The sequence below is a fragment of the Pelophylax lessonae genome (assembly GCF_965119305.1).
Source record: "Pelophylax lessonae genome assembly, chromosome: 4".
NCBI lineage: Eukaryota > Metazoa > Chordata > Amphibia > Anura > Ranidae > Pelophylax > Pelophylax lessonae.
Window position 1 is genome coordinate 595,102,223 of NC_138771.1, and position 288,358 is coordinate 595,390,580.

Here is a 288,358-nt window from a genome sequence, read left to right on the forward strand (position 1 = left end):
GTGGGGAGAGTTATGGTAGCATGGTGGGTGATAGGTGGTAGATGGAGGAGAGTGTTGTGTAGAAATAACAGATGTATGGTGGGGAGTGTTATGGTAGCATGGTGGGTGATAGGTGGTAGATGGAGGAGAGTGTTTTGTAGAAATAACAGATGTATGGTGGGGAGAGTTATGGTAGCATGGTGGGTGATAGGTGGTAGATGGAGGAGAGTGTTGTGTAGAAATAACAGATGTATGGTGGGGAGAGTTGTGGTAGCATGGTGGGTGATAGGTGGTAGATGGAGGAGAGTGTTATGTAGAAATAATAGATGTATGGTGGGGAGAGTTATGGTAGCATGGTGGGTGATAGGTGGTAGATGGAGGAGAGTGTTATGTAGAAATAATAGATGTATGGTGGGGAGAGTTATGGTAGCATGGTGGGTGATAGGTGGTAGATGGAGGAGAGTGTTTTGTAGAAATAACAGATGTATGGTGGGGAGAGCTATGGTAGCATGGTGGGTGATAGGTGGTAGATGGAGGAGAGTGTTATTTAGAAATAACAGATGTATGGTGGGGAGAGTTATGGTAGCATGGTGGGTGATAGGTGGTAGATGGAGGAGAGTGTTATGTAGAAATAACAGATGTATGGTGGGGAGAGTTATGGTAGCATGGTGGGTGATAGGTGGTAGATGGAGGAGAGTGTTATGTAGAAATAACAGATGTATGGTGGGGAGTGTTATGGTAGCATGGTGGGTGATAGGTGGTAGATGGAGGAGAGTGTTATGTAGAAATAACAGATGTATGGTGGGGAGTGTTATGGTAGCATAGTGGGTGATAGGTGGTAGATGGAGGAGAGTGTTGTGTAGAAATAACAGATGTATGGTGGGGAGTGTTATGGTAGCATGGTGGGTGATAGGTGGTAGATGGAGGAGAGTGTTATGTAGAAATAATAGATGTATGGTGGGGAGAGTTATGGTAGCATGGTGGGTGATAGGTGGTAGATGGAGGAGAGTGTTATGTAGAAATAACAGATGTATGGTGGGGAGAGTTATGGTAGCATGGTGGGTGATAGGTGGTAGATGGAGGAGAGTGTTGTGTAGAAATAACAGATGTATGGTGGGGAGAGTTATGGTAGCATGGTGGGTGATAGGTGGTAGATGGAGGAGAGTGTTTTGTAGAAATAACAGATGTATGGTGGGGAGTGTTATGGTAGCATGGTGGGTGATAGGTGGTAGATGGAGGAGAGTGTTATGTAGAAATAACAGATGTATGGTGGGGAGTGTTATGGTAGCATGGTGGGTGATAGGTGGTAGATGGAGGAGAGTGTTATGTAGAAATAACAGATGTATGGTGGGGAGTGTTATGGTAGCATGGTGGGTGATAGGTGGTAGATGGAGGAGAGTGTTGTGTAGAAATAACAGATGTATGGTGGGGAGTGTTATGGTAGCATGGTGGGTGATAGGTGGTAGATGGAGGAGAGTGTTTTGTAGAAATAACAGATGTATGGTGGGGAGAGTTATGGTAGCATGGTGGGTGATAGGTGGTAGATGGAGGAGAGTGTTATGTAGAAATAACAGATGTATGGTGGGGAGTGTTATGGTAGCATGGTGGGTGATAGGTGGTAGATGGAGGAGAGTGTTATGTAGAAATAACAGATGTATGGTGGGGAGAGTTATGGTAGCATGGTGGGTGATAGGTGGTAGATGGAGGAGAGTGTTATGTAGAAATAACAGATGTATGGTGGGGAGAGTTATGGTAGCATGGTGGGTGATAGGTGGTAGATGGAGGAGAGTGTTGTGTAGAAATAACAGATGTATGGTGGGGAGAGTTGTGGTAGCATGGTGGGTGATAGGTGGTAGATGGAGGAGAGTGTTATGTAGAAATAACAGATGTATGGTGGGGAGTGTTATGGTAGCATGGTGGGTGATAGGTGGTAGATGGAGGAGAGTGTTATGTAGAAATAACAGATGTATGGTGGGGAGTGTTATGGTAGCACGGTGGGTGATAGGTGGTAGATGGAGGAGAGTGTTATGTAGAAATAACAGATGTATGGTGGGGAGTGTTATGGTAGCAAGGTGGGTGATAGGTGGTAGATGGAGGAGAGTGTTATGTAGAAATAATAGATGTATGGTGGGGAGAGTTATGGTAGCATGGTGGGTGATAGGTGGTAGATGGAGGAGAGTGTTGTGTAGAAATAACAGATGTATGGTGGGGAGTGTTATGGTAGCATGGTGGGTGATAGGTGGTAGATGGAGGAGAGTGTTATGTAGAAATAACAGATGTATGGTGGGGAGAGTTATGGTAGCACGGTGGGTGATAGGTGGTAGATGGAGGAGAGTGTTTTGTAGAAATAACAGATGTATGGTGGGGAGAGTTATGGTAGCATGGTGGGTGATAGGTGGTAGATGGAGGAGAGTGTTGTGTAGAAATAACAGATGTATGGTGGGGAGAGTTATGGTAGCATGGTGGGTGATAGGTGGTAGATGGAGGAGAGTGTTGTGTAGAAATAACAGATGTATGGTGGGGAGTGTTATGGTAGCATGGTGGGTGATAGGTGGTAGATGGAGGAGAGTGTTTTGTAGAAATAACAGATGTATGGTGGGGAGAGTTATGGTAGCATGGTGGGTGATAGGTGGTAGATGGAGGAGAGTGTTTTGTAGAAATAACAGATGTATGGTGGGGAGAGTTATGGTAGCATGGTGGGTGATAGGTGGTAGATGGAGGAGAGTGTTATGTAGAAATAACAGATGTATGGTGGGGAGTGTTATGGTAGCATGGTGGGTGATAGGTGGTAGATGGAGGAGAGTGTTGTGTAGAAATAACAGATGTATGGTGGGGAGAGTTGTGGTAGCATGGTGGGTGATAGGTGGTAGATGGAGGAGAGTGTTATGTAGAAATAATAGATGTATGGTGGGGAGAGTTATGGTAGCATGGTGGGTGATAGGTGGTAGATGGAGGAGAGTGTTTTGTAGAAATAACAGATGTATGGTGGGGAGAGTTATGGTAGCATGGTGGGTGATAGGTGGTAGATGGAGGAGAGTGTTATGTAGAAATAACAGATGTATGGTGGGGAGTGTTATGGTAGCATGGTGGGTGATAGGTGGTAGATGGAGGAGAGTGTTATGTAGAAATAACAGATGTATGGTGGGGAGAGTTATGGTAGCATGGTGGGTGATAGGTGGTAGATGGAGGAGAGTGTTTTGTAGAAATAACAGATGTATGGTGGGGAGAGTTATGGTAGCATGGTGGGTGATAGGTGGTAGATGGAGGAGAGTGTTTTGTAGAAATAACAGATGTATGGTGGGGAGTGTTATGGTAGCATGGTGGGTGATAGGTGGTAGATGGAGGAGAGTGTTATGTAGAAATAACAGATGTATGGTGGGGAGTGTTATGGTAGCATGGTGGGTGATAGGTGGTAGATGGAGGAGAGTGTTATGTAGAAATAACAGATGTATGGTGGGGAGTGTTATGGTAGCATGGTGGGTGATAGGTGGTAGATGGAGGAGAGTGTTATGTAGAAATAACAGATGTATGGTGGGGAGAGTTATGGTAGCATGGTGGGTGATAGGTGGTAGATGGAGGAGAGTGTTGTGTAGAAATAACAGATGTATGGTGGGGAGTGTTATGGTAGCATGGTGGGTGATAGGTGGTAGATGGAGGAGAGTGTTTTGTAGAAATAACAGATGTATGGTGGGGAGAGTTATGGTAGCATGGTGGGTGATAGGTGGTAGATGGAGGAGAGTGTTATGTAGAAATAACAGATGTATGGTGGGGAGTGTTATGGTAGCATGGTGGGTGATAGGTGGTAGATGGAGGAGAGTGTTATGTAGAAATAACAGATGTATGGTGGGGAGAGTTATGGTAGCATGGTGGGTGATAGGTGGTAGATGGAGGAGAGTGTTATGTAGAAATAACAGATGTATGGTGGGGAGAGTTATGGTAGCATGGTGGGTGATAGGTGGTAGATGGAGGAGAGTGTTGTGTAGAAATAACAGATGTATGGTGGGGAGAGTTGTGGTAGCATGGTGGGTGATAGGTGGTAGATGGAGGAGAGTGTTATGTAGAAATAATAGATGTATGGTGGGGAGAGTTATGGTAGCATGGTGGGTGATAGGTGGTAGATGGAGGAGAGTGTTTTGTAGAAATAACAGATGTATGGTGGGGAGAGTTATGGTAGCATGGTGGGTGATAGGTGGTAGATGGAGGAGAGTGTTATGTAGAAATAACAGATGTATGGTGGGGAGAGTTATGGTAGCATGGTGGGTGATAGGTGGTAGATGGAGGAGAGTGTTATGTAGAAATAACAGATGTATGGTGGGGAGAGTTATGGTAGCATGGTGGGTGATAGGTGGTAGATGGAGGAGAGTGTTGTGTAGAAATAACAGATGTATGGTGGGGAGTGTTATGGTAGCATGGTGGGTGATAGGTGGTAGATGGAGGAGAGTGTTTTGTAGAAATAACAGATGTATGGTGGGGAGAGTTATGGTAGCATGGTGGGTGATAGGTGGTAGATGGAGGAGAGTGTTATGTAGAAATAACAGATGTATGGTGGGGAGTGTTATGGTAGCATGGTGGGTGATAGGTGGTAGATGGAGGAGAGTGTTATGTAGAAATAACAGATGTATGGTGGGGAGAGTTATGGTAGCATGGTGGGTGATAGGTGGTAGATGGAGGAGAGTGTTGTGTAGAAATAACAGATGTATGGTGGGGAGTGTTATGGTAGCACGGTGGGTGATAGGTGGTAGATGGAGGAGAGTGTTATGTAGAAATAACAGATGTATGGTGGGGAGAGTTATGGTAGCATGGTGGGTGATATGTGGTAGATGGAGGAGAGTGTTATGTAGAAATAACAGATGTATGGTGGGGAGTGTTATGGTAGCATGGTGGGTGATAGGTGGTAGATGGAGGAGAGTGTTTTGTAGAAATAACAGATGTATGGTGGGGAGAGTTATGGTAGCATGGTGGGTGATAGGTGGTAGATGGAGGAGAGTGTTATGTAGAAATAACAGATGTATGGTGGGGAGAGTTATGGTAGCATGGTGGGTGATAGGTGGTAGATGGAGGAGAGTGTTGTGTAGAAATAACAGATGTATGGTGGGGAGTGTTATGGTAGCATGGTGGGTGATAGGTGGTAGATGGAGGAGAGTGTTGTGTAGAAATAACAGATGTATGGTGGGGAGTGTTATGGTAGCATGGTGGGTGATAGGTGGTAGATGGAGGAGAGTGTTATGTAGAAATAACAGATGTATGGTGGGGAGAGTTATGGTAGCATGGTGGGTGATAGGTGGTAGATGGAGGAGAGTGTTATGTAGAAATAACAGATGTATGGTGGGGAGAGTTATGGTAGCATGGTGGGTGATAGGTGGTAGATGGAGGAGAGTGTTATGTAGAAATAACAGATGTATGGTGGGGAGAGTTATGGTAGCATGGTGGGTGATAGGTGGTAGATGGAGGAGAGTGTTGTGTAGAAATAACAGATGTATGGTGGGGAGAGTTGTGGTAGCATGGTGGGTGATAGGTGGTAGATGGAGGAGAGTGTTATGTAGAAATAACAGATGTATGGTGGGGAGAGTTATGGTAGCATGGTGGGTGATAGGTGGTAGATGGAGGAGAGTGTTATGTAGAAATAACAGATGTATGGTGGGGAGAGTTATGGTAGCATGGTGGGTGATAGGTGGTAGATGGAGGAGAGTGTTGTGTAGAAATAACAGATGTATGGTGGGGAGAGTTGTGGTAGCATGGTGGGTGATAGGTGGTAGATGGAGGAGAGTGTTGTGTAGAAATAACAGATGTATGGTGGGGAGAGTTATGGTAGCATGGTGGGTGATAGGTGGTAGATGGAGGAGAGTGTTGTGTAGAAATAACAGATGTATGGTGGGGAGAGTTGTGGTAGCATGGTGGGTGATAGGTGGTAGATGGAGGAGAGTGTTATGTAGAAATAACAGATGTATGGTGGGGAGTGTTATGGTAGCATGGTGGGTGATAGGTGGTAGATGGAGGAGAGTGTTATGTAGAAATAACAGATGTATGGTGGGGAGAGTTATGGTAGCATGGTGGGTGATAGGTGGTAGATGGAGGAGAGTGTTGTGTAGAAATAACAGATGTATGGTGGGGAGAGTTATGGTAGCATGGTGGGTGATAGGTGGTAGATGGAGGAGAGTGTTTTGTAGAAATAACAGATGTATGGTGGGGAGAGTTATGGTAGCATGGTGGGTGATAGGTGGTAGATGGAGGAGAGTGTTTTGTAGAAATAACAGATGTATGGTGGGGAGAGTTATGGTAGCATGGTGGGTGATAGGTGGTAGATGGAGGAGAGTGTTATGTAGAAATAACAGATGTATGGTGGGGAGTGTTATGGTAGCATGGTGGGTGATAGGTGGTAGATGGAGGAGAGTGTTGTGTAGAAATAACAGATGTATGGTGGAGAGTGTTATGGTAGCATGGTGGGTGATAGGTGGTAGATGGAGGAGAGTGTTATGTAGAAATAATAGATGTATGGTGGGGAGAGTTATGGTAGCATGGTGGGTGATAGGTGGTAGATGGAGGAGAGTGTTATGTAGAAATAACAGATGTATGGTGGGGAGAGTTATGGTAGCACGGTGGGTGATAGGTGGTAGATGGAGGAGAGTGTTATGTAGAAATAACAGATGTATGGTGGGGAGAGTTATGGTAGTATGGTGGGTGATAGGTGGTAGATAGAGGAGAGTGTTATGTAGAAATAACAGATGTATGGTGGGGAGAGTTATGGTAGCATGGTGGGTGATAGGTGGTAGATGGAGGAGAGTGTTGTGTAGAAATAACAGATGTATGGTGGGGAGAGTTGTGGTAGCATGGTGGGTGATAGGTGGTAGATGGAGGAGAGTGTTGTGTAGAAATAACAGATGTATGGTGGGGAGAGTTGTGGTAGCATGGTGGGTGATAGGTGGTAGATGGAGGAGAGTGTTTTGTAGAAATAACAGATGTATGGTGGGGAGAGTTATGGTAGTATGGTGGGTGATAGGTGGTAGATAGAGGAGAGTGTTATGTAGAAATAACAGATGTATGGTGGGGAGAGTTATGGTAGCATGGTGGGTGATAGGTGGTAGATGGAGGAGAGTGTTATGTAGAAATAACAGATGTATGGTGGGGAGTGTTATGGTAGCATGGTGGGTGATAGGTGGTAGATGGAGGAGAGTGTTATGTAGAAATAACAGATGTATGGTGGGGAGAGTTATGGTAGCATGGTGGGTGATAGGTGGTAGATGGAGGAGAGTGTTTTGTAGAAATAACAGATGTATGGTGGGGAGAGTTATGGTAGCATGGTGGGTGATAGGTGGTAGATGGAGGAGAGTGTTTTGTAGAAATAACAGATGTATGGTGGGGAGTGTTATGGTAGCATGGTGGGTGATAGGTGGTAGATGGAGGAGAGTGTTATGTAGAAATAACAGATGTATGGTGGGGAGTGTTATGGTAGCATGGTGGGTGATAGGTGGTAGATGGAGGAGAGTGTTATGTAGAAATAACAGATGTATGGTGGGGAGTGTTATGGTAGCATGGTGGGTGATAGGTGGTAGATGGAGGAGAGTGTTATGTAGAAATAACAGATGTATGGTGGGGAGAGTTATGGTAGCATGGTGGGTGATAGGTGGTAGATGGAGGAGAGTGTTGTGTAGAAATAACAGATGTATGGTGGGGAGTGTTATGGTAGCATGGTGGGTGATAGGTGGTAGATGGAGGAGAGTGTTTTGTAGAAATAACAGATGTATGGTGGGGAGAGTTATGGTAGCATGGTGGGTGATAGGTGGTAGATGGAGGAGAGTGTTATGTAGAAATAACAGATGTATGGTGGGGAGTGTTATGGTAGCATGGTGGGTGATAGGTGGTAGATGGAGGAGAGTGTTATGTAGAAATAACAGATGTATGGTGGGGAGAGTTATGGTAGTATGGTGGGTGATAGGTGGTAGATGGAGGAGAGTGTTATTTAGAAATAACAGATGTATGGTGGGGAGAGTTATGGTAGCATGGTGGGTGATAGGTGGTAGATGGAGGAGAGTGTTATGTAGAAATAACAGATGTATGGTGGGGAGAGTTATGGTAGTATGGTGGGTGATAGGTGGTAGATGGAGGAGAGTGTTATGTAGAAATAACAGATGTATGGTGGGGAGAGTTATGGTAGCATGGTGGGTGATAGGTGGTAGATGGAGGAGAGTGTTGTGTAGAAATAACAGATGTATGGTGGGGAGTGTTATGGTAGCATGGTGGGTGATAGGTGGTAGATGGAGGAGAGTGTTTTGTAGAAATAACAGATGTATGGTGGGGAGAGTTATGGTAGCATGGTGGGTGATAGGTGGTAGATGGAGGAGAGTGTTATGTAGAAATAACAGATGTATGGTGGGGAGTGTTATGGTAGCATGGTGGGTGATATGTGGTAGATGGAGGAGAGTGTTATTTAGAAATAACAGATGTATGGTGGGGAGAGTTATGGTAGCACGGTGGGTGATAGGTGGTAGATGGAGGAGAGTGTTATGTAGAAATAACAGATGTATGGTGGGGAGAGTTATGGTAGCATGGTGGGTGATAGGTGGTAGATGGAGGAGAGTGTTGTGTAGAAATAACAGATGTATGGTGGGGAGTGTTATGGTAGCATGGTGGGTGATAGGTGGTAGATGGAGGAGAGTGTTTTGTAGAAATAACAGATGTATGGTGGGGAGAGTTATGGTAGCATGGTGGGTGATAGGTGGTAGATGGAGGAGAGTGTTATGTAGAAATAACAGATGTATGGTGGGGAGTGTTATGGTAGCATGGTGGGTGATAGGTGGTAGATGGAGGAGAGTGTTGTGTAGAAATAACAGATGTATGGTGGGGAGTGTTATGGTAGCATGGTGGGTGATGGGTGGTAGATGGAGGAGAGTGTTATGTAGAAATAACAGATGTATGGTGGGGAGAGTTATGGTAGCATGGTGGGTGATAGGTGGTAGATGGAGGAGAGTGTTATGTAGAAATAACAGATGTATGGTGGGGAGTGTTATGGTAGCATGGTGGGTGATAGGTGGTAGATGGAGGAGAGTGTTGTGTAGAAATAACAGATGTATGGTGGGGAGTGTTATGGTAGCATGGTGGGTGATAGGTGGTAGATGGAGGAGAGTGTTATGTAGAAATAACAGATGTATGGTGGGGAGTGTTATGGTAGCATGGTGGGTGATAGGTGGTAGATGGAGGAGAGTGTTATGTAGAAATAACAGATGTATGGTGGGGAGAGTTATGGTAGCACGGTGGGTGATAGGTGGTAGATGGAGGAGAGTGTTATGTAGAAATAACAGATGTATGGTGGGGAGAGTTATGGTAGTATGGTGGGTGATAGGTGGTAGATAGAGGAGAGTGTTATGTAGAAATAACAGATGTATGGTGGGGAGTGTTATGGTAGCATGGTGGGTGATAGGTGGTAGATAGAGGAGAGTGTTATGTAGAAATAACAGATGTATGGTGGGGAGAGTTATGGTAGCATGGTGGGTGATAGGTGGTAGATGGAGGAGAGTGTTGTGTAGAAATAACAGATGTATGGTGGGGAGTGTTATGGTAGCATGGTGGGTGATAGGTGGTAGATGGAGGAGAGTGTTATGTAGAAATAACAGATGTATGGTGGGGAGAGTTATGGTAGCATGGTGGGTGATAGGTGGTAGATGGAGGAGAGTGTTATGTAGAAATAACAGATGTATGGTGGGGAGAGTTATGGTAGCATGGTGGGTGATAGGTGGTAGATGGAGGAGAGTGTTATGTAGAAATAACAGATGTATGGTGGGGAGAGTTATGGTAGCATAGTGGGTGATAGGTGGTAGATGGAGGAGAGTGTTATGTAGAAATAACAGATGTATGGTGGGGAGTGTTATGGTAGCATGGTGGGTGATAGGTGGTAGATGGAGGAGAGTGTTATGTAGAAATAACAGATGTATGGTGGGGAGTGTTATGGTAGCATGGTGGGTGATAGGTGGTAGATGGAGGAGAGTGTTGTGTAGAAATAACAGATGTATGGTGGGGAGAGTTATGGTAGCATGGTGGGTGATAGGTGGTAGATGGAGGAGAGTGTTATGTAGAAATAACAGATGTATGGTGGGGAGTGTTATGGTAGCATGGTGGGTGATAGGTGGTAGATGGAGGAGAGTGTTATGTAGAAATAACAGATGTATGGTGGGGAGTGTTATGGTAGCATGGTGGGTGATAGGTGGTAGATGGAGGAGAGTGTTATGTAGAAATAACAGATGTATGGTGGGGAGTGTTATGGTAGCATGGTGGGTGATAGGTGGTAGATGGAGGAGAGTGTTATGTAGAAATAACAGATGTATGGTGGGGAGTGTTATGGTAGCATAGTGGGTGATAGGTGGTAGATGGAGGAGAGTGTTGTGTAGAAATAACAGATGTATGGTGGGGAGTGTTATGGTAGCATGGTGGGTGATAGGTGGTAGATGGAGGAGAGTGTTATGTAGAAATAATAGATGTATGGTGGGGAGAGTTATGGTAGCATGGTGGGTGATAGGTGGTAGATGGAGGAGAGTGTTATGTAGAAATAATAGATGTATGGTGGGGAGAGTTATGGTAGCATGGTGGGTGATAGGTGGTAGATGGAGGAGAGTGTTATGTAGAAATAACAGATGTATGGTGGGGAGTGTTATGGTAGCATGGTGGGTGATGGGTGGTAGATGGAGGAGAGTGTTATGTAGAAATAACAGATGTATGGTGGGGAGTGTTATGGTAGCATGGTGGGTGATAGGTGGTAGATGGAGGAGAGTGTTATGTAGAAATAACAGATGTATGGTGGGGAGTGTTATGGTAGCATGGTGGGTGATAGGTGGTAGATGGAGGAGAGTGTTATGTAGAAATAACAGATGTATGGTGGGGAGAGTTATGGTAGCACGGTGGGTGATAGGTGGTAGATGGAGGAGAGTGTTATTTAGAAATAACAGATGTATGGTGGGGAGAGTTATGGTAGCATGGTGGGTGATAGGTGGTAGATGGAGGAGAGTGTTATGTAGAAATAACAGATGTATGGTGGGGAGTGTTATGGTAGCATGGTGGGTGATAGGTGGTAGATGGAGGAGAGTGTTATGTAGAAATAACAGATGTATGGTGGGGAGTGTTATGGTAGCATGGTGGGTGATAGGTGGTAGATGGAGGAGAGTGTTATGTAGAAATAACAGATGTATGGTGGGGAGTGTTATGGTAGCATGGTGGGTGATAGGTGGTAGATGGAGGAGAGTGTTATGTAGAAATAACAGATGTATGGTGGGGAGAGTTATGGTAGCATGGTGGGTGATAGGTGGTAGATGGAGGAGAGTGTTATGTAGAAATAACAGATGTATGGTGGGGAGTGTTATGGTAGCATGGTGGGTGATAGGTGGTAGATGGAGGAGAGTGTTATGTAGAAATAACAGATGTATGGTGGGGAGAGTTATGGTAGCATGGTGGGTGATGGGTGGTAGATGGAGGAGAGTGTTATGTAGAAATAATAGATGTATGGTGGGGAGAGTTATGGTAGCATGGTGGGTGATAGGTGGTAGATGGAGGAGAGTGTTATGTAGAAATAATAGATGTATGGTGGGGAGAGTTATGGTAGCATGGTGGGTGATAGGTGGTAGATGGAGGAGAGTGTTATGTAGAAATAATAGATGTATGGTGGGGAGAGTTATGGTAGCATGGTGGGTGATAGGTGGTAGATGGAGGAGAGTGTTATGAAGAAATAACAGATGTATGGTGGGGAGTGTTATGGTAGCATGGTGGGTGATAGGTGGTAGATGGAGGAGAGTGTTATGTAGAAATAACAGATGTATGGTGGGGAGTGTTATGGTAGCACGGTGGGTGATAGGTGGTAGATGGAGGAGAGTGTTATTTAGAAATAACAGATGTATGGTGGGGAGAGTTATGGTAGCATGGTGGGTGATAGGTGGTAGATGGAGGAGAGTGTTATGTAGAAATAATAGATGTATGGTGGGGAGAGTTATGGTAGCATGGTGGGTGATAGGTGGTAGATGGAGGAGAGTGTTATGAAGAAATAACAGATGTATGGTGGGGAGTGTTATGGTAGCATGGTGGGTGATAGGTGGTAGATGGAGGAGAGTGTTATTTAGAAATAACAGATGTATGGTGGGGAGAGTTATGGTAGCATGGTGGGTGATAGGTGGTAGATGGAGGAGAGTGTTGTGTAGAAATAACAGATGTATGGTGGGGAGTGTTATGGTAGCATGGTGGGTGATAGGTGGTAGATGGAGGAGAGTGTTGTGTAGAAATAACAGATGTATGGTGGGGAGAGTTGTGGTAGCATGGTGGGTGATAGGTGGTAGATGGAGGAGAGTGTTGTGTAGAAATAACAGATGTATGGTGGGGAGAGTTATGGTAGCATGGTGGGTGATAGGTGGTAGATGGAGGAGAGTGTTGTGTAGAAATAACAGATGTATGGTGGGGAGAGTTATGGTAGCATGGTGGGTGATAGGTGGTAGATGGAGGAGAGTGTTATGTAGAAATAACAGATGTATGGTGGGGAGTGTTATGGTAGCATGGTGGGTGATAGGTGGTAGATGGAGGAGAGTGTTATGTAGAAATAACAGATGTATGGTGGGGAGTGTTATGGTAGCATGGTGGGTGATAGGTGGTAGATGGAGGAGAGTGTTATGTAGAAATAACAGATGTATGGTGGGGAGTGTTATGGTAGCATAGTGGGTGATAGGTGGTAGATGGAGGAGAGTGTTGTGTAGAAATAACAGATGTATGGTGGGGAGTGTTATGGTAGCATGGTGGGTGATAGGTGGTAGATGGAGGAGAGTGTTATGTAGAAATAATAGATGTATGGTGGGGAGAGTTATGGTAGCATGGTGGGTGATAGGTGGTAGATGGAGGAGAGTGTTTTGTAGAAATAACAGATGTATGGTGGGGAGAGTTATGGTAGCATGGTGGGTGATAGGTGGTAGATGGAGGAGAGTGTTATGTAGAAATAACAGATGTATGGTGGGGAGTGTTATGGTAGCATGGTGGGTGATAGGTGGTAGATGGAGGAGAGTGTTATGTAGAAATAACAGATGTATGGTGGGGAGAGTTATGGTAGCATGGTGGGTGATGGGTGGTAGATGGAGGAGAGTGTTATGTAGAAATAATAGATGTATGGTGGGGAGAGTTATGGTAGCATGGTGGGTGATAGGTGGTAGATGGAGGAGAGTGTTATGTAGAAATAATAGATGTATGGTGGGGAGAGTTATGGTAGCATGGTGGGTGATATGTGGTAGATGGAGGAGAGTGTTATGTAGAAATAATAGATGTATGGTGGGGAGAGTTATGGTAGCATGGTGGGTGATAGGTGGTAGATGGAGGAGAGTGTTATGTAGAAATAACAGATGTATGGTGGGGAGTGTTATGGTAGCATGGTGGGTGATGGGTGGTAGATGGAGGAGAGTGTTATGTAGAAATAACAGATGTATGGTGGGGAGTGTTATGGTAGCATGGTGGGTGATAGGTGGTAGATGGAGGAGAGTGTTATGTAGAAATAACAGATGTATGGTGGGGAGTGTTATGGTAGCATGGTGGGTGATAGGTGGTAGATGGAGGAGAGTGTTATGTAGAAATAACAGATGTATGGTGGGGAGAGTTATGGTAGCACGGTGGGTGATAGGTGGTAGATGGAGGAGAGTGTTATTTAGAAATAACAGATGTATGGTGGGGAGAGTTATGGTAGCATGGTGGGTGATAGGTGGTAGATGGAGGAGAGTGTTATGTAGAAATAACAGATGTATGGTGGGGAGTGTTATGGTAGCATGGTGGGTGATAGGTGGTAGATGGAGGAGAGTGTTATGTAGAAATAACAGATGTATGGTGGGGAGTGTTATGGTAGCATGGTGGGTGATAGGTGGTAGATGGAGGAGAGTGTTATGTAGAAATAACAGATGTATGGTGGGGAGTGTTATGGTAGCATGGTGGGTGATAGGTGGTAGATGGAGGAGAGTGTTATGTAGAAATAACAGATGTATGGTGGGGAGAGTTATGGTAGCATGGTGGGTGATAGGTGGTAGATGGAGGAGAGTGTTATGTAGAAATAACAGATGTATGGTGGGGAGTGTTATGGTAGCATGGTGGGTGATAGGTGGTAGATGGAGGAGAGTGTTATGTAGAAATAACAGATGTATGGTGGGGAGAGTTATGGTAGCATGGTGGGTGATGGGTGGTAGATGGAGGAGAGTGTTATGTAGAAATAACAGATGTATGGTGGGGAGAGTTATGGTAGCATGGTGGGTGATAGGTGGTAGATGGAGGAGAGTGTTATGTAGAAATAATAGATGTATGGTGGGGAGAGTTATGGTAGCATGGTGGGTGATAGGTGGTAGATGGAGGAGAGTGTTATGTAGAAATAACAGATGTATGGTGGGGAGAGTTATGGTAGTATGGTGGGTGATAGGTGGTAGATGGAGGAGAGTGTTATGTAGAAATAATAGATGTATGGTGGGGAGAGTTATGGTAGCATGGTGGGTGATAGGTGGTAGATGGAGGAGAGTGTTATGAAGAAATAACAGATGTATGGTGGGGAGTGTTATGGTAGCATGGTGGGTGATAGGTGGTAGATGGAGGAGAGTGTTATGTAGAAATAACAGATGTATGGTGGGGAGTGTTATGGTAGCACGGTGGGTGATAGGTGGTAGATGGAGGAGAGTGTTATTTAGAAATAACAGATGTATGGTGGGGAGAGTTATGGTAGCATGGTGGGTGATAGGTGGTAGATGGAGGAGAGTGTTATTTAGAAATAACAGATGTATGGTGGGGAGTGTTATGGTAGCACGGTGGGTGATAGGTGGTAGATGGAGGAGAGTGTTATTTAGAAATAACAGATGTATGGTGGGGAGAGTTATGGTAGCATGGTGGGTGATAGGTGGTAGATGGAGGAGAGTGTTATGTAGAAATAATAGATGTATGGTGGGGAGTGTTATGGTAGCATGGTGGGTGATAGGTGGTAGATGGAGGAGAGTGTTATGTAGAAATAATAGATGTATGGTGGGGAGAGTTATGGTAGCATGGTGGGTGATAGGTGGTAGATGGAGGAGAGTGTTATGTAGAAATAACAGATGTATGGTGGGGAGAGTTATGGTAGCATGGTGGGTGATAGGTGGTAGATGGAGGAGAGTGTTATGTAGAAATAACAGATGTATGGTGGGGAGAGTTATGGTAGCATGGTGGGTGATAGGTGGTAGATGGAGGAGAGTGTTATGTAGAAATAACAGATGTATGGTGGGGAGAGTTATGGTAGCATGGTGGGTGATGGGTGGTAGATGGAGGAGAGTGTTATGTAGAAATAACAGATGTATGGTGGGGAGAGTTATGGTAGCATGGTGGGTGATAGGTGGTAGATGGAGGAGAGTGTTATGTAGAAATAACAGATGTATGGTGGGGAGTGTTATGGTAGCATGGTGGGTGATAGGTGGTAGATGGAGGAGAGTGTTATGTAGAAATAACAGATGTATGGTGGGGAGAGTTATGGTAGCATGGTGGGTGATAGGTGGTAGATGGAGGAGAGTGTTATGTAGAAATAACAGATGTATGGTGGGGAGTGTTATGGTAGCATGGTGGGTGATAGGTGGTAGATGGAGGAGAGCGTTGTGTAGAAATAACAGATGTATGGTGGGGAGAGTTATGGTAGCATGGTGGGTGATAGGTGGTAGATGGAGGAGAGTGTTATGTAGAAATAACAGATGTAATGTGGGTAGCTAGAGGAAAGTGTTATGGCAGAAAGGTGGATGTAAGTTAGTATACAAAGGGAAATGGTATGAAGAGATAACAGATGGGTGGGTGGAGCAGAGTGGCATGGGGGAAAATTGATGGATAGTGATGGATTGAGGGGAGTGTTATGGGGGGGGGGGGAGATGGAAATATGGTGGTGGATGGAGGGGAGTTGTATGGGGGAGGGGGTTGATGGATGTAATATGGGTAGTTGGAGGAGATTGTTATGGGAGGTGTCAGTGGTGGGATAGGTTGATGATGGGAGTATTAAGTTTAGGGTGGGGAAATCTCTAATTTGCAGCAGGCAATACTCAAAATAATGTAAATCAGAATTTTCCCAGAAATCAGAACAAATTGGGAAATCTGCCAGTGATAACATAAAAGTTCACAATAAATCACATAATTGTGTTGGTAAAATATGTATTGTCTATGCACTGCATTTATCGCTGAATACATAATCAAAGGTGGACTTGAAGTTCAAAGAGTTCATTTGCTCTGGGAAATCTTGCAGGTTGACCCCTTTCTAATGATTGTAAGTCAAGGCTCACTAATGTTGTTTTTGGCCACAGTCCACCAGAAGTAGCTGTTATTGCTAAGTTTTGCTGTGTAATAGCCCCATCGCTTACTCTCTTCTCCCTTCGTCAGAAAGAATTGTGCGGTTCTGAGATGAGAAAATATGTCAAACAGAAAGGTCAGCCTTGACGTCTATCTTCTCCCCAGGAAAGCTTGTATATTTTCCTGTAATAAGCAGGTACAATAACATTTTACTTCCATGAAGGTAGCACACCATAAATTCCCCAGTTGTGAAATATTGTGTACAGTTAATCCAGCTATACCAAAAAAAAAAAACAGACTGTGTTCAATGTAATTTTAAAGGACAAACACATTAATCTGTTAAAGAACACATTTAGATCTCTCAGTTTAGCTTTATGATGGAGTAATAACCTGAATTATTTAAAGCCTTTTAGACATTTGTCTCTATAGATCTGAAGGAAAAACAAATCCATTGTGCAGCCAACAATATCAATGCCTTTCTAAACGTGAGATGACAGATTTCATATAAGAAAGTGTCTGCAAGGGCCTTTGTTGCAAATACCTGCTGACCATTTTCCCCTTGTAGGCCTTTTTGGGGGGCAGTAAAACCATGCAGTTGAGCCATCCCTCAACCGCTCCCCCTTATGCTACCAAGGAAGCAGCCAGGGGTGTACAGGGCAGTGCACAGGGTTCAAGGGGATAAAGCAGGTGCTGAGGAGACGATGCAACACCTCCTCGCCGCTTATGAAATGCTCTCTAAAGAAGGATCTTCAGAGAACACCACTAGTAAAAACAAGGACTTGGTGCTTGAAAATAAGATTTCAAGAGGCTGTAATGGCTAGACTGCCTTGTACTTTAGTTCTTCAACATTTAATGAATCTCTCTTTTTTTTTTTTTTATTAAATTTTGGAATGTGTGTGGGAAAGTTAAAACCACTGTCAGGATTTTTTTTATTTTTTTTTCATTTTGCTGCTAAAATGTGTCCTGGAAAGCTGGGTACAATTTGCTGCTGGTGGACTTTGCAGGAAGTGGTGGCTTAGCTGAAAAGATATCTGTGCTACCTGAAGTTGCTCAACAGTCTGAAGAGTACAGATTGCCTGTCTCTGCTTAAGAGTCCATCCACACTTGTGCGACTTAAAGATTGTGCGATTTGTGCGATACATTCCTGTGACTTGATGGGACTTTGATGAGATTTTGATGCCACTTTGAATAAGTGCGACTTTCTTACAACTTTGGCTTTGACCAATGTGATTGTTTTGTTTGTGCTCTACAAAGTCATTGTAGACATGTACAGAACAGAACAATTTGTTTAATTTAATTAGGTTTCTTTATTTTCTAACGAATTCCACATTTTCAGAACGATTTAAATTTTAATTGGTCACAAATTGATCGACCGACTCGAATTATGTAAAGAATAGCTGGTTGTTAACCACGCTAGCGGTAAACCCAAGCGTGACTCGGGGTAGGAATTTCCTGCTATTATCGGTATCCCCGAGTCACGCTCGGGGTGAATGGGCAGAGCTATGCAGACAGCGCAGCGGAGTGTCTTACCTTATCCTGGCGATCCAGCGATGAGCTCTCATTGCTGTGACCGCCAGCCGAGATCTCCGCCGCTCGTCTGTCGGTAGGAGGACTTCCTAGTTCCGTTCCCTGCAGCAGCAATGCTGCATGGGAGCGGAACTAGGGAGGGAAATTAAAAAAAAAAAAAAAACGTTGCACAAAACACAAACACATTTTATATTATATATATATATATATATGCATATATATATATATATATATATATATATATATATATGCATATATGTATGTATATATATATGCATATATGTATATATATATATATATATACACATATATGTGTATATATATATATATATATATATATATATATATATATATATATATACCTATACACACACACACACATATATATATATATATATATATAAAATTATATTATTGATTCGATTATAATTCATGCGTTATATATTATATATATATATGTGTGTGTATATATATATATATATATATATATATATATATATATATATATATATATATATATATATATGTGTGTGTGTGTTGTGTGTATATATATATATATATACACACACACACATATATATATATAAATATATATATATATATATACATATATATACACACACACATATATATATATAATATATAACGCATGAATTATAATCTAATCAATAATATAATTTTATTATATAATATAATATATATATGTATATTATATAATAAAATTATATTATTGATTCGATTATAATTCATGCGTTTGTGTTTCAAATTGATCACATCTGGGATGTCTACTGGAGTCTTGTTTTGGTCAGGTTTAAGTCAGTAATTACGAAGAATTGTAGGCCTATAATACATAACGCCAAATTTCCATGAAAAAAATTGTACCGCTTTTGGTACAGAATTCCTGACAGAATCATACCGCCAGGGAGGTTAAGGAGAGGGCCAAGAAGCTGGGAGCGACGTCCTTAACAACCGATGACTCATCATCATCTGTCAGTGGGTTTCCCACTGACAGCTGAATTTACACCAAAGAAAGCCGGCAATGAAAGGTAAATAGAAAAAAAACAAACAAAAAAAAAAAAACAGTGCAGGGTTCCCCCCTTCCCCTATCCATGCCAGGCCCTTTGGCCACAGTTTTAAAAAAAAAAATGGCGTGGGGTCCCCTCCAAAATCCATACGAGACCCTTATCCGACCATGCAGCCCAGCAGGTCAGGAAAGGGGGGGGGGGGTGAGCGAGTGCCCCCTCCTGAATTATACCAAGCCACATGCCCCCACCCCGCCAAAGCACTGTTGCTCCCGGTTAGGGAGTCTTCAAACAAGACCTTTAAGATGAGATAGTGAGTCCAAATTGTTGAAAGAAAAGGTGCATTTATTCACTGCAGTGGAGAGATACAATACAAAGAGGCTCAATTCATGTGAGCTGAGCAAAAAGGAGAAATATCTCTAGCTAACAAGCGTTAGGCTAACTAATTTATAGTAATGAATATGCATAAGGCATAGGCATGTTCTAGGTTATAATTGAGCTGTGATCATATAATCAATCCAATCAGTGTCTATGTCTTCTTATGGTAAGTTAATAGGTAAATGGGCGTTACCATCATGTGACTGACACAAAAAGGGAACTAGCAACAGTCCGCCATCAGCCCATACACCCACCGATGTTCCAACCAGCAAATGGATTCCAAATACTATCCTTTTCAGGGGTGGTAAGATCAATGGCCTGTTTCCTCAGTTTTACCATCTTCTGGAGATGGGCTTCATGTCTTGTGTTTCAGCACTTGCAAACCAAGTTCAGCAGGCAGTATCATTTGCAAGCACACATAGGCCTCACTCTTTGTATTTTTCGAGTTTTGTCTACTATATTTATGCCTCCCCCTAATATTGCTGGAAACCATGCCCATATCTTATCTCCGGTTTTAAATACAGGTCTACATTTTCGTACAGGCATGGGTTGATGGTGGTCCTCTAGATGACTCATTGGTACCTTTATATGCCCTAATATAATTTTCCTCAACCACAAAGAGGGATGGCACTAATGTCCCAATATAGCAGGACCCATAACTATGGGGAGGTATCCACGTATAAGCCTTTTGACCACAGATAAGGTAGTAAGGATCTATTAGTACATATGGTGTAAAAAGTCTGACCAGGGCAACGTAGAGTATCTCACAAAAGTGAGTACACCCCTCACATTTTTGTAAATATTTTATTATATCTTTTCATGTGACAATACTGACGAAATTACACTTTGCTACAATGTAAAGTAGTGAGTGTACAGCTTGTATAACAGTGTAAATTTGCTGTCTCCTCAAAATGACTCAACACACAGCCATTAATGTCTAAACTGCTGGCAACAAAAGTGAGTATACCCCTAAGTGAAAATGTCCAAATTGGGCCTAATTAGCCATTTTTTCCTCCCCGGTGTCATGTGACTCGTTATTGTTACAAGGTCTCAGGTGTGAATGGGGAGCAGATGTGTTAAATTTGGTGTTATCCCTCTCATTCTCTCATACTGCTCACTGTGAACATGGCACCTCATGGCAAAGAACTCTCTGAGGATCTTCTAAAAAGAATTGTTGTTCTACATAAAGATGGCCTAGGCTATAACAATGGCCAAGACCATACAGCAGTTTAACAGGACAGGTTCCACTCAGAACAGGCCTCCCCATGGTCGACCAAAGAAGTTGAGTGCACGTGCTCAGCGTCATATCCAGAGGTTGCCTTTGGGAAATAGACGTATGAGTGCTGCCAGGCTTGTTGCAGAGGTTGAAGAAGGGGGGGGGGGGTCAGCCTGTCAGTGCTCAGACCATACGCCGCACACTGCATCAAATCGGTCTGCATGGCTGTCGTCCCAGAAGAAAGCCTCTTCTAAAGATGATGCACAAGAAAGCCCGCAAACAGTTTGCTGAAGACAAGTAGACTAAGGACATGGATTACTGGAACCAAGATAAACCTATTTGGTTCAGATGGTGTCAAGCGTGTGTGGCGGCAACAAGGTAAGGAGTACAAAGACAAGTGTGTCTTGCCTACAGTCAAGCATGATGGTGGGAGTGTCATGGTCTGGGGCTGCATGAGTGCTGCCAGCACTGGGGAGCTACAGTTCATTAAGGGAACCATGAATGCCAACATGTACTGTGATATACTGAAGCAGAGCATTATCCCCTCCCTTCGGAGACTGGGCCGCAGGGCAGTATTCCAACATGATTACGACCCCAAGATTCCCACTACCTTGCTAAAGAAACTGAGGAAAAAGGTGATGGACTGACCAAGCATGTCTCCACACCTAACCCTATTGAGCATCTGTGGGGCAGCCTCAAACAGAAGGTGGAGGAGCACAAGGTATCTAACATCCACCAGCTCCGTGATGTCGTCCTGGAGGAGTGGAAAAGGACTTCAGTGGCAACCAGTAAAAGCTCTGATGAACTCAATGCCCAAGAGGTTAAGGCAGTGCTGGAAAATAATGGTGGCCACACAAAATGTTGACACTTTGGGCCCAATTTTGACATTTTCACTTAGGGGTGTACTCACTTTTGTTGCCAGTGGTTTAGACATTAATGGCTGTGTGTTGAGTTATTTTGAGGGGACAGCAAATTTACACTGTTATACAAGCTGTACACGCTCTACTTTACATTGTAGCAAAGTTTCATTTCTTCAGTGTTGTCACATGAAAAGATATAATAAAATTTTTACAAAAATATGAGGGGTGCACTCACTTTTGTGAGATACTGTAGATATATAGATGCTACATACATAGATAGTTGGATTTCTCACTTTGCTTTTGGTTTTTTTTTGTTTTTTTGTTTTGCTGATGTTTTTAACATGCGATTTTACTGAAGGTAACTTGAATTGACCCTGTTTATGTTTATGACACGTTTGCTTTAAAATCCATTATCTGTTAAGGACAGCAAAAGTTTGTTGTATGAAGCTCTTAGAAGACCATTTGTCACACGTTTAATGGAACACTGACCCCTGACACACATACAGTAGATAAGAAAAGGCTTGATGTATTTGAAACTCTGGGGTTAGGGGAATACAGTATATGGAGGAGATGTGTTTGAAAACAGACTGTGAATACCTAGCTAAAGTATAAAGCTTTATAACAGATATGAGGATGCTAGATTATCGTGATGTCTATAATGGGACGGTAATTTTAAACAGAGGACTGCAGATGACCTAGCACAGGCAATCCAGGTTGAGAGATTGAGTGGAAAATGCGTGGTAATTGGATGAAGTCAGGGGAGATAGAGGAAATACAGAATTCGGGAGATACTGGGTTTTGGTAAAGGACAGAGAAAAGCAAATAAAAAATGTTTGTGGCCGTGCTAATGGTGCAGAACGGAAAGCTTTTGTTGCCAATACTTAGGGCACTTGGTAAGTGCAGGCTGGCAGAAGTAAATTAGTGTTAGGCTAGCGCTACGTGGTTGATTAAATCTTTACTACTGAGTATCACATTGATTGCGGTAAGCTGCAAATGAGGCAACTGACAAAAATTGCTTAATCTCTCTGTATCAAAGAAATTTAAAGAGACACTGTCATTTCTGCAAATACTTTTGGCTCTCACTCTCAGGTAGAACTGGCTGCTGATGGTCTGAAGGGAGCAACACTGATTTGTCCCAGTTGATTGTGAAACCAGAGTAGGAGCCAGTTTCAGTGATCAGGGACATCAGAGACTCAAGAAAGGTGCAAATTATAGCAATACAGGGGTTGACCTACTAAAGGCAAAAAGACTGTGCACTTTGCAAGTGCAGTTGCTCAAGAGCTTAGTAAATGAGGGGAAGCTCTGCTGACTTCCATCATCTAATCATGTGCAAGCAAAAATGCTGTGAATTTTATTTTATTTACCTTGCTCGTTATTGGGTATTCTTTGCATAGTGAAGCTTTATCCCATTTACTAAGCTCTGGAGCAACCGCACTTTGCAGAGTGCACAGTGTATTTTCCTTTAGTAAACAGTGGCATCACTAGGAGTGGCCGGAGGCCCTCCCAACATTATACTGTGCCCCCCCCCCCAACTAGATCCCGGTGCCAGCTTCTGCTCTCTAGGAGGCAGAGCAAATACATCCTGGATAGCTACGGCTCCCGTCACAGGCGGAGTAATATCCAATGTACAGTCAAAGGAGGGATATAGGACGCATCGGCTCTGCTCCCTACTGAAGCTGCATGCTTCCTCCAGCGCTGGCTCCTGTCACACTGATGCTTGGGGATGGTGGGTCGGTCACCAGCCAGCAATACCTACCAACAGTACCCACCAGCAGTACCCGCCAGCAGTACCCACCAGCACTAACAGCCAGCAGTACCCGCCAGCAGTACCAGCCAGCAGTACCCACCAGCAGTACCTACCAGCAGTACCCGCCTGCAGTACCAGCCAGCAGAACCAGCCAGCAGTACCAGCCCTGGAGGAAGGCCAGCAGCAGCCACCAGCCATACCCACCTGGGGGACAGCAGCACCCAGTGATACCTGCAGGAATCCTGAGGAAGAAGTGAAGATTGAGGTTACCTTCCTCCTACGTGCTGAGAGCATGGCATCAATACTAGGATTTATTACTGCATAAACTGGCACCAATACTAGGGGCTATTACTGCATAAACAGACCACGTACTCAAGAAGAGTATGTCTGCCGTATAAACTTCCCTTGCCTGGTACCAGCACGATCCAAGATCATTTAGCCCTCCCAGTCACTTGTCGAGACATCAGTGTAGGGTGGTAAGAAGCATAAGACTGTTTATTCAAACACAGGCACAACGAGATATACACTCTGGAACAATCCCCCCTCCCCTTTAGCAGCTAATCCACATAAACATATACATCTCATAATAGGTTAATCCCAGAGCAGACAGAAATAATAGAACAATGGGATACAGGCACTTAACAATAACAAACCCCAACCCACCTCAAACTATCTAGCAATCGGAAAAGTAAAATTGTTTATCTTCATATATTTCTTGAGTGATATTGTACAGAAATATTATTGTCCCAAGTGAAAGAGCCCCTTGATTATTTCAACACAACCCACACATATAAACCCCAGGATAACAGGGGTAAAACAAAATGCTGAGTCCGGTGTGGTTGTACAATGAGTCTGATTAGTGCAGAGACCCAACTGGAGTTCTTGGTCAACCTGTGCCCCTAATAGACACAGGGTGACTTGCCCATAAGAGGGACCAGGGAAGCTGGACAAGGAGTTTCCCAACCTCTTTAAGGTAATCTGGGTTCCACGAGCCCCCCACCCAAAGTGACTCCTGTCTAGGGGCTATTACTGCATAAACTGGCACCACTACTAGGGGTTATCACTGCGTAAACTGGCACCAATACTAGGAGTTATTACTGCATGAACTGGCACAAATACTAGGGGCTATTGCTGCATAAACTGGCACCAATACTAGGGACTATTACTGCGTAAACTGGCACCAATACTAGGAGGCTATTACTGCATAAACTGGCACCACTACTAGGGATTATTACTGCTTAAGCTGGTACCAATACTAGGGGCTATTACTGTGTAAACTGGCACCAATACTGGGGGCTATTACTGCATGAACTGGCACCAGTACTAGGGGTTTTTACTGTGTGAACTGGCACCAATACTAGGGGCTATTGCTGCATAAACTTGCACCAATACTGGGGGCTATTGCTGCGTAAACTGGCACCAATTCTACGGACTATTACTGCGTAAACTGGCATCAATACTGGGGGCTATTATTACATAAACTGGCACCAACACTAGGGGCTATTACTGCATAAACTGGCAAAAATACTAGAGGCCATTACTGCATAAACTGTTACCAATACCAGGGACTCTTTCTGTGTAAACTGGCAACAATACTAGGGGCTAATACTGCATAAACTGGCACCAATACTAGGGGCTCTTACTGCACAAACTGGCACCAATACTAGGGGTTATTACTGCATAAACTGCTTGCTGAAATTGCTTTATACTATAGAGAAAAGCTTTTGAGAGATTTCCTCTCTTTCTCAGGTCTGAAGTAATATCAGAGGAAGAAAGGAAAACTGTTAATAACTTTGTGATCTTGACTAAGTGCTTACGGTCATTGTCCTGTTGGATGATGAACCTTCACCCCAGTCTAAGGTCCAGAGCGCTCTGGAACAGGTTTTTATCAGAGGTCTCTGTACATTGCTGCATTCATTTTTCCCTCAATCCTGACTAGTCTCCCAGTTTCTGCTGCTGAAAGACATTCCCTCTGCATGATGCTGCCACCAACATGCTTCACTATAAGGAAGGTATTGGCCAGGTGATGAGTGGTGTCTGGTTTCCTCCAGACATGATGCTTGCTGTTCAGGCAAAAAAATTCAATCCTTGTTTTATCAGACCAGAGAATTTAGTTTCTCATGGTCTGAGAGTTCTTCAGGTGTCTTTTGGCAAACTCCAGGCAGGCTGTCATGTGCCTCTTACTGAGGATTGGTTTCCATCTGGCCACTTTACCATACAGGCCTAATTGGTGGAATGCTGCAGAGATGGTTGTTCTTCTGTAAGGTTCTCCTCTCTCCACAGAGAAACGCTGGAACTCTGTCAGAGTGACTATCGGGTTCTTGATCACCTCCCTGACCCTGACTAAGACCTTTCTCCCCCAATCACTCATGGCTTGGTTTGTGCTCTAACATGCACTGCTAACTATGGGACCTAAAGGCCCGTACACACGTACCGATCGTCGGCATACAAACGTCGGTGGACGAAGGATCTGCCGATTGTACGCGTGTTAGTATGGTGCCTCCGACAGATGTCTGCGCACAATCCGCGGACAAAAGTCTTTCTTGCAAACATGAAAATTTTTGTATGCCGACACCAGAACGGACGATTGTTCGCCTGTCAGTACACAATTCGGCCGACAGACCGCAGATTTGCAAGACTGGGCATGCTCAGAAAATAGAAAACACAGGGAAAGTTAACCATTACATGACATCACTTCTGCAGTCGGCGGACAAAATTCTTGTGCTGTCCTTGTGCTGTCTTTGCACTTTTCAGCAGACACCGACATCCCGGGGAGAAAAGAGGAACATTTGTAAGCCGACCATCGGTACGTGTGTACGGGGCTTTATATAGACAGGTGTTTGCCTTTCCAAATCATGTCCAGGTCAGGTAGACTCCAATCAAGTTGTAGAAAGATCTCAAGGGTGATCGATGGAAACAGGATGCACTTGAGCTCAACTTTGAGTGTCATGGCAAAGGCTGTGAATACTTATGTACATGGGATTTTTTCATTCTTTATTTTTAATAAATTTGCAAAGATTTCAAACAACTTCTTTCACATTGTCATTATGGGGTATTGTTTGTAGAGTTTTGTGGTAAATAATGATTTGAATCCATTTTGGAATAAGGCTGTAGCATAGGAAAATGTGTTAAAATTGAAGCGCTGTGAATACTTTCCAGATGCACTGTATGTATGCTTATTTCGTTTTTTTCAGTGGTATGATTTAGTGGTGAAAATTATGAATGTCCCCCCCCAGTTTTGACTGTGGTATCTTATGTGCCCCCCCTATATATTGTTCCTAGAATCGCCACTGTTAGTAAATCAACCCCATAATATACACTTATAATAGTGATGCAAACGGGTGCAATAGGCTTGAAGTTCCTTCAGGTAACTGTAACATTGAAAATGATTTGGAATTGTTGTAAGATTGGTCATATCAGTGGAAACTGCATTTCAACATTTCTAAATGCAAAATGGTGCACTTGAAGAAAAATAATTATTGGGGGTAGAGTGTTGACCAGAACTACAGAAGAAAAATATTTGGGGGAGTTTATTTCAGACAACTGCCAAATTAGAAAACTGTATGGCCTGGGGAAAGCCAATAGCCCTGTCACAGGTGCATCACTAGTGAGATCACCAACAGGAGTCTATTCTGTACAATGATCCTTTGGTGTAGGCCAATGTTTCTCAACCGGGATACCATTTGGGTTTCTTTTGGGTGCCTCAAGCATGGGACGCAGTTTGCCCTGAACTGGCATCCTGAGTTGCCATGGTATGGGTGGGATTGACAGTGGAGAAAACCAATAGATTTGTCAGGTGCATCACTAGTGAGATACCAGCAAGATTTTAACCACTTAAGCACCGGGGGTTTTTACCCCCTTCCTGACCAGGGTTTTTTTTGCGATTTTTTACTGCGTGATTTAACGGACAATTGCGCTGTTGTGCGACGCTGTACCTAAACGAATTTGACGTCCTTTTTTTCCCACAAACAGAGCTTTCTTTTGATGGTATTTGATCACCTGTGCGATTTTTTGATCATGCGCTATAAACAAAAAAAGAGCGTCAATTTTGCAAAAATAACAATATTTTTCACATTTTTTTACATGAAATTCCCCAAAAAAAATGTAAAAATCAAAATTTTTTAACATTTTCGGCCAATTTGTTTTATGCTACATATGTTTGGTAAATAAAAAAATGCAAAAAGCGTATTTTGATTGGTTTGCGCAAAAGTTATCGCGTTTACTAACAAAGGGAAAGATTTTTGTCATTTTTTGTGTTTTTTTTTTTTAACGAGTAATGGCGGCGATCTGCGATTTTTTTTGCGGGACTGCGACATTACGGCGGACAGATCGGACCCTTGACTGAAATTTTTGACACTTTTGGGGTTACCAGTCATATTACTGCAGTAATTAGTGCTATACATATGCACTGTTACTGCAAAAATGACACTGGCAGGGAAGGGGTTAACTGTGTCCTAGGGGCGTGTTTCTAACTGTGTTTGGACATGGCTACTAGTGTAAAAACAGAGATCAACGGTCCTACATAGTAGAACTGTCTGATCTCCATTTTTACACAGGGGAGAATGACAGGCGGCATGTTTACATTAGCCACCTGCCTTTCTCCCTTCCCGGCGAACGATCGCGAATGACCGGCGGACATCGGGTCCGCCGGTCACACGCACTGACTTGTTAGGGAACGAGCTGGGGCGGGCGCGCACCTCAGCGCCTGCGTGCTCGCCCACTATTGGCTCACAAGCCAGTGACAGGCGAGTGACGTACCGATACGTCACTTTGCCTGGTCGGGGCTGACCGCCGCAGTATATGTTCTTGCGGCGGTCGGCAACCGGTTAATAACTACATTTATCGCATGGTGTAGGCCAGTGTTTTTCAACCAGGGGTTCCCCCTGGGTGTCGCAAGTACAGGACCCAGTTTGCCCTGGATTAGTGTCCTGAGTTGCCATGGTGTGGGCGGGCCTGTCGACAGCCCCATAACAACCAATGATGCTCTAGGGCCAGGACGCATTGCATCATTCGTTGCTATGGTGTTGGCGAGCAGCCAGCCCTCACCATGGCAATGAATGACACTGTTTCAGGGCAGGTGGCATGCAGGGCCGCTCCCAGAATTCAAGATAGGGTGTAAGTCTGCCCTCTACAGATCTGCTCCACTTCCTATCCTCTGCCGTCCTGCTAGAGCCAAAAGGTAGGGCTCTGATGTAAAAAAGGGACTGTGTGATTGGGGGGAGGGACTGTGCGATTGGGGTGCTTTATGATAGGGAGGCTCTGTGACAGGAGGACTGTGTGATTGGGGCACTCTATGATTGGGAGACTCTGTGATGGGGGGGGGGGGGACTCTGATGTTATGAGGGCACTGCTGTAAATAGGAGAAATCTATGATGAGAGGATGAAAGTCCTTCTACTCCAGACCTGCTCCACATACCACCACATACTACTCCCTGCCACCCTGCTGGAGCCAAAAGGTAGGGCTCTGATGTGAAGAGGGGACTGTGTGATTGGGGAACTCTGTTATGATAGAAAAGAATGTAGGCAGACACCAAGGACTCTGATATGATGGGGGAACTCTGATGTTAATCATAAAATGGAAATGTTATTTTACAGAAAAACATCTTACCTTTATCCCATGGTATTTGTCCATTCTGCATCAGTTTTATTGGTAACTGATCATAATGCATGCCCATCTGTAATCTCTGCTGGTTGCTGCGTATTTCTTTTCTTCCTGCTGAGCAGATGGAACATTGTATCGTGATTTGATTCATAGAGGGGCAGAGTCTGTTAAACACCTGATGCTCTGTGAATTGGCTCGTAAAATACAGATGTTTCATGTCCACAGGGCTGCGTACACAAAAGGGAAATCACACACCATTGTTTAAGATATGAATGTTGATTTTGCTGTTCTTGAATCAAGAAAAATACATATTAATCAGGAACTATGAACATCAGTAATATAAGGAAGAGAAAGGAGAGTAGTGGTAAGAACAGGACCAGGTGGGATGGACAAAGAAGAGAAGAAGGATCACCCACAATGGACACTGATTAATGTGGTTCAATATATGATGGGGGAGTGTGGTTAAAGAAAGTATCAGTTTGCCTCTGATGATGTCAGGTTGCGATGAAACGCGTAAAACTGGACTTGTGACGCATGACGTAAGCACACTGGACACCACAATCGTTTTGGAAAGATTGTTTGATGCACATTTGTATCCCTGTATACATGTGAGTTTGTGTCACATATCTGGTAGAAGAGCCTGACTCGGGCCCCCTAATAGAGCAGACAGGTAGCCCAGGAGTGCAGGGTGGCATGAGTGCCTATTGGTCTTGCTAGCAGCAGGGCTGGACAGACTCTCAGGAACAAGCAGGGGAAGACTGTCAGTAGATTGCAGCAAAGCAGGAGTACCATAAGGACACCAGTGAGCAGGAGACAGGAGCAGGCTGAGACCCTCAGTAGACAACAGCGGAGCAGGAGTGCTGGATGGATACCAGTGAAATTTTGTCAGAGTCTTGTAGCAGGCAGTCCAGCAGCGAAAAAGACAGAAACAGAGTTGGGCATACACAGGGAGACTGATCAGGTGCAGATGCGTAGACAGGAGAAATGTCAGGATGCAGTCATTAGCAGATCAGTGGAGCAGCAGCAAGGGGAACAAGCAGAATGGTGGTCAGAGGCAAGCTGGGATCAATGCAGGCAGAGTTCAGGAGTAGTCAAGACAAGCTGAGTGGATAACAGTAGTCAGATGCAGATTTACAGGTTGCAGATATGCATGGGAACGCTGTAGACAAGACAGCACTGAAGCACAGCCCAGGCTCAGTTTAAATTGCCCGCTTAGTGCCAATACGAGTAACAGATGGGTGAGCAACAGATGTGCGCATGTGCGCACAAATATTTGCATATGCACGAGCATGAACAGGAACATGGATTAGCCTGTGCCTATACACAGGACACCATCTTGAAGAGCCATATTGTCTGCTGAAATGTACTTTCTGACAGTTTGTTACTTTTCAGTAACCACTTACGCCGCAGTTTTAAGTCAGTACTTTGATGTTAAATACCGAGGTTATGGCAGCAGATAGCATAACCCCGGTATTTTTTTAAACAGCGGGCAGTCCGCAGGGCAGTGGACGGTGTCAGTAGTTTTTTTAATAATTTTTTTTTACAATTTTTTAGGAGCCCTATTGAGGGGCTTTGGTGAAATATCAGGGGAATAAACAGACCCCTGATGTCTCACTTTTGAGACAGAGACAGGGACTAAGGACAGATTCCCCAGCCCCTTTTCTCTAAAGCTTCAGCTGCACTTATCTCTGGAGAATAAAATGGCGGTCATTGCAATATTTTTTGTCATGCGGTTTTTGCGCAGCGGTCTTTCAATTTTTGGGGAAAAAATAGAATTTCACTGCATATAAAAAAATTGACAGTAAAGTTAGCCCAATTTTTTTTGTATATTGTGAAAGATGATGTCCCGCCGATTAAATAGATACCTAACATGTGACGGTTTAAAATTGCGCACACTCATGCAATGGCGCAAACTGCGGTACTTAAAAATCTCCACAGGCGATGCTTTAGACATTTTAACGATTACCAGTTTAGAGTTACAGAGGAGGTCTTTTTCTAGAATTATCACTCTCATTCTGGCGATCGCGGCGATAGCTCACATGTCTGATTTGAACACATATGCGTTTTCTTTCATGACTGAGCTCACAGGGACGGGGGCGCTCTAAATTTTTTATTTTTTTTTCCTATATATTTAATGAGAGACTGCATTGCTGGGCACCTATCAGGCTGTATTTCTGGGCACTGGTCAGGATGCATTTCTGGGCACTGATCAGGCTGCATTGCTGGGCACAGGTGAGACTGCATTGCTGGGCACTGGTCGGGCTGCATTCCTGGGCACTGGTTGAGCTGCATTGGATGGGCACTGGTGAGTGTATTGTTGGGCACTGGTCAGGCTGCATTGCTGGGCACTGATCAGGCTGCATTGCTGGGCACTGATCAGGCTGCATTGCTGGGAACTTGTGAGACTGCATTGCTGGGCACTGGTTAGGCTGCATTGCTGGACACTGGTAAGGCTGCATTTCTGAGCACTGGTCAGGCTGCATTGCTTGGCATTGGTCAGGCTGCATTTCTGGGCACTGGTCAGGCTGCATTGCTGGGCACTGGTCAGGCTGCATTGCTGGGCACTGGTCAGGCTGCATTGCTGGGCACTGGTGAGGCTGCATTGCTGGGCACTGGTCAGGCTGCATTGGATTGGCACTGGTCAGGCTGTATCGGATGGGCACTGGTCACGCTGCATTGCTGGGCACTGGTGAGGCTGCATTGTATGGTGTGCACTGGTGAGTCTGCTTTGAATGGGCACTGGTGAGGCTACATTGGATGGGCACTGGTGAGGCTGCATTGCTGTGCACCAGTGAGGTTGCATTGGATGGGCACTGGTCAGGCTGCATTGGATGGGCACTGGTCAGGCTGCATTGGATGGGCACTGGTAAGGCTGCATTACTGGCCCCTGGTGAGGCACAGCCGAACCTTGCATTCTTTATGTAGCTCACTGCTGAGCCCTGCATTCTTTATGTAGCATGCTCCTGAGTAGGGTTGAGCGGACACCTAGATGTCCGTGTTCGACGGGTTCGGCCGAACTTTAAAAAAAAGTCCGGGTCCGTGTCCCGGACTTTTACCGAACTTTTCCCGGACACCGAACCCCATTGAAGTCAATGGGGACCCGAACTTTAAGGCACTAAAATGGCTCTAAAACACCAAAGGAAAGGGCTAGAGTGCTGCAAATGGCAGCAAAACGTAATTAAGAGCATGGCAAGTGCTCTGCAAACAAATGTGGATAGGGAAATAACTTAAAACAACAAAAAAAAACAGAAAAATAAAACAATGTTCTTCTTCATCTCTGAAGGACGAGGCCCATATGGAGTAGGAGGGAGGTTGAGGTGGTGGTGGATGTGGCGGTGACATAGGCGTGCGCACAGGGTGTGCTGGGTGTGCCTGGGCACACCCTAATCACCTAGGGCACATAGCATTGCCAGTGAGGAGATGGGAAAGATCTCCCTGGGACCTGCTCTGCTCTATTTCTCCTTGCCTACAGGTACATGGCCCCGATACATTACTCTCCCTGCTGGCAAACACATGCATGTGTATTTCAACTTTGGGGTGCACACCTTAATGCAATAGGCTGCGCACACCTATGGGCGGTGTAGGTGGAAGCGGCGGTGGAGGAGGACCAGGGCCGGATTAACAGCATCATGGGCTTGGTGCTGAGGATTTTGAAGGGCCTTAGGGCCGTGCCTTGCCATGCACCCAGAGGAGGAAGGGTGCAGCCATGCATGCCTAATTCAACATGGGATGCTGTCTCTGAAGCCCATAAACACATCCATGCATCGCCAACTGTCCCTCCTTGTCCGGCCTTCACGCTGTGTGGGGAGGTTCTGAGGGTGCTGCCTGGGGAAGCGAGCATAGAAGCCAGACTTCTGTGTTTACAAGTGACAGAAGAGCGGTAACAGTGAATATGGCCAACCCGGGGCCTATATAAAAGGTAGGGGCCTGGAGCTGCAGCTCCAATAGACCCTACATTAATCTGGCCCTGAGGAGGAGGACGAGGTAGCCAACACTGCTTCTTTTCACAAATTTTAAATGAGGGTACACCCCAAAAGAGTGAGAAAGAGCAAAAATGGAACAATGGGTGGGTAAGGTCGGTATCCATTGCTATTCTGCATAAGGTACGGAAAAGTCCCGTGGGATCCATGCCTGGTTCATTTTAATGAACGTGAGCTTGTCCACATTGTCTCTGGACAGGCGGCTGCGCTTGTCTGTTATAACGCCCCCAGCCGTGCTAAATACCCGTTCAGATAATACACTGGCTGCAGGGCACGCCAGCACCTCCAAGGCGTAAAGGGCAAGCTCAGGCCATGTGCCCAATTTGGAGACCCAGAAGTTGAAGGGGGCAGACCCGTCATTCACTACATGTAGGCGTGTGCACACATACTGCTCCACCATGTTGGTAAAATGCTGCCTCCTGCTAAGACGTTCCATCTGAGCTGCTGGTGCTGCTGTTTGTTGTGGCGTGCTGACAAAGCTTTTCCACATTTCGGCCATGCTAACCCTGCCTTCTGAGGTGCTGGCGGTGCCCTGGTTGCGTTGGCGACCTCCTCCTCCTCCTCCTCTGCCTTGTGCTTCCACTGTGGCCCCGCTGTCAGATGGGAATGCCAGCAGCATGGCGTCTACCAGCGTGCGCTTGTACTCGCGCATCTTGCGATCGCGCTCCAGTGAGTGAATTAAGGACGGTACGTTGTCCTTGTAACGGGGATCCAGCAGCGTGGCCACCCAGTAATCAGCACAAGTTAGAATGTGGGCAACTCGGCGGTCGTTGTGGAGACACTGCAGCATGTAATCGCTCATGTGTGCCAGGCTGCCCAGAGGCAACGAAAGGCTGTCCTCTGTGGGAGGTGTATGGTCCGTGTCCTCTGTATCCCCCCAGCCACGCACCAGTGATGGCCATGAGCTGGCCTGGGTGCCACCCTGCTGTGAACATGGTTCCATCTCCTCCTCCAGCTCCTCCTCCTCCTCATCCTCCTCATCCTCCAGAACTGTGCCCCTGCTGGACAATTGCGTCCCTGGCGTTTGCGTGTGCAGGAACCCACCCTCGGAGCCCCTTGCGAATGACTGCCCTGAAAGCCTTGGAAATGTTACCTCTTCATCCTCCTCCTCCTCCTCATCCTGTGCCACATCCTCTTCCATCATCGCCCGAATTGTTTTTTCAAGGAGGCATAGAAGTGGGATAGTTAAGCTGAGAACGGCGTCATTGCCACTGGCCATGTTGGTGGAGTACTCAAAACAGCGCAACAAGGCACACAGGTCTCGCATGGAGGCCCAGTTATTGGTGGTGAAGTGGTGCTGTTCCGCAGAGCGACTCACGCGTGCGTGCTGCAGCTGAAACTCCACTATGGCCTGCTGCTGCTCGCACAGTCTTTCCAGCATGTGCAAGGTGGAGTTCCACCTTGTGGGCACGTCACATATGAGGCGGTGAGCGGGAAGGCCGAAGTTACGCTGCAGCGCTGCCAGGCGAGCAGCAGCAGGGTGAGAACGCCGAAAGTGCGCACAAACGGCCCGCACTTTCTGCAGCAGCTCTGACATATCGGGGTAGTTTTTAAGGAACCTCTGCACCACCAAATTCAGCACATGCGCCAGGCAAGGGATGTGCGTCAAACCGGCTAGGCCCAGAGCTGCTATGAGATTTCGCCCGTTATCGCACACCACCAGGCCGGGCTTGAGGCTCGCTGGCAGCAACCACTCATTTGTCTGCTGTTCCATGCTCCTCCACAACTCCTGCGCGGTGTGTGGTTTGTCCCCCAAACAGGCAAGTTGTAAAACTGCCTGCTGTCGTTTACCCCTGGCCGTGCTGAAGTTGGTGGTGAAGGTGTTACGCTGTCCGGATGAGGAGGCGGTAGAGGATGAGGAAGCGGAGTAGGAGGAGTTAGGAACAGGAGGCAAACTGAAGCGCCCTGCAATCCTCGGTGGTGGAAGGACATGCGCCAAATTGCTATCCGCCTCAGGCCCATCCGCCACTGCATTTACCCAGTGTGCCGTTAGGGAGATATAACGCCCCTGACCGTGCTTACTGGTCCACGTATCCGTAGTTAGGTGGACCTTGGCACAGATGGCGTTGCGCAGTGCACACCTGATTTTTTCCCCCACTTGGTTGTGCAGGGAAGGGATGGCTTGCCTGGAAAAGTAGTGGCGGCTGGGCACGACGTACTGTGGGACAGCCACCGACATAAGGTTTTTAAAACTGTGCGTCTCCACCAGACGGAATGACAGCATTTCAAAGGCCAATAATTTTGAAATGCTGGCATTCAGGGCCAGGGATCGCGGGTGGGTAGGGGGGTACTTCCTCTTCCTCTCAAGTGTTTGGGAGATGGAAAGCTGAACGCTTCCACGGGACATTGTGGAGATGGTTGTTGGTGACCCAGGTGGTGGTGTTGCTGACAGATCGTCTGTTTGCGGGGTGGCAGGTGCCGGTATCACTACAGATGTGGCTGGAGCGGCCGAGACTGCAGCAGAAGAGGAAGCAGGATGAGCCAGAGACGTTTCTTGGTTTTGAAGGTGTGTACTCCACTGCAGCTCGTGCTTTGCACTTAGATGCCTGATCATGCAGGTTGTGCTCAGGTTGAGAAGGTTCATGCCTCGCTTCAAGCTCTGATTGCACAGGGTGCAAACCACTCGTGTCCTGTCATCAGCACATTTTCTAAAGAACTTCCACGCTAGAGAACTCCTTTGAGCTGACTTTGGTGCGCTCGTTCCCTTGCTGCATTGGGCAGTAGCGGGCGTAGTGTCTAGGGCACGGCCGCTCCGCTTCTGCACCCTGCTCCCTCTTCTGCTGTGCTGGTGGCTCTGTGCGACCACCGCCTCTTCCTCCAAACTACTCAGTTCACCTGCATGACGTTCATTCCATGTGGGGTCGAGGACCTCATCGTCCTCCACATCATCTTCCACCCAGTCTTCACCCCTGCCCTCCTTGTCGGTCTCCACAATGCTGAACGCCGCAGCAGTTGGCACCTGCGTTTCGTCATCATCGGAGACGTGCTGCGATGATCCTTGCATGTACTCATCTTGAGGAATAAGTGGTTGGGCATCGCTGCACTCAATCTCTTCCACTTCTGGGGCAGGGCTAGGTGGATGGCCCTGGGAAACCCTGCTGACAGAGTCCTCAAAAAGAATAAGAGACTGCTGTATGGCTTGGGGCTCAGACTGCTGGCCTGATTTGCAAGGGGGTGAGGTGAAAGACGGTTGGACATTGGCTGCAGGTGCCAACTCTGACCTTTCTGCAGTAGACTGGGTGGGAGACAATGTGAAGGAACTGGAGGCACTGTCAGCAGCAAACCAATCTACTATCGCCTCAACTTGTTCTGGCCTCATCACTTCTAGGGGCGTTTGATGCCCTACCAAATACTGATGCAGGTTCTGTCGCCTACTCACACTTGAGGAAGGTGTTTCACTTGTGCGTGTAGCTGGCACAGATCGACCATGTCCTCTCCTTGCAACAGGAGCTCTACCAGCAGCACCACGACCCAGGCCACGGCCCTTATTTGACGGTCTCCTCATATTTCTGTAATTTAAGATCTTGCCCTAGAAAGGTTTTTATTGAATAGCGGAATAGAAAATATGATCCAAAAAAAGTGTATGTATATCACACGTACACAACCACACTAGGCCCCAATTACTATTGTTTGTACCCCTAAAAGGCTAGATGAGGAGTAGGGGGAGTATGGAACAGGCAGCACCCTCAAACCTTCAGAAGTATGAGATGAACCCCAACAACTTGGAAAGGTGGATCTCTCTCACACGTACCGACACAGACTATCCCGCAATTCAATTGATCCTCAAAGGTTTTTATTGAATAGCGGAATAGGAAATATGATCAAAAAAAGTGTATGTATCTCGCACGTACACAACCACACTAGGCCCCAATTACTATTGTTTGTACCCCTAAAAGGCTAGATGAGGAGTAGGGGGGGTATGGAACAGGCAGCACCCTCAAACCTTCAGAAGTATGAGATGAACCCCAACAACTTGGAAAGGTGGATCTCTCTCACACGTACCGACACAGACTATCCCGCAATTCAATTGATCCCCAAAGGTTTTTATTGAATAGCGGAATAGGAAATATGATCAAAAAAAGTGTATGTATCTCACACGTACAGAAACACACTAGGCCCCAATTACTATTGTTTGTACACCTAAAAGGATGGATGAGGAGGAGGAGGAGTATGGAACAGGCAGCACCCTCAAAGCTTCAGAAGTATGAGATGAACCCCAAAAACTTGGAAAGGTGGATCTCACACGTACCGACACAGACTATCCCGCAATTTAATTGATCCCCAAAGGTTTTTATTGAATAGCGGAATAGGAAATATGATCAAAAAATGTGTATGTATCTCACACGTACAGAAGCACACTAGGCCCCAATTACTATTGTTTGTACACCTAAAAGGATGGATGAGGAGGAGGAGGAGTATGGAACAGGCAGCACCCTCAAAGCTTCAGAAGTATGAGATGAACCCCAAAAACTTGGAAAGGTGGATCTCACACGTACCGACACAGACTATCCCGCAATTTAATTGATCCCCAAAGGTTTTTATTGAATAGCGGAATAGGAAATATGATCAAAAAAAGTGTATGTATCTCGCACGTACAGAAACACACTAGGCCCCAATTACTATTGTTTGTACACCTAAAAGGATGGATGAGGAGGAGGAGGAGTATGGAACAGGCAGCACCCTCAAAGCTTCAGAAGTATGAGATGAACCCCAAAAACTTGGAAAGGTGGATCTCACACGTACCGACACAGACTATTCCGCAATTTAATTGATCCCCAAAGGTTTTTATTGAATAGCGGAATAGGAAATATGATCAAAAAATGTGTATGTATCTCACACGTACAGAAGCACACTAGGCCCCAATTACTATTGTTTGTACACCTAAAAGGATGGATGAGGAGGAGGAGGAGTATGGAACAGGCAGCACCCTCAAAGCTTCAGAAGTATGAGATGAACCCCAAAAACTTGGAAAGGTGGATCTCACACGTACCGACACAGACTATCCCGCAATTTAATTGATCCCCAAAGGTTTTTATTGAATAGCGGAATAGGAAATATGATCAAAAAAAGTGTATGTATCTCGCACGTACAGAAACACACTAGGCCCCAATTACTATTGTTTGTACACCTAAAAGGATGGATGAGGAGGAGGAGGAGTATGGAACAGGCAGCACCCTCAAAGCTTCAGAAGTATGAGATGAACCCCAAAAACTTGGAAAGGTGGATCTCACACGTACCGACACAGACTATTCCGCAATTTAATTGATCCCCAAAGGTTTTTATTGAATAGCGGAATAGGAAATATGATCAAAAAATGTGTATGTATCTCACACGTACAGAAGCACACTAGGCCCCAATTACTATTGTTTGTACACCTAAAAGGATGGATGAGGAGGAGGAGGAGTATGGAACAGGCAGCACCCTCAAAGCTTCAGAAGTATGAGATGAACCCCAAAAACTTGGAAAGGTGGATCTCACACGTACCGACACAGACTATTCCGCAATTTAATTGATCCCCAAAGGTTTTTATTGAATAGCGGAATAGGAAATATGATCAAAAAATGTGTATGTATCTCACACGTACAGAAGCACACTAGGCCCCAATTACTATTGTTTGTACACCTAAAAGGATGGATGAGGAGGAGGAGGAGTATGGAACAGGCAGCACCCTCAAAGCTTCAGAAGTATGAGATGAACCCCAAAAACTTGGAAAGGTGGATCTCACACGTACCGACACAGACTATCCCGCAATTTAATTGATCCCCAAAGGTTTTTATTGAATAGCGGAATAGGAAATATGATCAAAAAAAGTGTATGTATCTCGCACGTACACAACCACACTAGGCCCCAATTACTATTGTTTGTACCCCTAAAAGGCTAGATGAGGAGTAGGGGGGGTATGGAACAGGCAGCACCCTCAAACCTTCAGAAGTATGAGATGAACCCCAACAACTTGGAAAGGTGGATCTCTCTCACACGTACCGACACAGACTATCCCGCAATTCAATTGATCCTCAAAGGTTTTTATTGAATAGCGGAATAGGAAATATGATCAAAAAAAGTGTATGTATCTCGCACGTACACAACCACACTAGGCCCCAATTACTATTGTTTGTACCCCTAAAAGGCTAGATGAGGAGTAGGGGGGGTATGGAACAGGCAGCACCCTCAAACCTTCAGAAGTATGAGATGAACCCCAACAACTTGGAAAGGTGGATCTCTCTCACACGTACCAACACAGACTATCCCCCAATTTAACTGATCCCCAAAGGTTTTTGATTAAATAGCGGAATAGAAAATATGATCCCAAAAAAGTGTATGTATATCACACGTACACAACCACACTAGGCCCCAATTACTATTGTTTGTACCCCTAAAAGGCTAGGAGTAGGGGGGAGTATGGAACAGGCAGCACCCTCAAACCTTCAGAAGTATGAGATGAACCCCAACAACTTGGAAAGGTGGATCTCTCTCACACGTACCAACACAGACTATCCCCCAATTTAACTGATCCCCAGAGGTTTTTGATTAAATAGCGGAATAGAAAATATGATCCCAAAAAAGTGTATGTATATCACACGTACACAACCACACTAGGCCCCAATTACTATTGTTTGTACCCCTAAAAGGCTAGGAGTAGGGGGAGTATGGAACAGGCAGCACCCTCAAACCTTCAGAAGTATGAGATGAACCCCAACAACTTGGAAAGGTGGATCTCTCTCACACGTACCAACACAGACTATCCCCCAATTTAACTGATCCCCAAAGGTTTTTGATTAAATAGCGGAATAGAAAATATGATCCCAAAAAAGTGTATGTATATCACACGTACACAACCACACTAGGCCCCAATTACTATTGTTTGTACCCCTAAAAGGCTAGGAGTAGGGGGAGTATGGAACAGGCAGCACCCTCAAACCTTCAGAAGTATGAGATGAACCCCAACAACTTGGAAAGGTGGATCTCTCTCACACGTACCAACACAGACTATCCCCCAATTTAACTGATCCCCAGAGGTTTTTGATTAAATAGCGGAATAGAAAATATGATCCCAAAAAAGTGTATGTATATCACACGTACACAACCACACTAGGCCCCAATTACTATTGTTTGTACCCCTAAAAGGCTAGGAGTAGGGGGAGTATGGAACAGGCAGCACCCTCAAACCTTCAGAAGTATGAGATGAACCCCAACAACTTGGAAAGGTGGATCTCTCTCACACGTACCAACACAGACTATCCCCCAATTTAACTGATCCCCAGAGGTTTTTGATTAAATAGCGGAATAGAAAATATGATCCCAAAAAAGTGTATGTATATCACACGTACACAACCACACTAGGCCCCAATTACTATTGTTTGTACCCCTAAAAGGCTAGGAGTAGGGGGAGTATGGAACAGGCAGCACCCTCAAACCTTCAGAAGTATGAGATGAACCCCAACAACTTGGAAAGGTGGATCTCTCTCACACGTACCAACACAGACTATCCCCCAATTTAACTGATCCCCAGAGGTTTTTGATTAAATAGCGGAATAGAAAATATGATCCCAAAAAAGTGTATGTATATCACACGTACACAACCACACTAGGCCCCAATTACTATTGTTTGTACCCCTAAAAGGCTAGGAGTAGGGGGGAGTATGGAACAGGCAGCACCCTCAAACCTTCAGAAGTATGAGATGAACCCCAACAACTTGGAAAGGTGGATCTCTCTCACACGTACCAACACAGACTATCCCCCAATTTAACTGATCCCCAAAGGTTTTTGATTAAATAGCGGAATAGAAAATATGATCCCAAAAAAGTGTATGTATATCACACGTACACAACCACACTAGGCCCCAATTACTATTGTTTGTACCCCTAAAAGGCTAGATGAGGAGTAGGGGGAGTATGGAACAGGCAGCACCCTCAAACCTTCAGTATGAGATTGTGTTCACTGTACCCCACAAAGATTGAGTTCACTGCACCCCACAATGATTGTGTTCACTGCACCCCACAAAGATTGTGTTCACTGCACCTCACAAAGATTGTGTTCACTGTACCCCCCAAAGATTTTGTTCACTGCACCCCACAAAGATTCTGTTCACTGTACCCCACAAAGATTGTGTTCACTGCACCCCAAAAAGATTGTGTTCACTGCACCCCAAAAAGGATGTTGTTCACTGCACCCCAAAAAGGATGTTGTTCACTCCACCCCAAAAAGATTGTGTTCACTGCACCCCACAAAGATTGTGTTCACTGCACCCCAAAAAGATTGTGTTCACTGCACCCCAAAAATGATTTTGTTCACTGCACCCCAAAAAGGATTTTGTTCACTGCACCCCAAAAAGGATGTTGTTCACTCCACCCCAAAAAGATTGTGTTCACTGCACCCCAAAAAGATTGTGTTCACTGCACCCCACAAAGGATTTTGTTCACTGCACCCCAAAAAGATTGTGTTCACTGCACCCCAAAAAGGATGTTGTTCACTGCACCCCAAAAAGGATTTTGTTCACTGCACCCCAAAAAGATTGTGTTCACTGCACCCCACAAAGGATTTTGTTCACTGCACCCCACAAAGATTGTGTTCACTGCACACCAAAAAGGATTGTGTTCACTGCACCCCAAAAAGATTTTGTTCACTGCACCCCAAAAAGATTGTGTTCACTGCAGCCCAAAAAGATTGTGTTCACTGCAGCCCAAAAAGATTGTGTTCACTGCAGCCCAAAAAGATTGTGTTCACTGCAGCCCAAAAAGATTGTGTTCACTGCAGCCCAAAAAGATTGTGTTCACTGCAGCTCACACACAGAAAAATGGATGTGGATCACTGACACCTGCCTATCTCCAATCCCACACCACACAGCAATATCGATTGTAGTTTGTAGAACACAGTTTCCCTAAAATTCAGCAGACTCTGTCCCTAACAGGATTGAGAAGAGATCGTAGATCAGGATTGAGTGCAGATTCACCCCACCCCCCACACAGCAATATCGATTGTAGTTTGTAGAACACAGTTTCCCTAAAATTCAGCAGACTCTGTCCCTAACAGGATTGAGAAGAGATCGTAGATCAGGATTGAGTGCAGATTCACCCCACCCCCCACACAGCAATATCGATTGTAGTTTGTAGAACACAGTTTCCCTAAAATTCAGCAGACTCTGTCCCTAACAGGATTGAGAAGAGATCGTAGATCAGGATTGAGTGCAGATTCACCCCACCCCCCACACAGCAATATCGATTGTAGTTTGTAGAAGACACTGACCCTATATAATTCAGCAGACTCTATCCCTAAAATGCCTACAACTCGCCCTGCCTAAACACTCCGACCTGTCCCTCAATTCTATCCGGACACAAATGGTTTTTTCCTGCCTATCTTTCCCTAATCAGCAGCCAGCACGTTGATGTGTGCTCTCTGTCCCTGAATCTAAGCAGCATAATGACGCCGCTGCGGCTGCCTCGAACTTATAAAGACTTGGTCACATGCTTCAGACGGCCAATCACAGCTACTGAGACATTTGCAGGCATGGCTGGGATGGCTTAAGGCACACCAGTTAAACGATTGTTGATTGGCTGTTGAAAGCCCGCCATGAAAAGAGCGCCAAAGCATGCAAAACCCGGAAATAAAACGACCGAACACGGATTTTTACCCGAACATACAGTAAAGTGTCCGTGTCCGTGTTCGGGTACAAAAAATCCAATTATTCGGTACGAACACGAATAATACAGTCCGTGTTCGCTCAACACTACTCCTGAGCCTTGCACTCTTTATGTAACGCGCTCCTTAGCCCTGCATTTTTTATGTAACGCACTCCTGAACTCTGCACTGTTTTTTCTGTCTTATCTTCATAACATTTGGTAGTCATATCCCAAAAAATTCTATGAAGTATCTTTTTTTTTTTTTCTCATGCAAGAAAAGTGAGAAATAACGTATATATCATACAATCATTTCATAAACACATATCACATACACTGCATATATAATTTTAAGGAAAATTTCCTCTTAAAATAGTTTACCATTTGCCAAAATGTCCCCGGATTTCATTTTAAAAATCTGGTCACCCTACAGTACCATCACTTCTGCAAGCCGACATACAGTTATGTCAGTTTGCAGGAAGTGGTTAATTCATGTTTAATTTTCCATCCATCCATGTCTCAATGCTTTATTTTGTTGAGAAGTCACTTTGAAAATCACTCCCCTAGCATTTCAAGCTGCGGCCATCTTGAGTAAGGGCAGATGATTCAGGTCGCATTTACTTCCTGGAATGCATCTGCCCTTAGCTAAGGCATGCGGGCAGGAGTGTTGAGAAAACTCCTCCTCTAGATGAAAGAAAAAAAATGTCAATGAACATTCCTGGGATGTCTGACATTGTTTTGGCCTAGGACAGAAACCAATAAGCAAATGAAGAAATGTGAAAAAAAAAGTTTAAAAAAAGGAAATATAATATACCTTCTTATCTTTTTCCTAAGGCTAGCAGCATAAGAGAATTATTAACAGTTAATGTTGAGGGGGTTTAGTTCACCTTTAACCACTTGCCGACTGCTGCATGACTATTTACGTTGGCGGTCAGCCCCTCACAGGCAGAGTGACATAGATTTACGTCGCTAGCCTGTGAGGGTCTAGGGAGCGAGTGGGCGCCCCCGGAGGTGCACTCCCGCGCGGTCACGGACCCCCCCCCCCCGCACGTGTGACCGGCGGACCCGATGTCCGCTGGTCACTCGGCGATCGTCGGTGCACAGGGAGAAAGGCAGGCGGCTGATGTAAACAAGCCGCCTGTCATTCTCCCCTGTGTAGAAACAATGATCATACGGTTCTACTATGTAGGACTGTTGATCACTGTTCCTACACCTCAAGCCACAGCCAATCACAGTTAGAATCACGCCCCTAGGGACACACACCACCCCTCCCTCTCAAAAAAAGTTAACCCCTTCACTGCCAGTGTAATTTTACAGTAACAGTGCATATGTATAGCACTGATTACTGTAGAAATGTCACTGGTAACTCCAAAAGTGTCAAAAATGTCAGTCAAGGGTCCGATCTGTCCGCTGCAATGTCGCAGTACTGCAAAAAAAATTGCAGATCGCCGCCATTATGCGTAAAAAAAAACAACAAAAATGACAAAAATCTTTCCCTTTGTTAGTAAACGCGCAAACCAATCAAAATACGCTTTTTGCGATTTTTTTTACCAGACATATGTAGCATAAAACAAATTGGCCGAAAATGTTAAAAAGTTTTGATTTTTAAATTTTTTTGGGGAATTTCATATAAAAAAATGTGAAAAATATTGCTATTTTTGCAAAATTTACGCTCTTTTTTTGTTTATAGCGCATGATCAAAAAATCGCACAGGTGATCAAATACCACCAAAAGAAAGCTCTGTTTGTGGGAAAAAAAGGACATCAAATTCGTTTAGGTACAGCGTTGCACAACCGCGCAATTGTCCAGTAAAGTCACGCAGTGCCGAATGGCAAAATAGGCCCTGGTCAGGAAGGGGGTAAAATCTTCCGGGGCTTAAGTGGTTAATTTGCATCTTACTTTAGCTTATAATTATACTTAGAATGTTAGTAGGAAACCAGTAAAAATGACCTCACAGCTTGGATCTTGAGAGGTTGACTTCTCCTGAGAAGGACTTTTTGAGCATCTAATGACGAAAACAGCATAGCTGGCTGAAGAGTGGGACACGGCGCTCGGCTAACAACAATGACGTCACTAACAGGTTAAGAAATCTAGGTGATCAAGCCATATGGAAGTATGAGTCAGAGTAATGGGACAATGTCCTGGCCGTAATTGGACATTGATGAACCCAGATGTTGTACAGGGACCATCTATCCTCCATAAGACTGGTCTGTGATGGTACATTATCTCTGAAAGGCTTTTTACTCTTATGAAAGGGAGGCTGACACAGAGAGACGATTACAGCCTATCTACTGATGGGCGGCTGATGTAGTTTGCCTTTATCCAGCAGACTCCTGCAACTGGAGAGTCAGTCTGCCATGCACATCTCTGCGGGAGATGAGATCATAGATTATACCGCGCTTTCCGCCCTAAGCGCACTTCTCTGCACAATCCAGAGCAGACCAGGCAGCAATAATCCGTTCAGCTAACCTTTAAAAGAACATGTTTGGGGTTGTGAATTCTAATGTCCTAGGGGGGCACGCCACTTGGGGACCATCTGTGATGAAAGGATTAAAGAAAAAGCAACTATAAAGTACTGGTTAAAGCTGAACTCCAAGCAGATATAAAATACAGAAGTTAAAATAGTATTAAATGCTTGGTGGTTTTTCTTTTTTTTTTTTTTAGCTTAACACATTGGGTACAAAAAAATAAATATTTTCCAGTAAACTATTTGCTACAATTCTTACACCAGCACTTGCAGGTTACCACTTTCAATGCTGCTGGCTCTAGCTTCTTTGGTGCAGCTTCCCTATGATTCTCGTCTTCATAGGAAAGGGTTAACAGTGGACAGTGCAGTCTCCATTTGGAGAAGGGAGGGGGAGGGGAGTGAGAAGCATGAGTGCCTTGCCATCCTAGACTGGTGGGTTGTGTGTTTCCATTGATGCATACAGTCCCTGCTTGCAAGGGTGGCTCTATAGGATGCTGCAGATGAAAGGAGCCACCCTGAAACTGAAAACCTTGGGCAGCAGCCAGTTTAAACAGAAACATAGGCAAGGATTAAAAATATGAAAAGATGCATGCTCAGTGATTGAATCAGCCCCTCAAAACTGGGGGTTTAAAATCAATTTATTGCATTTTTTAAAATTATAAATACACATTTTTTTTAATTTTTGTTATGCAAACATTAATAATGCCTGAATTGGACATGGTATCAGCCTTTAGCAAGTCCTGTGCAGCAAAGTTTAGACTGGGGGAGGGAGAAGCAGCACAAGGAGCCAATTGGCTGTGCTGCAGTGCAAGGAGCATGCTGGTAGGAGGGGAGAGCATTGTGACAGAAAGATGAGCTCATCCATATGCTACATTGCTTTTACTGTCCAATCACAGGCTGGGGGAGGGACAAGACCTACAAGTGCACCAGGGAAAGAGCAGGTCTCTTCCTCTGCTAGGCATTGTTGTGTGGGCGAGCTGTGTAAATCTCAGTACTGGATGGTGAGAAGTACAAATTTATTGGCAGGTAAGACTGGCCATAGATAGAGCAAATTCTTTTCCTGCAACCTGTGAAATTTGCTTGATTCCCCTATTAACACAGACAGTGTTGACAGGGGAATCTCTCCCATGGAGCCATTGTGTTCTCCCGGAGTGGGGAGGGGACTGTACCCGCTGAGAGAACTATAACAGCCGCTAGCAATAATCGCATGTAAAATCCAGCAGGCTGGTTGTACCCAAGTTGATCAATGGGGTACATTCAGCCTGCCTATACATGCTCCAGCTGGAACCGGGCAAGATTCGGAACATGTAGAGACTGACTGATTGTACCCAAGTTGATCGATCGAACCAGCCGAGATTCAAACCGTCTATGGCCGGCTTAAAACAGCTTATTTCATCTGTGTATTTAGCTGTGTAGTTCACCCCCAAGGAGCTGCAAGTAACTTGGATCCCCCATCCTGCACAGCCAGGCACACCGAATTTTCACAGGCACCCCAGAGACAAAGAACAGTCCGCAACTTTGTTTTTTGTGGTTTATTAAGGGTTAAAGAGGAAGTAAACTCTTCAGTTTTTTTCTTCCCTGCAAAATAAATGCAGAATGGGCTAGTATGCATTGAATACTAGCACATTATGTGACACTTACCTGCAAACGAAGCATGCGTTATTCCCTGCTGGCGGCCGCACCCATCTTGGCCCGTCTTCCTTCCAGGTCTGCGAACTCCGGCTGTATTACTGGCCGGAGCTGCGTGACGTCACTCCCACACATGGGCGCGGGAGCCGCCAGTCACGGCACAGAGCTCTGAAGAAACGGCACGTGCGTTCTTCAGAGCGCATGCTCCGATGACGTCATCGACTGCATGCAATGTAAATATCGCCTAAACGGTGCAAGAAATCACATGCAAAAAATGTGACAGGCTGGTAGCAGTGAAGTTGATTGATGGATCAACTTCAGTACAACCAGCCTGCCCATAGATAAATCGAATCTCGGGCGGCCCCTACTGATCCGGCTGAGATTCAATCCACCTATCGCTGGCTTATATGTGGTCCTCATGCATCAATATTTTTAGTAACTATCCCAGAAACAGTATACAGATAAAGACTTTACCCTGTTCTCCTAATATGCAACCTCATTCCAGGTCACTGACCCAGAAAGTATTGAAGCTGGATGGTCAACATAACAACCAGACAAATAGTATTATGAGTATAAAAATTGCAGCCCCTCTATTTTATCTTAGAAAAGGTTTATGTAGCACCTTCCTAGAGAGCGAGTATAGTTTTGGCTCTGTCTGCCAATCAGAGGAGCAGCAGGTAAATTCTATATTGCACTCTGCTAACAAGGAGATGGATCTGTGAGTTAGATCTGCTCAGTGTGCCCAGTGTGTGATTCATCTGGTCTGAGGGAGTGTCCCCACTGTGCCCAATGGGGAAGCACATTGGACAGTGGAGGAAATCTGGCCAATGACACACAGGCTATTTAACAGCCCCAGGGATTGGCACAGACAGTTGTCTCGGTGCATTGTGGGGTGCAGTATATAAAGCCAGGGGCACGTGTGGTAGAGGTCTTTGGCAGGAAGCAGAGTCCCAGAAGGAGGGTGGCGGCTGCCTCTTCTTCTGAAATGGATGGTGATGGTCACAGGCAGTTAGCCTGGTGAATGTAAACAGGAAAAGATAACCGTGCTAACTAAGTGCTAAGCTGCAGCTTCAGATGAGACAACGACAAATAGAGAATAAAGGAAAAAGCCGCGTGAACCAGCAGTGTGGAGCTGAACCCAGAGGTCCAGGAGAGCTGACTGAGGAGTTGGGGCAATGCGAGAATCTGCAATGTAAATATCTCCTAAACGGTGCAAGTTTAGGAGATATTTACATAACCTATAGGTAAGCCTTATTAAAGGCTTTCCTACACGTAAAAGTTCTAAAGGTGGGTTTACAACCACTTTAATAACTTGGATGGGGTTCAGAAATATGGGATGCCCACTTGACTTTAACAAAATTTCAGTAACATCTTCAGGGACACTCTTCCTATATACATTCTCCATATACAGCTCCAACTTCTTCCTCCAGCACACACTTGCTTGCAGACCCCAGCTGAATCACTGTTTGGATATCTGACAGGCACAGTCAGATTTTTATTAGTGGTCCTTTGCAGGCAGGAACTCGAAGCCCCTTGTGTAGAAATTACAGCGATCAGCTTACATTATTCCTCCTGTGGCTACTGGTTCCAGCACCACCTCTTCAGGCACTGCCAACTCATCTGGCTGCAGCTGCCCCTTTCACTAGCCCACCAGGCTAACATCTCCACCACAGTCCTCCTGTCTCTCACCAGCCCACCTGGCTAACTTTCAGGAGATCTCCCAGGGAAGGGATTAAAGACTTGGCACAACGTGGCAATATCTGGCAGTCCCCCCCACCTTGTAAGTCCCGAGTAGTGCTGCTGTACTCACACTGTCCTTCCACTTGCTCCTGTGCCTCCAGGAAAGGCTTCCTCCGTGTGCTATGGCGGGAACCTTCCAGCACCCGAGCCCCGACACCCCAGAGGTCTCCACAGCACTATATCTCCATCTTCCACCCGTCTGCCCCGGCTGGCTTGGCCCATGTCTATTTATGAAGTAAGATCTGCCCCCTGCTGACTCATTGCTGGCTGGGGATTGGCTGAGGCCTCATAAAAATGCATGGAAGCCCTTCCTAACTCCTGTTCTGTTTCTATGAACTTCCAGACCAGGGGGAAGTGCAAGAGAGAGCTGCCAGATTAGTCATCCAGCCCTGAGTCACTGAACCCTGACCCAGATTATGGTGCTTTTCCACTGCATGGAACCGAACAGTTCGGCTCGCTTTTGTGCTTTTCCACTGCTGGTACCGCATGGTATAGTGTAGGAACGGTTCGGTACGGTTCGGTACGGCTGCGCTTTTCCACTGCATGGAACCGAACGGTTCGGCTCGCTTTTGTGCTTTTCCACTGCTGGTACCGCATGGTACGGTGTAGGAACGGTTCGGTACGGTACGGTACGGCTGCGCTTTTCCACTGCATGGAACCGAACGGTACAGCTCTCAAAAACAGTACCACCTCGATTGTGGTTCCAAGAGGTACCATACCCGGTACCATATCCCACAATCCTTTGCATGCAGTCACTTCTAGCCACTGGTTGGTCAGAGAATCCCACCCACCCCGTTGTTATCCCACCCACTTAACTTTAGTGGAAAAGCAAACCTATACCGTACCGTACCGAACCGTTCCAACACCGTACCATGCGGTACCAGCAGTGGAAAAGCAAACTGGGCCAAGCAGGGCCGAGTAGAGCCGAGCCGGTACTTGCAGTGGAAAAGTGCCATTACACAGTTTAGGCTCAGCCCTGAGCAAAATAAATGTACCTACACTAGCAGAAACCTTTCTTCCATCTAGAACACATACTTGTGGGTGCAACAGCTACTTCCCTAGTGTTCAGCATTATGGGCTACTAGTAACTGTAACAAATATCAATATAAAGGAAAATTAGCATGGTTTTTGTGGCAGGCTTTTTATTTTTCTTGTATCATTTGCAGATCATGAACTGCTGATTGATATCCTTATTTTTCATTTTTTTTTTAAATCTTTATTTTATATAAACACATTTAGAGAGAGAAATAAACTCAATAAAAAAGAGAGAGAGAGAAATATGAAGACAGCCATTGCTGACCTTTTGCTTTGTGTTAAGCAAGCCTTAGATTATACAATTTCTTTCTTTTCACCATGGGTGGAAGGAAATAGAAACCTACAGTTCCTACATCAACGCAGTCAGTGTTGATGGGGGATTCCCTCCTGCACCGCTATTGTGTTTATCTTCTGCTGGTGGGGGAAGGGGGAAGTGCACGGGCCTTCCTTGCTGGCAGAACACAAAGATCATTGATAGCGGCTGTAACCACTGGCAGTAATCACATGCAAAAAATGTGACAGGCTGGTAGCAGTGAAGTTGATTGATGGATCAACTTCAGTACAACCAGCCTGCCCATAGATGGATCTCAGACGGCCCCTACTGATCCGGCTGAGATTCAATCCACCTATCGCTGGCTTATATCTGGTCCTCATGCATCAATATTTTGAGTAACTATCCCGGAAAAAGTATACAGATAAAGACTTTACCCTGTTTCCTAATATGCAACCTCATTCCAGGTCACTGACCCAGAAAGTATTGAAGCTGGATGGTAAACATAACAACCAGACAAATCATAATATGAGTATAAAAATTGCAGCCCCTCTATTTTGTCTTAGAAAAGGTTTATGTTGCACCTTCCTAGATAGGTGTTAGAGAGTAAGTATAGTTGTGGCTCTGTCTGCCTATCAGAGGAGCAGCAGGTAAATTCTATATTGCACTCTGCTTAACAGGGAGCAGGATCTGTAAGTTAGGTCTGCTCAGTGTGCCCAGTGTGTGATTCATGTGGTCTGAGGGAGTGTCCTCACTGTGCCCAATGGGGAGGCACATTGGACAGTGGAGGAAACCTGGCCAATGACACACAGGCTTTGTTACAGCCCCAGGGATTGGCACAGACAGTTGTCTCGGTGCATTGTGGGGTGCAGTATATAAAGCCAGGGGCACGTATAGTAGAGGTCTTTGGCAGGAAGCAGAGTCCCAGAAGGAGGGTGGCGGCTGCCTCTTCTTCTGAAATGGATGGTGATGGTCACAGGCAGTCGGCCTGGTGAACCAGCAGTGTGGAGCTGAACCCAGAGGTCCAGGAGAGCTGACTGAGGAGTTGGGGCACTGCAAGAACCTGGGAAGCAGTATCGTGAGTACAAAGGATCTTGCCCAGGGGTCTTCCCAGGAAGCGGACCACTCCGGAGAGTGTAGTCAGTGGACGGGTGTCAGCTGGAACAGAGCAAGAGGGTGCTAGGTGAGTGTCCTGAAGAGAAATAGAAACAGGAACATTTACCTCAGATTCATCTAGTGGCCGGAGGAAGTAGCGGCCTTGACGCATTCTCAAGTTAGAGTCCTCAGAATTGTGAATAGTTCAAACGTTGGAGTATCCCACTCATCCCTTCTCCTATCCCCACATAAAATAAAACAACAAAAACATCATCCCCTACACTGATCATTGACTGAGCCAAGAACGTAAAGTGCTAAGATTTCTGCTTGCAGTTGCTATGGGTAACCCAGGGGAATCCAAATCACTTTCATAAGAGTCCTAATGCAAACTGGGCTCTCCAAAAAAGCCTAGCATCAGCTGGCCTTGCAGGTATAAATTCCAGATACTTCCATCTCTACTAAGGCTGGCCATACATGGTGCAAATTCCTTTCCTGCAACTATGGGTTACAGGAAAGAAATTAGTGGGATTTCCCCATCAACACAGACAGTGCTGACAGGGGAATCAACAATTTTCTGCTCCCGGTGGAAGACAGTGATTATAGCTATAGCAGCTGCTATTGATAATCGCAAGAGAATCCGGCTTGCTGGTTGGTTGTACCCCAGTAGATTTGCACATAAAATATGTGCAAATTACTATACATTACTTTAATAACAAGTATACTTGTATAGAAGATGAGTAAGAGTTCTTTTACACCGACATCAAAAAATGCTGCGTACAGATGTGTACAACATATAGATTTCTGTGCATCTGTACGCAGCAGTAGTGAAGCCTGTAGGCCCATTCAGACTGATGCACCCAGGAGTGTAATGTGTTTAGCAGAGTAAAAAAAAAGAGATATAACAAAGCTGCATCCAGAGCTATAAACTGGACCATAGTTTATGCTGCATGCATATAAACATTTGAGCTAACACTATACATGAACCCTATTGGCTGCGGTCACTGCTCAGGGTCGATATGCTGATAACATGTTATTGATGTTTGTATATTGGCCCTGAATGAGTCATTCATGTAACGAGGGAACATGCACACAGTGACCTCGATTCATTCAGAATCGCCCTAGGTCATTCTGCGCATGCGCTGCTGCTTCATAATCAACTCCATCAGGGCTGACATGTAAGCATTAATATTGGTGTAATCAGCGGTGGAGCTGGCTACACATTGTTGATATGTACCAGTCAGCACTGAGCAGCGCTGTCAGCTAATAAGGTTCATTTACTAGACGCTGTACGTCTGTATTTGTAGCACATGCGCTGTATGTGTACAGTGTTCAGACAACGTTTTACGAAGCATCTTGCATAAATCAATGCGGCTGTGTGAATGAAGCCCAAGGGAAGCCATGCGAGAATGTCTCATTCCACCTTCTGCAATCTCCATTCATTATTAAGAAATCTGCTAACAAGAGCCCCCCCCCCCCCCTCTAATGTATAATCTGTATTGAACAACCAAAGACATACAATTTTTGGGAAGTTCTAGAAGAGAAGAAAGGGAAATGCTTACATGTGACCTATTACATAGTGCAAGGTATAGTAAAATATTCCGTTTGTCATAATGAAAAACAATAATAGACTATATATGACAAATTATGAGATATATGATACATAAATGTTATGAAGAAGTGTTGATAAAGATGGTCATTTCTCCAAATTTCAATAAATGGAGCATTTTAAATATTTATCCATTGTTGTATTGATAACTGTTAGGTGCTGTTCTGCCAGCTCCAAAAGTCATAAATAATAAAGGTCAGAAAAAACAAATGGAAGAGAAAGTAGTGAGTAGAAATATTGTTGCTCTGAGAGGCTCCAGAGGTTCCGCGGATCTATTAACCACTTAAGCCCCGGAAGATTTTACCCCCTTCCTGACCAGGGCCTATTTTGCGATTCGGCACTGCGTGACTTTAACGAACAATTGCATGGTCGTGCGATGCTGTAACCAAATGAAATTGACGTCCTTCTTTTCCCACAAACAGGGCTTTCTTTTGGTGGTATTTGATCACCTGTGCGATTTTTTGATCATGCGCTATAAACAAAAAAAGAGCGACAATTTTGCAAAAATAACAATATTTTTCACATTTTTTTTATATGAAATTCCCCCCCAAAAAAAAGTAAAAATCTAAATTTTTTAACATTTTAGGCCAATTTGTTTTCTGCTACATATGTTTGGTAAAAAAAAAAAAAATTGCAAAAAGCGTATTTTGATTGGTTTGCGCAAAAGTTATTGCTTTTACTAACTAAGGGAAAGATTTTTGTCATTTTTATTGTTTTTTTTTTTTTTTAACGAGTAATGGCGGTATCTGCGATTTTTTTAGCGGGACTGCGACATTGCGGCGGACAGATCGGACCCTTGACTGACATTTTTGACACTTTTGGGGGTACCAGTGACATTACTATAGTAATCAGTGCTATACATATGCACTGTTACTGTAAAAATGACACTGGGAGGGAAGAGGTTAACTTTATTGGAGAGGGAGGGGTTAAGTGTGTCCCTAGGGGCATGCTTCTAACTGTGATTGGATGTGGCTGTGTGTGTAACAGCAGAGATCTACGGTCCTACATAGCAGGACCGTATGATCTGTGCTGTTACACAGGGGAGAATGACAGGCGGCTTTGTTTACATTTGCCACCTGCCTTTCTCCCGCTGTATCCGACGATCGCGAGTGACCGGCGGACATCGGGTCCGCCGGTCACACGTGTGTGCTGCTTAGGGAAGGAGCGGGGGCGGGAGTGCGCCTCCGGCGGCGCGCTCGCCCCCTATTGGCTCACAGGCTAGTGACGTACCAGTACGTCACTTTGCCTGTGAGGGGCTGACCGCTGCCGTATATAGTCGGGCGGCGGTCGACAAGTGGTTAAAAATAAGCACTAATATTGGTGGAATTTTTCATTGGTCTGAAAGTAGTCTCATTGGAACCAGGAAGTTGGATATGGCTCAGATTCATGTTCCTCTCTGTAGATCATTTCCTCCATAGATTTTTTTCCCCCCTCATCTCACACACTCATTCCATCATAGAGGATGCATCAGTTTCATGTCAATATCTTTCTCTGATGTGATATGATGGAAAAGGTCCAGGTTAGTAGATGAACTGGGTAAAATCAATAAGAGTAATACAGGGATTAAGCTTGAGAAATATATCTGTATTTTTTTCGTTGATTCAAAACATTTTGTACCAGAAGGAGAAAAATAAGAGAACATTCATCCCAAAAATGAAATACAGTGCCTTCCCAATGCCAGCATCTGTCAGATGTTTGGATCAAAATTGTGTATATCACCGGGATATTTACCACCTAGCGAGAAATTTATAGACATTTTTTGTAGGGGTCCGAAAGTAGCCCCATTGGAACAAGGAAGTTGGATATGGCTTAGATTCATGTTCCTCTTTGTAGATCATTTCCTCTATATATTTTATTCTCCATCATCTCATATACTTATTCCATCAAAGAGGATTCATCAGTTTCATGGCAATATCGTGCTCTGATGTGATATGATGTGATATGCTGTAAAAGGTCCCCTTTAGTAGATTTAATTAATCTGGGTAAAATCGATAAGAGAGTAATACGCGGATTGGGCTTGAGAGATGTATCTGTAATTTTAATGTTGATACAAAATGTTTTGTTCCAGAAGGAGAAATATAAGGGAACATTCCAAATATGGAACATAGTACTTTCAGCCGACAAACAACACCATCATCTCTCAGAGATTTTTGGATCAAAATTGTGTATATCACTAGGACATTTACCATTGAGACAGAATTTTAATGATATTGGGGGAACTTTGCAGGGGTCCGAAAGTCCGAAAGTAGCCCCATTGATACCATGAAGTTGTATATGACTCAGATTCATGTCCCTCTCTGTAGAGCATTTCCTCCATAGATTTTATTCCCCTTCATCTTACACACTCATTCCATCATAGGGGATGCATCAGTTTCATGTCAATATCTTTCTCTGATGTAAAAGGTCCCTCTTAGTAGATTTAATTGATCTGGGTAAAATCAATTCAAAAAATCAAAAGAGAGTAATAAATGGATTGGGCTTGAGAGATGTGTCCGTAATTTTATCGTTGATTCCAAATATTTTGTACAAGGAGAAAAAAAAAAGGGAACATTCATCCCTAAAATGGAACATAGTACCTTCATCCGACAAACAATTCCAGCATCTGTCAGAGATTTTTGGATCAAAATTGTGTAGATAGATCACTAGTACATTTACCACCTAGAGAGAAATTTATAGATATCAGGAGAATTACGCAGAGGTCCAAAAGTAGTCCCATTGGAACTAGGAAGCTGGATATGGCTTAGATTTATGTTAATTTATGTAGATCAGTGTTTCTCAACCTTTTTTACAGTCAAGGCACCCTTTAAAATTATGGACAGTCCCAAGGCACCCCAGTCTAAAATGTAAAAAACGATTCTAATAGTTTTACATAATGCGGCAGCATGGACACGCGTAGGACACCAAACATTAAAGGTGATTTATTCTTCCAAAGCAAATAAACTTTTGCATCCTAGTACCGACTAGTATTCCAGTGTTCCTCCTCCCCTAAGTTTCTCTCCATCACTCAGCTAACGTGACCCCAGTGTTGACAGGGAGGGGCAGGGGAGGGTCAAACAAGGATGCTGTGCAGGCAATCAACACCCTTCTTATCAGCACCGATGAAGTGCACAATAAAAACCTGTGGCTTTGTGTAATAAAAGGCAGGCTTGATCCACCTGCTGGCTTATATACATTTTTGGGCAATTTTTAGGCATTTTACCAAGGCAAAGAAGAAACCTTAAAGTGATTGTATAGGTTTGGTTTATTTATTTATTTTTTAATAACAAACATGTTATACTCACCTGCTCTGTGCAAGGATTTTGCAAAGAGCAGCACCGATCCTTTTCTGGGGTGCCCTGGTCCTCCTCTTCATCAGGTGCCCCCACGGAGAGCCACTTTCCATGGTGGTACCCGTGCAGGCACACTCACAAGTCCCAATGCTGCGTCCATTGACACAGACAGCAGGACTTGGCCCTGCCCCTCCCCCCCCCCCCGCTTCCATGTCACTGGATTTGATTGACAGCAGCAGGAGCCAATGGCTCCTGCTACTATTAATCTATCCAATGAGGATCTGAGACAGCGGCTGGAGGCACTGGGTTCATCCTCGTCTGTGGAACGATCAAGTTCAGGTAAGAATAAAGGGGGGGGGGGGTCTGGGGAACAGCTGCAGCACCAAAGGTTTTTCACCTTAATGCGTAGAATGTATAAGGTGAAAAACCTTGAGACTTTACGACTCCTTTAAGACACCCTGGTTGAAAAAGGCTGGTGTAGATCATTTCCTCCATAGATTTTATTCTCCATCATCTCATATACTCATTCCATCATAGAGGATGCATCGGTTTCATGCCAATATCGTGCTCTGATGTGATATGATAGAAAAGATCCCTTTTAGTAGATTTAATTGATCGGGGTAAAATCGATACGAGAGTAATACGTGGATTGAGTTTAAGAGATGTACCTGTAATTTTAACATTGATTCAAAATACTTTGTTCCAGAAGGAGAAAAATAAGGGAACATTCATCCCATATAAAAGACATAGCTCCTTCTGCCGACAAACAACACCATCATCTGTCAAAGATTTTTGGATCAAATTTGTGTAGATCACTAGGAGATTTACCATCGAGACAGAATTTTAGAGCTATCGGGGGAATTTTGCAGGGGTCCGAAAATAGCCCCCATTGAAACCAGGAAGTTGGAAATGGCTCAGATTCATGTTCCTCTCTGTGGATCATTTCCTTCTTAGATTTTATTCTCCTTAATTTCACACACTCATTCCATCATAGAGGGCATATACGTTTCATGCCAATATCTTGCTATGAGGTGTGGGCAGTAGAAAGCATATGACTAAAAATTAACTGACTTGGGTAAAATAGAGAAAGACATTAATACGTGGATCGAGCTTGAGAGGTGTATCTGTAATTTATTTTAGATTCAAAATATATTGTTTCAGGAGGGAGCATTCTTCTCAAATATGGAACATGGCTCCTTTAGCCGAAAAAAAAAAAAAGGCCAGCATCTGTCAGAGATTTTTGGATCAAAATTGTGTAGGACATTTATTCCACCAAGGTAGAATTTTGTAATTTTTTTTTTTCTTAAAGTCTGGGAGATATTGATAGTTTGTGGGTCAGCAGAAGGGATTTTTGGCAGTCAGGTGGCAAGCCTTATGGTGGGGAGTCTTAGGGTTGTGATAGGTGTGGTGAAGCTGGGAACTCATTGGAAGGGATTTTGCCCAGGGGTGTAACTACAGGGGTTGCAATTGCAACCGGGCCCCATGCTCCAGGGGGCCTGTGCGGCTCCCCTGTACACCTGGATAGGAGGGGCAGCGGGGGCAGCATGTAGAGAAATCGCTGTCCTCCTTTTTCTTCCTGTAGCTGCAGGAGGAAAATGTAGGAGATTGGTTCCTCTGTATGCTGCCCCAGACACTCCTCCTATCCAGTTCACTTGTGTTTTGCTGTCTCTGGGCCCCTGTGTGCTCCCCTGGCCCCCCCCCCCCCCAACTGTGCTCCCTTCCCTCTTCTGCCGGCTGCTGCAGGGGATGTGTCACAATAGAAAACCAGGAAGGGGTCGGTAAATATGTAATTTACCAGCTCCTTCTTTTTCTGAATGGACAGAGTCATAGTCAGTGACATTGTAAAAAAATGAAGTGGGCCCACTGCAGAACTTGTGAAAGCGCCCCACTGCAGGACCGTAATAAAGGGCCCCGGGATCAGTGGGAAGAGCCCCAGGCTTGAAAGGAAGGGCCCCTTCATGGTTTCTTGCACTGGGGCCCTGAAGGTTCTAGTTACGCCTCTGATTTTGCCCATTTCTGAAGAGTTAGTAGAATTTGCTTGGTGGTTAAGCACACCAACATCCTTCTCTACTGTTACTCCAATTTAGATGTTAGCTATGTTATCTGTCTGGATTGCAGTTATCCAGAGCCAACGATGGAATTTTCACACAGACACAGTAGCTATGTATAAGTAAAAATGTCATTGTCAGCTTGGCCGTAAATAACAAAATGGCTGTGAGGAAAAATGTGAACATTTTATGTCTGCGCTGTGAATCAAAGTGTACAGTCATAACAAAACAAGACAGGTCATAAATACTTGGGAAACAATTATTAGATCACTGCAGAACTACAGAAAGGAACGCCAGACCAATACTTGATAGAAAAATCCTTGAAAAATATAACTGTTGGATAATAATCAAATACAAAAGCAGCCAACGTATTTCGGCAACACTACTTCCCCTTCATCAGGGCTCAACACAGGATAAACCATGAATGGGCTCAGAGAAAGCATTGACTTCACAGACCAAATAGGTTACTGCAGAACTACAGAAAGGGATGCCGGGCCAATACTAGATAGAAACCGGACCAATACTAGATAGAAAAATCCTTGATAAATATAACTGTTGGGAAAAAAAAGGCATACAAAAACAGCCAACGCATTTCGGCAACACCACTCCCCCTTCATCAGGGCTCAACACAGGATAAAACAAGAATGGGCCCAGAGAAAGCATTGACTTCACAGACCTATATAAGAACCAGTATTTAACTCTTCACAGGAGATAACAACTTGACTTCACTTGCTGAGCAGCAATGGAACCCTGATGAGGGGGGAGTGGTGTGGCCCCCCGAAATACGTTGGCTGTTTTTATGTATATTATATATTTTTACCAACAGTTAAAACTATCTTTTTCTGGTTTTGGTCTGGCACCACTTTCTGTATTTCTGTGGATTGAGCTTCTGTTAAGTGCCTATCAAAGAAAGCCTTGCTTTGTGGGAACTGCCCTGCCAGAGATTATTTGAATTGCTCTTGCATCTGACTGCATGTTCAAGTCTAAAAGCTCCTAGCGCCTTTCTGAGTATGTTGTTCTGATGTTTTTGGGTATATGTTTGTCAAAAAATAATATATTATAATCTGCATATTACCTATAACGAAGGATATGTAAAAACCAACAAAGAGCAGAGTGATGATTCTTCAGTAGGCCGCTGCTCCTTTATTGTCCAGTCAGCAGGCTAAGGGGTGGGTTTTACCTCAACAGAGGTCAAAGGATCCTTCTATCCTGTCTGGCAGGTGTGCCTGGATGACAAAATTGGCTGAATTGAATAAGAAATCCCTGGACAGATAAAAACGGTTATCTATGTGTATTTCATCTATGTATTCCTTGCCTGGAATTCAGCTATAAGGATAAGACATGTGGAAGCAATTCACTGACCTGTCTATTGTCTCGTTTTTTTGCAGACGGTGATGTTCGCTTATCTCAGCACAAAAGAAGAGAGATAGATTATTTATACTAGAAGCTGAGGATTACACTTGTAAGCTGCAGTACAGAGTCCATGCCTGTTTCTGATGTCTCTATCGATATCCCTACACATGGAAAATAATGAAACATGTCACATCGGAGAAATATGATTTCAGATTTACATACGGATTAGAATGTCGGTAGGTTTGATGTGAATTGATTTGGATTACACTCTTGTTCAGAGACAGAGAAAGCCTGACGCAGGACATAGGAGTAGGATTTGTTTCTGGTTTGGACGGCTCTGGCTGTATTGGAGGGAAGGACTGGTGGACCTGTATGCCTGGGAGCTGATTGGGGCAGTGGTGTGAGCCCTGCACCGGCAACCATGATGAAAAAGAGCAGGAGTGTGCTGACCGTTTCCGTGGAGGAGGTAAGAAACCTTCTTAGAAGGATACTTGATTCTGTTCCGCAGTAATGCGTATGTGTGTTTTATTTCCCTTGAATACTTTGCAGAAAATAGCACCCATATCAAAACTATAGGGTCTATTTATAAAACATTTGTTGGAGGAATGTCACAAACATTTATGTAGGCTGGCCAAATTTTCCTGTATATTCTGTAATATATTCATTCCTATGATCAACACCTCCATCTAGTGGACAAATGGCCAAAACTATATTGCATTTTGTCCACTAGATGGAGCTGACGATCATAGGAATAAAATATAAAAAAAAAAAAAATGTATGTGACATTCATTCAACAAATGTTTTATAAATAAACCCCCATGTTATTCCAACTCCTCCTGTAATCCTTAATTAATGCTCAGTGATAGTCTTTATTTCAAGGTTTCAAAGAGGCACAAGCTTGTCTTCCTCGGGAGAAAGGTCCTCTGAAATATGAGCTTTTGCCTCGTAAAATGTCAAAATGAACCTTTTCACTGAGCGTTACCGTTCAAGCCTTGTGAGTGTCGCTATATATATATATATATATATATATATATATATAATACACACACATAACGGTAGTCTATTCTGCAGCACCTTGTATATTTTTTAAGAGAGTTACAAACTCATCAAAACGAGTTTCGGACCCACCAGGATTCTTCATCAGGTAGAACAAGACACTCTTGTTTTACCTGATGAAGGGTCCTGATAAGTCCAAAACTGTCATTTTGGTGAGTTAGTTACTTCTCTTTCATAAATATACAAGGAGCTGAAGATTGGACTATCGTGGTTCTATATATTGGAGACTGGGTCTCCTTATTTGCTTTACACATGAAGGATTGTGATACGTGTCATGTGCGTCTTGTCCATACCAGTATATACAGTTTATACACTATATTGTCAAAAGTATTGGGACACCTGCCTTTACATGTACATGAACTTTAGTTGGCCCACTCTTTGCAGCTATAACAGCTCCAACTCTTCTGGGAAGGCTGTACACAAGCTTTAGGAGTGAGTCTTTGGGAATGTTTGACCATTCTTCCAGAAGCACATTTGTGAGGTCGGGCACTGATGTTGGATGGAAGGCCTGGCTCGCAGTCTCTGCTTTAATTCATCCCAAAGGTGTTCTATCGGGTTGAGATGTTCAGGCCAGTCAAGTTCCTCCACCACAAATGTGCTCATCCATGTCTTTATGGACCTTGCATTGTTCACTGGTGCACAGTCATGTTGGAGAAGAAAGGGGTCATCCCCAAACTGTTCCCACAAAGTTAGGAGCATGAAATTTTCCAAAATGTCTTGGTATGCTGACACCTTAAGAGTTCCCTTCACTGGAACTAAGGGAGCAAGCCCAACCTCTGAAAAACAACCCCCACACCATAATCCCCTCGCTACCAAATTATTTGGACCAGCGCAAAAAGCAAGGGTGAGCGAGTTTGGGATGGAGGAACTTGACTTGCCTGCCCTGACCTCAACCTGATAGAACACCTTGAGGATGAATTAGAGTGTAGACTGTGAGCCAGGCCTCCTCTCCAACAGGTCTCCTATCCAACATCAGTGCCCAACCTCACAAATGCACTTCTGGAAGAATGGTCAGAAATTCCCATAGACACACTTCTAAACTTTGTGGACAGCCTTCCCAGAAGGGTTGAAGCTGTTAAAGTGGTATACAGTGCCTTGCGAAAGTATTCGGCCCCCTTGAACTTTTCGACCTTTTGCCCCATTTCAGGCTTCAAACATAAAGATATAAAACTGTAATTTTTTGTGAAGAATCAACAACAAGTGGGACACAATCATGAAGTGGAACGAAATTTATTGGATATTTCAAACTTTTTTAACAAATAAAAAACTGAAAAATTGGGCGTGCGAAATTATTCAGCCCCTTTACTTTCAGTGCAGCAAACTCTCTCCACAAGTTCAGTGAGGATCTCTGAATGATCCAATGTTGACCTAAATGACTAATGATGATAAATAGAATCCACCTGTGTGTAATCAAGTCTCCGTATAAATGCACCTGCACTGTGATAGTCTCAGAGGTCCGTTTAAAGCGCAGAGAGCATCATGAAGAACAAGGAACACACCAGGCAGGTCCGAGATACTGTTGTGGAGAAGTTTAAAGCAAGATTTGGATACAAAAAGATTTCCCAAGCTTTAAACATCCCAAGCAGCACTGTGCAAGCGATAATATTGAAATGGAAGGAGTATCAGACCACTGCAAATCTACGAAGACCTGGCCGTCCCTCTAAACTTTCAGCTCATACAAGGAGAAGACTGATCAGAGATGCAGCCAAGAGGCCCATGATCACTCTGGATGAACTGCAGAGATCTACAGCTGAGGTGGGAGACTCTGTCCATAGGACAACAATCAGTCGTATACTGCACAAATCTGGCCTTTATGGAAGAGTGGCAAGAAGAAAGCCATTTCTTAAAGATATCCATAAAAAGTGTAGTTTAAAGTTTGCCACAAGCCACCTGGGAGACACACCAAACATGTGGAAGAAGGTGCTATGGTCAGATGAAACCAAAATCAAACTTTTTGGCAACAATGCAAAACGTTATGTTTGGAGTAAAAGCAACGCAGCTCATCACCCTGAACACACCATCCCCACTGTCAAACATGGTGGTGGCAGCATCATGGTTTGGGCCTGCTTTTCTTCAGCAGGGACAGGGAAGATGGTTAAAATTGATGGGAAGATGAATGGAGCCAAATACAGGACCATTCTGGAAGAAAACCTGATGGAGTCTGCAAAAGACCTGAGACTGGGACGGAGATTTGTCTTCCAACAAGACAATGATCCAAAACATAAAGCAAAATCTACAATGGAATGGTTCACAAATAAACATATCCAGGTGTTAGAATGGCCAAGTCATAGTCCAGACCTGAATCTAATCGAGAATCTGTGGAAAGAACTGAAAACTGCTGTTCACAAACGCTCTCCATCCAACCTCACTGAGCTCGAGCTGTTTTGCAAGGAGGAATGGGCAAAAATTTCAGTCTCTCGATGTGCAAAACTGATAGAGACATACCCCAAGCGACTTACAGCTGTAATCGCAGCAAAAGGTGGCGCTACAAAGTATTAACTTAAGGGGGCTGAATAATTTTGCACGCCCAATTTTTCAGTTTTTTATTTGTTAAAAAAGTTTGAAATATCCAATAAATTTCGTTCCACTTCATGATTGTGTCCCACTTGTTGTTGATTCTTCCCAAAAAATTACAGTTCTATATCTTTATGTTTGAAGCCTGAAATGTGGCAAAAGGTTGAGAAGTTCAAGGGGGCCGAATACTTTCGCAAGGCACTGTATATATATATATATATATATATATATATACTGTGTGTATATATATATATATATATATATATATATATATATATATTTTTTTTTTTTTTTTCCATAAGTCTAGTGGTATCATGGGTCGTTTTCCTTCTCCTGCGTCAGTGGGCGGTCCTTATACCTGCGCTGCATAGCACATGTGTAAATATGTGTAAGTGCCATTTACTGAAGTAATACTCTAAGCCAGGTTCATGACTTACCCTCAGAGGGTGTGTTTATGACAGCCTGGACTCAAAGGAAGTGGGTTGAATGAAGCTGGATTTCATTCTACTAAGAAGATTGGTGACATCTAGTGGTGGTAAACAGTTACTCCTGTTGCTCAATGAATTCACCATAAAACATAGGTAAATAGCGGCGCTATCTAAACCAACCAGAAAAAAACAAAAAATGTAACCATTCAAAGTGAAAATAAAACTTTATCAGTAAGTGAATAATAAAAAAAATCAGTGTTTGATGTAAAATGAATTAATGAATTAATCATAATAAAAAAAAATGTCCATCCAAAAGTCCACATAAAAGTCTAATTTCAGGAATGTCAAAAAAACGTGCTTCTAAAAAAATCTTCTATGAAATCATACAATCTTTACACCAGGTTTAGCGATCTTCTCCTGTTTATATGGCAGGGACCGGTGAGATCAGTGCAATCTTTCTTGGCTCACTGAAATTCTGACAGTAACATTCGTTTTTAGATTTTCAATTAAATGAAACTGAAAATAAGTTTTTAGATGTAACTATTGTAACATGGCATTGAACTAAACACTAAGGTGTATTTTACGGATCACAATAGCAACCTGTCAGTAAGAAGTGGCCATCATCCATTATGGATAAAAAATATCCCAAAAGGCCAAATTATGTGGGTGAACGTGGTTCTAAACCCCCCCCCCCCCCAATCCTCACCTGAGCTCCCTCCGACCCAGCCATGTTCACAATAGGATAACAAGGAAGAATATAGCCACGATCAAGGAACAAGGAAGAATATAGCCGCACCACAGCTGAAGAAGGACTTGTCAAGTTCCTTATTCATCACCAAGCCAGACAGACAGTGTTGTAAACAAGCGCGGTACGTTCGTGTGAAACGCGTCAACACTGTCCTAATGTGTCTGTCTGGCTTGGCGATAAATAAAGAACTTTTATAAGCGCTTCTTCACCTGTGGTGTGAGGCCATATTCTTCCTTGTTATCCTTGTGTTTTGCGGTGGTGAGCCAAGGGGGGCACCTACAGTTATGTGCTGAGTCTTTTATCTGGCCTGAGCTGTTTGTGCATCTTTTATGTCCCAGGACTCTCCCTCCTCTTTGGCTGAGACAGCAGCGGGAGCCCATTGACTCCCACTGATGCCAATGAGGAGAGAGCAGGGGGCCAATCCACCTGTGTCTTATTGACGCATAGAGCAGTGGCTTGGGAGCGAGCATGCAGCGTTGCCCCCAGGGCAAGTGGCTTTATCTGGGGGCACTGTTTGAGAGGGAGGAGCCAGGAGTACTGATGGGGGACCCGAAAATAAGAGGATCGGAGCTGCTATGTGCAAAACCACTGTATAGAGCATGTAAGTATAACATGTTTGTTATTAAAAAAACAAAAAAAACCCCTAAGCTTTAATACTAAGAAAGTGCGCTAAGCCCCAGTTGACACTGGTGCAACTTATTATGGGATTTGAAAAGTTGCACTCTATTGTGGTGTTCAAATCGGTGCAAGGCCAACTTTTGGCGATTTCAGGTGTGACTTGCATAGACATCTGTGCATGAAGCCGCACAGATGTCTTCAAAGTCGCACCTGAAGTTGCATTGATATGCAGCTTTGAAATTGCGCAATTTCAGAGGAAGTCACAAGATAAACGAGGGCTAAAGGTGAGGATTTTCATGCACAAGCACAGCTAGGGAAAGAGACATTTTTACAAAAAAGGTTACACCTCTGAATTTTTGAATGGAGTAATCTGTGTGGTTGATAATATTCCTTGAGCGCAATGTTTGGAGGATAGGATCAAGCAGGATAACAAAGATCAACAACAGTGGGTTTTATATCCAATTTTCACCAATTTAGAGGTTGAAAATATTTTTAAAAGATAGTGGCATATTCTATGCATGGATAAAGATTTGCGACCGGTCTTGCCTAATCACTCCCGGTTTATTTATAGAAAGGCCCCAAATTTTGGGGACCAGGTGGTGAAGGAAATCTTTGATCCACCGGGTAAACAAAAAGTATTTTTTGAAAGAAAAAGGTTTCCATGTAGAAAATGTGTATGCTGTAGAACTGTAACTAACAATAAAAGGGGGCGCACTTCCTATAGCACCAATTTCGATGGTAATACTTCTACGATGGAGGAATTTATTACCTCTCATGTTGTATATGTTTTATGTTGTCTCTGTGATTTGTATTATGTGGGGACGTACGAAAAGACCCCTAAAGAAGCGAATTGCGAAACATAGCGAATATTAGAAAAGGTTATAGACAACACAGTGTGTTGCTACATTTTAGAATGGCCCATAATAGAGATCCTACCGGTCTACAATTTTGGGGGATAGATGGTGTGTACCCCACATTGAGGGGATCTAATTGGATTAGGGATCTCTTACAATGAGAAACCAAGTGGATTAGTTTTCATTAAAAATTTTGCCTCCAAGGGGACTTACCATGGAATTTAATTTAAATTGTTTTTATTAGTGATTAATAATGTTGCTCTTATTAACTTTTTTTTTTAAATAATTTTGTTTATTTTAGACTTACAAGGGGTTATATTTTTGCATTCATGATCTAGGGACCTTAGGGAAAAGTTTTTAGGATTCCTGACTATTCCTTTCACTATTCATATTATAGCCAGAATCTATGTAACATAATTGTATTTTTCATAGGTGAATATGTTCATTTTTATAGGTTTACCATAGTGGATTATACAGTATTAAGTTATTATGGATATACTGTAGAATAAATAAGATACCCACATAAAGTATTTAAGACACGCAAGATATACTTAAACCTGTTGCACAGGCTCCAGCATTGAATTAGAGTCCTTGTATATGCTGATGGCGTTAGGTATTTGCATATAATTTTCCTTAAAATGGAGGTTGCTGTGTTGTACAGCCAATCCTTGGGCGGAGCCAAGATGATGAAACGCGTCGGAACGTGGATGTACAGCAACAAGAAGTGATGCATCACGGTCAACCCGAGTGGTGATCTGGGAGAGAGGAATGAGCGGTTGGGTGAGGCATAGGTTGTCAGCTTCCTTACCACTGGGACTTGCTCTTAAAAGTGATGCGATCTCTCATAAAGCGTTTTTATATTCTTTGGCATGTGAGTTTAATGTTTATTTTTAAATAAAGTGGTTTTAAAAATATTACACTTTTGGAGCTCTCCTTCCTCTTCCCCTGTATGAGAACTCTTTCTGGGTTTTCAAATACGTGTTCTGGAGACTGTCAATGATGGAGTGATTAACCTCAGGGTTAAAAGCACATTTTCCAAACATGAGAGTGTGAGACAAATCAATTTGATGAGTTTACACCTGACGGGGAAGCGGTGGCAAGTTTTCACGAGGAGTGATGTGAAGATTGTATAGATTTATGTGGACTTTTAGATAGTTTTTTCTTTTATTATGATTAATTCACGTCACATCTAACACTTGGTCTTTTATTACTCATTTTTAATTATATAGTTTTCCTTTTAATTTTCTTCAATTTATACATTTTTTGTGTTTTTTGATTTTTTTCTGTTTGGTTTAGATAGCACCGCTATTTACCAATTTTTTTTTTACGGTAAATTCATTGAGATATTTCAGTAATTTTAAAATATGTTACAGTTTTGTGTTTGTAAATCAAACAGAAAAATCAAAAAAACAAAAAAATGTATAAATTCAAATTGAAAGTAAAACTATATCATTAAGTGAATAATAAAAACACCCAGTGTTAGATGTGAAGTGAATTAATCATATTCATAATAAAAGTAAAAAAAAAAAAAAAAGTCTATCCAAAAGTCCACATAAATCTTCTTTTAAATTATACAATGATGGTTATTCACTGTTCAATAATTACATTTTTGTTTAGCAGTGGCGCATAGGTAGGATTGGTGTACATTTGGTAACGGGTCACTATTCCTTTTGAGAGAGTTACTACAGTTTTACGACACATTGCCACAAAAGTTGCTTTTTTTTTTTAATTTTTACTTTCAGTAGTCTATTATTTTTTTTCCTTTGGAGTTCTGCTTTAAGCAGAAATTGTATTGTGTGTCGTTTTGGGTTACACATATGCACATGCTTGATGCTTCTTTTTTTCATAATAAAATTTCTATTTCATCATATTTAAATGTGCGGGTTTTTCCTCTACTGGCTGTCTGCAGGTCTTGCGGAAGCCCCGCTGAACAGATGGTGACGACGGGATATTCCAAATTGTTTCAGTCTATCTAAACAGACCAGATTCATTGAGAAAAAGAGGGAGATTAGCTCTGTGCATCACTCCAAAGCAGGGAGTACAGTCTGTATACCACAGTCTCCTGTACATAAAAAGCTTTAGATAGATAAAGTATACAAATGTAAATAAAGCCATGTGATAAAAAAAAGCTCCATATAATAAAAACTATTATCTCTGTACAGGTATCAGAATACAATATTTGTATGTTAGAGGTCCTTTAAAGATTCCCTTTGCCAGACCATTCATTTTTGCATGATTGTACAGTGGGGAAAATAAGTATTTGATCCCCAAACAAAACATGACTTAGTACTTGGTGGAGAAACCCTTGTTGGCCGGCACAGAGGTAAGACGTTTCTTGTAGTTGGTGACCAGGTTTGCACACATCTCAGGAGGGACTTTGATCCACTCTTCTTTACACATTTTCTCTAAATCCATATGGTTTCTTGGTTGTCTCTTGGCATATCGAAGTGTCAGCTCCCTCCATAAATTTCCTATAGGATTAAGGTCTGGAAACTGACTAGGTCACTCCATGACCAAATGTACTTCTTGAGCCACACTTTTGTTGACTTGGTGGTATGATTTGGGTCATTGTCATGCTGGAAGACCCATCCATGATGTATCTTTAGTGTATCTTCAGTGGCTGAGGGAAGAAGGTTCTCATCCAAGATTTTACAAAACATGGCCCCGTCCATTTGCCCCCTCAATGCAGCAAAGTAAGAACATTAAATAGTGCCTGTGGTAACTAGAAGGAGGAATAATACCCTATCATTGGTCTCAGTGGAAGGAATACTGTCCATTATTGGTGTATGTGGGAGAAAAAGTATCTTATTGTTGGTGTCAGTCGGAAAAATAATGTCTCTTGTTGGTGTGAAAGGAATAGTGCCCCATCTTTAGTGTCAGTGGAAGGAACGGTGATGTCAGTGGAAAGTATAATGCCCTATTGTTGGTGTCAGTGGAAGGAATAGTACCCCATCATTGGTGGCAGTGGGAGGAATACTGCCCCATTGTTGGTGCCATTGGGAGGAATGGTGCCCAATTATTGGTGTCAGTGGCGGGGGAAATAGTGCTCCATCACTAAAGTCAGTGGGAGAAACAGTGCCCCATTGTTGGTGTCATTGGCAGGAATAGTGCCCCAACATTGGTGTCACTGGGAAGAATAGTGCCCCATCATAGGTAACAGGAATAGTGCCCCATTTTTGGAAGGTATAGTGCCTCATCATTGGTGTCAATGGAAGAATTAGTGCTCTATTGTTGATGTCAGTGGGAGGAATAGTGCCCCATCATTGGTCTCATTGGCAAGAATAGCGTCCCGTTATTGGCATCAGTGGGAGGAATAGTGCCCCATTATTGGTGTCAGTGGCAAGGATAGTGCCCAATTATTGGTGTCAGTGGAAGAAATAGTACCCCATCGTTGGTGTTAGTAGGAGGAATAGTGCCCCATCATCGGTGTTAGTAGGAGGAATAGTGCACCATCGTTGGTGTCATTGGCAAGAATATTGTCCTATTATTGGCATCAGTGGGAAGAAAAGTGCCCCTTCATTAGTGTCAGTGGAAAAAATAGTGCCCCATTTTTGGAGTCAGTGGGAGGAATAGTGCCCCATCATTGGTGTTAGTAGAAGGCATAGTGCACCATTGTTGTTGTCAATGGGAGGAATAGTGCCCTATCATTGGAGTCAGTGGGAGGAAGAATGCCCTCCCATTGATGTCAGTGGAAGAAATACCACCACATTATTTGTGTCATTGATGGAAAGTGCCCCATTGTTGGTGTCAGTGGGGGGAAACAGTGTCTCATCATTGGTGTCAGTGGGGGCAATAGTGCCCCATGATTGGAGTCAGATAATAGAAAAAAAATGGCCACAGTTTGGAGACAACTGGTTTAGAAGATTGAATATTGAGGATCTTTTGCAGGGAAAAACTGTCTCTCGTCCATGTGGCACACATTTATTTATCTGTGATTGATTTTTTCAGTGTTGGTATGCTTGTGTCTTTTATTATTATTACTGACGTTCTGCCTTCACAGAGGGTCATGTTGGCTTACAATAAACATACAGCAGCAGTAAATCAATCTGTATCTCCCACAGAATCATAGGATGTTCTGCTTGAATTCACAGACATTGTAAGATAAAGCTGGAGGCATCGAAGAAAAACAACACAAGAGCTTTATTTTCTGTATACCATCTGGCACAAAGCATGCTGTTTAAAGGGCCATGCTGAAAATGTTTAAACCTTACTTGAGATAGGCTTTGTTTGTAATATATCATACATGCCAGGGAATGATGTCCGTGTGTCCAGTGCATGGGCAGGGAAAGGCATGTAAGCTGTCTGCCAGGTTCTTACCCATACGCCAGGTCAAATCTGGCGGGGATCTGCGGCAGCTTTCCAAATTGGAAACTGCCATGATCACTTTGTTAATTAGACATGGAACCTGTGCCAGTTTCCATTTCATTCTGAAAAAGAAACTGTCGCAGGTGGTGCGGATAGACCAGAAACAGGTATATCTGCTTTAATATGGTGCACTTTACTTACATATATAATATTCTTGTGTCGTTATAATGGCGCCGAATGCTTTGTTAATATCCTATTAATGTATCTTTAGTAGGATATCATTGTTAAATAGAGCACCAGTTTGATCGTTACATTGCATCAACAAGCTACATGTTACAAGGACACAGCTATTGTTGTTGTCTATTGTGGAGAGAATTGAACTACACCCACAGAGCTCACAGATGGAGCATCTATTCCTGCATTCCATGGATTACATTGTTGCTATAGGTGCGTCAATATGAGACTTGATTTTCTCTTATTTTATTGCCTGATTGCCCATAATATATGGACTACACTATATTACCAAAAGTATTGGGACACCTGCCCTGCCTTTACATGAACATAAACTGTAATGGCATCCCAGTCTTAGTCCGTAGGGTTCAATATTGTGTTGGCCTTCTCATCCAACATCACTGCCTGGTCTCACAAATGCGCTTCTGGAAAAATGGTCAAACATTCCCATAGACACTGTGAAAATATTGATTAAACCCGCGCTTATGGCCCAATTTGTAAAAATGTTAATAAACAGGTATGAATAAATAGATTATAAAAGTGAAAAATTGTGAAGAAAATATATATAAAAAAATTATATATATATATATATATATATATATATAAATATATATACAATAGAGGTGCATATATAATAATATCACAAACAAGATATACTACAACGCACTAGCAGCGCTAAGAGCATAAAAAAATATAATATAAATGCAGTCCACTGGGATAAAGTCCATGTGCTCATATGATCATGCAGTGTGCCCAGAATATTCTCTCCTGACAATCCAAGGTCGTGAGTATGTTGGTGAATACACCGGACCCTCCACCTCACCAATGTGCTCCCCCAAATCAGAAACACTCACCAGAAATCTGGTCAACAAGCGCCTGTAACATCAGCCTATCACAGGCTTAGAAACGATCTCCTCAGGAATTAACCAGGAGCGCCGGCACTTGAACCGTCTCAATCAGATCAATTCTTGTGGTATACCCACAGGAGGTTCCAATCAAACAGGGGTGGTACATGTGGAAAAAATAACTCACATAGGGCAATATTGCATGGCTAAAACACCGCTTTATTATCCAAAAGAATACCCCCAGTAGCTGATGCACTTACAAATTAACAGAACAAAGCAAGCTTGTCATAAAAGATGAGGCATAACCTGCGTGCAGAGGCCGGTCCCGGTAGTAGCAGTTCGCCGCTGGTACCAAGCGATGGCGAGCCTCGGGTGCAGCATCGGACGCCGGTCTGCCTCGTGACCGCGTGACCACGCTCTGACGCGTTTCGTTAGCAAGTAACTTCAACAGAGGGCGTGGTCACGCGTGTACGGTCTCCGCTATTTGACTGTACCGGAGGGGCGGAGGCACAATTCAGCCCAATGACGCTGGCTCCTCCAGCCTGTCGTCACTTCCGCCCACACAGGAAGTCATGTCATACAACCCTGGCTTCCGCCCTTACAGAGCGTCACTGCCATCTCTGATCAAGGCTGTCCGATCCACACAGCGCCCCTAGGGACAAGCGGAACAAGCACTCGTCAGGTCATTAGCAGATCATATAGCCTGTATATACGTTTGTAGACATATACAATACACAGTACAATAGCAACATGTTGCAAATATAATCATGATAAAAATTGCGATTACCATTGAATATATATAATCGCTAATAAAACACATACAATGTTTAAATAGATAAAATATCCTGAAACCATTCATAAAAGAATCATTACAAATCGAAATTAAAATTAAAATCATAATGAACTATAAAAAACAGGGAAAGATATAAGGTAAAAGACCAAATCCTGAGCTTCAAAAAGAAATTGCATATTAGAAAAGGGGAACATAATGTCAATAGTCGCTTATGAAACAGTTGATATCTAAGTCAACATTTAACCCTTTGGGGTGCAGAGAGTTGGTCAAAAATATCTAATGCGTCTCGCGCTTGGATAACTCTCTTACTCTGTTTTAGCCCCTCCAAACAGGTTTGACATTTTCAATACCCCAAAATTTCAACTCACTAGGATCTTGATTGTGATGATTTTTGAAATGTAGGGAGACATTGTGGTCCTTATAACCATTTCGAATGTTTGCAATATGTTCTGAAATACGTATTGCAATAGTTCTTTTCGTTCTACCGATGTAAATTAAGCCACAAGGGCATTCCAGGCCATAAACTACATGTGTGGTATGGCAAGTGATGAGATCCTTGATGTCAAAGGTCTCACCATTCGCGGAAGAACTAAAAGAAGAAAACCCCCGCAGGTGGGTCCGCACCTGCCTGCATGTCTTGCAGCGACGACAGGCATAAAAACCTGTCCTGTCATCCCAAAACATGCAGGGCTTGGTAGGGGGGTCAAGGACCTTACACACCAGTTGGTCCCCAAAGGTGCGTGCTTTTTTGTATACAAAAGTGGGTGTAGGCGGGATGACATTACCCAAGATCCTATCCACACTCAAAACTCCCCAATGCTTCTTAATGATATCTTCCACTTCTTTATATTGGGAATTGTATTGCGTAAGGAAACTCCACTCCTGCTTATTCTCGGTTGGTCTCACTGTATCTGCAAGGCATTCCTGCCGAGAAATACCCAAAACTTCAGTGATGGTACTATCAAGCTTCCGCCCATCATAACCCTTCTCCAGGAAACGATGCCGGAGAACCTGTGCCTGTGTCAGAAAGTCCGTATCTACACCCACTTTTGTATACAAAAAAGCACGCACCTTTGGGGACCAACTGGTGTGTAAGGTCCTTGACCCCCCTACCAAGCCCTGCATGTTTTGGGATGACAGGACAGGTTTTTATGCCTGTCGTCGCTGCAAGACATGCAGGCAGGTGCGGACCCACCTGCGGGGGTTTTCTTCTTTTAGTTCTTCCGCGAATGGTGAAACCTTTGACATCAAGGATCTCATCACTTGCCATACCACACATGTAGTTTATGGCCTGGAATGCCCTTGTGGCTTAATTTACATCGGTAGAACGAAAAGAACTATTGCAATACGTATTTCAGAACATATTGCAAACATTCGAAATGGTTATAAGGACCACAATGTCTCCCTACATTTCAAAAATCATCACAATCAAGATCCTAGTGAGTTGAAATTTTGGGGTATTGAAAATGTCAAACCTGTTTGGAGGGGCTCAAACAGAGTAAGAGAGTTATCCAAGCGCGAGACGCATTGGATATTTTTGACCAACTCTCTGCACCCCAAAGGGTTAAATGTTGACTTAGATATCAACTGTTTCATAAGCGACTATTGACATTATGTTCCCCTTTTCTAATATGCAATTTCTTTTTGAAGCTCAGGATTTGGTCTTTTACCTTATATCTTTCCCTGTTTTTTATAGTTCATTATGATTTTAATTTTAATTTCGATTTGTAATGATTCTTTTATGAATGGTTTCAGGATATTTTATCTATTTAAACATTGTATGTGTTTTATTAGCGATTATATATATTCAATGGTAATCGCAATTTTTATCATGATTATATTTGCAACATGTTGCTATTGTACTGTGTATTGTATATGTCTACAAACGTATATACAGGCTATATGATCTGCTAATGACCTGACGAGTGCTTGTTCCGCTTGTCCCTAGGGGCGCTGTGTGGATCGGACAGCCTTGATCAGAGATGGCAGTGACGCTCTGTAAGGGCGGAAGCCAGGGTTGTATGACATGACTTCCTGTGTGGGCGGAAGTGACGACAGGCTGGAGGAGCCAGCGTCATTGGGCTGAATTGTGCCTCCGCCCCTCCGGTACAGTCAAATAGCGGAGATCGTACACGCGTGACCACGCCCTCTGTTGAAGTTACTTGCTAACGAAACGCGTCAGGGCGTGGTCACGCGGTCACGAGGCAGACCGGCGTCCGATGCTGCACCCGAGGCTCGCCATCGCTTGGTACCAGCGGCGAACTGCTACTACCGGGACCGGCCTCTGCACGCAGGTTATGCCTCATCTTTTATGACAAGCTTGCTTTGTTCTGTTAATTTGTAAGTGCATCAGCTACTGGGGGTATTCTTTTGGATAATAAAGCGGTGTTTTAGCCATGCAATATTGCCCTATGTGAGTTATTTTTTCCACATGTACCACCCCTGTTTGATTGGAACCTCCTGTGGGTATACCACAAGAATTGATCTGATTGAGACGGTTCAAGTGCCGGCGCTCCTGGTTAATTCCTGAGGAGATCGTTTCTAAGCCTGTGATAGGCTGATGTTACAGGCGCTTGTTGACCAGATTTCTGGTGAGTGTTTCTGATTTGGGGGAGCACATTGGTGAGGTGGAGGGTCCGGTGTATTCACCAACATACTCACGACCTTGGATTGTCAGGAGAGAATATTCTGGGCACACTGCATGATCATATGAGCACATGGACTTTATCCCAGTGGACTGCATTTATATTATATTTTTTTATGCTCTTAGCGCTGCTAGTGTGTTGTAGTATATCTTGTTTGTGATATTATTATATATGCACCTCTATTGTATGTCATTTTATTTATAGCAGCAGCTTTGTTAGATATATTGTTTGTATCAAGCATTCATATATCTTTTATATAATAGATTTTAAGGTACTTGTATTTTAGCGCCGGTTGAGCAGGTGTTTATAGTCCCTCGTAGTGCCCCGCCTACTTGCTCCTTTTTTTGGATATAAATATATATATAAAAATATAAATAGTGATGCAGCTGCTGTAGCACTAAGTAAAAACTTAGGTAAAATATGTTGTCAAAATTAAAACAGCGCTAGCATAAATACAATTCAACATTCAAATAATGAAATATATAGTGCAAATAAATAATTTAAATCATATAAGTGTATATATCAAGTCCTTTCATTAAAGTGATTAAATTCCAAAGTGCTCCAGTGCAAAAAAACATATAAAGTGCTCCAGGTGACGGTGACCCCTCTCGGTTCCCCACTCACCGCAACAGCAGAAAAATATAGCCTGAAATTAATGAAATATTGCACCGAGCCTTCTCCTATAGAATGCCACGTGGTAACAAATATTTTCTTAGGTAAAGCTGGTACGAGTCTCCTCCATGAACCCCAAATTAGAAACAGAAGGACCGCATATGGTGAAGTATGTTTTAAACAATTTATTTCCCAAAGGAAGCAAAAAACATACTCACAAGCAAAGATATAAAATTTGCAGTGTACAGGTAACAAGTTATAGTGGACGCCGCTGTTAGCATGCATTCCACGGCCGATTCAGGAAGCGCAACCGGAAATGACGATGTGTCAGAGCCGTACCGGAAGTGCGTCAACGCGTTTCGCCCACCTACTTCCCATAGACACACTCCTGAACCTTGTGGACAGCCTTCCCAGAAGAGTTGAAACTGTTATAGATGCAAAGGGTGGACCAATTCAATATTGAACCCCATGGACTGAGACTGGGATGCCATTAAATTTCATGTGCGTGTCAGGCAGGTGTCCCAATACATTTGGCAAAATAGTGTATGTATATACCCGTACAGTCGTATCCAACTCTTGGCAATTCTGTCAGCCAGCTCTCTGGTCTGATACATTGGAGATCCTTTAACCATAGAATTTTCTTGCCAAATGTTTTACAAGGTAGGTCCCCAGATCTCAACCTGCTAAATGTGCTGGGACTTCAAGTCTTTGGAATGTGGGGGGTAAACCCAGAGGAGCACAGGGGCAACATGCAGAGCATCCTGGCCAAGATTTAGACCCCATTGCTGCAAGGCATAAGTGCCACCCACTAAGCCACTGCACTGCCCCTGGTGGTTGTTTAAGGTAAGGGATATGTGAAAACCTGGGACCTGCAGAAACTGGCACCTTTTAGCTGTCAAGATAGGACCAAAAGGACTGAAAAAATGGGAATGAGGTAGCTAAATTGCTTCTAAAGGCTCACTTTTTTACCTTCATGCAGGTAAAACTCCTTCTCTGTGCAGTAGCCCCCCCCCCTCAATACTTACATGAGCCCCATTGTGATCCAGTGATGTGCACTTGCTCTCCAGGGATTCTCTCTCCTCATTGGCTGAGACAGAAGCGGGAGCCATTGGATTATAGGTCAATAACAGCCACTCAGCCAATGGGAAGACAGAGGGATGGGGCAAAGCTGCGGCTCTATGTGTAAATGGATACGCAGAGCAGTGGCTGGGGAGCGAGCCTGCCCAGGTGCCTCCATAGCAAGCTGTTTGCTCTTGGGGCACTCAGCAGGAGAGGGGGGCCAGGAGCGACAATGAGGGAACCCGAGAAGAGGAGGTGCAAAACCATTCCATAGAGCAGGGAGGAATGACATGTTTGTAGTTTGTAAATTCCTCTAATATCACTTTTAAAACCTTCAACCACTTCTGCACCTCCAGCCACACATATACTGAGGCAGGGCAGCCAGGCTGCGCAAAATCGCGCACTGTATATGTACGTGATTTTGTGCAGGAAATGTCGGGGGTGCACACGCGCCGCCCGAACGGCAGTCTGCCTATGTAAATAAGGCAGACCACTGTTCTGTCACAGAGGAAGAGAGAGATCTTGTGTTTGAACTAAGCAGATCTCTCTTTTCGTCCAGTGCATCCACTCCCCCTACAGTTAGAAAGCACTCCCTAGGAGCACAGTTAACCGCTTGATCACCCCTGATGTTAACCCCCTTCCCTGCCAGTGTCATTTATACAGGAACAGTAATTTTTTTTTTTTAGCACCGATCACTGTATTGGTGTCACTGGTCCCCAAAAAGTGTCACTTAGTGTCAGACTTGTCCACCACAATGTCGCAGTCCTGCTAAAAATCGCTAATTGCCACCATTACTAGCAAAAACAATAAAAAAAAAAAAGTCCATAAATCTATCCCATAGTTTGTAGACGCCATATCTTTTGCGCAGACCAATCAATATACGCTTATTAGGATTTTTTTTTTTTACCATAAATATGAAGCAGAATACAAATTGGCCTAAATTGATGAGAAATTTGATTTTTTTTTTTTTTTTTATTGGGAATGTTTTATAGCAGAAAGTAAAAGATATTGTTTTTTTTATTTTTTTTTTTTTTAAATTGTGGTTATTTTTTTATGTATAGTGCAAAAAATAAAAATCTCAGAGGTGATCAAATACCACCAAGAAAAGGACATACATTCTATTTGGGTACAGCGTTGCACGTCCGCTCAATTGTTAGTTAAAGCAACGCAGTGCCGTATCGCAAAAAATGGCCTGGTCATTAACCACTCTACTACCGCTCACGGTAATAGTACTGCGGCAGAGTGGCTCGTTCCCGTCCAGTCACGTAGTATTAACGTGACTGGACTCCTCCCCTTCTGGGCGGCGCTTGCGCGCCGCCGGAGGCTCGCTCCCGCTGTTTTCATTCACAGCGGGAGTCGGGCCAGGGGAGGAGCAGCGGCGATCGCCGCTGCTCTTACCCGATCGTCGGGGATCGAGTCTGGAGATCCGCCCGCTGTGTGTAAACACAGCGGGCGGATCTCCATAGTGACAGGGAGTGACAGATCGGACTGTTCAGCATAGCTGGACATCCGATCTGTCCATGAATCACTCAGTCACCTCCCCCCCTACACGTCAGTAAGCACCAGGCATACATTAACCCCTCCCTCTCCAATAAAATTAACCCCTTCCCTGCCAGTGTCATTTTTACAGTAACAGTGCATATATATAGCACTGATTACTGCAGTAATGTCACTGGTACCCCCAAAAGTGTCAAAAATGTCAGTCAGGGGTCCGGTCTGTCCGCCGCAATGTCGCAGTCCCGCAAAAAAAATCGCAGATCGCCGCCATTACGCGTTAAAAAAAAAACACCAAAAATGACAGAAATCTTTCCCTTTGTTAGTAAACGCAATAACTTTTGCGCAAACCAATCAAAATACGCTTATTGCGATTTTTTTTACCAAACATATGTAGCATAAAACAAATTGGCCAAAAACTTTTAAAAAAATTGGTTTTTACATCTTTTTTGGGGGGAATTTCATATAAAAAAATGTGAAAAATATTGTTATTTTTTCAAAATAAACGCTCTTTTTTTGTTTATAGCGCAAAAAGTAAAAATCGCACAGGTGATCAAATACCACCAAAAGAAAGCTCTGTTTGTGGGAGAAAAAGGACGTAAATTTCGTTTGGGTACGGCGTCGCACGACCGCGCAATTGTCAGTTGAAGTCGCACAGCGCCGAATCGCAAAAAGTGGCCTGGACGGAAGACAGCAAAATCCTCCGGTTGTAAAGTGGTTAAAGGAGAAAACCTTCCTGAGCTGAAGTAGTTAAAGTAAAGCTCCTCTTTCATATCCCAGTTAAAAAAGCATCCTACATACATTTCATGTGGATTTATAGCTTTAATTTAAATGATAAATGGCTTTTATCATAGAAAAATCCTTAATATGTATATGACTATTGATTCATGATGGTATAAGGGGAAAAAACATAAAGAAGGTCCTTAAAGCCAAACTCCGGGGAACTTTAAAACTACCCAGTGTGAGAATTGTGCACCCACACTACAAGGGTTAATTGCTCCTTTAGTTCTAAGAGACAAAGAAGAAATTATTTATTACTTGCTCCTCAATGCCGCTATACCATTCCCTGCAGCGCCTTTTCCCCCATTCTCCGCTCCAGTGGTCTAAGGTCTAGACGTTAGGACCAATGCAGGGTCCATAGTTCTGAATGTTATGACACCCAGGAGCAGTTCACCACTGAAGCGTGGGGGAGCACCTCCTGCTGGAGGGAGAGGAGGTTTAGGTAAGTAAAATTGCTTGATGATTGCATATCATCCACAGCAAGCAATAAAATGTTCACATGGGTGTAGTTAGAGTGGAACTAACATTGGCTATTCATCTATTTATTTTAATCCTTTTGCTGCTAATATTAGTAAATAGGAAAATATATTATATTTACTTGTTTTATAATTTTTTAAAACATTTCCTTAGTTACTTCCTGGTCTCCAGGCCGAGGCAAACAATAACATACCTCGAAGCAGTCTTCAGGAGGGGAGGAGGGGGTTCTCAGCTAAGCACACCCCCCTGCCTGCATGCCTGAGCTAAGAGCAGATTGATTCCAGTAAGTAAGCTACATGGATCACCTTCCCTTACTCAAGATGGCTATGGCCTGAAATGCTAGGGGGGTGTTTTTTCAAGAGATTTCTCAGGAAAATAAAGCATGGAGACATGGGCGGATGGGGGAGTTTGCTTTGAATATTAAAAATGAATAATATAGTGTTTTTGGTTTGTGGTGCTCAAAAGCAGTGTAGTTCCGCTTTAGGTATAAACCTGTGTGAGCGCCTCATTTGCCCGCACAGTGCACAGGTGTTCCATGCATTCCTGTGCAGGCAGTTTCATTCATGTCAGTTGGGACGCAGCGTTTGCATGGAGACAGCGGTTTCTCCCAATTTGACATCCGTGTGGCTGCAGGTGCAAGTTACTGTGAATTTGGGGACATGCACCTGTGGGATCAGCTGGAAAGCCTTCTAAGATGGTGGATAGCATAATTAGTAAAAAAAACAAATGGTTGATTCTGATAATCCCAATAGAGCTACAAGGACAAAAACAACTGCGCAGCTTAGACCCCCCTTTTCTCCCTCTATCTCTTTCTCTCTGTCCTCCTGTAACTAACGAGAATACAGATAAGTCTATCTCTTTCTCTCTGTCTTCCTGTAACTAGAATACAGATAATTGTGAATCTGGGAATGTTAATTACCCTAGATACAGAGTTGTATAAAGTACCCGAAACCCATACTTGAGTAAAAGTACAAGGGCTCGATCAAAAAGTGACTTGAGTAGAAGTGGAAGTGCTCGATCAAAAAGTGACTTGAGTAGAAGTACTAAAGTATTCAACATTTTTTGTACTAAAGTATTGCAAGTAGTTTTTTTTAAAAATTTGGCTACTCAAGTACTGAAAGTAAAAGTACAAGTACTGTGTTATGTTGTTATTAAAGAAAGAAGTCAAACGTTTGAACATCATATTGTTTTTTAATATTTCAAATGCAGCTTTTATTTATACATACAGTAGCTTTTATTTTCGTATGCGCTGATAATACACATGTTTTGAGCTTCATGAAACCTGCCATCTACTGTTCTGGCAGTGGTAATTTTTATAATTGTAAGGAGTAACTATGCAGCACAAAAAAAAATATCGGAGTAGAAGTATTGAAATCATTGAAAAAATGTAGTGAAGTAAAAGTGGAAGTAGGAGAAAAAAACTCTACTCTAGGAAAGTACAGATACCGCCTTTCGGTATTTAAGTACAGTAGTGAAGTAGTTCTACTTAGTTACTATACATCTCTGCCTAGATAAGATATTACAGGGAACACCTGTACAGAGAAAAATATGTATTTTTTGGCAGACTAGTCTGAAGGACTTGTACTAAGGAAAATATGTGTCTGTGACGCAACTGCTGATATACAGTATATGTGATGTATACGCCTATTTGGGTGCTTAACAATCTTGAGACATGAGTTTTGCTAAGTCTTCTTCGCCAGCAAATAAAAAGTTTTCTTTTCCTGAAGTCTGCGTCCGGAATCCATTTCTGGTTTCCCAAAACTGTTTGCTGTTACACACCTGCACTGGGAGCAGCAGCTGTCTCTATGCAAATGCTGCGTCCCAATTACTGGGAATGGGACTTCCTGCGCAGGAATGCATGGAACATCTGTGCAGGCAAACACAGCCCTTTGCATGGATGAATGCCTAGTGGCTGTAAACCTGAGACATGGAATATGAACAAACATATTCCTGTATAGTGTGTGCTTGTCTCAATCCAAGCGAGAAATGTCACCAGCACACCATGGGTCTCCAAAATGGGTCCAAAGCTTTATTCAGCGATCACATCGTTACAGTAAACAGCAACGGTTTAGAGCCTCGCAGGACCCCTTCATCAGAAATGTGACAAAATGTGAAACAGAATAGAAAATATTTAAAGAACCATCCACCAATCAGTGAGCAAAGAATAACCTCAGTCCCTCCCCCTGATGTCATAATGATGTCATATTCTTGCCTATACATATGCTTTTAAATAATGACATGAGCGCCAATCCAAATAATATATACATATTGTAAAACAACATCAAGTAGGCTTACTTGTTTTTTTTCGTATAAAATATAATTTTCATAAAAATAACAAACGTTATACTTTCCTGCTCTGTGCAATTGTTTTGCACAAAGCAGCCCCAATCTTCTTCTTCTGGTGTGCCCCGCCAGTGCTCCAGGCCCCTCCTTTTATCAGTTGCCCCCACGGAAAGCCACTTTCCTTGGAGGCGCCCATGCGGGCTTGCTCCCAAGTCCTGCTGCTGCATCCATTGACACAGCCTGCGGGACATAGCCCCGCCCTCACGTCACTGGATTTGATTGACAGCAGCGGGAGCCAATAGCTCCCGCTGCCATCAACCTGTCTAGTGAGGAAGGAGACAGCGGCTGGAGCCACAGTGCTCGTGCACAACGCTGTATTGGATCGGGCTCAGGTAAGAAAAAAAGGGGTAGAATGCATTAAGGGGGAAAACTTTGAGGCTTTATAACCACTTTAAGGTAAGATACCAGATAAATGTGTGTAACGGTCACATGCTTAAACTAATTTCTCATGAAACCATTCCAAGCGGTTCAGAAGCCGCTGGAACAGTTTTGGAAACGGCGGGATACCCCCCCCCCCCTCTCACCGGTGATTCTCTGGCTTACAATTTCTGACGGTGCGGCCGGCTGCTCCCCTAGTCTATCACAGAGTACTTACTCTTTGATTGACTCTATGGCCTTGGAGGACCGGAGCGATGTCATGACGGTCACTTCCAGTCCAGGCTGAAAGTAAATCATTTTTTTATATTTCAACAAAGGATCAAAATAAAAAAAAAAAAATCTTTTTTTTTCTCTTTTGCTTTTGAAGGTAAAGAAGAGATTTGGGGTCGTCATGACCCCCAGATCTCTCTATAAAGAGGACCTGTCAACCTTATTTGTATTACAAGGGATGTTTACGTTCCATGTAATAGGAATAAAAGTGATAAAAATAAATAAAAAATAAGAGCCCATTCACACTAGCACGACTTGTGAGGCGACTTGTGTAGCCCCAGGTCGCTTGACATAACAAAAGCAATGTTAATCAATCAGTGCCGTCTTAATTGGCACTACTGAAGTCGCTCCGACTTCAGAAAAGGGTCCTGTACTACTTTGAGACGACCTGTGATCCGACTGTCCCATATACTTCAATGGGAGTCTCCTCCTTATCTTAATTGACACGACTTGTTATCAGACTTTCCAGGAAGAAGAAAGAGATTAGCCAGGCATTCCCCACAGACAAAGTCGCCTGTCTCTTCAAAGTAGTGCACAAGTCTCTTCCAAGTCTCTTCCAAGTCTCTTCCAAGTCTCTTCCAAGTCTCTTCCAAGTCTCTTCCAAGTCTCTAAACAAGTCTCTTCAAGTCACGGGGCGACTTTCTGGTCGTGGTAGTGTGAAACGGCTCTAAAGGGACAGTTTAAAAATGAAAAATAAAATAAATAAAACTATTGAAAAAAAATGTAAGCACCCTCATTTCTCCATACTTTTGCACGCAGAAGCGACCGCATACATAAGTCGCGCACGCACATGTAATCGGTATTCGCACCAAACATGTGAGGTATCATTAGAGCTAGAGCAATAATTCTAGTGCTAGACCCCCCCCCCCCCCTCTGTAACCCTAAACAGGTAAGGCAAAAAAAAAGGCAATTAAAACATCACTTAAGGAGATTTTTAAGTATTGTAGTTTGTTGCCATTCCACGAGAATGCACAATTCTAAAGCGTGACATGTTAGGTATCTATTTTCTTGGCGTAACATTATCTTTCACATTATACAAAATAATTAGGGTTAATATTGTGTTTTGTTTTTTCCTAATTCATTAAAGTAAAATTTTTTACAAAAACGGTGGGCAAATACCGGGTGACATAATAAATTACAACGAGGGCCATTTTATTCCCTAGGGTCTCTGTTAAAAAAAAAAGTATAATGTTTGGGGTTTATAAGTAATTTTCTAACAAAAAATGCCAGAAAAAGCCTGGTTGTCAATGGGGATTAAGTATGTGAATGAAGCCTTAAAAAGCGGTCATGACCAAAAAGGACGCAGTAAAGTAAAGGCAAGAACAGAAGAGATAGAGTCAGTGAAATATAGGAGAGAATGGAGAAATTTACAGCTAGCATGTGTATGGTTCATCTCTGGGTTTGATTTCAGCACCAAGGACAGCGCTAAGGCTTTAATTAGGAGTGACTACGCTGTCCAAGGAGCTAACCTTTATTATACTACCAGATATAGAATTACTTCTTTATAATCAGCTGACCAGGGACAGAAAATCATGCTCAATAATACCAAAAGTTACAAACATCATCATCATGAATATCAATTTATTGGCAAACGATCAGTAGGTAAAATACTAATGAGTGGAGTTGGACAGTTTAAGGCAGAATGCAGCAGCCAACTAGATAGCAGCTGCTGATCTCTAATGAACCAGTCACTGAACTGCTCAGCAGATGGTACAATTACTCTCAGGATACTGGACAGCGAGGCTTATATTAACCACTTAAGCCCCGGAGGATTTGGCTGCTAAAAGACCAGGGGTTTTTTTGCGATTTTTTACTGCGTGACTTTGACGGACAATTGCGCGGTCGTGCGACGCTGTACCTAAACGAATTTCACGTCCTTTTTTTCCCACATCTTTTGGTGGTATTTGATCACCTATGGGATTTTTTGATCATGCGCTATAAACAAAAAAACAGCGTAATTTTTGCAAAAATAACAATATTTTTCACATTTTTTTATATGAAATTCCCCCCCAAAAAAATGTAAAAATCAAAATTTTTTAACATTTTCGGCAAAATTGTTTTACGCTACATATGTTTGGTAAAAAAAATCACAAAAAGCGTATTTTGATTGGTTTGCGCAAAAGTTATCGCGTTTACTAACAAAGGGAAAGATTTTTGTCATTTTTGGTGTTTTTTTTTAACGAGTAATGGCGGCGATCTGCGATTTTTTTGCGGTACTGCGACATTCGGACCCTTGACTGACATTTTTGACACTTTTGGGGGTACCAGTGACATTACTGCAGTAATCAGTGCTATACATATGCACTGTTACTGCAAAAATGACACTGGCAGGGAAGGGGTTAACTTTATTGGACAGGGAGGGGTTAAGTGTGTCCTAGGGGCGTGTTTCTAACTGTGCAGGGACATTGCTATTGGTGTAAAAACAAAGATCAACAGTTCTACATAGTAGAACTGTCTGATCTTCATTTTCACACCAGGGAGAATGACGGGCGGCTTGTTTACATAAGCCGCTCCGCCTTTCTCCCTTCACAGGAGCGATCGTAGTGTGACCGGCGGACATCGAGTCCGCCGGACACACGCACTGACTTGTCTGTGAACAAGCCGCGGCGGGCGCGCGCCTCGGCGGGCGCGCGCCCGCCCGCAATAGGCTCGCAAGTCAGTGACAGGCGAGTGACGTATCGATACGTCACTCTGCCTGGCTGGGGCTGACCGCCGCAGTACATAGTCGGTTAAGGGGATGTATGGAGATTTCATATATATTTTCTTTTCTGTTTCGACGACTAATAAAAATAAATAAATAAATAAATAAAATAGAAATTTATAGGGGTGGATTTACTAAAGGTAAATAGCATTTTGCAAGTGCAGTTACACTAATTTTCTGCAGTAAATGTGGTGAAGCTTCACTATATAAAGAATACCTAATCGGTGCAAGGAAAATACAAAGAGTATTTTTGCTTGCACATGATTGGATGATGGAAATCAGCAGAGCTTTAGCACAATTAGCTCTGGGGGAAAATGAGTGCAACTGCATTTGCAAAGTGTACGGTCTATTTGACTTTAGGAAATCCCCCCCACAGAGTTTATTTTTTGATCGGAAAAATAAGAAAATGCTTATTTCATATCCATTTACAGCCATCGGGTGGTGCTCTAGGATACATATTGCATATCCATTTACAGCCAGCAGGTGGTGCTCTAGGATACATAAGTATTAGGCTACCTGTAGCTACTTTGAAAAAAGTCTGTGCTTTACAGAGCTCAGTAGCTCAATGTTAAATTATACACACAGGTGAATGAGTCCTATTAAGTTGCACCCTGGGTTTCTTAGTAAAGTAAATATTTTATATACAATGTACAAACAAAAATAGATTAATTGCAGTGAGTGTTATCACCCTAGGATAGAAAGGATGTTACTGTCAGTAGCTCAGGGTCATATTATACACACAGCTCATTTAAAGTAGAAGTCTTGGCTAGAACTAACTAAGCTTAAAATTGCTCCCACCCCCATTCTAACACCTTTATTAACTACACTGTAGAAGGAAGATGCTTATACTTACCTATTATCAGGGGGGCACTCCAGTTCAGTCACATGATCAGCTCCCAGTGGCAGCTTTAGGGGAGAGGAGGGAAAGCCAACAATGGATGCCCCATAGTAAGCCTATACATGATGTCACCGCCCATGTATTTTATCCATTGTTGGCACTCTCTCCTCTCCCCTTAAGCCCGCCACTGGGGAGGTCATGTACCAGATCGGATCCCTCTGAGAATAAGTAAGTAATTGCATCTTCCTTTTACAGGGTAGTTAGCAAAGGAGTTGAAAAGGGGGTTAGGACATAGTTAGTTCTAGCCCAGACTTCCAGTTTAAAGTGGTTGTACATGAGTTGTGCCTGTTTATCTACATTATTTCCTTCTTTACATCCATTCAAAGTCCAGAGATTATAAAGCTTGTCTGAGCTGTCAGAAAAAAGGGGGCAGAGAGCTGAAATTGAAGAGAGCTCTGAGCGCTAATTGGAGGGAAGGGAAACCTCCCCCTTTTTTAAAGGAACAGAGCTGAGGCTGTCAGTCACAGGCTGTGTGCTGGAGCAACCCCCCCCCCCCCCTCCCTGTCCCTTTTTTCTTGACAGAAGTGATTTATACTGATAGCAGAGGAACGAAGCTGCAGTCAGAAATTACACTTAGTGCTTTTAATTGAGACAAGTACACACTATAGAGGAATTTGCTTTGTTCGTATTTCATGTCTGCGATTTACAGCCACTTTAGAGAACACCTATGTAATGGAATATGAATTAAGGAATGTACAGCAAACAAATAGAAATGCATTGTTTTAGCTTTAAAACATTTGTAGTTATTTGCTACCTGGTCTGCTAAATTTGCTATTGGAAGTATTTTGTTATATCTCTTTAATAAGTGCAAAGAAATACCTGCTGATCCTACCAGAAATCCAGTGAGCTTGTAACTATCTGTGCTCTCTGCCTCTGACGAATGGTATTAGTTAGCATTATCCCCAGTTCTCTGTGTAGAATACAGAGTAGTGATCAACCGATATTGGTCTTTTGTTGCCGATATTTTGGCCAATGCATATCGGTATCGGCCTATATTGGCCGATATTTTTGTACATTTAAAAAAAATCTATTTTTTTTTTTATTTTTGACAGGTACTTTTGTGGAGGGATCTGGGGGTCTAAAAGGCCCCTCCTCTGCACTTAAAAGCATTCAAAACGCCAAGTTTGGCTGTTTTGAATGCTGTCATTTTTTTTAATGTGGTGCCTGACAGTACCCGGAAGTACTGTCACTCATGACATCACTTCCGGGTTTTTGCATGGAGATCCGATCAGAGCCGATTACGGCTTTGATCGGGTCTTTGCCGGCCGTGCAGGCTGGTTGTCAGGGTCTCCTGGTGGGACGGGAGACTTGGGCGAGTCGCAGAAGGCGGTGGGAGGGGGGGACGTCCCCTCCCGCTCCTTGTAATGACAGCCGAGCGGCTTCTCAGCCGCATCGGTTGTCATTATAAGACAGCCGACCGTCAGCTATGGATGCCGGTACCGGGGTGATGCCTCTAGCTGCAGGCATCACTCCGGTACATGCACTTTCCCGAAATATCGGCAATATCGGTAACCTCTGGGGCAGATTCCGATATATTGGGAAAAGTGCATATCGGCCCTCGATATATCGGCTTTGCCGATAATCGGTCGATCCCTAATACAGGGCACCCTCTCCCCTATGTTATGGAGATGGTGAGGTGGAGGTGTTCTGTACTGCTAAAACATTTCACGTCCTAGGGTGACAATGCTACTCCTTGATACGCACAGAACACTGAGCAACCACTATCACACTACAACAGAACATTGCTTTCTGGCAAGATCACTAGGTGAAAATAAAGGAAAAAAGCCTGAAATAAAGAAAACATATGCTAAGCCACCACATCTAAGGACTGCTAATGTTTCTCTTGGGTTAAGATACGTTTTTTCCATTGTTTTATGTAAAATTTGAGTGCAAATCTAAAATGAACTTTGCTGATATTTGGCGTCTTTGGAATTGGTGTTATCTTTACTGTCAAGGCAAGGATGCTATTAGTAAATAAAGAAAAAATATGGAAAAATTACATAAAATACATCATTTCATTTAAAGTTTACAGTAATGGTTAACCACTTTACAACCGGAGGATTTTGCTGTCTTCCGTCCAGGCCACTTTTTGCGATTCGGCGCTGTGCGACTTCAACTGACAATTGCGCGGTCGTGCGACGCCGTACCCAAACGAAATTTACGTCCTTTTTTCCCCACAAACAGAGCTTTCTTTTGGTGGTATTTGATCACCTGTGCGATTTTTACTTTTTGCGCTATAAACAAAAAAAGAGCGTTTATTTTGAAAAAATAACAATATTTTTCACATTTTTTTATATGAAATTCCCCCCAAAAAAGATGTAAAAACCAATTTTTTTAAAAGTTTTTGGCCAATTTGTTTTATGCTACATATGTTTGGTAAAAAAAATCGCAATAAGCGTATTTTGATTGGTTTGCGCAAAAGTTATTGCGTTTACTAACAAAGGGAAAGATTTCTGTCATTTTTGGTGTTTTTTTTTTAACGCGTAATGGCGGCGATCTGCGATTTTTTTTGCGGGACTGCGACATTGCGGCGGACAGACCGGACCCCTGACTGACATTTTTGACACTTTTGGGGGTACCAGTGACATTACTGCAGTAATCAGTGCTATATATATGCACTGTTACTGTAAAAATGACACTGGCAGGGAAGGGGTTAATTTTATTGGAGAGGGAGGGGTTAATGTATGCCTGGTGCTTACTGACGTGTAGGGGGGGAGGTGACTATGTGATTCATGGACAGATCGGATGTCCAGCTATGCTGAACAGTCCGATCTGTCACTCCCTGTCACTATGGAGATCCGCCCGCTGTGTTTACACACAGCGGGCGGATCTCCAGACTCGATCCCCGACGATCGGGTAAGAGCAGCGGCGATCGCCGCTGCTCCTCCCCTGGCCCGACTCCCGCTGTGAATGAAAACAGCAGGAGCGAGCCTCCGGCGGCGCGCAAGCGCCGCCCAGAAGGGGAGGAGTCCAGTCACGTTAATACTACGTGGCTGGACGATAACGAACCACTCTGCCGCAGTAGTATTACTGTGAGCGGTTGCAGAGTGGTTAAACATGTATACTCACTGAGAATGTAAAATACCTTCCCTTTGAAATAAATTCCCAAAGTGGCCATGATTTTTTTATTCGATCAATGTGTGGCTCAATCAAAACTATCTAATCTGCAAACAATGAATAGCCACAATTTCCCTTTTACGGTCAATATAAAGTCAGTTTAGGGTAAGTTTGAAAACTTATTGACCATTTTGTATCAACCAGCAATGTTTAGATACTTTTTTTTCATGAATATAATTGTATTTTGATCAGATTTGAGGATAACATGGTGATAACAGACAGGGCAGCCATCAGAAATTGTGGAGCCCCTGACACAGCTTTTTGACAGCTGCAGCCGGCGGGAGGCTGGGAGTCAGGAGCCAGTGCAACGGGGGGCACCAGCAAGAGTAGGGACTAGTTGCCAGTGTAGGGGAGGAAAGGAAAAAAGGGGAGGTGTGAACTTGGAGCCTGGGCATCCCTCAGGACTGGGCCCCTGGGGACGCCTGGGCCCTCTACATCTGTATAGGCTGTACCCCCTTGATGGCGGCCCTGGTAACTATCAGTTGAAATCCACTTCCCCGCCTGTGGTATTGATTGAATGGGTTGCCGACTATAGATCCGTTATTTCTACTGGAAGAGATTGATTGGAAAATAAATTGATAGTTTATTGAAGCGTCTATGGCCACGATAAAACCTGTAGCATTCTAGAACAATTTTTTTAACATTATTATTATTATGATAAAAGAGTTAGAATTAGATTAGATTTACAAAATGAAGGCAGACAGTACAGTTACAATACAATTTGGTACAGGAGAGAGACCTGCTCGTTGGATCTTATAATCTAAGAACAATAAATGCCAACCTAACATACCAGTTGCCCTTATTTAAGACATCTGGCATCTTGTAAAATGTGTATTTATTATTATTATTATTATTATTACTTTAATAAATAAAAGTATTTATTTTATCCAGAATCTGCCAGGTGTAGTGGGAAGATGCCAGGGTATATCATTACGAGACTAGAAGGTATAGGGCTCCCTAGCCATATTGGGTCTTGGATAGCTTGCATTGGTTTGTAAAACACAACAACCATTCTTTCACTTTCCACCGTTTTTCATCTTCATCGTTACTAAAAATGACACTCCACTGCATCATTGAAATTCATAAACAGCTATCACTTACCCGTCAAGGTTTTTCTCCAGCTTTATCATCTTGAGCTGTCACTTGGAGGGCAAAGGTAACTGTATGTGTTTATGATGTGTGACTGTTGTGAGGACAGCTTTCAGAACTGGAAGTACGCGTAGCATTAATTGTGGAAGGATACAATACCAGAAAAAATACGTCATCTATGTAGCACTGGATGTCAAGGTTATGGCTGTTATTCTCAGGAGACGTCTTCTCAGGCAAACAGTTTTTCTAGAATGCAGTGAGGATGTCCATGTAATGAGACGATGGTAGAATATTCTCAACTTTTGGTCAGTAGGGTTGAAATAAGTGAAGAGTTTCACCTCTCCTTCTGTGTCTTCTTGCTATGGTAACTTTTGTCTGTCTAGATCGGCTTTTCTCAAGCTCTTTAACATGGAGGGACCCCTTGAAATAACTTTCCTGCCTTAGGGAACCTCTGCATATAATTACTTATTCTACAGCTCATCTTACATAAGTATGCTGGTCACTGGGAAGAATTGTCCTTACACTGGTGGTAATTGGAGAGTTAGTGGTTACTTATCGAAGAGGCAGAAATTGCTAATTTTTCAAGCAAGATCTAGCAATGGCTGGAGGAACCCTAAGGTTCCACTGAAACCCAATTGAGAAAGGCTTCCCTACAGGAACCCTTGAAAATTTTTCAGGTCTCAGAGAACCCCTTCTAAAATTAATTCATCAGGGATCAGTGGGAATAATGTCCTTCTAGTGGTGGTAAAAATGCCACCTTTACACTAAGTTAAAGAAGATCATTGGTGTTATCTGCTGCCTCTTTTAAATGGCACTTGACCCGGTTCTATCGAGGCACCTTCATATAGGAGGTCAATCAGCTACATCTGACAGAACCCCTAGAAACCTGTGGAGAAACCGTAGGGTTCCATGGCTCTCTGGTTGAGAATAGCTGAACTAGATATTTCCAGAGCTGGTGTGAAGTTTTATGATGCATCTTGTTAGTAGTTTATAATAAAAGTGTGCTAATACTTATTGATAAATGTAAAATAAAAGGGAAAGATAGAAAATAAAGGTTCACATATTTTTACATATCGTGTGAAAAAAAAAAAAAAGTAGTTGAAATTCTGCTGGTAGTTCACTGAAGAAACAAAGGAAGACAACAACTGTCAATCTGAATTTATTTTATATATTATAAGGGGTTAAAGTTTGGGAATCTATCACAGTTAAAAAAAAAAAAAGAAGAAATTTAAAAAAGGCAATTTTAAGGCATAAATAGGTAATGGCCACATACATTGGGCAGGTTTGGCCCACCATTGTCACTATCATCAAACCAGTCCAGATCAATGATGTGCATCTAATACCGATCAGCTGTATCAATGTGTCCTTCGCATCATGCCTTGTTTTCTATAATAGATAAGTGACAGATCTAATCCAGTTAACCTCCCTGGTGGTATGATTATATCGGATTTTAGGTGCTGAAAGCGGTACCATTATTTTGCATGTAATTCTTAAGAATGAGCAGCCCAAACCAACTATTTACATATGATTTTTTTTTTTACTGTGCGTTCTTCTTTATAACATCTCGGGTATGATAAAGTTTGAAACACAAAATCATAAATTATAATATGATAAATAACTATAAATAAGTTAAAGTATGTATGTGTGTGTATATATATATATATATATACATATACTGTAAATATAAAACATAAAAAGTACAGTAAAACTGCAGGAAAGGGCACTGGGGGACAATCTAATGTGAATTTATTTCATTTTGCAATGTATCAGTGTGTTTTACTTTTGAATTTGCCGCCGGTTCCACCCCCCTGCAAACGTCACGTCGCAGGAGATGGAAGCCGGGGGACACAGAGCATTGGGAGGAGGATCCGCCGCCGCACACCGCCGGGATACATCGCTGGATCCCGGTGACAAGGTAAGTAACCCCTCTACCAGGATCCAGCGATCTTCCTAGCGGTACCCCGAGTGTGGCTCGGGGTTACCGCTTTTGGCACTGAAATTTAACCCCGAGCCATACTCGGGAATACCGCTAGGAAGGTTAAGCAAAATCATACATACTGTAAAGCTAGCTATACATGGCCATCCAAGCTCAATAGTGTGGATAGGAGTCTTCACTGCAGTTATAGTATTGTATTCGAGTGGCTACAATACCCATGATGGCCTGAATACAGTGGTGCTGTCGAACGGTGACTACATCTGATAGAATGCAGTCACTGTTCAACCGATAATTTTGTAACCAGTTCAGAAAAACTTTAAATAGACATTTGTTGAGTCTATTGGGACTTACAAGGCCACACGCAGCTCAAATTTTGGCTGATTCCAAGCCATCTATGGTCAGCTTAACATAGAAGCAAGATGGTGTTCATGAGAAATAAAGGAGTGAACTGTTATGACATGTCTTCATCTATGTATAAAATAAATCTGCAAATACAGAATATTAAAGTGTAAAGCATTAACATCTAGTATATGCACCACAGAGCATTTGTAGCAAGTACTGCATATAAGGGCTGCATAAATCCCAGTTGCTAGGTTGCCATGGTGACTGGAAAATTCCCTTGGCAACTAAGATGCAGAGTTCCTGCCGGGCTGGCTAAGTATGAGAAATAGTATGTGTGCGTAAAATATAGGTTCCAATATAGGTCTGTATTTTTCTGATCATCATATCAGCCTTTGTGCGTAACCAGTCCCAAGCCACTGGCCTATCCATCTACTGCACAGTCTCAGAACACTTATATAGGTGCATTGGTCTCCCTACCAGAGCCCAACACTCTATATAATGCTTTCCCAACCTCACAGGAGGTCTGTGATGAGAGAGAGGAGGTTCCCTCATCTGCTTGCTCTAAGCAAAGGTTTCTCAACTAGGGTTCCTCCAAAGGTTTCTAGGGATTTCTTGAGCAATGATCAATTTCTGCCCTTCAGATAAGTTCCCACTGACACCATTGATCTTTTAGCTATCAGTAAGTGAGTAATTCTTCCCAATGACCACAAGTGTAAGGATCATTCTTCCCATTGCCCATCACACTAATGAGTATTATGAGCTGTAGATATAGTCTTTTTTAGCAGGGGTTCCCTGAGACAGGAAAATTATTTCAAGGGTTCCTCTGTGTTGAAAAGATTGAGAAATACTGCTCTAAGCTGTTCAGGATGCTGCTGTCTTTGGATCGAAAATTGGTAACATTCTCAGATATATTGCTTAGGGATTTGCTTTGGTCTCTGAAGAGTGAGAGGCGTTGAAACCAAATTTAACCCCTTGAACCCGCACAAGTGCGCCACAATCACATGCATTGAAGGTGGTTATGGATTGCTTGCTTCAATGGGTTATAGAAAAAAAAAAAGGGAAGGGAATATGGGACTTTACATGAATACAGCTGGACATATAATATTTTAAATGAGTATGTAATGTATATAGCCTATAACAGGGGTAATGAATTAAAATTCAAGGAGGTCCGGTCGCTAAAATTTTCTTTGGGCCGAGGTCCGGATCTGAAGTCTGTGCTATGACTCAGAAAGATGGGCAAAACAAAACGTGTTCATCAGCGTTGTTCTTAACATAAAATATGCCCATTTGAGTGCCCCTTAACATAAAATGTGTCCGAGAGCGTGACCCTTAGCATAAAATTTGCCCATCAGCGTGACCCTTAACATAAAATAAGGGGCACGCTGATGGGCACATTTTATGTTAGGGGGCACTCTGATGGGCACATTTTATGTTAGGGGGCACGCTGATGGGCACATTTTATGTTAGGGGGCACTCTGATGGGCACATTTTGTTAGGGGGCACGCTGATGGGCAAAACAAAACGTGTAAATCAGCGTTGCTCTTAACATAAAATATGCCTATTAGAGTGCCCCTTAACATAAAAAATGCCCATCAGTGTGCCCCATAGCATAAATATGTCCATCAGAGTGTACCACAGCATAAATATGCACATCAGCATGCCCCTTAACATAAAATATGCCCATCAGTGTGTACTACAGCATAAATATGCACATCAGCATGCCCCTTAACATAAAATATGCCCATCAGTGTGTACTACAGCATAAATATGCACATCAGCATGCCCCTTAACATAAAATATGCCCATCAGCATGACCCTTAACATAAAATAAGGGGCAAGCTGATGGGCACATTTTATGTTAGGGGCACTCTGATGGGCAGAACAAAATGTGCCCACCAGCGTGACCCTTAACATAAAATATGCCCATCAGCGTGCCCCTTAGCATAACATTTGCCCATCAGCGTGACCCTTAACATAAAATAAGGGGCACGCTGATGGGCATATTTTATGTTAAGGGTCACGCTGATGGGCACATTTTATGTTAGGGGCACTCTGATGGGCAGAACAAAATGTGCCCACCAGCGTGACCCTTAACATAAAATATGCCCATCAGCGTGCCCCTTAGCATAACATTTGCCCATCAGCGTGACCCTTAACACAAAATAAGGGGCACGCTGATGGGCATATTTTATGTTAAGGGTCATGCTGATGGGCACATTTTATGTTAGGGGGCACCCTGATGGGCATATTTTATGATGGTGGGATCGCTGATGGGCAAAAGAAAACGTGTAAATCAGCGTTGCTCTTAACATAAAATATGCCCATTAGAGTTCCCCATAGCATAAATATGTCCATCAGAGTGCCCCTTAACATAAAATATGCCCATCAGTGTGTACCACAGCATAAATATGCACATCAGAGTGCCCCTTAACATAAAATATTCCCATCAGCGTGACCATTAACATAAAATAAGGTGCACTCTGATGGGCACATTTTATGTTAGGGGGCATTCTGATGGGCAAAACAAAACGTGTAAATCAGCGTTGCGCTCAACATAAAATATGCCCATTAGCGTGCCCCTTAACATAAAATATGCCCATTAACGTGCCCCTTAACATAAAATATGCCCATTAGCCTGCCCCTTAACATAAAATATGCCCATCAGCTTGTCCCTTAGCATAAAATATGGGGCACATTTTATGTCAAGGGAGTACTCTGATGGGCATATTTTGTTTCTTTTATGGGGCACTCTAATGAGCACAACAAAATATGCCACTTGTCTGCACACTTGTTAAAGCTTGAGAGGTTTTTTTTTAAATGCAGATATTCCCCTCTAAAAATGTGCTCCACATACCTGGAGCCAGGAGCTGTCCAAAAGCCGCGAACAGGGGGGCGGGGCGTGCACATAGTGTCACACCCTAGCTCGCTGCCCTGCTTAGAGGAAGCCGCAGTCAGGAGCAGGGGGCGGGACGCGCGAGTGACGTCACGCCCCTACTCGCGGCCCGACAGGACACCGCAATGTCTATCAGTCAGGAGCAGGGGGCAGGGCGCGTGCGTGACGTCACGCCCCTACTCGCGGCTCGCGGCCTGACAGGACACCGGCTGCAAGTGAGCCGGGAGCCGCAGTGAGGAGGGGGCAGAATACAGGTGGCGGTCCGGGCGGAAGCATCGCGCGGGCCGCCAATGGACCGCGGGCCGCCATTTAGTGACCGCTGGCCTATAAGATCCCAAGTATTTGGGAATCCGTCGGCAATTGGAAATTAAATAAATACTTGATTATATAGGGCATGACAGATGTAGGTCTCAATAAGGACACCCATATAATAGGTATATAAACGGATACATGTAATAATAACATATCCAAAATTAATATTCATAAATAACATATTTATTGTGACAACCGATTTCCCATGGGTACTCAGTCTTAAAACATATAAAATTTGATATACAAAATTTAATATAACCCAGAAAATGGGGACCCGTAGGACGTTGACACATTTAATCATTCAATTTAACATTTATAATCTAGAATATGACATATATAAATACACATATCAAATCATGTACACAGAGTATATAATTGAGAATAAATACATTGATATTGAATCCATAAAAAATAATATATAGAGAGCAAATTAGATATAAGACTAGATTCTTCATAGGTATAGAGTTTCAAAATAACGGAAGCTTGGATAAATATTTCTGATTGAAATGCTTGTAGGCTCAACGCGTTTCGTGGAGCTACGTCCACTCATCAGGAGCATAAAGAATATATATTGAGTGTGTATCTGAAAAAATGAATATATATTATACCAAAATATTAATATAAGAAAAAAAGGGGGAAAGGAAAATGGAATAGTAATATATATATAAGAAACAGTATGGAGTGAACACTACCTTAGGTGGTGTTATACTTCCAAAACAATCCACTTCCAGAGAGAAGGTTTAGGGCCAAGCCGGGAGAAGCCTGACCCGGGGCTGAGGCATGGACAACATCCAATGGAATGGGAACAAGCAGCCGGGGTGTTTTAGCCCAAGGTGAAAATAGGAGGACATTGAGTTGACATATCATTTTTCTTATCAAAGATTGACATAATAGGTGCTCCAAAATCAATGGAATCTGAAATCATATATATCACATATATTGTATTATACTATATATTAGTTATAATCTTTCTTATCAGAAAAAAGACTGATGTTCCTAGAGAAAAGAATATTTGCCAGATAGAGAAAACTCTGTTCAAAAATAAGAACAAAGGAACACGCCAAATGGAGAGATCTCTGTTGTGAGATAAGAAGGAAAGGGTGAGCCAACAGGATAGATACCAAGGATGTTACATATATCGGGAAACTTAGTCAAGTAGAGAGGGTGCCAGAAGAGGTGGTAAGACTGAAAAATTGCCTTAACCAAGGGGGATATCAACAAGGGAAAGTAATATTGAGTGAGGAGATATGATATGCTGCAAGGGATATAAGTGAAAGAAGAGGTCAATTAGAAGACCACAGTGAGGCACATGTCATAGAAAAAATTCATGACGTGAATAAAGTAATTCTGTAGGCAATAAGTGAGCCAGGTTAACCCCCATCTGCTATAAACGCCAAGATGCGGTGTGAAGAAAAAATGAAGTTAAAAATTAAAGAACACAGTTCTATACATAAGTGTACTGAAAAGTAAAAGTGTATAGTCCCAGAAACCGCAGGAAAAATTATATGTGTTTTAATAAATAATGAACCAGAATAACATAGATAGCATATGCAGAGAATCACCGAAATCCAGTGTAAAGAAGAATCACAATTGAAACCCATAGTGAATATAGAGACTATAGTAAAGCACATAAGTGTTCTAAAGATGTGGTAGGTCATGCACAAGTAGCAGAAATGGTTCATGCAATAAGGATAGCAGTTGTATAAACAAATAGTAGGCTTAGTTACCGCAAATAGGATCATCAGACAGATCACCAAAGTCCAGTGTGGAGATGGAAGAAGAAATCATGAACAACCTGCAGGTCCCAGAGTATGGATGTGATCCATGCCAACGCCATGTTGGCGTCGGATATATAGGGGCGGATCAGAGACCTCCCACATCCGGTCAAAGGACCGGATGTAGGTCGGAAAAAGCCGCCTCCGAACACAGTTGGAAATCAGCGACCATGGCAACGCGGCGTCGATTAGATGCAGCGTAGCTCGCCCGCTGTGCATGGCGCCGATGGTAGGAGCACAGCCACGCCCCCAGCCTGGATGCGATCACAGAGGCAGACCAGAGGGAGTGGCGGCTAATGGTACCATCGCAGCCCCGGAAACAGGAAATCCAGGCTAGCAACTATGGCCTCCAAGTCCGAGTGGAAATATATATTTAGTCACAAGTTAAAAAGATATAAAATAACTTGAAGTAAAGGGGAAAATTATGCAGGTAATGGGGAACAGTAGTGTAAAAGATTTATTTAATTAGCAGAAAAATATAAAGAACATGAGTGGCAGACATATACTTCGGGTGTCTTCCACCCAAAAAGTCTGGTAGGGCAAAAATTGGGGAATAGATCTGCCACAAAAAGTCGTTGAAAAAAATGTCCAGCTGTCTCCATCCCTAATAGTATCGAAAAAAAAAAAAAAGAGAAGGGAAAATGGGAATTTACATGAGTACAGCTGGACATATAATATTTTAAATGAGTATGCAATGTATATAGCCTATAAGATCCCAAGTATTTGGGAATCCGTCGGCAATTGGAAATTAAATAAATACTTGATTATATAGGGCATGAAAGATGTAGGTCTCAATAAGGACACCCATATAATAGGTATATAAACGGATACATGTAATAATAACATATCCAAAATTAATATTCATAAATAACAGATTTATTGTGACAACCGATTTACCATGGGTACTCAGTCTTAAAACATATAAAATTTGATATACAAAATTTAATATAACCCAGAAAATGGGGACCCGTAGGACGTTGACACATTTAATCATTCAATTTAACATTTATAATCTAGAATATGACATATATAAATACACATATCAAATCTTGTACACAGAGTATATAATAATAATTTTTTCACTTATATCCCTTGCAGCATATCATATCTCCTCACTCAATATTACTTTCCCTTGTTGATATCCCCCTTGGTTAAGGCAATTTTTCAGTCTTACCACCTCTTCTGGCACCCTCTCTACTTGACTAAGTTTCCCGATATATGTAACATCCTTGGTATCTATCCTGTTGGCTCACCCTTTCCTTCTTATCTCATAACAGAGATCTCTCCATTTGGCGTGTTCCTTTGTTCTTATTTTTGAACAGAGTTTTCTCTATCTGGCAAATATTCTTTTCTCTAGGAACATCAGTCTTTTTTCTGATAAGAAAGATTATAACTAATATATAGTATAATACAATATATGTGATATATATGATTTCAGATTCCATTGATTTTGGAGCACCTATTATGTCAATCTTTGATAAGAAAAATTATATGTCAACTCAATGTCCTCCTATTTTCACCTTGGGCTAAAACACCCCGGCTGCTTGTTCCCATTCCATTGGATGTTGTCCATGCCTCAGCCCCGGGTCAGGCTTCTCCCGGCTTGGCCCTAAACCTCCTCTCTGGAAGTGGATTGTTTTGGAAGTATAACACCACCTAAGGTAGTGTTCACTCCATACTGTTTCTTATATATATATTACTATTCCATTTTCCTTTCCCCCTTTTTTTCTTATATTAATATTTTGGTATAATATATATTCATTTTTTCAGATACACACTCAATATATATTCTTTATGCTCCTGATGAGTGGACGTAGCTCCACGAAACGCGTTGAGCCTACAAGCATTTCAATCAGAAATATTTATCCAAGCTTCCGTTATTTTGAAACTCTATACCTATGAAGAATCTAGTCTTATATCTAATTTGCTCTCTATATATTATTTTTTATGGATTCAATATCAATGTATTTATTCTCAATTATATACTCTGTGTACATGATTTGATATGTGTATTTATATATGTCATATTCTAGATTATAAATGTTAAATTGAATGATTAAATGTGTCAACGTCCTACGGGTCCCCATTTTCTGGGTTATATTAAATTTTGTATATCAAATTTTATATGTTTTAAGACTGAGTACCCATGGGAAATCGGTTGTCACAATAAATCTGTTATTTATGAATATTAATTTTGGATATGTTATTATTACATGTATCCGTTTATATACCTATTATATGGGTGTCCTTATTGAGACCTACATCTGTCATGCCCTATATAATCAAGTATTTATTTAATTTCCAATTGCCGACGGATTCCCAAATACTTGGGATCTTATAGGCTATATACATTACGTACTCATTTAAAATATTATATGTCCAGCTGTACTCATGTAAAGTCCCATATTCCCTTCCCTTTCTTTTTTTTTTTTTTTGATACTATTAGGGATGGAGACAGCTGGACATTTTTTCAACGACTTTTTGTGGCAGATCTATTCCCCAATTTTTGCCCCTTCAATGGGTTATACTCACTAAGCCTGCCGAAAGCAACATGGGATGTAATTGCTGCTGCAAACTGTGTACACCCCCAGAGGCTGCCTCCTGCCTCTGCAGCAAAAGGGTAAGCGCTTTGGGGGACATTATAAAAGTGGCTCAGTCACAGTGTTTTACAGCCTTTCAACCGCTAGAGTGAACAAGCCTGTAGTATGATAAAATTTGCTAAATTTGTATCTGATTTTCATTCTTTGCATTTGTGTCCCATTGTGGAGATTTCCCTTCACTTCCTGTCCCATAGCAGGAAGCGAGAGGAAATCCCTCCAAAATGAGGGAACCCCTGGTAGTCTTCAAGGTAACCAAAATTAGCATCCCCATTTAAATATTTCCTCTCTATTCCTGATCTACTGACAACCCAAAATATGGGATTTTCTTTGACTTAAAGTGATAACAGTAAAAAGGGCAATTAGAGAGGGTGAATCTCCCCAACAGTAATAAAATCCTGAGAGGTGTTCCCAGGGGCTGACTGGCAACTTTCAGCCCAGGGGGCAAGTACAAACCAGAGACCCATGGTGCAGCAATTCGGCCACCCCCCCCCACTCTCTTTTTTCCCGCCTCCTCCTGACCTTGATTCCAGTCTGAAGCTCCGCTCCAGGTACTCTGTACTCATCGGCCGAATCCAGCTTCCTGACCTGGCCAGCAGGAGCGGTTAGGGGGAGCTGGGACCGCTTAGTCGGGGTTGGTCGGAGGAGGAGAGTCTCCGGAGCATGGAACTGGCCTCTGCTCAGACTCAGCTTACACCATCCATGCTGGGGGGGGGGGGGGGTGTCTTAGTGTGCTCCGTCCTTGTATTTATCCTGCACTCAGTAGGTCAGCAGTGGGGACTTTTAATTTCTCTTCACCAGGAATCCTTTAGGCATGTCTGTGGCAGAAGCAGTGCAGCCTTTTTTTGGGGCATCAGAGTGGCCCGGGGGGGGGGGGGGGCAATTGCCCCCCTGGCCCAGTCCTCCCCTGAGTGTTCCAATCCCTCTCCACAATAGCTTAAACTTAAAAAATGTTTGCTTTTAGTTATACTTTAGATTATTCACTTATAATTGTATAACCTGTAAAAATAGCAGCAAGAGGGATAGAAGTTATTAAAGTGATTCTAAATGCAAAGGTTTTTTTTTTTTTTTTATCTTAATGCATTCTATGCATTAAGATAAAAAACCTTCTGTGTGCAGCAGCCCCCCTAAAACTTACCTGAGCCCATCTCGATCCAGCAATGTTGCACAAGAACCTTGGCTGCCCAGGACTCTCCCTCCTGATTGGCTCCTGCTGCTGTCAATAAAAGTCAGTAAGGCAATGAGGAGAGAGAGAGAGAGAGAGAGAGAGAGAGGGTGGGGCTGAGCTGTGGCTCTGTGTCTGAATAGACACACAGAGCAGCGGCTTGGCTCGGGTGCCCCATAGCAAACAGCTTGCTGAAGGGACACTCGGCAGGAGGAAGGGACCAGGAGCCCCGGCGAGGAACCTGAGAAGAGAAAGATCTGGGCTGCTCTGTGCAAAACGACTGCACAGAGAAGGTAAGTATAACATGTTTGTATTTTAGAACAAAAAAAAGAAGACTTTAATATCACTTTGCGTAACAAATACTTAAAACCTGCTTCCCTATCCTCTAATGTTGGTAAGAGATGTATATAAAGCATGGACAGTGCACGCGTGACATGCATTTTGGTTTTGGCTCAAAGTGTAGTGGACTCCTACCCACCATCATCAAGGAGGGGGATAAAATAATAACATACAGAGAAGCCATTGGGCCACCCCCAAATTTAAGAAGAAGCCTAGTGGGCATTCAGTTGAGAGGTTGACTTCTCTTATTACCCATTACTGCAAGCTCTCTCCGTGGCAGTTCCAGGATGGAAGACCCATTAAGTCTTTCCTCTTTTCTGGTCATGTGACCAACTCCTCACTGACAACATCAAATACAACACACAACCAGCAGTGGCCCACATTACAGGGCTGAAGTGGAACCAAGAAGTATTCCTCTATATCAGGGGACTCCAAACTTTCTAAACAAAGGGCTAATTTACTGTATTTCAGACTTTAGGGGGGCCAGACTGTGGTCAGTGGGAGTCCAAAATGAACTGTCATAAGTGAGAGCAAACAATACCCCATTATTGATATCAGTGGGATTAATTGTGCCCCATCTTTGATGTCATTGTGAGGAATAGTGCCCCATGCTTGGTGTCATTGTGAGGAATAGTTCCCCATCGTTGGTTTCAGTGGGAGAAATGGTGTCCCATAATAAGTGTCATTGGGAGGTATGGTGCCCCATCATGGGTGTCAGTGGGAGGAATAGTGCCCCATCATTGATGTCATTGGGAGGAAAAGTGCCCTATCATTGGTGTCAGTGGGAGGAATTGTGCCCCATCACTGGTGTTATTGGGAATAATTCAGCCCCTTTGTGGGGTCAGTGGGAGGAATTATGCCCCATCGTTAGTTTCAGTGGATGGAATAGCGCCCCAAGGGCCGGATAAAGGAAAGCAAAGGGCCGCATCTGGCCCATAGGCCGCAGTTTGGAGACCATATTATTATTACACCTCCCCAGACTAAACAAGCATAGCGGGATAGCAACTATTCATCCTCAGAATGGTGACTGGCCTTATCAGTTCCTGCAGGCCCCTGGTGCTGGACCCGCCATCTATCAATGACAGGCGGGGTCCAGTGCTAAGCCCAGGAGTTGAAATAATCAGCTTCTGGGTTTGATGGTGCTTCTGGAGACCGCTCCAGAAGGGTGCAAAATGTTTCCATTGAGAGAGTAGTGAGGTCACAAGTGATATCGCTGTACGAAGGTCAGTACAAAGCTGTAAGGAAATGTCTTTTAGAACAGGTTGATGTTCTGAATATATTAAATGTGTTCAACGGCCCTTAGTGAATTAATAACATTGATTTATTACAACCGATTAAATAAACTAATTTATGTGAAAGTGTTCTGGGCTAGGAGGGCAGATGCTAATATTAATGCTTCTTGACTTATCTGTCTTATAACAAGGTGAGGGGTTTTATCTTACCAAAATTAATTCAGTGTCAGTGTTGCATGGCTAAATAATGTGTTGCTGTCTTTTATCAGGGAGAAAGCTGCCAGAATTTCAGATCAATTAGGGTGTCATGTGATGGGCAAATCTAGGTGTAGAGGAGTGGAACCTTCCTATAAACTGTAAAAGTAGGCTCTCAGCGCAGAGAAAGCACACAACTAGAGTCGTGTAAATACACACAGTATTAAAAAGGGGTTGATTTACGAAAACTGGAGATCGCTAAATCTGCTGCAGATGTAATAGTAGCCAATCAGCTCCTAACTTTAGCCTGTTCAATTTAGGCTTTGACAAAGAAAACCTTAAGGCCCCTTTCTCACAGTTGGACGTTGGACGGAGTCCGTTTTTCTTAGCGGGGGGATCGATCCGCCGATCCCCCGCTGAGCAGGAGGATGACAGCTGTTCTTCGTGCTGTGTGTGGGGACACAGCTGTCAGTTCCCCATGCATCTCTATGGGGGAAATCGGATGGGAACGGACCATCGGTCCATTCTCATCCGATCCGCTGGACGGATGGAAAATAGGGTTTCCATCCGTCCAGATTTAACAGATCAGATGTCAGCGGACATGTCTCCGCTGACATCCGATGCCCCATAGGGATGCATGGAGGACCGTTCAGATCCGCCCAAAAAGCGGACAGGCGGATCTGAACGGTCCGCCTGTGTGAAAGAGCCCTAAAGCTGATTGGTTTCTATGCACAGCTGCATCAGATATTGCACTGACTCTTCAGTTTTAGTAAGGCCCCTTTCACACGAGCGGTGCGCCCGGCAGACTCTGTTTTGCTCAGCAGGGATCGATCCGCTGATCCCTGCTGAGCAGGTGGATGACAGCTCAGTCTCCGCTCTGTGTGCAGAAATGGAGCTGTCAGAGTTCCGCTCTCCTCTATGGGAGATCGGTCCACCTGTCCATTTTCATCCAATCTTATCCAGTCCGATCCTCCAGACGGATGGAAAATAGGGTCTCCATCCATCCGGATTTCATGGACAGGATTGGATCGATTAGCAGCGGGTGTCTCCGCTGACATCTGCTGCTCCATAGGTCTGCATGGAGCATCCAATTAGGTCCGCATGAAAAACTGACAGGTGGACCGGATCGGAAAGCCCGTGTGAAAAGGGCCTAAATGAACCATTTTGTCAAATCAGATTCAGCCCAGCCAGTACTGACATTTTTCAGGTATTCACATTAGTTGCAATAAAAATATATATTTAATGAATACAATTCATTCAATGCCTGCAGCTCAGTATATTGATGGTGTTAACTTCCATTATTAAAGCAGACCTTCAAAAACTGTTCCTAAAAGTTTAAGTAGACCTGTCACAGACCTAGCCAACTCAAACTGAGCACATGATGAATAAATTCATATACAGAGGTAATCTTTACTAAAACCGCATATCAAGAGCATCAGAAGATACAGTCTGTGAAAGAATATGCAAAGCTTTACTTCTCAGATCTCCTAGGTCTCAATGCTGCTCAGTGATACCCTCATCACATTAAAAGACCAATTGGGGTGGTTCTACTGGAACCTATTCCAATTCTCTGATGAATATCTCCAGGATGCATAAGCTTGCATCCACACTACTTTCTCGCATGGTGGCGGGTTCCCCCCCCCCCCCCCCAGCCGTCCCCTTTGGCCTTCCACCACCTCATGTGCAAATAATCCCCCTTCCGTCAGGAGTTCCCTATTTTTATTTAATTTATTTTCCCCCTCTCTCTTCCATCCCTCCTTTTTAAGACTGTTCCTCATATACAACGTCCCATATACATACATGCACCACTGCACTTGTGCTCCATTTTAATCTGTGAAAAAAATGATGTGCACCGAAATTGTATCTGTGACTGATGGAATACCCTTTCCGAGAGATGTTCATTTGATAACTTACAGTTCTAGTTTTCTAGTGTGATGCAGGTTTACCTTTAGTTATTTGTTTATTTACAATTGTGTATATCACTGCTAATCACAAGACATGATGGGGCAGATTTACTAAAACAGGTGCACACAGAATCGGATACATCTGTGCATAAAAACCAATCAACTTCTAGGTTTTAGCCCTCATTCCCACCGAGGGCGGGTTTGAAGTCATGCTGAACTTGCACGATTTCAAACCTGCATGTCAGTGCGAGTTCGGGGGCGATTTGACAGACATCTGTGCGGGTTCCTGCACAGATGTCTAATGAAATTGCCCCTGAAGTCGCCAAAAGTAGTGCAGAAACTACTTTTGGGAATCGGTGCGGCGCCACAAAGTCGGCGTCACACTGATTTGAACGGTGCAATAGGCTCCGATTTGGCATGCGATTTGACATGTCAAATTGGCCCGATGTGAACAGGGGCTTATTGTCAAAGCCTAATCAAACAAGCTGAAGTTAGAAGCTGATTGGTTACTATGCACAGCTGCATTAGATTCTGTGTGCACCAGTTTTAGTAAATATCCCCTATCATGTCTTGTGATTAGCAGGGATAAACACAATGTATCTTGTCAAAATGTGTAACTGGTTCCCAATCGTGCTGTGACAGTACTCACCATCGCTGGGAGTGAGGGACAGGTGCTTGGTGGACACTGGGAATGGGGTTTGGATTGTTTCAAGTGGGACAGTGATGTTTGTCAGCCATGTGTCTCGAGAAGTGTGTGAGGACTGTTCCTGGCCTGTTGGATTCTGAACATGTTCATTGAAAGAGCTATTCACATTGGCCTCTGTTTCATGTTCTTCAGTGTCAGAGACGGACAGTCTGTCACTGGGGGTCTTTTCCTATTGTCTGTGTATTGAGGTGTGATGTGGATTCTGTTAAGCCTTTCTGTCCCATTGTTAATTGTTAATGAACTCACATATTTTTTCTGTCCAGATGGCTAGATAATTAGTTCAGGTTAATTCTATTTCTGTATACAATTTCACCTGCATATGATAATGTAATCAGGCAATCCCTGACCTGATGGGGTAATTCGATCAGGAGGGGGATATCCATGCTGTATATAAACTGTGTGACTGTTCAATAAAGGAGAAGGTTCCAGAACAAGCTAAGTTGTCGGCTAGCTTTGTATGGGGGCGACTGGAATATTTGATATCTATGTTCAAGACTGAAGGAAGCCGTATACTGACGGAAGCCCACAAACACAGTGTGGGTCGCGGTTCCCTTACACGTGCTATAGCCAAAATATGGCTACAGCGCGACTCTCCAGTTCTGGGAGATAGTCCATGGATCTCTTCCCACGTGTGCGGCCCTTCGGGCCCGCTTTGTGACCACTGAGTCCTTTAGACAAAGCTGATCACAGATCATGGTAAAGGGCCAAACACATCTGGTCACATGTAAACTTGCCATTTATTGGCATTCCTTTCCTCACATGCTCAAATTAGGGGGGCTGCTGCACACAGTGTCAGAGAAGGTCCTGCTAGGATGGTATGATTCAATCCGCTTGGAACTCTGGGCGGAAGTGCTAGCCCGTGAGCAGCGACACCAGGGAAAAATCCTCCCCTCCTTCCAGGACAGGTACCGGTCGCAGCACGAAGTTCGAATGGTGTTTTTGGGGGACAACCGCACAAGGAATGGAAAGCCAAGTTAAGCAGGCTGGTCCAGGTGGAGATGCGGTTGGACCAGAGCTACAGAGCCCTCCGCTGGTATGTAACCCAAATGTGCCCATGGACAGCGGACGACAGCCCAACTGAAGGCTTTGGCTATGTCGGCCCGGGGCTGTTATATGAGAGGCTGTCCAAGGACTCCGACTTTGGGAGCGATTTGGAGTGGCAGTTAGAGGAAATTGAGGATTACAGAGAAGAGATCCTGAACATCTTGGAAGTGTTCTGGGCACTGGAAGATTTGGAATTTGTAGCCAATCAGGAGTGGGAGCTGGAGATTGCCTACAGATGGCTGCTAGACCCTGCTCAGCACCAGGCCTGTGCTCCTCATGCCTGGGAATATCCAGAAGTACCAGCTGACAGTCCAGAAATCCTGACTGAAAAAATCGACAATGTGGCACAGTAATAATGTGCTTTGCTCACCTGCACCCGCGGTTTTGGATGCAGAGGTCTTATGGTGGATGCAGCAAGTGCTGACTCACCTTGACGAACCTGTTTCTGCACAGGATGAGCTTGGATGGAGGAATGCCTCTGTCCAGCCGCTGGATAAAGGTATTGGAGAAGGGGAAGCCATCTTCATTCCACAACCACGGATCACAGATTTAATTGACTTTCCATCGGAGGATAATATGGATGATAAATCAGCTGCCAAAGTATTGGCACTGGCTCCGAGTGCCACCAGCCTGTGCCCTGGACTTTCAACAATTCCAGAGACTTAATAGACTTTTCTGCTGAGAAGGAACATCCCAGTGACCCTACAGCAGAAGAACAGGCTTCCAGGCCTAGCGCTGCTAACCTCTGCCTAAAACAATTGGTGACCCAGGAAGATGTGTACAAGGCCATTGACTTTTCAGTTTACTTTCCTGCAGAACAGCTGGCATCAGGGTCTAACATCACTGAGCACTGCCCAACACCGACAGCAGCTTCAGCCTCCCTGAGAGAAGAGGCAGCTGACCTTTCTGCTACACCACTAACAGGGACCTGGGATTTCCTGCCAGCAGCATCTGTGGAGTTTACAAGAAACTTCTCCAGCTGAAGCGCTGACAACTGGACAGAGGGTCAAAGACCTCTGCCCCACACCTGTGGCAGTTCCAGAGGCCCAGGGTGAGAAAGTGGTGATCACTCCCCAGCAGCAGATCAAGATCAAGGGGGAGAAGAGAGAGGAGGTTGTCGTCCTCCCTTCCCAACAGTCAGTCAGAGCAGAGGAAACGGTCACTCCCCAATGGCAGCTACACAGTTCGGAGAAGAAGTTGGTCATCCTTCCTCCCCAGCAAGAGATCCACAGTCTGGGAGCAGAGGAAGCCGGTTTCCCTCCCCAACGGTTAGTGGGAGTCGATTATGTGGAGTCCCCAGCAGAAGTGCTGGCAACAGGGCAGAGTGCTTCCAACCTCTTCCCAGCACCCGCAACAGCTACAGAGTTCCAGGAAAATGGGGCAATCAGCCCCTCCCCCCAGCGACAAGCTGATGAAGTGAAGCTTCTACACCCAGCTGAAGTGTTGGCAGCCGGACAGAGAGTCAATGACCTCTGCCCCACACCTACTGAAGACAACCCTTTCCTGCGGCCAAGAATGGAAATCAGGTTGACTACCTATGAGAGTTCACTCTGCCCTCAACTAACAAAAGATGGAGTTCCTGTGGTAGTGGATGGGACTACAGTCTTCCCTTGTATACCCCAGGGATGCTGGACAGTCGGCCCAGATATCCAACAGCCTGACGAAGTGAGCCCCGCCACCCTGTTTTCTCTCCAGCAGCTGAAAGGACTCCTGGGAGAAGGGCATATCCACACTTATCCCCAGTGGCTGGCATGTTCTACGAGAGAGGCAGAGGTTGGCTCTGGGTGAGTAATGCTCCGTTCAGGACAATTTGCTTGGGATACTGTGTGGGTACAGACATTGGGGCACTGGAACTACAGACTACCTTCAAAGTCAACCCGTTTGGGGTCACCTCCTGTGTTAGTCTCCTTTCCGAAAGGAGAGAGATGTGACGGGAGTCACTTTGGTTGGGGGGCTCGTGGAACACAGCTTACCTTAGAGAGATTGGGAAATCCCCTCTCAGCCCCCTAGGACCCTCTTATGTGTTAGCCACCCTGTGTCTATTAAGGATACAGGGTGACCAAGAAGCCCAGTCTGGCCTGCCCAAACCAGAGTTCCACAGACTGATCGGCTATGAGAGCACAATGCGCCCTGTCAAGAAAAACTTACAAACTGTGTGGAACTTTGTCAAGGAAGCTGCCATGAGGGATTGACTCTTTGGGACTTGTTACCCGACTAACTCAGGCACAGACCGATTGGAGGTCTGGTACCTGGTTAGTCTGGGGAGGAAGATATGTGACGGTACTCACCGTCACTGGGAGTGAGGAACATGTGCCTGGTGGACATTGGGAATGTGGTTTGGATAGTTTTAAGTGGAACAGTGATGTTTGTCGGCCATGTGTCTTGAGAAGTGCATGAGGACTGTTCCTGGCCTGTTTGATTTTGAACATGTTCATTGAAAGAGCTAATCACATTGGCCTCTGTTCCATGTTCTTCAGTGTCAGAGACGGACAGTCTGTCACTGGCGGTCTTTTCCTATTGTTTGTGTATTGAGGTGTGATTTGGATTCTGTTAAGCCTGTCTGTCCCATTGTTAATTGTTAATGAACTCACATATTGTTGATCTCCAGATGACTAGATAAGTTGTTCAGGTTAATTCTATTTCTGTGTACAATTTCATCTGCATATGATAATGTAATCAGGCAACCCCTGACCTGATGGGGTAATTTGATCAAGAGGGGGATGTCCATGCTGTATATAAAGTGTGTGACTGTTCAATAAAGGAGAAGGTTCCAGAACAAGCTAAGTTGTCGGCAAGCTTTGTATGGGAGGGCTGGAATATTTGATATCTATGTTCAAGACTGTAAAGAAAGAACGGGGAGCAAGGGGGGACTTTTGAAGGGGTACCGTTGTTAGACCAATATGTATGAATAAGACAATGTATTAAAATGTCAAATAAATTTTATTAACATATTACAATGTTAAAATTGTTTTCTCAGTTCCCAGTATTGAAGTGGTTAATCCAGATGCAAGCCTTTAAACAATAATTATTTTTTTTTAAAATGATAAAAAAAAGCCAATAATTAGTCTTGGGAGTTTAGTAGCACTGCACAATGATCGTGCTTCAAATCTCCTCACCGGCGATCTCCCCCCGCTGACAGAGAAGGACGGACGGCTGATGTAAACACAGCCGTCCGCTCTTCTCCCTGACATGATCACAAAGACCATGTGATCCTGCTATATAGGATCGCATGCTTCTATGATCATTTCAAAAGCCCAACCCCCCCACAATTAGAATCATTCCCCTAGGCTTACATTTAACCCCTTGATCACCAACAGGGTTAACCCCTTCCCTGCCAGTGTAATTATTACAGTAACAGTGCATATTTTTAGCACTGATTACTGTAGTAATGTCACTGGTACCCCCAAAAGTGTCAAAAATGTCAGTTAGAGGTCAGATCTGTCCGCCGAAATGTCGCAGTCCCGCAAACAATCGCAGATCGCCGCCATTACTAGTAAAAAAACAATAAAAATTACATAAATCTTTCCCGTAGTTAGTAAACGCAATAACTTTTGCGCAAACCAATTAAAATACGCTTATTGCGATTTTTTTTTTTACCAAAAATATGTAGCAGAAAATAAATTGGCCTAAAATGTTAAAACATTTAGATTTTTTAATTTTTTTTTTTGGGGAATGTTATATAGCAGAATGTGAAAAATGTGAAAAATATTGTTTTTTTTTTTTTCAAAATTGTCACTTTTTTTTGTTTATAGCGCAAAAAATAAAAATCGCACAGGTGATCAAATACCACCAAATGAAAGCTCTATTTGTGGGAAAGAAAGGACATCAATTTCGTTTAGGTACAGCGTCGCAGGACCGCACAATTGTCCGTTACGTTAACGCAGTGCCGAATCGCAAAATAGGGCCTGGTTAAGGGGTAAAGGTTACAAAAATGATAATATAATAAAAAAATAAATAAAAGCACCTCATCTGTAAGGCTCGGTTCACATTTATGCGATGCGGGAAGGCTGCGAATTCGCATCGCACACGCACCCCCGGCAGTTCACACTGCCATATGCGATACGCTGGGGGTGTCAATGTAATCTTAACGACACCCCCAGTTTGATCGCATATCGCAGTGCGATCGTGCAGTTCGCACAGGAGCGGATCGCACAAGTGTGAACCGCTGTGCGATCCGATCCTGATGCGGCTGCAAAAATGCCTCCTGTGCGTGTTTGCTCCGGGTGCGATGCGAATTTAGCCATACAAAGTGTATGGCTAAACTCGCACCGCACAGCTGATCGCATGTAATGTCGGAGCAGTGCGCTCCGACATTACATGCGAACCCGGCACTCGCAGAAGTGTGAACCGGGGCTAAAGCACACACCTATATGTGAACAATTGCACCATACATGTTATATATAGCAGTGCGCACGCCAGAGTGAGCACAATAATTTGAGGTCTCTCTACTCAAAACTGATGAGCTATAAGAAGGCATTTAAAGTGTCCTCTTTTGATGTATTTTTTCACCATGTACTTTTGAAGCTTGACATTTATGAGATCTCTTTACTTGACATGACCTCATCTTTATATTGTACAAAAATAGGGATTACATTGTGATTACGTGCACTAAAATGAATTTACTGTATTTTTCTGGCAAATATACTGTAGATTTAATAAACAGTTGCGTATATATCATGCAACTTTAAAAAATAGCAACAAACATATTTTTATTCTACAGGGCCTCTATGTTCATGTAAAAAAATAAAAATAAAAAATAAATAAAGTTCTAGGGGTTTTAAGCAAGTTCATAGGCAAAAATGCAGATTTTTACATGTGTTCGAAAATTGAAAAAATTGCTCCAGAGGGGAAGTGTTTGAAATAATGTATGTTTGCGACTGAGTTGCTTACTGGCTGGGGTGACAGCAGTAAAATACAGAGAAGAATCTACAAATCTCTGTAAGTAATGATGGACATATGGTAAAGCTCTCATGTCAAAATGTGACTTAAGATTGGTTAGGGAAAAGAAAAATCTTCAATTCCATGACAGATGGTCGCTGAGACAAGAAGCAAGGAATCTCTCCAACAGGACACAGACAGCAATATGGAAATAAAGGGGGCTTTATCCAAAACTAACAAAAAATGTAAACATTACAATAATATCTTAAATATGTTTCCCTTTATCTGCATAAAAAATACATTTACCGCCAAATTAACTGAGCGTGGTGGACATATTTAAAAAAAAGTGTGCGTGTCTTTATGTATATATGTATGTATGTGTGTATATATATATATATATATATATATATATATATATATATACACACAAACACACACTGCTCGAAAAAATTAAAGGAACACTATTTAATCACAGTATAGCATCAAGTCAAGTACACTCCTGGAATATTGATCTGGTCAGTTAAGTAGCAGAGGGGGTTGTTAATCAGTTTCCGCTGCTTTGGTGTTAATGAAATTAACAGGTGCACTAGATGGGCAATAATGAAATAACCTCCAAAACAGGAATAGTTTTACAGGTAAAGGCCACTGACATTTTATTTCCCTACTCCTCTTTTCTGACTGTTTTCACTGGTTTTGCATTTGTCTAGGGTCAGTGTTGTTCTTTCTCTAGGACAGAGAGCTAAACCTTCCTGCTCCATAAACTTCAGACACCATGTTTCTTTGATATAAAATGTATTAGAACAAGCCAGGTGAAACTACAAATTGATAAAAATAAACATCAATCAGAACAATATTGCATACAACAAAGAAACAATGATTTATAATATAGGATGGGATAACAAGAACTCACTTTTTAAGCTCTCTCAGGGGTGATAGCGAGGGATTGAGAAGAACGTGCCTTGCTGCCCTGCTGTATCTTCTCAAAATGGTGGCTGATACACTTCCTGTAGAAGTCCTACCCATAATGCTATGCTTCCTAACAACTTTATTTAAGCACATCCTGAGTTTACAATATATGCAGAACTAGAGCTATACCAAAAAAGGACAGTAGATGGCGCCTGAGCTCTGCATATAACTAACCTGTGCGAATCAAGAAAACCTAACATGTTATTTTAAACAACATAAACACAGGTATACTGAATAAAAGTCTGGTGGACAGAACAAGTGTCACTACTGGTAGCATGAGGCGATACCTGGGCCCTAAAGAGGTTGCACGGGCAGTCCAACTCCTCCAGGATGGCACATCAATACGTGCCATTGCCAGAAGGTTTGCTGTGTCTCCCAGCACAGTTTCAAGAGCATGGAGGAGGTTTCAGGAGACAGGCAGTTACTCTAGGAGAGCTGGACAGGGCCATAGATAGTCCTTAACCCATCAGCAGGACCGGTATCTGCTCTTTTGTGCAAGGAGGAACAAGATGAACACTGCCAGAGCCCTACAAAATGACCTCCAACAGGCTACTGATGTGAATGTCTCAGACCATTAGGAAGCAGACTTCATGAGGGTGGCCTGAGGGCCAGACGTCCTCTAGTGGGCCCTGTGCTCACTGCACGGCCCGGTGGAGCTTGATTGGCATTTGCTGTTGAACACCAGAATTGGCAGGTCCGCCACTGGCGCCCTGTGCTTTTCACAGATGAGAGCAGGTTCACCCTGAGCACATGTGGCAGACTGGAGAAGCCATGGAGAAGATTATGCTGCCTGTAACATCGTTCAGCATGACTGGTTCGTTGGTGGGTCAGTAATGGTCTGGGGAGCTATATCCATGGAGGGACGCACTGATCTCTAAAGACTAGACAATGGCACCCTGACTGCCATTAGGTATCGGGATGAAATCCTTGGACCCATTGTCAGACCCTACGCTGGTGCAGTGGGTCCTGGGTTCCTCGTGGTACGTGACAATGCCCAGCCTCATGTGGCAAGAGTATGCAGCCAGTTCCTGGAGGATGAAGAAATTAATACCACTGCATGGCCCCCACGCTCACCTGATCTAAATCCAATAGAACACCTTTGAGACATTATGGTTTGGTCCATCGGATGCCACCAGGTTGCACCTCAGTTTGTTCAGGAGCTCATTGATGCCCTGGTCCAGATCTGGAAGGAAACACCTGTAATGTTCTGGTACCTTTGGGTACCCTAATTACTCTTTCATAAGTGTATGCGCCCCACCATTCTCTTTTGATAAGGTGCGCATACACCATTAAGACTAATGCTGTCATCACTGAGCGCCGGACTGGATGGCTATTTAGATCGCCGGCTCTCACTCACATGTGTTCGTTCAAACTGCTTTGTGCCTTGATGCTAACCTGTCTTGAAGCTCTCATGCTTGCAAGCATACCTCGCTGTCGGAAACCACGCTGCGCTGATCCCTGTATCCCGCTACCGGATCATCCGCTCTTGCCGAACCTCTCCTCTGCTACATTGCTATTAGTGATAAGTACCCCACAGGGGAAACCTCTATAACTTTCATACTAAAGCTTACACTATCTAGCTCTGCATACTAAGGACTATTACTACATCTGCATTATCTAAGATTGCTAGCTCTTGAGCCTACTACCACCTGTTCTTGCACTGGGTTGATCTCTCTTGTATGTCCACCTGCTACTCTGTCATCTGCTACCATACATGATTGCTAAACCTATCTGCATCCCATCTGCTACTATCTTACTTTCAAGAACATTTCCTTTCAAGTGTCTGTCATCTACCATCTCTACCCAACCTGTCTCTTCAGCCTATCATCACTGTGTTACTATATACATAAGTCACTCTAGGAAACATCTTATTGAGTGTGTGTATTTACTTGCTGAATTGAGATCATCCACACATGATGAGTCATTGAGAGTTGGGAATGGTGTCTCAGCGTTTCTCTACATGACTACTGAAGTGGAATATTTCTGCAGCTGAAAATCCACATCATACATAAAACGCAGGAGCGTTACAGATTGAACGAACCACAAAATGGATTCAGCAGAAATAACCACTCAGATGACACAATTAAAACAGCAAGTACCTGCGTTAATACACGCACTTGCTGAATTAAAAGAAGACAATCAGGCTCTGTCGCAGCAGGTAATTAGACTGACACAACTTACCACTGCTCAGTCCCCTGAACCCAAAATAAATCCTCCTTTGGTATTTACAGGCGATCGCAAAAAATTTCGCGAATTTAAAAACGCATGTGAGTTACTTTTCTTGCTAAAACCCCGTACCTACCTTACTGATCACATTAAGGTTTGTACTATTATTTCTTACCTAACAGGCGATCCTCGGGCCTGGGCAGACTCTTTTTGAGAAAAGCGACCAGCTTCTCAACTTCTATGCCTTGTTCCTAGCAGAACTCACTAGCCTATATGATGATCCCAATAGGCAGAGTACTGCCGATCTTCAATTAAGATCCTTGAAACAAGGTAGGAGACCTGTAGAAGACTTTGTCGCAGAATTCAAGAGATGGACCCTTGATTCAGAATGGAATGATGCATCTCTGAAATCCCAATTTAGGCTTGGCCTATCAGAGGCCGTTAAAGACGAGCTCGCCCGAGCGGATCTGCCAAAAACCCTGGATGCATTGATACAACTCAGTATCACCATAGATAGAAGACTACGAGAAAGAAAGGCTGAGAAAATGGGAATGCCATTATCCAGTTCTTCTCGGATTTCGGCCGTTGACCCCGTTCCTATGGAGGTAGGAACCATACGCCCACCTCTATCAACTATGGAAAGAGCCAGAAGACGATCTGGTAATCTCTGCTTGTACTGTGCATCCCCGGATCACAAGATAAACGTCTGTCCCCTAGTCTACAAAAAGAAGGGTGAGTGTTCACATGTCCTCCTAGGGGGATTGACAACTTCAATCACTAACCCTTACCTTTCTGTTTGCTTAACATTACAGTGGGACCAGAACAGGATTACTACTAAGGCCATGATTGACACAGGATCTTGTGGAAATTATATTGACATACGTTTTGCTGCTTTAAATAAAGTTCCTATTATTTCTAAACTTAAACCTGTCTCAGTGAGTCTTATTAACGGTGTTCCTTTATCCTCTGGTCCGATCACTGATCAGACACAGGCACTCCTAGTCACTACTAACGGGTCTCATATGGAGACCACTACCTTCGATCTAATACCTTCACCCCACTTTCCCATTGTTTTGGGACTTCCCTGGTTGCACACACATCAACCAACCATAGATTGGAAGGAACGGACCCTGACCTTCCTCTCTTGCTATTGCGAGGGTACGTGTAACCTCCCGTCTTTCGGGAAGATCCTGTCTGTGGTGACAGATGAGATTGCACCACTATGTTATCAGGATCTCTCTGAGGTTTTTCTTGAGAAAAATGCTCAAGCACTACCTCCCCATCGAGACTTTGATTGTAGCATTGATCTACTCCCAAATAGCAAATTGCCGTTCGGTCATGTTTATCCTCTTTCACAGGATGAACTTTCCCATCTCAAAGACTATTTGGATGAGAATTTGGAAAAAGGTTTTATTAGACCTTCCACTTCTTCCACAGCAGCAGGACTCTTTTTTGTCCGCAATAAGGACTCAAGTCTCAGGCCTATCATCGACTATAGGCAATTGAATGCTATTACAATAAAAGATCGCTATCCTCTACCGCTTATCCCTGAGCTCATTGAGCAGGTGCGTGGAGCTACCTATTTTTCAAAATTGGACCTGAAAGGAGCATACAATCTCATTTGAATCCGTGATGGACACGAGTGGAAGACTGCATTCAGAACCAGATACGGATTGTTCGAATATATTGTAATGCCATTCGGGCTATGCAACGCCCCTGCAGTTTTTCAACGATTTATAATCAATATTTTCAGAGACTTACTAGATGTCTGTGTTGTGGTATATCTGGACGATATACTTATATATTCACGATCCCTGTCTGAACACATAAGACATGTAAGACTAGTATTATCGAGATTGCTTGCACACAACCTTTATGTGAAACTGAAAAAATGCTTGTTTCATAAAGAAGAGGTACTGTTTCTAGGCTACATCATATCAAAAACAGGAATCGAGATGGACATGAGTAAGATATCCTGCATTCAGGATTGGCCTACACCAACCACACGCAAGGCGCTACAGCGATTCCTTGGGTTTTCGAATTTCTACAGGAAGTTCATTAGAAACTTCTCTGCCATTGTGAGACCCCTCACACAGCTCACTAGCATTAAAAAACCATTCAAATGGTCAGATGAAGCAAATAAAGCTTTTCACCTGTTAAAGATAAGGTTTACTTCTGCTCCCATACTACGCCATCCAGACCCATCCCTCCAATACATTCTGGAAGTAGATGCGTCAAACATGGCAGTAGGAGCAATACTCTCCCAACGACCAACTCACACTTCACCACTTCATCCAGTCGCCTTTTTTTCTAAATCCCTAAGCAGTCCAGAGATAAATTACCCCGTGGGTGAAAAGGAACTGCTTGCTATAAAATTGGCTCTGGAGAATTGGCGACATCTACTCGAAGGCACCCAATTACCAATACTTATATACACGGACCATAAAAATCTCCAATATCTTCAGACTAACAAAACTCTCTCGCACCGACAGGTAGGATGGTCACTATTCTTTCTAAGGTTTAACTTCCTAGTGACCTACACACCTGCAGATAAGAACAAAAAGGCGGATGCACTGTCACGACTAGCTGAAGAAAACTGCTTCGAAATCCCTTCCGTTCCTATAATACCTCACAAACGCATTATTGGAGTTGTCCGTTCCTTGAAGGAAGAGGTTTTGCATGGTATAAGTTTGGATTCACCCCCACCACAACTAAATACTGATGCAGAAGGCTTCCTCTACTACAACGACAAACTTTACATACCACCTACCATACGCACCAAGATCTTGGAATTATCGCATGATGTGCCTATGGCAGGACATATGGGTATGACAAAGACTCTTAATCTGATTACCAGGCAATTCTGGTGGCCTGACATGAAAACATCTATACAAAAATTCGTCTCTTCATGCAATGTCTGTGCCAGGTCCAAAATTGACACTACGAGACCATCCGGTCTACTATGCAGTCTACCAATACCTCAAACTCCATGGGAAGTTGTGTCCTTGGACTTTATAGTGGAATTGCCTCCTTCCAAAGGATTTAATACCATCTTAGTGTCAGTGGACCATCTGACAAAAATGGCACATTTCATTGCTATTCGCAGACTACCTTCGTCCAAACAAACGGCAGAACTCCTGATGAAACATGTCTTTAAGTTACATGGTATCCCAAAAACTCTTCTGTCTGACCGTGGATCACAATTTATTTCCAAGTTCTGGCAAGAACTATGTCACATACTACGGATCGAGCGGAAGCTCACTTCTCCTTACCATCCGCAGACCAACGGACAGACTGAAAGAGTCAACCAATGCATCGAGCAATATTTACGTTGTTACACTTCTTACCAACAGGATGATTGGGTGGATCTTCTCCCTCTGGCAGAATTTGCCTACAACAACGCAACCCACAGTACGACCAAGCAGAGTCCGTTCTACTTGAACTATGGGTTTCATCCCTCTATTCTTCCACCACGCATCCTTCCTTCAAATAACCCAGTAGCTTCAGACTATCTTACCCAAATAAAGGACTCTCTGGGTTTGCTTAATACTACCATTGCACACGCTCATAGTCAACAAAAGAAGTACTATGATCTTCGCAGAAGACCTTCTCCTCAGTATGCTATCGGGGACCTCGTTTGGCTCTCAACAAAAAATTTAAGACTGAAAATCCCTAGCAAAAAGCTTGGACCTCTGTTCTTGGGACCTTTCCCAATCAAGAAACTTATTGGAAAAGCTGCAGTACAGCTTACATTGCCAATAGACCTCAAAATACATCCCATTTTCCATGTGTCGCTACTGAAGCCCCATGTTCCTGACCAAGGAATAAGGCCTACTATCCCACCTCCTCCTCCTGTACAAGTTGAAGGTGGAGAAGAATATGAGATAAAAAAGATTCTGGATTCTCGTATCCACAGAGGAAGACTTCAGTACTTGGTTCGATGGAAGAACTATGGGCCCCAAGACGACACCTGGCTAAACACCTCTGACATAAATGCCTCTAGATTAATCCGCAATTTTCATGCGAAGTACCCAGACAAACCAGCTCCAGAGGCCTTCAGGAGCCGGCCTTAAGGGGGGGGTACTGTAATGTTCTGGTACCTTTGGGTACCCTAATTACTCTTTCATAAGTGTATGCGCCCCACCATTCTCTTTTGATAAGGTGCGCATACACCTTTAAGATTGATGCTGTCATCACTGAGCGCCGGACTGGATGGCTATTTAGATCGCCAGGTCTCACTCACATGTGTTCGCTCAAACTGCTTTGTGCCTTGATGCTAACCTGTCTTGAAGCTCTCATGCTTGCAAGCATACCTCGCTGTCGGAACCACGCTGCGCTGATCCCTGTATCCCGCTACCGGATCATCTGCTCTTGCCGAACCTCTCCTCTGCTACATTGCTATTAGTGATAAGTACCCCACAGGGGAAACCTCTATAACTTTCATACTAAAGCTTACACTATCTAGCTCTGCATACTAAGGACTATTACTACATCTGCATTATCTAAGATTGCTAGCTCTTGAGCCTACTACCACCTGTTCTTGCACTGGGTTGATCTCTCTTGTATGTCCACCTGCTACTCTGTCATCTGCTACCATACATGATTGCTAAACCTATCTGCATCCCATCTGCTACTATCTTACTTTCAAGAACATTTCCTTTCAAGTGTCTGTCATCTACCATCTCTACCCAACCTGTCTCTTCAGCCTATCATCACTATGTTACTATATACATAAGTCACTCTAGGAAACATCTTATTGAGTGTGTGTATTTACTTGCTGAATTGAGATCATCCACACATGATGAGTCATTGAGAGTTGGGAATGGTGTCTCAGCGTTTCTCTACATGACTACTGAAGTGGAATATTTCTGCAGCTGAAAATCCACATCATACATAAAACGCAGGAGCGTTACAACACCCCAGGACTCCATCCATCGTCTAATAAGGAGCATGCCCTGACATTGTCAGGCATGCATACAAACACGTGGGGGCCATACAAACTACTGAGTACCATTCTGAGTTGCTGCAATGAAATTTCAGCAAAATGGACTAGCCTGCTGCATCATTTTTTCACTTTGATTTTTGGGTTGTCTTTAATTTCAGCCCTCTGCAGGTTGATAATTTTCATTTCCATCAAATGATGTATCATCCTTTAGTTCCTAACACAGTCTTCCTTTAATTTTTTTGAGCAGTGTGTATATATATATATATACACATTTTCCTCCCTTTTTTGCAAGGGTCTTCTGGGGCAAGCTTGAGGATGTCACATGATGTGTGAGCACCATTTAGTGCAATGATACTGTAAGCTCGGTTGGTGTGATGACAGGTCCATGACAACCTGGGCTCAGAGGAAGTAGGTTAAATGACACTGGTGATATCTTCTGGCACAAAGGAAATACTGCAGGGGTTAAAAAACAGCATATCTTTTCAATTAGAGTTTAGCTAGTGACATCTTGTGGCATAAAGGAAGTACCGCAGTACGCCGCTGTAAGAAGCGTCAGGCGTTTTCTTTTTGCAGCCTAAAAACGCACCTCCATGTTATTCTATGGCCTCATGCACACACAGACGTTTTTGAGCTGTAAGTGGCCTAGGCGTTTTTAAGCTGCAAGAAGAACCAACGGCCTGCGCGTTCTGAGGACCAGCGTTACAGCTGTAAAAACGTCTGACGCTGCTAAAGGCTGAATAACGTTGCTATAACGTGGCTTAACGTGCGTTAAGCCACGTTATACGTTTTTTCTTCCATTCAAAATCAATGGTTCCCTATGGGAGCCTATTGATTTGAATGGAAGTCGCACCGCAAGTCGGAAGGGCCTGGTTTGGAACCTGGGGGGACCCCCACGCCGTTTTTTCCCCATTTTGGCGTGGAGTTCCCCCCAGGTTCCAAACCAGGCCCTTCGGGTCTGGTATGGAATTTGAGGGTAGCCCCACGCCGAAAAGACGGCGTGGGGTCCCCCCCAAAATCCATATCAGACCCTTATCCGAGCAAGCAGCCTGGCAGGCCAGGAAAGGGGAGGGGACGAGCGAGCGGCCCCACCCCCCCTGGACCACACCAGGCCACATGCCCTCAACATTGGGGGTGTTGGTGCTTTGGGGCATAGGGGGGCTCTGCACCCCCCACCTCAAAGCACCTTGCCCCCATGTTGATGAGGACAATGGCCTCATTCCCCACAACCCTGCCCGGTGGTTGTGGGGGTCTGCGGGCAGGGGGCTCATCGGAATCTGGAAGCCCCCTTTAACCACTTACCGCATATCGACATAGGGCTACGTCGGTAAACTTTGCGGGCTTATACCGGGATGATGCCTCTAGCTAGAGACATCATCCCGGTACCGTGGTTTGAAGCCAACAGTCGGCTTTCCGTCGGTAACGACCGATGCGGCTCGGGAGCCGCTCAATCGTTACCCGGGGGGGGCGGGAGGGGACGTCCCCCCCTCCCGCCGCCTTCCGTGGCTTTGCTCGGGGCTCCCGTCCCACCGGGAGCCCCGAGCACCCAGCCGGCACGTCCGCCAGCTGGATGGAGTCCCGATGAATGCCGGAAACGGCATCGATCGGGTCTCCGATGACGTAACCCAGAGGCGGCGTCCATGACGTCACTTCCGGGTTACTGTGCTGCAAAAGGCGGCAGTTTTAAAAAACGGCTGTATGCAAAAATGCCGTTTTCGGCGTTTTGCATACAGGGAAGTGTAGTGGAGGGGTCTAGGGTCTTTTAGACCCTCGATCCCTCCATAAAGTGTACCTGTCACTACATATTGGTGTCACAAGGGATGTTTACATTGCTTGTGACAGCAATAAAAGTGATCAGATTTTTTTTTTTTTAAAAAACCTGTAATAAAGTTGAAAAAAAATAAATAGGAAAAAAAAAAAAAAAAATTTAGCCGCCCCCGTCACCGTTAGCTCGTGCACAAAAAAAAACGTAAACGCAAGTCGAGCCGCGAATGAAATCGCTGTTCAAACCCCACATGCGAGGTATCGCCGCGATCGCCAGAGCGTGGGCAATAATTTAAAAAAAAGAGCTACACTCTAACTCTAAACTGGTAACCGTTAAATAAATTTAAAGCGTCGCAGATTGAGATCTCTATTGACCTTAGTTTGTCGCCATCCCACGGGGGGGGGGGGGGGCGCAATTTTAAACCGTAACATGTTGGGTATCTATTTATTCTGCGTGACATCATCTTTCACAATATACAAAAAAAATGGGCTAACTTTACTGTTTAGTATTTTTTAAATGCAGTGAAATGTGATTTTTCTAATTTTTTCCAAAAAAATGGCGTTTTAAAGACCGCTGCGCAAATACCGCGTGACAAAAAATTTTGCAATGACCGACATTTTATTCTCCAGAGTCTTTGCTAAAAAAATATATATAATGTTTGGGGGTTCTAAGTAGTTTTCTAGGAAAAAATACTGGTTTTAACTTGTAAACAAAAAGTGTCCGAAATAGGGCTGGGGCTTAAGTGGTTAACAAGGGGGCCCCCAGATCCCGGACCCCCTCCCTATGTGAATAAGTATGGGGTACATTGCACCCCTACCCATTCACCCCATAAAGGGCAGTGTATGTGAATAATGACAGGAGACGTTTTGGAAAGTTTATTTAAAATCTTCATCCAGTCTTCTCCACTCCGATCTTCTCCACTCTGCTCTTCTCCCCTCCGCTCCGCTCTTCTGCTCTTTTGCTGTCCGCTCTTCTGCTCTTTTGCCCTTGGCTCTTCTTCTTCCTCCGGTCCTCCTCAGGCGATGTCTCCGTTGATTATGCCGGTCTCCGGTCTCTGCAGCTTAATATATAGCCATTAGGGGCGTGGTCTCTCAATGACGTCACTGGGAGGCCCCGCCCCCTTATGTCACAGACGACGTCATCTGTGACATAAGGGGGCGAGGTCTCCCGATGACGTCATATATTAAGCTGCAGAGACCGGAGACCGGCATAATCACCAGAAACATCGTCTGAGGAGGACCGGAGGAAGAAGAAGAGCCAAGGGCAAAAGAGCAGAAGAGCGGACAGCAAAAAAGCAGAAGAGCGGACAGCAAAAGAGCAGCGGAGCGGAGGGGAGAAGAGCAGAGTGGAGAAGATCGGAGTGGAAAAGACTGGATGAAGATTTTAAATAAACTTTCCAAAACGTCTCCTGTCATTATTCACATACACTGCCTTTTATGGGGTGAATGGGTAGGGGTACAATGTACCCCATACCAATTCACATAGGGAGGGGGTCCGGGATCTGGGGGGGCCCCTCCCCTTTCCTGGCCTGCCGGGCTGCTTGCTTGGTTAAGGGTCTGGTATGGATTTTGGGGGGGGGGGCCCCACTCCATTTTTTCCCCATTTTGGCGTGGAGTTCCCCCTCAAGATTCTCACAGCGCAAGTCGCGACGCTCCCATAGGGAACCATTGATTTTGAATGGAGGCAGAAAAACACGCTGCTAAAAGTGACGTGGCCAAACGTGCAATAACGCAAATGGAAAAAGCTACTGAAAGCACGTTTTTACAGCTGCTTTTTCCGGCGTCAGAACTAGCTTTGCAGCATGTTTTTTCAAATGCCCCGTGTGCATGGGCCCTCAAAGTTAGTATAGCAGCTAAAGCTGCATTTTTTATTTTAAAAATTTCTGGGATTGTTTGTTTGTTTTTTTTTTGGGGGGGGGGGGTTTCAGCTGCAGTTTACCTATTCGGGAAATTGTTATGTCACTCTGCTGCTTTATCAATATAGCAGCGGTATGTAAATTACAATGCTGGCTGGGCAGAATTACAGACCGCCTTTATGTTTCTCAATCTGTTTAGCTGGTTTGCTTTATTAACGTTATAGGACATACAGATATAGAACAGAACTGGGCCTAGGGTGGGCAGAAGGGAAAAACGCCTTGGACAATTTAGCAGGAGGGGTGCAAAATTTTCATGAAGGGGGCACAATTTGGCTTTTTTGTCTGGGGCATTTAAGGACCTTCTCCCAGCACTGATATATAATAATAATAATCATAATAATATCATGTAATTTAAATGCATACATTGTGTGGATGGAACAAGAGGTCAGAACACGTTAAGATATCCTCAGGTCCAGGCGGTCTGCCACTAATTACAATCCTTCTGGATGGGGAAGGTGGCAGAGACAGCTGGAAGCTGTTGACAGACAAATTCAGTGATCTGAGCCTCACAGGTGCCGTGTTCACTCCTGCAGCTTTGACTTGTTAGGCAGCATCAGCATTTTTATGCCCAGTGTGCGATTTATAGCAGCTATATTGTGTAATCTTCCCCTTGGAGCTCAGATTGATTCATACTGATTAGAGGTTAATAGAATGAGAAGCTGTTTTGTAGAATGTTGTCTGTGCTCGCCATCTAGTGTTTAGTTTTTATATTGCAACAGATAGGTTCAAGCTACAGTATGTAGTCACCATATCAAGAATATACAGTTCCTAAAGTTATTCAGCTGTGCTTTCTGTAGTTAACCAAAACTTATTTTTGTTTATCTAATGCAGTAGCTACAAATCTCTTTTAACCCCCTGACATCTTCCTGAACTGTGATGGCATGTGTGTACAACTTTGATCAAGCTCCTGTCTAATTCTGGAGGGATAATCATTTGTTTAAAATTCCTCCTTTTTTCCCCCTACACAGGTATATCCTCTTTCAGCCAAATAGGAGAATACCTACAGGTACTCATGCTGCCCTCCCACCCCTCCCCTGGGACACCTGTTTCTCTGCCCTCATCACCACCCCCCTCCGAACCCACCTGTTACAGTATACAGGACCAACTATTATTTTATGGTTATTGTAAGTCATTTTTATGCAATTTTAAATAATAAAATGAAATGTGGTAAAAAACAGAAATAATAAGAAATATACAGTGCTTTCTAAAACTTTGTAATTCAGTCATTAAAAGCAATATAAACCTTTCTACCTGCACCTTGTCTTTTCCACCTGCGTAAGATGTGCATTGATCATGTGATCTCATGGTGTCATTTGTTCCCCAGTACACACAGCCTATAGTAGAGTAGATCTTCACATTCCAGCGTTAGAAGCTTTCTCACAATCCCTGGGTCTCTCAGTCTAGTACTTTTCAGGTGAGAGGTAAACAGTAATTAGATCTGACACAGACACAAATAGGCAGAGCAACTAACAGAGAGATCTCGCCATGCTGGAAGAGATGTGTTTCCATCACATTAGCACTCCCACATTTGTAACCAAGAGGAAATGGTTAAGCTGGATACACACTATACAATTCTTATTAGATGTTTTCCTTTAGATTTACCAAAACCATATCATATGAGGTCAGACCTAAACACTTTTAATTTGTATGCAATCAGGCAGGCCCTTGCATTACATAGTTGAAGGTAAATCTAAATGAAATCTAACAACAAAAGTTGTATAGTGTGTATCCAGCTTTAGGCATGCATTGGATGCTGTAGGGTTGATTTACTAAAACTGGAGCGCTCAGAATCTGGTGCAGCTGTGCATGGTAGCCAATCAGCTTCTAACTTCAGCTTGTTCAATTAACCACTTGCCGACCAGTCACGTTGACTGTACTGCGGCAAAGTGGCTCGTTCCCGTCCAGCGACGTAGACCTAAGTCGCTGGACTCCTCCCCTTGTGGGTGGCTTGTGTGCCGCCGGAGGCTCGCTCCCGCTGTATTCAGTCACAGCGGGAGTCGGGCCAGGGGAGGAGCGGCGGCAATCGCCGCTGCTCTTCCCCGATCGTCGGGGAATCGAGACTCCTAAGTGACAGGCAGGGTCAGATTGCAGGGTTCAGCATAGCTGAACCTGCGATCTGTCCCTGTGTCACTCAGTCACCTCCCCCCACACACGTTAGTAAGCACCAGGCATACATTAACCCCTCCCTCTCCAATAAAATTAACCCCTTCCATGCCAGTGTCATTTTTACAGTAACAGTGCATATGTATAGCACTGATTACTGCAGTAATGTCACTGGTACCCCCAAAAAGTGTCAAAAATGTCAGTCAAGGGTCCGATCTGTCCGCCGCAATGTCACAGTCCCGCAAAAAAATCGCAGATCACCGCCATTACTAGTTAAAAAAAAACCCACCAAAAATGACAGAAATCTTTCCCTTTTTTACCAAACATAGATAGCAGAAAACAAATTGGCCAAAAATTTAAAAAAATTTAGATTTTTACATTTTTTTGGGGGGAAATTTTTATATAAAAAAATGTGAAAAATATTGTTATTTTTTCAAAATTTACGCTCTTTTTTTGTTTATAGCGCAAAAAGTAAAAATCGCACAGGTGATCAAATACCACCAAAAGAAAGCTCTGTTTGTGGAAAAAAAAGGACGTCAATTTCGTTTGGGTACGGCGTCCCACGACCGCGCAATTGTCAGTTAAAGTCGCACAGTGCCGAATCGCAAAAAGTGGCCTGGACGTAAGACAGCAAAATCCTCAGGTGGTAAAGTGGTTAAGCTTTGACAATAAAACCTGGAAGCAGATTGGTTACTATGCACCAGATTCTGTGTGCATCAGCTTTAGTAAATCTCCACCACTGTGCTAACACAAGCAATGTTAGTACAGTGATCTACTCCTTCTGTGCTATTGTGTTCTGACAGATGGATTGCCAGAACCAGAGCTTTTTTTCAGCTGAAACTTGGTGGAACTCAGTTCCACCATCTCTGACTCAGGCCCTCTGCTCCCCTCTTCCATACAAAATCCATACTTGGTTCTGTAATCTCTAAAAGGGGTGGTACTGGGAGGTGGGTAAAGGGTGGACCCATGGAATGGTGCTCTTAGGTGGGTAGGGGGCAGAGTCAAGGGGTGACTCAGAAGGGAGGAGTTCCTGCACCTATTCTCTGAGAAAAGAAGCCCTGGCCAGAACACACTGGTCAGTGCTCACAGCCATTGGCTCATTCAACAGAAGCTGGTTGTAATAGGTTTCTATGTGCAGCTGCACCCGATTTAGCATTCTCCAGTTTTAGTAAATCAGCCCCAGTGACCAGGAACAAGTAGTTGCATGTTCCTAGGGACAAGCTTGGTGGTAAATACATAGACATAGGGGATTAGCCATGACCCCACCAACTGCAGCCACAACGTGTGAGGCCATCGTTACAAGGGAAGGCAAACAAACACCACATGGAGTAGAATTATTCTAACAGCTAGTTAAAATGAGAAAAACATTCCCAACCTTTTTGAGTCATGGACTTCTTTAGGAATCTGATGAAAGCTGTGGACCCCCCAGAGATAACCAAACACAATTTGCATGCAACGAATATATTTATATTCTTTATTTTACTGAAATGTGATTACCTCATACAACATGGTACATATATGACCTACAAAAAGTTTGAATAAACTAAACAATTTTAACAAAAAAATCATGCCAAAAAAAAGTAATGGCCACTCAATACAAAAAATGAAATACAATAATATTGTGCAAATTAAACAAAACAATTTTAATACTACTACTACTACTACTACTACTACTACTACTACTACAACTGGAATACGGGAATTAGCACTCGCTATTATGGAGTGGCAAAATATAGAGGTTGTGTAGAGAATGATGGTACAAATTGAGGCTTAGTGGTTGGCGCTATAAGCAGTGGCAGGGTGCATTTTCTTTAATCTCTTTCAATAGGAAATTACTGTATTGATTGGGACAAGCGGGGAGGGTTATTAAATGTTTTTTTTTTTCTGACCCTCCCAGATCCCCTGAAACCCACCCATGGACTCCAGGTTTAGAACCCCTGTTCTAAATGCATTATTAGACTGAAGGTTATATAAAGCATATATAAAATACGCACAGTATATTCTCCACATCCCAATTCCCAATCGTTTAATCCGGTTTCTTTAAACTTTGGTGTACATTTAGGCCCCTTTCACACTTGTATGACTCAAAAGTTGCACCGACTTTGGAGTGCAACTTTGATGCAACTTGGATACGACTTTGGCTTTTACCAGTTTTAATGGACAACTGTTGCATTTTATAACATTCAGGTATGACTTTCATGCAGCTTCTGAGAGTTAACATTGAAGTCTATGGCCCTCATGTTGCTTGAAATTAAGACCAAAGTAGTTTAATTCCTTGGAGACCCCCAGGTCACCAGAACTAGTGTCCAAATTGAAAGATTTCCACTCCATTACTTTTTCGGGGACCACTTAAAATTTGGGGTTTTCTTTTTACATTAACTTTAAATGATAATGGTAAACAGGACAGACAGAGAGGGTGAATTTTCATTAACTAGGGCACAGACAGCAATAAAAACTGGCAGGTCATCTCTCCAAAACTAAAAAAAAAAAAAGAAGTTTTAGTTACAGTTTAAAGTCTACACCATCCAGTGGCCAGCAACTTCCCTGGAACATACATGGCTAAAGGGTGTCCCAGGATGTGTTCTTTCACTTTTGCAATAAGCAGTAAATTAATGTATGAAGCTTCGTATGAAGAGCCAAGCAACAGCAGCTGCAGCTACAGGAGTGGACTGGGGATATGCACACGTTTTTAAAGTAAGAAAGATCCCCTTTGGTATTGGCCATGGTAACTGCATGAGACGAAAAAAAAAAAAGGGATTTAAATGTAGTCTTTCTACTGCTATGCTAATGATATTGGTATCTGCATAAGACCTAAATTTTACTGAATTTATGCTGTTGCTTTGAAATCTGTCCTGGAATAGGAAGTCATACTGTATAGATGTAATGGCTTGTTATTCGCTGCCAAGGTTGTAAAAGTTCCAGCTGTATAATGTGCATGACCAACATTATAAAAATAGATCAGTACCAAAATAAAAGGAGTACTAATGTCACATTTATTACATTAAGTTTTAACAAACAGCAAAATTTTAATTGCACAAAACTAAGGATTGACCGATTATCGGTGCGGCCAATTATCGGAGGTCGAAGTATCGGTATCGGCCACAAATTTGCCAATATGGACGATATTGCTTTAAGTGGTTCTACGGAGTGATGTCTGCAACTAGAGGCATCACCCTGGTACCGTTTTTTAGAGCCGACGGTCGACTTTCTTGTAATGACAACTGATGCGGCTGAGCAGCCGCTTGATTGTCATTACAAGGAGCGGGAGGAAACAACCCCCCCCCCCCGCCACCTTCCGCATCTCGCCCGGGTCCCCTATCCCACCGGGATACCCAAGCGACCAGCCGGCCGTACACCCGAACAAAGCCGCAGTACCTGTCACTGCCTATTAGGCCTCTTTCACACGGGCGTTCCGTATGTCCGTATATCACCCCATCCATTTGCGGATGATATACGGACATAATGCATGTCAATGGGATTGCGGATGTCAGCGGATGACCATCCGCTGACATCCGATTTGCGTCCTTTCAGTTCTGTTCTGTTTTTTGGAACGGAACAGAACCCTATTTTTCTTCCGTTTAAAAAACGCAAAGGACGCAAAATCGGATGTCAGCGGTGTCATCCGCTGACACCCGCAATCCCATAGACATGCATTATGTCCGCATATCATCCGCAAACAGGTGGGATGATATGCGGACATACGGACCGGATGACACAAGTGTGAAAAAAAAAAAAAAGTGACTGAACGGACTACAAAACCGGAGCGCCCGTGTGAAAGAGGCCTTACTGTCACAAGGGATGTTTACATTCCTTGTGACAGCAATAAACATTTTTTTTTTAAAAGGACAGTGTTAAAATTAAAACTTTAAATGTGCAGAATATTGGCACCTATCAACCTGAAGGGTGGCTGGAAAATTGGTATCCGCCTTGAAAAAAATGGTCAATTCCTAAACAAAACGTTTTATTAGTATTGCTTAAATAGTTTTTACTCTCCTTTTGTAGATTGCATTATCAGTGCCCTCCCTTTAACGCATTTGGAAACTTTTTATTTTTGGATTTCACATCCTTTTCTATAAAAGGTACTTCCTTAATATTCACCTTGGTAAGGATAGCATTTGTTGGGTCTTCCTTCGTGGGGAAACCTGCATCCAATTCACATAAATGTGAACCCAGCCTAAAGCAACCTGTCAAGTAAAAAAAATATATATTTTGGGGTTTTTGTTAAGTGTTCCTTTGGTTAACCCCTTAATTTACTCTTATCAGCCTTAATTAACTCCTTATTCTTCTCCATTTAATTATTATTTTCCCGATTTTTTTGTTCCCTTCTATTTTATGAACAATTAATAATTAAAACTTTTTTTGTTTGCTTTGTTTGTTAATATTTTTACACCTTTAACGTATATTTACACCTTTCACACTGAAAAAAGTACAAAATGTAAAAAAAAATACATTTATTTCATTAGTAAATAACTTTTCAATGCATTGTACCATAGCTGACAGCTGAAGTGTAATCAAAAAAGTTGCGGTAGGTATCGACAATTGGTATCGGCGAGTACGAAAAAAAATAAAAAAAGTATCTGTACTCGTTCTTGTAGAAAAAAAAGAAAATGGTATCGGTGCACCCCTACCTAGAAAGCCGTACCACCATTTACATAAAAGGGGCATGTTTAACTGGAGGAACTGCCAGCCATATGTGATAGGGGAATAATTGTATGCTGGGCTGGGATGGAAACCATCTCATTCACACTTGCTTTGATCTTTAAAGAGTGATTCCGGTACGTGTCGTTGTTTAGAGAGCATTTGACAGGCAGTGAGGAGGCGTTGGATCACCTATTCACTGCCTGCTGTAACCCCTTGAACATCGCACTAGCATGCCGCAACCACACGCATTGAATGCGGTTGCAGAGCACTTGCCCGTTTCATTTAAATTTGTTGTGCTCAGTGGGTGCTACGCCTGGGAAAAGGCCTTGTTTTCACTTGCAACTGGGGGGTGATAAAAACAGGCACTTGTGCTGTTGTTTTATCACCCCCACCCTTTATTACTGCAAGAATTTTACTCCCCATCATATTCGGCATGCAGTACTGCTGCCAAACCTGATCCATTCAAGTCAATGCACGCAGCTGATTTAGTGCTTCATAGTTTTGTCACATTTATTGTGAGGAGTGCGATTTTTGGAATTTTCTATTGTTAACATATTGTTAACATATTTCAGCTTTTTTAGCTCCTCTCAAAGGGTGATTATTTTGCATGGGTACCTATTAACATTATAATGCATGCAGTTGCTGTGGTGTAAGATTTCTAGGGTTAAAACAGGTGGTGACAGATTGCCTCCCAGCCGCCTGTCAAACACCCTCTGAAAATTGATCCGCCATGGATCATTCTTCAGAGGGCAATGACTGTAAATGTAAATAAACCCCAAAAGTGCTGATGCAGCAACTTGTTGAGGCTGTAGCTATGCATTGAGTAAATACTTAAGACCGCTACTGCCATCTAGAGGGCAATATTAAATATTGCATGAAAGTCACATGAAGTTTTGTGACATCAGATTCATGATTATTCTATTTTTTTCTGGTTTGTTCACACCATGCGCTTTGACATGTAGTAACCTTCACAGATCAGCCTCAATGCTAGGGATTATAGATAACAATTGTTTTAGGCCGGTGTTAAGGAGCCCTAATCTTCAATATTTCTGTAGTTTGTTTTTCTTTTTTTCTAATGCAAGTTTCTTTCTGATACCTGGTCAAATTCAGGTAGTTACACCTCTTGCACTAAAAAAAATGTATAATATTATAATGAGTACCGAGCTGCATTAAATTGTTTCATCAGTGTTAATTTCGTAGATGAAAATCTATTCCTTCTGAACTGGCCGAAGTTCGAGCCATCTATGGCCGGTGTTCTGCCGAAAACTCCAACTCGCCAAAATCTCCAACCACCTAACTTCCGATGACTGTACAGCAGGAGGAATTGGGGATTTGGACGAGTTGCTGTTTTCACAGACCTATACATTACGGTACATGCTATAATGACTGCATGTTGTTAGTAATGCCTGCTACTAACCAACAACTAGGGATGCACCGATCCGATATTCGGATCGGATATCGGCGCCGATATGGCCATTATAGCTGGATCGGGGAATCGGTAACATTGACTGATCCACTGGCTGATCTGGTTTTTGCTTGGTAACGGCTCAGCCATCCCTTACTTGGTGCAGTAGTAGTATGGGATGGGAGCCGCTACTTCCTGTATAGTCCCGGTGTAACGTGAGAATTACCTACCCCGTGAGAAAAACCTACCCTCGTCACTTCCGGGCAGGAACAGCTGAGCAGCGCAGCAGTGCGCATGCTCAGAGGCCCGGAGACCTAATGAAAAAGATAAGGAGCTGACTACTGGGCATGCGCAGTAGTATGAAAGTATTAGGGTGTCCGTGAAAAAAACCTACCCACGCGGCGGTGACATTAAAACAGCTGTACTACAATATGAGTCATCACCGCTCCTTCCCCTGTGACTACCCTGATCTTGGCTAGTAAATATAAAAGCGGCTGGCGGCTCCGTTATTTATCTTTTCATGCACCCGCCGCCGCTTTTATATTTAGTAGCCGACATCAGTGAAGTGTCACGGGAAGGAGCGGAGATGATTCATATTGTAGTACAGCTGTTTTAATGTAACCGCCGCTTTACAGACACTGAGGGTGCACCGGAAGTGACGAGGGTAGGTTTTTCTCGCGGGTAGGTAATTTTCACGGAACACCGGCTCACAAGTGGAGTGATATCAGATGCACTCTGCCTGTGAATGGAGGAGCCGTACACATGAAGCAGCGGCTTTGCTCTGTACTGCAGCCGCTTGCTTTGTGCGTAGCTCGGGATCAGTTCCGGTATCGGTATTGGCGATTTCACAACGTCAGATATTGGTAACGGTATCGGGTCCAAAAAAGTCGGATCGGTGCATCCCTACCAACAACATGGCCGCCTCCGGGACAGCGACAACTTATTTCCTCCGAGTGTTCTGTTTAAAGAGGCAACTGGTCATGTACCGTACTGTATTGGCTGTCGGTGGTCTGTGAAAACAGCAACTCGCCCAAATCTCTGATTATCCCTGCTGTAGAGTCACCGGAAGTGATGTGGTTGGAGATTTTGGCGAGTTGGAGATCTCGGCAGAACACTGGCTTAATTTAGTCACTTGCTTCCTGATAGGATTGTCATCACTCCCACCTATCACTACATCACTACAGGTTATCTCTGCAAACTTTTTATCTTTCGTTGGGTGTGGTTTAGTGTAGTTCCTCTGCAGCCTTATGCTTTCAGACATCCTAGTCATTGCAATCAACTGACCTGTCATACCAGTGTCACAGTGGTCTGGTATCCACAAACAGGAGAGGAGCCTCCTTAAGCCCCGTACACACGAGTCGAAATTCGGCCGGGAATTTTCCTCCGACGACCGATCTGCCGATTTTCGGCTTGTTAGTATGATGCTTCCGACAACCGACTCCGACTTTTCGGCCGAAAAAATTCTGGTGTGCAGGCTATAACATTTTTGTCCTCCGTCAAAACACGTCCGATTATCGTGCAGTCAGTACAGATTTCAACAGGGAAAAATCTTATGAGCAAGTTCGGGCATGCTCAGAGAAGAATAAACACAAAGAAAGCAAACCAACACATGACATCACTTTTGAAGTAGAATTCTGTTGGTCGACAAAATTCGTGTGCAGTCTAGAGCACATTCCAACCAACAAAACACCACTCTGGACAAAAGATGGACGATCGGTCGGCGGAAATTCGTTGCGTGTGTACGAGGCTTTACTCTACAAGTAAGACAGCCGTGTAAAGCGGGCCATACACTAAAAGAATTTTAAAGTGATTGTAAGGCGGTCCGTCGTCCGGTGCTGTCCATTCTCTGCTCAGCGGGGATCAGCAGATCTATCCCCCGCTGAGCAGAGAATGGACAGCAGCTCCATCTCCCCTCCATGTGCAGAGATGGAGCTGTCAGATCCCTCTGCTCTCTTTGGGGGAATCGGATGAGAACAGACCACCTGTCTGTTCTCATCCGATCCGATCCCATCCGACCCGATCCACTGGACTGATGGTTAATAGGGTTTCCATCCGTCCAGATTTGACGGACAGGATTGGATGCAGATAGCAGCGAGTGTCAGTGGACATGTCACCGTTGACATCCGCTGCCCCATAGAGATGCATGGGGCATCTGATCAGATCCGCCTGAAAAACTGACAACTGACTGTCCTTTTTTTCCCACAAATAGAACTTTATTTTGGTGGTATTCGATCACCTGTGCGATTTTTATTTTTTGCGCTATAAACAAAAAAAGAGTGACAATTCTGAAACAAAAAAAATGATAATTTTGACTTTCTGCTCTATAACATTCCCAAAAGAAAAAAAAATGTAAAAATCAAATTTTTCCATCATATTTTTTCTTAAAAAAAATCCCAATAAGCGTATTTTAATTGGTTTGCGCAAAAGTTATCGCGTCTACAAACAAAGGGAAAGATTCATGTCATTTTTTTTTTATTTACTTATTTATTTTTTACTAGTAAATTTTTTTAGCGGGACTGCGACATTGCGGCGGACAGATCGGCCCCCTAACTGACATTTTTGACACTTTTGGGGGGACCAGTGACATTACTACAGTAATCAGTGCTAAAAATATGCACTGTTACTGTACCACTTACACTGGCAGGGAAGGAGTTAATCCAGGGGAGATCAAAGGGTTAAATGTGAGCTTAGGGTGGAGGGAGTTAGTGGATGAGATGAGTGCGGTGTCGGCCATACAGGTGCCCCTTGACCCTAGGATACTTCTTTTGGGCATGGGTGGATTAGCACCACAGGTCTGAAACTGTTACTATTTTATTTGTCTTTTTATGCCAGGAAGGCTCTATTGCAAAACTGGAGGGGTTCTGCTCCCCCCCACGGCCCCCCAATGGCGTGCGTTGGTAGACTCAGCCCTTCCGCTTTAAAAAACTGACTTATATGGGACGTCAATGCCCACAAAATTTTGGAAAGATATGGGATCCGTAGCTTGGGGCCAGGTCTCTACAAATCTAGATTCCGGGGGCTTATCTTGGTGGCGGGGGAGCTGTTCTATTCCTCTATATTTTCTGGGCAATGTATTGGTTAACATTCCCCTTGGGGGGGGGGGGGGCGGCACGGTGGTGGTGCCCCCTGCCTCGGTCCTCCGGCCCCGCACCCGCTCCTCCCCGGGTCTCTGTGGTTCTGGGACTTGGCTACTATTGAGTTTTACTTCTGCTTGCCACCCTCTGATAAAGTACTATGCTAGCTCATGATGTTGGCATACCGTATTTGAATTTGTGCACAGGATTTTAGTTTACACTGCTTTGTTTTTTCTTTTGGATAATGTACCTTGATGGTTGTATCTGATTTATTGCTGTTTTTTTATCAATAAAACTTTTCTGTTAAAAAAAAAAAACCTTGGTGGATGCTGCATCTGTTCCGCACCGGCTCTAACACTGAGAGATCAAACACCACTGATCACTCGGCTCACACAGCTCCCTGAGCAGAGAGCTGCTAACTGTCAGTCACCAGCTCTCTGCTTTGCATCCCCCCCGTCCGTCCATCCGTCTCTGCTCTGGGCTGTAGAAGAGGTGGAAGTGGCCGAGCTGAGAGGCTGAGCCAGGTGCCAGGCCAGGCATGTGGGCAGATCGCAACCATATGGTCGCGATCTTTACCTAGCCTGGACTAGCTCTGTGATCTCAGCCCGCTGTCTGCTGAAAATGGGTCACAGGAGTGCAGAACGAACTGCACTCCTGTGATTAATAGCTTTGGCTGTACTTCTCCTTTATTGTTAGTGTTATCCAATTAATGTTCGTTTTTGACCGTAGTGACATGGAAATTTGAAGGAGAAGGATGGAATTTTTTTTTGAATGAACAAATTTTTAACAGTGAATGTGGTTTCCATTCAGGAAAGGCCATTCATTTCAAAATGAAATGTTAAAAGTAAATGAAATTTACCAGTGTATGGCTAGCCTAACACACAGTAGCTCTTTCAGAACTTCAGTTATACAAGAGGGTGAAGTGTCTGTCCGTGGGTGAACTCTAAGCTCAGTGCACCCAACTTTCTAAAAATGAGAAAGAGGAACACCTCTTGGCCCCTGCCATGCCCCAATCAATGCAGCCCATGAAGAACCCTCCAGAATATTTTTTCCAAAACCTTTCCTTCATACTGGATTTTCAAAATAGCAAATGCAGTCCTTTAGAGGGTGGATGAAAGGTTTAGTGTAGTAGAACGGCTTTTGGTAGTTAGTAAATTTTGTGATAGAGATCCACAGGGCCGATCCTAGGGTAACAGACACCTGGGTGCAGAAATATTTATGGCACCCCCACATGGGCGTGGTCATCTTACTAACCCCTCCCCTTTTCCTAATGGGACCTGGAGAAGGGGTCTCTCCAAGGAACACAGAGAGGCAGTGGCATCTTAAGAGCATTATAGGCCCCCGGGCAATGCAGTGCACTGGGGCCTAGCCTACACAATCACCCACCAGAATAAAAATGCAAATTATCGATAAGGTGATATTTATTGATAAAGCAGTGCCAGGCTAATGACAGCTCCCAAGTTCGGCGGCTGGATCCGGTGAACACACACAAGGATGGGAGTGAGACTTGCTTGTCCTGTGTGTGCCTGTTCCCGTGGAGGCAGATAGACATTCCTGCAGTTGTGGGCACCCCCTCCACGGCCCAAGTGGCCTAACAGTAGCACAGGGCCGACATGTGCTTGCCACCTGCTAAGTTTGCCGGTGGGATGCACACGGGAATCAGGACTAATGCTTGGCTGGGGCTGGGGCTGGGTCACTGGGCAAGTGGGGCCCCCCAGGCAAGTGGGGCCCCTGGGCAACTGCCCAGCATGCCCATTCGGTAAGATGGCCCTGCAGAGAGGGCCTCTGTTAGAGAGTCTGTTAGAAAAAGCCCCCACCAGGCCCCAATAGAGACTACAACGGAATCTGATGGGACCTGGAGTGGGGTTTATCTTACAGAGGCCCTCTCTGTGCCTATTGGAGAGTCTCTGATAGAAAGGGTCCCCTCCAGCCCCCATGAGAGACTACATTAGAGTGTCACTGAACAATAGAAAAATAAACAATATTCTATTAATTAATAGCACTTTGATGCCCAGGTCCAAGACTAGAAGACTTCACTTACCTTAAATAATGGGTACTGGGGCTGACTTCTGGTCCTGGGGCCTGGCTTCTGGGACTGGGTCCTGGCTTCTGGGGCTTTGCTGCTCATCCTAAGGTCTGGCTGCTAGGGCTGGCCTGCTGGTCCTGGGGTCTGGTTGCTGGTCCTCCTGATTCCTGACTGCTGGTCCTGATTCCCAGCTGCTGGTCCTGGTTTTTTGGGGCTGGGCTGCTGGTCCTGTATTCCGGCTGCTGGTCCTGGGGTCTGGCTGCTGGTCCTCCTGGGGCTTTGATGCTGGTCCTGGGGTCTGGCTGCTGGGGCCTTGGGGCTGGCTTCTGGTCCTGATTCTTGGCTGCTAGTCCTGGGGTCTGGCTGCTGGGGCCTTGGGGCTGGCTGCTGGTCCTGATTCTTGGCTGCTGGTCCTGATTCCTGGCTGGGCTGTGGTGCCAGTCTCTGTGGTATGCTGGGCTGTGGTGCCAGTCTCTGTGGTATGCTGGGCTGTGGTGCCAGTCTCTGTGGTATGCTGGGCTCTGTGGTGCCGGTCTCTATGGTGCTGGGCTCTGTGGTGTCTGTGGTGCTGGGCTCTGTGGTGCCTGTGGTGCCGGCCTCTGTGGTGCCGGCCTCTGTGGTGCCGGCGGTGCTGGGCTCTGTTGTGCCGGGCTCTATGGTGCTGGCTCTGTGGTGCTGGACTCTGTGGTGCTGGGCTCTGTGGTGCTGGCTCTGTGGTGCTGTTTTCTGTGGTGCTGGCTCTGTGGTGCTGGGCTCTTGTGCGATATCCCGGCGGGGCTGCCGCTGTCCCTGTATGAATGGCGCCTCTATTTCTTCCATAGTCCCGGCTCACAGGTGGAGTGATATCAAATGCACTCCGCCTGTGAGAGGAGGAGCCATACAGAAAAAGCAGGCGGCTGCAGTAGAGAGCAAAGTCGCTGCTTCTTCTATACGGCTCCTCCTCTCACAGGTGGAGTGCATTTGATATCACTCTGCCTGTGAGCCGGGACTACAAAGAATGTAGCGGCTACCTGTGAGAGACTCCCGCGACTTGCGGGAGATTGAGGATTATGTGCGCCCCCCCCCCCTCACGCGGCGACTGGGTACGGTGCACTCCGCGCACCCGCCCAGGATCGGCCCTGGAGATCCATACATCAGACCAAACAGAGAGACAACTGAGAAGGAAGGAGGGGCAGGGGAATTTGGTTATAAAAGAGGGACAGTGCCTTCCAATGAGAGACATATGGGATTTATGCCACCAATGTGTCAATGTTCTAAACCCTTTAAAAGGTAACCATGCCCTTCCGTGTTGCTCCACCAGGTCTAACAATCTGCACTCAGGACTTCACCTTACCTAGTTACATAGTAGTTGAGGTTGAATAAAGACATCAGTCCATCTAGTTCAACCTGTACAGGTGTGTGTGTGTCAGTGGCCTAATCATTTCCCATAATCCTGAATGTTGTGATCTGTGAGATGCACGTCCAAGAGTCTTTTAAAAGTTGCCATACTCCCCGCAGCTACCACCTATTGTGGAAGAGAGTTCCACATTCTCACTGCCCTTACAGTGAAGAACCCCTTATGCAGTTTAAGGTTAAACCGCCTCTCCTCTAATCTCATTGTGTGGCCATGTGTCTTCTTGCACTCGAGACTAAATAGTTTTTTACCTATTCTGGGATCACCATTGAGGTATTTGTAAATCGCTATCATGTCCCCTCTCAGGCGTCTCCTCTCCAAGGAGAATAAATTAAGTGCTTGTAATCGCTCCTCATAAAAAAGGTCCCCTAATCCCCTTATTAGTTTAGTTGCCCTTCTTTGGACTCTTTCCAGTTCCAGCACATCCTTTCGGAGAGTTGGTGACCAGAACTGGACAGAATACTCCAGGTGTGGCTGGACCAGAGTTTTTTTAAGGACCTTGACCACGTCCTTCCTGTTCTACTCTCATGGGCACAGCTAATACCTCATGAAGAGGAATTACATCCTCAGAAGACAGATAAAACCCATTTTAGTGCTATATTTGAAGCTGAAAATGAGATTTTAGCCCCTGCCACCCAGCCAAATCCCCCATTACCTTGACTGTCTTGCCGTATTATGGACCGTGGAGATCAGTCCACAGGCAGCTATCTAGATTGACACTGAGGTTACCAGTGTGATAATCCATTTCTGTAATATTAGTACTATGACATTGTATTCTGTCAGCTGCCATAGCGTTGAGTGATGGAAGAACTTCTTTGGTTCTTTATTCTAATTAAGTTAATTTAAAAAATGTCAAAAATATTTTGGAATGAAGACAAGTTCTGCTGCAGCAAGCCATACAAATGCCAACATCCCTAGCCTAATTCCCTGAGTAGTAATGTGTGAATAAATGAAACTATGGCACAGAGATGAGATGGCAAAGGACAACCTAGATCAGGGCAGCCACAAAACATTCCTGATAGAGGGGGGGGGGGGGGGCTCTATACAAAGAAGACAACAGGGGCTTGTGTATAAAGACAGTGGTTACTGATCTCATGTAGGGTTCTTTCACCTCAAATTGGGTTCTGGGGGAGCTTCAGGAAAAGCAATAACGATTACAGGCAGTTACAACAAAGTCTGATGCAAAGCCACGTCTTGCAACATGCATCTAGCTTTTTCACCCAGCAGCTGGGCGAGTAAAAAATGGAGCTTAAAAGAAATGCGCTGTTTAGGTATCATGTATTACAGCCAGTAAGTGATTAACATTCAAATGATACACAATATCTAAAAAGTCTCACATCATGTGCAAAATACCAATATACAATGATAAAGTGCTAACCAATTAACAACTCATATACACTAGAACTTGATTATCAAATGTCCCAAATCAAAGTGAAAGTTCAAAGCGCAAAACAATTCATAAATAAGTAATTAAAAATAACTATTAATTTATATTTTTTTAAAAGTCTACCATTCGAGAAAGTCCATCCAGGTGCTGGAAAAAGTGCTCTGTGCTCAAAAATGATAAAAAGGTGCTTCAGTGTCACAACTGTGCTCCTTAGGACAAAAAAGCTGCTTACCATATGATAGGGTCTCAGAAAAGGAGATCATCAGCGCTTTAGTGTATTCCACTTTAGAGGACCGACTCTCTCACTGTCTTGACTCAGCAACCACATAAGTCACCACTTGCCATAGTATCCCTGTTGTGAAAGGGTGGTAAACAGTTTGGACTCCACCAACCGACTCCGGCATACCCATATGTCAAAAGCAAGGAAGAGAACTCATAGCGCTACACTGTAGCTTAAAGATTTATTAAATAAAAAGGTATTGCACTTAGAAGGTATAAAAACTACGATAAGCACCGCCATGATGGCTCTCAACCTGTCCGTGCGTGCTGACGCCACACCATAAAAGTCATCATCTGGGATTGGAAGCTGAGTAGTAATTGGAGGATGTGTGAGTAATTGTAACTATGGCACAGAGGTGAAATGACTAAGGACAACCTAGATCAGGGCAGCAACAAAACAGACCTGATAGAGGGGGAGTTCTATACAAAGAAGACAACAGGGCTTGTGTATAAAGACAGTGGTTACTGATCTCATGTAGGGTTCATTCACCTCAAATTAGGTTCTGGGGGAGCTTCAGGAAAAGCAATGACGATTACAGGCAGTTACAACAAAGTCTGATGCAAAGGCATGTCTGACAACATGCATCTACGGTAGCTTTTTCCCCCATAGTTGGGCGAATAACAAATGTACACCTACAGTAGTTATAGAAAAGAATCACCCCCCCCCCCCCTCTTTAAAATAATCAAATTTTGTTGCTTTGCAGCCTGAAATGAAGACAGGCACATTTTTTGTTTTTTCCAGTGCAACTTATAACATCCAAGTGAAAGATATAACACCAAAATGTCAGCAAAAATAAAAAAAAGAAATTCAAAAACTGAATCACTGAGTTGGAAAAAGGATCACCCCCTTATGTCAGTAGTTTGTTGGACCACCTTTTGCTTTAATTAAAGCCTTTAGTTTTTCAGGATATGTCTCTACTAACTTTGCACATCTAGAGTTTGAAAAATATGCCCACTCTTCTTTGCAGAACTGCTCAAGTTCATGACTGGGGTATTGCCCATACTGCTGCTGCCATGGCGCCCCCTTTTGAAAACACAACACCTCCCTTATATACTTTACCCCCCAAAGAACAAATAATCACCACACCTTTGTTTGGGTTTTAAATAGCCATAGCAGCCTTTTATTAAACAACAACCGTAATTAACAATAACATTTTCAGTTTTCATAACATAATATTCACATAACATAACCTAACAGCCTGATGTAACTATCTGCCTTCCACCCAGTGTTAGGATTTTGGAGGCACCCCTTGAATGACCAACCGGCTGTATCTGGCACCCACTCACATTTCCACGGCCCCCAGCCGCAACTACACTGGCTTGGGGAAAATTGTTAATTAATATTCCATCCGATACAGCCAATCAATCCAAAACACATCACTTCTGACACTTAACAGGGCAGGTACACCCAGTGGCGTAGCGTGGGTTGTCAGTGCCCGGGGCAATGCAAGTAATTTGCGCCCCCTACGCAAACCTACTAGACCACTACACAGGCCACTACACTGACACCTACTCTGACCTAGCTGACCACTACAGAGACCTACCTTATTCCTACACTAACCTACCTGATTACTATACTGACACCTACACAGACCTACCTGACCACTACACGGAGCTGCCTAATTACTATACTGACCCCTACACTGACCTACCTGACACCTTCACTGAACCCCCTACACTGACACATTCACTGACCCCCCCCCCTACACTGACCACTACACTCACCCCCCCTACACTGACTCCTTCACTGACCCTCCCTACACTGACCCCCCCTACACTGACACCTACACTGACCCCCCATACACTGACACCTATACTGACCCCCTCATACACTGAAACCCCCCTACACTGACACATACACTGACCCCCCTACACTTATCCCCCTATACTGACACCGACACTGACCCCCCCATACACTGAGCCCCCCATACATTGACCCCTTTACACTGACCCCCCTACACTGACACCGACACTGACCCCCCCACATTCTCACACTGACCTCCCCTACACTGACCCCCCCATACACTGACACCTACACTGAGACCTATACTGACCCCCCCCCATACACTGACACCTACACTGACCCCCCCCCATACACTGACACCTACACTGACATCCCCCCCTACACTGACCCCCCCCCATACACTGACACCTATACTGACCCCCCTACACTGACCCCTCCCATACACTGACACCTACACTGAGACCTATACTGACTCCCCATACACTGACAACCCCCATACACTGACACCTACACTGACATCCCCCCTACACTGACACCCCCCCCATACACTGACCCCCCTACACTGACACCCCCCCATACGCTGACACCTACACTGACCCCCCCATACACTGACACCTATACTGACCCCCCCATACACTGACACCTACACTGAGACCTATACTGACCCCCTCCCCATACACTGACACCCCCCATACACTGACACCTACACTGACCCCCCTACACTGACACCCCCCCATACACTAACACCTACACTGAGACCTATACTGACCCCCCCATACACTGAAACCCCCCTACACTGAGACCTATACTGACCCCCCCATACACTGAAACCCCCCTACACTGACACCTATACTGACACCCCCTACACTGACCCACCTCACCCCCTCCCATGTCCACTTTACTGGCCCCCCGGGGGCAGGCAGCAGATCACTTACCTTGGTTTGTGTCCAAAAACTGGCGACTCGAGAAGGCGATCCGGAGTGGAGGGAACAGCGTGTCGGCGGCCGGCCCGGATAGCAGGGGGAGACTCCGGAAGCAGTGCTGCACATGCACAAGACTGTCATCTTCACCCACGAGTCCGACCAGCCCCGCCCCCTGGCCGCACGTAACACCTTCAGCGGTCAGCCACTCTTCCTGCACCAAGCAGCAGTCACGGAGCCAAGAAGAGAAGTGCGGGCGGGCGGGCCGCTGGACGGGGCATCATCAAAATAAAGGGACACTATGATCCCCGCGGATGGCGGGCGTGGGATGCGCCCCCCTAAATGTTGCGCCCGGTGCGAGTGGCCCCCTCAGCACCCCCCACGCTACGCCACTGGGTACACCCATACCGAAGATGGGCCCAACTCATCCTTCTCCAAAGAACGTAACCATCCCCTGCCTTCAAAACCCATTGCCCCCTGCCTGCTGCTATGACAACTAATTCCCCATTCCCTAATACTAATCGAGCCCCCTATCCCAACTGGGCTACACTTTGGGCGGGCAGGCGGAAGGGAGAATCCTTCTTCTGCGCTGACCTTCTGCAACTGATGCCAGAAGCACCACCTACCCCCCATAGAGGCCACCGGGACCACTCCCTGCCCCACCCAACCCTACACCAATAAGGTAAGCCCTAAAACCTAAATTAATATGCTATGGCCTAGCTTGCCAATCCCAGTCATGTAGGCTCTCTGCCTAAGCTACACCTGCGTCTACAGGCCTTAGCTGTTAAATTTAAAATTGACCGTTTGTAGACTGTAGTCTTCAAGTCATTTCACAGATTTCCAGTGGGGTTTAAGTCTGGGCTTCGACTAGCCCATGGAAGGATATTCACCTTTTTCTCCTTTAAATCACTGTGTGGTCATTTTTACTGTGTGCTTTTGGGTCACTGTCATGTTGGAAGGTAACTTTCTTCCCAATGACAACTTTCTGGCATAATTTCATGGTATTTTGTCTCATCCTTTTTCCTTCTATTCTGAAATGTGCTCCAGTCCCTGCTGCAGAGAAATACCCCCATAATAGGATTTTAATAAAGAATCACTTTATGGTTTTACACTATGTGCCACCTTATGTCTTTTTTTCTTGAGCTATACTGGGAGATTCTGAGAAAATAATACAACATGTCGCCTTGAGGAAGGGACCCTGCCAAAACAGCTATACTTCAACTGTGCTATGTAATAAGAATACAATTAGGTTATTCTTGATTTATATCAGAGTGCTAGTAAATTTCCTTCATCAGTTGTGGTATTGCATGGCCCCAAATGTTGCTGTAACTATGCACACTATCCACCAGTGCACTATGCGCACTGGTAATAGCAATGTATCTCGCCTCCTATCTCTGTATTTCCAAGATTCCTGGGACTTCCAGGTGCAGTAGAACTTGTGCTGGAATTTTCAGAATTCTTGCCACTATTTTCAATACTGTTTACAGCATCCCTGCCAGTATTTCCAATGGCACCAATAGAATCTTTGCCAGTACTTTGAGCACTCTCTGGAAAGACTCTAGGCCTGTCCTCTGACCCAGAGGAGTATTTAAAGGCTAAGTCCACCGTTTCAAGAAAAAAAGTCTAAGCAGTCACAGAGCCCCAGTAGATATTAAAAATCTGTGCAGCTTTGTAAAATGATCATTTATCATGGTTTATCTGTAGGCCATTTGGGTCCCCTCAGAATCCTGACTAAAAAAACTCCTAGTTAGTAACCCCCATGTCTTGGCTTGTTACTGGGATGTGAAAACTATTGTATGCATATCCCCAGCATTGCAGGAGTGAAAAAAAAATGATTTTCATGTCCTAGCAACATGGCGGGAAGAGGAAGTTGTTAACTAGGTGTTTTTAGCCAGGCTTTAGGGGGGCCCCAAATAGCCTACAGGTAAAACAATAGAAATAATGAGTATTTTACAAAGCTGCACAGATTTTTAATATTTACTTGTTCTCTTTGACTGCATAGGCTATTTTCTGGAAAAGGTTAACTTAGCCTTTAAGTATTAACCCAGGTACTGTGTCTTCTCACTAGCTGCCCATTGTATCAAAAGTGCATCAAATACTTATCCGTAAGATTGCCAGACCATTCCTGACCTGGATTGCCCTGACTACTCTCGTTTGCCACCTGCCTGGGCCTAACACCTTTCTTGATTGATGCCTGTCTCAACCCTGCCTGGAAATGACTATTCCCTTGCCGAACCCCTGTGGTACAGTCTCCACACCATAGCCTTTTTGTCCTCGTTCACCACTTAGTGCTGTGATCCTGGGGGCCCCAACCCAGCATGCAGCAAAGCCCACCTCCACCATAAGCAGTTTTGGTGAAAACCAGCTGGTGCTTAGTTTCCTTGCCTCAGATGAGCCCACCACCAGCTTTGAGTGTAGTCCTAATACCAGGACCGTATTACTCTGCAGATTTTTTGGATACTAGTTTATTACACTGGATGTGTTCATTGTTATTACACTTTCACTATGTCACTAAATCGCATAAGAGGTGTATGTTTTTTTTTTTTACTTTATTATGCTGTATGGGGGTTCAAATGTGACAGAGGATGCATGGTCATAGGACCTAAACATTACTGCTGGCCAGGGCTGCTGTTAGAAATCGCGGGGCCCCGTACAGACTACCTTGCAGGGCCCCCCCTAAGAAAATATTAAAGATATATTTAGCTAAAATTACAACAAAATCACTATTAGCAGACACAAATATAACATAACTCGCATAATTCCTGCTAAATCTAAAAAAAAAACGATGTTAAATAAAAAAGAAGATGAGATGAGAAAAATATACAGGCTGTGCAGTTGGAGCTCAGTGATCAAAGAGACAGAGAGAGAGAAACAAAGTTACAAATAAACTCCTGAGTAGAGATAACATTAGAGCCAGTGCTGGGAGGGGGGCCCACCCAGGGAGGGGAGGGGGGCCCACCCAGGGAGGGGGATTAGTGAAGGGACGACTGTCTCTTTCTCAGCAGATAAAAGCTGATAGCAGGGAGGGGGACAGATCAGATTCAGGTGCTGGAGGAAGATTTCTGTATTTGTTGTCCATCACTAATCCCCCTCTCTGTGTGGGCCCCCCTGTGTGCTCGGGGCCCCCTACAAGAGGGCTGGTGGTCCCCCCTATCAGCGGCCCTGCTGCTGGCACAAATTATTAAATTGCTTATAATGAAAGCTCTGCAAAAGGCATCTATGCCAACATACTAAATAGCATGCTGCTTTATGTCATATTTTTTTCATTACAATTATCCGTTGAAATCGTTATGTATGCTAAGCAAGCGTTATTTTATTCCTGTCTTCATTATAACAGTGATAAAATAGCATCCTCCTCTTTAAATAGCAATCTTTTCCAATTATTTAGTGCATCTTAGGACCAGAAGTGCTTAGCTGAGCTGGGTTGTGGACCATTTCATCTAACAGAGCATAAACCTGCTAGTTTGGGGCTTTTCCAATAAATTTGGAAAGAAACCTAGCAGTTTTACAAGGCTGGGGGCTCTGCAGATGCTGTATTTATAGGAATATAGTCCTCAATCCATGAAGAAGCGAGGGATTCTTTCAAAGCAGTGCACATTTTGTTTTGATCATTTCATAATCACTGAATTCATCCAAAAGAGTCCAAGAATAAAATATTTTGAAAGCTATTGTCACTGCCTTTTTACAACCCCTCATTTACCTTGGTGTTTAGTTTGTTGTTGCTGCCAATATACAGTAAACCAAATAGTTCTAGTGCTGTTCACATAACAGAGTCTAGGCCAGCTTTTTCCAACCTTTTTAACATGGAGGAATCTTTGAAATAAATTTAACAGTACATTAGTATGATAGTTCCTAGGGAGAATGTTCCTAACATTTGTGGCTATTAAGAAAATCCCCCACCTTCATTACAGATATTCAAAAAGAACATTGGTGTCAAAAGTTACTTATCTAAGAGACAGATATTAATTGCTCAAGCAACCTAGGGAGGAATCCAAAGTTCCACAGAACCCTGGTTGAGAATATGTGGGTCGTCTAAGCATTCATCACATGATCCCTGATGAAGGATAGAATCAAGCAGTTGGTACTCTGATCCTCCCCTTCACCACAATATACAGTCAGGTCCATAAATATTGGGACATCGACACAATTCTAATCTTTTTGGCTCTATACACCACCAGAATGGATTTGAATTGAAACAAACAAGATGTGCTTTAACTGCAGACTTTTTACATCCGAATCAGGTGAAAGGTGTAGGAATTAAAACAGTTTGTATATGTGCCTCCCACTTTTTAAGGGACCAAATGTAATGGGACAGATTAACAATCATAAATCAAACTTTCACTTTTTAATACTTGGTTGCAAAACCTTTGCAGTCAATTACAGCCTGAAGTCTGGAACGCATAGATATCACCAGATGCTGGACTTTATCCCTGGTGATGCTCTGCCAGGCCTCTACTGCAACTGTCTTCAGTTCTGCTTGTTCTTGGGGCATTTTCCCTTCAGTTTTGTCTTCAGCAAGTGAAATGCATGCTCAATCGGATTCAGGTCAGGTGATTGACTTGGCTATTGCATACCATTCCACTTCTTTCCCTTAAAAAAACTCTTTGGTTGCTTTCGCAGTATGCTTCGGGTCATTGTCCATCTGCACTGTGAAGCGCCGTCCAATGAGTTCTGAAGCATTTGGCTGAATATGAGCAGATAATATTCCCGAAACACTTCAGAATTCATCCTGCTGCTTTTGTCAGCAGTCACATCATCAATAAATACAAGAGAACCAGTTCCATTGGCAGCCATACATGCCCACGCCATGACACTACCACCACCATGCTTCACTGATGAGGTGGTATGCTATGGATCATGAGCAGTTCCTTTCCTTCTCCATACTCTTCTCTTCCCATCACTCTGGTACAAGTTGATCTTGGTCTCATCTGTCCATAGGATGTTGTTCCAGAACTGTGAAGGCTTTTTTAGATGTTGTTTGGCAAACTCTAACCTGGCCTTCCTGATTTTGAGGCTCACCAATGGTTTACATCTTGTGGTGAACCCTCTGTATTCACTCTGGTGAAGTCTTCCCTTGATTGTTGACTTTGACACACATACACCTACCTCCTGGAGAGTGTTCTTGATCTGGACAACTGTTGTGAAGGGTGTTTTCTTCACCAGGGAAAGATTTTTCGGTCATCCACCACAGTTGTTTTCCGTGGTCTTCCAGGTCTTTTGGTGTTGCTAAGCTCACCGGTGCGTTCTTTCTTTTTAAGGATGTTCCAAACAGTTGATTTGGCCACACCTAATGTTTTTGCTATCTCTCTGATGGGTTTGTTTTGTTTTTTCAGCCTAATGATGGCTTGCTTCACTGATAGTGACAGCTCTTTGGATCTCATATTGAGAGTTGACAGCAACAGATTCCAAATGCAAATGGCACACTTGAAATGAACTCTTGACCTTTTATCTGCTGCTTGTAAATGGGATAATGAGGGAATAACACACACCTGGCCATGGAACAGCTGAGCAGCCAATTGTCCCATTACTTTTGGTCCCTTAAAAAGTGGGAGGCACATATACAAACTGTTGCAATTCCTACACCTTTCACCTGATTTGGATGTAAATACCCTCAAATTAAAGCTGAAATTCTGCAGTTAAAGCACATCTTGTTTGTTTCATTTCAAATCCATTGTGGTGGTGTATAGAGCCAAAAAGATTAGAATTGTGTTGATGTCCCAATATTTTGGGACCTGACTGTATATGTCAGATAACGAGGCAGGTCCCTTGACTTGCACAGAAGAAAGCCTAGAGCAGTATTTCTCTAAAATTATAAGTATCATTATCTTTACAGCCTTTAGTCTGTTGGGATATGTCTCTACTAACTTTGCACATCTAGACTTTGCCATATTTGCCCACTCTTCTTTGTTGAACTGCTCAAGTTCAATTAAATTGGATGGTGACCATTTGTGGACTGCAGTCTTCAAGTAATGTCAAAGATTTTCAATGTGGTTTAGGTCTGGGCTCTGACTAGGCCATGCAAGGACATTAATCTTCTTCTCCTTCAACCACTGAGGGTAATTTTTGCTGTGTGCTTGAGGCCAATTAACCACTTAAAGACCGCAAGGTTTTACCCCCTTAATGATCAAGCCATTTTTTGCGACATGGCACTGCGTTACTTTAACTGACAATTGCGCGGTCGTGCGACGCTGTACCCAAAGAAAATTGGTACCCTTTTTTCCCCCACAAATAGAGCTTTCTTTTGGTGGTATTTGATCACTATTGATTTTATTTTTATTTTTTGCGCTATAAACAAAAAAAGAAGAGCGAAAATTCTGGAAACAAATGTGCATGTTTCTTAAAGCTTACCTGTAAAATCCATTTCTTGGAGTACATCATGGAATACAGAGCCATATTCATTACCACATGGTTATACGCCACCTATATGAATGGACACTAACATGGAATTTAACATAGCTAATACATCTACTGTTTTGCACAGTTAGAGCAGAAAACATTTAAACAAACAAGGTGTGCTTTGATACAGCTAATACACCTATTGTCTCTTTATAGAGACCAACATGGCACACCGTATCTGCTATCTTTTAAGGGAACAGTGCATAAAAATATTTTTACACATTTTTAAAGTGGACTTACCAGTCCCGCCGCAGAATTCTGTCTTGTAACGAGAATCCAATCTTCACCCATCACGGTGGGTTTCTGTCACTTGCCATCCTTCAAGGACTGGGTCCCCTTGTTTTTGAGGGGCCACTCCCTTGGACCTGTAGAGCACCCTGCCGGAGCTCCTTTGGGGTTGGTTTTACCAAGGGTTTCTGGATGCCAGGGTCCATTGCCTAAAAAGGACAAGAATACAGGCAAAACCTCGTATCTCCTTTCCCGAGGCTCAGGTACCATCCTTTTAGTCTTTGACTCTTTTGGATGGATCTGATTTCTCCTTAGATTCAGAGACCTTTGATCAGGAATTGTAGCATAATCTTCTTCTTCTTTACAAATTACGGGAAAGATTTATGTCATTTTTATTTATTTTTTTTTTTTTACTAGTAATAGCGGCGAACAGCGATTTTTTAGTGGGACATTGCAGAGGACAGATCAAACACTTAACTGACACTTTTGAGGGGACCAGTGACATTACTACAGTAATCGGTGCTAAAAATATGCACTGTTACTGTACTAATGACATTGGCAGGGAAGGGGTTAACACCATGGGAGCGATCAAAGGGTTAAGTGTGCTCCTAGGGGATGCTTTCTAACTGTGTGGGGGATCTACTCACTGGATAGGAGGAACATAGGATCCCTGTGTTCATCTCTGACAGAACAGCGGTCTGCCTTGTTTACATAGGCAGACTGCCGTTCTGTCTCTATTGGGAGCGATCGTGGGTGGCCGGCGGACATCGCTGGTGACCCACTGATTGGTTCCCCCTGTGGCCAATTGGCGTTTCATGTAATAGAGCTGACCTGCCTCAGTAAAACTATGGCGGCTGGTCGGCAAGTGGTTAAATAAGTTTTATTCTCATCTTACCATAACACCTTTTTCCATGTGGCCTCAGAATCTTCAAGGTGCGTTTCAGGTGGTCAGATGAGACTAAAATTGAATTATTTGGCCTCAACACCAAACGATATGTCTGGTGGAAATCCAATAAAATTCACCATCCAAATAACGCCATTCCTACAGTAAAGCGTGGAAATATCCTATTATGGGGGTATTTCTCTGCAGCAGGGACTGGAGCACATTTCAGAATAGAAGGAAAAAGGATGAGACAAAATACCATGAAATTATGCCAGAAAGTTGTCAATGGGAAGAAAGTTACCTTCCAACATGACAATGACCCAAAAGCACACAGTAAAAATGACCACACAGTGATTTGAAGGAGAAAAAGGTGAATATCCTTCTATGGGCTAGTCAAAGCCCAGACTTAAACCCCACTGGAAATCTGTGGAATGACTTGAAGACTACAGTCTACAAACGGTCAATTTTAAATTTAACAGCTAAGGCCTGTAGACGCAGGTGTAGCTTAGGCAGAGAGCCTACATGACTGGGATTGGCAAGCTAGGCCATAGCATATTAATTTAGGTTTTAGGGCTTACCTTATTGGTGTAGGGTTGGGTGGGGCAGGGAGTGGTCCCAGTGGCCTCTTTGGGGGGTAGGTGGTGCTTCTGGCATCAGTTGCAGAAGGTCAGCGCAGAAGAAGGATTCTCCCTTCCGCCCGCCCAAAGTGTAGCCCAGTTGGTATAGGGGGCTCGATTAGTATTAGGGAATGGGGAATTGGTTGTCATAGCAGCAGGCAGGGGGCGATGGGTTTTGAAGGCGGGGATGGTTACGTTCTTTGGAGAAGGATGAGTTGGGCCCATCTTCGGTATGGGTGTACCTGCCCTGTTAAGTGTCAGAAGTGATGTGTTTTGGATTGATTGGCTGTATCGGCTGGAGTATTAATTAACAATTGTCCCCGAGCCAGTGTAGTTGCGGCTGGGGGCCGTGGAAATGTGAGTGGGTGCCAGATACAGCCGGTTGGTCATTCAAGGGGTGCCTCCAAAATCCTAAGACCTGGTGGAAGGCAAATAGTTACATCAGGCTGTTAGGTTATGTGAAAATTATGTGAATATTATGTTATGAAAACTGAAAATGTTATTGTTAATTATGGTTGTTGTTTAATAAAAGGCTTCCTCAGGAGTACATTTCTTTGACTCATTAGGGTTGATTTACTAAAGGCTAATATACTTTGTGCTTTGAAAATGCAGTTGCACTAATTTTGCCCAGAGCTTAGCAAATGTGGTAAGGTTCTGCTGATTTCCATCATCCAATCATGTGAAGTTAGTGATGTAGCTAATAGTTCTGAATGGCTTTGTAGGTTGTTAGTATTTTGAATTTTATTCTCTGGGCGATCAGAAGCACATGGAGTGATTGGCGGAGAGGGGTAGCAGACACTGAACAGTTGGCAAAGTGAATGAGCCTGGTAGCAACATTTTATGATGGGCTGAATAGGGGATAGCTTATGTAAAGGTAGGCTATCGAGGAGGGAGTCATAATAGTTGAGGTGAGAGATAACTAGGGAGGGAATTAGTAGCTTTGTGGTGTAGTTGGTTTAGAAGGTGCATATTTTTGGAGGTATTACGGAGGTTAAGGCAGAAAGATTTGGACAGTGATTGGATGTGCGGGTGAAAGGAGAGATCAGAGTCTAGGATTACACCTAGCTCCCTGGTGTGCCAGGAGGGTTTGATAGTTGTGCCATTGATCTTGACAAAGTTGTAAAACTGGCGCACAGCGGGGAAAGAGAAGTCAGGAGACTTCACAAGTTCCACTAGTATGGACACGGGGACAGATATGGATACAGTCAAAAAGTCGTCAAAGATGGTATATTAAATGCAAGTCCATAAAACAAAGTCCATAGATTATAAATCCCAAAGAACACACTCCGTAGGCTGCTCTGATGACAAGTAGAAGGTGCTTGGAGCCAACTGATCTTCACAGGGGAGTGGTCATGGGAGGAAGAAATATTATGAGCTCAGTTTTGGATAGATTGAGTTTGATGAAGTGGTGTGACATCTATACTCATATATCTGTTAGTAAATGAATGATGTGTGAGGAGACTGATGGAGTGAAATGAGGTGTATAAAGATAGTTTTGGGTGTTGTCAGCATAGAATTGGTATTGGAAGCTGTGGGAGGAAATCAGCTGACCCAGGAAGGAGATGAAGATAGACCAGTGCTTGTCAACTTTTGAGCTACAGGGATCCTCAATTCAAATGCAGCCCCTGACATCACCAAAGGGCCGGACATTATGTTCATTATATGTAATATTTGAGAGGACTGTCAGAAACTGCAGGCCTAATAAAAGAAATGAGGGTCAGATAGTATGGACATGTTACATTTTTAGCTGGGGATATGCTGCAAAAGACAATATGAAACTTGGAAGACGTTACATGATGCTAATAGAGATCAATGCTATTACCCTAATCCAGTGTTTCTCAACCTTTTTTCAGTCGGGCACCCTCTAAAATTATGGACAATCTCAAGGCATCCTTTAAAATTATGGACAGCCTAGAGGCACACCATTCTAAAATGTAAAAAACGATTCTAATAGTTTTACATAATGCAGCAACATCCACACACAGATAGTACCCCAATGTTTCTCTTATCCCTCAGTTTTTCTCCACCACTCAGCTAATGTGACCCCAGCGCTGATGGAGAGGGGCAGGGGAGGGTCAAACCAATGGCGTACCAACGGGTGGGGCGGGCGACCCGCCCAGGGTGCCACTCACTGGGGGGGGGGGTGTCAGCCCGCAGTCCAGCCCGGCGCAGCTTCTCTGTAAGAAGGCAGCTGCAGTGACAGCTCCTTCAGTCCACGCTGCTCGCGGGGGGTCGGTCGGGAAGAAGGTAAGTGCCTGCTGTGCAGCCTCGTGTGTGTGCTGGATAGGAGGGGGATGGGGCAGCTGCATATAGATGAATTGATATTTCCATATTTCCCCTGCTGCCGCTGGATGCCTGCAGGAGGGAGAGGAGGAGAATCATCCAGCGGCAGCAGGAGAAATATGGAAATATCAATTCATCTATATGCAGCTGCCCCATCCCCCTCCTATACAACTTCTTTTACTGGCCCCCCAGTTCTCTCCAGCCCCCCCAGTGCTCTTAACCCCCCCCCCTCACTGCTCTTAACTCCCCCCACTGCTCTTAGCCACCCCCAGTGCTCTTAAACCCCACAGTGCTATTAACCCCCCGTGCTCTTTAGCCCCCCCATGCTCTTTAGCTCCCCCCGGTGCTCTCTACACCCCCGGTGCTCCTTTAGCTCCCCCCTGGTGCTCTTCAGCTCCCCACAGTGCTTTTCATCCCCCCCCCCCTATGCTCTCTGGCTCCCCCAGTGCTCTCCACCCCCCTGTGCTCCCTGGCTCCCCCTCAGTGATTTCCAGTTCCCCCCAGTGCTCTCCAGTTCCCCCTCCTACCCCCAGTGCTCTCCAGTCCCCCCTCCTACCCCCATGCTTTCCATCCCCCTGGTTTTCCCTGCCGGCCCTCCCGTGCTCTCTACACCCTACGCTTTCCAACCCCCCCTTAATTCTCTCCAGTTCCCCCCCTTGCCCTTCAGCTCCTCCAGTGCTCTCTGCTTTCCCTGTGCTCTCCAGCCCCCTTAGTGTTCTTTTATCTTCTATCATGTCTGCAGTCTCTGACCTTCTCTTGTATCTCATCTGCAGTCTCTGACCATCCCTTGTATCATGTCTGCAGTCTCTGACCATCTCCTGTACTATGTCTGCAGTCTCTGACCATCTCTTGTATCATGTCTGCAGTCTCTGACCATCTCTTGTATCATGTCTGCAGTCTCTGACCATCTCCTGTACTATGTCTGCAGTCTCTGACCATCTCCTGTATCATGTCTGCAGTCTCTGTCCATCTCTTGTATCATGTCTTCAGTCTCTGACCATCTCTTGTATCATGTCTTCAGTCTCTGACCATATCTTGTATCACGTCTGCAGTCTCTGACCATCTCTTGTATCACATCTGCAGTCTCTGACCATCAACTGTATCACGTCTGCAGTCTCTGACCATCTACTGTATCATGTCCTCAGTCTCTGACCATCTCTTGTATGTCTTCAGTCTCTGACCATCTCTTGTATCACGTCCGTAGTCTCTGACCATCTCTTGTATCATGTCCCCAGTCTCTGACCATTTCTTGTACCATGTCCCCAGTCTCTGACCATTTCTTGTATCAGGTCCGTAGTCACTGACCATCTCCTGTACTATGTCCGCAGTCTCTGACCATCTCCTGTACTATGTCCGCAGTCTCTGACCATCTCCTGTACTATGTCCGCAGTCTCTGACCATCTCTTGTATCGCGTCTGCAGTCTCTGACCATCTACTGTATCATGTCGGCAGTCTCTGACCATCTCTTGTATCACGTCTGCAGTCTCTGACCATCTACTGCAGTGATGGCGAACCTTGGCACCCCAGATGTTTTGGAACTACATTTCCCATGATGCACAACTATACTGCAGAGTGCATGAGTATCATGGGAAATGTAGTTCCAAAACATCTGGGGTGCCAAGGTTCGCCATCACTGATCTACTGTATCATGTCCTCAGTCTCTGACCATCTCTTGTATGTCCTCAGTCTCTGACCATCTCTTGTATCATGTCCATAGTCTCTGACCATCACTTGTATCATGTCCCCAGTCTCTGACCAATTCTTGTATCAGGTTCGTAGTCTCTGACCATCTCCTGTACTATGTCCGCAGTCTCTGACCATCTCCTGTACTATGTCCGCAGTCTCTGATAATCTCCTTTAGCATGTCTCCTATCTCTTACTCAAACTTAAACAGATTGCTAATAGTATTAACTATCTGTTAATGCCAAAGATAGGACTGGGCAGGGGAGGCAGAAAGTGCAAAAGGGGGAACTATGTTTAGAGAGACGGGGGGGGGGGGCAGACTGCAAGGGGCACTGTGATGGGGGGCTGTGAAATGTGTGCAATAAATATTCTTGAAAACATTACAAAATTTTTTTGGGTGTTTTTACATTTTAAGCTGGGGGGGAGGTGGGGTGCCAGATATAGGATCTGCCCCGGATGCCAAATGCTCTAGGTACGCCACTGGGTCAAACAAGGATGCTGTGCAGGCAACCGTCATCCTCCTTATTAACTGATGATGTTATTAGTTGTTACACCGGGGGCTAGGAGGTCGTAATGGTGCACAAGAAAAATTTGTGGCTTTGTATAACTAAAAGACTGGCTTGAATACAATTTTTGGGCAATTTTTAGGCATTTTGCCAAGGCACCCCTGAAGATACCTCAAGGCGCCCCAGGGTGCCTGATTGAAAAAGACTGCCCTAATCAATGTTCCCACTACAGACTGCTGAGGTCCAAGGGCCGTATTTTACCAAAGGGCTGTAGGTTGGGCACCAGGGAGATAGAACATACATAACATATGGTAAAGAGTCGGATAAAAACATTTAGAAAACGGAATAGGTTCACCTGCTGGAAGAATAAAAGACTTCATAGTAAAAAATAAAAAGATTTTTTGAAACTTTTGTAGTCCTAATAAACACCGTGATGAATACATAAGTTATATACCAAAACACTATACATGCCTGTCAAACATTCTATTACTGCAACTTCAAAAACCTACCACAGGATGGCAGCCATTATCTTTCGCATAAGAAATCTGAGAACGTTGTGAGAACTATTAAAGGTAGAAATGTATGGAGAATCAAAATCTATTTTTCATTAAGTTCAGCATCATGCCTCCCTGTAGTTTTCTTAACATATAATAAAAGGCAAAAGTTTTGGATAGATTGGAGAGGGATAAGAACATCCACCAGGTTTTTATTGCTCTCTGGGCCCTCGTTTGGTGGATTCACCCTCCCTATTTTTTCTGGTGTCCAGTATCATTCAACATAAAAGTGAAAGAAATCCCCAATTTCGAGTGGTGACCAGAACAGGAATAGAGGGAAAATCTTCCAATGGGAACACTCATTTTGTTGACCCTGTTGACTACTCATATAGAAAGATATGATTGAAACCATTAAATACATTATATAGTAGATATGCATAAGGTTCAAGAGGGCTATAATTTCAATCTGAAGCTAAAACTAGCAGAAGGAAAGTACAAAACTAATCTTAGAACATATTTTATTGAAAGAACAATTAATATCTGAAACAGACTTACAGCAGAGCTGGTGAGTCAGTCAACAGCAAGTGGATTCAAACACGATTGGAACAAAAATAGATTCATAGCCAGGCAAAAAATAGTAAAAAATATATTTAAAAATATGCTTCACATTGTAGGGATTTCCTCTCACTTCCTGTTGTGGCTATGAGACAGGAAGTGAACTGAAATCTCCCCAATGGGACACAGATGGCAAAAAAATTAAAATAGGACTGAGAGGGGTCAGCCTAGGTACTCAAGAAAAAAAACAAAAAACTTTGATAGGTGTGGAGGAGGGAGGGGTCTGACACCTTAACTTGCGGGGAACTTTATACACAATATGTAAAGTAGGGAAGAATGTGGAGAAGTGTTATCATAAAGACAACATAACATATACAGAATGACAGGGAGGGAATGGTGTGTGATTGGGGGGGGGGGTCTGATGCTATACTTTTAAAAAGTGTTTGAGCAGTGTATATATAGAAATAAACTGTGTGTGGATATAGTGTGTATGTATATATACAGTATCTCACAAAAGTGAGTACACCCCTCACATTTTTGTAAATATTTTATTATATCTTGCCATGTGACAACACTGAAGAAATGACACTTTGCTACAATGTAAAGTAGTGAGTGTACAGCTTGTATAACAGTGTAAATTTGCTGTCCCCTCAAAATAACTCAACACACAGCTATTAATGTCTAAACCACTGGCAACAAAAGTGAGTACACCCCTAGGTAAACATGTCTGAATTGGGCCCAAAGTGTCAATATTTTGTGTGGCCACCATTATTTTCCAGCACTGCCTTAACCCTCTTGGACATGGAGTTCACCAGAGCTTCACAGGTTGCCACTGAAGTTCTCTTCCACTCCTTCATGATGACATCATGGAGCTGGTGAATGTTGGAGACCTTGCTCTCCTCCATCTTCCGTTTGAGGATGCCCCACAGGTGCTCAATAGGGTTTAGGTCTGGAGACATGCTTGGCCAGTCCATCCCCTTTACCCTCAGCTTCTTTAGCAAGACAGTGGTCATCTTGGAGGTGTGTTTGGGTTTGTTATCGTGTTGGAATACTGCCCTGCCGCCCAGTCTCCGAAGGGAGGGGATCATGCTCTGCTTCAGTATGTCACAGTACATGTTGGCATTCATGGTTCCCTCAATGAACTGTAGCTCCCCAGTGGTGGCAGCACTCATGCAGCCCCAGACCATGACACTGCCACCACCATGCTTGACTGTAGGCAAGACACACTTGTCTTTGTACTCCTCACTTGGTTGCTGCCACACACGCTTGACACCATCTGAACCAAATAAGTTTATCTGTCTCATCAAACCACAGGACATGGTTCCAGTAATCCATGTCCTTAGTCTGCTTGTGTTCAGCAAACTGTTTGTGGGCTTTCTTGTGCATCATCCAGCTTTAGGGAAGACAGCCATGCAGACCAATTTGATGCAGTGTGCGGCGTATGGTCTGAGCACTGGCAGGCGAGCCCCCCACCCCTTCAACCTCTGCAGCAATGCTGGCAGCACTCATAAATCTATTTCCCAAAGACAACCTCTAGATATGACGCTGAGCACAAGCACTCAACGAGGGCTGTTCTAAAGGAACCTGTCCTGTTAAACCGCTGTATGGTCTTGGCCACCGTGCTGCAGCTCAGTTTCAGGGTCATGGCAATCTTTTTATAGCCTAGGCCATCTTTATTTAGAGCAACAATTCTTTTTTTCAGATCCTTTTAGATTTTGCCATGAGGTGCCATGTTGAACTTCCAGTGACCAGTATGAGAGAGTGAGAGTGATAACACCACATTTAACACACCTGCTCCCCATTTACACCTGGGACCTTGTAACTCTGAGTCACATGACACTGGGGAGGGAAAATGGCTACACACATATATACTGTATATACACTCACACAGTGCATCCAAGAAGTATTCACAGCACTTCACTTTTTCCATAATTTGTTATGTTACAACCTTATTCCAAAATGGTTTAAACTTATTATTTTCCTCAAAATTCTACAAACAATACCCCATAATGATCAAAACGTGAAAGTAAGTATCAGCGTGACTATGTATGGAGTCACAAACTAGTAATCAATTAAATAATCGCAGCTTCTATATCATAATGTATTAATCACTGCACATAAAAAAGTCATATATAAATAATAAGATACAGCCCGTTAGTAGCACATTCAGCACTTTTTTACTTATTTGCACAGTTTTTTTTTACCAGTGGCACTGTATCTTGTTATTTATATATTAAATACCTCATAATGACAATGTGAAATAAATGTGTTTGAAATCATTGCATATTTATTAAAAATAAAAATTACATGTACATAATTATTTACAGCCTTTGCCATGACACTCAAAATTTAGCTCAGGTACATTCTGTTTCCATTTATAATCCTTGAGATGTTTCTACAACTTGATTGGAGTCCACCTGTGGTAAATTCAGTTGATTGGATATGATTTGGAAAGGCACACCTGTCTATATAAGGTCCCACAGTTAACAGTGCATGTCAGAGCACAAACCAAGCCATGAAGTGCAAGGAATTGTCTGTAGACGTGCGAGACAGGATTGTGTCGAGGCACAGATATGGAGATGGGCACAGTGGCCTCAATCATCTGTAAGTGGAAGAAGTATGGAACCACCAGGACTCTACTTTGAGCGGGCCACCCAGCCAAACTGACCAATCAGGGGAGAAGGGCCTTAGTCAGGGAGGTGACCAAGAACCCGATGGTCACTATGACAGAGCTCCAGTGTTTCTCTGTGGAGAGAGGAGAACCTTCCAGAAGAATAACTATCTATGCAGCACTCCACCAATCAGGTCTGTATGGTAGAGTGGCCAGACGGAAGCTATTCCTCAACACATGACTGCCTGCCTGGAGTTTGCCAAAAGGCCTCTGAAGGACTCAAGAAACAAAATTCTCTGGTCTGATGAAACAGAGATTGAACTCTTTGGCTTGAATGGCAAGCGTCATGCACATAAACAGTTTGTAGCACTACCCCCGCCGGAGCTGCTTGTAACTGGCTCTTCTACTGAACTGAATTTACCACAGGTGGACTCCAATTTAAGTTGTAGAAACACCTCAAGGATGATCAGTAGAAACAGGATGGACCTGAGCTCAATTTTAAGTGTCATGGCAAAGACTGTGAATAAGGGACATATGGAATGGCCAACTTCAATCAAAGAACAAAAACCAGTGACAACTTCCTCCCTATATACAACTCCAGATTGATCTGACTCCTGACTACTCACAGTCTTTTAGTGGGTTTTAGAAGCCGAAGTCCATTATAGACAAGGGAACACTCAGTCCCTTTAAAAGTGGTACTTTTGGTAGTAAGCATCATCCAGGAGTATCTCCCACTCCTTTGTAGACACTGATCCCAGTTCTACCAACTGCAGGAACTACCCACCCAGGGCCGCTGATAGGGGGGGACCACCAGCCCTCTTGTAGGGGGCCCTAGCACACAGGGGGGCCCACACAGAGAGGGGGATTAGTGATGGACAACAAATACAGAAATCTTCCTCCAGCACCTGAATCTAATCTGTCCCTCTCCCTGCTATCAGCTTTTATCTGTTGAGAAAGAGACAGTCGTCCCTCGCTAATTCCCCTCCCTTGTGTGGGCCCCCCTCCCAGCACTGGCTATAATGTTATCTCTGCTCAGGAGTTTATTTGTAAATTGTAACTTTGTTTCTCTGTCTCTCTGATCACTGAGCTCCAACTGCCCAGCCTGTATATTTTTCTCATCTCATCTTTTTTATTTAACATAGTTTTTTTTTTAGATTTAGCAGGAATTATGCGAGTTATGTTATATTTGTGTCTGATAATAGTGATTTTCTTGTCATTTTAGCTAAATATATCTTTAATATTTTCTTGGGGGGGGCCTACCAGGTAGTCTGTACGGGGCCCCACGATTTCTAACAGCAGCCCTGTACCCACCCACCTGGCTGCTTCTCCACCAGCCCATCTGGCATCTCCAGAGATCTCAGAGGGCAAGGTAAAACAAAAATGAAGCACACCACTCTCTTCCAGAAAGACCTGCTACATGTGGCAGTCTTTCCACTTGTAAGTCCCTGACCATGCTGATGTACACACACTGTCCTCCTTGTTCCCGCTGCCTCTTAGGTAAGGTTCTTTTTAAACTGCAATAGTGTCAGGATCCTCCCAAGCCAGCCCAAACTCCAGCCCGAGGTAGAGGGCCCCCCGGCAGGGGGTCCCCTTAAGGACCACAGACCGGCTCCCTGGTACTCTATCTCCATCTTCCACCACACTCCCCAGCCAGCATGACTCACCATATTTAAGGGGTGACATGCCAGGCCCATTACCTTGGGATTGGCTGAGCTGGCTTAAGTATGCAGATCAACCCTCCTGGCCTTCGCCCTTCAGTTTCTAGAAATTTCTCCAAACTTCCAGAACAAGGGGGAGGCACCTGCATCTGCCTGTATGAGTTATCCAGCCCTGACCTGCAATAAACTTTTGACTCAGTCCCAGATTCAAGACTCACAAGTTAAACATGAGCCAAAACATAAGTTTGCCTGCAATTTGCTACACTAGTAGCACACTAGAGGGTCTTACACACACACACACACACATATATACACACACAAACACACATACGCGCATGTATGCACACATACAATGGCAAGAAAAAGTATGTGACCCCTTTGGAATTAACTGGTATTCTGCAGTAATCTGATCTGATCCCCATCAATACAATTGACAAACACAACGTGCTTAAGCTGATAACACCCAAATAATTCTAATTTAACATTTCTATATTGAACACACCCAATAAACAGCCACAGAGCTGGAGGAAAAAGTAGACTAATCACTTCAATGAAAGCTAATTGAAGTCAATAGTTTGAACACCTGGAGTCCAATCAGGAAATATATTTGGAGATATGGTTTAAAGCTACTTTGATTGATAAAAGACACTCAAACATTTTAAGATTGCTGTTCATAAGAAGCATAAGCTGATCCACTATATAACCAAAAGTATTGGGACACCAGCCTTTACATGCACATGAACTTTAATGGCATACCAGTCTTAGTACATAGGGTTCAATATTGAGTTGGCACACCCTTTGCATCTATAACAGCTTCAACTCTTCTGGGAAGGCTGTCCACAAGGTTTAAGAGTGTGTTTTTGGGATGTTTGACCATTTTTCTAGAAGCGCATTTGTGAGGTCAGCCACTGATTTTGGAGGATAAGGCATGTCTTGCAGTCTCCACTCTAATTTATCCCAAAGGTGTTCTATTGGGTTGAGGTCAGGACTCTGTGCAGGCCAGTCAAGTTTCTCCAACCCAAATTCGCTTATCCTTGTCTTTATAGACTCTGCTTTGTGCACTGGTCTAAATCATTTGGTGGAGGAGGGATTAAGGTGTGGGGTTGTCTTTCAGGGGTTGGGCTTGGCCCCTTAGTTCCAGTAAAGGAAACTCTTAAGGCCTCATTGTACCAAGACATTTTGGACAATTTCACGCTCCCAACTTTGTGGGAACAGTTTGGGGATGGCCCCTCCCCGTTCCAACATGACTGCGCACCAGTGCACAAACAATGTCCATAAAGTCCATAAAGAGCGAGTTTGGGGTGGAGGAATTTGACTGGCCTGCACAGAGTCCTGACCCCAACCCAATAACACCTTTGGGATAAATTAGAGCATAAGCTGCGAGCCAGGCCTTCTCTCCTGACCTCATCCCAACAGAACACCTTTGGGATGAATTTGAGTGGATACTGTGAGCCAGGCCTTTTAATCCATGTCAGTGCCTGACCTCAAAAATGTGCTTCTGGAAGAATGGTCAAACATTCCCATAGACACACTCCTAAACCTTGTGGACAGCCTTCCCAGAAGAGTTAAAACTGTTATAGCTGCAAATGTTGGGCCAACTCAATATTGAACCCTACGGACTAAGACTGGGATGCCATTAACCACTTTACCACCGGAGGATTTTGCTGTCTTACGTCCAGGCCACTTTTTGCGGTTCGGCGCTGTGCGACTTTAACTGACAATTGCGCGGTCGTGCGACGCTGTACCCAAACGAAATTTACGTCCTTTTTTTCCCACAAACAGAGCTTTCTTTTGGTGGTATTTGATCACCTGTGCGATTTTTATTTTTTGTGCTATAATATGAAACTAAAGTGTTTGATGTACAAAACTAGTAACAGGGTACCGACATCCCAATTGAATAATCAATCAACGGTAGAAAAAAGGACCTACCAAAGGAATGGATGGGGGCTCGAGGTGTCCGGGCCACCATTCAGAGAAGACATGAGAAACCAAGGATGAGCAAAAGAGAAGAAAAGAAAGAGTGGAGAAAGGAAAAAACTGGAGCTGGGTGAGAAGGGGAAGGAAAAGAGATGGGAGGAGGGGGGGGGGGAGAAAACATGGGGGAGGAAGGGGACAAGATGGACAAGAAAAGGAAGAAAAATAGGAGGACAAGGTGAGGGGATGTGGAAAAGAGAAGGAAGGATCAGAGTAAAAAACAAAGAAGTAAAAAAGAGGGCTGGTGGGATTTTAATGGTACCATAGAAAAAACCATAGCAAAGAATTATTAAAATCGAATATTTTATTTATACATAGTTAAAACCAGATAGGGGGAATATAGGACACATCGTGAAGTACATACAGTACAATAACACAGGTACAAAAAATAGGCGATGGTAAATATATAGCTAATCCGATGTGCAGGACCTCGGAAATTAACCCAACATGTTTCGCAGCCTAGTTTGGGCTGCTTCTTCAGGGGTCTGTATCAAGCTATATAAAGAAAGCCTTAATAGACCTTAAATGGTACTGGGTTATATAAAGCCCGATAACGGGACAAAATAAATTGGAACCCAAAGGTCCCTGTCTCTCACGAAGATACAAATGAAATATGGAGAGGCCAGTGGTAAGGAAATAGCTATGCATCTATAGAATACAGTGGGCAATGTCTGGTTGTCATGCCAATTCTGAGGCAAGCCAAAAGAAACTCCATAGAGTATCCAGGTAAATATATCCCGGTGGGGAAAGCACCAGCGTATGTTCAGATAGGTAAAATGGCCATCTCGCGATGCATAGCTATTTCCTTACCACTGGCCTCTCCATATTTCATTTGTATCTTCGTGAGAGACAGGGACCTTTGGGTTCCAATTTATTTTGTCCCGTTATCGGGCTTTATATAACCCAGTACCATTTAAGGTCTATTAAGGTTTTCTTTATATAGCTTGATACAGACCCCTGAAGAAGCAGCCCAAACTAGGCTGCGAAACATGTTGGGTTAATTTCCGAGGTCCTGCACATCGGATTAGCTATATATTTACCATCGCCTATTTTTTGTACCTGTGTTATTGTACTGTATGTACTTCACAATGTGTCATATATTCCCCCTATCTTGTTTTAACTATGTATAAATAAAATATTCGATTTTAATAATTCTTTGCTATGGTTTTTTCTATGGTATCATTAAAATCCCACCAGCCCTCTTTTTTACTTCTTTGTTTTTTACTCTGATCCTTCCTTCCCTTTTCCACATCCCCTCACCTTGTCCTCCTATTTTTCTTCCTTTTCTTGTCCATCTTGTCCCCTTCCTCCCCCATCTTCCCCCCCCCCCCTCCTCCCATCTCTTTTCCTTCCCCTTCTCACCCAGCTCCAGTTTTTTCCTTTCTCCACTCTTTCTTTTCTTCTCTTTTGCTCATCCTTGGTTTCTCATGTCTTCTCTGGATGGTGGCCCGGACACCTCGAGCCCCCATCCATTCCTTTGGTAGGTCCTTTTTTCTACCGTTGATTGACTTTTTGTGCTATAAACAAAAAAAGAGCGTTTATTTTGAAAAAATAACAATATTTTTCACATTTTTTTATATGAAATTCCCCCCCAAAAAAATGTAAAAATCAAAATTTTTTTAAATTTTTGGCCAATTTGTTTTCTGCTGCCTATGTTTGGTAAAAAAAATCACAATAAACGTATTTTGATTGGTTTGCGCAAAAGTTATTGCGTTTACTAACAAAGGGAAAGATTTCTGTCATTTTTGGTGTTTTTTTTTTTAACGCGTAATGGCAGCGATCTGCGATTTTTTTTGCGGGACTGCGACATTGCGGCGGACAGATCGGACCCTTGACTGACATTTTTCACACTTTTGGGGGTACCAGTGACATTACTGCAGTAATCAGTGCTATATATATGCACTGTTACTGTAAAAATGACACTGGCAGGGAAGGGGTTAATTTTATTGGAGAGGGAGGGGTTAATGTATGCCTGGTGCTTACTGACGTGTGGGGGGGGAGGTGACTGAGTGACACAAGGACAGATCCAGGGTTCAGCTATGCTGAACCCTGCAATCTGACCCTGCCTGTCACTTCAGAGATCCGCCCGCTGTGTTTACACACAGCGGGCGGACCTCCAGACTCGATCCCCGGCGATCGGGTAAGAGCAGCGGGAGTCGCCGCCGCTCCTCCCCTGGCCCGACTCCCGCTGTGACTGAAAACAGCGGGAGCGAGCCTCCGGCGGAGCGCGATCGCCGCCCACAAGGGGCGGAGTCCAGCGACGTAGGTCTACGTCGCTGGACGGGAACGAGCCACTTTGCTGCAGTAGCAGCAAAGTGAGCGGAGGTCAAGTGGTTAAAGTTCATGTGCGTGGAAAGACAGGCGTTCCAATACTTTTGGTAATATAGTGTATGAACCATGCCTCACGAAAAGGAGCTCTCTGAAGACATACAATGAAGAGTAGTTGATATGCACAAGGCTGGAAAGGGAAACAAAGCAATCTCAAAGTGTTTAGGCATCCATCATTTGACAAGTAAACCAATTGTCTATATATGGAAACAGTATAGTTTAGTACTATGGCTACTCTTCCTCGAAAGTGGGTGCCCAACCAAGATCCCAAGGCACAACGCAGAATCCACAATGACATAAAGAAGAACGCACAAGTAACAGCTAAAGGCTTGAAGACCTCACTGGAACTGGCAGACATCTCTGTTCATAAGTCTACTGTTTCTAAATCTTTGAACAGACACGGTGTCAATGGCAGAATACAACTGAGAAAGCCACTGCTCTCCAAAAAAAAAGAAAAAAAATTGAAAAAAACGGCAGAGCTACTTGGAAAATGTTTTGTAGCCTGATGAAACAAAAGTTCAATTATTCGTTAAGCATACTCAGCACTATGTATGGCACAAAAAGGGCAAAGCTTACCAACGTCAAAACACCATCCCAACAATTTTATTTTTTAAATTTCTTTACAATTTTTTCGGAGCCCTATTGGAGGGCTTTGGTAAAATATCAGGGGTCCTAACAGACCTGTGATGTTTCACCTTTGCATACTAGTAGATAAGAGCGGTTCCTATGATGGTTGTATTAATTAAAAGATTTCTGTGAGAAAACATAAAAATAAATCAGGAGAAAATGGCACATAGGTGTCTTAAATTCTTTGATTGTATATTGGTCAGTGGAAATTGGTCAGTGCGGGGGGTGATGGGAGAGGATGGTGTGTACAAAAGTGGCACATTTTGGAGGGGTTTTCGTTTTGGGGGGGGGGGGGGCTCTAGGGTTATGTGTTGTTGGTGACAAAAGATGATGGATAATGGCTGGGCTGGAGTTGGGATGAATGGTTGGGGTGGTGGTTGGCTGGTGAGAGGGAGAAAACTGTAGTATGTAATAAGAGGCTTCATTTTGGGAGGGGGCGTAGAGCAGAGCATGATCATTTTGTAACAGGTAAGGACTGTGTGTGAGTTTAAAAATAGAAATTGTGGGCTGAGGGTGGACAGGGTGATGGACCAGTATGAGGAAAACAAGATATTTGGGATGAACAAACGGGTTTTTAGTGGTTTGGAGGGTGGGAGAGGGGAGCGGTGTATGTGATCGGCTCTGTGAGCTGCAGGATCACTGTTTAGTGGAACTGTGATGAAATGATGGCAAAATAAATAAAGACAGTTTTGGACAGAGCAATATTATGGCTGGTGTAGGGGAGAAAGGAGGCAGTTTGGGTGGGCATATCGATGTTTGATAGTGACAACTGGGGTGGATAATGGAGCGGGCTGTTATTTTTTAGAGTGTGAAAGTGTGCCTGAAGCAGCCAGCGAGAGAGGGGAGGGGGGGCCTAGCAGTGCAAGAGGGGTCAGGAAAGTACACAGGGGCTTGGGATAGCAGGATCTAGATAGGAGAGGTGCTGGGGGGGGGGGGGGGGGGAGCATTAGATCAACCGATGCCCTTTCTTTTTCTCCTGCAACTGCTGAATGCCTGCGGGAGGGAGAGGAGGAGAAGCAGGCTTTCAGCGGCTACAGGATTCCCCTGGAGCATGTGGCCGGGTCGCAATTGTGACCCTTGTAGCTACGCCCCTGTACTTTTGTTTTGGGGGTTGTTTGATTTAATCTTGCTAGGACACTTTTTTGCTTATTTGTAATGTGTAGTATACACTTGTTGCTGAACCAAGTTTAGATTTTCTGACATTTGAGAATTACACCTAACATAGAAAACAAGAGAAGTGGTACTGTGCAGTGCCATATACTGTATATATATATATATATATATATATATATATATATATATACACAGAGTAGGAACAGATACTGAGATTTACACCCAGCATATATAACAGGAGAAGTGGTACTGTGCAGGGCCCATATATACAGAATAAGCACAGATACTGAGAATTACACCCAGCATATAAAACAAGAGAAGTGGTACTGTGCAGTGCCATATATATACAGAGTAGGAACAGACACTGATAATTACACCCAGCATTTAAAACAAGAGAAGTGGTACTGTGCAGTGTCTGCACAGTTTGTACGGAATAAGACCAGATATTAAGAATTACACCCAACATATAGAATAAGAGAAGTTGTACTGTGCAGGGTCCATATTTACAGAATAAGCACAGATACTGAGAATTACACTCAGCATATAAAGCAGGAGAAGTGGTACTGTGCAGTGTCAAGATAACAGATACTGAGAATTACACCCAGCATATAAAACAAGAGAAGTGGTACTGTGAAGTGTCCATACATACAACATAACAGATACTGAGAATTACACAGAGCATATAGAAAATGAGAAGTGGTATTGTGCAGGGTCCATATATACAGAATAAGCACAGATACTGAGAATTACACTCAGCATATAAAGCAGGTGAAGTGGTACTGTGCAGTGTCCATACATACAAGATAACAGATACTGAGAAATACACCCAGCATATAAAATAAGAGAAGTGGTGTTGTGCAGTGTCCATACATACAAGATAACAGATACTGAGAATTACACCCAGCATATAGAAAATGAGAAGTGGTACTGTGCAGGGTCCATATATACAGAATGAGCACAGATACTGAGAATTACACTCAGCATATAAAGCAAGAGAAGTGGTACTGTGCAGTATCTGCACAGTTTATACAGAATAAGACCAGATATTAAGAATTACACCCAACATATAGAACAAGAGAAGTTGTACTGTGCAGAGTCCATACATTCAGGAACAGATACTGAGAATTACACCCAGCACAAAGCAAAAAACAGGGTGACTCCCTGAAGTTGACATGGCTACCTTTTTTAGTATTAGGGACATCATCCAAGTTGTGTTCAGGGATAAAATGTGTCTGCGTATTCTGTAAGCCACTGGAGAATTTTTTGGTTCTCTATAAATTTATAACCTATAAATTGTCCAATATAGTCAGTAGCTGAGAATCACCCTCTATGGATGGAACTGGCCATGCGTGTCTGTATTATATATCTCAGCTTTCCCCATCCTTTCCCTGTTCATATGAATGTAATAAGACGGGCATCTGGCATCCTCTAATATACATGTATGGATGGCGGAGTCCCCCAGGTCTGCAGTACAAGGCTCCGCATTGGAGGTCACATGTCAGTTCAGTTTCATATTAGCCTCCCACAGTTCCATTACACGCCGCAGAAATACAGTGTAAATGTCAGCACACAGGCTCCTGCCGCCCAAGGGGATCCCCAATACGGGAACTATGGAAATGGCATGCAAATTGTGTGTCTGATCCACCCACGGCCTCTGGAAGCTGAATATTCACTTATCGACTGGCTGCTTTGAGGAGAATTGAAGTGGAGTTTCAGGTCTCTTTGGTATGAAAGAGTTTTGTAACACTCACAGACATTTAAGTCTAGACTTGCTCGCCGTTTAAAAGAGCATGCGATTTCTCATTTGTTTTAGCATGTTTTTTTTTTTTTTTGCTATTTTAAAGCGTTTTTGTGTATTTTTTATGTTTTTATGTATTTTTCACATCAAAGTACCTGCTCAGGGCTTTCCTTTTTCATCCACCCTGTAATCCCATGATCTGGGAATCCCTTGAAGGTATGGATTTGTGTCAGAAGTCTTTTCTGCTAAAAAAAAAATCTTGCTCTTCTCCCTAGTAATTTTTATTTTTATGGGAACAATGAATGGGGGGGGGGGGGGCATGTGACATTTTGCGCACACTCTCGGCTCATTCCTGGTATCTGTAAGATGGATCGGTTGTCAGGAACAATGCAACATTTGTACTCACATGCAGAGTTGTATAAAGTACTCGAAACCCATACTTGAGTAAAAGTACAAGTGCTCAATCAAAAAGTGACTTGAGTAGAAGTGGAAGTGCTCAATCAAAAAGTGACTTGAGTAGAAGTTCTAAAGTATTCAACATTTTTTGTACTTAAGTATTGCAAGTAGTTTTTAAAAAAAATTTTGCTACTCAAGTACTGAAAGTAAAAGTACCAGTAGTTTTGAAAAAAAAAAATTGCTACTCAAGTACTGAAAGTAAAAGTACAAGTACTGTGTTATGTAGTTATTAAAGAAAGAAGTCAAAAGTTTGAACATCATATTGTTTTTTATTATTTCAAATGCAGCTTTTATTTATACATACAGTAGCATTTATTTTCGTATGCGCTGATAATACACATGTTTTGAGCTTCATGAAACCTGCCATCTACTGTTCTGGCAGTGGTAATTTTTATAATTGTAACAAGTAACTATGCAGCACAAAAAAAAAATATCGGAGTAGAAGTATTGAAATCATTGAAAAAATGTAGTGAAGTAAAAGTGGAAGTAGGAGAAAAAAATTCTACTCTAGGAAAGTACAGATACCGCCTTTCAGTACTTAAGTAGAGTAGTGAAGTAGTTCTACTTAGTTTCTATACATCTCTACTCACATGCAGGATTTACATCATCAATGGCCATCCGATGGCCAAAGAAGGAGTTTGGGAACCCCGAAGAAGAAGTATAGATGGCATAGTTGCCAACATTTGAAAAAAAAAATTCCAGGGACACTTTGCAGCACAGCTATCAATTACCACACCCACTTCCCTGAAGCTCCGCCCACTCCTGATAATTAATCTCCACCTACTTATCATCAGATTATAGGGTCTACTCAATATAGAGAGAATTACAGAAAATGAAAAAGGGATTTTCAAACTTAAGGCCGCAGTAGCAGAGTTGGAATAATCCTCCCATTCAGCTGCACTTCTGCGTAACATTTATGGGCAGCCTGATTAATGGGCGCTTCCAGGGACAATATAAATTACCTGGGACAGGCTCCTATTTGCCAGGACTGTCCCGGAAAAATGGGACAGTTGGCAAGTATGAGATGGTGGCTCGGAGGAAAAGAGCTTTCATCACATAGCGCTGAGGAAGAGCACACTTCTAGGATAAGTAAGTGTGCCATAATGTGTAAGTATGCACATTAACAAAAGCCCTCACATGACACAGAGGCCTAAAGAGAAACTATATCCTCAAAAATACTCACCTCCAACTTCCAGCAATGCGGTGGTTGCATCCCTCACCGGCCACTGTCATCTTTGTCCCAGCTAATTCTGGGTGCCAAGTTTTTAGCCTCCTAACTGGACGGTGGGGAATGACGTCATCCCGTAAATGCACACGTCAGTCATTCCGGCACAGCCGGATTGGGCCAGGAACACACATTAAGCTGCGCAGTGTCCATACAAAAGACTTCCAGCAAGCAGGTAAGTGTTTGTTATTGAAGAAGGGACATAGAATGTCTCTTCTGCAAAAAAGAGCCGTCTGCTGACAGTTTTTCCCTAGTTACATTTAGTTCCACTTTAATAACGCTTTAAGGGCCCATTCACAGTATATAGAGTGACTGAAAATTTTCTGAACCTGATTAGCGCCAGTCAGCATAAGGTCACAGAGAAAATAAATGTTTTCATGTGCTCTGCTCACATCACAATACTGGTGTGATGTGCAGCGCAGTGACACTGGTGTATTAACCTCTTCGCGACTGCGCTAAAGCCGAATGATGGCAGCAGCGAGGCCACACTTTGCTGGGAGCCTGCCATGGGATGTCCTCCCATGCCCCCTGTGGCGCATATTGACAGTGATCTGTGATTGGGGTAAAGAGCCAATCACGGCGTCTCTTTACCAAGTGATCAGCTGTGTCCAATCACAGCTGATCATGGATGTAAACAGGATTTGCTGTTTATCGGCAATCCTCCCCTCACGCCACAGGGCATGAGGAAAGGAGAGCCAGAAACTGGCAAATCCACACGGGACATCTGCACTGACAATCAGTGTCCTGATGATCAGTGCAGTCCCAACAGTGCCCACCAGGGCTGCCAATTAGTGCCCACCAGTGCTGCCAATCAGTGCCCACCAGTGATGCCTGTCAGTGCCAATTAACACCGCCTATCAGTAATGCCTATCAGTGCAGCCTCATCAGTATCTCCTGGTTAGTGCCCATCAGTGTCGCCTTAACAGTGCCGCCTATCAGTGCAGCCTCATCACTACACATTAGTGAAGAAGAAAAATGACTTATATACAACAACATTTTATAAGAGAAAATCCAAAATTTTCGTCTTGTTTTATTTGTTTAGAAAAAAATAAATATATATCACCAAAAGAAAGCTCGATCTGTCTAAAATAATGATAAAAATCTAGTTAGGGTACTGTGTTGCATGACCTCGCAATTGTCATTCAAAGTGCGACAGTGCTTAAAGCTGAAAATTGGCTTGGGCAGGAAGGGAGTGAAAGTGTCCATTAGGCAAGTGGTTAAAGCTTATATCTAATCCTGAGTACAGAAAAATAAAATATATTAGAGTTACCAATAGTTAGATGAGGTGGCGGGATTAGTTTTCCCTTTTCAGGTCCCCGCCCCCCCCTTTTTTTATCACCTGGTAGCCCTATATGGTATATAACACACTTGCTTCACCATTGTGGCCACACTCATTTCTCAACTGTATCTATGTAGAGAGCTATGGCTGTCACACAGACTGGACTAAAAATATATATTCCTTTATTCATTACATGGTGGAATGATGGAACTAGTAATGTGCACAAGAAAGAAAACAATGGGGCAAGGACTGGCAGGTCTAACAGGTACTTTCTGTACTTGTTAAAAACTGTACTTAGCCTGAAATGGAAAAGTAAGACAGCTGCCATTAGCCATACATGCACAGATTTTTCCACCCATGCTGAACATTGTCTGTAACTTTGATTTGGGCCTGGGAGTTCAGCTTTGATGCTTAGCGTATTTACTATTCTTATATTTTTTGCTCTTGTGGCTTGTGCGCCCTCTGAAATTGAATTGGCGTTGAGCAGTTTGTGTAAAAAGAAGCCAACCAAGGACTAACGGCACAAAAAAGAATAACACAGATTTTACACTAATAGGTGGCTGTTTCCTAACTGTTTGAAAAAATAAAATGAAATTATACATATATGTATATATATATATATATAATCTCACAAAAGTGAGTACGCCCCTCACATTTTCGTAAATATTTTATTATATCTTTTCATGTGACAACATATCTACACATAGTTACATAGTTAGTGAGGTTGAAAAAAGACACCAGTTCATCCAGTTCAACCTATGATGAGTGTCTGTGTGTTGTCAACAGTACATCATATACCCCTTTCCGTTGTGGTCGTTAAAGTGCCCATCTAATAGGTTTTTGAAACTATTGATGCTCCCTGCGTATACCACTGCTTGTGGAAGAGAATTCCACATCCTTACCGCTCTGGCGGTAAAGAACCCTTTACACAGTTTAAGGTTAAACCACTTCTCTTCTAATGTTAGTGAATGGTCGCGCGTCTTTTTAAATTCCCTTTTAATGAAAAGTTTGTTCCTTATGCTAGGGTCACCAGTACGGTATTTGTACAGTGATATCATATCCCCTTTAAAGCGTCTCTTCTCCAGAGAGAATAAGTGCAATGCTTGTAGTCTTTCCTCATAGCTGAAGTCCTCCAGTCCCTTTATTAGCTTTGTTGTCCTTCTCTGAAGTCCTCCAGTCCCTTTATTAGCTTTGTTGTCCTTCTCTGAAGTCCTCCAGTCCCTTTATTAGCTTTGTTGTCCTTCTCTGGACTCTCTCCAGTTCCAGCACATCCATCCTGAGGACCGGTGCCCAGAACTGGATGGCATACTCAAGATGCAGCCAGACCAGAGTCTTGTAGAGTGGGAGAATTATTTTTTTATCTCTAAAGGGAATCCTCTTTTTAATGCATGCCAGTAATCTGTTGGCTTTGCTTGCAGCAACTTGGCATTGCATGCTATTGCTGAGCTTGTCATCTACTAGGACCCCCAGGTCCTTTTCCATCTTAGATTCCCCCAGAGGTTCTCCCCCTAGTGAGTAATTTGCGAACAAGGTCCGTAAAGACATGGATGAGTGAATTTGGGGTGAAAGAACTTGACTGGCCTGCACAGAGTCCTGACCTGAACCCGATAGAACACCTTGTGGGATGAATGAGAGCGGAGACTGTGAGCCAGGCCTTCTTGTCCAACATCAGTGCCTAACCTCACAAATGCTCTTCTGGAAGAATGGTCAAACATTCCCATAGACACACTCCTAAACCTTGTGGACAGCCTTCCCAGAAGAGGTGAAGCTGTTATAGCTGCAAAGGGTAGGCCAACTCAATATTGAACCCTACAGACTGAAGCCTAGTACACACGCAACAAATTTCCGCCGACTGGTCGTCCATCTCTTGTCCAGAGTGGAGTTTTGTTGGTTGGAATGTGCCAAGACTGCACACGAATTTTCCCGCACGACAAAATTCTACTTCAGAAGTGATGTCATGTGTTGGATTGCATTCTTTGTGTTCTTTCTTCTCTGAGCATGCCCAGTTTTGCTCATAAGATTTTTCCCTGTCGAAATCTGTACTGACTGCATGAAAATCGGCCGTGTTTTGACGGAGGACAAACATTTTATAGCCTGCACACCAGATTTTTTTCGTCCGAAAAGTCGGAGTCGGTTGTCAGAGGCATCATACTAACAAGCCGAAAATCGGCAGATCGGTCGTCGGACTAAAATTCCTGGCCGAATTTCGACTCGTGTGTACGGGCCTTAAGACTGGGATGCCATTTAAGTTCATGTGCATGTAAAGGTTAGGCGACCCAATACTTTTGATAATATAGTGTGTGTGTGTGTGTGTGTGTGTGTGTGTGTGTATATATATATATATACAGTGGGTACGGAAAGTATTCAGACCCCCTTAAATTTTTCACTCTTTGTTATATTGCAGCCATTTGCTAAAATCATTTAAGTTCATTCTTCTTCCTCATGAATGTACACATAGCACCCCATACTGACAGAAAAACACAGAATTGTTGACATTGTTGCAGATTTATTAAAAAAGAAAAACTGAAATATCACATGGTCCTAAGTATTCAGACCCTTTGCTGTGACACTCATATATTTAACTCAGGTGCTTTCCATATCTAATGATCATCCTTGAGATGGTTCTACACCTTCATTTGAGTCCAGCTGTGTTTGATTATACTGATTGGACTTGATTAGGAAAGCCACACACCTGTCTATATAAGACCTTCCAGATCACAATGCATGTCAGAGCAAATGAGAATCATGAGGTCAAAGGAACTGCCTGAAGAGCTCAGAGACAGAATTGTGGCAAGGCACAGATCTGGCCAAGGTTACAAAAAGATTTCTGCTGCACTTAAGGTTCCTAAGAGCACAGTGGCCTCCATAATCCTCAAATGGAAGACGTTTGGGACGACCAGAACCCTTCCTAGAGCTGGCCGTCCGGCCAAACTGAGCTATCGGGGGAGAAGAGCCTTGGTGAGAGAGGTAAAGAAGAACCCAAAGATCACTGTGGCTGAGCTCCAGAGATGCAGTCAGGAGATGGGAGAAAGTTGTAGAAAGTCAACCATCACTGCAGCCCTCCACCAGTCGGGGCTTTATGGCAGAGTGGCCCGAAGGAAGCCTCTCCTCAGTGTAAGACACATGAAAGCCCGCATGGAGTTTGCTAAAAAAAACACCTGAAGGACTCCAAGATGGTGAGAAATAAGATCCTCTGGTCTGATGAGACCAAAATATAACTTTTTGGCCTTAATTCTAAGCGGTATGTGTGGAGAAAACCAGGCACTGCTCATCACCTGTCCAATACAGTCCCAACAGTGAAGCATGGTGGTGGCAGCATCATGCTGTGGGGGTGTTTTTCAGCTGCAGGGACAGGACGACTGGTTGCAATCAAGGGAAAGATGAATGCGGCCAAGTACAGGGATATCCTGGACAAAAACCTTCTCCAGAGTGCTCTGGACCTCAGACTGGGCCGAAGGTTTACCTTCCAACAAGACAATGACCCTAAGCACACAGCTAAAATAACGAAGGAGTGGCTTCACAACAACTCCGTGACTGTTCTTGAATGGCCCAGCCAGAGCCCTGACTTAAACCCAATTGAGCATCTCTGGAGAGACCTAAAAATGGCTGTCCACCAACGTTTACCATCCAACCTGACAGAACTGGAGAGGATCTGCAAGGAGGAATGGCAGAGGATCCCCAAATCCAGGTGTGAAAGACTTGTTGCATCTTTCCCAAAAAGACTCCTGGCTGTATTAGATCAAAAGGGGGCTTCTACTAAATACTGAGCAAAGGGTCTGAATACTTAGGACCATGTGATATTTCAGTTTTTCTTTTTTAATAAATCTGCAACAATGTCAACAATTCTGTATTTTTCTGTCAGTATGGGGTGCTATGTGTACATTTATGAGGAAGAAGAATGAACTTAAATGATTTTAACAAATGGCTGCAATATAACAAAGATGAAAAATTTAAGGGGGTCTGAATACTTTCCGTACCCACTGTATATAGTAACATTCTGAGTCACACATAATTCAATTATTGCAGACTGTACAAATGCATCAGGCGGCCTTCTATCATCTGAACATAAGAATGCTCTTTGCAGTCTCTTTTAGTCTTTCAATACAAATATTGTACACTGAAACAAATAGAAACAAATAGAATAGTTCTATTTGTTCCAGAGTATATTTGCATTGAAAGCATAAAAGAGATTGCAGAGATTCCTGTGCCTCATCTTTATTTTATATACTGTGTAGAGGCCAGGGGACAACCCAACCTCAGGACTGAGCCAAGTACATGGCTATGAAGTATTGATCTGGCTTCTCAAACACAATCTGGATTTAGTGGATAAAGTCTGCCAAGCGGTGACCGCTCTGTACAGTGCTACGTCAGTCTCAGTACGAGTCATTCTTCTGCAGATAGCATGAGCCAAAGAAACGACTGAACCATAGAAATGAAATTTTGGTTTGTGTGCAGAACTGAATTGCGGGGCTGGAACTGAGCACAAATGAAAAGATTGCTCCAGTCATGTCTCTGCGGGAGAAGGAGGGGGACATTATTCCCACCACTGACAACTAGAGCAGATGGTCAGGTCCACTCAGCCATGTTGTCAGTATGGTAACTACAGAGGCCTATGGGGATTGATGGGAAGCTTGTCAAAACATCAAGAGAGGCCAGTGCAAGAAAATCCGCCTGCACATCAAATCATTCTGATGGGGCTTCAGGATTCTGGCTTATTGACAGCCGAGGGACTATATGTTGCAGCATGTCTTGTCATCCAAGAGCTGGCAGTATGATAGTGGATGTAACATGATAATAAAAGAAAACAGATGAAAACATATCAAGGAGAGAAAAGAAGTGTATATGTAAACCCAATCACCTAAATCTCATATAGGCTTTTAACACGTTAAAGAGACACTGCGGCTCACTGGAATATCTCCTAAACCAGTCGTAGGCAATCTTTGACAAGTGAAGATCCACCCTGACAAACATAACAGAAATCAAAGATCAATAGTGTGTCTCACCATTTTTTTTTTTTAGAAGCCTATTTTAATTTGGCCTACCTTAAAAGAAACTTTGTGTTCACTTTCATTTACAAGTTTTTTCATGTCTGAAGAGGCTGGCTTGACTAGTTTCAGGCATGGCCTCAATGCCATTCTGGATGTCTTCTCTTAATTGCCAGTTATGGCTAGAGATGTAACATAAAATTTTCCGTTGGCGAACGCGAATTTCCGCGAATGTTCGCAAACGGGCGAACCGCCATAGACTTCAATAGGCAGGCGAATTTTAAAACCCACTGGGACTCTTTCTGGCCACAATAGTGATGGAAAAGTTGTTTCAAGGGGTCTAACACCTGGACTGTGGCATGCCGGAGGGGGATCCATGGCAAAACTCCCATGGAAAATTACGTAGTTGACGCAGAGTCGGGTTTTAATCCATAAAGGGCATAAATCACCTAACATTCCTAAATTGTTTGGAATAACCTGCTTTAAAACATCCAGTGTGTGAATATGATCAGGTATGATGTTGTATCGATCAGGTAGTGTAAGGGTTACGTCCGCTTCACAGTGACAGACCAAACTCTGACAGACCAAACTCCCCGTTTAACGCACTGCAAACAACCGCAAACAGTCCATTTGCAGTGGGCACAGTACAGTCTGTGGGCCTGACACTCACTGGCAGGCAACTGCAATTATATTACAGAAAAAAAATTAAATTACTTTTTTTATCTGCAAGGTGATGTGCCACCCTATATGAGTGGTGGGCAGTGGGCACAGTACGGTCTGTGGCCCTGACACTCACTGGCAGGCAACTGCAATTATAATACAGAGGAAAAATTAAATATATAAATATCACTACTTGTACTAAATTAATAGATGATGTTGTAATCCACTGCGCTTTAGGAAATACAGGTAACACAAACCTGACAGAATAACACAAATAACACAAATTGCTGCTACTTAAATGAGTAAATATAATAAAAAATAAAATTCATCCAGAAAAAAACAGGAACTGGCTTTTTCATTTGAATTTCAGTAGCACAGGGATGGTGATAACCTCTTACCAAATAAATAGGATGATAACATATACCAAAATATATGAATCAGATGTGATAAATATAAGCATAAAAGCATGAAATCACATCAATAGGAGTCCATAAAGTCCATAGGTATAAAGTGCATAGAGCAATGAAAGTGCAAACATGAAGGATCACAGGTGCGACTTATGGGGACCACCCTTGCTTGCCACCACCACACAGTGCCGGGAGAAGTATCTGAAATTCAGACTCACCAGACGCCTATGCCTAACCACTCTCATGGACTAGGCAACAACAGCATATAGTAAAATCAGGTTTCCTCCAGATCTCTGATTTGTGCTGCAAAGACTCCTCTGGAAGATTTCCTGGTAAATTTATAGTGCACTATAAATTTACCAGGAAATTTTCCAGAGGAGTCTTTGCAGCTCAAATCAGAGATCTGGAGGAAACCTGATTTTACTATATGCTGTTGTTGCCTAGTCCATGAGAGTGGTTAGGCATAGGCGTCTGGTGAGTCTGAATTTCAGATACTTCTCCCGGCACTGTGTGGTGGTGGCTAGTCCATGAGAGTGGTTAGGCATAGGCGTCTGGTGAGTTTGAATTTCAGATACTTCTCCCGGCACTGTGTGGTGGTGGCAAGCAAGGGTGGTCCCCATAAGTCGCACCTGTGATCCTTCATGTTTGCACTTTCATTGCTCTATGCACTTTATACCTATGGACTTTATGGACTCCTATTGATGTGGTTTCATGCTTTTATGTATTTATGATTTTATGCTATATTTATCACATCTGATTCATATACAGTATTTTGGTATATGTTATCATCCTATTTATTTGGTAAGAGGTTATCACCTTCCCTGTGCTACTGAAATTCGAATGAAAAAGCCAGTTCCTGTTTTTTCTGGATGAATTTTATTTTTTATTATAGGAAAAATTAAATTAATTTTTTATCTGCAAGGTGCTGTGCCACCCTATATGAGTGGTGGGCAGTGGGCATAGTACAGTCTGTGGACCTGACACTCACTGGCAGGCAACTGCAATTATATTACAGAGTAAAAATTAAATGAATGTTTTATCTGCAAGGTGCTGTGCCACCCTATAAGAGTGGTGGGCACTGGCAGTGGGCACAGTTCAGTCAGTGGGCCTGACACACACTGGCAGGCAATTGCAATTATATTAAAGGGTAAAAATTAAATGACTTTTTTATCTGCAAGGTACTGTGCCACCCGATATGAGTGGTGTGCACACAGTACAGTCTGTATATACTGTATATAGAAAAAATAAATAAAAGCAGACTGATATACCAGCCCTAAAAAGGGCTTTTTGAGGTGCTGTCAGGACGCTGTCCTTACAGCAGGAGTGGACACAGAACACTGGCCTAGCTAATGATTTCCCTATCAATTCAGCAGCAACAGCAGCCCTCTCCCTGCTCTAACTAACTCTGCAGCTTCAGAATGAATCTAAGATGGATGCTGTCCTTGCTTTTTTATAGGAGGAGGGAGGGTCTGGGAGGGAGGGTATGCTGATTGGTTGGAATGTGTCTGCTGACTGTGAGGTACAGGGTCAAAGTTTGCTCAATGATGATGTATAGGGGACGGACCGAACATCGCATATGTTCGCTCGCCGCGGCGAACGCGAACAAGCAGTGTACAGAGGTTAGTAGGATGTAGGACAGTGTACAGAGGTCAGTAGTATGTAGGACAGTGTACAGAGGTCAGTAGTATCCAGTGGCGGCCCGTGCATAGCAGGCGCCAGAGCGCCACCCCCCCTAAAAAAAAATAGAAAAAAAAATGACAAAAAGAACAAATAAAGTTTAAAAAAAAAAAATCGTGTTCGCAGGCCTATGCGCTCGGCCTGGTGGTCTTTTTGCACCACTTTTTTGTCAGTTGGATTTGCTAGCAGCTTTTCCTTTTGAGTTAGCGCGGTGTTTTCACACACATTTTTCTGATGTAAAGAGGCTCTGACAAGAAGACAGGGTAAAGGTGTCTGCATGCAGTGTCTCTTAGAAATAGTTCGCACAAGATGGGCTATTGCCCACTCACCAATCCGGTGGCTGAAGGCAAAAGGGAGAGATGTCCTGGAACAGGCTCTTTAGGAATACCCGACTGGTAACCTGGCAGCGGGAAGGCACAGCGATGTCTGCAGAGATGCACCTGGAGATACACCACTGGTTGGATGTCTGCCACTGACCGTGTAGCAGTGGTGGGAGATAGTAACATCGACCCTGGAGCTGTGGCAGGATTGTCACACCGACAGAGAAAAAGCATGCCCTCTCACTTGTGTCCAGTCTTCCCCTAGCCTCGTGGTGTCTCTCCTTTCTCCCAGGCAGCCTCGTGGTGTCCTTGCTTCTTTCTTACCCCCCCCCCCTCCCCCTGGGGTTTGTAGTCTGCCCCCCCAGGGAATTACAATAGGACCACTGGTGACCAGGACTACATCTCCCCTGGTGCTTTGCTGATGCAGACTCAGCTGTCCATTGGCTCTCCTCCTGCCAATGAGGAAACGGGAAGGGAGCAGAGTAAATTGCCCTCTGTCTTCTCTCCTGTGTGTGTGTGAAAAGGGGAGGGAGGGGGGAGGAATCCCGACAGATGCTGACAGGCTCTATGTCGCTCAGAGCCTGTCAGTGTGTGGGTGTCTCTCTGCGGTGACCAGCGGGGGGTGTGAGTCTCCGGGTGGGCTGAGCGGCACCCGCTACAGGTGGGTGGGACAGATGTGAGGGATGGATCATGGGAGACAGCATAGCCGGGAAGGATCACAGGAGCACGCGCAGCCGCGCTGTACAGACACTGCATGTGTAAGCAGAACTGCTGTGGGGAGAAGAGTCGGTACTGAGGGCATCCGAACTACCCGTCACCAGCTCACGATGGACAGGTTGCCAACCCCGTCCTAAACGGTGCGCGTTTAGGAGATATTCATTTTACCTACAGGTAAGCTTTATTATAAGCCTACCTGAAGGTAAAAATCACATTCATTCGTTTACTGCGGCTTTAACTATTTTTAATCCTTGCTGCTAGCCTAAGTAAATAGGTAGGAAGGTGTATTATATTTACTTGTTTTAAAAATTTTTTTTTACATTTCTTCAGTTGCTTCCTGTTTTCTGGCCTAGGCCAAAATGATGCCATACATCCCAGGAGTCTTCAGTAGGAGAGGAGGGGTTTTCTCAGCTAAGCACACCCTCCTGCCTGCATGCCTGAGGCTAAGGGCAAATAGATTCCAGGAAGTAAATGCTACATGAATCATCTACCCTTACTCAAGATGGCTGCAGCTTGAAATGCTAGTGGGATATTTTTCAAAGTGATTTCTCAACCAAATAAAGCATTGAGACATGGATAGATGGAGGAGTTTGCTTTGAATATTAAAAATAAAATAGCATTTTCAGTTTGTAAATACCTTTAAAAAAACAAACAGGCATTTTTATTTCTTTTCACTCTGTTCAAAAAAAAACATTTTAAATGATACCCGGGATATTTGGCAAAACGTGATATTTTGCAGCAGTTTCCAACAGACTGAGGGAATCAGGAATTTTTTTCCCCTGTTGAAGTACATTGGGTCATGCTTTAAACCATTATTTTGCCTTTCTTTCGATCAACTTTGGGTTTAAAGTTGTATTAAACCCAAAACAGACTTTTTATATAGTAAATTGACAACGCTATATAAGTACCTGTAATAAATAAATAAATATTTTAGCTTACCATTTCTTAGATGGAATGGCTGCCAGTGGCGGCTGGTGCTCCATGGGCCGGGGCCAGCAGAGGGACCGCACCATACAAACCCCCCCGGACCACACCAGCCCACACACCATATCCTCCCCCCTCCTGGTCGCCGGCTCCCTCACCCTGGATATGTGGAGGGCAGGCAGGCGGCGGCGGCTTCCCCCTCAGTCTCCTGCCTCCTCCTTTGTCAATGGCATGGCTTCTCCTTTCGGCCAATCGGGAAACGGGTCTTCCTGATTGGCCAGGAGGAGGATCCGTGTGACAATAGTGAATATTCATTCGCTATTGTGGCACAACTGGGTGGGCCCAGGGCGCAGTGCTCTGCACCCCGAGCCCACCCTTTTTTAAAGCCTATTAGTGTCTCTGGCTCTAATCCCGTGCATCAATAAAAAAACACATTGAAATCCATGCGTCCGGTGCCCTGCATGTAGATTAGGGGGCCGGACGCATGGATAGGGCTGCCACTGATGGCTGCATTCATTTGTTTTTTTTAGGCTTTTTGCTTCTATTTTCACCTAATGAACAAGCTCTCCTGTAGAAGGTGTCAGTTACAGAGATGAGACAAACCATTTAATACTAACAGGGGTGCTTACAATGATCAGTTTTTATTTATTTATGTAAAACCTTTGACCCAAAAGGAAAACAAACTGCTGTAACTGCCTAGAAAGAATTAGCTGGACTTTGGCTTCAGTATGTTAGTGTATTTAACCACTTGCCGCCCGCCCGCCGTCAATTGACGACGGGATGATGCGGCCATTGTTCTGGAAGACGTCATATGACGTGATCCCAGAACAGCAGGGCAGGCGCGCGATCGTGTGCGTGCTGCCCTGCACTGCCGGTGTCGGGGTGTCCCCGGGACACCCCCCGTCACCGGCAGGGGGGGAAACAGCCAATGGGCATGGCTGTTTCCCACGTGATCGGCTGTGTTCCAATGACACAGCCGATCACAATAGCGGAGCCCGGAAGATGACCGCGCATGCGCAGCGCGGTCATGTCGGTGGCACTGTGTTCCGTAGGAACACAGCTGTCACTGGTGGTAGTAAACAGTCACTGACAGTGACTGTTTACTATGTGATCGGCTGTGAATCCATTCACAGCCGATTACAAAATGTAAACAAAGAGCAGTAACTCAGTGTTACTAGCTCTTCTCCCCTCACACAGTTTCCAGTGTGAGGAGAGCAGAGCTAGAAATAGTGAGTTACTGCTCTGTGTACCTGTCAAAAGTAAAATCACACTAAAATCACACTAATAAAGGTCCCCACACAGTCCTCAGCCCCCCCCCCCCCCAATTGCACCTATCACCCAACAGTCACCTCATCAGTGCCCAGAAATTGACACCCATAACGTTCACATGTGAGTGTAGCGATCGCGGGCAGAATCACCGCGATTCTGCCCGCGATACGGAAATCATTGCAAATTGCGGGATACCTGTGCGTTGCCCGTGATTTGCAATAGCACCCCAAACGCTGTGCGATGCCGCGATTTCCACCTGCCGAATCGCGGTAACATCGCGCAAACAACGCATGACGCCCAAAAAAGGTACAAGAGCTTCTTTGGGGCGTCATGCGTTGTTTGCGTGATGTTACCGCGATTCGGTAGCGGAAATCGCGGCAACATCACACAGCGTTTGGGGTGCTATTGCAAATCACGGGCAACGCACAGGCGTCCCGCGATTTGCAATGATTTCTGGATCGCGGGCAGAATCGTAGTGATTCTGCCTGCGATCGCTACGCTCACATGTGGACATAGCCTAAAGTTTACCGGTCACCAGAGACTGCCATCAGTACCGCCGTGCACCATCGCCCGTCACCTGTCACTCATCAGTGACCATCGCCCGTCACCTGTCACCCCATCAATCACCGTCACCTGTCACCCCATCAACCACCGTCACCTGTCATCCCATCAGTCATCGTCATCTGTCACCCTATCAATCATCGTCACTTGTCACCCCATCAGTGATCGTCACTTGTCACCCCATCAATCATCGTCACTTGTCACCCCGTCAGTGATTGTCATCTGTCACCACATCAATCATCGTCACTTGTCACCTCATCAATCATCGTCAACTGTCACCTCATCGATCGTCACCTGTCACCCCATCAGTCATTGTCACCTGTCACCCCATCAGTCATCGTCACTTGTTTGCCATATACATGCAACCACTTACCGACCGCCTAACGACTATATGCGTCGGCCATTAAAAGCTAAATACTGGGGTTATGGCAGCAGATAGCTGCCATAACCCCGGTATTTTTTGAAACGGCGGGCGGTCGGCTTTCAGATAAGGGTGGTCCCCGTGGAATTACCCTTACGGTGCAGGGGAAGAGGTGCCCCCCCCCTCCTGCCGCGTCCTAGACGTTTTCCCAGCTTACCGGACCCGCCGGTAGCGGGGAAAACTATCCGGTCCCGGATCCTCAGAGACAGGAAGTCGAGTGAGGGCAAAATGGCCCTTACTCAACTCTATGGTCTTGGAGGACCGGAGCTACGTCAAAAAGTTGCCTAGCAACCGGTTTAAAGGGCCGCTTTTTTTTTTTTTTTTTCCTTTTTCAACAATTATTTATTTATTTTTTATTTTTTAGTGTAGTTGTGAGGTGTGAGGTCTTTTTGACCCCAGATCTCACAATAAAGAGGTCCTGTCAAGCCTATTTCTATTACAAGGGATGTTTACATTCCTTGTAATAGGAATAAAAATGGTCAAAACATTTTTTTTTAAACTGTGTAAAAATAAAAAAATAATAAATAAAATAAATAGGAAAAAAAAAAAAAATGAAAGCGCCCTGTCCCCGTTAGCTCGCGCGCAGAAGCAAACGCATACGCAAGTCCCGCCCACATATGTAAACGGTGCTCAAACCACACATGTGAGGTATCACCACGATCGTTAGAGCGAGAGCAATAATTTGAGCCCTAGACCTCCTCTGTAACTCTAAGCTGGTAACCTGCAGAAATTTTTAAAATGTTGCCTATGGGGATTTTTAAGTACCAATGTTTGGCGCCATTCTGTGAGCATGCGCAATTTTGAAGCATGACATGTTGGGTATCTAATTACTCGGCGTAACATTATCTTTCACAGTATGGAAAAAAAATTGGGCTAAATTTACTGTTTTCTTATTTTTTAGTTCAAAAAAGTGAATTGTTTTAAAAAAAAATTGCATTTGGAAGACTGCTGCGCAAATATGGTGTGATAAAAAATATTGCAACGATCTCCATTTTATTCTCTAGGGTTTCTGCTAAAAAAAAAAAATATAATGTTTGGGGGTTCTAAGTAGTTTTCTAGCAAAAAAAATGATTTTAGCTTGTAAACACCAAGTGTCAAAAATAGGCCCAGTCTTAAAGTGGATAAATGGACAACTTTGTGAAAAGTGCTACTTGGATGTTAGGCCTATGTATGTGGCCAGGCTGTGAAAAAGTGTTACACATGTGGTATCGCCATACTCAGGAGGAATAGCAGAATGTATTTTGGGGTGCAATTTTTGCTATGTACATGCTATGTGTTAGAAATATTGCATAAATGGACAGCTTTGTGTAAAAAAAAATGTGTTTTCGTTTTCTTTCCACATTTTCCAAAAACTTGTGGAAAAAAATTACATATTCAAAAGACTCATTATGCCTCAAAAATTATACGTTGGGCTGTTTGCTTTCCAAAATGGGGTCATTTTATGGGGGTTTCCATTGTCCTGGTGCTCCAGGGCCTTCAAAAGTGCGATAGGTTGTCAGGAAATTATATGTGAAATTTGTGCTCCTAGAATGCTGGACGGTGCTACTTGGATGTTAGGCCTCTGTATGTGGCCAGGCTGTGAAAAAGTCTCACACATGTGGTATCGCCATACTCAGGAGGAGTAGTAGAATGTGTTTTGGGGTGTAATTCCAAGTATACATATGCTGTGTGAGAGAAATAACCTGTTAATACATCAATTTGTAAAAAAAAAAAAAAAAAATCTTCATTTTGCAAAGAGTTGTGGCAAAAAATTACAACTTCAAAAAACTCACCATGCCCCTTATTAAATACCTTGGAATGTCTACTTTCCAAAAAGGGGTCATTTGGGGGGTATTTGTACTTTCCTGACTTTTTAGTGTCAAAAGAAATGAGATAGGCCTTCAGTACATCAGGTGTGGTCAAGTGTGATCAATTTTCAATGATTAGCACCATAACTTGTGGACTCTATAACTTTCACAAAGACCAAATAATATACACTTATTTGGGTTATTTTTACCAAAGATAAGTAGCAATATAAATTTTGGCCAAAATTTGTGAAGAAAAATTACTCATTTGCTAAATTTTATGACAGAAACAAAGAAAAATGCGTTTTTTCACAATATTTTCAGTCTTTTTTATTTATAGCACAAAAAAATAAAAAACCCAGTAGTGATTAAATACCATCAAAAGAAAGCTCTATTTGTGTGAAAAAAAGGACACAAATTTTTTATGGGTACAGTGTTGCATGACTGAGTAATTGTCATTCAAAGTGTGAGAGCGCTGAAAGCTGAAAATCAGTCTGGGCAGGAAGGGGGTGAAAGTGCACTGTAGGCAAGTGGTTAAAGTAGTTGTAAAGGCCAAAGGTTTTTTACCTTCATGCATTCTATACTTACCTATATTCAATCCAGCAATTCATCTCAATCCAGCGATGTGCACGCTCCTGGGACTCTCACTCCTCACTGGCTGAGACAGCCCGCTGCTGTCAATCACAGCCCATGAATCAATGAGGAGAGAGGGGGCAGTGCCAAGCTGCAGCTCTGTGTGTGAATGGACACGCAGACCTGCGGCTCAGGCACGAACCTGCTTGGATGCCCTCATTTCATGCTGCTTGCTCTGGGTGCACTCGGTAGGAGGTAGAGGCCAGGAGCTCCGGCAAGGGACCCAAGAAGAGGAGGACGTGGGCTGCTGTGTGCAAAACCTACCTCACAGAGCAGGTGAGTATGACATGTTTGTTATTTTTTTTAAATGTCTTTAATATCACATTAAATCTGCTAGTACATCTAACACTCCCCTCCCCCCAGATTGGCAATGCTGCTGTCCAAAGGTGCCCCCTGTGCTCCTTCATCTAGAGTGGAGGCACTCTAATACAGGAGGTGTGTTACTGGCCAGATCACCAGGAGAAAACTGAGAGGATAAAGCCTAAGAAAAGAAAACTGATACAGCCACCACATCTAATGATTGGTATGCTGCAATAATGTACATTTTGGCTTTAATACCACTTTAATGTTCTGTATATGGAAGTTTTTTCAATTTTTTTTCTATTGGTTGAACTCAGTGAACCTTTTTTTCTTTTTCAACCTGAATAACCATGTAAAGTATGTGCTAAATGGATATGTCATAATTCATCTACAATCTGTACGCCCTCAATAATAAATGATTCACAAATGTTTTTCCATTATTTATTTGAAACAGCACCTTTCCACCTCAACAATAAATTCATTTCATCTCCAGCGAGTAGTTCATTACTTTCTGGAGGTATTTTTCTCCTTTTTGCTGTGCAGACCTTAGTATCATTTGACACTTACTATTTTCTGCCCCAAGTGTCCATGTCAAGTTCAGAAACTACAAAGAAAGGAAAGATGGGCTTAGATTTTATGTATGGGCTATTTTATTCATTTTTTGGTAGGGTAAGGAAGGGTTACAACCCTGGTCATGTTTTAATTGGTGTCTGTACCCCATCTGGGAAGATTTACCCTCTCCATTAGTCCTTGTGGCTTTCATTGAGACAGATGTGTGATGGGAAATCCTACATTTTAGAGTTGTCACCAGAGCAGTAGATAAGGCCAAGTCTTCCAATGGGGACACCAGGTCTAGTGACATCTGTCAAAGAACAGAATTACCCTCACTTTGTCAAGGAATATCCTTAATAGAATGCAGATTGAAAAAACTGGCCAAGGTTTTAATTCCTTTCCATACACTTAAAAACTGTAATGAGAGATATGTGCAGGCTCCAATTGCTGAAATACTAGTTGCTTGACTGCTACAACTCTTTTTTTCTGACCATCCTTCGCTCCTCTATGTTTCTATGTTAAACGTTTTCTTATTTCTTACAAGGACAACTGATGATGTGACCGCTGTTTAAGAGGAGATTTCCCTAACTTTGGAGAGATTTCCTCTCCCTTCCTGGTGTGTGTACAAAACAGGAAATTAAGGGAAAGCTACTCAATAAAACATAAGTAGCAAGAAAAAATAAATAAATAAATAACTAGCAAGGTTTTAACCATTCACTACCCAATTTAGAACCGAAAAACATTTTAGACTTAGATACATACGTTAAATCCATGGAAGGTCTTCTATGGTTTGCCATAGAAAGTTTGCTTTGATTAACCATGTAAGGTCTCCTTGGTGTGCTATGGTAAGATGCGCTTTGGTTTGCCATAGAAGGTCTGCTTTGGCTTGCTTTGGAAGGTCTGCTATGGTTTGCCATAGAAGGTCTGCTTTGGTTTGCCATGGAAAATCTGCTTTAGTTTGCCAAGGAAGGTTCCCTTTAGTTTTCCATTTAAGGTCTGCCTTGGTATAGCATGCAATGTCCACCTTGGTTGGCCATGGAAGGTCTGCTTTTGTTTACCATGCAAGGTCACATTGGTTTGCCATGGAAGATCTGCTTTGGTTTTCCATGGATGATCTGCTTTGGGTTACCATATAAAGTCTGCTTTGGCCTGCCATGGAAGGTTCTCTTTAGTTTTCCATGAAAAGTCTGCCTTTGTTTGCCATGAAAGGTCTCCATGGTTTGCCATGGAAGGTCTGCTTTGGTTTTCAAGGAAGGTTCTCTTTAGTTTTCCATAGAAGGTCTACCTTGATTTTCCATGTAAGGTCCACTTTGGTTCGCCATGGAAGGTCTGCTTTGGTTTGCCATGCAAGGTCACCTTGGTTTGCCATGGAAGATCTGCTTTGGTTTGCCCAGGAAGGTTCCTTTTAGTTTTCCGTTGAAAGTCTGCCTTGGTTTGCCATGTAAGGTCCACTTTGGTTTGCCATGGAAGGTCTGCTTTTGTTTACTATGCAAGATCACCTTGGTTTGCCATGAAAAATCTGTTTTGTTTTGCCATGGAAGGTCTGCTTTGGTTTCCCATAGAAAGTCTGCTTTGGCCTGCCATGGAAGGTCCACTATGGTTTTCCATAGAAGATCTGCTTTGGTTTGCAATGGAAGGTCTGCTTTGGTTTGGCAAGGAAGACTCCCTTTAGTTTCCCATGAAAGGTCAGCCTTGGTTTGCCATGGAAGGTTTACTTTGATTTGCCATGGAAGGTCCGCTATGGTTTCTATTGGAAGGTTCACTTTAAAGTTTTGAATCGAGTAGTGAAAAAACCTGGTTAAGATTTTTTTTCTATTAAAAAAGCCATTTGGGGAAAAGCTGTTTGCCCCCCCCCCCCCCCCCCCCACCAAAAAAACGCAACCTGGCCCCCGTCTCTGACATTTCCAGGAAGCACGTTTGACTTCTGACAGTCAAGGGGGGGAGCTTGAAAATCTGCAAAAATACATTATTACAATGAGCTGGAGTGCATTCTCATGGGATTTCCGAGCTCTCAATTCTGCCAGGTAGTAGTGACATCACTTGCACCTCCTAGGAGCACCAGAGGCCGGGGGTTGATGTTGTGTTTTTTTTTTTTTTTTTTTTTTTTTAATGCAGGGAAGAATTCTAGGTCACATCACTAGTAAGCCTGGTAAAATTAATTGTTTTAGTTTTCTGTTTTATTCAAATGATTTATTTGGAAAAGCGCTGTGAATGCGTGTGCAAAATTCCCCAAAGTAGGAGGTTATGATAGCAAGCATTCAAAGAAAAGGCAATTAAGAATGAGAAGTATTATGATACAGGAAAATGATTATGGCCAAAGAGATTACCAAGAAAACAATAATAACCCCAATGACTCCGTCTATCTTAATACCCATATAAGCAAAAGGGAACAAAACTATCCTGTTCTATAAGGGAAAGGTGTTAGCCAGGATCCATGACTCTCGTTTATTTATTTATTTGTTATATGTAGCACTGCCCCCTAGAGAGCCGCTGAGAATTACACTTCTTGGGTTCCCCTGGGTTACCCCTAGCAACTGAAAGCAGATGAACATTAAATACAGTCCTTGGCTCAGTCAATGATCAGTCCAGGGGATGTGGTTTTTGTGTTTTATTTAGAACTGGGATAGGAGAAGGGATGAGTGGGATACTCCAACTAGAACTATGCACAATCCTGAGGACAGCTAACTGTAGAATGCGGCAAGGCCGCTGCTTCACCTTGCCACTGAAGTGAAGATAGATTAACTGTTCCCGCTTTAATATACTCTTCAGGGTTAATAACTTGGCACCCCCTTTCCTCTCACTGTCTGTGTGCTGATTCCCGTCTGCTGATTCTAGCCACTGGAGAGATCCCCTTACTGGGCAGACCCTTCAGCAAGCTCCCCCTGTACTCACGGACACTGTTTATCCAGAGTTGCTCGGTTTTCACCTCCTAAGTCAGCTTCCACTGGACCTCTGAGTTCAGCCACACTTTGTTGGTCTACTAGGCCGACTGCCTGTGACCACCTTCCACACCTTCAGAAGAAGAGACAGCCGTCACCCTCCTTCTGGGACTTGGCTTCCATCCCAAAGACCCCCTGCCACATGTGCTCCTGGATTTTATACCCTATCCCAGGATGCACCTCTCTCTGTGCAAACCCACTGAGACAGTACAAAAGCCTGTGCGTCATTGGCCAGTTTTCCTCCACTGTCCAATGAGCCTCCTCATTGGATACAGTGGGTACACTCCCTCAGCCCACATGAATCGCACATCGAGCACACTCAGCAGGCCTAACTACTGATCAGGCTCCCCTGATAAGCAGACAGAGCAACTACATTTTACCTAGCACCTCTCAGTGCCCATTAGTGCCATCTCTCAGTGCCCATCAGTGCCGCCTATCAGTGCTCATCAGTGGCACCTATCAGTGCCCATCAGTGCGGTATATTAGTACCTCCTCATCAGTGCCACCTCATCAGTGCCCATAAGTGCAGCCTCATTAGTGCCCATAAGTGCCACCTCATCAGTGTCCATCAGTGCAGCCTATCAGTGCCCATCAGTGCTGCCTCATCAGTGCACATCAGTGAAGGAGAAAACATTTTTATTTTCAAAATTTACTCACAGAAAATAAGAAAATATTTTTTCAAAATGTTTTTTCTTTTTTTTGTAAGAAATAAAAAACCCAGCGGTGATTAAATACCACCAAAAGACAGCTCTATTTGTGTGAAAAAAATTATACAAATTTCATATGGGTACAGTGTAGCATGACCGCGCAATTATCATTCAAAATGTGAGAGCTGAAAATTGGCCTGGGCAGGAAGGGGTGAAAGTGCACTGTAGGCAAGTGGTTAAAGTTAGATCTTAGCTCCAAAACATTTTTCTCTACTTCTTTACTTACATTACGTACCTGTAGTGAAGAAGGTCCCAGGATGTGCAGGCTGGTGGATTCTGTGGAAGTCTTCATTGCAGGACTACCCCATCCTCTTCCTGGTGCTGAGCTCCAGGGCTGTGGGGGTTATTAGCTTTAGGTCTCCGGGCTCATCTGCACTAAAGGTGATCCCATGGGGACACGTCACCTCTTGCCCTCTCCTTCATGGAGAAACGTTCTTTCATCGATTACTCTGCCTGCAACATTATCTGTGAATGGGGGAGAGAATCCTGTGGCTGATCAGACTTCCACCCATTCACAAGTCATGTTACATGCAGTGTAATCAGTGAAAGAACTTTTCTCCATGAAAGAGAGAGCTGGACGGGGTGTGTCTCCATTGGATCACCTTTGGTGCAACTGAGCACGAAGACCCGAAGCTGTTAACCTCCACAGCTCTGGAGCTCAGCAGCAGGAAGAGGACAGGGCAGTCCCGCAGTAAAGCTTTCTATAGAATCCAGCAAGTATGTAGGTGGGTGGCGCTAATGTTGGTTCAGTAAATTAGCGGCTCACCCAGGCCGGAAAAAGGGTTAAGTGACGTGTGCTCATTTCCTATGCTTTTTGGTCCTAGCCAGTCCACTAGTGCTATAAAAAGGGAGAACGCTGAGGTCCAGGATCCATGATTGGTTCTGTTCCTGCTCGTGGTATCGGGACTGCTGCCCAGTATTTTGGGAAGACATCCAAGTCATGGAGAATACCAGGATGGATAATCACCTCATGGAGGTATGCCTGAGCAGCCATACTACTGTAGTTAGGATTAGGAATTGGACTTGTTCATATTGGATTGTAATGTTGAAGTTTCCCAAATAAAGTTAAATTAACTGTTTCAAGCCTGGTCTGAAGTTATTCAATGGGGTGCATGGTGGTATATTGTGTAACAGAAGAACTAGGGTCAGTAAAGCAGATGTGAAGTATGAAGCCCAGCTGCTACAAAAGGTCTATTCCGCAAGTCAAGCAAGAGCAGGTGGAGGTACTATGGGTAACCAAGCACTAGTTCACAGCCGTGGTATCTGGTAAGGGTGATGGCGAGGGGGTCAGTGTTCTGGCTCTCTCCCTAGCGGTCAGTTTCCAGTAGCAACCGGAAGAAACCTATGGTACGAAGATCCATGACCTGGTCATGTGGGTACAGAAGTGATGGAGTTACCAAGTGCACACATGAGGTCTGTGCTGTGTGCACAGTGGGACCCCATGCTGTTACTGGGAGTGAGGTAACAGAGGTACGCTGGACTGATGGAGAGGGCACGGGCTCAGCGGTATTCTTCCTAATAATATACATCAAGTTACAATGTGTAGTGATGCAGGACAGTACTTTCAGAGGAACTCAGAGGTTTGACTTTCACATGACCACAGTCTCCGTCTGGTCCTAGGCATTGAGGAGTGCATTCACGGCCAAAGGTAGCCCCGCCCACAACTTGGGGTAGTCGGCCAGGATACACTGCAGAAGCAGTGTTGCCAACCTACCAGACTGAAATGTACCCAAAATTTACTGGCCCAGCCAAGATTTTACTGGCTTTTCAAAAGTTACAAAATTACAGTTTTAAGTGCAAATGTCAGTATTTAGGCAACAAACAAGTACAATATATAATTAGCATTTACTGGCAGGAGAAAAGTGCCCATTTTTTTTACTGGCTGCCAGTAAAATACTGGCAGTTGGCAACACAACAAAACAACAAAATGTTACTAAAACTCTAGGAAAAGAAAAGGTTTTAACCACTTGCGGACCGCCCACCGTACATATACTGCAGCAGTGAGGCCGCTCTGAGCCAGATCACGTACCTAGTATGCAATCTGATACTTCCAGGTCTGGGGCCCAGGCACGTGCTGTCAGCGACCTTTTCTAGCTGTGATCACACACAGCGGCAGTAAAGCAGCGGGAACTGCGGATTCAATGTTCACCGGCACCCGCTGATTATACAGTACACAGGCAGAACAGCAATCTGCCTCATTAAACAAGGCAGATTGACTTTCTGTCAGTAGGGAAGGTATTGATCCTGTGTTCCTGCAAAGCAGAAACATTGATCAATGCCTTCCCCTAGTCAAAGCACCTCCCCTACAGTGAGAAAGCACAGGCTAGACACACAGTTAACCCTTTGATGCTGATGCTAACCTCTTCCCAGCCAGTGTCATTAGTACAGTGACAGTGCATATTTTTTAGCACTGATTACTGTATTAGTGCCACTGGTCCCCAAAAACTTAAGCCTAGTACACACGGTCGTCCATCTTTTGCCCAGAGTGGTGTTTTGTTGGTTGGAATGTGCCTAGACTGCACACGAATTTTCTCGCATGACAAAATTCTACTTCAGAAGTGATGTCATGTGTTGGTTTGCTTTCTTTGTGTTCTTTCTTCTCTGAGCATGCCCAGACTTGCTCATCAGATTTTTCCCTGTCGAAATCTGTACTGACTGCACGAAAATCGGACGTATTTTGACGGAGGACAAACATTTTTTAGCCTGCACACCAGATTTTTTTCGGCCAAAAAGTCGGAGTCGGTTGTCGGAAGCATCATACTAACAAGCCGAAAATCGGCAGATCGGTCGTCGGACGAAAATTCCCGGCCGAATTTCGACTTGTGTGTACAGGCCTTTAGTGTCTGATTTGTCCACCGCAATGTCACAGTACCGCTATAAGTCGCTGATCGCCGCCATTACTAGTAAAAAAAAAAAAATCCATCCCATAGTTTTTAGACGCTTTAACTTTTGCACAAACCAATCAATATAAGCTCATTGGGATTTTGTTTTACTAAAAATATGTAACACAATACATATTGGCCTAAATTGATGAAGAAATTAGATTTTTTTTTTTTTTTTATTGGATATGTTTTATAGCAGAAAGTAAAAAATATTGTTTTGTTTTTTCAAAATTGTCGGCCTTTTTTTGTTTATAGCGCAAAAAAATAAAAAACCCTGCTGAGGTGATCATATACCATCAGAAGAAAGTTCTATATTTGGGAAAAAGGACATAAACTATATTTGCGTAGTGTCGCACGACCAGTTAAAGTAATGCAGTGCCCTATCCCCAAAAAATGGCCTGGTCATGAAGGGGTGGGGGGGGGGATCTTCCAGAGGTCAAGTAGTTAAATGAAACTTCAGTTTAACTTCCATTGGGGCCTTACAGCCTGAAGTAAATATAAAAGAACAACAGCCCACATAGCCATCCTTCAGAAGTAAGGTTCCACAAGTGTATCATATTAAAAAAAAGAGATTCAGATCTTTAAATGGCCATTCCTGACCTCTTTTGAAAACAGAATACTTTATCTCTGCTGCCTGACCGATAAAGCTAATATTAAATAAAAAGTGATGACCCTGATGTGCAAATATCCTAAAGGATGGGGAATCACAGGAGATCTTTGTTATGTGATCTCTTTGTATCTTGTGAAAAAGCTCCTCAAAGCAAACCAGTGGAAGAGGAATAGCGTGGTGAAGTTTATCATACAAGTCATCAGAGAAATACCATTGCTGGAGTAGGCAGCCAGAACCGAGGATACAATTAGGTTTTCCCTGTAGATGGATCTGAAAGTTTCATGGGTACGAAGCTTGGAGGCTGTAGGAGCTGCAAAGAGGAAGCAATAAAGACGAAACGCTATGACAGACTGTGGGGAAGAGACTTAAAAGGTCAGTTTGTTCCAGGGAAACGTTTATTAAATAAGAAGTAACACTGAGATGGATGCACTGGAAATGGAAAACTGGAGCTACTGATGACACCTAAACAATGGCTTAAGGAATAAGACGGATGTCGGTGTTATTGTATTTATAGGAAAGGGATGGGTAGAGGAAGATCACAGCAGACACTCAGAAGTGGAGGTCTCCAGTATCGGAAAGCTGACATAAAGAATAAAAGGTGTAGGCTGAATAGTTTAGGAATTCACTAAAATGTACTCAAGCCACAATATGCGTTATTCATTTATTATCATTTCTTTATTTTCTAAGTCTTAATTGCTTATATTCTGTCTCATACACTCTCTATAGCCAGCACATAAAAGAAAAAAACTTTACAATTTTGGCACGATGGTATAGGTGTCCGGATACCTTACATGGTTACTATCCCTCTGTATCTAATCTGTGTTAGCAGTGCAGGAATCAAGAGGGTACTATGCTCAACATATGGGCCCAATGCCACCTGATTCAGAGGTTCTGGGTCTCTGTCCTACAAGTGACATGAACCTTTATTCCAAATATCCCTCAGATTACCTTATTGTCCATACTGCCAAGTTCAACCAGAACCGCAAAATGTGACATTCTTCGCCACTTTTTGCTGCTAGAGTTTTAATTCCTAGACACTGGAAATCCTCATTTGTGCCTACATTGCCTGTATAGGTACTGAAAATGGATTCCCTCATGGACTTAGAATGTTTTTTTTTTCTCTCTGTTATGTTTTGTGTTAGGTTTATTCTTTTAAGCTTAGTTACATATATTTGTTTTTTAATTGTATTTCTTTTATATATTTTTATTTTTTATTTTTTGCACTTATTTTTATTTTATTTCTTATGAGATTCTGGGATCTGGTGGTCACCATAGCGCATAAAAGATAAAAACTTTAAAATTTTGGCACAATGGTATAGGTATTCAGATACCTTACATGGTTACACTTATTAACATAAGGGAGTGGTAAGTGGGGTCCCCCAAGGCTCAGTCCAGGGACCAATTTTGTTGGATTTATTCATCAATAACATAGAGGATGGAATCAGTAGCTCAATTCCAGTTTTCGAGGATGACACAAAGATATGCAGGGCAATAACTTCTCATCAAAATATAGAAATCTTACAGAATGACCTGAACAAAATATCAGAGTGGGCAACTATGTGGCAAAATAGATTTAATGTAGAGAAGTGTAAGGTATTGCACTTGGGTGCAAAAAACATAAACGCAAATTATGCTCTAGGGGGGAACCTCTGGGGGAATCCAGAATGGAAAAAGATTTAGGGGTTCTAGTAGATGATAGACTAAGTAATAGCATGCAATGTCAAGCTGCAGCTGTCAAAGCCGGCAGAACATTAGTATGCATAAGGAAGGGGATATACTCCAGAGACAAAACTATAATCCTACCACTTTATAAAACTCTGGTCCGGCCACACCAGGAGTATTCTGTCCAGTTTCGGTCGCCAAACCTCAGAAGGGATGTGTTGGAACTGGAGAGAGTCCAAAGAAGGGCAACTAAACTTATTAGGGGATTGGAGGACCTTAATTACGAGGAGCGATAACTAGCGCTTTATTTATTCTCCTTGGAGAGGAGATGCCTGAGAGGGGACATGATAGCGATTTACAAATACCTCAATGGTGATCCCAGCATAGGAAAAAAACTATTTAGTATCAAGGAGTGCAAGAGGACAGGTGGCCACACAATGAGATTAGAGGAGAGGCGGTTTAACCTAAAGCTGCGTAAGGGGTTCTTCACTGTAAGGGCGGTAAGAATGTGAAACTCTCTTCCACAATTGGTGGTAGCTGCGGGAGTATGGCAACTTTTAAAAGACTATTGGATGTGCATCTCACAGATCACAACATTCAGGATTATGGGAAATGATCACGTCACTGACACTCACACACACCTGTACAGGTTGAACTGGATGGACTGTTGTCTTTATTCAACCTTAACTACTATGTAACTATGTAACCATGAAGTGTTTGGGTACCCTGCTACTTTATACTCAGATGTAGTGGTATTTTGATCCTGACAGGTTCTGGTATTTTTCCCAAAGCTCTATAGGTAATTATGAAGTTTTGTTTGCATTAGTCTGTATTTGTTCTGATTTAAAATAATAATAAAATAATAATAAAATAAAAATAAGATTGAACCAAAGAGGCCCTGACGAATGTTGGTGGTCATTCCCGGGAGGGCCCAAACCTAAAGTTGTGTAGGGGGCCCCAAAATGTCTGATGGCAGAGGCGGCTCTAGACTTTATGAGGCCTTAGGCGAAATTAAAATATGAGGCCCCCCTTGCGCGATAAAACCCCAGGCGCTAGGTCGCTAATTCTAGTCGCCAATGCGCCAATGTCGAGCCCTGTGTTATTATTAATATATTAACAATATATGAATATATATTATAATAATTATTAATATAATAAAAATAATATATCCACCATCCTAAAGTCTGTTTCTGATTGTTTAGTCAGATATTCACATCAGTAGCCTGCTGGAGGACATTTTGTAGGGCTCTGGCAGGGCTCATCCTGTTTCTCCTTGCATAAAGGAGCAGATACCGGTCCTGCTGAAGGGTTAAGGACCTTCTATGGCTCTGTCCAGCTTTTCTAAAATAACCACCTTTCTCCTGGTATCTCCTCCATGCTCTTCTGGCAATGGCACGTATTGATGTTCCATCCTGGAGGAGTTGGACTGCCTGTGTAACCTCTATAGGGTCCAGGTATGGCCTCATGCTACCAGTAGTGACACTGACCCTGGCCAAATGCAAAACTAGTGAAAAACAATCAGAAAAGAGGAGTAGGGGGAAAAAATTCAGTGTCCTCCACCTGTAAAACCATTCCTGTTTTGGAGGTCAACTGTTGCCCATCTAGTGCACCTGTTGTTAATTTCATGAACACCAAAGCAGCTGAAACTGATAAACAACCCCCTCTGCCATTTTACTGACCATTAAGTATTGATTGCTACACTCTGATTAAAAAAGTGTTCCTTTAATTTTTTTGAATAGTGCATAGTTTGTAGACGTGATAACTTTCACACAAACCAATCAATCTACACTTATTGGGATTTTTTTTATTATCAAAAACATGTAGCAGAATACATTTTGGCCCAATTTAATGAAGACATTCTATTTTTTTTTCATTGGATAGGTTTTACAGCAGAAAGTAACACATATTTTTAACACCAAAAGAAAAGCTCTATTAGTGTGATAAATTGTATTTGAGTATAGCGCTGCAACTGCAAGAGCTGCAATAACCAGTTAAAGTAATGCAGTGCCGAAATAGCAAAAAATGGCCTAGTCATAAAGGGGGTAACATGTTCTGGAGCTGAAGTGATTAAAAGAGTCAGTGCCGGTTCACATATGTGCGGCTGCGGCGATCGCATGTAATGTCGGAGCGCACTGCTCCTTCATTACATGCGATCGGATGTGCGGTGCGAGTTTAGCCATACACTTTGTATGGTTGAAATTCGCACTGCACCCGCAGCAAAGACGTACATGACCCTTTTTTTCAGCCCTATCAGGATCGGATCGCACAGTGGTTCACACTTGTGCGATCCGATCCTGTGCGAACTGTCAGATCGCACTGCGATATGAGATCAAACTGGGGGTGTCGTTAACATTTAATTGACACCTCCTGCGTATCGCATATGGCAGTGTGAACTGCCAGGGGTGCGTTTGCAATGCGGGAACAGGCTGTGAATTCGCAGCCTTCCTGCATTACACAAGTGTGACCCGGGACTTAGTGAATTGTTAATTGTTTATATTTGTAAAAAACAATAAAAAAAGGCCGCAGACATTAATCCAGTTTGGTGTGTCCAGTATTCTTTGTATATTTGGAGTATATGTAATGCCACCTACCGTCCCCTGTTACATCACTTCTGCTTTGAACGCAAAACATGTCGTCACTTTGACACCTGCGATTCATGAAGTGTATCCATATTTTTGACCAAACTCTGTGTGTGTGTGTGTAAATATATATATAAAAATAAAGTATATCAGACGGGGTTTCTCTTTTCCCCCCATCTTTTACCACTTGCTGACCAGCCACCGAAACATATACTGCAGGTTGGCAGATTCCTGCAACATGATGTGCCCATATGTCGCTTTGCAGGAGCTCACGTACCCATTTGTTAGGGCAGAGGGGAAGCTGATCTTTGAATAAAATATCTGGAAGGTACCTAACTATGGAGATCTCCTTTTTTATACCCATGGGGGGAGCTATGTAAGAGGCACCGTGACCCAAGGACTTGACTGAGAGCCATGTTTATGCCACGGTCTTATCTTCAGCAGAAGTTCTGCAAGTCCTTGGGTCACGGTGCCTCTTACATAGCTCCCCCCATGGGTATAAAAAAGGAGATCTCCATAGTGAGGTACCTTCCAGTTATTTTATTCAAAGATCAGCTTCCCCTCTGCCCTAACAAATGGGTACGTGAGCTCCTGGAAAGGTACATATGGGCACATCATTTTGCAGGAATCTGCCAACCTGCAGTATATGTTTCGGTGGCTGGTCAGCAAGTGGTAAAAGATAGGGGGGAAAAGAGAAACCCCGTCTGATATACTTTATTTTTATATATATATTTACACACACACAGAGTTTGGTCAAAAATATGGATACACTTCATGAATCGCAGGTGTCAAAGTGACGACATGTTTTGCGTTCAAAGCAGAAGTGATGTAACAGGGGACGGTAGGTGGCATTACATATACTCCAAATATACAAAGAATACTGGACACACCAAACTGGATTAATGTCTGCGGCCTTTTTTTTATTGGTTTTTAAAAAAATTAACAATTCACTAACTCTTTTAACCACTTCAGCTCCAGAACATGTTACCCCCTTTATAAGTGCAGGCAGTCTACACACCATTCATCTGGGATCTGGCACCTTATTGAGCCCCGGTTCACACTCATGCGAGTGCCGGGTTCGCATGTAATGTCGGAGCGCACTGCTCCTTCATTACATGCGATTGGCTGTGCGGTGCGAGTTTAGCCATACAAAGTGTATGGCTAAATTCGCACCGCACCCGCAGCAAACTCGCACAGGATCCTTTTTTGGAGCCGCATCAGGATCGGATCGCACAGCGGTTCACACTTGTGCAATCCGATCCTGTGCGAAGTGCAAGATCGCACTGCGATATGCGATCAAACTGGGGGTGTTGTTAACATTTAAATGACACCCCCAGCGTATCGCATATGGCAGTGTGAACTGCCGGGGGTGCGTGTGCGATGCGGGAACAGGCTGCGAGTTCGCAGCCTTCCCGCATCGCATCAGTGTGAACCGAGGCTAATGCTGTGACACTGTGACAGGCGTTTTTCCCTTGAGGCCCGGTTCACACTTGTGTGATGCGGGAAGGCTGCGAATTCGCAGCCTGTTCCCGCATCGCACACGCACCCCCGGCAGTTCACACTGCCATATGCGATACGCTGGGGGTGTCAATGTAATGTTAACGACACCCCCAGTTTGATCGCATATCACAGTGCGATCTTGCAGTTCGCACAGGATCGGATCGCACAAGTGTGAACCGCTGTGCGATCCTATCCTGATGCGGCTGCAAAAATGCCTCCTCTGCGTGTTTGCTGCGGCTGCGGTGCGAGTTTAGCCATACAAAGTGTATGGCTAAACTCGCACCGCACAGCCGATCGCATGTAATGAAGGAGCAGTGCGCTCCGACATTACATGCGATCGCCGCAGCCGCATCAGTATGAACCGGCTCTGAATTGTACAGTGAGAATTTGGGGGGGATTGAGAGGGGAGCACTGAGTGGATGCACTGGATAAAAAATAAATTGTGAGGAATCTATCTGACTTAGCAGCACAGAGCACTTATATAAAGAAAGAAAAAAACCATACCATTTGGTTGTCATAAGAGAAGAACTAGTGGCATGATACATGAAGCAGAAGCACTGAGAGTGAGCACTTTTTTATTATTTTTTTTTTTTCATCTCATTTTTTTCAGTTGCATAGCGTTTCGTTTCCCATATAGCCTTTTAAATTCAAGCCAGCCTGAATGGTAAGGTATTATTTAATTTATTAATTCAGATTCAGAATAAGGATGACAGGAGTCAGGATGGCTTCCCTGATAGTGGTACATGGTCCAGAGGAACTAAAACATTAGTAGAAGATTGAGTCACATTATATTGTAGATGGTGGTGGCACGTTTAGTTCAGAGACATTATGGGATCAGAATTGTCTCCTCAAAGATGCAATCCCACTTGTTCTTGAAGATCTGTAAGCTTGGAAGAGAAAATGCTAATTTGTGATTAAACAGAACTGCAGATCCTCGGAAGCCTGTTTATTAACATGTCAATATGCTTGTGAGGGCTTTAGCGGCGGAGGAGGTGATAAATAATATAGACACTGATCAAATTTCTTTAGCCTTGTGTCTACATGTCTCCATCATTTACAGCGCTGAAGATCATCCCACACTAAATCACCGACACACTCAATATATTGAACTGAAACCTACACAGCATGTGTTGTGTATGGGAGCGAAGCAATAATAACTACTTTGTTTTCCGGAGGAGAAGCTGGGTACATTTTAAAGTGTTTTTCTAGCCTCGATTTTTTTTTTAAAGAGGAGCTTTTCTTACATCCCTGCCTATTAGAAAACAAATTACTGGGTTTACTTACCATGGAGGCCTCATGCATACCTCCCAACTTTTTGAGATGGGAACAAGGGACACCTATTAGCAAAAGTATGTAGGCATAGGACACGTAGCCTTAATACTGGTTTTTGACATTTTTAAATGCAGCAAATTAGAAATTGGATGAAAGGTTTAGCACTGGGAAACACTTTCTGACAGATAAATAGTGCACTTAATATACAACTCTATAGATCAGACCAAAATGAGGGACAAATGAGGAGGAAAGAGGGAAAGAGGGACAATTTTTCAAATCAGGGACAGTCCCTCGAAATCAGGGACAGTCCCTTGAAATCAGGGACAGTTGGGAGCTAGGCTCATGCACACTGGGCATTTAGCCCTGGTGCATGAGATCCTAGCATCTCAGTGCAGGAGGAAGGCACACCATCCAGCCTGGTAAACTTTAAGACTCTAAGACTGTTTGCAGTCCTGGCATTTGTCCCTGGGTACATACTGCCCTAAACGTTAGTACCCCTTAGTGTATTTTCCAATCACAGTAGCTTTTAGCCTTTCAGGCATTGGGGCTAGACTGTGCCTTTCGCCCCCACCTAAATGCCCAGATCTCATGCAGCAGGGTCCAATTCCCAGTGTGCACAAGGGCTTATGCAGTCTTCAGGTCGGGTCAGTGACATCATCTTTATTTACTCCTCAGCGGCAATCCTTCCCCCTGGACTGAGTGATGCTCATGCAATGATGTTTTAGCACCATTTTGTCCAGGAGTACTGTGATCCCAGTCTGTGCAATGGTGGGCCCCATTGATTGCATAATTGACAGCCAGGGCTTGCAGAAAGTTCATTGGATGTCGCGGTCCCCCATTCAACCCAATAGTTAAGCGGGGCAAAAGCACCAGAATAGAGGTGGGTAATACAGACAGGGTTCATTTTTGTTTTTTAAACAAATGCTGGGCAAAGGCTATTTTGATTTCTACCACAAGGTGAAGTTGCCCTTTACGGTGGTTTTTACCAATAAAATACTTTGAAAAATAGAAAAGAAGGATTACAGACAGGAAGAGACTTTAATTAGAATTCTTAGTGCCAGGTATTATCTGCCAGGGTTCATGTATTGTAGAGTAATAACATCAAAGATAAATTCATTAGCCTTTTATAAGATGCTAGCCATGACCATGTAAGATTCATGTGTGTTTCAAGGAGACCTTGAACGTAAAACACAGATACAATAATTTAAGTATTTATTATTTATTAAATTTTGTATTCACTTCTTGATGTATGCAATATGCGTGATAGTGACCTTCCAGCAGGCAGTGATGCAGATGAGTGCTGTCATACAGATAACTTAGGGGAGTCTGCGCAGGGGGTTTTGTTTTGGATATATAAACCAGCAACATCACCGGAGAAAGTTTCCCCTAAAATAAATAGAAAAAAAAAGTGTGTGTGTGTATATATATATATATATATATATATACAGTATAGAGAGAGAGAGAGAGAGAGAAGGCGAGAGAGAGTGTTCCTTAACCTTTTCGACTCGGCACTACGTTACTTTAACTAACAATTGCTTGATTGTGCAATGCTGTACCCAAATAAAATTGTTGTCCTTTTTCCCACAAATAGAGCTTTCTTTTGGAGGTATTTGATCACCTGTGTGATTTTTATGTTTTGCGCTATAAACAAAAAAAGAGCGACAATTCTGAGAAAAGAAAAATATATTTTTTATTATTTTCTGCTGTAAAACATTCCCAAAAAAAAAAATGTAAAAATCTAAATTTTTCATCATTTTAGGCCAATTTGTATTCTGCTACATATTTTTGGTAAAACAAAATCGCAATAAGTGTATTTTGAATGGTTTGCGCAAATGTTATTGTGTTTACAAACTATAGATGTATATAATTTTTATTTTTTACTAGTAATGGTGGCGATCTGCGATTTTTTGCAGGACTGCGACATTGCAGCGGATAGATCGGACCCCTAACTGACTTTTGGGGGGATAAGTGACATACAAATATGCACTGTTACTGTAATAATGACACTGGCAGGGAAGGGGTTAACACAGGGGTGATCAAAGGGTTAAGTGTGAGCCTCGGGGGGATTTTTCGAGCTGTATAGGACTTGTGAAATGACCACAGGGACCTGTGATCATTTCAGAGAGAACAATAGTCAGCTGTGTTTACAGCAGCTGACCGTCCTTCTCTCTCAGCGGGGAACGATCGCGGGTGCCCGGCGGCAATCCAAGACCCTGAAACTTAGCTTCAGCACAGTGGCCAAGACCATACAGCGGTTTAACAGGACAGGTTCCACTCAGAACAGGCCTTGTCATGGTCGACCAAAGAAGTTGAGTGCACGTGCTCAGCGTCATATCCAGAGGTTGTCTTTGGGAAATAGACGTATGAGTGCTGCCAGCATTGCTGCAGAGGTTGAAGGGGTGGGGGGGTCAGCCTGTCAGTGCTCAGACCATACGCTGCACACTGCATCAAATTGGTCTGCATAGCTGTCCTCCCAGAAGAAAGCCTCTTCTAAAGATGATGCACAAGAAAGTCCGCAAACTGTTTGCTGAAGACAAGCAGACTAAGGACATAGATTACTGGAACCATGGCCTGTGGTCTAAAGAGACCAAGATAAACTTATTTGGTTCATATGGTGTCAAGCGTGTGTGGTGGCAACCAGGTGAGGAGTACAAAGACAAGCGTGTCTTGCCTACAGTCAAGCATGGTGGTGGGAGTGTCATGGTCTGGGGCTGCATGAGTGCTGCCGGCACAGGAGAGCTACAGTTCATTAAGGGAACCATGAATGCCAACATATACTGTGACATACTGAAGCAGAGCATGATCCCCTCCCTTCGGAGACTGGGCGGCAGGGCAGTATTCCAACATAATAACGACCCCCAAACACACCTCCAAGACAAATACTGCCTTGCTAAAGAAGCTGAGGGTAAAGGTGATGGACTGGCCAAGCATGTCTCCGTACCTAAACTCTATTGAGCATCTGTGGGGCATCCTCATACTTACAGAGGTGATGGTATATCGATGGGGGATTGGAGGTATATACAGTGCATCCAGAAGAAAGTATTCACAGCGTTTCACTTTTTCCACATTTTGTTATGTTACAGCCTTCTTCCAAAATGGATTCAATTCATTCTTTTTCTCAAAATTCTACAAACAATACCCCATAATGACAAAGTGAAAGAAGTTTGTTAAAAAATGTCTGCAGCACTGAAGGTCCCAATGGCACAGTGGCCTCCATAATCCGTAAATGGAAGAGGTTTGGACCCACCAGGACTCTTTCTAGAGCGGGCTGCCCTTCCAAACTGAGCAATTGGGGAGAAAGGCCTTAGTCAGCGAGTTGACTAAGAACCTGATGGCCATTCTGACAGAGCTCCAGCGTTCCTCTGTGGAGAGAGAGGTGAACCTTTCAGAAGAACAACCAATAAACTAAATTCTCTGCAGCTTTTGTAAGTTTGCCCACTTACAAAGAAATGAAGGGTCTATAATTTTTATCATAGGTGTATTTTAAATGAGAGAGACAGAATATCAACCAGTTCAGTGAGTAAAATAAGTTTCAGACACTCCTCATTTAACAACTTACCTGCGCTCTGATTTACGACCAGCTTTTACTTTTTGGGCACTGAACATCATTGTATTGTACAGTACAGTACAGGATTTTTTTTGTTTATATTTTTATTTTCTGTACTTCTGCAAATGAAAACAACGTTATTGAGTTGGTGTTTTGTGCTTAGACCTTTTTTTTTCAGAATACAGTACAGTACCGTAGTTAGGTATGCTTAAAATGTTTACTACTTGTGCTCCTTGTTCAACAACCTATTCGTTTAACAACCTGGTCGCTGGAACGGAACCTGGTTGTTAAGTGAGGAGAGCCTGTATTTGGTCCCCAAGCAAAACATCACTTAGTACTTGTTGGAAAACACAGAGGTAAGACGTTTTTTGTAGTTAGTACCCAGGTTTGCACACATCTCAGGAGGGATTTTGGTCCACTCTTTTTTGCAGATCATCTTTAAATCCTTAAGGTTTCTTGGCTGTATCTTGGCAACTCAAGGTTTCAGCTCCCTCCATACATTTTCTATAGGATTAAGGTCTAGAGACTGGCTAGGTCACTCTATTACCTTAATGTGCTTCTTTCTGAGCCACTCCTTTGTTGCCTTGGCTGTGTGTTTTGTGCCAATGTCATGCTGGAAGACCCATCCATGACCCATCTTCAGTGTTCTGACTTAGGGAAGAAGGTTCTCATCCAAGATTTTACAATACATGGCCCCGTCCATTGGCTCCTCAATGCAGCAAAGTCCACCTGTACCATTAGCAGAAAAGCAGCCCCAAAGCATCATATTTCAACCTATAGGGATGGTGTGCTTAGGGTCATAGTCAGCATATTTCTATCCCCAAACATGGTGAGTCCCCCTCCTCAAGAAGGCACATGTTCAGCCATGCCAATGAACAGCTAAATGATTTAGAGAAGGATTGGGAGAAAGTGCTGTGGTCAGATGAGACCAAAATTGAGCTATTTGACATTCATTTGTTTCGCCATGTTTGGAGGAAGAAAAATGCTCCTCCTCCTTGCACAATGCAGTCAGGCAAGTATCGTTCTCCTGGCAACTGCCCAACCCAGACACTTCCATCGGATTCCCAGACAGAGAAGCGTGATTGGTCACTTCAGAGAACACGTCTCCACTGCTCTATAGTCCAGTGGTGTGCTTTACACCACTGCATCCAACACTTTGTATTGCACTTGGTGATGTAAGGCTTGGATGCAGCTGCTCAGCCATGGAAACCCATTCCATGAATTTCTCTATGCACTGTTGTTGTGCTAAGTTGCAGGCCACACGAAGTTTGGAGGTTCGTAACTATTGACTCTGCAGACAGTTGGTGACTTATGCGCACTGTGCACTTCAGCATGTGTTGACTCTATTCTATCATTTTACATGGTCTACCACTTCAAGGCTGAGTTGCTTGTGTTCCCAGTTGCTTCCACTTTGTTATAATACCACTAACAGTTGACAGTGGAATATTTAGTAGCAAGAAAACTTCACGGATGGACTTATTGCACAGGTGGCAACCTTTTACGATACCCAGGTTGAATTCACTGAGCTTCTGAGAGCGACCTATTCTTTCACTAATGTGTGTGGAAGCAGTCTGCATGCCTAGCTGCTTGATTTTATACACCTGTGGCCATGGAGGCGATTGGAACCCCTGAATCCAATGATTTTGAGGGGTGTCCCAATACTTTTGGCAATATAGTGTATAAGTAAGTGCAGAAACTGATAGGCTGTTCAGCTAAAATAATCTCAAATCCTTTAAAATGGCAACCAAAACCAGAAAGACGTGGAAGAAAATTGCAAACTACCATTCGAATGGATGGAAGAATAGCCAAAATGGCAAAGACTCAGCTGATGATGAGCTCCAGGGTGATCAAAGATGGTGTAAAGTTACCTGTGATTACTGTAACAATTAGAAGACACCTATGTGAAGCCGCGCTATCAGCAAAAAGCCACCACAAAGTCCTATTGTTGAAAAAAAACTACATGTGCTGAAGAGGTTACAAATTGCCATACAACACATTGACTGGCTTAAAGAGAAATGGCACAACATTTTGTGTACTAATGAAAGCAAGATTGTTCTTTTTGGGTCTAGGGGCCGCAGACAGTTTGTCAGACGACCCAGAAGCACTAAATTCAAGCCATAGTACACTGTGAAGCATGGTGGCACAAGTATTATGATATGGGGATGTTTCTCATACTATAGTTTTGGGCCTATTTATCGCATACCAAGGATCATTTTAAATACTTTAAAATGCATGAAGAGGAAATGCCCTTGAAATGGGTGTTGCAACAAGACAATGACCCCAAACACACCAGTAAGCGAGCAGCATCTTGGTTCCAGACCAACAAGATTAACGTTATGGAGCAGCCAGCCCAATCTCCGGACCTTAATCTAATAGAAAACTTGTGTGACATCAAAAATGCAATTTCTGAGGTAAAACCAAGAAATGCAGAGGAATTGTGGAATGTAGTACAATCGTCCTGCTCTAAAATACCTGTTCACAGGTGCCAGAAGTTGGTCGACTCCATGTGGTTCCCAATGTAATCAGTAGGGCAGCCTTGTGGTCCCCGATCAATACATTTTTGGCTCATTATTGTGTAGAGCTAGCCTCTTTATCTTCTGTTAATTTTTGGTTTATAAATCCTGTCAGTTGACAGTGTCAATTAAAGCCTTTTCTTTTGTTCTGCAATTGCCCACCCGGTGTGTATGGCTGATTATTTCCCATGCGTATGCTGCCATGAAGTCTGTCAAGAAAACGGAAAATTTCCTATCAAATACTTACCGTAATTTTCCTTTCCGGATGGACTCCATGGCAGCAGGAATTCCCTCCCAGAGTCATGAGTAGGCTAGTTGCGGAACGCGACCTCTGGCTCAGAGCAAAGATTTATTGGAGTGGGGTCCTATAGGGGAGAACCGGGGTAAACCTATACGTGTTCTGCCATGGAGTCCATCAGGAAAGGAAAATTACGGTAAGTATTTGATAGGAAATTTTCTGTTTTACCAGAAGAACAAGTTGTTTGAATCTATTTAAAGTAGGGGTCGTCCTTTTAAATTGAGAGCTGTTTTGGTATAGTAGCAAAAGAAGTAGAAAGGGGGCATACTCGTCACATCACTTGAGCCGAATAGGTTAAAGTTTGGGACTACGCTATTTAATTTGTGGATATGACCATAATAAATGATTTAGATCAGGTCTTAGAGTGACATTTTGGATAGCTGGTGAGACAGCTGATACGAGAACGATGTTGGATGGGTATGTTGAAAGCATAATACGCTTAGGCTCCATTCACACTACCGCGACTTGTCAGGTGACTTGTCAGCCTGACAAGTTGCGGTCCGTCGCGGTCCATTGACTGCTACAGGACCCGTTCTATTAGGAGCGACACAAGTCGCTCCGACTTAGAAAAAGGGTCCTGTACTACTTCGGGGCGACCGCGGAGCGACTTGCATATACATTCATTATATGAAGTCCGTGCAAGTTGCGCCAAAGTCGCGGTGCACGGGACTTCACAAGTCGCCCCCGAAGTGGTACGGAGTCGTGCCGCTGCAGTGTGAATGCGGGCTAAGTGTAAGATTTGAAGTTGCATTTGCCTCCAGGTTTTATTAGGGGTAGCTTTGCAGAATGTTTCTTTTATTGCACTTCATGTGTTAAACCAGAAAATGCTCAGGGTTTATTACTACTTTCAGCTTACTTACAATAATTGCATTTAGCTGATTTAAACTGAAAGTTCAATTGGGCTTTAAGCCTTCTTTATATTTGAAGTTATGTTCAGCCAAAACGTTAACTTTGGATAAAGCTGGGAAGGATTAGAGCCCCTGTTGGGTTTCTACTGCTATCTGGGGCTCCACTAGAGAGATTTTCCTTTACTAATTGTCTAAATGTTACACGTACAGGTGTGTATAACTCTAGAAATCACAGTATTCTTTCTGATAATCGGGCTTTGGTTTACAAAAGTAATGGAAAATTGTGTAAATATTCACTTCAATAACCTAAATCATGTGAAAAGCCTCTGAACATGGTTGGATATTCAAAGTGACCAGGAATTTGCTTTTCACATAACGGGTTAATTGAAGTGAATATTTTCTCACATTTTTTTGAGGAAAGATTTTCAACTCCTTTAGTAAATCAGACTCAATGCTTTTGTCTTTCTGCACCATCTTTGTTCAGGTGTAACCCATGGTCAGTTTCTTCTTCCAGGACTGAGATGTTGGTCCAGGCATGATGCAATAAATACTGGTGCCTGTGCGGTAGTATTGTTGTTGGCTGTTTATACACTTCTTACACAGTCCTCTGCTGCAGAATGTAACCTTGTATGCTGCCAGAACATTACAATATTAGACCAGTTAATGATCAGTGTGAAGGCAGGTCCCCAAGTGGTCACCAGCAACGCCACCTGCTGACCTAGGGACATCCTCCTGCTGCCTCTTGGAACATGGGGAGATGGTTTAACTGACTCTCCTACCTTCAGTCTTCTTGTCTCCATGCATACACTCCAGTCCCAAGACCCTGCAACAGGAATCCAGATCCTCCTCAACATTAAACCCTTTGTGCTGACTGCCCCCCTGACCTATGAGAGTTCTAAAAGCCAGGAGGCGGGCATTCAGGTCATGTGCCTGCTGTGATTGGCTGTCACAGAGGTTACATGAATGGAAAGTTCCCGATCGCAAGTATGCATTGGGAGGTTACTTATCCCCGCCGACTACCATGCTTGGAGTGTGCAGGAGCATGCTCTCAGCACTGAAGTTGTTTTAACAGGGCGGTATATATTTGGCTGCATATATACATTAACGCCCACTGGCCAAGCGGCTGCATATATGCGTGTGGCCGGCATCAAGAGGTTAAAAACTGTCCAATCAGATCCTGCTTTTCCAATGACTTACTAAACTAAGAATGTCATAAAATATCCCAGTCTCAGGGAACATCTTCCAGATAACAGATACACGTATCCTAGACAGAGGGGTTGCCAGCCAGCAATCTGATGTCCTCATTTCACACTTCATCCTCTCATCTCCATACCCTGGAGGTACTTGCAGGCCAGACAGACTCCCCAAATAAAAAAACTCTCAGGACAGCTTATTACATCATGTTGAGGGACTTCAAGGCTTCTTCTTCCCATTAGACCCTTCTCAAACTTCTTCTTCCTCTTTTTTACCTTTCCAAAGGAAAAAAGCCCAGCCCAAATGAAATAGGGAATAGGGTGGGTCACATTAAAATAAATCATAATCCCTGCTTACAAGTGGGTAAAGGAAAGTTAATAGACCCTACAAGGAAAGCCTTCTTTATGCAAGCCTGCAGGGAGATCACTTGTCCATCAAGCCACAATTGAAAAGCCATGGCCAAAAGTTTTGAGAACTACACAAATATTAATTTTCACAATGTCTGCTTCAGTATTTTTAGATCTTTTTGTCAGATGGTACTATGGTATACTGAAGTATAATTACAAGCATTTCATAAGTGTCAAAAGCTTTTATTGACAATTGCATTAAATTTATGCAAAAAGTCAATATTTGCAGTGCTGACCCTTCTTTTTCAAGACCTCTGCATTTCTCCCTGGCATGCTGTCAATCAACTTCTGGGCCACATCCTGACTGATGGCAGTTCATTCTTGCATAATCAATACTTGGAGTTTGTCAGTATTTGGCAGGGGGAAGTTGGGGGGGGGGGGGTGGTTGTTCACCCGCCTCTTGAGGATTGACCACAAGTTCTCAATGGGATCAAGGTCTGGGGAGTTTCCTGCCCATCGACCCAAAATTTTGATGTTTTGTTTCTCAAGCCACTTAGTTATCACTTTTGCCTTATGGCAAGGTGCCCCATCATCCTGGAAAAGGCTTTGTTCGTTACCAAACTGTTCTTCGATAGTTAGGAGAAGTTGCTCTTGGAGGATGTTTTTGTACCATTCTTTATTCATAGCTGTGTTCTTGGGAAAAATTGTGAGTGAGCCCACTCCCTTGCCTGAGAAGTAACCCCACAGATGAATGGCCTCAGGATGCTTTTTTGTTGGCATGACACAGAACTGATGGTAGCACTCACCTTTTTCTTCTCCGGACAAGGTTTTTTTTTTTGGATGCTCCAAACAATCAGAAAGGGGATTCATCAGAGAAAATTACTTTACCCTAGTCCTCAGCAGTATGAACCTGTACCTTTTGCAGAATACTTGTCTGTCCCTGAAGTTTTTTCTGGAGAGAAGTGGCTTCTTTGCTGCCGTTCTTGACACCAGGCCATTCTCTAAAAGTCTTCTCCCCACTGTGCGTGCAGATGCACTCATACCTGCCTGCTGCGATTCATGAGCAAGCTCTGCCCTGGTGGTGCCCCGATCCCACAGCTGTAGGAGACAGTCCTGGTGCTTGCTGGACTTTCTTGGGTGCCCTGAAGCCTTTTTTTTACAAATGCAGTAGAAATGTTTTTTATGGGAATAAGTTCATTTTCATGGCAAAGAGAGCCTTTGCAATTCATTGCAGTTCATCTGATCACCCTTCATAACATTCTGGAGCATATGCAAATTGCCATCATAAAAACTGAGACAGCAGATTTTGTGAAAATAATTATTTGTGTTATTCTCAAAACTTTTGGCCACAGCTGTACATCTCAAAAGATGGACAAGTGTGCACATATGTCACCTATCCTGGCCTAAGCCGTGGCTCCTGCAATGGTTCATCCACTAATCAAAGGTATTTTTATATACCCCTTATATTTAACCCAGATTATACTCTAGCCTCCCTCTGGGAAAAAAAGCTAACTGTAAAAGCCTAAATTCTTTTAGATTTTTGATAACATCACAGGTTAAGGTTTTAGCTCTTCCTACAGCAAATTTGGAGGATCTGTCTTTGGGGTGTCATTACTGCTACCTTGATGATGTGGGCACTTACCATGGACTGTCCAGTGTCAGGATCCTCCTAGACTTTAAATGGTGTCATTATAAGCAGACCAGTTGATAAGAGTACTGAGGTCTGCAAGCTCAGACTACAGCATTGGTTCATTCATATCCAGTTCTGGAAAGACATTGTTGACAATTTGCCCAGGGATTGGGCTTTAAAACTAGACGTATCCCTAAATTAATGGGAGCTCTTGCTCAAACTTGTTAAAATTTCTCTTTCAAATTACCCACTTTTACAATTTAGTAGGAGTGACTCCTCTATGATTACCAATGCACAAAAAACAGTTGCAATCTCTACTTCCTACAACTATTACGCCAAAGCTAATGGTAATAAATGAAAAATAAATAAATAAATAAATGACGTTCGCATAAAAGTCAGCGAGAGCACAAAATATCATTGTAAGGCGTTAGCAATCAGTCTCAATCCTTGGGTTAGTCACAACCACTCCAGACACAGGAGAACCAACAGAAGAACAAGCTGTTCATTAGCTTTGGAATATTAGCTGTAGGAAGTAGTGAATGCAACTGATTTTAACATGGTAGTAAAATAGAGTGTTTTTTATTTTGAGGGGGTAGCAACCCTTTTTCCACTGCAGCTTTCTACTAGTCTCTACCACAACCTTTCTTATAGTTTTGTTTGTGTTACTATTGTTAGCTGAAGCTGTTCAAATGACAAGTAGCACATACATCAGCAGCCAAACACACACCAAGGGGTTTATTTAAAAAAAAAAAAAAAAAATTGTTAGATGAATGTAAGAAGCATGCCAGATTCCAATAAATATGAAAGAAAAATTGGGAAAATGGACAGAATTTAAAGAATCTATTAAATATACTGAAATAAATGCTCAAACATTACTGCACCAGGGAAAATAGGAGGAAGAAAGCTATATGGGCAGGAAGGGAGGGGAGTTTTTGGGGGGGGGGGGGAGTGGTAGGGGGTAGAAAAAGGGATAAAGTATTATAAGTTTACATTAAACATTGTTTTTCTTTATAAATTTATGTGTATATGTAATTCCACTTTTGGAATTTCTTGTGAGATATTTGTAAATTTTATATGCAAATAAAAAGAAAAGAAATAAAAAAGTAAGAAGCATGCATGCAAACTTGCAAACTGAACAAAATGTCCTTGTCTTTTTTCTAATAGAATCATTTCGGCATCATCCGCTCCATCCAGTGGCCAAAATGCCTTATATTTTCTCATTGAGTTATTTCAGAAAACTGTACAGAATTTTGGCCACTAGATGGAGCTGCCAAATGGATCTGTTAGAAAAAATATGGAGACATTTAGTTCAGCTTGCACAAATGTTTCTAACATTTGTGTAACAAATGTTTTATTAATAGACCCCTCTAGAAGATGATTGTAAAGATTAAGGACTTTAAAGTGGTATTAAAGCTTTGTTTTTTTTTTTGTGTGTTTTTTAAAATAACAAACATGTTATACTTACCTGCTCTGTGCAGTGGTTTTGCACAGAGCAGCTCCAATCCTCTTCTTTCTGGGTCCACTGACTGTGCTCCTGGCTCCTCCCCCTCCAGCAGTGCCCTCAGAGAAAGCCGCTTGCTCTTGGGGGAACCGCTGCATGCTCACTCCCGAGCCGCTGCTCTATGCATCATGGAGCTGCGGCTTAGCCCTACCCCCTCCCCCTGCCTCATTGGTTCACTGGCTGTAATTGACATTTGATTCAGCCAATGAGCAGGGAGAGTCCTGGGACAGCCGAGGCTATCGTGAACATCGCTGGATCAGATCAAGTTCAGGTAAGAATTGGGGGTGCTGGGGGGCACTGCACACAGAAGGTTTTTTACCTTCATGCATAGAATGCATGAAGGTAAAAACCCTCAGCCTTTAGAACCACTTTAAAGCCCCACTCCAGACATGAAAAAAAGTGGTCCCCAATTACTTAATTCCATCTTATTGCACCACCTGTAGACTTAAGGTTTTGTTCACATATTGGTGTCCCAGAGAGGGATATAGGCAGAATCGCCGTGATTCTGTCTGCGATTCAGAATCATGGCAAATCACGGGACGTCCGCGTGATTCCCGTCACTTCCAATGGAAAAAAGAGAAATTCCCCTGGGGGCTTTAATGGCAATTGACCATCCGAATAATGAAAGTATATGCACAAATGTAAAACAAGTAAGTTTATTAAACATCAAAGTTAGAAATATCATACAAAATGACATCTAAAAACAGGGGAAGAAAAAATATATACATGAAACATAACATGCGGTAAAACTGCGTTGCTGTGGAAACATACAAAGCGATGACATGAAAAGATTCCCAAACAAGGACCTGACGTGTTTCGGGTAGAACCCTTTGTCCGAAGGTCAACTGGGATACAATTCGTTCATCGAGTTTCCAGATGGAAGCAATCGCATGCAAAACGTCTGCCGCAGTCCAAAGAATCTGCAGCGCTAATTAAAAGCGCACTAGTCAGGGGAAGGCAAAAAAGGGGACCAGAAGGGGGAGGGGTAGTAGGAAAGCCAGCAGCAAGTTGACCTTGTAATAATCATATTGTGATGTATTGGAAGATTCCTGTTGTGTATAAGTCCTCCGTGACCTATCCCACGAGGGTCCCAAAAGGGAAGGCAAGTTGCGAAATATAAGAAAAATATCTAAATGGTGACGGAAGGCCAAGAAGAAAAGTAAAGCAGAAGGCTTGTGTGGACGTACGCTCCTTCCCCAGCGCGGCGAGGGAAGGAGCGTACGTCCAGGGGAATTTCTCTTTTTTCCAAGTTCATATTAGGGATGTCGGCAATTGTCCATCTAGACACCATCGCCTGAGCAATATTTTATTTTTTTTTTTTTTTAAGTCACTTCCAATGGCACCCCAAACAATATTTTATTGTTTTTATTTAAGTCACTTCCAATGGCACCCCAAACGCGGTGCAATTTTGCCGCGATTGTTGACCGTCGAATCGCGGTAAAATCACGCAAACAGAATCGTGTGATGCCCAAAACAAGTTCTTGCCCCGCGATTCTGTTTGCGCGATTTGACTTAGATTCGTTGGGCAGCAATAGCGGCAAAATTTGCCTTGATTCAGAATCACGGGCAGAATTGCATCGATTCTCCCCACGATCCGGGACGCCAATATGTGAACGGAGCCTAAATGAGCATTTAACCCTTACAATGCAAAGGGGAACCATTGAAATGGTAGACCCAAAGAATCCCGGCTTTAGCTTTAAATATAAAGTACATGCCTTGCAGCAGAAGGGCTTTCATTTTTTATAAAATAAACAGAAATGTGTTAATATCACAATGCAGCAACCCCTGTGGGAGATCCCCTTTAAATTCATAAATGCTGTGTTTAGATTCATGTTTACTCTGAAAAGGTTATAGGTAATCATTACCCCGAGGAAACTTATAAATAGACAGAGATGAAAGTACACATTTTATCGGGGGAGAACTGATTATAGTAACTGAAATGCACGATCACTTACTGCAATCACACCAAGTTTAAAAACAAGATCCCACTGGGAATATGAATCATAAATGCGGAAAATGAATCAGAGCATCGTGCGCATAAATACCCAGAATCATCTCTCTATCATGAGTATGTAAACAATAGCGGCCACTGCCACCAGCACTCATAATTGCTGCACTTTTTCTAAATTGCTGGTAAATACAATGGACACTGCATCAATGCGTCCTAATAAAATTACACCAAATAGGTCAGATCTTGTTAGGTTAAAGCTGTGTAGGCATTGCCATGAATAATCAGCCAATGAAGTAAAAGGCCAGGGATTTTCATGCTTTTCAAATGATTGCAGGCTGCAGAGCACTTTTTAAACACATCTCTCTACAGTACTGTCCAAAAGTGTTATACGGGTGTGACAAAATGCTGTAAATTCGGAATGTTTTCAGAACTAAAAATGTTAGTATATAAATTTGGAAATGGAGTTGAGGCACTAAGAACTTTCATGCAAAAGGAAGAACAAATTGTTCAGAAATTGTGGGACTTTAACTGAGGTAAGTCAATTACTGAATATCAGATTACTGTAAAGATCACCAAAAGATGATTATTTATTAAATAATTCATGATTTAACAGTAGTATAAAATACAGATAGACATACACAATTCAAAGACCTGACATGGAGTATACAAATTCATATAAATAATTTCAATAGTAATAAATGTATTATATAACACAACCAACATATAATTGATCTCCAAAAAGGTATGTCATCATTTCTTGTAGACTCTACGCGTTTCGTGGCTCTACGTCCACTCATCAGGAGCTAATTAAAAATATATAGATCTGTAAAAGTAAACTGATATTAAAATACTATAATCTCAAATAAAGGAATATAACAGATTGCTCCTAGTTTATAAATATAGAATCCAGCTACTTACTGTGCTGACCCAATAAATCTGGAAGACCACCCCAAGCAAAAGCTGTCTCACCCGGGGCTGAGGCGGGTATTGGCCCAAGCCGGCATGAAGAGGGGAGAGGAGATGGGGGGAGTTGGCAAAATCACCCCACAAAGGGGGCATATAGGTACACCACCAAGGTATCCAAAATTGTGAGCACACATTGTGACCAATGATCTAAGAAAAGAGGGAAGGGATTTTGTTTATAAGGATTAAAGGCTAGCGCTGAGGATTATAATTATACTTATAATTATACTGATACCACTGTATAGTGGGCTGCTGCTGGTATAAAAGGTGATGTACCTTCATAAAGTGTATAGTGCAAAAGTATACCTGCGCTGCTAACAAAACAAACTAATAAATAAATCTCAATAATTATTGTGTATAAATAATCTGTGTAAAGTGCTAGTGCTCAACTTGAAATACACAATCCTATATCTTAAATACCAATCAATATAAAAATATACATAAATACAAATTTTTTTACGTGAAATAAATAAATGTGAATAAAAATCCTTCAATTAACGACGTGCTGAAATAGTGACAGTCTTTGTGCAAAGTATAAGTCCAAAGTGCTGCGTGCTCATAAAACAAGTGCCGGTGCTCTCTCTACATGGGTAGGTGCTCCCCTCCTGGACCCCTACTCACCAGAAGCCAAATAATACACCGCCTTCAAAAAATATCCTTAGGTGGGACGAGCCTTATTGGACCATCAACTCAATGGCTTTACTGTAGATCACATCATCCAGGTATTTGCTCAAAAAAAGGAAAGAGATGCTGGCATCGTGAAGTATGTAACTACTTTATTCGATGCACACAATACAAGATACACTTACAATATGGCAAAGGTTCAAACGCCTAAAAGTCATCCCACGGGTTGCCAATCCAAACGACTGTACTTACTCCCCGTGTCCCCGTAACTCGGAAGGTGGATGTATTCCGGCGTAGTGCGTACTCGGACGGACAGCTTGACGCGTTTCGCTCCTCACACAGAGCGTTATCAAAAGCTGGTCCGCTCCAGATACGTACTATATTTATAAGGTAACAAAATTACATAATTGCTGACACCTTAGAGGAACCGGAAGTAGAATGCCGCCATTTTGTGATTCCTATGGTGGTGAACTTCCTGTTCACCATCATCCTACTATGCCTATTCATTGATATCTACAACAGTTTATCCCCACATCATAAGCTTTTGTTAATCGCTTTAATATTTTCTGGTGCAATTTGATATATTCCTAAAATTGTAAGTAAAAAGCTAGTATGGGCAGCGTAGTATTCCAATGGCGGAACCGGAAGTGGCTCCGCCATGTTGGGACTCACAATCTCTCCATATGCCGGAACCGGAAGTGATGTCGTCATATCGGGGTGAGCCGATGACGCACTTCCTGTTCCTCGTGACGATCTGTTCTTGACTTCATCCAGCTCATGGGGCATATCAATCCGACTCTAGATGCGTCTAGCCATGGGGCCACTTCGCCTTTACTGCCTCATTACAAACTAAGCCGGCCGTGACTTATTATTAACCTTCGGCGGCGGAACCAGAAGTCCCGCCGCCATATTGAAACACCCATTGTCATATAGAAATATCATAGCGGCCGCCATATTGGGACTCCTAATCCTATTGTACTTCCTGTACACCACCTTACTAATCCTTACTGCTCATATTTGATTACTGCTATAATTAATAAGTGTCAAAACTTTTAAAACACGGAGGCATTCTAATTGCGGTGCCCCTTTACATACAATACACCTTACAAATAAAAATTAAATTAAAATAAAATGAATTTCAATAAAAATACTCAATACATCCACATATATTAAATCAATTATTGTATGACCACTATGCAAAATCTTTTTCATAAATTCAAGATAATTTATATGAGCCTATATCAAGTTTCCCTGAGAAGGCCTATATATATATATACTGTAAATGTCATTATGTTATACTACAATTCCATATCTAATACATTAACAAATTATTAAATAATTAAAAAATTATTAAAAAATTATTAAAAAAATTATTAATAAATATATATACTTTTCTCAAATCATTCTATATGCCTAATTATACTAGAAAAGGCTAAAAAGTACATAATAATTGGCTACACAATATCCCAATTTTTGTCCTATTAAAAAACTTAAAATTAAAAATTATTAATAAAACAATTAATATCCAATTCTACATTAAGACCTGCAGGGACCATGGTTTTTAACTGTTGAATCCACCATGTTTCGTTCTGAGACACTGCTCTTTTTAAATGTGTCCCTCTCCAATGCGGAATAATCCTATCTATACCGCAAAAGGTCATCTTCCGAGGGTCCTTATTGGATAGGATGGCATAGGATGATGGTGAACAGGAAGTTCACCACCATAGGAATCACAAAATGGCGGCATTCTACTTCCGGTTCCTCTAAGGTGTCAGCAATTATGTAATTTTGTTACCTTATAAATATAGTACGTATCTGGAGCGGACCAGCTTTTGATAACGCTCTGTGTGAGGAGCGAAACGCGTCAAGCTGTCCGTCCGAGTACGCACTACGCCGGAATACATCCACCTTCCGAGTTACGGGGACACGGGGAGTAAGTACAGTCGTTTGGATTGGCAACCCGTGGGATGACTTTTAGGCGTTTGAACCTTTGCCATATTGTAAGTGTATCTTGTATTGTGTGCATCGAATAAAGTAGTTACATACTTCACGATGCCAGCATCTCTTTCCTTTTTTTGAGCAAATACCTGGATGATGTGATCTACAGTAAAGCCATTGAGTTGATGGTCCAATAAGGCTCGTCCCACCTAAGGATATTTTTTGAAGGCGGTGTATTATTTGGCTTCTGGTGAGTAGGGGTCCAGGAGGGGAGCACCTACCCATGTAGAGAGAGCACCGGCACTTGTTTTATGAGCACGCAGCACTTTGGACTTATACTTTGCACAAAGACTGTCACTATTTCAGCACGTCGTTAATTGAAGGATTTTTATTCACATTTATTTATTTCACGTAAAAAAATTTGTATTTATGTATATTTTTATATTGATTGGTATTTAAGATATAGGATTGTGTATTTCAAGTTGAGCACTAGCACTTTACACAGATTATTTATACACAATAATTATTGAGATTTATTTATTAGTTTGTTTTGTTAGCAGCGCAGGTATACTTTTGCACTATACAAGGGATTTTGTTTATTAAAATTATATGGGAATATTGTATAATTATTAGGTATGGAGAAATATCATTTTAGTTAAGTAGGAATGTGGTCATGCCATCGTATGGAAAAAAATATATATATGGAAATGGAGTTGAGGCACTAAGAACTTTCATGGTACCGCAAAGACTTACAACACAATGATTATATAAAAATAACAACAGTTTATTACTACTACAAAATATAAAACAAACCGTCCGTAGGAGACGAGAAGTGAACAACACACGTAATAGTATAATAGTCCACTGACGGCACATAGGCCATTGAAAATGAACAGAGCCCAAAAGGGGATGATTTCATGAGAAATTCCTTGGTACAGATTGGATAACAGTGCATCAACCCAGACAGGAGGGACCACTCAAAATGATTCTACATGTTTCGCGGGGAATCCACTTCTTCAGGAGTTCTGTTCAAGAGGAATTAATCTATAAAAAGAAACAAACATAATACAACAAGAAACCAATTGAATTGTAAATAGCAATGAACTCACAAAGTTAAACCCTTGTGTAACATGTTACACAAGTATTTTACTTTGTTAATTCATTTCTATATACACTTCAATAGGTTTCCTTACTATATACACTTCAATTCTGCTAGGTACACTTGTACACAGTTTTTGAAGGAACTCGGTAGGTAGGTTGTTCCAAACATCTTGAAGAACTAACCTTAGATCTTCTGTGGATGTAGGCTGCCTCATATCCTTCTGTTTCTTCATGTAATCCCAGACAGACTTTATGATGTTGAGATCAGGGCTTTGTGGGGGGCCAAACCATACCTTCCAGGACTTCTTTTTCTCCTTTACGCTGAAAATGGTTCCTAATGACATTGGTTGTATGTTTGGCATTGTTGTCCTGCTGCAGAATAAATAGAGGGCCAATCACATGCCTCCCTGATGGTATGGCATGATGAATAAGTATCTGCCTGTATTTCTCAGGATTGAGGACACCATTGACCCTGACCAAATCTCCAACTCCAATTGCAGAAATGCAACCCCAAACTTACTGGAAACATGCTTCACTGTTGCCTGCAGAGACTGATTATTGTGCCACTCTCCGTTCCTTTGGTGAACAAGCTGCCTCCTGCTACAGCCAATTATTTAACATTTTGACTCCTCAGTCCAGAGCACATGCTGCCATGTTTCTGCATCCCATTTCCTATGTTTTTTGCGCAAATTTAAATCGCTTAGCCTTGTTTCCATGTCGGAAGTATGGCTTTTTGGCCACAATTCTACCATGAAGACCACTGCTGGCCAGACTTCTCTGGACAGAAGAACAGAAGATAGGTGTACCTGGGTCCCACTTGTTTCTGCCAGTTCTGTGTTTATGGCATTACTGGACATCTTCTTATGTTGAAGAGAAGTAAGCATGATGTGTTTTTCCATCTGCTGCATTAAGTTTCCTTTGCCAACCACTGTATCTACAGTTTCCCATTTCTGTGTGTTTCCTCAAAAGAGATTGAACAGCACATCAAGAAACCCTAGTCTGCTTTGAAATCTTTGCCTTGGAGAGACCTTGTTTCTTGTTGCTGTGCTCAGTCTTACCATGGTGTACAATCAGTGACATGAAACTGTCTTTGACAACCTCAACTTAGTAGCTGTTCCTCACCCAGTTTTAAGCATCCTACACAGCTGTTTCTGTTTCGGCTAATAGCTGTTTCAACCTACATATGAAATTGATGATCATTAGCTCCTGTTTGGTATAATTGTTAATCATACATCTGACTCTAATCCTACAAAACCCCTAACCTTTTGCAAGTGTACAAAGCTTGTAAGTATAAGAACTGATGCTGGTTTGAAGCCAAATGGTAATCACACCAAATATTGATTTGATTAAGATTTTTCTATTAAAAAAGGACCGAGAAAAAAAAAAACAAAAGTTTAAATCCCAATCACCCAGCGCTCTGTACTCCAAAATGTGGTGTACACTGTCACACAATGTAACAATAAATTGAAATGCAAAAGCTGCCGCCTGAATAAATACAATATAAACACAGATGTACATCAATAGAGCAAGTCTAATCAATATACATAAGCAGCGCTAATCCTATTATTAAAATCAAAATCAAATTGATTATCTCTAAAACCACATAAATAGAGATAAAATTAGATAAAATAAAGTCCAATAATGGAAAAGTCCTTCAATGGAAAAGGCTCTTGTAGGGTCCCAGTGAGGAATGTAACATAGGAATGGAACAGGAAGCAGCCACTGTATCCCTTCACCTCACCACGTGTGAATCTCGCCAGAGGAAACACACTTACCAGATCCCACTAATAACGAGCATGTAAGATAATTCTCAATCCAATCCGGACCATCCAAAGTATACAGAGTTCTGAAGCCCTGTTTCTCAGCTGTGACAATATCTCAATTGCAGTGCATGGGAGGGAGCAAAGAAAAGCACATAGAACAGTACCGCTAGATACAAATGCAATTCTTTATTGAAAACACCCCCCCTCACCCATTGCACTTACATCATACAATTACAATTACAGCATGAACACAACTGTGCTGACATTGCGAGCATTTGTGGCCGCTTACCGATCCTCCGTCCGCTCGTCAGCGTTCCCGGAAGTTCACGGACTTAGCCGAAGATGCCGCATTATTTTTTTATTTTTTTTTACTAGTAATGGCATCGATCTGCAATTTTCTGCAGGACTGCGACATTGCGGCGGACAGATCGTACCCCTAACTGACATTTTTTACACTTTTGGGGGTACCAGTGACATTACTACAGTAGTCAGTGCTAAAATATGCACTGTTACTGTAATAATGCCATTGGCAGGGAAGGGGTTAATACTATTGGCGATCAAGGGGTTAAGTGTGACCCTAGGGGAGTGATTCTAACTGTGGGGGGGTTGGGCTTGTGAGATGATCATAGAGACATGCGATCCTATATAGCAGGATCGCATGGTCTCTGTGATCATTCAAGGGAGAAGGACGGACGGCTGTGTTTACATCAGCCGTCTGTCCTTCTCTGTCAGTGGGGAGAGATTGAGAGTGTCAGGCGGCAATCGGAGCCTAGAGTCTCCTGAGCGAGCAAAATAGTACTACATCAGTTTGCCCAGGAGCAGCTGCCTTCCACAGTTAATCTGCTGTCGGCGGTCATCAAGTCGTTAAAGTGGTTGTAAACTCTATTCATGAAATCTGATCTGGGCACATATATCTCTAGTGTTTACTTATCTCTCTCCAAAGCTCTGAGTTTCGTGTATTTCTGCTGATCCATTCCTCTGTTATCAGCATGATAACTTTTGACAAGTTCTCCGGCACACGAGATAAAAGCAGCTGGAAATTTGTGTATGGGAGGGAACTTGGAGATAGATAAGCAGAGAACTTGTCTATTTAGACTGCATATCTGCAAGTTTCTCCATTCAACTGGCTATGTGGAGAGGGTGGGGGTGCCTTTCCTCCAATCAGCTCTCACACAGTGTATGCCCAGACTCCGCACCCACTGCTGGAAGAGGAAAAAAGATTTGTTAACATGATCTGCACTTTCTAAAAAAAAATGTAGAAGGCAAGGACAGCAGATATACATAAAACATATGTAGGAAGATTTGTTTCATCTCTGTGTATCATCTGAGGCTGTTCACTTCACTGGGTATAGGAGAGGGTTTACAACTACGTTCGAGCCAAATTAAAGCTCCAGCAACTATTACAGTCAATCTGCATAAATAGTAAAAATTGAAGGCTTCTTTTATTCTTAACAGTCATTTTTTCTAAAGCAAGATCTAAAAAATCCAGTGCTAGCTGCATGGTAGAGCGTTAAAATGCCTCAGCCCTGTCCTATACTGACTGCACAGTTTATCAATCACTTCTCTACATGCTTGTTTGGAAGCATGCTGTCCCTAAGACTTGTTAGATTGTACAAACATGTCCACCTATCCCCTCCCCTCACATCTATGAACACTTTTTATCACATCCCATGCTGCTCTCACATCTTGCAGTGCAGGGCTTGTAAATCAGGTTAACAGAACACCTATATTTTAACTTGACATCTCTATCTACTGTAGAAGAGGAAAGAAAGAAGATGTATCCTAGGAATCCAATTGTTAAGCTGGACATACACTAGCAGAATTGTGTTAAAACATTTTCATTGTCTAATTTTCGAATTATTAGTGGGGTCAGATTGATGGTTGTTTTCGACTGCAGTGACAAAAACATTTGAAGGAGCAGGATTATATTTCTTAAAGCGCATGTGGTTTTTCATTCAGGAAGGTCCATTCCTTCCAAAATCAGAGGTTAAAAGCAAACAAAATTTCAAAAGGCATTCGTCAAGTTATCAAATGTGCTAAGAATTTTCATACAAATGCTCATACAAACATTCATTCAAAAATCTACTAGTTTATGGCTGGCTTATTACTAGCCAACAAGCATTCTTAGAGGCTGCTTTTGGGGGAATAGTATATATATGACAAAGAATAGTGTTCTGTATAATTATTGTAGCACTGTCCCGTAGGGCTTGTTGTATGATGACTTCTTAGGCCTACTCTGATTATCTTCAGACAGTTCACACATCCATCCTTACTCCCAATGGCTCGTTTTCCACTAAACAGTACAGGGGTTTTGGTTTTATATTTATTGTGGAACTTGGAAGGGAGAAGGGAATAGTGGGATACTCCAACTCAAACTATTCACAGTAGATAAGGACTGTAATGATGTCCCCGTACTGGGCACACGAAAAGCTGTAGCAAGCGGCCATGTTGTTCAGTCATTATAGGTCAACCATGACAGTCTTGCAGAACAGTTACACATTGCCACAGTGATATTACCCCCTCCCTCTTCCTTTAATGAATGGAATGCGTTGGTTTTACACTTCAAAAGAGCCATTATCTCAACTTAGAGACATCAGAAACCAGCATTTAGAACTGTGCAGAGCTGTAAACCGCTAATTGAGTCCTGGCAGGATGTTTGTTTCAACTGTCCAGGCCTATCGTAAAGCTATGACCAAATCCATTAAGAATACCCAGAACTAATGGGGATCATAAAAGGCAATCAGAGAGTTTTGCCCAATTCAAAACGTAACAAATCCACACACGATTCATAAACTCAGACAGAAATATGACACATTAATAATAAGTATATATTTGGATGAGCAATGTCGTACTGAATGAATCAAGGTAATACATGACCACACTAGCACATATAGAAGGGAAGATAGCTGTCAGATATTCCCTGGGTGACAGGTTTATCTGAGCTACCCTGCATTTAGTATTCCTGGATGCGAAATTTAATGCTGAACAATAATCTTTCAGTTTTAAGTATGCAACCAGTACATATTGGAAGATATGAATAGTGGTATAAAACTGTCTTTAGAGGGGAGACATGATATTGCCATAAACTCAGTTTATGGCCCCTGGCCACTCTATTTTATTGGTCAGGGGCTTCTGTCAACACCCTTTTGATCTCAGAGAAAAAGGGAGATCCCTAACGAGTTGAGAGTTCTCAAGGTACCATCAAAGCAGCAACATCTGTCAAGTTTGAGAACCAATAACACCTGGCTCATCGACTGATGTATACAGTATCCCAGCATGCACCGAGGCACTTTCCTCTACCAATCATTAGGGCTGTACTAAATGCCTGTGAACTCATTTGTCAGGTTTTCTCCCACTGTCCAATATGCCTCCCTATTGAACCAGTGTGAAACACTTCAGACAAACTGAGCTGCACCTGAGCACTATGAGCAGACCTCACTAGCAGATCCTGCTCTCTGGTAGGCAGAGAGCAATATAAATTTACCTGGCAATCTCTCTGGTAAGCAGAAAGATCCGAAAATGATATTCTCTCTTCTAACACCTACCTAGGAGGGTCCTATTGCCTCAAAGAGAGAAACTCATGCGGTGATCAAACTTAGGCCACTTACGATCTGTTGGAGCCCACCTGCTCAGTGGGGAATCTGTCTGCTGATCTCTGCTGAGCAGGCGGATGTCTTGTCCGTGTTCGCTCTGCTTATGCAGAGTGGACACAGCCCACACTTCTCTATGGGCGGTCGGATGTATACCAACCACCTGTCCGTTTACACCCAACTGCCATCCAATCCGATCTACCAGACAGATGGGGAACAGACCCCAATACTTCTGTTTTCTTGGCGGATAGGATCTGGAGGGTCCAACTGGGTCCGCCTCAAAAAATGACAGACATGATCGTGTCATGTGAAAGTGACCTAATGCTGTTCTAGAACACCTATTGTGATACCATCACTGTTGCATTGGATTTCTATACTTATGTAGTGGCAATTCAGTGTAACTACAACTCGGATCTTTCATATCTTTAAATGGTATATTCCAGTTTACCTGGGTCTTGGGGCTAGTTGATTAAGTACTTAGATAGGCCTCCCTTTATCTACATGTTCCACTTTTATAGTGGGCATACAGTTTAAAAGATTATTGTTTTTTTACATTCAAATGACTGGTGAACATCTCATGTACTGCATTTTAAAGCTGTCTATGGAGGGCACTTATTCACCAGGTAACCATACTGGCTAGAGGGACTCAGGAAGCATGTCAATCCATAAAGTGGTGGGGTGTTGAAACAGAACAACTTTTCTTCATCTAAATAAGCCTCAGGCGTCCCACAAGTGCCTTCTTCGAATGATGCTGATGTTTGGCTTTGTATATGGATACCCTTTAATATGCCAAATGTTGTTTCCTACTAGGAGTTCCATGACACCAGATAGAGAGGTCTTTGTAGAAGACTTTACTTTGTGAAGAGACTTCTGCTGTGTTCCTATTGTGCTTAGGAGATCTTTTACAAATGTAGATACTTCTCATGCTCAGGACATAGAATAAGGCACTTTCGGCCCTCATACGGACCTACTAAAAGTTGTCTGCTCACTGCATCTGGCTTGACATTCTGTGTAAGTCTGGGATATTATAGGATTTTCTTCAGGAGATAATCCACTCTGCAACCAGTGAATTCACTCTTACAGGACTAATCTAAAGCACATTGCCATGGCAGAGTAAATTACTGGAATCTAATTTGTTTTCTGGAGCATTGTAACCGTGTCCAGAATTGTGTAATGCATCTGCTGGGAAATCCTGCCAGTTTAATGGCGAGGGTCATACAGAGTGTTCCTGTCTGAATATATTCTGGAGCCCTGTCTGAGATCGACCATAGCCATATAATAATACCTGGGCATAGTGTTCCTGTACGGTATGAGCCAGAACAACAATGCACAGTCTAGGTCATCAGTGGATAAAATATTGTAGCGTTCAGATGCCAGCAGGGTTCCATAAAGAGTCATTTTTTACGTTTTTTTTAGATTTTAATATGAAAAATGATCAACTTAAAGTCGTACTTTGGCCTTCGATCAAATGAAAAATAAATTGCTGTAGCATGTAATTGTGACTGAATTTAAAGTGTTCCTTTAGACAGCCTGCAGAATCTTACAGATACCTGTTGATCCTATGAACGAACTTCCTTCCTATGATGGGGTGACAATACCCCTGCACTGTTCCTGAATTAGCAGAATCTAACCCTCCACCTCCGCTAACCTATTCAGTATGCCTTTCTTTTTTAAATACCTTCGGGAGCATTTTATACTTACCTAAGTCCGTCGGCTGGCTCCCTCATTGGTGCTAGTTCCAGGTGTGGGTGTGCCAGCCAGTCCGCCATGAGCCTATTGCACTGATGTCATCACCTTTAGACCATCTACTGGATCCTGAGAGGAAACAAACACAAAGAAAGGGTGCACCAGCCTAGCGCATTATTCTCAGCAGGCTTTTTAATAACAGAAGTTAAAATCAACTACTCACAAACATGCGTGATTAATCAGCATATCAATTCCAAAGAACAGCATCAAATGGAAAAGTCCAATATCTCATGTAGACGGAGGGTTGACGCGTTTCGAGGCCTTGCCTCTTCCTCAGAGCCCAAGAGGCAAGGCCTCGAAATGCGTCAGCCCTCCGTCTACATGAGATATTGGACTTTTCCATTTGATGCTGTTCTTTGGAATTGATATGCTGATTAACCACGCATGTTTGTGAGTAGTTGCTTTTAACTTCTGTTATTAAAAAGCCTGCTGAGGATAATGTTTAAGGCTGGTGCGCCCTTTTTTTGTGTTTGTTTTACAGTGTTTTTGACCACCCCGGTCGTAGAGGGCAGCAGGGCGTAGCCAAGGGCAGCGGGATGCCAAGTGTGGGTTCCTAGATTGAAACAGCCTGAGGACCTGATTTTGAGCGTAAGAGCAGGGTGCTTAGCATCACTCTTTTTTCTGGATCCTGAGAGGCCCCTGGTGCTGGACACTCAATAGGAATTGTCCATGTCATGAAGCCAGTAACACGGACACCTGAAAAATGGGCCCACCTTTTGTAACCAAAGAAGAGAGAAAACTAAGGACTGGAGCATCACATGACTCTGAAGAACAAAAATAGGGCTATCAATTTTCAACTTAGCTAGTGGGTGTGGGGAGAGGGGCTGAAGTGGAATTTGGCTTTAATGATAGGTTCACTTTAAAAAAAGGCTGAAAATTAGCTCCAATTATGCCTAAAATAAGTCAATCTCAAATGACTTTTCCCTACAATGTCAGATTGAAGTCAAAGCTTCTGATCTGTATACTTGTTTCACCATAGGGAAAGTATCTAAACTGTTGATTTAGCATGACAACCAGATACCTAGCATTTATATAATAAGAGGTCTTCAGTGGCACCCCATGTACTTTTCATAATACATTTCCTTTAATGATTCTGCACTCTAGAGCAGGGGTATTAAATGAAAATTCATGATGGACTGGTTAGTAACATTTTTCTCCAGCAGATGCCTAAATCTTATGTTTGTACTATGACTCAGATCCTTCACATCACAATCCTCCCTCCCCCTTTACATCACAGTATCCCGTTTACATCAGCGTTCTCAGTCCCCCCCCCCTCACATCGCAGACCCCCAGTCCCCCCTCAGTCCCCCCTCAGTCCCTCCCCCCCTCACATTGCAGACATCAGTGCCCTCCACCCCCAATTTTTTTATCTGCAATCAGTGCCTTCAGCTCCCCTTTACATGACAGCCCCCTACTTTCACATCAGTGTTCTCAGTCCCCCTCAGCAGTATTTGGCTCTTTAAATATCATTTTGTTCCACACTGCACTTTTCACGTGCCTAAAGAAAGGGTCCTACGCAGTCCCAAAACTCACTGTTTTAAGCTGTGAACGTTAAAAAAATGATTGGACTATTTTTTAGAGATCCTTGGTGTGCTCTCAACATTTCTCTTGTTCTCTTGTTCCCTCCACATCATCGTCCCCATCTCACATCAGTGTCATCAACCCCCTTCACATCACAGTCCCCACTTCACATCAATGTCATCAACCCCCTTCACATCACAGTCCCCACTTCACATCAATGTCATCAACCCCCTTCACATCACAGTCACCACTTCATATCAATGTCATCAACCCCCGTCACATCACAGTCCCCACTTCACATCAATGTTATCAACCCCCTTCACATCACAGTCCCCGCTTCACATCAATGTTATCAACCCCCTTCACATCACAGTCCCCACTTCACATCAATGTCATCAACCCCCTTCACATCACAGTCCCCACTTCACATCAATGTCATCAACCCCCTTCACATCACAGTCCCCACTTCACATCAATGTTATCAACCCCCTTCACATCACAGTCCCCGCTTCACATCAATGTTATCAACCCCCTTCACATCACAGTCCCCACTTCACATCAATGTCATCAACCCCCTTCACATCACAGTCCCCACTTCACATCAATGTCATCAACCCCCTTCACATCACAGTCCCCACTTCACATCAATGTCATCAACCCCCTTCACATCACAGTCACCAATTCATATCAGTGTCATCAACCCCCGTCACATCACAGTCCCCACTTCACATCAATGTTATCAACCCCCTTCACATCACAGTCCCCACTTCACATCAATGTCATCAACCCCCTTCACATCACAGTCCCTGCTTCACATCAGTGTGATCAACCCCCTTCACATCACAGTCCCTGCTTCATATCAGTGTCATCAACCCCCGTCACATCACAGTCCCAACTTCACATCAATGTTATCAACCCCCGTCACATCACAGTCCCCACTTCATATCAGTGTGATCAACCCCCATCACATCACAGTCCCTGCTTCATATCAGTGTCATCAACCCCCTTCACATCACAGTCCCTGCTTCATATCAGTGTCATCAACCCCCTTCACATCACAGTCCCTGCTTCATATCAGTGTCATCAACCCCCTTCACATAACAGTCCCCACTTCATATCAGTGTCATCAACCCCCGTCGCATCACAGTCCCCGCTTCATATCAGTGTCATCAACCCCCTTCACATCACAGTCCCCGCTTCACATCAATGTCCTCAACCCCCTTCCCGTCACATTCCCTGCCTCACATCAGTGTCATTATCCCTCTTCACATCACAGCCCCCCCTCCCCCCCTCTGTTACATCACATTCCCTCTCACATTAAAACCCCCCACCTCCTTACATCATAACCACCTTTCCAATCACAGCCCCACCCCTTAGCTATCCTAATTTACACAGCAGGGCAGAGAGTGGTAGGTGCAGCATCTGTGTACAGAGGGTGGGAGCTGCCCCATTTTTTATGTTAACAAGCAGATGATTGGTTGCTAAGACCACCCTGCCTCCTAGTAAGCTGAACACATAATGAAAATATTATGTGTTGTTGTTGCGATAAGTGAATTGCATTTTTGGCATCAAAACTCCTCTATAAGGATCAGCTAAAACAATTTCTGGAGGCTGAAAACTAAAATAATGATTGTATAAATTATATCAATTGCCAGAGTCATACTTTAAAGCTGAGCTCTGGGAATTCTTTTTATTTTTCTTTACATTTACTATCTAAAAATGAAGTGCCTCTAATGATGGGTGTTCTGTTTTTCATTCAAGCAGGGCATTTCTTCTCAGTAAATAGGTGCATGAACTCCTCCCTTCCGAGTCACCCTTCACCCCCCCCCCTACTCACCTTTGAGCACCGTTCCTTGGTTCCACCCACCTCCCAGTATTGCCCCTTTTAGAGAATATAGATTGTAAGCTCTAACGTGCAGGGACCTCTAGTTCCTCCTGTTTTGAATTGTGTTGTAACTGTATTGTCTTCCCTCACATTGTAAAGAGCTGCGCAAACTGTTGGTGCTATATAAATCCTGTATAATAATAATAATAATAATAATAATAATATAGAACCAGGTATAATTTTCTGCTACTTATGCCTCGTTTCCACTGAGTGGTACGGTACGGTTCGGTTCAGTACGGTACGGTTCGGAACGGTACACATTGCGTTTCCACTGCCAATAGTACCCTTTCATGATAGGCGTGGTGTAGCAGGAAAGCTGTGATAGACGATTCTCTGTCAACCAATCAAAGTTCTGCAGAGTGTAGCTCCACCCTGTTGGTACGGTACTAATGTGCTTGGTACCCCAACGAAAGGGTACCAAAAAAGTGGTACGGTACGGTTCGGAATTAGGGTACCATTCATAATGGAAACGGCATAAATAGCGTACCGCACCGAACCGTACCAGAAAGCTCAGTGGAAACAAGCCATAAGTGACTTGAATGGAACTGGTTAATGATAGCATGAAAAATGGTAAAACAGAACCCCTGCACTAAGCAAAAATAGACTCCATCCCAGCAACAGAAGACCCCCCCAGCAACAATGGACCCCCCCCCCACAACAAAATACCACAACAGCACCAATAGACCCCCAGCAAAAACAACAGATCTCCCAGCAGCCAACATCAATAGACCCTCCAGCAGCCAGCAGCAATAGATCTCTCCCTTAACAGCAGATCCCTCCCAGCAACATAAGACCTCCCACCAACAATAGACCTACCCTGCAACAGTAGACCCCTACGCAAAAAAAAACATCCCCACCAGCGACAATAGATCATCCAGCAGCCAGCATTAATAAACCCCCTCATCATTCCTTGCCGTTACATACATTCAGTGCTGGAGGGACTGAAACAGCATTCCCCAGCGTTCCAGCTGAAAAAAAAGCCCTGCTTTCAAGTTGAGAGGAGGGGGGGGGGGGGTAGATGAAAATGACATTCCCCCCATGTCCATTCACAGAACACCTTGTACTCTAAGGTTGTAATACTGTATCTCACAAAAGTGAGTACACCCCTCACAGTTTTGTAAATATTTTATTATATCTTTTCATGTAACAACACTGAAGAAATTGCACTTTGCTACAATGTAAAGTAGTGAGTGTACAGCTACAGTGTATAACATATATACAGTGTATAACTCAACACACAGCTGTTAGGCTCGGTTCACATATATGCGATGCGGGAAGGCTGCGAATTCGCAGCCTGTTCCGGCATCGCACACGCACCCCCGGCAGTTCACACTGCCATATGCGATACGCTGGGGGTGTCAATGTAATCTTAACGACACCCCCAGTTTGATCGCATATCGCAGTGCGATCGTGCAGTTCGCACAGGATCGGATCGCACAAGTGTGAACCGCTGTGCGATCCGATCCTGATGCGGCTGCAAAAATGCCTCCTGTGCGTGTTTGCTGCGGGAGCGATGCGAATTTAGCCATACAGTTTGTATGGCTAAACTCGCACCGCACAGCTGATCGCATGTAATGTCGGAGCAGTGCGCTCCTACATTACATGCGAACCCCGCACACGCACAAGTGTGAACCGGGGCTTAATGTCTAAATTGCTGGCAACAAAAGTAAGTACACCCCTAAGTGAAAATGTCCAAACTGGGCAGAAAGTGTCAATATTTTGTGTGGCCACCATTATTTTCCAGCACTGCCTTAACCCTCTTGAGCATGGAGTTCACCAGAGCTTCACAGGTTGCCACTGGAGTCCTCTTCCACTCCTCCATGATGACATCACTGAGCTGGTGGATGTTAGAGACCTTGCGCTCCTCCACCTTCCATTTGAGGATGCTCAATAGGGTTTAGGTCTGGAGACATGCTTGGCCAGTCCATCACCTTTACCCTCAGCTTCTTTAGCAAGGCAGTGGTCATCTTAGAGGAGTGTTTGGGGTCGTTATCATGTTGGAATACTGCCCTGTGGCCCAGTCTCTGAAAGGAGGGGATCATGCTCTGCTTCAGTATGTCACAGTACATGTTGGCATTCATGGATCCCTCAAGGAACTTTAGCTCCCCAGTGCCAGCAGCACTCATGCAGCCCCAGACCATGACACTCCCACCACCACCATGCTTGACTGTAGGCAAGACACACTTGTCTTTGTACTCCTCACCTGGTTGCACATATGCTTGACACCACCTGAACCAAATTAGTTTATCTTGCTCTCATCAGACCACAGGACATGGTCTCAGTAATCCATGTCTTTAGTCTGCTTGTCTTCAGCAAACTTTTTGCGGGCTTTCTTGGTCATCATCTTTAGAAGAGGCTTCCTTCTGGGACAACAGCCATGCAGACCAATTTGATGCAGAGTGCAGCGTATGGTCTGAGCACTGACAGGCTGACCCCCCACCCCTTCAACCTCTGCAGCAATGCTGGCGTCACTCATACATCTATTTCCCAAAGACAACCTCTGGATATGACGCTGGTCACATGCACTCAACTTCTTTGGTCAACCATGGCTCGATCTGTTCTGAGTGGAACCTGTCCTGTTAAACCGCTGTATGGTCTTGGCCACCATGCTGCAGTTCAGTTTTAGGGTCTTGGCAATCTTCTTATAGCCTAGGCAGTCTTTATGTAAAGCAACAATTCTTTTTTTCAGATCCACAGAGAGTTCTTTGCCATGAGATGCCATGTTGAACTTCCAGTGACCAGTATGAGAGAGTGAGAGTGATAACACCAAATTTAACACAGATGCTCCCCATTCAAACCTGAGACCTTGTAACACTAACGATTCACATGACACCGGGGAGGGAAAATGGCTAACTGAGCCCAATTTGCACATTGCTACTTAGGGGGGTACTCACTTTCGTTTCCAGCAGTTTAAACATTAATCGCTGTGTGTTGAGTTATTTTGAAGGAACAGCAAATTTACACTGTTATACAAGCTGTACGCTAACTACTATACATTGTAGATAAGTGTAATTTCTTCAGTGTTGTTATACTCACTGTGGAACCTAAGGGGTTAATCCTCTTCCACAGTCCCATATCTATCTGCTAATAAAACAGAGCCTTGGGTCACTCTGTACAAGCTCAGTTTGGGGTATATTGCTAGAGAGTTTTTTTTTCTTCCTTGGGAGGGTGCATGATCAGCACAGGACCAACCAGCACTGTCCAGACAGAGGGTCAGGGGTCCTGCAGCTTCATAGGACAGTCAGAGGAGAATGGCTTTAACCAGAGCTCTGCTGGACACTGATAGAAGTCACAAGACTGCTATATACTGCTGATGAGAAAAGGTATTTAGCAGTTTATATTTGCTAGGATAATTGCATTTCCATGTTCTATGTACTGTGGGAGACCAGATGTAGTGAATGCAGGCTCCTGGGTTTAGTAATGCTTTAAGCACCCTTTGTTAGCCTTAAAATGTTTTATGTTGTTTTATGGAAACTTGTATAATAAACTTTGATGATTTTATACATTTTCATTGTATGGCTATGTACTTAGCTGTGTATGTGCCTTAAAAGTCCATCCATATATAACATTGACATGTTTCATTGTATTTTGTGAAAAGAAGACAGGGCATTTTGTGAATGGATCAGATGGAGAGCAGCGACTCATTATTATTATCACTGTATTAGAGCCAACTCTGTAAGTTTCAGTGCTAATAGTTCAAACCTCATCGTGGTGTATGAGTTAAAGGACAACTCCACTTTCATGGGGAAATAGCAAATAAAAAAAAATAAAATAGCGTATACAATTGCGACACAAATCATATTGTAATTGAATGTTATTAAAAATGACCTTTCCTTTTCAATCTTCAGCTGTTGTAATTTTCTGGAAATGCAATGCAATATGGCTACCGGGAGGTGTTCTATACACAGAATGTATACTGACCACACTCCAGAAACATAATTTCCTGCTTGTGTGATTGGCTCACCAATTTTCCCAGAAGTCTGCCTAAAATACAAGTCAGATTTCTGGCATTCCCTGCAACAAAAAATTTAATTTTTGGGGAGATACTCCCAATAGGAACACGTCTAAAGGGATGCAGGCCCAGTGGCTTTCCTCATTAGAGGCCTGCAGCTGCAACATAGATAATTATGATACCACTCCCATTAGACCCACTCAGCACAGAGGAACAAACAATGATCTCTTCAGAATAACAAAAGCTAGGAATCTACAACAAAGTTTGTTACAATCCTTGTAATGTACAGAGATCACCCAGAGGGGAATGTTTTTTTTTTTTCAACAAAAGTGGAGTTACGCTTTAAATTAGAATAGGGATTTTACTCAATGAAGCAGCATTCTCACATGTGGTGCCAATCATTAGAGATAATTTATTTTATATAGAAAAATGTCAAAAAGTTATTTTTCCCAGGAGTTCAGCATTATGATTCCTGAGCTCCAGCTGATTCCAGTTAGGTTCCTTGGCGACACCCTGGCATTTATAGATCACTAACCATCATTAATGGAGATAGCTTTTTTGACAGTGAAGCCATATGGAAAATCTATTTTGAGTAAAGAAATTAGTACAGCTACTATAATTTTCCTGGCACACACATACATACACATATCCACATGACATCCGTGACTGTTTCATTCAGTACTTGGCATTGAAAGGGTAGAAGAGGATGTCTCTTCCCTCCACAGTCCTTCTGTTAAACGTAGTTTTGATTTATGGGCAAATTAAGTGTGTGAGCTGTGTAAAAAAAGATAAACTGGTGAGAAGTGTGAGACAAAGCAAATGGGTTCTTTTCATTTTTAGGGTGCACAAATGTCCCCCTTGCTAAGGTTATAGGTCTCTAGCCAGAAGCAAAAAGAAAAAAGAAAAAGCACTAGGGTCCAACCTTGCTATGGTTATGGGTCTATATCCAGAAGCAAAAATAAAAAAAAGCACTGGGGTCCAACCTTGCTATGGTTATGGATCTATAGCCAGAAGCAGAAAAACAAAAAACAAATAAATAGCCAGAACAAAAAAAAATAAATACATACATTTGGATCACAAAATGCTACATATTATCATTCTATCCAGCAGGGGGAGCTATAGTCTCTTTTTTTGAATGTTTGTTTACCTTTACTCCCCCCTAGGCAAATTTGCCTGTTAACCACTTAAGCCCCGGAAGATTTTACCCCCTTCCTGAACAGGGCCTATTTTGCGATTCGGCACTGCGTGACTTTAACGGACAATTGCGCAGTCGTGCAACGCTATACCTAAACTAATTTGACATCCTTTTTTTCCCACAAACAGAGCTTTCTTTTGGTGGTATTTGATCACCTGTGCGATTTTTTGATCATGCGCTATAAACAAAAAAAGAGCGTCAATTTTGCAAAAATAACAATATTTTTCAAATTTTTTTATATGAAATTCCCCCAAAAAAATGTAAAAATCTAAATTTTTTAACATTTTAGGCCAGTTTGTTTTCTGCTACATATGTTTGGTAAAAAAAAATTGCAAAAAGCGTATTTTGATTGGTTTGCGCAAAAGTTATTGCGTTTACTAACTAAGGGAAAGATTTTTGTAATTTTTGTTGTTTTTTATTTTAACGCGTAATGGCAGCGATCTGCGTTGTTTTTGGCGGGACTGCAACATTGCGGCGGACAGATCGGACCCTTGACTGACATTTTTGACACTTTTGGGGTTACCAGGGACATTTCTACAGTAATCAGTGCTATACACTGTTACTGTAAAATGACACTGGCAGTGAAGGGGTTAACTTTTTTTGAGAGGGAGGGGTTAAGTGTGTCCCTGGGGGCGTGATTCTAACTGTGATTGGCTGTGGCTTGAGGAGTAAGAACAGTGATCAACAGTCCTACATAGTAGAACCGTATGATCACTATTCTTACACAGGCGAGAATGACAGGCGGCTTGTTTACATTAGCCACCTGCCTTTCTCCCGCTCTAACGGACGATCGCGAGTGCCCGGCGGACATCGGGTTCGCCGGGCACACGCGCGGGGGGGGGGGGTCCGTGACCAAGCGGGAGCGCACATCCGGCGGTGCACGCTTGCTCCCCAGAGCCTCACAGGCTAGTGACGTATACATATGACACTTTGCCTGTGAGGGGCTGACCGCCGCAGTATATGTACTTGCGGCGGTCGGCAAGTGGTTAAAAGAGTTTAATAGTTCAAACCACAATGTACAAATCAAAAAAATGAGTCAGAGAAGTGAGTCCTGCACCTCACCCCCCCTTCACCCCTTCATATCAGGTTCAGTAAGTGAGTGAAAATGTGTTTTTCTCTTTTCTTTACATTAAAAAAAAAACAAAACAAAAACATAGTGGTGTGTAATACATATAGTGTGTGTGTACACTGCTCAAAAAAATTAAAGGAACACTTTTTAATCAGAGTATAGCATCATGTCAATTAAACTCCTGGGAAATTGATCTGGTCAGTTAAGTAGCAGAGGGGGTTGTTAATCAGTTTCAGCTGCTTTGATGGTAATGAAATTAACAACAGGGGCACTAGATGGGCAACAATGATACGACTTCAGAAACAGAATGGAGGCCACTGAAATTTTTTTCCCTACTCATGTTTTCCATCTGTTTTTCACTAGTTTTGCATTTGGCTAAGGTCAGTGTCACTACTGGTAGCATGAGGTGATACCTGGTCTCCCACCACAGTTTCAAGAGCATGGAGAAGATTCCAGGAGAAACGCAGTTACTCTAGGAGAGCTGGACTGGTCCGTAGAAGGTCCTTAACCCATCAGTAGGACCGGTATCTGCTCCTTTGTGCAAGGAGAAACAGGATGAGCACTGCCAGAGCCCTACAAAATTACCTCCAGCAGGCCACTGGTGTGAATGTCTCTGACCAACAATCAGAAACAGACTTTAGAATGGTGCATGAGGGCCCAACGTCCTCTAGCGGGCTCTGTGCTCACTGCCCGGCACCAATGAGTTCGATTGGCATTTGCCATTGAACACCAGAATTTGCAGGTCCGCCACTGGCACCCTGTGCTTTTCACAGATGTGGGCAGGTTCATCCTAATCACATGTGACAGACACGAAGGGTCTGGTGAAGCCTTGGAAAACATTATGCTGCCTGTACCATCATTCAGCATGACCAGTTTGGTGGTGGGCCAGTGATGGTCTGGGGAGGCATATCCATGGAGGGACGCACAGACCTCTATAGGCTAACTAATGGCACCCCGACTGCCATTAGGTATTGGGATGAAATCCTTGGACCCATTGTCCCAGTCTTAGTCCATAGGGTTTAATATTAAGTTGGCCCACCCTTTGCAGCTTCAACTCTTCTGGGAAGGCTCTCCACAAGGTTTAGAAGTGTGCCTATGGGAATGTTTGACCATGTTTCCAGAAGCGCATTTGTGAGGTCAGGCACTGATGTAGATGAGAAGGCCTGGCTCGCAGTCTCCACTCTGATTCATCCCAAAGGTGTTTTATCGAGTTGACATCCAGTTTCCTCCACCCCATACTCACTCATCCATGTCTTTATGGACCTTGCTTTGTTCACTGGTCCACATCATTTGGTGGAGGGGGATTATGACGTGGGGTTGTTTTTCAGGGGTTGGGATTGGCCCCTTAGTTCCAGTGCAGGGAACTCTTAAGGCCTCAGCATACTAAGACTTTTTGGACAATTTCATGCTTCCAACTTTGTGGGAACAGTTTGGGGATGGTCCCTTCTAGTTCTAACATGACTGTGCACCAGTGCACAAAGCAAGGACCCTATGCCCTCTTTGTAGCTATTGATGAAGTACGAAAAACACCTTGGAGAGGAGGATCACTAAAGGGGGGGGGGTCTCCCAACTGGAAACAAAATAGATTTATGAGTTGAAATCCTATAGCCCATATGATATGAACATCGAGTGGGATATCAATATGTTTATCATATATGAACCCAATCTGGTTCTGGTTTGTTCTATAGATATGGGCTTAATAAGTTCTAACCCACTCATGTTTTAAATTGTCCTATCAGTATTGTCTTATGTTGCATATTTTATAATTTTTTGTAAATTTATTATTGACTATCTTTTAAATTGTGGTGATATTTTGTATATACTTAATAAGGGTTATTATTTTTGTAATTTATTTTTTATTTATAATTTTTATACATTTTTTTGTATTATGTCCTGATTGCAAATTTTTTTGTTTTATTGTTGGTATACTCATCCAATATTTTTGGTCATTATGTATGTCCCACGGTTTACATTCTGGCCTTTAAAACTTTTTCTAGATGTAATTAGTCCTTTGATTTAATTTACATTTTTCCACTATTTGGGCAGAGTTTCAGGCTTTTTTCTGCATAATATTATATAATATTTCCATATTTTTTTCATTAGGAGCTGATTACAATTGAGGCTCAGTTTCGGCTTGTTTATTCAGGACCGAAGCCGAGGTGTGGCTGTTGTTCCGCCGGCCATCTTTATATTGATAACGAGGCTAAGTCATTTTTGGTCTTTTGGCCATCTTGGACTTGATAGTGAGGCTTAATGCTATCTGGTTCCAGCCTGGCAGTCATTTCCTTTTTTTAAAACGAGGCTTGAATGGCTTTGTCGTGCCATCTTAGAATACAGTAAGTACTATTTGAGACTTTGAGAATTTGATAGTGAGGCTTTGTACTACCTAGTTCGGGCTGGGGGCCATTTTCATTTTTCAAAACAAGGCCGGGATGGCTTTGTCGGTCATCTTAGAATACAGAATCTACAATTTGAGACCAATAATCATGAGTACATAAAAAACAGGTGTGAAGACAAGCGTGACATTTATGCCCCCCAAGGATGTCACATTTAATGAAACGCGTTGGGTAAGCTAATGCACATGACGTCACCACACCTACTTGGACCGGTAATCATGCATCTTGGTAATATTATGCATACGAAGCGTGTATTGTTTTTATCCATGTGAGTAGTATTCATACTTTGAAGTGCAATAAAACCTTTTAATGTGCATTCTTCCATTTTGATTTTATGTGGGGTTTCGTGCATTTATGGTTGCCATTGATGTTACCATTGATTGGATTCACAAGATATACTGCTGAACTCCTGACAAACAATATGAACAGGATCTCTGCTTGATGGGATTGTTATATATATATATATATATATATATATATATATATATATATATACGCTGATTTGACTTTGTAGTGGAGTCCTCATGTTTTGTTGAGAGTCCATTGCTTATGGTTGGTGAAGGCTCACGTGGTGCTTGTCAGAGTGGATTGAACACCCCCTTTCTGCAAAGTGTTTTGGAAGATCGAATCTGGAATTTCTTTTCACTTACACATGCGTTTTATTTTCAGTTTTTATATGTTATATTTTTAATTGAGTCACCCTTGCATATTATCATATTTAAAGTGCCAATTTACACAATTATCACTGTTACATAGTTTGACTACGATATTTTTTACCAGCAGCTTTTTTCTGTTTATATACTGCCAGCATGTTTTCTATTATTGTTTTAGGAATTAACATGAGTTTAGTTAGTGGCTCAGACAAGCAGATGATTTGCTTCTGCAATGACAGGATAGGGTGCCCAAATGATTGGATTGGAGGGTAGAATTGATGGACTGGAGGGTAAAATGGATGAATTGATGGACTGGAGGGTAGATCTAATGCACTGGAGGGTAGAATTAATGAATTGATGGACTGGAGGGTAGAATTGATGAATTGATGGACTGGAGGGTAAACTTAATGGACTGGAAGGTAGAATTGATGGACTGAATGGTAGAATTGATGGATTGGAGGGTATAATTGATGGATTGGAGGGTAGAATTGATGTATGGAGGGTAAACTTAATGAACTGGAGGGTAGAATTGATGGATTGGAGGGTAGACTTGATGGATTGGAGGGTAGAATTGATGGATCGCAGGGTCTAATTGATGGATTGGAGGGTAAAATTGATGGATGGAGGGTAGAAATAACGGACTGGAGGATAGAATTGATGAATTGATGGACTGGAGAGTAGAATTAATGGATTGGAGGGTAGAATTGATGGATGATGGGTAGAGTTAATGGACTGCAGAGTAGAACTGTTTGTTTGTAGGGTAGAATTCCAGGATAAGGGGACATATTTGTTGCATCAGAGACAGTAATGAGTGGTTCTAGCCCTTTTCCAGTTTGCCCAATAGTAAAAAAAAGTTTTTGTCTGGATCTGGAACACCAAAATACAATTTGCCCATGGGACTTTTTGGAAGTGGTGGAGTAAAATAGTAAATGAATATATTAAAAAAGTACAAAATGTTATTAAAGTTTACATGAAAAACATTTACACTTCCACACTGGTTTTATCACAATAACAAATGGTTTCACCAATGTACATACAACGTATTAGCATAGTAGAGAACCCTTTTTCATTAATAGGAGCTGTCATCTCTATGTATTTCGCGGAACAGCGCCCACTTCATCAGGAGACAGCTGCTGTTGGTTTATGTGTACAAATAGAAGTTAGTGACGTAAAAACCAGGACCACATGGTAGAGGTCAACCAAGATGACAGGTGAATCTTGATGCTGTGAAAAAACATCACAGCAGAGAGTCGTCGTCCTCGGGATTTGAGGGTGAGAAGGTGGCCAGGAGATGGGGCATAGAGATCCGACCCCCACTGCAGAATCCCTTGATGAGGAAAGGTTCAAGGAACATGACAGTGTGAGGTAATGCTGCACCCACCCAGGTGATCAGACTTGTCTGGATCTGGTCTTAATTTTGTAACCAGCTTTAGAGAATGAGAGCCTTAAGCCCCGTACACACGCGCCGAAAATTGGCAGGGAATTTTCGGCCAACGTCCGATCTGCCGATTTTCGGCTTGTTAGTATGATGCTTCTGGTGTGCAGGCTATAAAATTTTTGTTGGCCGTCAACACAACGGCCGATTTTCCGTCAGTCAATACAGATTTCGGCAGACAAAAATCTGATGAGCAAGACTGGGCATGCTCAGAGAAGAAAAAACACAAGGAAAGTAAACCAACACATGACATCACTTCTGAAGTAGATTTTTGTTGGGCGAGAAAATTTGTGTGCAGTCTAGGCAAATTCCAACCAACAAAACACCACTCTGGACAAAAGTCGGACGATCGGTCGGCCGATAATCGTTGCGTGTGTACGAGGCTTTACTCTGATTTGATCTGTTGGTGTGTGGTGAATTTTATCTGTAAAATAATAATAGTGCCAACAAGTGAGCAAATATTGTAGTGGGTTTATTCCAATAGTGATACAGTGCAATTCAAACAATATATAATATATAAATCCCTGGTGGTGAAGTGATGGATATATGTGACCAAAGTGAATACTGAAGTGCTGTATTCCTTAGAGGTGTAGGTGCTGTAGTACCCCCGATGACCACTAGGTGAGGTATATACGACCTGTTCACATGAAGTGGTCCCAAGAGGGGTAGATCGTGGGGTCCTCTCTTTATCCCGCAAGGCACCGACTGGTAATCTCACGGAAAGAAAGGAAAGGGGAGCCCCATCAAGTAGTTTGCAAAGTTATACCAATGTAGAAAGTAGTAATAACTCACGGTGAAGCTGCCTCGGATCAGTGTAGAGAGACGCCGGGAAGCTTCCGCGTTCCACGGCTGCCAAGTCCGAGACCGGAAGTGACGTAATGACGCAATGGACCCGCCCTACGCGTTTCATCAGAGGACGTCTGCTGGAGCGGCGATAAGGAAATGTGTGGTTTTTAACCCTTTGGAAATATAATCAGTGTTCACATATTTATTATTTGCCGGTGTCACCCCCCCTTTTTTTAAAGGTATTTGCACACTATTGCACTACAATCAGCACTCAATCACTTTTCAGGTAGCGCCGTTTCAACCCCTTTTGCACATTTCACTTTATCCTTAACCCTTCGGGGTTTGGTTGTTGGCTGCTTACACCTTTACACCCGTTTTACACTGTTCTACCTCATACTCCATAGCGCTGGTCACCCTTGCCTTCTACTTTACTCTGATTTGTTGGTATAGGTTCATCCATCACTCTTGTGTGCTCCACTATAACAAACTATCCTTTAATATTATGGAGTTGTTTATTGTTTTTTTAATGTTTATTATGAAGTAAATTTTCATACATTACTTTTACCTATAGGTAAGCCTATAATAAGGCTTACTTATAAGTAGTGTAAATATCTCCTAAACGGGTGAAGAAAGAAGCGGCCCCCCAGCGCTGACATCTTGGTGTGGCAGGGCTTCGCTTTAAGGTGGGTTTACCATAATGCACATTATGACTTTAACTTGCAGGGTAAAAAAATAACCCAAAAAAAATGCTGTTTACCTCCTCTTTAAGACCTGCCATTATAGCTTACATGTATAAATGGATAGGGCTCAGACAAAAAGTCTTCTAAGAATGATTTGCCTTTACATAACACGACCTTGTGAAAAAAAAAAACAACTTTCCTTTCTGTTCAAACCATTTAGCGGTTTCTGTGATAAGGCAGTCCAGAGTGCAGTTACTAAATCTAAAACGCAGTCATGCATGACAACACATTTCACGTTAAATTTATCATATGAGGGAAAAAATTAAATCTGATTGCTATAGGCTTCTTTCCTTTGCACAGTCCTTGGACTTTTTCAATAACTTAAAGCCCATCTCTAGGCAAAATGTGCAGCCCCCCCTTACAACCCACCACCCCCTCCCACCCATTCATGTTTTTTTATTATTCTGCATAATATGACCCTCTGCGGCACCTCTTCCAGGAGTCCCAACGCTTTAGTTGTGCACAAGCGCTGTGATGCCTTGTTAAATGCATGGCAGTGCTTGTCAGTTTTCTTTTTTTTTTTTTAAAACTTTATTTATCTTTACACTTTATTTATCTTTATGCGCAGCAGCATGTTGAGATGCAAGATGTCAATTTTTTTTCAGCTAAGAAATTTGTTTTTTACAGAAGATAGCTAGGTGGGAAGATTGTTTGTAGTTTTAATTCAATTCACAGCAAGTTAACAGAAGGACACTGTATATCTGCCACCCCTGAAGAAGTCAAACGTGTGACGCAACACGTGTGGGGGGGGCGGAGCCTTACATCCGATGCATCTCACGGACACCCAGTCTTAGTTCACCTTTCCAGCCGGCATAGCTTATGTGCTTTTCATATAAGTGCATCACTGTTTTACTTCGGTCAACCACTTCTGGAACGGAAGATTTCCCCCTTAATGACCAGGCCATATTTTGCGATTCGGTACTGCGTTCATTTAACGGACAATTGCGCAGTCGTGCAGCGCTGTAGTTAAATAAAATTGATGACCTTTTTTCTTTTGGTGGTATTTGATCACCTGTGCGATTTTATTTTTTTTGCGCTATAAACAAAAAAAGAGTGACAATTTTGAAAAAAAAACAATATTTTATTTTTTGCGCTATAAACAAAAAGAGTGACAATTTTGAAAAAAAAAAACAATATTTTTCACATTCTGCTATATAACATTCTCAAAAAAGATTTAAAAATCTAATTTTTTTAACATTGTAGGCCAATTTGTTTTCTGCTACATATTTTTGGTAAAAAAAAATCGCAATAAGCGTATTTTGATTGGTTTGTTCAAAAGTTATCGCATCTACAAACTACGGGAAAGATTTATGTCATTTTTATTTTTGTTTTTTACTAGTAATGGCGGCGATCTGCGTTTTTTTGCGGAACTGCGACATTGCGGCAAACAGATCGGACACCTAACTGACATTTTTTACAATTTTGGGGGAACCAGTGACATTATTACAGTAATCAATGCTAAAAATATGCACTGGTACTGTAATAATGGCATTGGCAGGGAAGGGGTTAGCCCTGTGGGTGATCAAGGGGTTAAATGTGAGCCTAGGGGAGCGATTCTAACTGTGGGGGGGGGGGGGGGCGTGGCTTCTGAAATGACCATAGAGACATGTGATCCTATATAGAAGGATTACATGAGCTCTGTAATCATTCCAGGGAGAAGAACGGTCAGCTGTGTTTACAACAGCCGACCGTTCTTCTCTCTCAGCGGAGAACGATCGTGGGTGCCAGGCCAATCAGAGCCGCCTGCCCCATGCATTGGAGTCCCCGCTGCCAACTAGCTCCCTGCTCGCTACGGACGTAGCCCTACGTCGGTTTGCCTGGGGGAGCCACAATGCCGCAGTAGATATACGGCGTGTGGTCGGCAACCGGTGAAACGGAGAGCACTAGATTTTGTTATTATTTTCCCTATATCCACACGAGGACTTTGAGAGAGTATGGAGAGAGATCTGTCTTTGGCTTCCTTCAATTTAAGGATATTGGATCGCTTTCATCGCTTTCATCCCTTTTCGGAAATTGCAGGTTCTGACCCGTTGGAAGAATAGGGGTCAGAATGGGAGGTGAGCCACCATTTTTACCGGTGGAGGACAACACAAGCACTTTATTCATCCAGCACTGAATAGCACCTTGTTTTTGCACCTTTTGCACAAATTGCCTATTTTGCACTTTATGGACTTTTTGATTATACACGTTTTATCACATGCATTTTCTTAGCTGAGTTTATCCACTATCATCATTGATATTAGTTCACTTACTGCATATTACATATTTTGCTGATTTTGCACTTTATGGACTCTTTTGTTATTTCAAGATTTACTTTATGACATTTTTTTAGTTGATTCCTTCATCAATAGCATTTATCATTTCACATATTGTATATCATGCATTTTGGCACAGCAATGCTGTTTTTTTGATCATATACACTCACCAGCCCCTTTATTAGGTACACCTTGCTAGTACCGGGTTGGACCCCAAAAGCCTTCAGAACTGCCCTAATTCTTCATAGATTCAACAAGGTGTTTGAAACCTTCCTCAGAGATTTTGGTCCATATTGACATGATAGCATCACGCAGTTGCTGCAGATTTGTTGGCTGCACATCCAAGATGCGAATCTCCCATTCCACCACATCCCAAATGAGCTCTATTGGATTGAGATCTGGTGAGTGTGGAGGCCATTGGAGTACAGTGACCTCATTGTCATGTTCAAGAAACCAGTGGGGAGATGATTTGAGTTGTGACATGATGCATTATCCTGTTGGAAGGAGCCATCAGAAGATGGCTACACTGTAGTCATAAGGGGATGGACATGGTCAGCAACAATACTAAGGGGCCCAAAGTGTGCCAAGAAAGTATCTCCCACACCCAGGGCTCCCTCCCCCCCTCCAGAGAATAGGTGCATGAACTCCCTCTTTCTGAGTCAATTCTTGTCTCCACCCCCCCCCTACTCACCCCCAAGCACCATTTCTTGATTCAGCCTGCCTCTCAGTACCGCCCCTTGAAGAGAATTAAGAGCCAAGTATTATTTTGTGGTGCCAAGTAGTTTGTATGGAATTTGGTAATGATAACAAGAAAAGCAGAAAAATAGATCCCCTGCAGCCAGCAGCATTAGACCCCCCCCCCCCCCATCCCCAGTAACAACAGATTTCCCCCAGCAACAATGGACCCTTGCAAAAAAAAATACTACCCAAGCAAAAATAGAGTTCCCCCAGCAATATTGGACCCCCGCAAAAAAATACCACCTCAGTAACAATCGACCTTGAGCAGCAACAACACATCTCCCAGCAGCAAGCTTTAATAGAGCCCTCCCTCAACAGCAGATCCCTTCCAGCAACAATTGACTCCCCCGCAAAATAAGCACCCCCCCTTAACAACCAACAGCAACAGATCTCCCCAGTAACAATAGTTTGCCATGCAAAAAAGATCCCCTCCAGCAGCAATAGATCCTCAAGCAGCCCTTGTCATTACATACAGTACATGCAGTACATTCATACATACTGGAGGTGCCAGAACTATGTTCCGGCTGAAAAAAATCCCTGCCCACACCATTACACCACCATCCTGAACCATTGATACAAGGCAGGATGGATCCATGCTTTCATGTTGTTTACGCCACATTCTGACCCCACCATCTGAATGTTACAGCTGAAATCGAGACTCATCAGACCAGGCAACATTTTTCCAATCTTCTGTTGTTCAATTTTGGTGATCCTGTGCGAATTGTAGCCTCAGTTTCCTGTTCTTAGCTGACAGGAGTGGCACGCGGTTGTAACGTTATTTGAGTTACTGTTGCCTTTCTATCATCTCAAAACCAGTCTGCCCATTCTTTGACATCAACAAGGCATTTTTATCCACACAACAGCCGCTCACTGGATATTTTCTCTTTTTCAAACCATTCTCTGTAAACCCGAGTGATGGTTGTGCGTGAAAATCCCAGTAGATCAGCAGTTTTTGAAATACTCAGACCAGCCTGTCTGGCACCAACAACCATGCCACTTTTAAAGTCACCTAAATACTCTTTCTTCCCCTTTCTGATGCTCAGTTTGAACTTCAGCAAGTTGTCTTTACCACTTCACCACATCTTTTTTTTTTTGCTATAATTTTTATTGGTTTTCAGTTCAATTTTACAAACAATTATAAAATAAGTTCACAAATTTCAAACTCACTTTAATACCCCCTTATTCCCAATCCCCCCCCCCCCCCACACACACACACACTTATTTTTTATCCTTCTATTCCTTTATAGCACTCCTTCACCTACATCTCTGTATGTAATTACCTGACCCCCTGATCCGTCTTTTTTTTTTTTTTTTTTCAGTCTTTTTAAAATCTGTCCATTTTCTCCATTTGTAAGAAAAGCAAAGAAGAGGAGAGGGTTGGGACTTTGAATGAAGACTTTGAAGACCTGATGAAGTGGCAATGTGCATCCACGAAACACGTTGAGTTTATGATGTTTTTTATACACCCAATTACTCAATTACTTGGAATCTGAATCCTATATGATGTGAACATACTCTATATTGTACTACTCTCTGGAATCAGCACTGTTGTTTGTCAATTCATGAATTTGGAGATGCCTTAGCAGCTTGTTATCACCTGTGCAATATATATTGATCTAACATAATTGTCATTCAATTGTTATGTATCAATAAATGTATTTTACCTTCCCTGTCGGCCTCCCATGACTCCCAACCCTCTCCTCTTCTTTGCAAATTGATTAGGGATGGGGGAGCCCGCCAATCCCACCGTGCTCCCCATTTAAAGTCCCAACCTTCCCCCATTGTTTCTATTTGTTAGAAAAGCTGTCTACTTATTCTTCATCTCTGCTACTCATATATTCCACATCATATAGGTGCTCAACTCTGCAACACCACTCTTACAGTAGGGCTATCCGTCTCTGGCCATTTTTTTGGGGTATTTTCCCTTTTGCTGCATTTAACAGGTTTGGGGCGATCGTGTTTCTATACTGCTTTAAAGATCCATCTTTTTTATGGAATAGGCATGTCCATGGGTCGTCTGAAATATTCACACCTGTAATTTTTCTGATAAAATGTTGTACCTTCAACCAGTATTCCCCAATCTTAGGGCATTCCCACCAGATACGAAGCATTGTGCCTTGCAACTTACAACCCCTCCAACACAAATTGGATTTCTCTGGCTGACATTTATGTGCTTTTACTGGTGTCATATACCTTCTCGATAAACATTTGTAATTCATTTTGATGGTATTCACATCTCTAGCAGTGAAGTGTACGGCTCTCAGTACTGCATTCACTTTGTGCTCTTTTAAGTGTAATCCTATTTCTTTTTCCCAAGTTACTATGTACGAAGGTTTCCCCATCTTAGTTAATACCTTGTACTGTATATCTGAGACAGACTATGTTTTATTTTTGTTAATGGATTACAGAGCTTTTCCACGGGATTCCGCTTTATTTTCTGTTTTAATAGGCTGGGGTAACAAAATGTTCTAATTATAAATATCTCCATTCATTCAATATCATTCCCAAACCCCCCCTTCCCCCCCATTTTAAGTTCATGATATGGCCTAATCTTTCCATTATGTGTTATATCTTTTAGCTGCAAATTTTTTACCCAATTGCCAAATTGTTTCTTAACTCCTGGTGCAAAATATTTTGTGTCATCTAGTGATAATAACGGAGAGTTGTATTCCTATTTGGCTTGTCATATCCAAAATCTTGTATACAACTCTCGTCATTTCATGTGTGTCTTCGTGTATTTCCCTAAACCTTGGTGGAATCCATATATTCCTATCCAGTTGTGTTCCACTTAACGTGGTTTCAATCTTGACCCATCTTTTATCCATATTTTTTTTGTCCACTCTATCATATGTAAAATCACAGCTGCCGTGTAATCTTTTTATATCTGGTGCTGCTAATACGCCCCCCCCCCCCCCCCCCCCCATCGTGATTTATCTCTTCTGAGACCCAATACTGCACTCTAGGTTTTTTCCCTTGCCAGATGAAATTGAACACCATTGTTCTTATTGTTTAAACCACTTAAGCCCCGGAAGATTTTACCCCCTTCCTGACCAGGGGGTATTTTGCGATTCGGCACTGCGTGACTTTAACGGACAATTGCGCGGTCGTGCGACGCTGTATCTAAACTAATTTGGCGTCCTTTTTTTCCCACAAACAGAGCTTTCTTTTGGTGGTATTTGATCACCTGTACGATTTTTTGATCATGCGCTATAAACAAAAAAAGAGCGTAAATTTTGCAAAAATAGCAATATTTTTCACATATTTTTATATGAAATTCCCCCCCAAAAAAATGTAAAAATCAAAATTTTTTAACATTTCCGGCCAATTTGTTTTATGCTACCTATGTTTGGTAAAAAAAAAATCGCAAAAAGCGTATTTTGATTGGTTTGCGCAAAAGTTATCGCGTTTACTAAGAAAGGGAAAGATTTTTGTCATTTTTGTTGTTTTTTTTTTTAACGCATAATGGCGGCGATCTGCGATTTTTTTTGCGGTACTGCGACATTGCGGCGGACAGATCGGACCCTTGACTGACATTTTTGACACTTTTGGGGTTACCAGTGACATTTCTACAGTAATCAGTGCTATACATATGCACTGTTACTGTAAAAATACACTGGCAGTGAAGGGGTTAACTTTTTTTGAAAGGGAGGGGCTATATGTGTCCCTAGGGGCGTGCTTTCTACTGTGATTGGCTGTGGCTTCAGATGTATGAACAGTGATCAACGGTTCTACATAGTAGAACCGTATGATCATCCTTCATACACAGGGGAGAATGACAGGCAGCTTGTTTACACAAGCCGACGGACTTTCTCCCTCTCCCCCGACGATCGCAGAGTGACCGGCGGACATCGGGTCCGCCGGTCACACGCGCGGGGGGTGCGGGAGCGGGAGCGCGCCTCCGGCGGCGCGCGCTCGCTCCCTAGACCCTCACAAGCTAGCGACGTAGACCTACGTCGCTTTGCCTGTGAGGGGCTGACTGCCGACGTAGATCTGCGTTAGGCAGTCGGCAAGTGGTTAAAATAAGCTGGTGGAATGGCACTTGGTAACATTTGAACTCTATATAGTATTTTGGGCAGTGTTATCATCTTAAATATATTTATTCTCCCCAACCATGAGAGTGGACGGCACAATATTTTTCTGATGTCTGATTTTATCGCATTTAACATGGGTATATAGTTAGCCTGATACAGGTTTTTCAATGATAGAGTTAAATTTATCCCTAGATATTTAAAATTTGATTTTGCTCAAGTAAATGGGAATTCCCTCTGCAATGCATGCTCTTCTTTATTATTAAACCCAATGTTCAGAATTTCTGACTTTATTGGGTTTATCTTAAAGTTCGACAATTCCCCATATCTCTTCAACTCATTAATAACATTTGGAAGAGTTATTCTAGGATTATTAATGAAAAACAAAATATCATCTGCATATGCTGCAGTTTTATGTTCTTCCTGCCCGACCTTCACTCCCCTTAAATCTGTATTATTCCTTATAGTTGCCAATAATGGTTCCAATGACAAAATGAACAACAGGGGTGGGAGAGGACACCCCCCTGTCTCATCCCATTGCACAATTCAAACTATGGTGATAGGTTGCCGTTCACTTTTACCAATGCTGATGGGTTCTGATACAGTGCTCCTATCTACTGAGTCGTCCTTGGACCGATACCCAAATCCTTTATTGTTTGGACCATGAACTCCCAGTCCAGCCTGTCAAATGCTTTCTCAGCATCAATTGACAGCAGGAGGGCTGGGGCGTCCCAGTCACTAGACTTATGTAATAGCAGTTGTGTTCTTATCCCATTATCTTTTCCTTCTCTTACTGGAATAAATCGTGTCTGGTCTGCATGGATCCATTCTGTCATGAAAACTTTTAACCGGGTTGCCAGTATTTTTGCATACAATTTTGTTTCTGGATTTAATAGTGCTGTTGGCCCATAACTAGAACATAGAGTTGCATCTTTCCCATCTTTAGGTAATACTGTTATATGAGCTTGCAGTGATTCTACTCTTATCTCCCCTTTTTCTCCTATCTCATTCAGATATGAGCAAAGTTTTGGGACCAATATGTCCTTGAATCTCCTTTAGTAACAGGGGGTAAACCTGTCTGGACCGGGGCTTTTCCCAGTTGGAGAATTCTTTAAGGCCTCCCTTATCCATTTCTGGGTAATTGGAGTCTCCAATGCTGATAATTTATCTATTGCTACTTTAGTCAGTTTTGATTCTTTTATATATTCTTGTATCTTTTGTTTTCTGTACTTTTCTACTTCACGTTTCCTTTTGACGGACAGTGTATAGAGCTTTGTAATAATTTTGAAATGCTTTAATTATTTCTGTCATTGAATGAACCAATTCCCCCTTGCTATTTTTTTATTTTTTCTAAGAACTTTTTTTTTTTTTTTTTTTTAATAATCTTGCTAGATATTATTCTGGTTTATTTCCCCATTTATACCGTATATACTGGAGTATAAGTTGACCTGAATATAAGCCAAGGCACCTATTTTTACCACACAAAACTGGGAAAACTTATTGACTCAAGTATAAGCCTAGGGTGGGAAATGCAGCAGCTGCTGGACCCAACTGGACCACCACGAGACCCAAACAGGGGCTGTGGGCATGGTGCAGGGGCTGCGAACATGGTACAGGAGATGCAGGGCTGTGGGCCAGGTACAGGAGATGTTACAGGCATGGTACAGGAGATGGTACAGGAGATGGTACAGGCATGGTACAGGAGATGAAACAGGCATGGTACAGGCATGTTACAGGAGATGGTACAGGACATGGTACAGGCATGGTACAGGAGATGGTACAGGAGATAGTAGAGGCATGGTACAGGAGATGGTACAGGAGATGGTACAAGAGATGGTACAAGAGATGGTACAGGAGATGGTACAGGCATGGTACAGGAGATGGTACAGGCATGGTACAGGAGATGGTACAGGAGATGCAGGGCTGCGGGCATAGTACAGGAGATGCAGTGCTGCGGGCATAGTACAGGAGAATCTCCTGTACCATGCCCGCAGCACTGCATCTCCTGAGGTGATGCAGGGGCTGCAGAGGAGTCTCACTTACCTTATCGGTGAGGCGCCTTACATTTATGTATATGTGTATGGCCCATAAGTCTTACCATGTGGCTGTCTCTTCTGCCTATCAGGCAGGCTGGGAACCCCCAGTTGTAATATATTCCTTGCTTTTGCATCATTTCCACAAGTGGTTTCAATAGTTTTCTTCTTCTTAAAATGGCCTCAGGCCTGTGATAGATCTGTAAAAATCTGAATATTCATAGTTTATAGATGGCTTTCTATTCAGGCCTTCCCAGATCTGGGCCTTTTCTACATAGCTCTGGAACCTTACATCCCCGGCAGCCTCTGCTGGTATACCTTTTGGTCTTCTGACCCGGTGTACTCTTTCCAAGCAGTGGATTACATTTTTACAGGAACTGGTACAGGAGATGCAGGGCTGCGGGCATAATACAGGAGATGCAGTGCTGCGGGCATAGTACAGGAGAATCTCCTGTACCATGCACGCAGCACTGCATCTCCTGAGGTGATGCAAGGGCTGCAGAGGAGTCTCACTTACCTTATCTGTGAGGCGCCTTACATTTAAAAATGGTGCCGCCCGGTGCCAATGCGTCACCGCGCATGCGCCGTCTGCCCGGGAATAGCCGAACGTGTACGGGCTTTCCAGAGCTGTGGCGGGGCATGCGCACTGCACCGGAGAAAGGTAAGTGGGGACCCTGACTCGAGTATAAGCTGGGGGGGGGGGGGGGGCTTTTTCAGTATAAAAAAACGTGCTGAAAAAGTTGGCTTATACTCGAGTACGGTATCTTTCCCTAGAGACTCTGTTAAAGCTTCGTCTAATCTCTTCCTCCAGCAACTCCCTCAGTTTATCTAATTTTAATATTAGAGCTTTCTGTGTCCCATCTTCCATGTTCCCTTTATGTTTCTGTTCTAACTCATGTATTTCTGTTAATAATCTATTTAAATTGATAGTTCTTTCCTATTTTTGCGTGGAACCCATTGAGATAAATATTCCTCTAATATATGCTTTATGAGCCTCCCCGATGCTGAAGAGATATCTGGGGTTTCATTCACAAGGAAATATTGGTCTAGTTCTTTTTCTACCCTTCTTCCCACATCCTCATCCTGCAGAAGTTCTTCATTTATTCTCCAAGTATTTGGTTTTTTTTATGGGACCCTGGGAGTTGTATTTCCAAAACAATTGGGGTATGGTCTGATATAGTCATTGTCCCTATTGATGTACTAACTATTGCTTCTATCAGCCTATGCTCTATCATTATATAATCCAGTCTTGAGTACATCGAGTGCGTGGGGGAATAGAAAGAATAATCCCTCTCCCCAGGATGTTAGATCCTCCAAACATCTACCAGTTGGCTGCGGAAAAGCTTTTTCCTTACCTTTCCTTCGCCCGCGCACTCGATATACAATCCAAAGAAGGATTTATGCAGAAATTAAAGTCCCTTGCAAGGAACAAATTTCCTTTTTTAAAAAAAGATCAGCTTGTCAATTACTTTTCCTAAATACCCTTTTGGATTTTTATTTGTACAATAGATATTTGCCAAGGTACATTCTATACCCTACAGTTGCCCCTCAGGAAAATGTATCGGCCCTCTGGGTCGACCAATATTTCCTCAAGGGAGATATTGGCTAGGCCGATTGCTACCCCCTTTGCCCTTTTAATTGGTGAGTCTCCATAGTACCATACCTGATAATGTTTTGAATATATTTTAACATTTGTATCTTGTGCAATAAATGTCTCCTGTAAGAAAACTATACTGGCAGAGTTACATCTAAGCTCTCCTAATACTTTATGTCTTTTAGTAGGCGTATTTAATCCTCTGACATTATATGACAGTATTTTCAGAAGGTTCATGTCATCTTTCCTTCCCCTCTCACCTCCTACAGCTTATTGACCCCCTTCTCCCACCTAGCCTTGGCCAAGTGAAGGAACAGGGGCATCTTCTGCAAAACCTCTGCAAGGTTCTATGACTTAGTTCAATGAATATGGCGACAGCTGCTGGAAGTGCCATGGTATTAGCACAACTTTGTTTTCCCCTTCCCCTCCCATGTAAACTCTCCCAAGCTTGGCATTTTTGATATGGGGATTTCCAATTTTTCACAAAAGTTCCGCAGCATTTCTCAGGGAATCTTAAGCTGGATACACACTATACGACTTTTGTTGTTAGATTTCCTATAGATTTACCTTCAACTATGTAGTGCTAGGGCCTTCCTGATTGCATACAAATTGAAAGTGCTTAGATTTGACCTCCTATTATATGGTTTTGGTAAATCTAAATTAAAAAATCTAAAGACAATTGTATAGTGTGTATGGCCCAAATGTGGCTGTCTCTTCTGCCTATCAGGCAGGCTGGGAACCCCAAGTTGTAATATTTTCCTTGTTTTTGCATAATTTCAATGGTTTTAATAGTTTTCTTCTTCTTAAAGTGGCCTCAGGCCTGTGATAGATCTGTAAAAATCTGAATATTCATAGTTTATAGGTGGCTTTCTATTCAGGCCTTCCCAGATCTGGGCCTTTTCTACATAGCTCTGGAACCTTATGATTACATCCCTGGTAGCCTCTGCTGGTATACCTTTTGGTCTTCTGACCCGGTGTACTCTTTCCAAGCCGTGGATTACATTTCTTTTTTTAATTTTTTCTATTAAATATTTTCTATGTGTTGGTTCTGGCAAGCCACGGATTCTCAGATTCTTCCCCCTACTCCGATTTTCTTGATCCTCCATTTTATATGCGAGGTTTCGGTGTTCCATCTTTAAATCTTTCATCTCTCTTTTTAAATCTTTTATTGTTTGTATATAGTCTCCTTTATAGTTCTTCCACTGGGATTAATAGGTGACCAAAATCATTATGCTTGTTGTCAGTTCTATTTTTAAAGATTTTTCTAATGCTGGGCATGGCCGCCATTTCGCCCCCTTGTGGGTAATTGATCATTTGCTGTTTGCTCTGTATTACAGGCCAACCATGTGTCAGCTTCTGGCTCTTGTTCTGATCCTATTTGCCCTGTAGTATCTAGGCCTGATGATAGCCTATTTTTGCCACCCTTACCCCCTACTTCCGCCTGATTTCTACGAGTGTCCTGTGCCTTTTCTAGGGTTTGATTCTCCAGGGTATCCTCATGTATCATAAGCTTTTTAATCGCGATGGGGCTGGAGCTCACTTTAGGTGACTTACTGACTTTAAGATCGCACCACCTTTTACCGATTTACCTCTCATGTATTCAATTTTATCTTTCTGCCCCCCCTTGTGCAGTCAATCAAGGTCTGGATCAACAGGTGGGCAGGCAAACAAGCAGGGTCAGGAGGCAGTCATTTAGCACCGTTCAGTGAGAGATAGGATCATTACCATGATTTACAATTAGGAGCAGTAATTGAAAATAAAAGAGGATTGGGTTGCTCTCACCCTTTTGTTGAAGGGAGTTACTGAGCTGTGAAACTTGATCAGTTTGGGATCTTGTTATCTAGTGTAAGTTGTCTGATATATCCTCCTGATGTTCTTCTGTTACAAAGAGTCATCTCGTCTCCTCCGGGCTCAGATGTTACCTTTACCTCCTTCCTTCCTGCTCCGTTGCTCCAGACGTGGGCGAACCAGCGGTCTCCGATGTCCACTGGTGGCAGCCCAGAAGCCCACAAATTACTCCTCCTATACCACCGTCAATCGTGGTGGTTTGCCAGGCTCAGTCTCTGGTGGCGGGGGATCGTACCGTATTAGGTGGGGGGGAGGGGGTGGCGGTATGGCTATGGAGTGAAGATCCGCCGTCTTATTGCCGGATAGTGCAGATATCACCCGTGCACCATACAGGTTCCTCTTCCTTGTGCCCGTCTTCACCACGTCTAGATGCCTAAATGCATTGGGTTTCTGCCATGTGATTGGCTGATTAGCAATTTGTGTTACCAAGCAGTTGAACATGTGTACCTAATAAAGTGGCCGGTGATTGTATTTTCTGTACTTCCTGAAGATGCTCTTAGCCTGAAGAATAAAAACCAATGCAGCCACCACATCTAAGGACTGGAATATATAATACATCTCTGTTGTTGTGTTTACATAGTCTTTAGCCCCAGTTCACACTATAACCTGCATGTGAATCGTACAGGAACTACACCACATTCTTGCGCAATTCACATGAGATTCAGTGCGGTGCGATTTGAGCCCATTTATTGTGACCATGCTATCTGATGCAGGCAAATCGCACTGTGTTTGCGAAGCATTTAGTGTGTCATTAACTTTGTATTGACACCCGCATCAGATTGCAAACACAGTACGATTGCAATGCGGTGCGGGAAACACTCAGTGATCGCTGCATTTCCCGCACTGCATATGTGTGAACCTAAGCTTAAAGCCCAACTCCAGGCAACTATAAATATGTCACTTTGAGTTGGGCTTACTTACCTGATCCTCAGCTCCTCCCCGCAGCTTCTTCTCTATGCTCCAGCGGTCTAGGGTCCTGATGTCCTCAACACCAAAGCAGGGTCAATAGCCCTCCATTGGACTTGATGAGTCTAAGGGACAGTCCATTGTCGGAGAGTGGGGGAGTGCCATCAGTCAGGGGAGCGGAGGATCACATAAATAAAATTGTTTCCACTTACCCTTAGACAAAACAAGCCCAATAACCCTTGCAGTGTGGGCATGGTCCCATTGCAAAAGATAATATTTTTCAGTTGTCCAGAGTTGGGCTTTAAACCCCACCTTTAAAAGACCATTCTGTTTTTTGTTTGGAAGGGTCTAACTTACATAAAGTAAAGGAGGTGGGAATTAAAGGATACCTAAACCCAAGAACTTTTATTAAAAACAAAGGAAAATGTGTTTATAGTCCAATCAGGAGAGCAGCTTAGTCACAATAATGGCTTCCTCCATAGATACAGTGGAGTGAGTGAGTGTAGCCACCCCGAGACAGAAAGTGTGCTATTTGCAGGATTACCAGGTAAAAGTGAAGGAAAAATTATTAAGCACTGTTAGTGGTGTGAAATGCGTCAGCTGTCTGTGATCCATACCTCTGAATGCTGTGGTATTTTATCCTCTTTTGGAGTGCGGCTGTCCAGACACACTTTTTGTTTTATAATGGAAAAAGAAGCTAAAAATAGGAAAACTAATGCAGCCACCACATTTAACCACATAACGACCGCCCGCTGCAGTTTTACTGCGGCAGGCAGCCGTTCCTGGGCAAAGCGACGTTATGTTACGTTGCTCGCTCAGGAGACTCCAGGGGGCGGCGCAGCGCCGGCAGCGCGCTCCCGCTCCCGCTAGTTAGCTGGGGAGCCAGTGCGTGTGGCCGGCCGCTCCGATGGCCGCCGGCCACTCGAGTACTCCCGCAGGGAGAAAGACAGACGGCTGATGTAAACACAGCCGCCTGTCATTCTCCCTGAAGTAATCACAGAGGCTATGTGATCCTGCTATATAGGATCGCATGTCTCTGTGATTACTTCACAAGCCACGCCCCCTGACAGTTATAAGGGACACATTTAACCCACTTATCACCAGTTATGTTAACCCATTCCCTGCCAGTGTCATTTTTACAGTAACAGTGCATATTTTTAGCACTGATTACTGTAGTCATTTCACTGGTACCCCCAAAAGTGTCAAAAATGTCAGTTGGGGGTCCGATCTGTCCGCCGCAATGTCGGAGTCCGGCAAAAATAATCGCAGATCGCCACCATTGCTAGTAAAAAAAAAGAACAATAAAAATGACTTAAATATTTCCCGTAGTTAGTAAACGCAATAACTTTTGTGCAAACCAATCAAAATACGCTTATTGTGCTTTTTTTTACCAAAAATATATAGCAGAAAACAAATTGGCCTAAAAATGTTAAAAAATTTAGATTTTTACTTTTTTTTTTTTTTGAGAATTTCATATAAAAGAATGTGAAATTTTTTTTATTTTCTTTAAAATTGTCGCATTTTTTTGTTTATAGCGCAAAAAATAAAAATTGCACAGGTAATCAAATACCACCAAAAGAAAGCTCTATTTGTGGGGAAAAAAAGGATAAAATTTTGTTTGGGTACAGCGTCGCACGACCGCGCAATTGTCCGTTAAAGTAACGCAGTGCCGAATCGCAAAATAGGGCCTGGTCATTGAGCAGCTAAATCCTCCGGTCCTTAAGTGGTTAAGCTGCAATATATTACATTTTTTCTTTTGGGTTTAGATAGACTTTAAGCGTGTGATAAAAACATCTTGCCCAGTTTTTTGCTAGGAAAAATCATGTTCAGTGATTACTAATGAACTAGTCATCAGTAGTTGTAATTAACCAAATTTTGACCTTTGCCCCTTGCAGTCACTTTTCTTCAACATAATGATAGACTGAATATTGGCTTAGTTAACAAAATAACAGACATCATTTCTTGTTAGGGACAGGTACACTTTAAGCTGGTTTATGTTAATGGTCTTTTACTAATGCTTAGGGACAGCAAACAATTTAGAGAGCTTGGGCCATAAATCTGTATTGAAATACATATTCATTGGTTCCAGCCTTCTAATGGATTGGGTAATAGGCTTTATGGGTTGAAACCGAGGTACAATGTTGTATTAAATTACATCTATCTGAATTATTAAAAAAAGGAAAGTAACCAGAGATTAGGGTTCATGTGAGAACATACGCTTAAATGAAAATGTACTCATCTGCCTCTGGCAGAGAAATGACTGGTTAAAGTCTAATATAAAGAGTATTACTAGAAAATTCACTTTATGCTATATATGCAGTATATATATATCTGTGTGTTTCTGTGTGTGTGTATATACTGTGTGTATATATGTATATTAGGGATCGACCGATATCAGTTTTTCGTTGCTGATACAGATATTTTGGTCATTTCATATTGGTATCGGCCGATATTTTGAACATTTAAAGTTTTGCAAAATAAACACAATTTTCGACACAAATTTGTTACTGAACATGTTAATCTTTATTTATTAACATTTTTAACATTTAGGGCTCATTCTTCACACCTTAACTGCATGAAAAACGGATAGGAAAACCGCTCTTGCAGGGACATCAGTTTCACATCATCTGATTGTGAATGATGCATAAACTGCTGTAGAAGTGCACTCACTCACTGCAATCATTTTAAATCACTACTGCAGTGCAGTCAGTGCAAAACTGCTAGAAAAAAAGCTAGACAAACAGCTAGACAGTGGATTGGAGGAGTCAGTGGACTACCGCTGCAATAGTGCACTCACTGCAATGATTTTAAATCACTAATGCAGTCAGTGCAAATTAAACTGCTAGAAAAAAAGCTAGACAACAACAAACAGCTAGACAGTGGATTGGAGGAGTCAGTGGACTACATTGGTGGGTGGGTGGGTGGCTGGCTGGCACCCTTTGGTGGGTGGCTGGCTGGCACCCTGTGGTGGGTGGCTGGATGGCTGGCACCCTGTGGTGGGTGGCTGGCTGGCACCCTTTGGTAAGTGGCTGGCACCCTGTGGTGGGTGGCTGGCTGGCACCCTTTGGTGGATGGCTGGCTAGCACCCTGTGGTAGGTGGCTGGCTGGCACCCTGTGGGGGGTGGCTGGCTGGCCGTCTGGCTGGCACCCTGTGGGGGGTGGCTGGCTGGCTGGCACCCTGTGGTGGGTGGATGGCTGGCTGGCACCCTGTGTGGTGGGTGTCTGGCAGGTACAACAGGCCCAGGGCCTGTGGCTGGCTAGCTGGTACAGGCAGGACTGACTGCAGGAAGAGAGAGATCTGTGTTCCTGATTAGTAGGAACACAAAATCTCTCTCTTCCTGCCTGACAGAATGGAGGTCTGCCTTGTTTACATAGGCAGACCGCCTTTCTGTCATACCCCTGAACGATCGCGGGTGACCAGCGGCCATTGCAGCCGCTGGACCTGCAGATTGGCTTCCCCTGTGTCCAATCACAGCGGGAGTGCGGCTTCGGTGACACACGCGCCCTAGAGCTCATCTACAAAATCATGTACAGGTAGGTGATTTTGCGCCTGAGGGCAACCCTGCCGCAATAAATGTACGTGGGGCGGTCCTTAAGTGGTTAAACAAGCTGAGGTTAGACGCTGATTGGTTTCTCTGTAGAATTCTGACTGTGATTTTGCACTCTCTAGCTTTAGTAAATAGCTTTAGTGTCAGTGTGCACTGTTACTAGGCTGTACTACAGGTACAAACAACAAGCAACATGCACATATGTGCCATCGCTGCGATCGTCAGGAGCAGAAGAATTTATTTTAAGTTGTTCTTTGGTGGTAGGCTATGGAAGTAGCAGGAAATATAGTTACGTTTTAAAAACATTTTTTTTTTTTTTACTGTTTTGGGCTAGTTTTCCTTAGATAATAAAAAAATCAGGAGATATATCTATTACTATTTACCACCAAATGAAAGCCCAATTTGTCCTGGAAAAAACACGGTATAATCCACCTGGAATCACAAAGTAGTTGTGATGATATGTATGGTTTTTCTAACACATGTCAAAGTTGAAAAGTTGGGCTTAGGCATTAGGATTTGTTTCACCCTAAGGCCCCTTTTACACGTATGGTCCGTTTTTCATCCATCTGTTTTTTGGAACCGATGAATGCCCTATTTTTCATCCGTCAAAAAAACGGATCGGACAAAAAACGGATGAAAAATGGATGAAAAACTGATACATTTTGACGTGAGTGAACTGATGAACTAAATGGACCGTATGTGTGAAAAGGGCCTTAGGCGCGAAGGGGTTGTTTATCACTGCCATGTTACAAAAGGGTGATCTCTTAAGGCCCCTTTCACATTTGTGCGACCTGAAAGTCACTCAATTTGAAGCAACGCCTGTGTAATCTTGAGGTCTATGGACCTCAAGTCACATCAAAGTTAGACCAAAGTAGTGCAGGGATTACTTTGAAGTTGCTGCGACTTGAAGTCACACAGATATGAACGTTACTTATTGGAAATTATGGTGTATGACTTGTCATGCGACTTTGCAGTCTCAAGTTGCAGGACAACTCGCACAAGTGTGACAGGGGCCTTACCGGAGATAAATTACAAGAGGCTGCCAATACATTGTATGAGATCAATGAAAACTGCTAACATGTTAACCACTTGCCGACTGCCGCACAACTATTTACGTAGGCAGTCAGCCCCTCACAGGCAGAGCGATGTAGGGCTATGTCGCTAGCCTGTAAGGGTTTTGGGAGTGAGCGCCGCCGGATGCGCGCTCCCGCACGGTCACAGACCCCCCCGTGCGTGTGCCCGGCGGACCCGATGTCCGCCGGGCACTCGCGATCGTCCGTGACAGCGGGAGAAAGGCAGGCGGCTAATGTAAACAAAGCCGCCTGTCATTCTCCCCTGTGTATGAATGCTGATCAAACGGTTCTGCTATGTAGGACCGTTGATCACTGTTCTTACACATCAAGCTACAGCCAATCACAGTTAGAATCACGCCCCTAGGGACACACTTAACCCCTCCCTCTCAAAAAAAAAAAGTTAACCCCTTCACTGCCAGTGTCATTTTTACAGTAACAGTGCATATGTATAGCACTGATTACTGTAGTAATGTCACTGGTAACCCCAAAAGTGTCAAAAATGTCAGTCAAAGGTCCGATCTGTCCGCCCCAATGTCGCAGTCCCGCAAAAAAAATCGCAGATAGTCGCCATTACGCGTTAAAAAAAAACAACAAAAATGACAAAAATCTTTCCCTTTGTTTGTTAGTAAACGCAATAACTTTTGCGCAAACCAATCAAAATACGCTTTTTGCGATTTTTTTTTTACCAAACATATGGTAAAGAAAAATTGGCCTAAAATGTTAAAAAAATTTGATTTTAACTTTTTTTTTTTGGGAATTTCATATAAAAAAATGTGAAAAATATTGTTATTTTTGCAAAATTGACGCTCTTTTTTTGTTTATAGCGCATGATCAAAAAATCACATAGGTGATCAAATACCACCAAAACAAAGCTCTGTTTGTGGGAAAAAAAGGACGCCAAATTTGTTTAGGTACAGCGTCACACGACCGCGCAATTGTCCGTTAAAATCACGCAGTGCCGAATCGCAAAATAGGACCTGGTCAGGAAGGGGGTAAAATCTTCCGGGGCTTAAGTGGTTAAAGGGGGATGCTGTGATAAGGTGGGCCCATGATGACCAGCAAGCCGCTGGTGAAAAGTAAAAAGTCTTTATTGGTCTCTGAAAACAGGCAAACACAAATCACTTTCGTAAACTAGAGTTATAAAGAAAAGCATACAACACCACCATAGCTCAACACCAGGCTCCCGGTCCCACACTGGAGTCTCAGTACCAGAGAATACACACTTGTTCACAGCTCATAGACAGGTCCTAGTTCCTTTCTGAAGCTTTTTAAGACTCCCTTGCAGGTGACTTACCCCTGAGTACTCAAACTGCATACTGCAAGTCCTCCCATTTAACCTCCCTGGCGGTATGATTCTTTTGGATTTTAGGTGCTGAAAGCGGTACCATTATTTTGCATGTAATTCTTGTGAATGAGCAGCCCAAACCAACTGTATACATTTATTATATATATATTATATATATATATTATATATACATATATATATATAATATGTATACAGTTGGTTTGGGCTGCTCATTCACAAGAATTATGTATATATATATATATATGTGTATATATATACGTATATATATATATATATATATATATATATATATATATATATATATATATATATGTACATATATATATATATATACGTATATATATATATATACGTATATATATATATATATATATGTATATATATATATATATTTACATAAAAAGTACAGTAAAACTGCAGGAAAGGGCACTGGGGGGTAATGTAATGTGATTTTATTTTATTTTGAACGGTATCAGTGTGTTTGGTGTGTTTTACATTTGAATTTTCCGCCGGTTCCACCCCCCCGGCGGACGTCACGTCGCCGGAGACGGAAGCCGGGGCTCGCAGACGATCGGGAGAGAGCTCCGCCGCCGCATACCGCTCGCAGTCTTCGCTGGATCCCGGAGAAAAGGTAAGTAAAACCTCTTCCAGCTTCCAGCGATCTTCCTAGCGCTACCCCGAGTGTGACTCGGGGTTACCGCTTTTGGCTCTAAAATCTTACCCCAAGTCACACTCGGGAATACCGCTAGGAAGGTTAAAGGGAACACAATTCAAAAAACAGGAAAGTATACCTGCTATCATGATACACATGCATTGTTTGCTTGTCTGCCTTTAATCATTTTGTCCCTACCTCACTCCGTAGCTATGGAATGCATAGATGCAGATGTAGTTACACCCCCCCTTCTTCTACATGCTTTAGCTTTCATTCACCACATGTACAGTATTCTGCTGGAGCTAGACACACTATGACTTTTTGACCTATCTTATTTTCATCTGTTATGATCTACACAAGGTTTGGATTAAAGCTTTCTATGATCTGCAAGATGTCATTTGGATGGAGTCACTGGGGTTGATTTGCTGAAATTGGAGAGTGCAAAATCTTGTGCGGCTCTGCATGGTAGCCAATCAACTTCTAACGTTAACTTGTCCAATTAAGGTTTGACGGAAAAAACCTTGAAGGTCATTGGTTTCTATATGCACCAGATTTTTCACTCTCCAGTTTTGGTAAATCAACACCACGGTCTGCTAAGCTACTGAGACTATAAATTAACCTCACAACAACTAGATCAATTATAGAGATCAGTGCTGGGACAAGGTCATCTAGAACCCAGGGCAAATATGCCACACTGCACCCCCCCCCCCCCAAGATGTATGAGGAATATATGCCAGCAAACCTCCCCCCCCCCAAAAAAAAGATTAGGCAGTAATCTGCATGCTTATCACCCTAAGCATAAATTCCCCCTCCTCCCGGGACAAATCCACCCCCCTGCTGAATTCCCCCCTCCCAGCACAAATCTTTGCCCCCTCATTCACTTTCCAGCTCAAATCCTCCCTGTCCACAAATTACCCCCTCACATATCGACCCCCCAGAAAACTCACTCCTTCTAGCACAAAACCTCTACTCCTTAAAATTCCCTTCCAGTATACATTTCCCCTACTCCAAATCCTCCCTCCCAGCACAAACACCCCCCCCCATCCACCCTCCTAGCACCACCCCCAAAACAATTTTCCCTCCTAGCACAAATACCCCCCCCAATCATCCCTACTAGCACAAATCCCCCCCCCCCAAAAAAAATCCCCTTCTAGCACAAATTTCCTCCCCCCTCTACCATATAACCTTTTCTAGCACAAACCCCACAAATCCCCCCTTCTAGCACAAATCCTGTTCCCCCGTCCCCCCTCCAAACACAAATCCCCCCAGATCCCAGATCTCAACTCCTAGCATCCCCCAAATTTCCCCTCCTAGGTCAATTCACACCCCCTTCTGCCCCCCAAATTCCCCCTCCCAACACAAAACTCTTCCCCCCCAATCTCCATGCTGCACTCCCACCCACCTCTCATTTAACTACAGTGCCCAGAGCAGCTTCTCCTCCTGCCCACCCCTTGTCCCGGCCCTGATAGAGTTCACACGTTCAGTGTATAAATTGGACACATTGCAGGCATCCTGCACACTGCCCAAATGTTACTAGAGACTGCTGAGGGCTGTCTGCACACTACAAGGGAGGGCAAGGACTGCTGGCACTTCATAGCTTAAAGGATTTCATGGAAAGAGAAATGCATCTACACAATAGATTTCACTGGTATAAATCCATCTATTTTCATCACAATACAGTAAAATGAATGTCAAAATTGCTCAGAGCTGCTCTTGTAAACTGTCAAAATGAAAAATCAAATGTAGACTTTGACCCTTTACAAAATGCTTTTTCGATAAAGGCAATTTGGGCTGAGGGGCAGACTAACAAATGATTCTGCGTCTGTATTCCTGAACTCCGTCTCCTCTGTGCAAGGTATGGAACTGCTATGGATGTACCTGCAGGCTTCACAAAGTAATACTGACACAAGCCTTATTTACAAAAAGTCAAGTGAAACCAACTTTACAACGTCTGACTTTGATGAAATTTTCCTTCACTTTCATGATGTTTTTTCTTTGTTTAGTTAAAAGCAGTATGTGTTTTTTTTTTTTTTTTAATATTAAAAATTATTTTAGTTAAATCTGCTTTTTTTTAGTTGGGGCAGGTTCACCAGAGTTCTGCAGAAGCTGTGCTCCTCCCCTTTTTACCGAAACCTGTAGCTACAAAGTAGGTAATAGTTTGATTGGGCCCTAGTTCATTATATGCATTGTAAGGCTGGATTCCCCACTATGCTTTCACTTATAGGATACATTGTGGTTATACACTATATTATCAAAAGTATTGGGACCCCTAGCCCCTAAGCCTGCCTTCTGTAAGGAAATGCTGGGATTTGTATATCTTTGGCTGAACCAGCATCACACACACTATATTACCAAAAGTATTGGGACGCCTGCCTTTACACGCACATGAACATTAATGGCATCCCAGTCTTAGTCCGCAGGGTTCAATATTGAGTTGGCCCACCCTTTGCAGCTATAACAGCTTCAACTCTTCTGGGAAGGCTGTCCACAAGGTTTAGGAGTGTGTCTATGGGAATGTTTGACCATTCTTCCAGAAGGTCATTTGTGAGGTCAGGCACTCATGCTGGACAAGAAGGCCTGGCTTACAGTCTCTGCTCAAATTCATCCCAAAGGTGTTCTGTGGGGTTGAGGTTGGGACTCTGGGCAGGCCAGTCAAGTTCCTCCAACCCAAACTCTCTCATCTATGTCTTTATGGACCTTGCTTTGTGCACGGCATTGGACATATTGTGATATCTTTAATACTCAATGACCAGAGAAAACATCTGCATCTCAATATATTATATTTATATTTTCCATCTCTGTCTAGTTCTGCCTCATATACCAAGGCTGTCTCCTGAATTACTTTCTGCAGTTAGCTGACCTAGCAAGCCGTCCGGCAGCCTTAACAGGGGAAAAGATATAAAATATTTATTTAGCGCCTAATGTGAACATTTTTCTCTTTAATACAAAATGTGAGAGGTGCCGGGAGCCTTGGTATCTCTTTGGAATAAAAGAGGGTCAGTTCAGGCAAAGGCAGTCATGTTAGCTCATTGCCAAGTCACTTTTTTATACTATGGAACATGAGCTGGTGGGGACAATAGTAGCACCTTGATGAAATAGGGACCATAGCAGGGAGATCTGCATTTTATGGTATTTAGCACTTCAATACTGGGCACTTTCACCCCCTTCCTGCCCAGGCCAATTTTCAGCTTTCAGCGCTGTCACATTTTGAATGACAATATCGTGTTCATGCAATGCTGTACCCAAACTACATTTTTACCATTATTTTGAGACAGATAGAACTTTTTTTTGGTGGTATTTATTCACAACTTGGTTCTAAATGTTTTGCTAAGCAATTTAACCACTTTACCACTGGAGGATTTTGCTGTCTTACGTCCAGGCCACTTTTTGCGATCCGGCACTGTGCGAATTTAACTGACAATTGCGCGGTCATGCAACACCGTACCCAAACGAAATTTATGTCATTTTTTCCCACAAACAGAGCTTTCTTTTGGTGGTATTTGATCACCTCTGTGCTTTTTATTTTTTGCGATATTAATAAAGAAATGCTAAAATTTTGAAAAAATAACAATATTTTTTTACTTTGACAGTTAAAAAATGTCCAATATATTACATTTTTGTCATATATTTAGGCCAAAATGTATTTAGCTACATGTCTTTGACAAAAATATTCTCAATGAGCGTATTTTTAACCGATTTAGGACCGGAAGGTTTTACCCCATTCCTGACCAGGCCATATTTTGCGATTCGGCACTGCGTTATTTTAACGGACAATTGCGCAGTCGTGCAACGCTGTACCCAAATTAAATTTATGTTCTTTTTTTCCCCACAAATAGAGTTTTCTTTTGGTGGTATTTTATCACCTGTGCGATTTTTACTTTTGCGCTATAAACAAAAAAAGAGCAACATATTTGAAAAAATAACAATATTTTTCACATTTTTTTTATATGAAATTCCCAAAAAAAAAAATTTAAAAATCAAAATTTTTTATTATTTTAGGCCAATTTGTTTTCTGCTACATATTTTTGGTAAAAAAAATCACAATGAGCGTATTTTGGTTTGCGCAAAAGTTATTGCGCTTACTAACTAAGGGAAAGATTTCTGTCATTTTTTTTTTTTTTTAACGAGTAATGGTGGCGATCTGCAATTTTTTTTACGGGACTGCGACATTGCGGCGGACAGATCGGACCCTTGACTGACATTTTCAACACTTTTTGGGGTACCAGTGACATTACTACAGTAATCAGTGCTATACATATGCACTGTTACTGTAAAAATGACACTGGCAGGGAAGGGGTTAATTTTTATTGGAGAGGGAGGGGTTAATGCATGCCTGGTGCTTACTAACGTGTGTGGGGGGAGGTGACTGAGTGACACAGGGACAGATCGCAGGTTCAGCTATGCTGAAGCCTGCAATCTGACCCTGCCTGTCACTTAGGAGATCCGCCCGCTTTGTTTACACAATCGGGCGGATTTCCACACTAGATCCCTGACGATCGGGGAAGAGCAGCGGTGATCACCTCCGCTCCTCCCCTGGCCCGACTCCCGCTGTAACTGAATACAGCGGGAGCGAGCCTCCAGCGGCGCGCGTGCGCTGCCGAGGGAGGGGAATGTCTGGTGACGTAGGTCTACGTCGCCAGATGATAACGAGCCACTTTGCCGCAGTACAGTCAACGTGACTGGTCGGCAAGTGGTTAAAAAGAACCGAAAACTAAAACAAAAACGTTTTTCTTCGTTTCTGTTATAAAATGTTGTAAATAAGCTAATTTTCTCCTTCACTGATGTGCACTGAGGAGGCTGTACCGATGGGCACTGATGAGGTGGCACTGATAGGCAGCACTTATATGCAGCAATGATGGGCATTTATATGCAGCACTGATGGACACTGATAGGCGACACTGATGGGCACTGATAGGTGACACTGATGGGCAGCCTTTATGTGCACTGATAGGCCGCACTGATAGATGGCACTGATAGGCGGCACTGATGGGGAGGCACTGACAGGCATCACTGATGGGCACTGAAAGGCATCACTGGTGGACACTGATTGGCTTCACTGATGGGCACTGATTGGCACCACTGATGGGCATCACTGGTGTGCACTGTTAAGGTCTGGTGGGCATCACTGGTGGGCACTGGTGGGTATCGCTGATGGGGCTGCTCTGATAATCACAGCACTGATTCTCAGTGCAGACTCTCCCCGTCTGGAGAGCCGCTTATCGGCGCTCCTCTACTCACGCCCTGTCAGCGTGGATAAAGAAATACCGATAACTGGCCCTTCCTAGTTACGATGTGATCAGCAGGGATTGGACACAGCTGATCACATGGTAAAGAGCCTACATCAAAGGCTTTAGCGTGATCGGAGATGCTGTGTGTTGGAGCGACACACTGCACTACCGATCGCTGTGCTAGTCATATGACATCCAGTTAGAATGGGAGAGCCATCCCCTGGCCATCATTTTGCTATAGGCCAGGTGGGATGTGGTTAAGGAAGCTAGGGGCCCAACAGGTTCTTGCTATTACAAAAATAACACATTTGCATGAACTGACCCAAGATCCTAAAGCTGAAGTTTATGCTGCTTATATTTTGCCTTTCCTGCCCCCCCCTCCTTCTCTCCTAATTTGCATGCTAATTACATTTTTATATAAAACCTTTCTATTTCTATTATATACTGCATCTTATTTTAGACCCAGTGAAGTCATCATTGAGTTTTTGTGACCTTCTATGCAATGCAGACAGATCATGGCTGGTGGGAGGGGAAGCTTCCTGAAAAGATCACAACACCCAACCAGTACTTCACTCAAGAGCTCTCAGCCCTGATGCAAGCATTGTACTGGCTCTTGGGAGGTGTGGGACATCAGCACAACATCACAGGGATGGGTGGGTGGTGATGCGTTTTAAGGGCTCTGCCACCTTGGTCAAGCCTGCCCAGGGAAGGGATCAGCAGATTGTCCAAAAATTGTTAAAAAAAAATGTATTAATATCCATGCTTCAAACAACAAAAGCAGAAATGATGATTCACGCAATTCAAGACAGACAAGGCGTGGCATTTCATAAAAATGAAGACATTGCTCTCCAGCTCACCCAATACTATGAAAAACTTGTATACCAGATTTGGGTTTCCCTGACTTAATCGCCTCTACATGTCAAACTATAACTAAAGAATACCTACAGGAACACAGCGTTCCTTCTATTTTTCAAGTAACGACTAACCTATCACTTTGGATGAGTTCATATCTGCCCTTAAATAATTGAATCTCGGTAAAAGTCCTGGTCTGGATGGAATGACGTTACAATATTATAAAAGCATCATAGATCTCCTCTCCCTACAGTTTTTTAGGACCTATCATAACACTTCATGACAATTTTTGGAAGCCCACAATATCATAATACATAACAAGGGCGAAGACCCCACTAATGTAATAAAGTACAGGCCAATATCTCTACACAATGTGGACATAAAACTTGAAACGTGAAAATATTGGTGAATCATCTCCTTCCTCTGCTCCTTATGCATATTTCCCTAGATCAGGTTAGCTTTCTTCCAGGAAGAGAGGCCTGCGACAACACCAGAAAAGCATTAAACATCCATCATTGGCTTACTAAGTCGGGCAACAAAGGATTCCTCTTGTCTATGGATGCCAAGGTGTTTGATAGAGTAGCCTAAGACTATATGATAGCAGTATATACCTCTATGGGCTAGGTGAGAAAATGTATGATATGCTTTGTACGCCAACCCTTGTGTCAATGGTCACCTATCAAACCCCTTTTAAACAGCACCAGACAGGGGTGTCTGCTTTCTCCTATAATTTTTTGTCTTACCGATCAAGTTTTTTATACACAGTCTTCGCACTAATGGGGGCATTAAGGGCAATGACATGTTGCTTTTCCTCTGATCTTTTGACACCCCTTCGTAACCTAGTTAGGGCTACAAAACTTTTTTGTTCCATATCACATTTGAAAATTATTCACATAAAATTGTATGCTCCTGATGTCACATTACCACAGGAGGAGGTCTACCACTATCAACTCGCTTTTCCGTTCACCTGGAAATGTGACGCAGGTACATACCTGGGGATTCAACTCCTGTCCGACATAAACAAGCTGTATGTTAGAAATTTCTGCCGCTACTTAAAGTGATTGTAAATGCAAAATTAAAAACAACAAGGAGGATAACAAGTGTAATGAAAGCCTACAGTTTTGTGACTCCATTCCAGTGCCTAGACTTCCACTAGATCTTTAGGTATCAAATGAACATCACACTAATAATGCACACCCATAGGTTATTTCTTTTATTAAAGCAGAACTAAAGTCACAGTCCTTACCTCCTCTCCAACAGTCCAACATCCACAAGGGGTCCCTCGTCAGTGCCGGCATCTTCTGGGTGTCACTTTTGCAAATACACAGGGCAGAGGCGTAACTAGAACCTTCAGGGCCCCCGTGCAAGAAACCATGAAGGGCCTCCCGGACAGCAGAACACAAGTGAACTAGATAGGAGGAGTGGCAGGGGCAGCATACAGAGGAACCAATCTCCTAATTTTCCTGCTGCAGCTACAGGAGGAAAAAGGAGGACAGTGATTTCTCTACATGCTGCCCCCACCGCCCCTCCTATCCAGGTGTACAGGGGAGCCACATAGGCCCCCTGGAGCATGGGGCCCGGTAGCCATTGCAACCCCTGCAACCCCTGTAGTTACGCCCCTGACACAGGGGTCAGTCATCCCGGCACACAGAAGATGACTGATGTGATCTTCAAGAAGATTGTGAACGGGCAATTACTTTATTGCAGAAGAGATGCTGCATATCTCTTCTGCAATTATCAGCCGGCTTTGCTTACACATTTTATATATTTGCATTTAGTTTACATTTAAGCCCACTGTGCCTGACCCTCCACAAGCCTAATTTCAGTTTGAGATGTATATAGCACCTCCATACTAAGACTAAAATATGATAATCACAGTAGCTGAAAAGAAAAAATTATATTCTGACTTTTGAAAGAATGCGCGAGCGATCTAAAGTGTATTTTTATATATGTTTACTTGGGGGTGTTCTTTCAATAAGTACTTACATACAATGATTGTTATGTTGGATTGTATGTGGGCTCCTTTCTCTGCTCCCATAATTAAATAACAGTGAGTACTGCAGATTGGCCTTTTGCTAAAACAAGTATTTCATTTTCCACCTCAATAACGCTTCTCTTTTCTTGTAACTTATTTCTAATTAAACTTCAATCAACACACGAGACATTCTCCATAGTGCGGAGGAGATAGCGTCCTTGAGAGAGCACACACAATTACAGCGCTGCATGGCTTTATCACCGGTCTCCTGTACATGGTGTCTGCAGAATTGCTACTGGCACAGCGAGGGGCTGGAAGAAGAATGATCAGTTTGCAGAAGAAGACTTGTAAAATGGGCAAATACATTTCTGTTTACTAAGCCCTCATCATCATTAGCGCAGTAGCTAGCTAAAATATCACAAAGATGAGGATTAGAAACTGTAGATTTCACTCCGCTGAACTCCATACAAACAACTAAGCACACATTTGAAATAAATATACACTATATTACCAAAAGTATTGGGACACTTGCCTTTTCACGCACATGAACTTTAATGGCATCCCAGTGTAGCACCCGCCTAGGTAGGTGTTAGAGAGAGAAATATAGTTTTGAATCCTGTCTGGTTATCAGAGGAATTTTAGGTAAATCTATGTTGCTCTCTGCCTACCAGAGAGTAGGATCTGTTAGTGAGGTCTGCTCATTGTGCCTGGGTGTAACTCAGTCTGTCTGCAGAGTGTTTCACACTGGTCTAATAGGGAGGCATATTGGACAGTGGGAGGAAACCTGACAAAGGAGTGAACAGGTGTTTGATACAGCCCTGGTGATTTGGCAGAGGAAAGTGCCTCCTTACATGCTGGGATACTGTATAAATTCCATGTGCACATGTGCTCTGGGTCTTTGGGCTGGATAGCAGAGTCGCGGAGGGAGGCGGCAGCTCTCTCTTCCTCAATAGAGGTGCCATGCAGCCTCAGGCCTGAGGGCCTAGAGAGAGCTAGAGATGAATTGAACCCAGAGGTCCTGTGAAGCTGAATGAAAGGGGAGAGACAGGAAGGGTCTGATTATGCAGTACAGTGAGTACAGATCTGTGTCAAGGGGCCTGACCTAAGGGAGACACCCTTGCAGCTAGAAGAGTCAGTGGACGGGTTTCAGTAAAGGGGATGTTAGTGAGTTCCCAAAGATAATGTAGTTCATAGAGTCTATTGCTGGAGAGAAAGAGCAAGGAGACTTAACCTTTTCCATACATGCGGCAGTATGGATTAAGCAGTGCAGCTGCTTCCGCAAGCAACCTGGTGAGGCCAAGTGAGAGTTGTCCTTATCCATTGTGAATAGTTACAGTTGGAGTATCCCACTATTCCCTTCTCCCATCCAAGTTCCAAAATAAACATAAAAAACCAATACCCCTGGACTGTTTATTGAGTGACAAGCCATCGGGAGAAAGGAGGGATGTGTGAACTGTACCCTGAGTAACTGTGTGCTGGTAATCAGAGTAGGCCCAACAAGTAATTAGACAGCAAGCCCTACGAGGACAGTGCTACACCAGTACTAGTCCATAGGGTTCAATATTGAGTTGGTCCACCCTTTGCAGCTATAACAGTTTCAACTCTTCTGGGAAGGCTGTCCACAAGGTTTAGGAGTGTGTCTATGGGAATGTTTGACCATTCTTCCAGAAGGGCATTTTGAGATCAGGCACTGATGTGGCTGAGAAGGCCTAGCTTGCAGTTTCCGCTCTAATTCATCCTAGAGGTGTTCTGTGTGGTTGAGGTTGGAACTCTGTACAGGCCAGTCAAGTTCCTCCACCCAAATCTTGCTCATCCATGTCTTTAAGGACCTTGTTTTGTGCACTGGTCCAAATCATTAGTGTGGAGTTGTTTTTTATGGGTTGGGCTTGGCCCCTTAGTTCCAGTAAAGGGAACTCTTAAGGCGTCAGCATACCAAGACATTTTGGACAATTTCATACTTCCAACTTTGTGGGAACAGTTTGGGGGTGACCCCTTTCTGTTCCAACATGACTGCGCACCAGTGCACAAAGCAAAGTTGTCTGGTTACCTATGACACATAGCACAGCAAGCCTCCAGACCTCACCTTTCTTCACTGCATTTAACCAATACAGTTGAGTCATTGACATACACCCAGATGACTATTTTTTCAATGAAGTATGATCACGACACTGATAACGTTATCACTCTGCTCACTCCATCCCATTGTTAGAGTAATACTGCTATTCAATTAGTCCTTCCATTGCATTAAAGGAAGCTATTATAAAGGCAAATTTAAAGTAAAAATATGGCCTCTCTTTTTAAAGTAATGTGCAGCAGCAGTACTTGAAGGGTTAGTTCACCTTTTCAGAAAAAATGGCGAACTAACATTTTAAACCCACTTAACCCTGTGAATAATGAGCTGTCAGTGCCCATGCAGCCGGTGTAGCAGTCTGGAGAGTTGAAATCTTCTTTCTTTCTGAGATGGATCAGAGTGGTAAAAGCTGTCATGTGCCGGTGCTTTCCAATGAGAATTGCTTTGATCCCTCCTGGAAGCCCTACAGGAAAAAGCGGAAGAAGAGCTAGGATTTCAAATGCCAGGACCGCAACACCCGCTGTGTGGACGCTGACAGGCCATCTTCCCGGAGGTAAATACAGTGGGGATGGGGATGGGGATGGGGGGGGGGGAGGGGGTTAGGTTGTTAGTTCACCTTTTCATTTTCTGAAAAGGTGAGCCTACACTTCAAATATACATGCATCTGAATTTACAGTTCTCTCTTGCCCTCTGCAAAGTTCCACAGCTACCCGTTGATCCTGCCAATGAAGTCCACCTAATGCAGCTTTTGTGATAGGGAACAATTGGGCGATTGGAGAGGCGGGCCCAGTGCCCAGAAAAATGTCTCATTTGATTATTTTTAAGATTTTTCATTAAGGATAAAACTATACAAGTGGAGCCAACACGTTTCAAGGGAATTGTCTTCCCCTTTTTCAAGGCTAGTATGCTGAGAGAAAGATAAATGGTAAAAAAAAATCCATAGGCGGTCTATAGGGTTTGTACGAAGTGCAAGGCAAAAATCTGTGTTGATATATATATAGTTTCTATATAGAGTGGAATCCTGATTTGGTATCTATAAACATTTGCGCACATTGAACTTTGAATCAGAAATATACAATATGAATATAACAGATTATAAAAATGTCCAAACTCACTTCTTTCTTGATCGACAGCACTGAATGTGCTGAAACCCTCCTACTCTGAGCTGCAGTGTCTGGGAGGGGAGCATATGAGACATACATGAAATCTGGGAAGGTAAAGAAAGGTTTTGTTTGCTTTCGAAGGTTTTTGCATTCCTTATAGTAAGTGGATTAGGCACTTGCTTAGCGTTCGCTGGACTGTAAGCATCTTAAAGGAGTTGTAAAGTCAGAATGTTTTTTATCTTATTGCATTCTATACATTAAGATAAAAAGCCTTCTGTGTGCAGCAGCCCCCCTCAGCCCCCCTCAGCCCCCCTAATACTTACCTTAAGCTGCAGTTCGGCTCGGGTGCCCCATAGCAAGCTACTTGCTGTGGGGGCACTCGACAGGAGGGAGGGGCTAGGAGCAGCAAAGAGGGACCCGAGAAGAGGAGGGTCGGGACTGCCCTGTGCAAAACTAACTGCACAGAGGAGGTAAGTATAAAATGTTTGTTATTTAAGAAAAAAACAAGACTTTACAATCCATTTAACTAGCTATGTTTGAAAATACATTTAAAGTGGTTGTAAACCCTTAGGTGATACACAGAGATTAAACAGATCATCCTACATAAGTTATATCAGTTTAACCACTTGCCGACCGCCGCACGACTATCTACGTCGGCGGTCAGCCCCTCGCAGGCAAACTAACGTAGGGCTACGTTGCTTGCTTGTGAGGGTCTAGGGAGCGAGCGCGCGCCCCCGGAGGCGCGCTCCCGCGTGGTCACGGACCCCCCCGCGCGTGTGACCAGCGGACCCGATGTCCGCCGGCCACTCGGCGATCGGCGGGGGAGAGGGAGAATGTCAGGCAGCTTGTGTAAACAAGCTGCCTGTCATTCTCCTCGCTGCAAAGACACTGATCACATGGATCTACTATGTAGATCCGTTGATCAGTGTCCTTACAGCTGAAGCCACAGCCAATCACAGTAGAAAGCACGCCCCTAGGGACACACACAGCCCCTCCCTCCCAAATAAAGTTAACCCCTTCACTACCAGTGTATTTTTACAGTAACAGTGCATATACATAGCACTGATTACTGTAGAAATGTCACTGGTAACCCCAAAAGTGTCAAAAATGTCAGTCAAGGGTCCGATCTGTCCGCCGCAATGTCGCAGTACCGCAAAAAAAATCGCAGATCGCCGCCATTACGCGTTAAATAAAAAAACAACAAAAATGACAAAAATCTTTCCCTTTGTTAGTAAACGCGATAACTTTTGCGCAAACCAATCAAAATACGCTTTTTGCGATTTTTTTTACCAAACCTAGGTAGCATAAAACAAATTGGCTGAAAATGTTAAAAAATTTAGATTTTTACATTTTTTTGGGGGGGAATTTCATATAAAAAAATGTGAAAAATATTGTTATTTTTGCAAAATTGACTCTCTTTTTTTGTTTATAGCGCGTGATCAAAAAATCGCACAGGTGATCAAATACCACCAAAAGAAAGCTCTGTTTGTGGGAAAAAAAGGACGCCAAATTCGTTTAGGTACAGCGTCGCACGACCGCGCAATTGTCCGTTAAAGTCACGCAGTGCCGAATCGCAAAATACCCCCTGGTCGGAATGGGGGTAAAATCTTCCGGGGCTTAAGTGGTTAACTTCAGCTCTCATGTCTCTTTAGCCTTCTAAATCACTCACTCACTCACTCACTGAATATCATAGAGCAGGGAGCTGAGTGTAATCTGAGACCTGAGTGGAGGGTAAGGACACACCACTCTACACAGTCTCATAGGTAAACATGCATAGCTGAGGCTTTAATTTACCTACTCTGTGCTGGAGATGAGGAGGGACTGTCTCCCAGGGATCTGTAGTGTCAGGATAACCTGTTAGAAGTGATTAATGCAGATAGTTGAGGGAAGAGAGAGAAGACTGAAATCACACTTGGTTCTTTGGATTGAGGCTCCAACACACTATAGAGCAGTGGTCATCAAAGGGCGGCCCAGTGACCAAATGCATCCCTTTGCTGGCCTTTATCTGGACCTTGAGGCACAATTGACACTAATAACGGGGCATACAGTAGATCCTGCTACTCACATTAACAATGGAGCACTATTTCTCCCATTGACACCAATATTGGGCACCGTTTCTCCCACTAACACCAATGACAAGGCACTTTTCCTCCTAATACCAAATATAGGGCAATGTTTACTCCCACTGATGCCAGGACAATTTCTATTACCACTATCCACCGGCCGGCCTCCCTAAAGTCCAAAGGACAGTAAACTGGCCCTTTGTTTAGAATGGTTGAAGACCTCTGCTAAAGAGAAATACGCTCTGTTCATGATTTATTTCAGAGGGTTATAACCACTTTAATGTTTTTTTTGCTGAATGTATAACTGTTGTAAATATGGATCATCCTGAAGTCCAGCTTTATTCAGACTGACAATTGTACTGAGGTCTAGAAGAATAGATCCGGCTTGAGGCATGTGTACATGTGAATTTGATCTGAAGTTTAAATGCCTGTGGAAAGTGATTTTTTAAGGTTCTTCAATGCATTGGTTGAATTGTAAACTGAAGAATGTGCCTTGGTGGTGTTGCAGAGTGTTGGCTGTGCTATACATTCTTTAGCGAAGCTTGTCCTATTCAGAACTGATATGTTGTTTACGTACAAGTCAAGTATCATTTTTCTAGAAAAGGAAATGCTAAAATGCCTAGATCAAGAAATAAAAAGTTGTGTGTGCAACTTAGTTGCACTGGAGTCCTGGGTTCCATCCATTGGGGTATGAGCTGTTTGTAACTACCAGTCGTGTTGTGCCACTTGCCTCTGTTTTCTTCCAAAACACAAACATGTACAGGTAAGTATATTGGCTTCTACACAAAATTGCCCTTGTGTCTGAACAGATATAGTATGAATTCTGTAACTTTTACCATTCAAGGCAATTTGACTCTCTGATTCTCACCATGCCAGCACCCCCTTGTGACTTCTTCCAATTCCCCAGTGGATGTGCATCTGACCTCCTACCATATGCTAGGGCTTGCATTAGCCACAAGATCCTACACCCAAGCATTGTCACATGACATAGAGAATGATATCATCACTTCCCTTAGCATCCAACATGAGCCAAAAGTGGGGATTCTGGTGCCAGGCGTGATAGAGGAATAAGGAGAAATGTTAATGATTTTATACAATTTTAGTTTTGTCTTTAAAAGTTTTTAAACTGCTGTTTTTATGTCTGTTATTTTTAGTGTAATATACCAGTCTTTCTCAACCAGAGCTCCATGGAGGGTCTTCCAGAGCTTACATAGTTACATAGTAGGTGAGGTTGAATAAAGACATCCAGTTCAACCTGTGTAGGTGTGTGTGGCTGTAATCATCTCACATAGACCTGAATGTTCTGATCCTTGAGATGTACGTCTAAGAGTCTTTTGAAAGCCACCATACTTCCCGCAGAAACCACCTCTTGTGGTAGAGAATTCCACAATCTTGTAGCCCTAACAGTAAAGAAAAGGTTGCTAGGGGTTTCATGAGCAATGTTCAATACTTGCTTCTTAGATATGTAACCACTGACACCAATCATCTAGAATTATCTATCTATCTATCTATCTATCTATCTATCTATCTATCTATCTATCTATCTATCTATCTATCTATCTATCTATCTATCTATCTATCTATCTATCTATCTATCTATCTATCTATCTATCTATCTATCTATCTATCTATCTATCCATCTATCCATCTATCTATCTATCTATCTATCTATCTATCTATCTATCTATCTATCTATCTATCTATCTATCTATCTATCTATCTATCTATCTATCTATCTATCTATCTATCTATCTATCTATCTATCTTATATATGTAGGGTACTGTGAAAAGGTTTTAGGCAGGTGTGCTATAGAGTAAGAATGCTTTCAGAAATAAATATTTTAATTGTTTATTTTGTTATCAATATACAAAATGCAAGATTAAAGAACGGAAGAAAAATCCAAATCAAATCAATGTTTGGTGTGACTACCCCTTGGCTTCAAACCAGCATCAGTTCTAACACTTGCATACTTTCTACACTTGCACAATGTCACTCCTTCCTATTCCCCAGGGGATGTCCATCTTACTCCCTAACATATGCTAGGCCTTGCATCTAACAACCAGTTCCTACACCCAAGCATTGTCACATGACAGAGGGAGTGACATCATCACTTCCCTAAGCATCCAACATGAGCCAAAGTGAGGGTTCTGGTGTCGGATGTGATACAGTAAGGGATAAAGAGAAACAATTATAGTTTTGTTTCAATTTAATTTTATCTTTCTAATTTTTCAAACTGCTGTTTTAATGTCTGTTATTTTTAATGTATTATACCAGCCTTTCCCCACCAGAGTGCCATGAAACCTTAGGAATCTTCCAGAGGTTGCTAGGGGGTTTAATAAGCAGTTTTCAGTACTTGCTTCTCAGATAAGTAATCACGGACACCAATTATCTATAATCATATACTGTATATATGTATAGTGCTTTGAAAAGGTTTTAGGCAGGTGTGAAGAAATGCTATAGAGTAAGAATGCTTTAAAAAATATATATTTTAATTGTTTATTTTTATCAATTTACAAAATGCAAAATGAAAGGACGGGAGAAAAATCTAAATCAAATCAATGTGTGGTGTGACTACCCCTTGACTTCAAACCAGCATCAGTTCTTACACTTGCACACTTGCACAGTCAGGGATTTTGTAGTACTCTTTTGTCAGGTGTATGATTAGCCAATTATACCAAGCAGGGGCTAATGATCATCAATTTTATTTGTAGGCTGAAACACAGTCATTAACTGAAACAGAAATAGCTGTGTAGTAGGCTTAAAACTGTGTGAGGAACAGCCAAACTCTGCTACTAAGGTGAGGTTGTGAAAGACAGGTTCATGTTACTGGTCATACACCATGGTAGGACTGAGCACATAAGGCAGTTCTACTGTATCAGCAAGGTCTCTCCAAGGCAAAGATTTCAAAGCAGACTGGGGTTCCAAGATGTGCTGTTCAAGCTATTTTGAAGAAGCACAATAAAACAGGCAATGCTGAGAACCATAGACACAGTGGTCAGCCAAGGAAGCTTAAAGTGGCTGGAAACCTCGGTCATGAAATATGAACAAAGTATACCCCTCTATAGTGTGTTTTTGTCTCAACTAAGAGCACTTAGGCTACGTTCACATGTTAGCGTAGCGGATCGTGGGCAGAACACCATCATGCAAATCGCAGGACGCCTGTGCGTTGCGGTTGATTTGCAATGGCACCCCAAACGCTGTGCAATGTTGCCATGATTTCCGCCTGCCGAATCGCGGTAACATCGCGCAAACAAAATCGCGGGTCGCATTACGCCCCAAAAAAGCTCTTGTACCTTTTTTGGGCATCATGCGACCTGCGATTCGTCAGGCGTAAATCTCGGCAACATCGCACAGCGTTTGGGGTGCCATTGCAAATCAACGGCAACCCACAGGTGTCCCGCGATTTTCAATGATTTCCGGATTGCAGGCAGAATCGCGGTGTTCTGCCCGCGATCCGCTTTGCTAACATGTGAACGTAGCCAGTGTCATTTCTGTCTGCTGCTTCGTTGCTCTGCTATCCTCATGAATCACTTCTGACAAGTTTTCCTGACACCAACAGGGGAGGGACCTACAGCTGATTGACAGCATCAGCTATGTTCCTGTGTGCTGTGTGAAGGAGAGGGTGCCCCTTCCTTCCAATCAGCTTTTACAGCTCTCCTCACTGAGCTCTAAAGTTTCTCATTTCTGCTCTCCAGCAGGTACTTTGAACTGATGAGTCAAAATTTGACATGACTATTAAATATGGAGACAATCCATAAATAAAAATGGGGATTTAGTCCCACCATATGGCCATATCGTGCTCAAGCCCACCACTGCGTCAAAGTACCCCATTATCAGTGGGTCCTACACTATCCATAAAAAAGGGGTGAATCCAGCCTCTCCAACCCTTGGAGACAACACTCCTTGCTGGGATGGATGTGCTAATGCACTACAAAGGACTCCTCCTATATCTACTTGATGGTGGACTCTGATAGAGTACAGGTGTGTGTGGGGGGATGCTCAACCTCAGAAGTCTGGTCAGACCGAATACATAATAAACAAGCAAAAAATTGGGGGAGCAAACCCTGAACATGTATATCTAAAGCCGGTGCAGCTATGGACCAAGCAACATGTATATTAAAAAAGAATAGCGCAACCATGCAAAAGAAATGACTATTAAACATGGAGACAATCCATAAATAAAAATGGGGATTTAGTCCCACCATATGGCCATATCGTGCTCAAGCCCACCACTGCGTCAAAGTACCCCTTTTTTATGGATAGTGTAGGACCCACTGATAATGGGGTACTTTGCCGCAGTGGTGGGCTTGAGCGCGATATGGCCATATGGTGGGACTAAACCCCCATTTTTATTTATGGATTGTCTCCATATTTAATAGTCATTTCTTTTGCATGGTTGCGCTATTCTTTTTTAATATACATGTTGCTTGGTCCATAGCTGCACTGGCTTTAGATATACATCCCCCAATTTTTTGCTTGTTTACAAAACTTGACATACCTGGCTGCAGCAGGAGGCAGTTTGTTCGCCGAAGGGTTGGAGAGCGGTACAATTATGAGTGTATGCAGGTAACAGTAAAGCATGGTGGAAGTTCCTTGCAAATGTGGGGCTGCATTTCTGCAAATGAAGTTGGTGATTAGGCTCAATGGTGTCGTCAATGCTGAGAAATACAGGCAGATACTTATCCATCATGTCATACCATCAGGGAATCGTGTAATTGGCCCCAAATTTATTCTGCCTTGGGGCCGCTTTGGGCTGTGGGCGGCTGCAGCAGTACACTGTATACACACACAGCCCGCCTTGCCTCACCCACAGATGTACTCTCACTGATTGACATCAGGTCAGGAGGGGGCCGGAGACACCGGCAGGCACGCCCCTCCAACCACTTCGGGGGACTCACCCCGAGCGCGCATGCGTGTTATTGACAGGCTGGGCCATCCCAGGGAAAAGTGTTGAGGAGTCCCGGTGGAGCCGCATAGTGGGCAGCATTCAGGTGAGATGCCGGGGAACTGGGGGCACACTGGCCGGGTCTCGGGAGCCATGGTGAGCAGTCCTGTTTTTATCTGGGGGTGGTTGAGTGAGAGTGGGGAACGTGTGAGACGAGACATGAGGGGAGGAGGGGGGACAGTAGAGAAATGGCGGGCGCTCACCTGAAGGGAGGATGTGAGGAGAATTGAATGGAAAGGACCTGAGTGTACGGAGCCAGGAGACACCAAGGGACAGGACACGTCTACCCCTCCTCACAGCCCCTCCGTCCTCCCTGGGGGGCTCATTCACTACAACACTGCCTGGCCTGCTCTGCTGTGGCATTTCACACTTTTTTTTTCTTAAATGCATTTTGATAGAAACTTTTATTGCTCATTTACCCCCCAGTCCCTGCGTCCACTCAGCGTTTCTGCAGAATTATATTTGTGTGTGTGTGGTGCACTTTTTGGAATACTTTTTTCATTTATTTTATTTTCTTCACTAAGTTGCGTTTGTAGTGTGTTTTGCGCATGTTTTTGCTGCGTTCCAATGTAAGAAAAACGCAGCCTGCTGTACTTTATTTTTTCCACACATGAAAGCACCGCAGAGATATAAGTTAGGCTCATTTAAATACATGCATTTTTCTTCCATATGTGTTTATACAGCATTTATTGTCGGTTCACATCGGAATCACGCAGGAACCCACTTTGCTTTCTGTTGCGATGCTCTTTTCAACCCATTCATTTGATCACGCCAAAAGTAGCACATACACTTCTTTTAGAAACGCACTGCACCCGGATCCCGTTGGTGCCGCTGTACAATGCGATCTGGTGCAGGCAAACACACTGCAATTGGGGTGTCAATAATGAGGTGGTTTTGCATGGTTTTCCCTTTTATGAACAAGAAAATAATGACGTTATGCTTTTGGGGTGGTATGATAATTCTATGGGGCTGGTATGAAATTATTTCTAGGGCTGAATTTTATTCCCAGTCCGGCCCTGATCTTCAGTATAAAGAAGAACAAGGAGTCATAAGGAAATAATTCCTGAGGGCTGCACTTCCAAAAATCCTTTTATTGAAGCTTCATATGACAAGTGGTTGACAGATGGAGCAGAGATCAAAGAGGTAGATGCGTTTCATGCAAATGTTAGTGCTTAGTTATGATAAAGACTAAGCGTTAACATTTTGGCAAAACGCATCTACCTCTTTGTCCATCTGTCAACCACTTGTCATATGAAGTTTCTATAAAAGGATTTTTGGAATTGCAGCCGTCAGGATTTATTTCCTTATGATATACAACATGCGAGCTGGGCTAGAACCTGCCCAGTGTGTGTGGGGATTACCTAGAGCAGTGATGGCAAACCTTGGCACCCCAGATGTTTTGGAACTACATTTCCTAGGATGCCAATGCACTCTGCAGTGTAAGTGAGCATCATGGGAATGCAGTTCCAAAACATCTGGGGTGCCAAGGTTTGCCATCACTGACCTAGAGACTCACTTACATGGCATGGAGCGGGTATTTATTTTTTCAAAAACAAAGGAGTCCCTTAAGTGATAGCTTGGCCCCCACAGAACCCTGATCTCAACATCATAAAGTCTGTCTGGGATTACATGAAGAGACAGAAGGATTTTAGGCAACCTACATCCGCAGAAGATCTGTGGTTAGTTCTCCAAGATGTTTGGAACAACCGACCTGTCGAGTTCCTTAAAAAACTGTATGCAAATGTATCTAGAAGAATTGATGCTGTTTTGAAGGCAAAGGGTGGTCACACCAAATATTTATTTGGTTTGGTTTTCTCTTCTGTTCATTTAATTTCTATTTTGTTAATTGATAAAAATAAACTATAAACATTTCTATTTGTGAAAGCTTTCTTCATTTACAGCATTTTTTCACACCTGCCTAATACATTTGCACAGTTTTGTATATGTATATATTAATTTATTTACTTATATGAATAATCATTAACATTACAGCATTTGATATGTGACAAAGGATAACCTGTTATGGCACAGCACAGGTGAAAAGTGTTGAAGTTTCTCTGATCTCACTATTCTGTTTTTTTCTCCAGCAACAGAAACCAAAAGATGAGTCGGGCCGGTACAGCAGATCCTACACATCGTCCAGCACTCTGGGTGCAGATCTCCGCAGGGGGCGGAGGCGGCCCTCTTCCACCCTCCAGGTGCCACCCTGGAGACCAGGTGAGAGAGCCCGCTCCCCCGACTTTTCGAGCATGCAGAGACCCACTACTCTTCCCCTGCGCATCCCTCCTCGGATCTCCATAACGCATGCCGATTCCGACAGGTAGGAGACTGCGGCTGATTTATAAGTAATATTTTGAGATTGAACATCTAACTGTTGCTTTCTGAATGAATCCATTAGACTTTAGACATAAAAATATGACATTGGCTGGTTACGCATACTACTTTCGCCTTTTTTTTTTCATTTTTACTTTAGCCCCTCCGGGCTTAACCTATGTTCTTGAGCCACCATTGTCTCCAACTGCTCATGTTCTCTTTCCTAGACCCGAGTGGCATAATCACCAGATCATTGTACACTGTTGGCTATCTTTGTACCTCTTTGCAGACTGACATGCTGTACTTTGATATTCCCAATGTTGTGTACCTTCCTTATGACTCAATAAAAAAATTGAACAAGAAACTTGAATGGACTCACAATAGGGCTTTCTTATGTAAATCTATGTAGGGAGGTTATTTCCTGGACTAGGAGAGTTACTAGCCAGCAGCATCTGCGTGAGGAATTCTACACATGGTGGGGTTGATTTAATAGAGGAGTAGACATGTTTGCTTTTAGAGTCAATTTTAATTTATCTTATCGAATTAGGTGAAACGAAGTAAAAATTATTTTTGTAAAAAGTACTCAATTATGTGCAGGGGAAAAAACGATTTTTGCTCACACATAGCGGAGTGATTGATGTTGGCAACAGTTCATTCACTAAACTAATGGAATGTTCTCTTTGCAAAGTGAATGTTCATTTAGCTCAGTAAATGAGGTGATGCACCGACTTCCATCATCCAATCTCTGCAAGTAAAAATTCTGTTTTCTGGTGCCAGCATGGCAGCATACCGTCACATGTATGCCGCTATGGATTGGCAACAGGAAAAGAAAATTATTGTAAGTATTTCATACACTTTTCTGTTTTCCTGGCCCCAACACGGCAGCATACATGTGATTAGAGATACACAGCAGCCGAAACATATCGGCCTAAAATGGTGTTACCGGCATTTTGCCGATAAGAGAAAAAGGTGTCGATAATGGCGGCGAAAAGCGCACGCAATTTTGCCACCATTTTATTGAAATTTTAATCATGATTTTACCACGATTTTACTGTGTTTATGGTGTGTTTTTCATAGGTCATGTGATTTAAAAACCGCATCAAAAACATAACACGGGTGCATTATTAGTGCATTCTTGCTGCACCGGAGAGGTGCATTTTTTTTAACTGACCAAAAATGCAGCAATCAGGATTTCTAACACCACAATGGAAGCGCAACGGACCAGTGTAGACATATATAGAATTTAAAGGGATACATTTTTCTTGAGCTTTTCTTTTGTTAAAGGTGCCAATAATGGCTGACAATAAATTCATATTAATTAAAATTGATGATAATAATTGAAAAGTTGAATATAATTTAAATATTTATATAAAAATTTATTTATATTTTAAAAACTTTCATTTTCGGTTTTCGGCCAAGTGCATTCTGCTTTTTGTTTATGCACCAAAATTTCTATTCGGTGCACCTCTACATGTGATACATCCAGTAGTATTCTGCCACAGATGGGGGCCAGGAAAGGAATATTATGATGAAGTATTTGACACAATTTTTCAATATTTTTTTTATTTTTTTAGCACATGATTGGGCATTCTTTGCAAAGTGAAGTTGTGGTTTGTTTTACTGAATTCACTAAAGTAAGGTAAATTCACTTTGCTAATGGCTACTATTTAATACATCAGTGTCACCGGCTGATATCAATACACTATGGGGCTTATTCTGTCATCTTAGCAGTTGTGATGCTGCATTGATGACCATCTTGCCTGTTACAAGTAAAGATATTGGAAGGAAACAACGAATCACTATCTGGGGTACAGCCATGAAAATATAGAACAGCAAGCATGTAAAAAATGTAAAACCCACATCAGAATTAAAATAATAACTAAAAAAGTTTATAGAACCACTATAATTTTCATTTAAGAGAAGGGTGGGAGGAAAAGGCGACTACACACGGGAGTCATAAACTGGTAAGCAATTTTCTTTAAACTGGAAATCCCTTTAAGTACTCAGATAATGTTTATTAAATTTTCATTAAATTGAAGTATTTAGTACAACATTTAACGCAATAGTAAATTCTCTTGGCGTTTGCAAGATCGTTAACATGTCCTAAACTTGTGCACAAATGTGTTAATCTTGCCAATGCATAATGGTTTGTAATTTACACTCTTTAAAAATATATTCATCGCTGAAGTCATTAAAAAGGGGACATCTTCCTTCCACGTAACACATTTTTATAAACTGTGACATATCATTTTCAACAACATACTGGGTTGCCTGGGATAAGAGAGATGGTTTTTAAAGAATGAGCCCCCTTAAAAACAATCTTGTAATGATCAAATCCAAAAAAGCTTTGCCCCACTTTTACTAACTACTATGATTAGCCATACTCTCTGACTTTTTTGAATATCCTCATAGACTGGCCATATAGTGCTATAGTAAGACTCTTTGGGGTTGATTTACTATATGGTTAGTTTTTTTTTCCTTCAGCCAACTCCTTAAGGGCCCACAGCTCCTCCCTTTTGCACCTTGTCCCATCTTCAAGGAAACAGTAGACCCACTCTGCTGCTGGGTTTCTGTAGAGCTTCTCAGGGGCAGGCAGAAAAATGCTATATCTCTCCATTACTGGCAAAAAAATAAGGTAATTTACTTTCCATGACCTTAAATCCCAGCAGTCTGCCATTCACAGCTTATTTTATTTTTTTTCCATTTTAGAGCAACTAAATATCTAAACTGTGGTGAAAATCAAGTTTGTATGTCATTTCCACTCAATCTCCATGCCAGTTTTGGTTGTTTGGCTACTGGAAACCTGGAAAAAATGGGGTTGATTTACTAAAACTGGAGAGTGCAAAATCTGGTGCAGCTCTGCGTAGAAACCTCCGCTTCCGGGGTTTTTTTTTGTCAAAGCTTAACTGAACAAGCTGAAGTTAGAAGCTGATTGGCTACTATGCACAGCTGCATTAGATTTTGCACCCAGCAGTTTTAGTAAATCAACCCCAATGTTTGGTTGAAAGATGATCAAAACAACAAAAGTGAAGAGTGTATGGCCAGATATTTCTTCCCTCTGTATTCCCCATATAGAGATACAGATGACATTATTTTCAGCACCCCCTCTACTTAGGACACGGTAATGTTATCTGCTGGGTTATATCCTGTGGCGTATGCTGCATGCATCACAAAATTCACTGGACAAAATTACAAATACTTTGGCAGATATAATATATATTTTTTCAAGAGAGAAAAAAGAGAAATTTTCCTAGCGTAGTGCTGTTTTCCTGCAGTTCAGCTTTAACACCACGCATGCACTGTCGTGCCTTTGATCTCAACACTTTGATATAAATGAGTCTTTATCAGTCACAAAACGGCTTCACACAAGCTAAAGCTGAAATTCAGGCAAGAATAAAAAGCCACCAATCTAAAGTGCAAGTTCCATGTAGTGATGAAGAATGTGACTTACCTAATAAACTACTGTAATTTTCTTCTTAAGGTCTAAAGGCTAATTCTACCTTTATCCTGTCCCAAGAATATTATAAATGCACTTATATTGATTAATAAAAAAATAATGCCCATTTAATATTTTTGTACATTGGATCACTGGTACAATGCTCTGGCACCACAAACTATTCCTCCATCCGCAGGTCTGTATCAAGATACAGACCTTCAGTTACAGGGTTAAAGGAAGTATCAATGGGCTACAAGTGGGATGATGTCACCACATTTGTGCTCCATTGAGAACTACCAGTCCATCTGCTAGGGTGGATGATGGGACTTTATTCACAGATTCCAAATTAAAAAAATTACCAGAGACTCTGGGGAGTAAAAACCCCCCGGATTCTGTAAGAGGTGGGATTGTTTGCGGGTGGAAGGCTACAGACCGTGACCATGTTTTTTGTATTATAGCTTGAATATGGATGTAACATGAAACATGGGGGAGATTTACCAAAACTGGAGTGTGCAAAACCTTGTATAGCTCTGCATAGAAACCAATCAGCTTCCAGGTTTTACATAGTTACATATTTGGTAGAGTTGAATGAAGACACCAGTCCATCCAGTTCAACCTGTGTGTGTGTTCATAAAAAAAAAAAAAAAAATCATATCCCACATCCCTGTATATTGTTCTTGCTAAGATGCTCACCTAAGAGTTTTTTGAAACTATCAATACTTCCCACTAACACCACCTATTGAGAAAGTGAATTCCACATCCTTACCGCCTTAACAGTAAAAAAAAAAAAAACCCACGCAGTTTAGGGTTAAACCACGTCTCTTCCAGTTTCATTTAGTGGCCCTGTGTCTTCTTATTCTCCCTGCAACTGAATAGTTTATTCCCTATGCTAGAATCACCAATGAGGTATTTGTATATTGCTATCATATCTCCACTCAAGCGTCTCTTCTCCAGGGAGAATAAGTGTAATGTTTGTAGTCGCTCCTTGTAACAGAAGTCCTCCATTGCCCACATTAACTGTCTTGCCCTTCTCTTGGCTCTCTCCAGCTCCAGCACATCTGGAGGACTGGTGACTAGAACTGGACATCATACTCCAGATGTGGCTAAAACTAGAGTTTTATAAAGTGGCAGGATTATAGTTTTATCTCTTGAGTAAATACCCTTTTTATGAATGCTAATAGTCTACTGGCTTTGCTTGTTTCAGCTTGGCATTGCATACCCTTATTAACTTTCTTGCCATTCTCTTGACTCTCTCCAGCTCTAGCACATCTGGAGGACTGGTGACTAGAACTGGACATCATACTCCAGATGTGGCTAAAACTAGAGTTTTATAAAGTGGCAGGATTATAGTTTTATCTCTTGAGTAAATACCCTTTTTATGAATGCTAATAGTCGACTTGCTTTGCTTGTTGCAGCTTGGCATTGCATACCCTTATTAACTTTCTTGCCCTTCTCTTGACTCTCTCCAGCTCTAGCACATCTGGAGGACTGGTGAATAGAACTGGACATCATACTCCAGATGTGGCTGAATTAGAGTTATATAAAGTGGCAGGATTATAGGTTTATCTCTTGAGCAAATACCCTTTTTTATGAATGCTAATAGTCTACTGGCTTTGCTTGTTGCAGCTTGGCATTGCATACTATTGCTGAGTCTATCATCAACCTGGACCCCCAAATCTCTTTCCATCCTCAATTCCTCCAGGGGTTCTCCCCCTAGTAAGTAACTAAGGATGATCGAACTTTTGAAAAGTTCGGTTCGGCCAGAACATCCGAACTTCCCGAAAGTTCGGCCCGGATTTCAGAACCCTATTGAAATCAATGGGACCCGAACTTCAGTAATCAAAAAACACAATTTTTAAGCCCTAAAACCCAATAAATGCCCCTAAAAAGTGCCTAGGGTTCTGGGTCATGCCCCATTAACTATTACTCACACAAAAAAAAGTTCTTAAAAATTGTCATTTTTGATAAAAAAGCCAATAATTGAAAAAATTAAAAAAAAAAAAGAGATTTTTTGATTTTGATTTAGTATCTGGGGGGTCTAAAAGGTGTGCATGTGAAGTTTCAGCTCTGTAGCATGTCCAGAACCATGAAAAAAAAAAAAAAGAAAATTTTTCAGTAGAACAGGGATGTAGGACCCTCCTTTAACACCTATATGATCTTTTTTTCTGGTTCTGGACATGCTAGAGAGCTGAAACTTCGCATGTACACCTTTTAGACCCCCCAGACACAAAATCACACAAAAAAAGTTCTTAAAAATTGTCATTTTTGATAAAAAAAAGCCAATTATTGAAAAATTAAAAAAAAAAAGAGATTTTTTGATTTTTACTTTGGATTTAGTATTTGGGGGGTCTAAAAAGTGTACATGTGAAGTTTCAGCTCTGTAGCATGTCCAGAACCATTAAAAAAAAGATAATTTGTATTAGAAAACTTTCAGCTCAGGGGGTTGGCTTCGCTGCTGTAACACCTTGCCGGTTTAATAGAAGGCATTTTTTTGGGTTCTTTGCAGTCAGGAAAAACATCTGAACTTGTGTATAGTGGTACTGTGCACAAGTTCTGATGTTTTGCCTGCCTCCAAAAACCCCCAAAAAATGCCAGCAAAAACACACCTGGGCATTTTTTTTGACGCTAGCGTTTTTTTTTTGGCATTTTTTTGGGGTTCTTTTGAGGCAGGCAAAACATCTGAACTTGTGTATAGTGGTGTATATACACACATCCATATATTTATATACACACCTAGACATATATAGGTGTGATAGTAGCAGAAATATATGCTTGCGCTAATGAAATCATTTACACTAATATATTTCTGCTACTATCACACCTATATATGGCTAGGTGTCTATATACATATAATTATGTGTGTATATATACCACTATAATCGAATCAATAATTTTATTTTATTATTTAATATATATAATAAAATTATATTATTGATTAGATTATAATTCATGCATTATATATTATATATATATATGTGTGTGTATATATATATATATATATATATATATATATATATATATATGTGTGTATATAGATATATATATATATATATATATATATATATATATATATATATATATATGTGTGTGTGTGTGTATATATATATATATATATATATATATATATATATATATACAACGCATGAATTATAATCGAATCAATAATATAATTTTATTATATATATATAATTTTATATATATATATATGTGTGTGTATATAGGTATGCATATATATAATATAAAATGTGTTATGTGTTTTGTGCAACGTTTTTTGTTTTTTTTTTAATTTCCCTCTCTAGTTCCGCTCCCATGCAGCATTGCTGCTGCAGGGAACGGAACTAGGAAGTCCTCCTACCGACAGACGAGCGGCGGAGATCTCGCTGGCGGTCACAGCAATGAGAGCTCATCGCTGGATCGCCAGGATAAGGTAAGAGACGCTCCGCTGCGCTGTCTGCATAGCTTTGCCATTCACCCAGAGCGTGACTCGGGGATACCGCTAATAGTAGAAAATTCCTACCCCGAGTCACGCTCGGGGATACCGCTAGCGAGGTTAAAGCTATGCTGATTCAGCGAAATATTGGATCCCTTATCATCCCCTCCAATAGTTTACACAATATATATGTTATTTTCAAAGCTTAATTGAACAAGCGGAAGTTAGAAGCTGACTGGCCAACATGCACAGTTGCACCAGATTCTAAGTGCTTCGATTTAAGTAAATCTCCCCCATGGTCAGACTTTCCTATCTTTTAAGTCAGGTTAGAAGAGCTCCTCTTGCCTATAGAACTCCTCTCTAATTTATATTTATTTAAATGTCCCACATACTCACCTAAATCTGCAATAATTCAACATGCCTGGTCCCGAATCTTCTGGTCTCTTCACTGCAGAATAGGAAGGTTCTCCTTCAGGTTCCCATATCACTGCCTGATGGCATTGATTCTTCTCATTAGCTCCATCAACAGGGTCTTCACAAGATCATGAAGACTCCATCCATAGTGCGATAACCTACTGTCGTTGAAGGGCCCAACTTCCGCATCTGAGATCTGAACACTTGCTCCCAACAGATTCTTATAGGCCCATCAACTGTTTTGGTTGACAGGCCTATGTGAGCCTATGAGAAGAGAGAGCGCAGGAGTGACTGGCGCTAAGAAAACTTCTGTTGCCAGCGGATGAAGGACG